The 288358-nt window shown below is 43.9% G+C and overlaps 1 protein-coding gene across 13 annotated transcripts; it reads left to right on the top strand.

Annotated features, from left to right (window-relative positions):
* Nucleotides 1-86445: 86445 nt before the first annotated feature.
* Nucleotides 86446-288023, top strand: TMCC1 (transmembrane and coiled-coil domain family 1). Of its 13 annotated transcripts, none has more exons than XM_073351260.1 (9): nt 86446-86549; nt 99938-100181; nt 101632-101673; nt 102248-102400; nt 131055-131112; nt 134237-134939; nt 270760-271685; nt 280263-280398; nt 283737-288023. In XM_073351260.1, exons 6-9 carry the CDS (start codon nt 134394-134396, stop codon nt 284049-284051), a joined length of 1923 nt encoding a protein of 640 aa, XP_073207361.1. In that variant the 5' UTR covers nt 86446-86549; nt 99938-100181; nt 101632-101673; nt 102248-102400; nt 131055-131112; nt 134237-134393; the 3' UTR covers nt 284052-288023. The 13 variants fall into 13 exon arrangements, with proteins under 13 accessions (XP_073207361.1, XP_073207358.1, XP_073207360.1 ...); XM_073351257.1 differs by having other exon boundaries at nt 102248-102404; XM_073351259.1 differs by lacking the exon at nt 102248-102400.
* The last annotated feature ends 335 nt before the right edge of the window (nt 288024-288358 follow it).

Below are 288358 nucleotides of genomic sequence, written 5' to 3'. Positions count from 1 at the left end.
GGGGAAATTATAAGGGTTAAAGCCTGTATCCCCCATTAGAGAAAATATTTGGTTTCTGGATAAGGACCAGCAGCAACCCCAAAAGGCTTCAAAGCCCTTCAAGCGGGGTGACAACTAGGTTTGGTTTTGGAGGCAAAGTTTGGTCTTCAGGGCGGGACTTACACCCAGGAGTCATCCATCTGCAGCTTACACCCACCAGCCAGCTTGGATGAAAAGACAGCCATCTGAGGAATATTCACTGAGACAATGGGCCAGGCAAGAAAAATGAAAGGGGGATGATTCAGCTGTTCAGTGGACAATGTATTGCTTTTATCCTTTCAGGGCTGGTCTACACTGGAAAATGTGATTGACCCAGCTACATCACTCAGGGGCGTGAAAAATCCACACCTCTGAGTGAGGTAGTTTAGATGACCTATGTCCCTGTGTAGTCAGTGGTAGGCAGATGGAAGAATTTGTCTATTGGCCTAGCTACCACCCCTGGGGGAGATGGATTTACTGTGGCACAGGGGGAACCCCTCACAGTGTGGAGGGAAAGCCTCAGACAAGGGTCCTTTACAACCATGTAATTTGATCGGTCTGGGTTTACGTTCTTGAGCTGTGAAACATTGCCAGAGTTGAAGGGCTATATGGAGCTCTCTCCCAAGAAGAGCCAGACCTGGACATTGTCCTTTGTTTATTTGGATTCCTTAATAATCAGTTTGGCAGATAGGGAAGCAAACTGCTGGTAAGGTGACACTGCACTCCCAAATCTTTCCCCAAAGGTTTTATCTCACTGTGTTTGCAGTTCCCTGAATGGAACTCTCTCTCTCTCAGTTCCCCCACAGAGAGTCAAAGAGTTGTGATCACCCAGACATTCAGTGCATCTTGCACTGAAATTTCCTTTTACACAGATTTCATGTCATGGGCCAGGTGCCATATCCTCTATACTTAGATACCATAGGAAAAGGTGACTTAAATAAACCTTAGATATAGATTAGATGCTGATTTCTGTTACACTGTAAATCAGAATATGCCATTTGTTCTCATCTTGATCTCAACAATCAGGTAGTTTTAAATGTGTATGCATATAACTGAATGCTTAAACTTCTCTCTTGAATCTAATATCAGCCAGTACGTGCATTAGCAATAAAATAAATCTGTTTGCCAGATCTGTGACAAGAGGCAAGTCACATAATAACCATTGTATCAGAAATGAAACACACAATCTCCTGATTGAATATCCCAAGATTCAATTGTGCCCTTTCCATTTAAGCTGCCAGAAAAGCAACCCCTCTAATTGTTCCCTGCACACACACCCCACCGCCACCATTCTAGCTTTGAATTCAGTGCCTGCCTGCAAAGGCTGTATTAGCCAGTCATGCAGCAGTGAGAAACTTAACTGGATGAATACAGTATTCCCATTCCACCTTCAACTTTCCAATAGAGATCATGAAACTTTTTTTCTTTGTTAGGGGAGGAAGGAAAGGAGCTCACCAAGAGATACTTTGCCTTGTGGAATCAGATGCAATATAATTAAATTTTTGATTAGCATCACAGTATAATAGAAATCTAGAGCTAGAGAATTTAGCAATGATGAAGAAGCACCTTAGAAAACTCCAGGGAATCTCTAAGCATCCTCTGTCTTACTTTCAGTGAATATGGGTATTGCAGTCAAACTATCAGTTTTCAGGTTAGATAAAGGAACCTATTTTCTTCTCACTGACACCAGTTTTATACGAATGTAACTTCACTGACTGACTTATGCTAGTTACCCCATGTATGAGAACACTGGTTCCGGAGTGCATGCCTCAGAATATCTGTTAAAAACACTGGTCCTTTAAAGTGGAGAGTTCTACACACAGAGCACATGACTACCAGCAAGCATGTGACTTACAGGAAACCACACATAAAGCTTCCCGTAGCTTAGGCACTGAAGAGTGGTGATCAGGGTGACCTAGGGTTGGGGAAGGACTTCGCATGTGGTGCTCAACATACACTTGGTGGAAGTCCACGTGTGGGTCTTCCAAGTAGCCAGGCAAAGGGCTGATGGATTATAGAGTCTAGAAGGGGCTGGGCTGCAGAAAGACCTGCAGAGATGAATGACTATGAACCAAGCAGAGGGCTCATTGATGACAGAGCCAGACACACACGGTCTCTATGAAGAACAACTGCTTATACTTTGGTGTGTGTCTAATAAAGCAGACCCCATATGGGGAAGAAAGGAATGTTCTGTGATGTTGGGATTTATACATTTATGGGGATCCAAGAAGGGGGAACTGAGGCAGTACACATGACCTAATGGGGTAAGCTGTTGCACAGAGTAAAAACAACCCCTAAGGCAGTTGAGGTGAGATGGTTACTAAGAGCTGCAACCTGCAGGTGTCGGTGGAAAAGTTTGGACAAGGCTCCACATACCAAACTTAAAACCCACCAGATTATTTTTTAGGAAAGAGGGGCCCACACTGCAAAACTTGGTTCTAGACCAGTGGTTCTCAACCAGGGATCCAGAGTCGCGAGCAGGTTTCAGGGGGTCCGTCAAGCAGGGCCAGCATTAGACTTGCTGGGGCCCAGGGCAGAACACCAAAGCCCCACGCATGGGGCTGAAGCTGGGGCCCTGAGCAACATAGCTTCACGGGGACACCTGTGGCATGGGGGCCCAGGCAACTGACATGTTTGATACCCGCTAACCCTGGCCCTGGCTTTTACATGCAGAAAAACAGTTGTGGCACAGGTAAGGTTGAGAGCTGGTGTAGACAGTGAACACCCTAAAATTCAGCAGTGCTCCCCACACATACAGAGAAGGGAAAAGGATTAGCAGGTTTGATATAAAGATAGCGTCTATGTTATTTACTACTCCTTTTAAATCCATGCATGCATCCTACTCATTGTCTGCCCAGCATCAAACAGAAGAGACATCTTGGCTGAGTTGTCAGGCACTGGCCGCCTGGCTGTGCAATACCTGCCTAGGTGTTGAACTGGGAAATCATTTACAATACATCCCAAGTGGTGGTACTTATCTTACCTAGGAGGCTACGGCTTGATTTAAAACATGGGCACTACAGGGCCATGTTCCTGGGGTCTTGTGCTAAAATCACTTTTTTTTTTAAAACTCACACACCTAAGTTTCTGGTCCTCAGCTTTACAGGAAAAAAGCTTGAAAACACGAACCAAGTGTGACCAGTGCAGTGATGCCTGCCTGAGCCAATAGCACAGAATGGAGTGAATTGCCCCATGCCCCTTTCTGGAGTGTAGCACACCAAGTCCCACCACTCTGCAGTCCCGTCCCAACCAACTGTCCCACCAACACCATCCTAATACAGGACTGTGCATAGCAGGTACAGGAGAGTCCAGCTGGCCCAGTCGATCCAGCCAAGCCAGATGCATTCTAGCTGCTGGGGTAAGGATTTGGGGGAACCTAGCTGTACCCTCTGTCTGGTAGAGGATAGTAGGTCCCCCTGTTGCTGCTCCTATGGGGCAAAGGGAGCCCCATGCCACTGCCATTGCTTTTCTGGAAGGTTGGCCCCCCCTTGCTACCTGAGAAGGGGGGGGTGTACTGCTCTTATGGTGGGGATAAGTGGGTGAAGCACATGACTCTCCAGTGTGGGAGGGTGTCCTCAGGCTGCTGTGTGGGGGTGGAGCCATTCGGGGTGTGTGCCTAGAGCCTGGATTGCCTTAATTTAGCTCTGCTGGGAGGGCCCAGGTATAGTATGTGCCAGGCAGGTTGCAACACTTCTCCTTTATAAGCAAATAGTCAGCCGGAATTACTATCCACAGTTATATGGAATCTTATAACAGTGCTGCCGTGGTGATTCTCCTCTCACTGTCATAAGTCAGGAGCAAATCTGGAGAAGTGAATGGTGTGACACCTATGTAAAACCAGTGCCAGAGAAGAATCAGACTCGCCTTGTTGATAGTAGACAACTAAGGCCCAATTCTGCAACCGTGTAATAGCACTGATGCAAGCAGTCCCATTAGTATGGCTCAACATGAGTTGCAGGAGCGGGTCCAGATCAAGATTATTTAAAACAGAACTAATTGCTTCTAGTTCTGATATTTATGTTTCCCCCTTTGCCTGTATGTCTGCTCCACACGTCAGAATAAGCAAAATTCCTATAAATCAAATGCCAACATTTCTTTGGGACTCAGCCATTAGGGCTTATTTCCTTGCTAGAGATGTTTTTCCAGGTGGTTTCTTATCCCGTAAATAAACATATTTATGTTTCCCCCTTTGCCTGTATGTCTGCTCCACATGTCAGAATAAGCAAAATTCCTATAAATCAAATGCCAACATTTCTTTGGGACTCAGCCGTTAGGGCTTATTTCCTTGCTAGAGACGTTTTTCCAGGTGGTTTCTTATCCGATTACCACAATGGAGCTAAAGAATATTCATCCCTCCTATCTTATAAGCACAGCATCTCATTTGCATAAACTGAATAATTACTGCATTATCAATCATTAATCCGGCTAAGGTGAACTCTGGCACAAGGTCCTTTGGTTTTTCACATCACTCAAATCAATTCAACTCTGATTTTGCTTCATAGTTTGGATTCCTCCGAATTTAAATAACAGCGAACTTGAGAGGATATTTGTCACAATATTACACAGCATGAAGCACAGCAGCATCTGGCAGATGTTATCACTTTTTCAGACCCTGATGTCACAGTATGACTTGCAGTTATTTAACATAAATTCTTTGGGGAGGTGGAGCACAGGAACAGATCACTGGGAGCTTCCCTTCTGCTGTCCACACCAGAAGGAAACCATGTTGTAGTATTTACATGCAGTGCTCTGATCAGTGTGGGCTGAATGCTGAGCCTGGCTGCACTCCAGGCGGGGTGGAAATGAGGCACAGGGAACACTCTTCGTATTACCCTCTGCAAGCCACCTGCATCACCAGACTCTTGCACTGTGGAAAAGTGGCTGCTACCGAGGAAAGGGAGCAGTCATCATCGGCTTCAGCTTCAGTTGCCTGGTGGCCATTACAAGTTGAATGAGTGTGCTCATTTACAAGGAGAGAAAAAGAACAATGGAAAGGTTACATTGACAAATTATTCGTCATCTAAAGAAGCTTGTAATTATCAGTCATAACAAAAACACACAAAACAGCGATGGGCAGGATCTCCTGACAAACCTATTAAGCAGGCATTATGAAATTAATTATTATGTTCATCCAAACAGGCAGAATTAAATTTGAGTTGATCTGTGAGCAACTATTAAGATGCCAAATAATATCGCTGGCAAACTCTGTCTACTGAATGCAAGTAACCAAGGCTGACACACTTCAGCATTTGAAACATGTTTCTCAGATTGTGGTTGTATGAGTGCAGAACAATGCTGCATTTTTAATCAGAGCATTTGAAATGTGAAATGGCTTTCATTACCTAGAGAAAGGCTTTAGCAATGCTGTCTGCTGCATTATAATGGAAGAAGATAGAAGCATATTAATGCCCAGTAGGTTCATTAGCATCAGTGGACTCACAGGATGCTGTCTGAATGCTTAATGGCTGTACAGTTACTATTTTACTTTGAGTGTTAGCAAAATAAATATGTTCAGCACAAGATATGGTAAAAGAGGAAGGCTGGTCTTAGTGTGGATGTAATAATATGATACTTGGGGCTCAAATAGGGCCTTTTCATCTCAAAACACTTGACAGATGTTGAGAAATAAAGCTTCCCTAGACCCTACGAAGGAGCTAAGAATTATTATCTGTTTTACAGATGAGAAGAGTAAGGCACAGGAGAGGTGAACTGTCTTGCGCGAGTCAGTGGCAGAGCCAGAATAAGAACTCAGCAATCCCGACTCCCAGTTCCATGCTCTAACCATTAGGCCGTGGGCCATTCCTCACATCAGCTCTCTTAGGTGTTGCAGGCTGACAACTGAGCAGGCTTACTTGAAGCAATGTAGCTTTTTTACTGCTGTTTCTAGCCTTCTCCTTTCTGTGACCTAAGTGAAATGCCCAGGTGTGGCCCAGTGACTGGAGCTCTTGATCTTTTATTCACTGGATGATATTGAGAAATATTACCAAAGTAGCATTTAACTTCTGAATTTCCTTGATAACACATGTTAAAATTTCAGTACTCCCAAATTCAGAAAAACACAATAAATACTATTTTCTTTCTTTCTTGGTATTGTGACATTTCTAATATGATGGTGCCTGAAAATCAGTCATATAATATGACATTAGCATAGACTTGATTTCTTGAGGCAGGCAGAGGAAGTATTTTGACAAATGAGAACTGACTATAACACTTAAAAGACCTGTGGCAATTCATATTGCAGGAGCTAGAAACGGATCATCTGTGCATCCTCCAAGATTTCACAGCAGGGGATCTTCAGGATTGTCCAACAAACTAGCCCTTCCATCTTAACTGCCCTTAGCCTGTTCTATGATGTACTTTACTCATTTGTCAGAAAGCACACATTTTGATGCACTTCCAATGATCTCAAGAGCAGAGCTCACTGTAACAGCCATAGCTAAAAGTGGAAATCTTATGGCAAACATAGCAGATGGGACAACCTTTACCTCCTCATAGCCTAAGAGGAATTCATCTCAGGCCGGACCTCCAAATTATAGGTAACACCATATGCAAACAGACTAGATGGCTATTTTTCCACCACTTTTTAAAAAGCGGTTTTCTGGTGTCCAAATACCTGTGGTGTTGTTTTCTCCTATTGTGCCTTCTTAGTTTTCCACAAATGCCAGTGTCAGTGCTGAGCCTCCGAAGAGGCTGGAGATGATAATATATCTCTGTCTGAATTATTTGAGTGCACAAGATAACTGACATCTCCATTACTTGAAATTGCAATGTGCCTTCCTGGCATCACACCTCATGTCAACTGAAATATCTTCAGTTTCATCGAATAGACTTGACACTCTACTCCCTTCTTTTCAGCAAGCTATTGACACCCCTGCTTTCAATGTCCCCCTGCATTTCCTAAATCTCAGTAGTGGTTTTGCTCAGCTGAGTTTGTTATTTCTGACTGATTCTCTGTAAAAGAGCTTCTTAAACATTCAGCCACTTTTTATTTAGACTGTTAACCAGCTTCCACGATGCTACGCTGGCCTCCCTGAGATTAGTGTGTTAGCTGTTTATATGAGAGACTGGTGTTTTAGAAAAGATTGGAGTGGTGTTTTTAAAAAAATTGTTTCCATTTACAAACATCAAATATGACTTTATTTGGGATTTGATGGAGGAAATAAGGTGACTTGTATTACGATTCGGGTTTGTGACTTTGCAGCAGCTCTTTAAGATGGGATGGAGGGGAGGTATTTCCTTCAAATCACAGCAAATTCACAAGGTGATTGATGGGTCAATGTAGAAGCAGTCATGGCTGAACCTCACAGCAGCCAATGGTGCACCCAGAATAATGATACTCTCTCAAGGGCGGTTCTGAGGCATCATTTCCTAAAGTCTCTGGGCCAGGTTCAGCTCTGGCTTCCATCAGGTCCCCAGGGTAGAAAGTCCATCAAGGAAGGTGTCTGTAGAATTGGAATGTGGATCCAACCTTCTCTCTGCCTGGGAACCTGCTGGAGGCCCACTTCACCCAAACCGTGGGTAGTACTTGCTGGGAAGGGTGCATGGCAACCCCCCCATAGCTTTCCCAAGAAGAAACCCAGAGCATGGGCAGCCATGGCACCTCTACTGGTCTTGTGTTTCTCCATACCCAGGTCAAAGATGGATCAGCTGGCAAAGGGAGATGGCATTTACACCACTCTGTGCCAGCTTTGTTGAGACTGGTCCATTGAGTTATCGATTGTGATCTGGATTTTTTTTAAGGGCTATCTTTATGGATCAGTATCAATAAAGGCTAAGATGGGAGTCATCAAATCTCATGCTTCCGGGTGTTAACTGATCCTCATCCCATGTACAGCATTGCATAGTTGCCAGCACTATCATAGAATCTTAGAAATGTAGAGCTGGAAGGGACCTAGAGACATCATCAAGTCCAGGCCCCTGCATTAAGGCAGGACCAAGTAAACCTAGACCAGGGGTCAGCAACCTTTCAGAAGTGGTGTGCCAAGTCTTCATTTATTCACTCTAATTTAAGGTTTCACATGCCTGTAATACACTTCAATGTTTTTAGAAGGTCTCTTTTTGTAAGTCCATAATATATAAATAAACTACTGTCGTATGTAAATAAGGTTTTGAAAATGTTTAAGAAACTTAATTTAAAACTAAATTAAAATGCAGAGCCCCCCGCACCAGTGGCCAGGACCTGGGCAGTGTGAGTACCACTGAAAATCAGCTTGCGTGCCACCTTTGGCAGAACCCTGTCAAAGAAGGAAAATAGGTTGGTTTGGCATGATTTGTTCTTGACAAATTTGCGCTGGCTATTTCTTATAACTCTATATAGTCATTATAGCCATAGTGTGGGTTTTAACTTCTCGTTCTTAAGTATCAGACAGGATACGGGATGTGATGACCAAATGGTCTGATCTGTCATGGCAAATCTTTAATTCTTCTGTTCCACCCTCCAGGAGTTGATATCACAATGCCAGCCAATCCAGGGCACAGATTCTCACAGGTCGGAGAAATTGCAGAGACTTTCAAGCGATTTCCCAGTGGATCTTTGGAAAGCTGTGAATTAGGGCTAGAAGAGATGAGCACAACGCAGTAGCTTGGGAATCTATCACTATTGTTTGATTTATTTTTATTAATATGATGCCCACAATGTCCTAGATGATTTACAGATACATTGAGAGATACGCCCCGGCCTGAAGAGCTTACAATCAAGGCAGTGTGGGATTCTCTCCAAAGCCAACAGTGTGAATACAAGGCCACTAAGAGACTGTAAAGGACGAGTCATGGAACAAGAGTCTGCAGGGCCTGGAGGAGGTACCAATAAATCCTCCTATTCAGGAGACAATGAGAGAGAGAAACTGATCTCCAAAATAACTGACCTTGTGGATCTGAGATTGAGATCTAAGTTGTGGGGGTGGATCTAGTACTGCATCCAAACACTTGGACTCTGGCTCCACAGATGAACTTTGTGGCTTAGCCCCTTCTCTACTGACTCAGACACACGGGCAAGGCTCTCGCTGTACAGGGAAGAGGAGCAGTGCAGCAAGCATCTCCCAGCAGCAGCAGGGGAGTGGAATCTGAATGCACCCCTGTGGGGAAGAGCCAGGGATTTAACTGGGGCAAACCATGTAAGCTCTCAATAGGGGGCAGGACAAAAACCCTTGATCCTTCACAAATCTCCATCTCTTCTGTAACCCCATCTTCATTTGTACATAGCCAGGAGAAAAAGGCAATAAGAGGAGACCTAATACCAAGGGGCCTCCTCTTCTACACAAGCAAAGCTGAAGAGAGAACCTGTTGATCTATTCTGCCCCAGGGTCTGGCTTTTTTTTTTTTCATTCCAGCCCACACTAGAGTCTATCACATACCTCAGTAATAAAACCAATTGTGGGCATCAGTTCTCCTGGGTGAAGCCGAAATGAGAAACAATGAAAATTTAGTTTCGTCCTGATTGAAAATAATAAGTTATCGAACCATTGCTGGTTTAAATGACAAACACTTTGGGTGACCTCAGCAATCAATTCCTGAGCTGTGTTAGAAAGAAAACTAGCACGCAAAGGAGCAAAATGCTTCAGAGTCATCTAGTTTCGTAGCAGATGTCATTACAGACAGGGGTGTCTGAGTCACACATGTAAGTCTCCTATATTAAGCACCAGCCTCCAGGCCTAGAGGACTATCTTTTCCAATTTATGCCCCTGAGCTACCATCAGTCCCTTAATCTCATTTCATTTGGTTTGATTTTTCTCTGTGTGCGTTGCTATGGATGGGCCTTAGGTGACTTATCCAGCTTGAAGCAGAGCCGGCAGGGAACTCGGAGGCAACTTTAATATGCTCAGGTAGACAAACAAAGAGACTGAAACTGTTTATGTTCCTTTAGCTGTGCTGAACATCTTTTCAAACAGGAGGTAATAACTAGCACTATTAAGTGAAAAACTCAGGATGTTGATGATGGAGTGGAGACATGGGTCCGCTAAAATTAATGAGACATAATTAAGAAAGCTAACAAAAATAGCATCCAGACCTTGCAAGCTGTAAAGTAACAGAAATATTCAGCAGACTTCTAATGTGGTTATAGCAGTAGTGCTTCATGACTCTAATCGGGAATCCAGGTCCCATGGTGCTACGCACTATACAAACAAATATCTCCAAGGTAGTCCCTGCCCCAGAGATCTCACAATCGGCGATAACCAACAAACAGGACAGGAGAACAAGATAACAACAGAGACAGAGTCTTCATATAAACTAGCTGTCCTGGGGGACTCTGTAGTGACAGGCGGTCCCCAGTCTAGCTAAAGCTAGAAAGACACTGGTCCAGATTCTGATCTCACTTACACTGTTTAAATCCATTGCAGTTAAGGGAATATTCCAGATTTACACCAATATAAATAAGAGCCATCTCTCTCATTATTGGTTTCACTTTTGAGATTCTGCTTTAAAATAGCATGTGATTTGCCTACTGTGGTCTTGTGTGTCACGGTGTTTCCATTTATCCTGCAAGGATGCTGATATCACAGGATACGTAACCACAAATATTCTACTTCCCAGCAGCTCTGGGAAACAATGGACCTGACTTTCCATTGCCTTGTGTACTCACAACTGTGTAGAATGTACTAAATCAGATAGGTAGGATTTAACACGCATATTGCATAGGTTTAAATGACTAATGGCCAGCTTGTGCCTTTGGTCCTGAGAAGGATCACTCATAAGATGCACCATCCCATGCATAAGTCAGGGTATGTCTACTCTGCAATGCAATATCTGCAGCTGGCCTGGGCTAACTTACTTGGACTTGGGCTGTGTGGCTATAAAGTTGCAGTGTAGACATTCGGGCTCAGGATGGAGCCCGGTGGAGAGTTCCAGAGCTGGGCTCCAGCCCAAGCCCAAATATCTACACTGTAATTGTATGTATAGCCCTGCAGCCCGACCCAGCTGACACAAGCCAGCCACGGGTGTTGTACTGCAGTGTAGACATACCCTCAGAGACAATTGGGACCGGCACGGGGCCTTGGCCTAGGGTTAGCATTGGGGCTGGCAGCAAGCCCCAGGTGAGGGTTAGGGTCAGAGCTGGCTGGGGGCCCTGAGCAAGGGTGATGGCCTGGGCGGCCAGCTGGTAGCCCTGAGCCAGGGTTGGGGTGGGGCTGGCTGGGGGCAAGGTTACCACCTGGCCAGTATTTGACCAGCCTGGCCGGTATTTTTATGGACTTGCCATTTGCCAGAAAAATAATTTAATCTGCCGGGAGTTTTCTACGTGGGTCTAAAGATTTGCATTATTATCACAGGACACTCAGATATCGAATGTTAACAGTTCCTGTGTCCAGCTAAAGATGCTGCAGCGTTCCCTCTTCAGCAGTTTAAGTAAGACAACGATGTTAGCAATCTTATCTATATGTGTTCTCTCTCTAGATATTGTAAGTGGCTGTTTGAAGGGGAGGGTTGCAGAACGGCCTTGTGGTTGACGGTTGGGGTTGAGGTAGGCTTGCCTTGTGGGGGAGGGTGGTGGGTTTCTTGCACTTCAAAGGTGGAGCCCATGGGCTAGGGTTAGAGTTGGGGCCAGCAGGAGACCCTGAGCTAGTGTTAGGGCTGGGGCCAGTGCAGGGACCCTGGAATAGGGTTAGGGTTTAGGGGTGGGTGGGGGCCCTGGGCTAGGATTAGGGTTGGGGCTCAGTGTGAGCTCTGGGCTTGGGTTAAGGGCTGGCTGCAGGCCCTGGGCTAGGGTTAGGGTTGGGGCTCAGTGTGAGCTCTGGGCTTGGGTTAAGGGCTGGCTGCAGGCCCTGGGCTAGGGTTAGGGTTGGGGCTCAGTGTGAGCTCTGGGCTTGGGTTAAGGGCTGGCTGCAGGCCCTGGGCTAGGGTTAGGGTTGGGGCTCAGTGTGAGCTCTGGGCTTGGGTTAAGGGCTGGCTGCAGGCCCTGGGCTAGGGTTAGGGTTGGAGCTAGCTGGGGACCCCAGGTTGGTCGGGGCTGGGTGGAGGCCACTGGCTACAGTTATGGTTGAAGTTGGGTGGAGGCTGTGGGCTAGAGTTAGAGTTGGGGTTGTGTGGGGGTCCTGAGTGAGGGTTAGGGTTGGGGCTGGCTGGGAGCCTCAGGCTAGGAGGGGTTGGGTAGAGGCTGTGGAGTAGGATTGGGGCTTCACTGGGGTCCTGGTCTGGGGTTAGGCTAGGGGCCAGATGATGTTGGCTCTGTGCTGGGGTTAGGGTTAGGATTCTACTGGTGTCCCCTCGTTAGGGCTGTGGCTGGCATTCTGTGTTCACCCCGTAGCTTGGGCAGTGCTTTTTGCTTTTAGATGGGGACCCTGTTTTAGGGTTCGGTGAAGGTTGCTACAATATGTAAAATAATTTTTTCCCACAAAATATTTTTTATAATAAATCATGATTTTCCCCCCAAATATTTAGTTTTTCATTAAAATCACATCATGAGAAATTCAATCTCTTTTTATATGTACTTTTTTTTTCCATTTTGTTTTCAGTTTTTCTTTTCACTGCTTTGGTGTTTTTCCACATTTGTTGTGTTTTCCTGTTTCCTCCTGTTGCCTTGGTAAAGTAGTAGAAGTTTTAAAAAAAACCAGTGTGGAAGGAGGAATTATATTCCAGATTCGCTATTATATTCCATGCTTCTAAAATATATGTGCTGGATGCTAAACCTGCTGAAGTGTGTAAGCTGCTACCCTTATGTTTCTACATTAATACACGTAATTTATACACATGAGAGAAGGCAAAGGAGTAAAACATGCAGAAGAGGGAGCAGAATTCTCACTGACATTCACATTGTGCCCAGTATTAGTCTATCTCTACGCAAATCTGGAGGTGTACCCAGTCATTCCGATGGGTTCGGGCAGATAACTACCATGTCACATCAGGTCAGCCTCTGTGAGTCACACTGTGAAGGGCCTGGGGGCCTTGTTAACCTTAATGAAGGATGGCAATACCACATACATTTGGACCTAGGTTCCTTTTTTCAATAGCCTTATGCAAATCTAATTTCATTGGCATTGTAGATGGTTTTCATTAAGAATTCTTTGGCTTTTTCCCTTTTCTAGATGACCTTGAGAATTACATAGAGGGGCCTTAATTTGAAATTTAAAACCACAGACAACTCATACTTTAACAAGAAATCATGCATATTTTATCACTTATTGCATCCTTTCCAACTGCATCTTTAATGGTTAAGACCAGGGACTAAATTCTGCTCTCAGCTATGCTGGTGTCAATCTGGAATAACTCCATTAAAGTCTATTTTTTCTTCATTTGCATGTCTGTGCCACAGAGTCAATGTTTGAGTGTGTCTAAGTTTTCCCGAAACAATTCCTGCTCATATGCGACATCCTTCACCTGGCTTCTTCTAGGGCTGATAAGATGACAGTTATACCCATTCAGCCATAGGCCTCATTGCTGATATTGGCAAGAAAGGGTATTATTGGGATGGTTAATTTTCGGGTGATGTAGATACCCACATACTAAGAAATGCACTGAGTCACTGGAACAGGATGGCCTTCTCCTTTAAGGGCCAGGAGGTGTGGAATCAGTCATCCCTATTCAGTTAGCCCTGCCCTGCTACACCTGTGCTGGGCATTGGACTTCAGAGTAAGAAAGACCAGCAGCGAAGGGCTGACTGGGACGAGTGCAGACAGGCTGCTCTTACATGGGGGCAGGAAGCCTGGTTGAGGCCAGGAGCTGACTGAGGACCATGGTTGTCCTGAGTCCTTTGTAGGAAGGTCGGCCTGGACTAAACCGATGGGAGGACAAGAGATCAGGTACCTGTTGGTGGGCTGTGAGACAGGCCATTTCAACTAGGGCCCTCCTATGAGGAAGGGGAACTGAAAATGGAGCCCAGCTGGACTGAGGAGTCCTTTGTTTAGGGCTTTTATTGGACTTTATCTAAAAGACTTTGTTACCCTGGAAGGGATTGAACTCTCTCAAGCAGCTCAGCCAGAGGGCCAAGTCATACCTATGGCTGGAGTAGGGCAAAGAGTATGGTGGGGAAGCTCAGGCAGAGCATCTCCAATACCATGCTATGCTGAGAGGGGATGCTCTGGGATGGTGAGTCTTGTAACAGTCATCCTCTCCCCACCAATTCATTTCAGCCAGGCCACAGAGCAGCGCTGAAGCTCTTTCATTCGCTACCAGCTCATTGGAACCTGCAACCTCGTAGTGGGAGAAGCTCTGTCCCACCATGCCTCAGTATTACTCATCTCAAACAGAGCCCAGGTGTCGATTTGCCCTGTGATTGCTCTGCATACTGCAGCTCAGTCTTCTCTAACACAATATTTAAATGAAGTGTGGCTCCATCCGAATTTTTGGTGTAGCTTTCTTTAAAAACCCCACCGGCCTAAGGTTCTGGGTTGAGCATTTACAGAAAATGTGTGCCCCTGTGAACTGATTCCAGTGATTTCCCAGAAGCAAAACTTGTTTCTGATCTAATTCTTTCTTCCCCAACTACTTCCCCATGTGGGATGCCTTAGAAAAGAGAGACTGTATATATCAAAAGTGGTATCTTTTCTTTCCACATTCATCCTGTTTCCCCTCTGTGCTTCTCAAACACTTGAGTGATGTTTTGCTTTACTGGGTTTATCATTTTGTATTTCTGATGTATCCCAACAATGTGTCAAAGAAACCCCCTAACTACTCTGGTGCTATAAACATCAGTATGATTGCCCTGTGCTATCATCAATTCCAATATGTTGGAGATGGCCATGTTTTGTTCTATCCTGGCTCATGATACAGGGATGTATTTTACAATTATTTGATTGGTGTTGGCCTTTTTAAACTCAGTTGTATAATCCATTTCTTTGAGAATCGGGAAAAGAGGTATCCTGGGAATAAACTGATGAATAAAATGACTGACATGGCCAAGCAGGCCTGTTTGACAGCAGTAACTCTGAAAGATGCCTGGCCTGATGTTGAAATGATGGATTTGTGGTTACAAGTTTTGCACAGTTTTCCTTGAACTGAGATCAGCTGTCAAAACCTTCAATAAAACATCAGGCTGCACCCTGAAATGAATAGCCAACCTTTAATGTCTTAAAGACACTCATATGAAACAGATATTTCCATCTTTATCACCATATTAAGTGTCTGTCTTCAGTGCAACTCACCCCCCAACTCCCCTGCTGTCTAGAGAATGTAGAATAAAGACGGTGATATAGTGAATACTGTGCCTAAAAGTATCGTTTCCTGGTCAGTGTAGGACAGGACAAACCATGCCCAGCATCATGTCACTTAGAACAATTGTTGACAACTGTGTGCCAACATGGTAAGAGTCTAATGTAGACTTGGCCCTCTTGGCTGGTAGATGCTACACCAGGAAATTGAGGCAGGTGGGCTATCACCAAATAGCCCATGAGAAAGCCACATAGTGCTGCTGACCGTGGTCCTGCCCATGGATCACAAGGTGCAGTCACACCACCTACCACTATATTGCTGAGCCCCCTTCTCATCCAGACTTCGTCAGGATCCTGGAAAAACGTAGGCAGGACTAATGGCAGGAGTTTGGAAGACAGGAATTGAAGGCAGGGGTCAGAGCCTGTATCAGGGTCAAGAATCAAGCTGAGGGTGAAATCAGAGTCAGAGTCAGGAATTAAGACAAGGGTCAGAGCTAGAGACAGAGTAAGGAATCAGACCGGAGGTTCAATACCAGGTATTGGGATTCCAGGGGTCAACTGAGAGTCAACTGAGAGTCAGATTCCAAGATCAGTAATGGGAGCTGAGAAGCAGGGCAGTCATGGCACCTAGTGACTCCCAAGCTGGGCCTCCCGGTCACCAGGTCACTAATTGCTGAGGTATCCATTCTCCAGGCTGGTCACCAGGTCACCAGTCACTGGGGTATCCATTCTCCAGGCTGTTCACTGGCCCTCTGTAATAACAAACTCCCTCTCCCACCACCTTGTTAAACCAGTAACACACAGGGAAACTGAGCCCCATGCCCTCTGAATGCAAACCATTGAAAACAACAGGAAAACCCCCTACTTCATCACACCAGAACTCATCATTTTTGTGGGGTAGGAGAGCGTAGATCTAGGATTTGCCTGGAGCAGTATTAAGGTGATGAAGCAAGCTAAACAGAACACTGATAATAATCACTCCATCCTCCTAGTGAGAGAGTCATTGTCGATAATCCTGATGAAATAGGTCCTATGCATAGTAGGCAGTTCTCATTCTTGGAGCTCTTGTTGTTACCATAGTGTGGTGTGCAAGGGTTTCAGAAGTGGTCGCACTGATTTTGGGTGCTCAGCTTGCGAAAACCTTGGCCAGGATTTTCAGAGATGCTAGTGCCCATTGCCCATCGCTTTCCGAAACTCAGCCCTGGTGTCTCAAGGTTGGCACCCAAAATCAGTGGCTACATCTGAATATGTTGACCAATGTCACATCACTGTTCTGCTGTAGTGTCAGTCCTGTCTTAGAAGATGCTGTGTCCCAGAATCAGGGAGGTTAGAGAAGGGAAGACCTACTAGAGGACTGTTCCCTACAGCATATATTCCCTGTTTACTATAGTACATTGCCCACTCGTCCTCCTCCTTCCCAGCCTCTACCTGCTTATTTCACTCTTCCTGCCCTCTCTTAGCGAAGAAACACAGGCTCTTTCCGATGTGGTTGATCATCAGACTCCCATGCTGAGAGACAGAGTAATAAAAGTCTCTCTGATGCGTGGAGGAAGATGCGTTGAAGCCACTTGGGCCATAGTCATTCCTCCCTCACCTCTCTGCTGCATTGTTTCTCTGCTGGAAGATAGAAACTACCAGAACCACTAATGTGGAACAGGTCAGAAGCCCTTGTAGTCTGGCATCCTGTCTCCGACAATGCCCACTGCTGGACACTTCAAAGGCATGTCCCACCCAGCTCTGAGTGGAACTCCGACTGAGCTCAATTCCAGCTCACTTGCTGTCACTGTTTTGCTGATTCTTTTGTTCCTAACTTGGGGAGATGGGGGCAAAAGTCTGTAACAATCTTTTTCCTTTGCAGAAGGGGTGTATTGGGAAAAAGTCCAAATGGGTCCATTCTATTGTCCCTCCAAAGAGACAGGACAAACTTTCTGCAGTCTGATCTCCCTGGGAAGGTGTTTATTAGATGATCAGGAAATAACTTGGTTTTGTTATTGGCAAGCAGTGGCTGCTATGGACTGTGTATGCCAAATGTTCCTCCAACTTGATTATCTCAACAAGACAAGGCAGGAGGGGACCAGGTAGCATCTCCTTCATTTGCGTCAGCCAGAAAAGCAATACGCTAGCGGCTAGTACAGGCTGTTAACCCTTTCAGGGGAAGTGGAATATTTCATACAAATACAATCCCTGGTCTCTTTCTTGCTCTGACTGAAGCAGCATTTGTTCCCGCTGTTTCTGCTTTATGAAGCTGCCAGTAGCCAATCTGTGATACGGGCTTCAACCAACTACCTAGCCAAGTACCATTATTGACCTTCCCCACAACAGCCGTGTCAAATGAAACTTGTTTTGGTCTGAACAGTCACCTACCGTGTCTCAAAGCAGACAGTAGTTTTATAAAAAGAACAGGAGTACCTGTGGCACCTTAGAGACTAACAAATTTATTGGAGTATAAGCTTTCATGGGCTACAGCCCACTTCATCAGATGCATAGAATGGAATCTATTTCCCTAAGTTAAGTATCCTCACACCTTCTTTGTCAACTATCTAAATGGGCCATCTTGATTATCACTACAAAAGTTTTTTTCTCCTGCTGATAATAGCTCATCTTAACTAATTAGCCTCTCACAGTTTGTATGGCAACTTCCAATTTATCTGTATGTATGTGTATCTTCTTATCTTCTTACTATATGTTCCATTTGATGCATCTGATGAAGTGAGCTGTAGCCCACAAAAGCTTATGCGCTAATAAATTTGTTAGTCTCTAAGGAGCCACAAGTACTCCTGTTCTTTTTGCGGATACAGACTAACACGGCTGCTACTCTGAAACAAGTAGCTTTATATGTTTGTAGGAAATCATCCAAGCCAGTTTGCAATGCTGTGTGTGAGACAAGTCAATAGGTGTCAGACTGTTAGAAAAAAGGGCCAGATCACGGCTGCCCACTATAGCTGCTGTGCCATGCTTCAGCATGATTCTGTCTTATCTGCCAGGGGGAAGCTTCCTTCAGCATGGGGGAAACTCCAAAGGGCATAGAGCTCCTATGCTACACCCTTTCCTGGCCCACAGCTTGGGAGACATGGCCAGAGATTCTCCCAATGCCCCAGAGACCCCCAGCTGCTTAAGTGAGTCCAGAGGCTGTGGGCAGCCAGCCACCCATAATTCATCATTGTGCTTGGACAGGCTAGGATCATAGGGGGGCATAAAGGTATCTTAAAGCCACATTTGCACACCCCCTTGCCAAACCGTGCAGAGGCCACCTCTGGAATGGCCAAGAAGATGGCCCAAAGCAACTAACTTTAGTTCACATACACCTCAAAGAATGTGCAAACATCTCCTACAGTTAGTCATGCCTAGGCTAGGTCAAGAATGAAAAATGGGGTGAAAATATAGCAGATGGGTAAACATTTCCATAACGGTCTGCTTAATGGCTGAGGCAATGAAGGTATTTGCTGTATTCAACTCGTTAAGTTATTTGAGGATGAGATATTCATGTGAATTACTTTCTGTGGCTGCTGCTTCTCAATTCAAAATATAGGAGAAATTAGCTGGTTTAAGCATGCTCAAAATATCGTTACCTCATTCTTCCTTCCCCCACAGACCATATTGATCAGATTCAGGCACCTATTGCAATTTGCCATTAATGGGGATTCTCTATATCCTAGTAAAGAGGAGAGGATAGAAGTTGATAAAATACAGGTAGGAACTGAAGAGAAACAGTCAAATGAAAGAGTCCCAGTCAATTACATCACAGGAGGTCAGACAACTAATAAGTGACAAATTTGATAAGGGCTTGTATACAAATGCTAGAAGTCTAACTAATAAGATAGGTGATTTTGAGTGCCTGGTACTAAATGAGGATATTGATATAATAGGCATCATAGAAACTTGGTGGAATGATGATAATGGTAATACTAGGGTAAAAAATATATAGGAATGACAGAGAATGCCATGCTGGTGGGCGAGTGGCATTACGTATGAACAAAAGCATAGAGTCAAATATAGTAAAAATCTTAAATGAATCAAACTGTACTGTAGAATCTCTATGGATAGAAATTCCATGCTAGAATAATAAGAGAATGGCAGTAGGGATATACTACCAACCACCTGACCAGGATGGTGATTGCGAAATGCTCCGGGAGATTAGAGAGAGAAAAATAGAAAGCTCAATAATAATGGGGGATTTCAACTACCCCCATATTGACTGGGTGCCTGTCACCTAAGTGTGGGATGCAGAAATAAAGTTTCTAGACACCTTTAATGGCTGCTTCTTGGAGCAGCTAGTCCTGAATCCCACAGGGAGAGAGGCAATTCTTGATTTAGTCCTAAGTGGAGCACAGGATCTGATCCAACGGGTGAATGTAGCTGAACTGTTAGGTAATAGCGACCATAATATAATTAAATGGAACATCCTTGGAGGAGGTGAGGAATACCAAAGAAGCCCACCAGAGTAGCATTTAACTTCAGAAAGGGGAACTACACAAAAACAAGGAAACTAGTTAACCGAAAATTAAAAGGAGCAGTCACAAGAGTAAAATGCCTTCAAGCTGCATGGAAACTTTTTAAAACAACATAATAGAGGCTCAAAGTAAATGTACAGCCCAAATTAAAAAGAGGACCAAAAAAATGCCTCCATGGCTGAATAACAGAGTAGAAGAAGCAGTTAAGAAGCAGTGCAAAAAGGACATCCTTTAAAAATTGGAAGTCAAATCCTACTGATGCAAATAGGAGCATAAACTTTGGCAAGTCAAGCGTAAAAGTATAACAAAATTCCACTCCTTTTCACTGGTTGACCTGTTGTCCAGTCGGACTTACACAAAAGTATAGTAAGGTAGGCCAAGAAAGAATATGAAGAGCAACTAAGGCTTTGTCTACACTGGCAAGTGAACAACAAAACTACACTGTGGGCTACACTGTGCGCCTTTTAGCGGCACAGCCGTGTCGCTAAAAGCTGCGTAGTGTAGACATAGCCTAACTAAAGACACAGGGGAAAAAATATAAGTAAATCAGAAGCAAGAAGCCTGCCAAACAATCAGTGGAGCCAATAGAGGTGCTAAAGGAACACTCAAGGAAGACAAGGCCATTGCAGAGAAGGTAAATGAATTCTTTGTATGTGTCTTGACTGCAGAGGTGATGAGGGAGAGTCCCACACCTGAGCCATTCTTTTTAGGTGACAAATCTGAGGAACTGTCCCAGACTGAAGTATCAGTAGAGGAGCTTTTGGAACAAATTGATAAAGTAAACAGGTTTCAGAGTAACAGCCGTGTTAGTCTGTATTCGCAAAAAGAAAAGGAGTACTTGTGGCACCTTAGAGACTAACCAATTTATTAGAGCATGAGCTTTCGTGAGCTACAGCTCACTTCCTCAGATGCATATCGTGGAAACTGCAGCAGGCTTTATATATACACAGAGAATATGAAACAATACCTCCTCCCACCCCACTGTCCTGCTGGTAATAGCTTATCTAAAGTGATCATCAGGTGGGCCATTTCCAGCACAAATCCAGGTTTTCTCACCCTCCACCCCCCCACACAAATTCACTCTCCTGCTGGTGATAGCCCATCCAAAGTGACAACTCTTTACACAATGTGCATGACAATCAAGTTGGGCTATTTCCTGCACAAATCCAGGTTTTCTCACTTCCCCCCCACCCCCATACACACACAAACTCACTCTCCTGCTGGTAATAGCTCATCCAAACTGACCACTCTTGTGCAGGAAATAGCCCAACTTGATTGTCATGCACATTGTGTAAAGAGTTGTCACTTTGGATGGGCTATCACCAGCAGGAGAGTGAATTTGTGTGGGGGGGTGGAGGGTGAGAAAACCTGGATTTGTGCTGGAAATGCCCACCTGATGATTACTTTAGATAAGCTATTACCAGCAGGACAGTGGGGTGGGAATAGGTATTGTTTCATATTCTCTGTGTATATATAAAGCCTGCTGCAGTTTCCACGATATGCATCTGAGGAAGTGAGCTGTAGCTCACGAAAGCTCATGCTCTAATAAATTGGTTAGTCTCTAAGGTGCCACAAGTACTCCTTTTCTTTTTATAAAGTAAACAGTAATAAGTCACCAGGGCCAGATGGTATTCACCCAAGCGTTCTGAAGGAGCTCATATATGAAATTGCAGAACAACTAACTGTAGTATATAACCTATCGCTTAAATCAGCCTCTGTACCAGATGACTGGAGGATAGTTAATATGACCAATTTTTAAAGAAAGCTCCAGAAGCAATCCCGGCAAATACAGGCCAGTAAGCCTAACTTCAGTACCAGGCAAATTGGTTGAAATTTGAGTAAAGAACAGAATTATCATACACATAAATGAACACGATTTGTTGGGGAAGAGTCACGTTGGTTTTTGTAAAGGGAAATCATGCCTCACCAATCTAGTAGAATTCTTTGAGGGGTCAACAAACATGGACAAGAGTGATCCAGTGGAAATATAGTGTACTTGGACTTTCAGAAAGCCTTTGGCAATGTCCCTCACCAAAGGCTCTTAAGCAAAGCAAGCTGTCATGGGATAAGACGGAAGGTCCTTTCATGGATCAGTAACTGGTTAAAAGACAAGAAATGAAGGGTAGGAATAAATGGTCAGTTTTCAGAATGGAGAAAGATAAATAGTAGTGCCCCCTAGGGATCCATACTGGGCTACTTACAGACCAAGGTATTTCTCAACGTGTGAAGGTAGCAAAATCTGGCCCATCATCAATGAGAGTTAGCAAAAGTGTAGGTGACTTAGGCCCAGATCCTCAAGGGTATTTAGGCACCTAAATCCCATTGAAATCAATGGGAGTCAGGCACCTAAATAACTTTGAGGATCTGGGGATCATAGTCCAGATCCTGGGAGTTCATGCAGGTTATTCCCTAGCATGTTACTGAGTACTACATCTAGCTGAGCTTTAAATGCCTCCAGGGAATCGAGCTTCCCCTAGTTCCACTGGGGCACATTCTAATAGACTTCACCATGAAGAAGTTTTTCTTATCCACTCTAAATGACCATATACAGAATGGAGAAAGTTTTTCTAAAGCAACAGGCTGATCAATGTGAGATACAGGTCTGGGAACAGCAACAGCTGTACTTTGCTGTGGGATTATCAAAGCCCTGATTTTTCTTTAAAAGCGGCAAAGAGTCCTGTGGCACCTTATAGACTAACAGACATACTGGAGCATAAGCTTGTTCCAATACGTCTGTTAGTCTATAAGGTGCCACGGGACTCTTTGCCGCTTTTACAGATCCAGACTAACACAGCTACCCTTCTGAAACTTGATTTTTCTTGCGAGTTCATGATATGTGCCCACACATCGAAAGGTGCTCAAGGCAGAAAGCTCAGTCAGAATGCATGATAAAGATAAAACATCTAGTCACTCATGTACAAGAGGCTTCCTTAGAAGCAAAATTACTACAGCCACCAAGGGAAATGTGCTCTATTTAGCTTGGAACTCTCAACCCTGGGAAAGATTTTCAACTTGGTAGCTCAGTGTTCAGTATTAAACTCAGAGCAGGAAAATGTGTGGGGCAAGCAGCCCTGTCAGGCACATCATATGGATGACAAAAGATACAGATTTCTTTCTCCGATGACAGGAAGGAATTAAAACAGTTCGGCACAAATGAGTTGCCTTTGGACTTGGGCAGACTTTGCCTGCCTGATCTGCACATACATATGGTGCCTTTCTGCAGTGCTCTCTGTCTGGTACCAGCTTCACTGCTAAAGGCAGGGGCACACTGTGGAACCACGATTAATGTGATCCATTCCGATTCACTGACACAGATATGAAAGCAAAGGAGCTGCATTTCCCAAGCTTTTAATTAAGCACGGGAATATTCATTGGGGAAATCTTCATACCATTACTCTCTCCTCACCTTTTCTCTTTCCTTCTTATGTCTACTTGTTCTGACAAGTTTTTACTGCTGTCTAACTTTGTCTCGGCAATGTTGCATCTCCTGTAACAATAATTTCCTGAACAGATTACGGGGGAGATCCTACTCTGTACTGCACAGGTGTGCTGTGATGGGGAGGGGAAACTCCTCCAAGCATGCAGTAGGACAGAGTCTCTTCCTATGTCTCCAGAGGGGATTAGCTTCTGTTCACAGTCTCAAAGGGGCATGGGTAGAAAGCTAGGAGGTGTACCCAATCCCACAGGCACTTCACAGCATTTAGCGGTGCCATCAGCGCCTGAACAGAGACACTGGATTTATGACCTATTACAACCCATTAACCCCACCCTCCAGCTTCTCTCTCTGAGACTGGAGAGCTGTTAATGGGCTATTTCTCCTTGAACGTGCCTTGAAATGTGTATTAATGACTTATGCTAAAAAATTGGTTCCACCTTGTATTTAGCTGTGACCCCCTGAGTACATTTCCCAGACCTGAAGAAGAGCTCTGTGTAAGCTGGAAAGCTTGTCTCTCTCACCATGAGAAGCTGATCCAATAAACAATACTACCTCAGAAACCTTGTCCCTCTAATATCCTGGGAGCAACACAGCTACAACACCACTGCATACATTATGTGATGGGGCAAGGCCAGATGGCTATAGAAAAGTAGTGGGAGATAGATATATTAGCTCCAGGCGAAAGGATAAGTGAAATGGAAGCTGCTCCAGGTCAGTTAAGACACCTGGGGCCAATTAAGAACTTTCCAGAAGGCAGGGAGAAGGCTAGGTTGATTGGGATACCTGAAGCCAATCAGGGGCTGGCTGAAACTAGTTAAAAGCCTCCCAGTTAGTCAGGTGGGTGTGCATGTCGGGAGCTGTGGGAGGAAGTTGTGCTGTTGGAGAGGCTGAGTAGTACACACCATATCAGGCACAAGGAAGGAGGCCCTGAGGTAAGGGTGAAGTGGAGCTTGAGGAATTGGGGGCTGCTGTGGGGGAAGTAGCCCAGGAAATTGTACATGTCATGTTTCTAAAAGGTCAGCTACCGTAGCTGATATTATTAGGGTCCCTGGGCTGGAACCCGGTGTAGAGGGTGGGCTCGGCCCCCCACCACCACCTTTGCCCCTGATTAATCACTGAGACTGGGAGACAACAGAGACTGTGCAAGGAAAGATAACTTCTCATCTCCCTTGCTGGCTTATGATGAAAATGGCTCAGTAGACTGTGACCCTTGTCTCTAGAGAGAGAAGGGTTATGTGCAGGGTCACGGTGAGCCTCTGAGGCTAGCGAAATCCGCCAGGAAACATGGGACCCATGGAGGCAAGTACAGAGCTTTTTCACAATTATAAGAACTAAATAGACAGATACTTAGACCAGTACAGATCAAATAGGATCCTGAGTATTTTTATTAAAGAGTTGATGTATCACATTGGGTAAAATCTCTTTTCCAGTGAGATCCCTCAATATAAGAAAGTGTCAGGGACAAGAAAAAGAGAAAAAGAATACAGTAAAGAGGTTAAGCTCAGCAAAACAATAATCTGACCAATTTCCTTGTCAATTTCTCTTATCTACAGTAACAATTATTCTCCACATATACTGACTGGAACACTGGGTTCACCAGACAGTTGAAGTTTGGTTCTTTTGTTTTAAAGAATGAAGTAATAAAGTTGCATTCCTCTTAAATCCTTAAAGGACTTAAAGAAACATTGCAAGGTATTTGGAAGATACCTGTAACCTGCGTAGCTTTCTTTCCCTCCTCACACCTGAGTGAAAGGACATGCTCATTCTTCCACAGTCCTTTTAGGCTCTTTGAGGCACAGCATAGATGTTATCTATGTTTTTAAAGCACCATATGAATACACAGGTTCTGATTCCCTTATTCACACTAAGCAGCACCTTACTCTGCAAATAGGCTCACTGAAAGCTTATGCTCAAATAAATGTGTTAGTCTCTAAGGTGCCACAAGTACTCCTTTCCTTTTTGCGGATACAGACTAACACGGCTGCTACTCTGAAACCTGAAATAAACTTGACCATTTGTGGAGTAAGGTACTACTCAATATGAATAAGGGTCCTAACTATTTTATAATAATAGCTGTATCTCTGCGATAGCGAGATTGATAATGAGGATCTTCACTGAGGTGGACATTTGCTCACTGGAGCAACTAACACACTTAACCAAGGCCACCAAAGAGCCATTAGATGGTGAATGTTGATCATTACCAACCCATGCTGGATTCAGATGAGCCATCACACAGTGAAAGGGTCTGTAACCCATTGCCATGCTCCTGAGCCCAATAAGAAGGAGCGTGATTTTTATACACCAATGAGAGTTGCTGATCACTATTCTTGTCTTGTATGAATGATGCTAATGTGAAAACAACTGGAATACTTGGACTGATTTTTGCAGTGCATTAGCATGCAGCTCTTTTCATACACCAATCATTTTGTAGTAAGTTCTGGTCTGTGTTCTCAATAATGTAGGCACGCTTCCAAAGGGAAGGAAGAGGAAATTAGATAAAGATGACAAGAAACATCAGAACTTGAAAGAAAAGGTTCCATTATCACCTGCCACCGTTTCACAGCTTTGAATTCTCAGGATTGTATTAGCCAAAAATAGAGCGCTCTTAAAGGTGTAACATTTCTCTAGGACCAAAGAAGTTTGTAGCAAAGATGAGGATGTTGCACTGTAAGAACGTCAGAATGTTGAATGGCAGAATAATACCCACCTCAACATCTGTCCCATTCGTTGGATGTGGAGCATCTGGCACTGTTGAGTCAAGTGGTGGGGTGTGGCTGCTCAGACCAAAGAGCAGCTTGTGGGGCTTTGGTCTGCAGAGAGCAGATCAGAAAGTGGCAGGTTGTAACTTACAGCAGGCTCCGGCTTCTGTGTTATGAAATTGTTATTTATTTGCATTGCGGTACTGACTAGGACCTCATGATGCTGGACACTGAACAGACACTGAACAAATGCTTGAATCAAAAGAATATGATTGTTAAATACAAACTATCATTTCAAAGAACAACGCAGACTGTACGCAGGCCAGTGCAGGTATGGGCAGCCCACCTGTTACAGGTCCATAGCCCTTTAAGGCTAGAGTTTGCCTTCAAGTGGGTCACATGACTGAGGGGTCAAGTGACGGGGGATCACATGGCTGCAAGTGTGGACTATATAAGGCAAAGCTCTTGGCTCAGGTATAGTCAGAAAGGCTAGAGTTATGGTGGGGAGGGGGCTGAACAATAGCTAGACAAGTGGTCTGGAAATGGAGTCACAAGAGCTTTAGCCTGGGCAGAGTGTAGGAAGGAGTTAAGAGAGGATGCTGAGGTCTAAGGAAAGGGCCTCCTGGGCAGGGTAGGAAGTAGTCCTGAGGAAACAGCGAAGTAGGGAGGCAAGGTCAGAGCAGGTGGCTCTTTCATTAGTTGACTCCTTGGCAGTGGTGCTGGAACACTTTTAATAGTGGGAGTGCTGAAAGCCAACCCCTTTGCCCCTGTCCACCCACCTCCTCCCCCAAAGCTGGGGCTGGGAGCAGGGCCGTGTCTCCGGGAGGGGGGGACCTGGACAGGGGTAAGAGGGCCGAGGGTGGGGCCACAGCTGGAGGCAGGCGCGGGACTGGCATAAAACCAGGGGGTGCTGCAGCATGCCCCGCACTCCTAGTTCCTGTGCCTATGCTCCTCGGGGCTGGTGTCTGGGGGAGGCACTGGGCTCCTTACGCATTTGTTGTGCCCGATACAAGGGTGGAGGACCACTAGCTGCAATCTTGAGTAAGAGGGCTATTGAAAGCTCATGGTCTGCTGGGCCTGGAGAAGGATGGGAGAGGCTATGGGTGGAATGCACAAAGGGACTTAGGTGTTGCAATGCTGACTTAGGTTTTCCTAACTTTTAGGCACCTAGAAAATCACAGGAACAAGAGAGCAACCCACAAAGCCTGAGTTTAGGCACCCAGCCTCCCTATACAACGAATGGATTGAGAGAGACACCTTAGACTGATCTACAAAGCCAACACGCTGAGGGGATGGGAAACTAGCCAATGGGAGACGCTGACCAGAAGGGTGTGCTCAGTCCTACCTCCCTCTTGGAGATAGGCACCTAAGTCAAGGCTGCATGGAGGCACCTCTCTCTGTTAGTGGTACCCAGACTGGGGGAAGGTGCTTGACCATCTAAATTGTGTGCAGGACCTGAAACAAACCAGCTGAGGGGAAGAGGAGGACCTCCCTTTTAACCCAGTGATGAGGGTACTCACCCAGGATGTGAGAGACCCCAGTTCAAATCCACCCCCTAAACCTAAGGACAGAAGGGGTTTGAACAGGGATCTACCACCTCTCAGGTGATTGCCCTAACCACTAGACTATGGAATATTCTGATGGGGGCCTCCCACAATCTCTCCATTTTAATTAAACAATGGAATACTTAAAAATTATTTGGGCCCAAAAGAGAGGTAGAATGACTTTATAGCCAAGTGGTTAGGGCACTCACCTGAGAAAGTGGTAGATCCCTGTTCCAATCCCTTTTCCCGCTCAGGAGGAAGGAGGGTTTGAACTAGGGGTGAGGACCCTATCCACTTAACTAAAGATGATAAGGGAGGGCCTGCTCCTCCTCTGGCTGTTTTGTGTGAGGGGCCCGATCCAATAGGTGGACTCAGAGGTCTAATCTTTCCTGGTTTGTGAATCGCTCTGTAGCTTAGGTGGGAAATAGTTGTCCAGACGCCTATCAAGAGTCAGCGGTGTGCACGCTCAGGCAGAAGATAGGTGCCCGGGCACTTAGAGTGAGGACGCAGTGTGCACACCCCGAGGAAAAAATCTTGAATGTGCCTAAACTCATTCGGCACTTTCCTGGTTAGACGGAAGGCGAGTGGAATTTTGTGGGTTGCAGTGGTGCCTAAAAACAGGACCTAGGCACATAAGTACATTCATGATCACACCCTATTTGCCTTAGATATTTTGTTTGTTGGTTTTGGTGGTGGTTGTTGCTGGTTGGTCTTTGTTATGCCTGGAAGAGGAAACCTCTACTGGAGAGTCAAAAACATCAGCGTGGCAAACAACCCTGTGGAGGACCATTGACTGAGGCATGGAGCATTGGATACTGGGCAGGATAAGCTGAGCTCTTACAATCATCTTTATCTATAGAGCTCAAGGTGCTTTACAAAGGCAGGTAAATGCCATTATCCTTAGTTTACAGATGAGGAACCTGAGGCACAGAAAGATTAAGTGAGTTACCTGAGATCACCCAGTAGAAGAGCCAGGAACAGAATGCAGGTAGCCTGATTCCTAGTCCAGTTGCCTGATTCACTAAACCACAGTAGCTTACTTGAAAGCTTTTCCTCTAAAAACAGCCATTTTACCTACTTACAATTTTAGATGGAAGAGGTCCCAAACCACAGCATTTGATCCAACGCCACCTCTGAAACACTTCCAAAATCCAGGGGTATCTGGCTCTGGGATGGTAGTTTTGCCCCATCATGCAGAGAAAGGGCACTTGGTCTCTGATCTGAAGTTCTCCAGAATTTAAGATTGTTGGGAAGTGAAGCACTGTCTCTAACAAGCAAGAATTACTTTCTAAAACTAGAGACATGTCTACAGAAATGCATAACGGGCTAGGAATTTGTAAGGGTAATGCTGCTAAATGTCCCTGGTGAGAGTAGCTCATCCCAGGTGCCTACAGTGTTCACTACCATTCAGTGCACTTCAATTTCAGGGAATTATAAACACAGTAGCAAAGATGTAGGAAGTACATTGTTAATACAGTTGTTCATTATGAATGGGGATACAACCTCACACTTCCTGCCCTGTTATGTTCTAGAAGAAAACACACTAAAAATCATCTGTAATTTCCTCTCATTTACAAAACTAATTACTTCCATATTATAATTTTGGAAGTGAATGTGTCTGAGCATTTTGGTGCAAACTTTCAGAGTCTCAGGAGACAATGGCAACCCATCTATCATTTTAGAGCTAAATTTCTAGAGAGCAGCTCTGCAGACCTCAAAATTAGATCCTGGTCTCCCCAAAAATCTTACCATGGTTATTTTTTGCCATCTACAAAGAGCAGCCAGATAGTTCTAGTCAGAAGGGCCTTCACAGTAGGCTGAGAACAATAAAATAAGAGATCAGAAGTGAAGTTTCCATATGAGAAAGCAGATACAGGGCATGATTCTCCTGCCTTGGAACTTGCAAAATGACTGCACCTGATCCTCCTCTCACATACACAGGTTTGACACCGGGATTCAATGGAGATACTCCTATCTTACATGAGTGTGACTGAGAGTTCAGGCCCAGCCTCTACAGGCTGGTGTGTTCCACCCCAGTACATCTGACACAAACACTGCATCTGATCTGGGAATAATGAGAGAACACACATAATGAACATTTCCTTTTTTCGAAAGCGACACACACAAACCTTAACATTGGAAAAAAATCAATGATCACTTAGCTTCTCCTGACAGTACAAGATGTCTCTAAATTAAGTCTCTCTTCTTCCCTTGCAAGATTTAAAAACAAGAGCTCTCTGCCTTTCTAATTTATTCCACTAATCAGGTGAAGTGGAAAGTGGTTTTGATCTGTCATCTGGCCAGACAGCAGACCTGTGACCATGGCCAGGGTATTCTGATTAGTCTGGAAAGCATAGCTTGGGAGATCTTTATCCTTTGGGCATCTCTTACAGCAAAAGAATCTCTTTCATCCTGGAATAGCAATAATAAAATTAAGATAACTGTGACACCTGGCCAGAAAGGGTTAAGCATCCTGCAGGATAAATACCCAAAATTCAACCTTTAGGAACATATTATTAGATAATGTTTGTGTCTTTGTGTTTACATATATACTGTTAGAGGTTAACAATGTAATCAAACAGTTCCTGTCTATGCTGTATTCTGTTAATTCAGATATCAAAAGAAGATCTTAACATTTAAATTAACTGTAAATATAGTTTTCAGAGTAGCAGCCATGTTAGTTCGTATCCACAAAAAGAAAAGGAGGACTTGTGGCACCTTAGAGACAAATTTATTTGAGCATAAGCTCACATCCGATGAAGTGAGCTGTAGCTCACGAAAGCTTATGCTCAAATAAATGTCTCTAAGGTTAGTTTCTAAGGTGCCAGAAGTACTCCTTTTCTTTTTGTAAATATAGTGATATCACGGTCTGCATCTCTCTTTGAAGTATCTAGCAAATCACATGCTGGGGAGCAGAGGAATAAGTGCTGAGTGGCCTGGGTGTGGGTCACAGAGATGTGTCCAGGTTGAGAGGACTAAGAACTGTCAACCTGTGAATAGCGCTACATTGGAGATACAATGGAGACCCACAACCAGCCCATTAACTTTTAAAGACTACCAGCCAAGGGCACTTTCTGAAATATGAATTGGCGATTACTTGTCTGACCACAACCCTTACCCTCTCTGAAGGGGGGCAGGGAAGGGGGCAGTATCTGTGAGAACAGTGTGATTGGCACTTGAAACAAAGCAGCCAGGACTTAAAAGGCTTGTATAAGAAATTTGTGGAAGAATCCCATTACCAACGTGGATTGCTGAGCAGGGCCTAGGAGGCTGGCTGCAGGCATAGCGGCTGGATGCAGGCATGTAGTCTATCTGCTCTTAAAGCAGAAATAGAAGTGGGGAAGGTGGTTTTACTCCTCTTCTGAATTCCCTCTGTTCTGGGGCCAGCCAGGAGCCACACTGACACATCTCTTTCTCCCCTCCTGCTTCCAGCAGCTACTCTAACTTATGACCAGCAGCCTGTGGCCCCAAGCAGTTGCTCTGGGAAATAGCCAGACTGCAGCAGTGTCCCAGCCATACACCCTTTCATCTGGCCATGCTCCTTGTACCGAGGTGAGGAAGAAAGGCACTACACAGGCTCTGCACCCCCCATGGATTCTTGTTACACTGGGGAATTCCCCAGTTACCAGCTCTGATATGTTTACAGCCCCTTTCCACTGGCAAAGTGGCACAAAGGAGCCGCAATGTGAAATACCCAGAACTATTGATTGGATAGGGTTACAACCCCTTTGCACACATGTAAAGGATGCCAGGAGCAGGACTGAAGCATCAGCCCAATGGATTTGTTCTGCATTTACCCAGGTGTCATTGAGACCAGACTCTGGCCCAATAATTCCAGGATTTCAATTAATTGCATTTTCCTTATTAATAAGTGCAAGAGCCATGGATTGTTATTTGCTGATTAAAAGACGTTTCCAACTGCTTATTTAATTAACTGTGGCTGGTGTGTCTTGCAGAACCATTGGGAGAAGGGGCAGCTTTGCCGTGTTCTTAACATGCTGGTTGCAGTTAGTCAGAACATAACTCAATTATATTTAACCATGGGGAGGTGATGAAGTGTGTAATAAATATTGTTTCATTAGCGATCCTGCATTTAATTTAGATAAGTTTAATTCCTCACAACTGGAAAAGCTTTGCTCTCTTTGCTGCTTTTTGCCATAGCTACATGACAAAGTTTGGTCAATGCAAGTTACGTTGGCTTCTAGCATCAATGTTTTTATATGGCTTGGGCACCTGCACATTTGGGTGCTTATACTCACTAGGAGTGGCTGCGTCAACGTACAATGTGGTGTACCACAGGTAGGTATCCCAATGTGCTCCATGCCACCATCTGGCTCAATGCAGTATGGGACATTTTTCTAGTTTTGTGGGATAACAGCAATTCACTGTAGGATTTCGGGAAGCCAGGGATTTCTCCCCTTGCTACTTTCTCTATCCCATAATATTTTTCACATCCCATAATTTTTTTAAACTCCTACAGTCCCAGGTGGTGCTTTTCAGTCTCCACCATCTCTCTGACACAAGAGTGGATCCTGCAGAACTCAGCACAATTCTCATGAATGTTGCTAATACAGGACACATGATTCTCCTGTATTTGCAGAGCTTGACTGAGTAGTACTACAATCAGGATTAGGAGGAGGAAGATGTGCAAGAACAATAACTGAATGTTGATGCACACAGCAGAAGAAAAATGCCAGATAGCTGCTGGCATTCATGGAGCAGCTCCATACAGTGGACTGTCACTTGTAGGCCTGAGAAACAGGCACTGATTGGTGGGATTCCATCATAATGTAGGCTTGGGGTGATGAGCAGTGGTTGCAGAACTTTTGGATGCAAAAGGCCACATTCCTAAATCTGTGTGCTGAGCTCACCCCAGATCTCCAGTACAGAGAACACCAAAATGAGAGCTGCATTGACAGTGAAGGAGAAAGTGGCAATCACACTCTTGAAGCTTGCAATGCTGGACTGCTGTTGGTCAGTGGGCAATCGGTTTGGAGTTGAAAAATCCATGGCTGGCGGGGAAAGGGGGGAATGTTATCCAAGTGTACACGGGCATTAAGTGTCTCCTGCTGCTCAGGGCTGTGACTCCCTGTAACGTACAAGAAATAATGAATGAATTTGCAGCAATGGGGTTCCCAAACTGCAGCGGCATGATAGACAGCATATATATCCTATTCTGGCACCAGCCCACCTTGCCACTCAGTACATCAACAGCAAGGGAGACTTTTCCATGGTTACACAAGCACTAGTGGATCACCAGGGATGATCCATGTTGGCTGCTCAGGAAATGGGTATGATGCTTAGGACTTCTCAAAAAGCTGTAAGCAGAGACATTCTTCCCTCACCAGCAGATTACCACTGGCGATGTGTAAATGCCAGTAGCAATTCTCAGGGACCCAGCCTATCCCTTGCACGCCATACACTGGCCTCCTCAACAGTACCAAGGAAAGATTCACCTACCAGCTCAACAGGGGCAGAATGAGGGTTGAATGTGCTTTTGGTAGAGTGAAGGGATGCTGGCACTGTTTGCTCACTAGATTAGAGCTCAGTGAGAAAAACATCCCCATGGCTGTAGCTGCATGAGGTGTACTGCATAATATCTGTGAGGCAAAGGGTGGAAAGCTGCCACGAGGGTGGAGGGGCAGAGTGGACTGTCTGCCTGCTGAATTTGAACAGACAGACACAAGGGCTATTGGAAGAGCCCGGTGCGGAGCTATGTTGCTGAGGAAAACCTTCAAAGACTATTTGAACGCAGCCCCCATAGCGTTGTCTGAAACTTTTATGGAAATATCTTGCATGTGTACTTACTGAGATTAAATATTTGTGGGTCTTTGCCTCCCGCTATGAACTCTGTAATGCTTGGTGGAAATTAATGAGGACACTCTGAATTTAAAAAAAAAAATAGAACTTTATTGCATGCAAAGAAACAGACAAACACACACACCAGGTTAAAAACCTTTTACCGACAGTGTAACAGGGTGAACCATACTTTAAAACCCCAAGTAAAAATGTAAGTCAACAGTGACCATTTATATCCATGAGCCTAAAACCTACTATAATGTTGTAGGCTGTTGCTACATATACAGCAACCTGTGGTTTTCACAGGCGGGTGTGTGTAGCTATTGTTCTCCATGTTGTCAGTCATGGAGTGGTAGGGCTAAGGCTGTACACCATGCTGCACCTGGTATGTTGGGGGATGTAGGGAGATGCAATCAAGAAGATCTCTAGGGATGGGCAAGGCTACTGAGTCCAAGGTCCTTGGGTGTGTAGTCAGTAATACTCTGCAACATCTGAGTTTGTTGCCTGAACAAACTCATGATGTCCTGGTGCATTTCCTGATATACGTCTTGGTCCTTTTGCCTCCCTTGAAGCAAGCGCTCTCTCCAGTCTCAGTCTCTGTGGTCACGTTCAGATGGCCCCTCCAAACCCAGCATTCACAGTCTGAGGCCATGGAGGATCTTACAGAATATGTCCTCGCTAGAGCTCTTCTCTCTCCTCCTGATCAGGGTCAGACGTGGAAAGCGCACCACTCAAGGCCACCACACCAGACGCTGCTCATTGAAACAGACAGCTACACCATTAGACTTCCAGTCACAGTGGAGGGGGAAAGATAAGTCTCCAAACTCCCTTAGTATCCCCCTAAATACCTTTAACAAGAAATGCCAGTTGTCATTCTCGCTTTGGAGCGCCTTGTTCCAGCACCGTTTGACAGCTCCAATCCCGATCAGAATGGCCTGGGGGGAGGTGGAAGGGGCGCTGTTGCATGGACGCAGTAGATGCTGGGAACGGGCATGGGAGAAGAGCAATGAATCCCGGCACTTGTTGCACAGGCAGGGGTGATTTTGGCTGATATTGTCACTCCTAAGGGTGACCAAGGCAAGATGACCAAGCTGCTACTGGCATCCTGAGACTCCCAAAGCTGCCCAGGCCCCTATGCTACTAGCCTGTTTACTGCAATGGAGGCATCCGAACTCATTGCAGAGGGGTGCGGGAAAGTCTCCTGTCGCAGTGGAAGAAACAAGCCCTAATGAAGAACATTAAAATTGCTTATAGGTGTTTTCCTTGGCTAGCTGATGCGCTCCCATGATCATGCGGATACACGTAATGTCACAAGGATATTTGCTTTTCATGTGAATTTATTGGCCCAGACCCGCAGCTAATTTAAGTCCATGGGGATCCTGTAGTGTTCAGTGATCACTCAGTGCTTCTAGTGTTTGCATAAGCCAAGAGATTCCTTTATTCTATGTTCATTTCCCACTTCGAACTGGCTGGACATGAGGACAAAAGCATCACAGTGCCCTTCCCAGACACTGTCTGGGAAGCTCAGCCCTTAAAGGCACAGTTCCCAGTACTACAGTTTCATTGAATTCACAGACACAAAACAGCCATTGGCTGGTAACAAATTTAACTGCTACTTGCCTGCTGTAGACTGAAACTCGTGTCCTAGATATGAGATGTTCTATGGCCTACCTTCAATGCTGTGTGCCACAGAATTCATGGCAGGAGCATCTATGGGCCAGCCAGGCTGGTGTCCTATTGTGCCTGGTGCTGGATAAGCATAGTAAATGGCAACATGTGTCCCCGAAGAGGTTGCAATCTAAACTGATTTTCATTCAGAAAATGCTATTTATAATGCCTATATGATAAGCTTCATCTCTCTCTGTTTCACTCAATGGTAACTGCATTTTTTGGTCACTGTCCAGCCAGTGCTGCATTTCCCTTAATTAGTGTGCATGTCCTATTGACAGCTCTTTGACCTGCCCTAGAAAATGCAAACTTCACTGGAACAAACATTCTGCCAGACTATAAAATTGGACTTTTTGTTGTTGTTGTTTTATCTGATGGGCCAAGAGTCTGTCTTTCAGCTTTAATTACAAAGTTCCCTTATTAATCAAATAAATAGAACAAGCTGTGCAAGCCTTGCTGGGAGGAGAATGGTGCATACAAATACACTTGCAGGGAGAGAGCTGCAAAACAATTTGTACAGAAGTGACTGGATATCCTGGCACCCCACAGCACACATTTTGCTCTACAAAACCAGCTTAGACCAATGGTCCATCAGATCCAGTATCCTGCCTACAGCAGTGTCCAATACCTGCTGCTTTCTGATTTTATTTACTTTAAAAACACATTAAAAGCACAACAGCATTAGTATTTTCTTCACTACCATGTAGGAATTTCCTACCAGACCTACACAAATCCTACAACAGCCTCAGCCTTCCTTGACAGGTTTCAGAGTAACAGCCGTGTTAATCTGTATTCGCAAAAAGAAAAGGAGGACTTGTGGCACCTTAGAGACTAACCAATTTATTTGAGCATAAGCTTTCATGAGCTACAGCTCACTTCATTGGATGCATCCTTTATCGAGAGGGAGAGCCAGCTTCGATGCCACTGTAGATTGCGACGGCAGCAGGAGAGAGAGAGAGCGCCTTGGGTTGGAGGGAGGGAGGGTGGCATGCAGTTTAGGGCTCGGTAGGTCAAAACTAACACCTTCTACTTTATTCTTAGAATAGCAGAGGCCGTACATAATGCACCTAGTGCACTGTGCAATGCTGTCCAGAGATCCTGGCTAGCTGTCCAGTGCCGACATCCACTCTGAGCAGGTTGATTTTCAGCAGGGCCTCAATCCAGCTTCTCTTTTCACAGGCACATCTCTGCCCCCAAAATGAACCACAGGTGCGAGTATTAGGAGTTAGAGGTCTACCTACCTCTTGTACCTGCTAGTCAGTTGGGCACCTAACTCCTATTGGTTAAGCCCACAATCCCCTGCAGGCATAAAATACTGGTAGCCACCAAATTGTGTAACAAGTCATAGGTGCTGGACCTACGGGTGCCACCGCACACCCTGGCTTTGGAGTGGGTTCCATGATGTAAAGAGTTTACAGTTTTGATCAATGGCTCTCAGCAACCCCTCTAAAAACTGTTCGAGCCTCCCTGCAACAGGTTGAGTCTTGTCCAAAAGCGAGGCCCCGAATAATCAAGGCTCAGTTGGTGTACCCAGTGGGAACTACAGCTTGTTTGCTTGCTTGCTTCTCCACGCCACGTTGGAAGTTACAGTAAAGCAGGACATCTCTAATGTACCTTCCCTCTGATTGACTGAATAATGCACTCAGGGGAACATGACCAAAAGCTGCTTTTAATGTTACCTTATGAGCCCAATTAACAAGCCTTCCTGTTTGTACACAATGCATTATTTCTGCACTCTGGAACCTAACCATTCCCTGAAAAGAATGAAGAGGCGTCTGCTTTCAGCCCTTAATGGACAAATCCAGTGACACTTCATAGGGAGCAGAAAAGCTCCTGATACTTCTTAATGTGAAGCCAAGAAAGACTTTAATGTTGTTCTCTCAACATTTGATTAAATCAATGAGCGAGGCAGCTTCTTTTATGGAGCCTGAGCATTTTAGCAGTTAACCTTCTGAAAGGCACAAAGTGTCATGGCTGTGTGTCTCGGGTTTTGCCGGTGGAGTCCTATTATATAATACCCCAGTTCTGTATGTACATATAGCTGCTGGTTCCACAAAGCATCTTAAACTAAACTAAGAAGGTCCTTGCACTGTTAAGTACTTTGGGAAAATGATGATAGTCTTAATCTTCTTGGACTCTGTGTGTGTGTGTGAATCTATAGATAATCACTGCATCATGCAAAAGGAGTCATTGTCAAGCAAAACTATAAGGAATTTTGCAGCTTATTTACCTTACTAGCTTTTTTGTGCTGGGAATAGGAAGAAGAAAACTGGCAAGGGGTAGCATCCCCTCATCCAACATTTTCCTAGCTGCCTCTACTGAGGACTGATAGCTACAACTATATGATGAATAGGGACAGAGTCTGATTTTGATCAAGTTCATACAGTCTCTGCATCAGGTATTCTGGCTACCCGGCCCTCTCAGGCATGAAGAATATCTTGTTACAAATCCAGAGCTAGCTAGGAGTTCATGGTTGTCTCTCTCCTGCACACTGTGCCCACTTGCAGGGATAGTGGGGCTGAAGCCAGGGTTCCACTACTCCAAATGCAGTCCCCTGGCCCTTGAACTAAAGGAGACACTCCTTGCTCTTTCAAGTGTCAGGCATGTGACAAACAGCTGAGCCATTCTGATTCTGTACAAAAGAGGGGAGAGTAGTGGGATATGTCTTTTCACAGCACCATGAGTAATTTCAATATTGGCCAGTACTTCTGGCCAGGTCATTACAGTACACTGCCTTTATCTTTTAGTAGCTCTTCTCAAAAATTTTGAGTACAGAAGGTGAAGGCCTGCAAGGATTTTAAATATTAATACTAGCAACTCCAGACTTGTATTAAACTCCCAGGGTTACAGCTTTTCTCTGACCTTGGTTTGGTAAATGCTGCCACTGCCCAAATGCTAAAAAACCCCTTTGGACCCAGGAAGGAGCACTTGGGAATTCCTCCCTGTGGGGTACCCTCAACCCTTTCAACCCCCCTCCAGGTAAGAGCTGAGAAAGAAAAAGGAAATTAGCTGTTGCTACCAGCTAAACAATGTGCACAAACCTCTTCGGACACCAAAAATCCAATCTGGTTCTTAAAAAAAAGATTAAAAACAAAAAAGGAAAAAAATACATCTGGAACTTAGGCTTTTGCTAGATTTTAAAAGAGCAATTCCAAAAAAGCTTTCTTGGGGATTAGCTTAAAGGTTACAAGCTAACAAACATCTGGGGTTAGCACAGAGGAAATCCACAAGCCAAATAAAGAAATAAACCTGATTGCACCTAGCTAAACATTCCTAATTTACATATTTGGGGGTTTCAAGTAAGTAATTCTAGGTATTATGTGATGAATTTTCATACCTGGTTCATGCCTTACTCAGCATTGCTGCTCTGTGTCTCCTTCTCTGGAGAGCAGACAAAGGGAAAGTTTCTTTCCCAAACTTTAAAAAGTTTACCTTCCCATTGGCTCTTTTGGTCAAATGCCCATTCCCTTTCTTTTACCTGTGGACTTGATAACCCTTTACAGGTAAAGCAAGCAGAGAACAGACACCAAGAGAGATTTTACAACTAACTGACTGGCTAGGTGTTCATAAAGGAGCTACCTCCCCCTTACTTTCAGTTATCACACGCCCCCCCAAAATCACAGATGGTGCTGGCCAGCCTGGTTTAGGTCAGATCCACACTGGCTGGGATTTCTTTCTGGAGGTTTAGGAAACAGTTAATAAGATACATGCACCTCTCATTTCACTAATAATTAGATGAAGAACTAAACAGTACTTTATACATTTCAAGGACTACAATGATTAGAATGCAGGGACATTTTTATGTGGCTGATTCTGGGAAACCTTCCCAGGAAAGTGCGTCAGCCATTTTGTTAGAGGCTCCTGAAAGGTGTTGTATTTTAAAATCAAAGTCTTGGAGAGCTAAACTCCACCAAAGAAGTTTTTTGTTAGTCTCTTTGACCGTGTGAAGCCACTTCAGTGCAGCATGGTCAGTCTGCAGATGGAACCACTACCCCCAAATATATGGGCGTAGCTTCTCCAGAGCTTACACAATGGCATAACATTCTTTTTCTGAGACTGACCAGTGGCTTTCCCCTCTCAGAAAGTTTTTTGCTGAGAAACACAACAGGATGGAATTGTTGATCTGGTCCTTCCTGCATTAAAACAGCTCCCACATGACGCTTGGATGCATCTGTGGTTACGATGAACGGTTAGTTGAAGGGCCCTCAGTACAGGATCAGAGATAAGGGCAGCCTTAGGCTGGTTAAAGGCTCCCTGACACTTCAGTCCACTGAACTGCATTTGGTTGTTTTTTCCTGGTCAGGTCTGTCAATGGGGTGGCAATTTGGCTGTAGTTTGGTACAAATCATCAGAAATACCCAGCCAAGCCCAAGAAGGATTAGACCTGCTTCTTTGACTTAGGGACAGGCCAATTTTGGCTAGCATTTACCTTCGCCTGTAGGGGGTTGATAGTACCTTGACCCACCTGGTGTCCAAGGTACATTACCTTGTTTACACCCATTTGACACTTTATGGCCTGAACGATTAATCCTGCCTCCCTTATGTGCTGGAAGACAGCTTGTGGGTGTTCCAGGTGTTCTGCTCATGAATCTGAGAACATAGCCACATTGAGGTAGGCAACTGCAAATTCCCCAAATCCAGCCAGAAAGTTACCTAACAATCTCCAGAAGGTGGCGAGTGCACTTTGCAGTCCGAAAGGGAGCACATTAAATTCATACAGCCCTACATGGATGAAGGCTGACCTTTCCTTGGCTGGGTCATCTAGCAGCATTTGCCAGTACCCCTTAGTTAAGTCTAAGGTGGAGATGAACTGGGCATGTCCCAGTTTCTCCAACAGCTCATCTGTGCATGGCTTTGGATAGTTTTCTGGGTGGGTTACAGCATTTAGCTTATGGTAGCTCACACAAAAGCAGGAATCCCCATCTGGTTTGGGAACCAGAATCACTGGAGAGGCCCATGCACTCAGAGGGGTGGATTACACCCATCTGTAACATGTCTTGATTTCCCTTTCTATTGTGGTTTTGGCTTTAGGAGCCATCCAGTAGGGTTGGGCTCCAATTGGGTGAGCATCACCTGTGTCAATGGAGTGGTGTGCCTGTTCTGTCCATCTTGGGGTGGATGAAAATATTGGTGTGAAGCTGGTGCCCAGCTCCTGGATTTGCTGTTGCTGCTTATGCCCAAGGGTCATGGAAAGGCTCACCTCCCCCATGCCACCGTTGCTTTTTCCGTCATAGTAGATTCCTTCAGGCCACTAAGTGTTGTCTCTCTCCTGGGCTATAAACTGGAGAACCTTGGTTTCTCAGGAATAAGAGGGCTTTAGAGAATTAACATGGTATACTTTAGGTTTTAGAGTAGGACCTGGGAATGCTATGATGTAATTAACATCTCCCAGGGGCTCTGTGACCATAAATGGCCCCTCCCATGTTGCTTCCATCTTATTGGCCTGAAGTGCTTTTAGGACCATGACTTGGTCACCTACTCCAAAGGAACGCTCTCTGGCATGTTTCTCATACCAGGCCTTTTGCTCTTGTTTCATGTGCTGTATATTTATACCTGCTTACTGTATTTTCCACTCCATGCATCTGATGAAGTGGGTTATAGCCCATGAAAGCTTATGCCCAAATAAGTGTCAGTCTAAGGTGCCACAAGGACTCCTTGTTTTTACTGATACAGACTAATATGGACACTCCTATATCTTCCAAGGGGCATGCCCACTGGAACAGTGAGTAGTGGCTCTACCTGATTATGCAGCATTTTGCTGCCACTCTGCTTGTTAAATCAACGTCAAGACCGCACAGGATGTTAAGCCAACAGCACTGTTCAGTCGTGCAGTCAGCTGAGATATTTCTCCAGGTCTGCACTGGTGTAGCTGAAACCAGCCTCTGGCCTACTGGGACCTTTACTGCTCAGCACCTTTTTGGAGTTAGCCCATACAAAAATTGCTTGTAGAGCCATGAATTTTAGTCATGATTGTGATGTACTCAGTGTTCCTAATTAGTTCCCCTAGGGCAGCTCAGAGCACGTGCTGGTACATGAGGCTTCTGCTCTATGGACTGGCACACAGATGCCACTCAAGCCTTGCCCAAGATTATATAGCATTCACTAGCTCAGAATGGACTAACATCCAATCAGATAGCAATCATCTCCAACCAAACTTATAGCCCCACTGTACTTACTCTTGCTGCTCTTGTTAAGGTCACAGCTTCCTGTATATTTTAGGACTTTATAGCTCCAAAATAAAAATCCCCTCCTGTCCCCACACCAGAGGCTGAATCTTGGCCTTCCAATTACAGCTAAGATGACGTGAAGGGAAAGAGAATAAAGATTAAAAACAACGACTTCTGGGTTTGACTTGCTCACTTATTCAGGCAAAAGTCTGGAATCAGTGGAATACCAGACCACTTGTTTAGGAGCCTAAACTTAAAAACCTAACTTAGGCACCTGTTTTTTTGGAGAATCTTAGCCATAGTATATAGCGTATCAGTCCATACAAATACATTACCAACACCACTTCCTGTAGCACATAAATGAGATGACATTTAAAAAAAACTCCTTACTGCTCATTATCTAGAAAACCCTGGTAGCACCCATAGCCCTGTTTTTGCCTTTGAACAATATGGGGGGAGGAGCGGGAGAAGGAGGGCGGCACCCTGCTGCGTTGCACTCAGTCTGAGCTCTCCCCAGTGAGCCTGTGGGAGTTTTAATTCTCAGTCCAGGAATTATTTGCATCTTCTTAGAGGAAAGACTATTAGGAATTCTCCCAGCAAAACCATGTGAAAACCATGAAGGCTGCATCCACCCTGGACACCTGAAGCACACCGCGCCTGCTCAAAGAAAGGCTAATCCAACCAGTGCTGTGCTCATCTGTGCGCTGTGGGGAGCATTTTAGTACATGGATGTGGGGGGTGAGACAGGACTGTTGGAGGGACAAAGTGGGGCCAAACTTCTCTAGTCATAGACAAGGCTAGACAGTGACCGAGGCTTAGTAAGTTGTTCTTAAGGCACAGAGAGCTTGTATTTGACAAGGAAATTTGTATTTAAACATTATATGACATGGCAATGGCAGCCTGCTGCAAGTGTTCGCGTGTCAGGCTGTTCCACCCCTTGCAATTCAGAGCCCCACCTCCTGAAACAGAGGAGGCCCTTTGTTCTCTGCAACTACCCCCCTCACTACTGTTGGGAAAACTGGGGCATGGCCACTAGGTAACTCGAGGGGATGGAAGACCACGAGTGTCGATGAAGCCCCCTTGCACTAGGCCCCGGTGTCCTTGCCCCCCCCCCCCGCCTGGAGGCACTTGCAGCAGCTCTGCGTGCTAGGCCCAAGTGTCCTTGGCCCCTCCACCTGGAGGCACACACAGCAGTTATGCGGAGAATCTGCAACAGTATGTTGCAGAGTCAGACTGCCTGAAACTAAGCAAGTCCAAACAGGGGAGATATGGAAGAACAATGCTGAATAAAGCAGCTTTATGTATAGTTTAACAAATGATACAGAGAATCAGGAAACTAGCTGGGAACTGGATTGTCTGGCTATATGGATACTTGGGGCAGCTTGCTATTGGATAAGTATGCTGGGAAAAAGGATGTATAAAAGCCTGTGTAACTTCCTGCTCTGTGTACAGGATTTGAGATTTTATTCTCCCTGTACCTTTTTGCAGCTGCAAATAAACTTTTCTGCTTCTCCACCCCATTGTGATTATTGGGTGCAGCACACCGGGTAATGAACCAACTCAAGCTGTTGTTCAGCCTCTCGGCACTGGGTGCTGGCAACACTACAGTGACAGCTATGCAGGAAAGTGCAGACGAGCACCCTCCAATGCAGTTATCACTCTGCTGTCTCTAAGCTACTTCTGTGCTCTGCTGCATATGGAACCTTAACCTGGAGATTCCCCTGCACTGTCACAGTGTCCTACCAAACCCTGGTGTTCTCTTAAGGTCACTCTTGCTGCATGTGTGGGTATCAGAATGGGTCACTTCAAAAGCTGACAGCAGAGAGGAGTCTTCTCATGAGTACTTCCAGATGTGTATAGCAGAGACCTAGTTTCAACACCCAGTGCTCCTCGGAGGTCCACAAGGAGCTATTCTCGTGCTTGTCACATGTAATATTTAGCATCAAGCCCTGGCTCAGTCAGAGGAAGAAAAAGTGTTCAGAAGTAACAAAGGAACAAAATGATGCATCTGGGCTAAAGCTAGACAAATACCTGGCTTTAAGTGAGCGGGTCAAAGGAAGTTTGGCCTCTTGGAACAGCATCAGTCCTAAAGAGGAGTGAATAACAGGCCGGGGGCGGGGGGAGGTAGGGGTTAAAGCTGAAAAATCCTCCAGAAATTTGGTTAGTTTTTGAATCAAAACTGAATATTTTCAGTTTTTCTTGAGAAAATGACACCCCCCCCCCCACCAGTCCAAATTTCATTTGAGTCACAACTAACTTTCCAAAGGTCGTTTCAAATCAACATCTCACTTTGGAAATCACTGGGGAGAAACAGGTCAGAATGAAATGTCAAAAAAAAAAAAAAGAGTCAGCTGTAACTATTCCCCCAATTCAGTCTGTACTCCCGAATAGTTTTCCTGACCCCCGCCCACCCAAATACTTTTTTTTGGCAGATTTACTATTTGCCAAAAAAAGAACTACCCAGCTCTAGTCAGTGTTAGAGTCCCTTGCCTCTTTCCCTTTTGCACAGAGTCACTGGTGTGCATAATGCTACCCTCACCCAGTGGGAAGATAAGGGACCCGCTACCCGGCCAGGTAGGCAATAGGACCATAGGTTTTATGCACTGAAGGATCAGTTGTAGTACCAGTGGTGTGTATGCAAAAACCTATCTAGGTAAATGTGCAGCAAACGGCTTGGTTACATTAGGGCCTGATCCTGAGAAGTACAGAATGGAAATCAGCTCACTATCTCTTGGGAACAGGCCTTGAATGCTGAGCTATCAGATAAACTTCAAGAGGATGGGGAGAGAGACGTTCTTAGGGTTGCCAGCTAGACAGTTGGTGTGCTGGGACTGCTGCTTAATAGGCTAATCACAATTGTTTCACTGTTGCCTCGTCCTTGTGTGTTCTAGTCGGCTGCAGTGCCTCATCATATGCAGAGGTTGTACAATTTGGGGGCAGCGGCTGTCTTTATTACATGGTGTACAATGCCTGGCACAATGGGGCCAGGCACCTTGTCTGGGGCACCCAGATGCTACCCCAACGCAAATAAAGAGGCGCAGTGATTGTTTTTTTATGGGTAACATAGGCTTGTATTTTGCATCTGTGTGTGAATTCTTCATGCACGTACAAATCTGGAATGAACAAAGTAGGGACACGGGGTCCTGAGCATCTCATAATAAAGACCACAAACTGGCTAGTCAAGGGCTTGCTTTTCCAAAGAGCCACTAATTTCTTAAAAAGGAGCTGAAGTTGCAAAATTTGGAGCATCTCTCCATCTAGCAATGGCCCCCAAACACTGCACTGTGCAGTTGGCTGCTACTATGGAATACTGTCACCTTTTGGTTGACTAAAGATGCTTACAGCAGGAAGTTGAACTGGTAATTGAGCTGTGTAAATTGCATTCCTGTATTCCTGGTGAAGCAAGAGTATGGTGAGCCGCTGAGAAACAACTGATCAAGCTGTTTTAAATCAATCTGCCCCCTATGAGCCATGCCAGAAGCTTTCTTCTCTACATGCAGCCTCCATAAAAGTGAATAGAAAGTCAGGCAAAAGATGCCTGTATTGAAAAATGGAAGCATCATTGTTGCCTCTCTAAAAACCTGAGAAAAGGGGAGTTTAGTCTTGATTACCAGCAAGGAGATGAATTCATTGGGCCACCAAGTCACTCCTGCCAAGCTGTCATTTTTGGTATTGATCCCCTCTTCTTGCAGAAGCAAACCCTGCCGGTTGCTCACAGTTCTGGTAACTGGATCAATATTCTTTCTCCTGCCCCCCGCTGTGTGTTCCAGTGATGCCTTGGCAGCTACCAGTCATCTGTTGTTCATCAAGAACTTGGGGGAATAATTTGCAGCAGAGGTGAGAATGCTGCCAGCCGCCTCACATTCATTTAGGTCTCAGCTGGGACCCAGTGTGCTCTGGACCCAATCTTCATCCCTAATGAGATTCATTATCAACTTCACATAGTCCCCCATGTTTGGGCTGCAAGATTTTCCTTCAGTGTCCTACTCCAGATGTAGTGCTGGGGAGAAGCAGAGATGGCTTCGTACGGGGGGGAGGGGAGTCCTTTAGCTTCACCTAGCTCCCATGATGAGGGTAGATTTAAAAGTCCTCCCTGGCTTTCCCATCTCAAGTAGCTTAGAACAAACTTTTCAGTTTGGTTCAAAGAAATAGTTTTGCAGCTGGACAATGTGTTGAATTTCCACGATCACTTATGTGATCTGAATGAAATAGGTGAATTTTGGGATGGAAGCTTTAGCCTGCAGCCTCATTATCTAAATACATATGGACAAGGCAAGGTGGGTGAGATATCTTTTATTGGCCCAACTTCTGTTAGACAGGGCAGGAATTTGCCCATGGCCCCTTCATCAGTATCTGTAGCCATGTTAACACCCTATCAGTCAACAAGCTCCCTTCATTAGTAACTGTTTACCTTCTGTGTGCACCTTTCCCACTGAATCTTTATGGGGTCACCTGAAGATGACTGGATCTATGGTTTAGATTCATGGTTATCCTGAAACTTCAGAAGGCAAACCCATATCTGGGCCCAAACTGCCACCTCTGCCTTAACCAAACCCCAACCCTTTCTCCTAACTCTGAGCTGTTCCAAAATCGGGTTCAGATTCTCATTTAGCAAATTGTCCCATCTCTGCTGTCATCAGTGCAGCTTCTTTCCACTCTAATTGCCTTCTGTTTCTCTGTTCTCATTCTCTATTGTTTCAGAGATTTTCCTGCCCTCTTTGATTGCTGCAGCTCCACTAATGACTTTTGTCACGTTAATTATCTTTCTTTAATTCTCTCTCCATGCAAGTTTCTCTTTAATGTTAGTTCTGACTTTGTTAGGTTTCCATTTTTTTTCTTCTCTTCTCCTTCCATAAAGCTTATGCAGCAGGGATGGGGAGAGGGCAGGATTGTAAAGCAAATATATACAGTAATTGAGTTTGGATCCAGCCCTTCATTCCTTATGCCCTCACTCATTGGCATCCGTGGGAGTTTTGGGGGCACAAACAGCAAGACTGGGCCCACGTCACTGATCCAGCTATCAAAAGGTTTGACTCTGTCACTTCACCTCTCACACCCTTTGTCTTGTCAGATTGTAAGCATCTCAGGGCTCTTCCTATTGCTATGTCTACACTAGAGAGTCTATGCCAGTATAGGCTCTAGTGTAGATGCAGCCTACAGAGAAGGAGGTTGTTCTGCTGGCACAAAATGACATTAGCTACACTGACAGAAGTACTCTTCTGTCAGCACAACTGGGTCTACACTGGCAGATTTGTCGGCATAACTACATCAGTGAGAGGTGTGTGGTTTTTTCATACTACTGACCAACAGTGCTGTGTCGATATACATTTTAAGGATAGACCAAGCCAACATGGTAGATGCTGAATGGTGGTGTGGGGGCACCATGATGCCAATAGGAGTACAGTGTATAAGGAGGTTTGGGATTATTTTGCCAGTAACAAAAATAACCTTCTCATAATTTCAGTGAATTGTATCAGACATTAGAAGCAGAAAACAAGTCACATCCACTGGGGATCAGTGTGGGATTGTTAGCTACAGCATACCTTTGAGTGCTCTGTCCAGGCTAATAGTAAATGATTTCTGAAACCGGGTTGTACCACTTCACGTCAGAAGTGATGCCACATTGTGAGCCACATCCATAATTGGTGTCCAAAACACAGTTTTCATACAAGTATAACTGCCATTTAGGGATCTGATTTTTTTAAACCAACATATTTATACTGCTACAACCTCTAGTGTGGCTGTAGTTACACAGATATAAAGATATACTGGTATAATTTATTCCTGCAGAGACATTTATAGTGGCAAACTGCGTCCATCCTACAGGTTGTATCACTTTAACTATACCAGTGTAGTTAAGCAATACCGCTCGTGTGTGTAGGCAAGGCTGTAGTCCATGGAGCCATGCCAGTTTGACACTAGCTCAGGATCTGTCCCTATATTTAAAACTACGTCAAACACTAAATTAGTATTTAACACACGTAAAAAATGTAGAAGATTTATTTGATCACCTTACTCAAATATTCTTACCACATTACTACACCCAAGAGATTGCAGAAATACCTGGGTCTGTCCTGAGAACATGAAAAATAAATATATTTCATGGCAGCAGAGAGAAAAACCCTATAGAAATTCTGAATTGAAATATCCTCCCTCCCCCCCCCCCATCACATGAAAGGGCAACTGCATCCCTAGATCACACAGAGGGGATCAGAGACTACTTTTGTAGAAGGATGCCTGGGAGACTTAATTTGGTCTGCCAGCATTGTCTGATCCTATGCATGGATCAATGGATGTAAACAAATCCAGCACCCTGGATTTCTTGTCTGTAGCTTGCAGTATATTGTATGCATGTGGGATGCTTGTTTTTACACAAAGCAACCTTATGTTATGTTGCGATCCATCCACCACACTGTCTCAAACAGACATGCCAAACTTCCTTTGTAACTCCCCCAGGAGGCAGCAAACTGCAAATGTCTAGCTTGTGGAAGAGCAGTGAAGGGAATGCTTTAGGTTTAGCAAACAAACCTCCCTCTTGCTGATTCTGCCTTTGCAGAGCGAGGGTTCAAATTGCATCAGTACTAGAGTACAAGACTGAGAGGAACTATGCAAAGTTGGGGCCTTGGAACACACTGCAAAGGAGATCCATTTTAACCATTGCTGTTACATGACCCATGAGTTAGCTCTTTAGAAATAACTGTACCATCAATTTAAAACAAAGGCCAGCATCTATTTTTAGGATTCTAAGGATGTCCACCCTGCAGTTAGATACCCATAGTCGAGCCTGCAGGGCTCGGGCTAAGGGGTTGTTTAATTGTGATGTAGAGGTGGGAGGGTCCCAGAGCTCAGGCTGCAACCCGAGTCTTAACAGCTACATCACAATTAAACAGCATCCTAGTAGGAGCCCAAGTCAACTGGCACAGGACAGCCATGGGTGTAACTGTAGCAGAGACATACCCTAAGAGGACAGCTTTTGGGTTTGCAACCCCCAAAGCAGCTGGGATGAACTGTCTATTCCACTGGAATAAGAGCCCACGTTGTCTTGTTAAAAGACACTGACTCCACTGGGCCAGATCCCCAGCTATCTAAATCAGGGGAGCTTCACTGCAATCAATGGAACTGCCTGGGTATGCTCCAGCTGAGGATTTGGGTCCTCATCTTTAGAAGCCTATGACCTGATCCTGAGATGTGCTGAGCATCAGCAACTCTCAGTAGCTGGTCTCATGTCTGTATTATGTGAACCAAAATAACCCTGTTCTTGCAGAGTCTTACTGCTTGCAGTTCGAGAATTTAGCAATAATGCTGTATTGGGGTGCACTGGAGTAGTGTTGTCTGACAGGTGCTCTTTGGGGGTCCTCTGAAGATGTTCACCTCAGGAGAGGATCCCAGGGAGCCAAACTGTAAAGTATAGGTCTATCCTGTCTCAATGATAGATTTAAAATGAGCCTGAACAGAGAATGTATGAAATGGGTCTGAACTCTTCCACAGTTCAGTGATGTTTGGATCCAGGGTTTTGGTTCAGCTAAGGGTGGCAATGGGGCCCAGCTGCAAAATGTGTGTAGAACCAAACTTTCCTAAAGTTCAAGACAATCCAGAAGAGGTAGGTCTAGTTCACATCCATCTAATTAGTAGCAGTTGGGTAGTTCCTGTTGATGAATAGCTACGAGTCATATCCAAACCCATGACTAGCAATATTTCCTTAGAAGCAGACAATAGTGTACCTACAGAACTGTCTTCGCATGCTTTGATGTTTGTGCTTCTAAACTTTACTTAGTAAAATCTCAGTTAAATGTCTATATATACACACACCTGTTCCTCCCACTCATAGTACAAGTTTACAATAAGAAAAAAAGCTTGTTCCAACACTTGGGTAGGATACCCAGCTGTTGTAAATCAACATAGCTCCACTGAGGTCAATAGAACTACACCAATTTACACCATCTGAGATTCTGGCCTACTTAGGGCTGATTTTTTTCCCCAAAAAATATACATGCAAACCCTGTACTTACATGTGCACCGCAGATAATGATCCATTTGCACTTGCATGTACAAATCCTAGAGATGCATGTGGAGCTCCCAGTATCCCAAATCCTCTCCCCTTCCCAGTGCATAAGGTCAAAATTCATTAGAACTTAAGGTCAAAATTCATTAGAACGAGTGCAGATCCCCCATGTATAGTGACACCACACTCCCTGTGCCTGATAGATCTCTGCTCCATGGGGCCTCTTTTTGCAGCTATGTGATGAAGGATAAAAATCCTGCACCAGTAAGGAAGGGGTTAAGCTGCTGCTCTGGGCCCAGCCAGCCCCACCCTACCACATCTGCAAAGCATGCATGGCTTGCAGGAGGAGCCTAAAAGCAGAACAAACCAGATCACGCTCAAGGCAGACTGCAGAGGTGAACTGACCTACTCTGAGCTCCTGCTGCAGTGACAAGAACAAACCCAAAGGGAAGAGACTTGGAATTCTCCAAAGGTCTGAGACTTTATCTTGATTTCCAGTTATTTAAGGACTTCACTTGACCCTTTAGTCAAGAGGGGTCTAGCAGGAAGTGATCCAAGGAGGCAGCAATATAGCACTTTAGTGGAGGGGATGGGCTAAGTCCTGCACCACCAGCTTCCAATCCAGGACCCAGGGCCTGGATTTCCTTATCCACTCCTAGGGGCTGCCAAAGGCAGCAACTGACCCAGATATAGGGAGTCTAGGGGAAAGAAGGATCTGAGACCTCAGCCCAAGGGGAGACCATTGCCTAACCCACAGGGCTACCCTGTTACTGGACTCGTTATATACCCCAAAAAGGGGTGGACATAGAACATGTCCCCTGGCTGGAGGGCTGAGTCACAGAACAGACCACTGTCAGACCAGTGTGGCTGTCAACAGGGGCCCCAGGAAAGAAGAGGATCTGCCCTGCCCCTGGGTGGAGCTGTAGGGAGTGATAAGAGGAAGGTGAATTAGTAGGGTGGTGGGATAGATGTAGGAGTGGGCATAGGACAATAGCCAGAGGGTCTCACACTACATATATGTACAGCCCTCTACTTCCCAGGTAGGAGGCATGCAGGCAGGGCTGGTTAAAAGATATAATGTAATTGTTGCAAAAAGGAGGCTGTGACAGATCCAGCACCCCTTTGTGGCAGGGGTGGATGGGGTGTCAGGGCCTCACCACTGTTACATCCCCACACCCATCCTTTAAGGGCATCCTGATGTGGCTCAATGACTGGTTTCCCCTGTGCTCACCCCCTGGTCAGGGTAGCAAGACCTAACAGCCAGAGTCCATGCATTGCACCCCACATTTCTGGGCAGTGTGGCCCAGCAGCCAGAGTCCATAGCTCCGCCTCTCAGGCAGGGAAGTGGATCCCAATGGTCAGAGTGGTAGGGGGACCCAGGCCCACCCTCTCCACTGGGTCCCAACCCAGGGCTCTCCTATTGGCAGGGTTCCCCTCACACTTAGCTCAGCAGGGATCCACCCACAACATACCAAGCATCAGTGCAGCTTTAATGCTGCTTGTCTCAAAAATCCCTCTGGGTGACTTCCTACCTTCACCATCATGTTCTCCACTCTGAGGAGGGCCTCCAGTCTATCCCCACCTGTCGGTGCATCCCAGCTTGGCTGGTCCCTGGAGCATTGGGTGTCCCTCCTCAGAAGCTGACAGCATACCTCCTTCTCCTCCAGTAGTCAACCCAGACTAAACACCTTTACAGGCTTTTATACCTATTCTCCAGTTGGAGCATGCCCAGCAGGGCTTCCAGGGTGGGGCTTCCTCTGCCAGGAAGGAAGCATTAACCCTTGCGGTACCAGTGCGGGGTCACTCTGCCCCATCTCAGAGGCAAAAACTAAAATGTTGCATTTGAATTTTTTCACAAACTTTCCTTTTTTAAAGATGAAAAACTTCAGAACAATTTTTTGTGTACTTCTGAATTGGGTGGGGGAATCATTTTGTTTTTTCATTATTAAGTTTTGTGGCTTCCCCCACTTTTCAACGCCTCCCTTCTTTTCCAGTGTGTGTCGTGTCATGGGGGATGTGGGATTAAAGTGAGGAAAAAAGGGAGGGAGAGGATGAACCCCAAACCTTTCATTAAAAAAAGGACAAACACACATTTTAATTTGAAACAAAGTAAAAATTCATTCATGTTGAATTCTTTAGTTTACTCCTGTTTCCCCTCCCCCCGCCCCCCCCAAAAAGTATTTTTGACCAAACAAAAAAATCTGCTTTTGGTTGAAAAGCTATTTTTCATCAACTGCTCTACAAGCTGGAGCCCCAGCATTCCATAAGCCCCTTGGGCTACACTAATATGAGTGGAATGGCTCTGTGCAAACCCACACTGGGCCCAGTTGATGAGTTTTAGGAAGCCAAATTATTTCCCCTCAGGCCTTCAAAGATCCCTGAATAACATCTGTTTGTTGCCCTCACCTCAGCAAAGCCTGACCATTGAACCCATAAGAAGCTGCGGGTTCCATCCATTCAAGGAGGAAGAGTGGGGACACGTGCAGTAGACAAAGATTCCTCCTTTTTACCAATGCTTCATTCTTACATCTATACCAGAATGCTCCAGGCCAGTGGTTCTCAACCAGGGGTATGTGTATCCTTGGGGGTATGCACAGGTCTACATCAACTCATTTAGATATGTGCCTAGTTTTACAACAGGCTTCAGAAAAAGCTCTAGCAGAATCAGTACAAACTTAAATTCCATACAATGACTTGTTCATAGTGCTCTATATACAATACACTGAAATGTAAGTACAATAGTTATATTCCAATTTATTTGTTTTATAATTATATGGTAAAAATGGGAAAGTAAGTACTTTTTCTGTAATAGTGTGCTGTGACATTTTTGTATATTTATGTCTGATTTTGTAAGTAAGTACTTTTTAAGTGAGCTGAAACTTGGGGGTATGCAAGACAAATCAGCCTCCTGAAAGAGGTACAGTAGTCTGGAAAGGTTGAGAGCCACTGCTCCAGGCTACCAGGTTGAGTTTCTTCATTGCTGTAATGAGGGTGTGACACTCAAGAAGGCAGGTAAAAGACCAGTTGTTTTCCCTGGCCTAAGTTACATGGCATGAGTCAAAGCTAAGAAGGTCACATGCCAGCAACATGGCCAGGATCAGTATCCACAGTTACATTTCTACCCACCACAAGCAGTTAAATCTGGATCCCAGCTTTCTTCCCTTCCCCAAAAGCACCTGGGAAGATCTCCTGTCTGCGGAAGATGAGTGGAGGTTCAAAGAGATGATACAGAATAATATTCGCTTTCAGATTTACATAATGCAAATATCTGAAGCGGGGAAATATGGAATTCGTAGGAGGTTCATTGAAACAATACGAGATAATGGTGTGTCGTGAGCAGTGACACTCTGAAAGATTAATTACAGAGCCTGGGAATCGCAAATTGATAAGTAAGGGCCACCTGTATAATTAAAAACAGTCTAATTACATAGGTTATATAATCTTACTTCTGCTACAGTCCTGAACAATCTCCTGATGCTTTGACTGCCTGGGTGGGATATATAGATCCTATCGCTATTAGAATAGAAAACATCTTTTTATAATATTAAAACTAGGAGTTTTGATTTTCCACTACATCAAACTTATGCAGTCCGTGAGCTATGTTCAAACAATGCAAAGAGAGAGGCTGCTATTCAGCTACCATGAAGAAATAATGATCAGAATGCCCCAAAGGACGCAGCCGCTTTACATTAACAGGGTTAGCTCAGTGGCACGAGAGTTTAAAGTAGCAAGCCTCAGAAAGTTTGAGGGCAATATTCAGAAGCAAATCTTAAGGGAATCTGAGCTAGCGTAACTTGAACCTTCTTGCAGGCCCCTCTAAGTGTATGCTGCAACAATTTGGTCATCTTCTAAACACCTATACTCATATTTACTGAGAATCACACTCATCGACCCATGTGTAACTTACACCACCATCCCTTGCACATCACATCTGAGTTTGATTCGGTGAGCCTGATTCTCCTGTCACTTACATTGGCTTTACACTTGAATTCTGCAAATCTACTCCAGGCAATAAGGTTTACACCGGTGTAATAAGAGGGGAATCAGTCTCTAACTCTTAATGGCACCTGCATGGAATATGCTGTTTTGCAGAGCGCACCGCTCCACGCCTGCCAGTGTCACATCACACAATGACATCCTCCGTGCGGTGTGCTCTATAAAATGCCATCCTCTAGGTGGCATGACCTTGCACACTGGTGTCCAGAAGTGGAAGCTAGACATTCTCAGACTAAAAGCTAAGGTGCAATTTTTTAACATTGAAGGTAATTAACCATTAGTACAACTTATCTAGGGAGGTGGTGGGAGTCTTTAAGTCAAGATTGGGTATTCTTATAAGAATATGACCTAGCTCAGCCAGAAGTTGTGGCTTGATGCAGAAATTACTTGGTACAACTATTTGGTCTGTATCATGAAGGAAGGCAGGCTTGATGATCCTAATGGTTCCTTCTGTCCCTAAAGTCTGTGAGCCTATGATGTTACACTAACTTAGGTACACTCATATTGGTAAATTGGTGGGAGTAGATTAAAGGGGGTTTACATTCGTGCTAGGGGATCTAAGTTACATCATCTTGCAGACCTCACCTCTGAGTTTCAACCTCAGTTTGGTTCTAAGTGCCCTAAAACTTGCCATTTCTCCAATCAACCTGGATCAAACTGGGTCTGTAAAATTGGCTTACAAATCTTATTAGCGTGAAAATTCTGGACATTTCTTGCTTCTGCTAAGCCTGGAAATAGCAGGGGCATAACCTTTCTCATGCTATTCTAGTAATACCTGACACATCTCTAGTACCTTTCATCTAAGGGTCTCAGTGTTTTACAAAGGTAAATATTATTATTGCCAGTTGACACATGGGAAATCTCAGCCACAGAAAGGTGAAGTGACCCATCAGTGTCTGTAGAACTCTAAATGTAATTACAGTCCTGGATCTGAACACGCTAAACTTAGAAGTTTTGATCCACATCTGAACTTTGCAGCCTAACTTGTATCAGCACCATTCTTTAGCTTGGTCTGTTCTCTGCCTCAGCAACATTCAGTTCTACATGCCAGAGGCTGTGCGTAAAACTGCCCCTTACACTACCAGCCCATCGCCTTCCCACACACAACACACACGCAGTTAAAATGGGCAGTACGCTGAGCAGGCAACATGGGCTTTCGGCCCATGTGTGTGCCGTGTGCTCTGGGACAGAAACTGAATACTCAGCTCATATAGATATAGCCAGAGTGAAGCCTACGCACTCAGAAGTCTCTCAGAAACAATTAGGAAATGCGCCGTACAAGTCTGTCCTTTGCAGTCTGTTCCGTGAACCAGTTCAAGCATCCTTAATTAAATCTAAGGCCTGCTGCTTCCATATCCAGCCCCAGATGTGCTGCATTTCAGTGGAAATAAAGGGATCCCGGGGGATAGTTTGCATTTAATTTTGTAAAGAACTTTTAGATGAAAATCACTGTAGAACTGTAAGGTATTAATAATGGTTGGCTTGTTTATTGATTATTGACTGACCTAAACCTCTATCCAGCCCCTGAATCTATTTTGGGCTGGGATTGGTTTAGATAAGGCCTCTCTTCACTATCCCAACCCCCACCTCTCATTCCTGAAATACCTGCCTGCACCTCAGCTCCACACACAGCCCCATACCCACCAAATGACCCCTCCCTGGCTTCCCTCTGTGGCTCCCCTCCCCCCGACTGCCCCAACCCGCTCCTCGGGCACATGCCAAAGTGTGATCCGGCACTGGTAGTTGTTAGAACAAGAGATGACAGTGAGGTATGCTCATGGCAGTGAAGTCTCTGAGCTGAAAACAGACAATGATCAGGCTGAGTGAGAATCACTTGCGCAAAGTCAAACTGATGGGTTCTGTGTTCACCTTTGATTAATAAGCATCAGCTGTAATGTAGCCCTGTATCACATTACAGCAACAGGATGAACTCCAGGGAAGGAGGCCTGTACAGTGTCTGTCTATTCCATTTCCCCCACCCCAGAGAGACTGTCTGGTTAACAAGAATGGGCCAGGTAGAGTTGCACTGATTTATTCCATCTGAGACTCTGGCCCCAGACAGCATAATCCAAGGGGAAATTATGTCCCTTTTAGCCCTCTTCCCCATTTACATGGGCTCAATGCAGAATTGCTTCCTTGCATCATGCAGCTGGGGTTCAGGAGGAGTGTATAGACCTAGGAATCTATAACAGGGCCAAGAATAAGGTGGTGAGTGAAAATCAAGCACCGCCTGCATCCTGACAGGCCCTTTTGTAGAGCAGTCACTGGCTTGGACTGATGAGTTGGATAGGGATGGAGATAGTTGAGGGACCTACCTAACCATGTAACACAGACTGTGCAGCAACTTCTGAGCTCCAAAGGGCAAACACGAAGAAACGGTTAGTGTGTAACCTCTGTTAATAGCTAGTTTAGTATACATCCTAACTAAGTTAGATGGTATGTTCTGGCTGTCTCGCATCACTCAGGAACTGAACAGCAACCATAAACCTGGTTTCATCAGCCAGTTTAGCACCAGTGCAAAGCAGCTGTAAACCCATCATAAGAGCCAGAGTGTACTGGTGAATGAGTTACCACTGGGAAGAGATGAAGTTTTACTGCGGAGCATAAAATGTTATCTGTGACACTGCTGCCTCCCTGTGCTTGCAAAGTGTCATTCCTCTCTCTGATATAAAGGATGCAGCTCACGAAAGCTTATGCTCAAGTAAATTTGTTAGTCTGTAAGGTGCCACAAGTCCGCCTTTTCTTTTGCAGCATGAAGCTCACACACACACACACACACACAATTGAAGTTGTGCAGAAGGGGAAGTGTCAGATCTAACCTTGCTGACACTCCTTGCAATCTCTTTGCTTCGTAGCGTCTGGGGTTTCTGTTTGTTTGTTTGTTGTTTCCCACAAGGATTTGGGGAAAGGGTGAGATGGGGGATATGTTGTTGGTGATATAATGGAGTGGAAATGGATTAGGATGGCATGGATGGTTGTCAGGGGGTGTTTGCGTTTCAGTGTAATTGTGGATTGCTGTGTTTTAGGTATTGGAGGGGGCACTTCTAGTGTGGGAGTTTCAAAAGAGCCCAGCATTAATCTAAGGCTACGTCTACACTACAAACCTTACAGCTGTACGGCTGCACTGCTGTAAGGTCCCCCAGCTAGCCACTCTATGCCAGCCAGAGAGAGCTTTCCGGTCGGCATGAGTAAACTTCTTCCAACGAGCGGTGGTAGCTATGTTGGCGAGAGGACGTCTCCTGCCAACGAGGCACTGTCAACACTGGGGGTTAGGTCGGTATAACTTTGCTGCTCAGGGGTGTGGATCTGTCACATCCCTGAGGGAAGTAGTTATACCAATGTAAGTTTGATGTGTAGATCTGGCCTAAATTTCCTGCCACTGAACTCAGTGGTAAAACTCCCATTGACTTCTATGGGAGCAGCATTAGGCCAACGCTAGGTGCTTTTGAAAATCCGATCACTAGTGTGGACATTCTGAAATCAGAAAGAAAGAAATTCAAGGTTTGAATTTCCTGGGTATGTCACTGTGGAAATGGATGCAAGCTGGGCAGCTCCATGGCTTGTGTGGTACCCTGTGGGAGCCCATGGAAAGCTACAAGGACATTGCCATGGCAACAATTGTATGCTTTATAAAATTCTTACCTATGTTATTGTTAGAACAGAAAGAATTTTTACAGACGAGTTGACTTCTCTCCTTTCTTGATCTTTGTTTATTTTTGGCAGCTTGCTCAGCATATGCAGTGAAATTAGACCAGAAATCACTTTGTGTTTCTCACCTGTTAACACAATGCCCAGTGTTTGGATTGCAAAGGGATAGAGGACGTTCACTTATTTTCCCCTTTTCTGATCTGCCAAACAAATCCTTTCCTCTCCTAAATCTGTTCTTATATCATACTCCTACAAAGCCTCTCAACAGTGACCTCTGCAAGATTTCTACAATACATAAGACTTGTCAAACGTACACTAATTTACATCAATATAGGCTAGTGAAGGGTGCTCTGCATCTCAGAGGATAAGGCCCTGATAGCCTTTTGTCCATCAGGAACTGCACACTTAAAATGAAGAGCTTCTGGATGACCACACAGTTCTTTGGGATTTACACCTTTGCATGTATTCTTCTATGAATATTGAAACATTTACTGAAGAATATAGACTGTAGGGATTCCATTACACTATGGAAAGGCAATATGATCCAATGGATGTGACACGGGACTAGAGAGGTTGGTGCTAGCCCATTAGGGGCCTAAGCAGGAATATTTGCCGCCCCCCAACACATACTAAAAAAGCAAATAGGGAGCCCCCTTGAGCTGATCAGGGCCCGAACCAATCTCTTGGTCTGTTTATGCCTAGCACTGGCTCTGCTGGACTGGAACTGAGACCTGGATCCAGTTCACAGCTCTGCCACTGATGTGCTTTATGACCTTGGGCAAGTCACTTCACCTCTCTGTTCCCTTGTCCCCTCCCACCCTTCGACTGTCTTGTCTAGTTAGACTCTTTGGGAAAGGTACTATCACACAATGGGGTCCCAATCTCAGCAGGGACTCCAAGCAGTACTGTAATAGAAATACAAATAACTCCACATTATAATTTAATACAGATATAAAGGGCAGTATTTTAACAGCAGATGGCACTCTTTCCAGTCATTTGAGAAGCAATTTTTTTTTTCAAACTGCTTATCCAGCCCTATAATCAACATCATCTTTTCAGTAGGTGTGGGGGAGGGAGTAATTCCAGTGGTTAATTCTGACTTCATGTACACCTGTGAAATCAGGATTAACTTTGTTGAAGTGAGTGGAGTTACTCAAGCCAGTCAGAGCCGTCCCCTTGGGTAGGGCAAATTGGGGCAGCCGCTCTAGGTCCCGCACTTTGGGGGCCCCTGCAGGCCGGTGCAATTGGCTGGTGCAGTCGGTCCCGGAAGACATAGGTATGGGAACTAGCGTGGGAGGGGTGCTGCAGCACCCCCCAGGGTCCCGGCTGCCGCCCTGCAGGCCTGGGGCTCTATCGCCCATGTTTTGGTGCAGTGAGTCCCCTGCCCTGGTCGGAGCCCTGAGCTGCCATGGCACTATGCCCAACAATAGCCCTGTGGTAGGTGCCAGCAACTGCCAGCAGCAGCAGGTAGCCCAGCACCAGGATGGATCCAGCCCAGCTACCGATGCAGAGCGGGGCCCCCAAGCCATTGGGCGCTGATTTGTCCCAGGCACCAAACCCTCCTAGGGATGGTCCTGAAGCCAGTGTATGGAAGATCAGAACTAGGCCCGAGAAATTTTCACTGAGATTTGAAGTGCTCAGCACTTTGCAGGATTGGGCCCTTTGCCGCTCTAAGCCTCAGTTTTCCTGTCTTTAAAATGGGGGGAAATGCTGTTTCCCCATCTCTGAGGGGTGTTGAGGCTAAATTAATTAATGCTTCAAAAGTGCATTAACATGGAAAGTGCGAAGTACTATACAGTAATTTTAGGAAATGCTACTCATATCCTAAACCGAGCCAGATTAATCACCTTTAAAAAAAATCAAACGGGTATGAACAGTACTGGGCAGTGTGAGATTCATAGCAATGTTTGTACTCAGAAGCAGAATGGGGCTGGTCATCATGAAGCCAGATGCAGAGAATGGCAGACTGGGACATCTGCAGAACTCTAGAATCCTGGGTAAAAATTACAGAAGGGCCTGATCCTGAGAGGAGCTGAGAGCTCTCAAGTTCAGTGGGACTGGAGAGCACTCAGCACCTTCAGAGCCAGGCCCAAAGAAACTGTGTCATATTGCAGGTTAACAATGCATTTCCCTTGTTTAACATAACAAGAGCCTCCTCTGGACACCCTGTTATCAGAAGGGACCATGCCCAGCCTTGGGTCAGGACTGCACTGAGCAAAAGGAATAAAATGTCCTTCCTTAGAAGTTGTTGCTATGCCAACACCACAGCTGGGCATGCAGAGGCTGAGTGCCTCCTGCAGGATGCTGAGCTGAATGGGAGTCATGTGCTCAGCATTTCACAGGATCGGGCCCTGTGTGAGCAGAAAGCTTCTTAGTAATGTCCCCGTTTTACTACCAAGAATGTGAGAAGCTTGGATGGATGTAAATAGTTTACAAAGCAGTAAAATGTCCCATTTCCAAGCCAAAACACCCAGTAAAGAGAGAGTCTGTCCTAGGGTTACTGCAGTCAGAGTAGGGCTGGGTGACCACCACAGAGCATGTCATAGCTTGGAATTAGCACATTAGCCTCATTGCTCTGGCACAGGAGCGTGGGCAGGACAATAGACCAATGGTGCTGATTTCATTTGCGCTGGTATCAATCTGAAGTCATTCCATGGTGTGATTCCGGATTTACATCGTTGCAACTAAGATATGAATCTGGCCCACGTCACTGAAAAGAAAGAGGGTGGGATGGAGAAATTTGGGTCATACCAAAAATTTCACCAGAGAAACATCCCCTGGTAATAAGAAAAGGAGTACTTGTGGCACCTTAGAGACTAACCAATTTATTAGAGCATAAGCTTTCGTGAGCTACAGCTCACTTCCTCAGATGCATATCGTGGAAACTAATGTTTTTGTAAAGTTTGAAGCCCAATGGACTTAGCATTTCCTTAACCCTTTTTCCCACCCCCCTGCAACCGTATCTCTCTGAGGCACTGATTTGCTTGTTTCCATTGTCTGTCACTCTTGTTTTCTGCATCTTACTGCTATTCAGCCTGCACCTTCAATCTTTCTCCTGACAAGGAAGGGAATATAATTTTTCCCCCTCTTCTCTCCCCACGCGCGTGTGTGTGTGCATGTCTTTCTCTCATTCTAATATCTGCCTAGGCATGACCTTAAAAATTGTACCAGGCAGTGAAGCTTCTAAAAGGGAGTGAGGTTATCAATAAGTGCCAGGAAGTAGGCTTTGCCCCCTCAAGGGAAATTTCTGGAGTTGCCCCAAAACAACTAGCACATTGGGGCCAGATCATGGTTTTAGTTACACAAAGGCTCCTAGACATGGACAAGTCACAATTTGCTTGGAAAGCTCTTTCCAGTATACACCATAAGACCATGTCAGCCCTGGGGTAAAGCATCATGTTAACTAACATGAGTTAAACACAACAGACCCTAGTGCTTTCCGCATGGTTGAATGAACTGGTTAATATGGACACGCCCCAAACACTCATTCCAGGTCTAGTCTACAATAGAAAAGCCCCATTTCCAAACCCAGCCTGTTTGGGAATAAACGGGAAATAAATAAACGGGAAAGAAGCTACAAACTTTTCCCTGAAAGGTTCTGGAGTTAAAAATGCAGGTGGGGGCTTGGCACCTCAGTAGGAAGCCATTCATTTGCCTCTGTTGCTGGAATTGAAAGTCTCTTGTAATTATCATGCAAATAAACAAACAAACTCTTGTCCACTTACGTTGTGTTTGTTTCTAAAGGCGAGTGTCAGTCTGTGGGTGTTTCCCTTCACTGCTGCTGAAGGGCAGTGAATTGATTGCTATGGAGACGGAGACTCCTCTGTTTAACCAAGAACACGTACAGCATGGACAGGAGCAGGTGAAGCTTTCACTTTACAACCCTTATGATAAGCCTCAGCCCTGACTGGAAGGACTCAGCTCTATGATGAGAGGGGAGAATAGTTTCCATGGCCCCTTCAGTTCTTTGCCTCTCTGCTAAGGCAGCCAGCAGTAAGGGGGACAGTTAGAGCCCACTGTAGTTATTTATTGCTGGTGTTGCCTTAGCACCGAGGAGCCCTAGTGATGGAGGAGAACTTCATTGCGCTAGGTGCTGTACAAACACAGGACGAAAAGACGACCTCTGCCCCAAAGAGATTACAATCCAATGAGTTTTTTCATGAAGATACTTCTAAGGAATCGGGCCAAAACTAGCAACTCACTTTACTTGGGCCGCTGACCAGCCACCAGATGATCTGGGTTTGAACCAGTAACCCAGACATGAAAAGAGCACTTTAATTGTATGCATATAGAGCAGGGGCTCAATTTTCCCTGCTGTACTGGTGCAACTCTACTGACATCAGTGGAGCTGCATCTCAGGGTGCAAGAGGTGAATTTGGCCCTATAACTGTAAGTGACTGTTCGTTACTTCACCTAATCTGGATACACTTTCAGACATCTAATTCTAGCTAGCCGAAGGGATAGCAAATATTGATAATAGTAATCCTGAGGAAATAGGACTATCTCTTGATGAATGCTAGCAATGGTTTGTGTCCAATTAGACACGCTCATTTTATACATTATCTTTGTCCAGTATTCCAAAGTTAGAAGTTTCTAAGTGCTTTCCTTAAATACCCCTATATCATGGGAAAATTATACAAATTAGCTATGCCCAGAAGAAGGGTCTCCATGATACTGGGCAGAAGGTTGAATGGTACAAAGTTGTCTTTTTCCTGACAGTGGTTTGTATGGGACTAAACACTGATCACATGATGTGTAGAAGGCGAATCCCCCATCAGCTGGGCTGAGCCCACCAGAATTTCTAATCAAGACCCCAGACACCTGAAGGGGACCAGTCTGTTTCTAAATTTTGCTGCTCCTTGGATCCCTTATGGCTTAATGCTGACAGCACAAAGAGTGCCATGTGGAAAGCTGTTATACAGGCTGTGAGGGTTAGAGGGGACACAAAAGAACCAGAGTCCAGGTGTGCAGTTTGAGGGCAGCCCCCCACTGAGACATCACAGTGATAGTCAGTGGGCCAAACTGACAGACCTGTGCATAGGGGAGAGGCTGGGGTGAGGCAGGGAGAAGCCACCAGGAACCTCCACCCTTGCGTGTCCTGCACAAGAACCTGTCAAAACTATACCCTGGGAATTGTGCCTCCCTGGGAATGGGGTGAGGTGGGGAAAAGAGAGACCCATGCCCTCACCCCCACTGCACCAGGTCACAGATTGCACTTGGCTGCAGGCTGCAGCCTTCTATAGAAGACCAGGGAAGGGATTGTGCCTCTCGCTGCTCCCTGGTGTAACTGAGAGCAGCATCAGAGCCCCTGGTTTCATAGATGGTCTTTGCATCCCACTGTCACGAATGCTTTACAGAGAGGTTTCATGGAGAGAAAGGAAAGGTTCACGTTGGAAAAGAGAGTGTGATTTAGTGGCTCAGAGGCAGTGGGGAGGTGAGCTTCACATGCAGAAGACAGAGCAAATATCTGCATGATTGCTTTTGGGACAGACTCTGCCAGTAGGGTCTCTCATAGATCTAGGTATTGAGGAAGGCTAATGAGATCCAGAGGAGAACAATGTGAGACCAAGGTTGCCATGGCTGTGTTACGTATTCTAGGTGTGAAGTGCATAGGAGGGCATTTTATTTTGCCAGGTGATTGCAGAGAATGGGGATTATATAGAGATGAGCCTGAATCACTATGTTTGGATCTGGAATCTGCTCCAAATCTACATCTCTTATGTCTCTCAGACTCAGAGGTATCCGGGGTTCCTCTTCAGCTCTTTAAACTGAAAGGCCAAAGAGTCAGATGTTCCAGTCTGGATCCAAACTGCTCAAAGACTGGGAGCAGGACTCACTATTCTGATTCAGCTCCATCTCTAATGTGAAGTGTCACTGCCTCACAGGATAATATCCAGGTGGAAAGGAACCTATCCCAGAGTGAAGTAGGCCTAGGCTTTCTTCTAGGCCACAGGCATACAGAAATCCTCATTTCATTGCACTGAGGCTGGGAAACTGCAATTTGTCAAAGTTAAAAGTGAGATTGCGAAAGGCATCATGCTCTTCTGATGGACGTGGTGGCCATGAGATAGATGGAGATGAAATAAAATGACTTGTTTTATATGGATAGATATTACTCCATCAATTGCTCAGATCTGGAGCAGTACGTCAACAATGATAAGGGCATCAGTCACTTTTCTCTGACAGACATGCTGTGCCATGATGAACAATTTGTCTCAAATTTCTCCCAGACATCTATTTTTTGAAAACTTCCATAAATTATATTTTTATACAATTACATATTATATATAATTGTATTCCCTTGCCACCATGACACGTTCCTACTCCAAGGCTAAAAGAAACTTTGTGACCAACACCAGGCTATAGACACATTTAATTTCTATGCAAAGTAGCTTTTCTTCTTACTATTCAACAATATCTTATATTTAAATAGAACCTTTCATCCCAAAGGAGTCCAAGCACTTCTGCCTATACACATTGTTGAATCACTTCACCTCGCACTGAAACGTGGCTACCTCTGGGGTGGAGAGCAGCATTCAGGTAGGCAAATGGCTCATGGTATTTTCAGAACAGTTTGGAAAAGGGACCTATTTTAGCCAAGACACAAGGGCTAACTCCTACTGCTACAAAAAATTCCTGGATGTCTTTAATGCCCAGGAGGAGCAGATAGGTCCTCAGGTTTCTCCGTGTGACCACTGCCCTACTCCACTGCATGGGACTTAATGAATCAACTGTATCTTAGACTGTCAGATCTCCCAGCATTTGAAATTATGGTACAGGGAATCTAGGTGTTTCAAACCTAATGCCATGGTCTCACATGCTTATAGAATGACCAGATGTCCAGATTTTATAGGGACAGTCCCAATATTCAGGGCTTTGTCTTATGTAAGCACCTATTACCCTCCCCACCCCCTGTTCTGATTTTTCACACTTGCTATCTGGTCACCCTACATGTTCACTGGGTAACTAACTAGGGAAATCCAGAGGGATTTAATAGCACTACTAAGCAGAGACCTTGGACGGGCATGGAGTAGCATGCACATTAATTATGTTAGCTGCATTTTTTAAACCAGTAACTGATAATTACAGCTAAAGTGGGGATCACTTACTGAGTGGGCTCCTTTACCATCCTCTCCTACTGCCATTTACTTACAGGTGCAGTGAATTCACTATGGAGCAGTCCTAGGAGACACAGGTTGTCTTTGTGGCTGTAGGCTCAGGCACAGGCTCCTTAATCGGCTCTTGTTTGCACACCAGACATTTCCCCAGAAGAATTGAAAGGGCATAAACAATCTTCAAGCCAGCAGACTGAGGTTAATGGCAAGAAGCCAACAAGATCATCAGTGCCCTTTCGCAGGTAGAGCACGATGACAGAAGTAGTCTAATAATAATGGCTATGTCATGCAAAAAAAGAGACAAGAGTAACCCAGATTATTTAAGTGCTTGCTCCTTTGGAAAAGCGAACGCAATGTAGAATGACAGAAATGTGAGTTTCCAAAGCATGTTTAGCTATAATTTGGAAGCAACCCCCCCAAAAAGAATGATAGAATGAAAAAGAACTGAAAGAAGATGTGTAATGTGACTGCACTTCACCTCCGGTTTCACTGAGGCGACTCTTCTCACCTTGCTGGATCAACTCTTGCCAGTGCAGCACTCTCTCGCTGTGCCCTATTTAGCAGCAGGTGCCTGGCAGCAATAAGGAGGGAGGGTTTTCTTTGAAAAATGTGAGGATGCTACAAAAAATGGGACACACTAGGCCAAATCCATCCTCAGTGTAACTCCACAGAAGGCCAGAGTTACATCCAGGTTGCATTTGTCCCATTGATTATGGAGAAGTTAACCTACTTAACGTGCCAAGAAGAAGGGAACAGGTACATGATAGATAGTTTCCCTCCTCTGAAGATGTACACAGTAAGGGTAATAATTCTTCAGACTTGGAGACTGACCTCTTTTTCTTTTCTTCTAATGACTTGGTTTAGCACAGAGGAGATATTTCTTTTTCCCTGAGAAAACAATAGCACCCGCTGTTTAGACAGCACCTGCTGTTTGTATAGCACGATGGGGCCCTGATCTAGATCGGTGCCTCCAAGGACTGCTGTAAATCAAATAATAAAAGTAGACCTAGTTCTTAGTGATACAATTGCTCCCTGGTGGAACTCTATTGCTGTAAATGGAGTTCCACCAGGCATGGGTTTGGACCCAGGCATACTACTGAAAAACATAGGGGCCCAATTTCGCCCATAAGTGCAACTCCCACAGTGTTATTGGCACCTTCCGTAGACTTTGCATAAAGCTCTTTGCTTCCCAGGCTAGCCCATGTCCCTTCTTGTTCTTTTTATTCCTCTCTCCCCCATGTAAATGTACATACAGAGAGAAACCAGAATTAAATGAATCAGGAAAAAGAGGGATGAAGGAATAGCTGGGATGCAAAGGGCTTTTATACAAAAGGGATGGGATTACTAGTAACTCTTACAATCAAATCCTGGAAATAGTCCCTCTTATCCTAAGAAGACAGGGGGCTCCTGTGATAAAATTCAAACTGGCCAGGCAAGAGCTAACAAACTGTTCTGGGTTTGAGCAGCCCTGCCCTACCACCTCTGCAAAGGTGCGTCATGGCAGACCTGGGAGGAGAGCGAGACTTCAACCCTCAGCTCCTGAAGAGAAGAATGCTTGCATGACCGCTGCCTATCCAAGTCCCCTGAGGGGAAGCTGGGCCTGATGTTGGAGGCATACTTTGGAACTGTTACCCAGTGACTTGCATATGATCACTGTGTAGGGCTATGGCCTGCCAGTGGCTCCCTGGAGGAAGAGAGGCCTACTGTGGGCTTGTGGCAGTTCATTTGTTTTCCCTTTGGATCTTTGACAGCCTGGGAAGGGCTGGACTCCCATTGCCCTCAGCTGAAGGGCAGAGTCTCCCACAACCAGACCTGCAATGTCAACTGCCTGGAGATTGAACACCCAAGGCTGGGTGAGTTCAGAGACCACTCACGACCCTGGGAGAGCCCTGGAGACCAACCCTTTGAGAGCTACATATTGGCACACTCTGTGCAGGTGCCCAAGAGAGGAAGGAGGGAACAAGGAACCTTCCCTTCTCTTGCAGCCCTACAGTGGGGTGAGATTTCCAGAGATGCTCAGGGCCAATTTGTCAATCTCAGCTCCCATAATGGAGGCAGAATAGCTCAGTTCCCAGTTGGGCACCTAAATAAGGGCCAGATTTTCAAAAATTGTGACACAGCTGATATGCCTGCTCAGGTGGAGAGAAATGGAATAAGTCACGTAGTTAGAGATGGCCGTGTAACTAAACCAGGCTTGAGGTGGGGGCTGGGCTAGAAAAACAGAGGCCTGTAGATGGGCAAGGGAAGGGGGCTGCAGTGGGAAGCTGCAGAAAGAGAGAGTCTCTGGCAGTGGTCCCTGAGGAAGGGAGTTGTGGCTGGGTAGAAGGCCCTGGCTGGACTTTCTGCTTTCTTTTCGGGGGGAAGACAAAGAAGGCAGGACAGGCCTTGTGTCTGAAAAGGCAGCACCTTAGAGAGAAAAGGTTGTGCCAGTTTACGGCCCAGGTAAACGACTCTTTTGTGGTTTTTTTGAACTTCATAGTAATAAACCAGATCCCCAAAAGGGCTGTTATTGGATTTGTGGATGCCTGTTGTGAGTATGTGAGAGGTTCAGCAACGGGAATAGAGACAGGGTGCTGCAGAGCCACCCCAGCCACGGAGGGGCTGTTAGGGAGGTGGCTGACCCCATTACATCTGGAGACCCCCTCCCATCCAGGAGGGATGAAGGAGGCAAGAAGCATAGAGGCCTTTTTCAGCAGGGAGTTGTTCACCCTCCCAAGTTGGTGTATGGAGGGATGGCAGCAAGCCCAAGACTGCCCACTGCAGTAGCCACCGGGGGCCACACAACAGAAGCAGCAAGAGGTGCAGCTAGGTGCGCTGCTGAAGAGCTACAATGGAACTGAGGCATGTTCTGATCAGGGTATTTGTTCAGACCCATCTCCTTCTTTCAGTGGTGCTGGAACAATTTTTATAGTAGGGGTGCTGAAGGCAGAAACCATGTATTTTGAGTTGTTATTACTACTTCAAGCCAGGGGGTGCGGCAGGACCCCTAGTACCAGCACCTGTGCCTTCCAGTGTTTGCTTCAGTCCAGTCTTAAACTTCCCCTGGGATGCGTCTTCCACCTCTTCTCTTAGAAAAATTACTGTGGTCGTTAAGGCGTATCCGCATCAGGTGTGAAGTACTGTGCGGCTATATTTCCTACAAGCTCCCCAGTTCCTTTGAAATATATAAAGGACATTACATTACAGACACCCTAAGCTTTTCTTGCGGGACAGATACTTGAAGGTCTGCAATGCATCACTGTAGGGTCAATTGCTCATTCTGATACATTGGATCCAGTCCTGGTCCTATTAAAATCAATGGGAGTTTTGCCTTTACTTTCATTTGGACCAGGACTTAGTCCATTATGTAGTGAATGCTATGAGAATGTAGAGATGAGGGAAGGCTGGCCCCAATGCTGGAATGCCATGATGAGCATTAACACTTTATCTAGCGATACAAGGAGTTTCATTGAGGCAAACTGGCTTTAATTTCTAAATAAGCAATGCTGCTTGGGACTTTGCCATTTGAGCAGCAGGAAGCCAGTAGCGCTAATGATTTACTTTGCAGTAGCCATTCAACTATTTCTGATGCCACCATCATGACAGCATGAGGCAGACCTTCATTGGGTTTAGTATGCAAAAAAAAAAAAAAAGATCTTTGCCACCTTTACTCTTTTCCACTGGCCGTGGAAAGAAACATGAGCATGGCAGATCCATAATGGCCTTCCCTATTCTCTAATGTGGTGAAAGTACGTGACTTGATCTCTGCTGGTGTGACTCTGCTGAAGTCAATGGATTTACAGCAGTAAAAAATCCAGCCCAGCTGCTCTTTGTTCTGGCAGATGACTTTTGTGCTAGTACAAGACTGACCAGGTGATACCAGGCAACTGTAAGAAGTATACTAGTTTTGTTGGGCACCTAGTTGACTCTTGATATGTTCTCTGCTCCTTTAAGGTAGCTGAGTCAAAATCTCAAGTATGAGGGACTGCATAATAGTAGCACCTTAATAAACTGTAGGAATAGGCCCCTATGTGTAATACACAGATAACTGCTGCAAGTCAATAACACAGTAGGCTGTTCACTCTGTGCCTCAGGGTCCCCATCTGTAAAATGGGGCTAATCACGTTTTCCTCCCTCACATGCTTGCTATGAGCTTTACTTGTTTGGAGAGCCTCAGATGGAAAGGGCTATATATTTCGTTAATTATATTAATTACTTTTGTTTTATTAATTTTAATGGCAGGGCTGGAGCGCTCACAAGAGACAGAGCACTTTTAAAATAAAAGTGCATTGTTTTTCAGCATACTATTGCATTATACCATTATCCAGGGAGTAAAGTGCACCCTTCAGGGTATTACAGGCTATAATTTCATTGAAGGCTTCCTAGGATTTCTGGACCACAAGAGCAAAGCTGCAGCAGTTTAGCCACAGGGGCCAAAAAATCAAATTACAGCTCATCTAGTACCCAACTGGGGATACTCTATTGCTCTGATATACCCCAGCTGGGATTAAGTGCTTTTAATACATTAAGGCAGGATGGATTGTACCTTTTTAAAGGCACTTCAGATCACAGTAGCTTCTCAGAGTCATGCCAGACACCGGGACGCTTTCCTGGTCCTCTGACATCAAGGTCAGAGCTCAGAGACTATCTGGTAATGGAAGCTGGTTGTTTGTTCCTGCTTCTCAGGTCCTGTTCAGCTATCCAAAGCATTAGGAATAACAAAGAGAAGAAGAGCTCAGAAGAAATGTTTTCTGGATGGAAGGCAGCTGCTGATTTCAAGAATAATGGAAGCAAAGGTTGGCAGTGTTTGGGGGAAGTCCGTTTGCATAAACCTTGTTGCAAAAGACTTCACCATGGTTTACATATAGGGTTTCACTTTCCTTGGAGTGCACTGAAGTACACCAGTCTTTTGCTGCACATCAGATGGGTCTAATCCTCACTGCAGTTTGAGGATAATACATTGGTAGAGTAGGCATGAGAGGTAACATTCAAACCAAAGTTCAGGAGCATTGTCATAGCCAGAGTTTTGACTATTATAGCAACAGAGGGTCAGCTACAAAGTCTGGCTCCAGATTTGTGTGTCTGAGCTTCCCGTAAGTTTGAGGACTTTCATTCCAGGCATTTACACCAGGCTCATCGAACACCCTGGTATCTAGGGATTATGTGAGCCGCTAAGGAGGCGTTCTCAGAGGTCCAAGGCAACCAGTACCCAGGAAAGGACATTTACAATTGGTGGACTTCTGGGTTATGAACCAAGAATCCTCCCACTTTATCAGTCTGCTACCTCCTACTACTTTGCTCTGGGTTAGGTCCGGCTTCCGGCATCTCAATAGTTTCTCACTTCAGAACACCAAAAACCTTGCAGTTATGTCTATTGTAAACCCACCACTGTCCACTTCCTACCACTGACTTTTGAAAAGTCAGCTTCAAGTTTACCCATGTTAAGTAGCATCCAGAGATTTCTTGACTAACTAGAGCATTCTATACTTCCTTTGGCTTCCATCTCTTTCTTTAAGATGCAACCACACAAGTTTTAATTTTTGCTGAAAGAAAACATGATCTCACCACATTACATGCTCTGGCTTGACTGACATCACCCAGACCCTTTGTAGTGGCACTAACTGGGACTTCACTTAGCAGGAGACTGTTGCATGTCTCTCTGGATGTTAAGCATTGGTGAGAAGATGAAGGAAATAGAATGATGCTTCTTTTAGCTATGTTTTCCAGTAGAGACACTCATAGATTACAGATTCACTCTAGAACTAATGGGACACATTGACAGAGCATTTCTGGAAAATGTGATGAATTTTCAGTTCCTACATTAAAAAAAAACTTCTTTAGTTTATATACTTCTAATCTGGGTGTCACAGCTCCAGGCAGGTTTGCACTGTTCAAAACTACCACTTTGTGACAAAGCAGGACCCCAGCCTTCTCAGGCCATGCCTGGTGCGTAGACTGTGTCGTCCAGAATCAGTAATTGCAATGGGTACTGGATTAGTTTGCCAGCTTCCATGATTAATAATCTGCAATTGGAACATAATACAGCAGCCAGGACCCTGAGTTACACTAGGGCAGATCCATCCCATTTTTGGCTCACTTGCATGTGTTACCAGCCAGGCTTTGCATCACTTATAATGTGCTTGTGTTGGCTCACTTGCATGTGTTACCAGCCAGGCTTTGCATCACTTATAATGTGCTCTCCACAAACAGGGGCCAAGTTACATCTCCAAGATCCAAATGTCAGTCCCTGAACAAAGCTGGAGTAAATAGGCTTTGTGCAGGCAACCTGCGCAGCGGGAGTGGAGGGATTTGTGAAGGGCTTGTAAAACACCTTGAATGGATGCTGTCATAAATATAAAGGGAAGGGTAAACACCTTTAAATCCCTCCTGGCCAGAGGAAAAATCCTTTCATCTGCAAAGGGTTAAGAAGCTAGGATAACCTCGCTGGCACCTGACCAAAATGACCAATGAGGAGACAAGATACTTTCAAAGCTGGAGGGGGGGAGAAACAAAGGTTCTCTTTGTCTGTGTGTTGCTTTTGCCGGGACCAGAGCAGGAATGCAGGTCAGAACTCCTGTAAAGGGTTAATAAGCAATCTAGTTAGATATGCGTTAGATTCTGTTTTGTTTAAATGGCTGATAAAATAAGTTGTGCTGAATGGAATGCATATTCCTGTTTTTGTGTCTTTTTGTAACTTAAGGTTTTGCCTAGAGGGATTCTCTCTGTTTTGAATCTGATTACCTTGTGAGGTATTTACCATCCTGATTTTACAGAGGTGATTCTTTTACTTTTTCTTCAATTAAAATTCTTCTTTTAAGAACCTGATTGCTTTTTCATTGTTCTTAAGATCCAAGGGTTTGGGTCTGTGTTCATAGGTGAACAAATTGGTGAGGATTTTTATCAAGCCTTCCCCAGGAAAGGGGGTGTAGGGTTTGGGAGGATTTTGTGGGGAAAGACGTTTCCAAGCGGGCTCTTTCCCTGTCATATATTTGTTAGACGCTTGGTGGTGGCAGCAATAAAGTCCAAGGGCAAAAGGTAAAATAGTTTGTACCTTGGGGAAGTTTTATCCTAAGCTGGTAAAAATAAGCTTAGGGGGTTTTTCATGCAGGTCCCCACATCTGTACCCTAGAGTTCAGAGTGGGGAAGGAACCTTGACAGATGCCTTGACAGGATAAGGCTCCAGAAAAACTAGAGTCAGGGCAAATTGGGAAGGGTACGAGTGGGTTCTCTTTGGCTCTGGAGAAAGATTTTGGACGAGGTGGAATTGAAACACGCATTTATGATTCCATCCTGCTTCATATGGTATGAGAGATATTTTGCTATGTTGCACCATTGTTTGTTCAGGTCCCAGTGAGAGCTTTTCCATGGGACTGTCAATTCTTCAGAGTGAAATCCAATCCCTGGGTTGGTGCTTTACAGTTAGGAAATCTCAATGAACAGTTTTATGTATTATTATCCACCAGAGGGAGCCTCTACAGCATCTCCTAACAGAATCATGTTGAAACTGACCGAGCGTTTCAGAATGGTGTTGTATAAGGTCCAATAGTATTCAGAGGAAATGCCTCCCCCAATCCCCTGTTCCTACTTTCTGGCATGCATGCAAAACTGCATGAAAATGAGATTTAATTTACCATATTTACAATGTGCTCTGGGAGTTCTGGAGCATGAACTGTACTAAATACAGCACAGCCAGAGCTTGGTGTTTGTCTTGTTCCGTGGGGTTTTCTGCTTCATCAAGAAGACGATTAAAAACGAACCGGAATGTTTCCTCTCTGGGCATGTGTTCTCCCCTTCTTCTATATAGTAACTCACATCACCATAGAAAGGAATTGCAGTGTAAGTACCAGTCCATCAGACAGCAGGATCATCACCTAACTGCAGACTGCCAGCAACTTGCAAACCTCAGCTCCATAAGAAACCTCTCCCCATGGTTAACAAAATGAACAATCCTGCTAACTGAGCTACTAGGGTGCTATAGAAAAACACCCGTTTCTGTGGGTCTGACATCTTTCTTCCTGTGGAAGACAGGGTGCACAGATGTGTATATATATACCAACCTTGTTAAACCATGACTGTCTAACATGTTTTAAAACCCAGTGTTCTTTCTCTACACTGGTACGAAGTGGTGTTTAATAATGCATTAATTAGCTCACTTTTCCCATTTAAGCAAAGCTCTGCTGAGAGAAGAATTAACCTCTTAGGCAAACCTGCCCTGTTGTCTGGATTGTGCTAGGTGTCCAGATTAGACAGTCTCAGTCGTGTTCTCAACCTTATTAAGCTAGGCCCAGGTTCGTCGAAGGGTAATGTGTGTCAATCACCCTCAGTGCATTTCTTCTGGGAGCCATTTTGTTAACCATTTCTAATTCTTTCCTCCCCCATAACATGGTCTTCCTCGAAGAACAGAAATACATATCTGGTGTCCTTCAGCAAAGCAAAGGGAATAATATCAGGCATATCTGAGAAGAACGTTGGAAGTTATTTGGGGAGGGTGGGGAAGGAAGGAGGGAGATGTGTCAGGATTGAGCACTTTCTGCTGAGCCTGTGGACTAGTCAGGCTAGCCTCCTGGCTGATTAACAAGGTCAGCTGGATTGTGGTAGGATCACCTGATTGGCCAAAGGGAGGCCAGCTTTTAAGCTCACAACAGCAGTCCTCCCCCCCCCCACCGGCTCAGCCCCATTCTAACCAGTGACCTGTACTGCCAGCATCTGCCCCTGCCAAAATGTGTAGACTGACTAAATATATCCAAGGCCAGGTTTTCACAGTTAGGATTGTGCATTTTATATAAGCAGAGAATCAGTCAGTGCCCATAATCAAGTATTTTTGCACAAGTGTTGGGCACAGGGTGCTTGCATGTGACAATAAGTAAGCCCTTCACAAATCTATGCATGCAACTGCACATGGCTGGCTTTGAAAATCTGTCTCTCAAAGCTTTGACTGGAAAATTTTAGAGCCTTTAAAGTACTGGCTGCAAAAGCTTCAAGGCCCCAATGAACCATCTTGTCTTCAGAGATCAGAGGGAATAGGTTGCTGGAGTTTGGTATTTGCAGGGCAGGATTGGAGGGAGCACTCACTGTTTGTATAATTCTGCCTATGGAAAGCCCTCCCTCCTAAGGCAGGGAGGTCTTGGAAGTGTAGGGTGACCATACGTCCCATTTTGGCCAGACCAGTCCCTTTCTAAGCCCTGTCCCAGCCGTCCGGAATTTTTTGATCAAGTTGGCAAGAAAGGAACAAATGCTCACTTTTGTCAAAAAAGTGGGGTGTGGAGGAAGGGTACGGGGGGGGGGGAGAGAAAGCGGCGATGCCAGCCCTGCCAGGGCGGAGGGGGGGAGCAGGGCTCAAGCAAACAGTGATGCCAGCAAACGGAGCATAGAAGTCTTTCCTTTACAAGCACTTTTGATAAGCCACAACAGCGGTTTTAGTATTCTCTTCTACCTGCGATTGCTTTCAAAAAACAAACATACCATTATTTTAAAATAGGATTTATTGTGCTCTAATGCTTAGAAAGTCCATGGCCAATAAATAAATGTTATAAATTTTTAAATTTTAAATAAATGTTATAAATCTAGCCTAAATTTTCAAAATTGTGTAGTGATTTTAGGTGCTCCAACTTGAGTCTCCAGAGGGGGGCCTGATTTTCAGAAAGGACTGAACACCCACCTTCTGAAAATCAGGCCCCTTTTAAGGTATCTCAGGTTGGGTACCCAAAATCGGAGATTCCCAAAATCACTAATTACTTTTGAACATGCAGGTCCTAACGTATAATCATGTTCACCTGATCTCTGGGTAACCAGACTCCCAGATAAACTGACGTGGATCATGATTCATGATATCAATGCACACCATGCATTTCCTCTCTGCAGCATTTCTCTGAAATACCGTTTCTCCAGGGCCTGCATTATATGGATGTGTATTATGAGAAGGAAAGCTAATAATGGAGGAAGACTGAGGTGTTTATGCCTATTGTGCTTCAGTCTTCACTAAAAAAGTTAATTGTGACCAGCTGCTTAACACAACAAGGGGAAAGGATTGCAAGGACTGAAAGCCAGAACGGACTGCAAGGGAAGAACAGGTTAAAGAATATTTGGATATGTGAGTTGTATTCAAGTCAGCAGGGCACAACAAAATTCACCCTAGGATACTTAAGGAACTATCAGAAGCAATCTCTGAACCATTAACAATTACGTTTGAGAACTCACAGAGGGCAGGTGAGGTCCTAGAGGACTGGAGAAAGGCAAACATAGTACCTATCTTTAAGGGGGAAGAGGAGAACACGGGGAATTATAGACCAGTCAACTTAACTTTGACACCTTGAAAGAGCAAATATAGTGCCCATCTTTAAAAAAGGGAAGAAGGAGAACCCGGGGAACTACAGACCGGTCAGCCTCAACTCAGTCCCTGGAAAAATCGTGGAGCAGGTCCTCAAGGAAACCATTTTGAAGCACTTGGAGGAGAGGAAGGCTTGGCTGTAGACAATGGATCGTGTGGTATGGTCTGGATGAAAGCTGGAGGCATGTAGGTAGGAATAGTGGTCAGTAGGTTTCCAGTATAGGGTGGTGTTTATGTGACCATCGCTTATTAGCACCGTAGTGTCCAGGAAGTGGATCTCTTGTGTGGACTGGTCCAGGCTGAGGTTGTTGGTGGGATGGAAATTGTTGAAATCATGGTGGAATTCCTCAAGGGCTTCTTTTCCATGGGTCCAGATAATGAAGATGTCATCAATGTAGCGCAAGCAGAGTAGGGGCATTAGGGGACAAGAGCTGAGGAAGCGTTGTTCTAAGTCAGCCATAAAAATGTTGGCATACTGTGGGGCCATGCGGGTACCCATAGCAGTGCCGCTGATTTGAAGGTATGCATGACACTAAGCTGGGGGGAGAGGTAGATACTCTGAAGGGTAGGGATAGGGTCCAGATTGACCTAGACAAATTGGAGGATTGGGCCAAAGGAAATCTGATGTGGTTCAACAAGGACAAGTGCAGAGTCCTGCATTCAGGAAGGAAGAATCCCATGCACCGCTACAGACTAGGGACCAACTTGCTAAGCGGCAGTTCTGCAGAAAAAGACCTGGGGATTACCATGGATGAGAAGCTGGATATGAGTCAGCAGTGTGTCCTTGTTGCCAAGAAGGCTAACAGCGTATTGGGCTGCATTAGTAGGTGCATTGCCAGCAGATCGAGGGAAGTGATTATTCCCCTCTGTTCGGCACTGGTGAGGCCACATCTGGAGTATTGCGTCCAGTTTTGGGCCCCCCACTACAGAAAGGATGTGAACAAATTGGAGAGAGTCCAACGGAGGGCAACAAAAATGATCAGGGAGCTGGGGCACATGACTTACGAGGAGAGGCTGAGGAAACTGGGCTTGTTTAGTCTGCAGAAGAGAAGAGTGAGGGGGGATTTGATGGCAGTCTTGAACTACCTGAAGGGGGTTCCAAAGAGGATGGAGCTAGGCTGTTCTCAGTGGTGGCAGATGACAGAACAAGGAGCAATGGTCTCAAGTTTCAGTGTGGGAGGTCTAGGTTGGATATTAGGAAACACTATTTCACCAGGAGGGATCATGAAGCACTGGAATGGGTTACCTAGGGAGGTGGTGGAATCTCCATCCTTAGAGGTTTTTAAGGCCCGGCTTGACAAAGCCCTGGGTAAGATGATTTAGTTGGGGTTGGTCCTGGTTTGAGCAGGGGGTTGGACTTGTTGACCTCCTGAGATCTCTTTCAATCCTAATCTTCTATGATTCTATAGTGAAATAAATTATTAAGCAATGAGTTTGAAAGCACTTGGAGGATAATAAGGTGATAAGTAAAAATCAACATGGATTTGTCAAGAACAAATCGTGCCAAACCAACCGAATTTCTTTCTTTGATAAGGTTACTGGCCTAGTGGACAGGAGGCCAGTGACATACCTTGATTTTAGTAAGGCTTTTGACGCAGTCCCACCTGGCATTCTCATAAGCAAACTAGGAAATTGTGGTCTAGATTAATTTACTGTAAGGTGGGTGCATAACTGGTTGAAAAAATGTACTCAAAGAGTAGTTATCAATGGTTTGCTGTCAAAGTGGAAGGGCGTATTTTGCGGGGTCCTGCAGGGGTCAGTCCTGTGTCAGGTGTTAGTCAACATTTTCATTAATGACTTGGATAAAGGAGTCGAGAGCATGCTTATAAAATTTGTGGATGACACCAAGCTGGGAGGGGTTGCACTTTGGAGGACAGTATTAGAATTCAGAAAAACCTTGATAAACTGGAGAATTGGTCTGAATTCAACAAGATGAAATTCAGTAAATACAAGTGCAAAATACTACACTTAGGAAGGAAAAAAAATCAAAGGTATAACTACAACACAAGGAATACCTGGGTAGGTGGTAGAACTGTTGAAAATGTGCTGAGGGTTATAGTGGATCACAAATTGAGTATGTCAACAATGTGATGCAGTTGCAGAAAAAAGCTAATATCATTCTGGGGTGTATTAACAGGATTGTCATGTGTAAGGTATGGGAGGTAATTTTCCACTCTACTCAGCACTGGTGAGGCCTCAACTGGAAAGATGTGGACAAACTGGAGAGAATCCAGAGGATAGCAACAAAAATGATAAAAGGTTTAGAAAACATGACCTATAAGGAAAGATTTTAAAATACTTGCACATTTAGTCTTCAGAAATGAAGACCTGGGGGGGACCTGTTAACAGTTTTTAAATATGTTAAGGGCTGTTACTAAGATGATGGTGATCAATTGTTCTCCATGTCTGAAGGTAAGACAAGAAGTAATAGGCTTAATCTTCCACAATGAAGATTTACGTTAGATATTAGGAAAAAACTTTCTAACTATAAGGATAATTAGGTACTCAAATAGGTTACCAAGGGACATTGTGAAATCCTTATAATTGGAGGTTTTTAAGAACAGATTAGACAAACACCTGTCAGGGATGGTTTAGATTTACGTGGTCCTGCCTCAGCATAGGGGCTGGACTAGATGACCTCCCTAGGTCCCTTCCAGCCCTGCATTTCTGTGATTCTATAATTATAGAGAGAAAGGCCAGCTGTAAAGTTCAGGTCCAGATCAATATGGTTCTGAGTATCCCCAAAGTTTGGGTGCATTTGGATTCTGGAATTTTGGGCTAATCCATTGAAGAGGTTCAAAGTTCACATCTGGATCTGAGTCCTACTTGCTTAGATCACTCTTTAGTTCAGGGGTGCACAAACTTTTTAGCCCGAGGGCCACATCTGGGTGTGGAAATTGTATGCAGAGCCATGAATGTAGGGCTGGGGCAGAGGATTGGGGTGCGGGAGGAAGTACGGGGTGTGGGAGGGGGTGTGGTGTGCAGGAAGGGGCTCAGGGCAAGGGTTGAGGTGCAGGAGGGGTGTGGGATGCGGCGGAGGCTATGGGCAGGGGGTTGGGGGCTCATGGCAGGGGGTTGGGGGTGCAGGAGGGGGTGTGGAGTACAGGAGGGGGCTCAGGGCAGAGGGTTGGGGTGTAGGAGGGGTGCAGCAGGGAGCCCAAGGCAGGGGGTTAGGGGGCTCAGGGCAGGGGGTTGGGGTGCAGGGATGCAGGCTCCAGCCCGGCGCTGCTTACCTCGAGTGGCTCCGGGGTGGCAGCAGCATGCAGCATGGCTAAGGCAGGCTCCCTGCCTGCCCTGGCCCCACGCCTCAGGGACATGGTGCTGGCCACTCCCGGGAGCCTGCCTTAGCCCCCCTGTGCCACAATGCTGGCAATCCTGCTGGCAATCCTGCTGAAAGCCCTGACAGGCCGGATCCAGCCCGCAGGCTGTAGTTTGCCCTCTCCTGCTCTAGTTCAAATGTCTGTGATTATTGGGTCTATATCTTGGACCCTTTTGAAGTTCGCTCCTCACTAGCTTATAGCAAAAAAGTCTCAAAAAACCTTGGCTCTCATATTATCTAGTCTCTCCAGATTTACCCAATTACCAGGTGTGGTTTTGCCATTAAAGTAAGATTATTGCATGCATATTTCTGAAAATCCTCTTAGTGAACTTCTGACCCCCCTCCTGCTTTCTATACTTTCCCAGTTGCTGGCCCATTTTCAGTTAAACCCTGCAGGACACATTTCTTTTTTTGTAATGGTAAGCTTTGCTGCACAGCAGCTTTTGTTCCTGACATAATAACAAAAGCAGCATTATTATGACTGCTGACATTTTTGCTGGAATGAGAGTGACGGAAGTAAAAAAAAAAAAAAAGCTCAAGAGATCGGCATTGTGTTTGCTAACAAGGCTGACTGTGCTGCTTTATTTTTAATTTTAAAAGAACAGATACTGTCCCCGCCTACACTTGAGCAAATGCTGCTAAGGATGGAATCTGTCAAGGGAGGGTGATAATGAAACACATTTTGCCGGACAAGATTTACATGTGCAATCGTTCATCTAACATTTTTAAAAAATCAGAATGCAACTGCATGCCTAACTTTGTGCATGTATTTAACATATTTGTATAAACAAATTACCAGAACTGTCTATTTATGTATGTCCAAATATTGTGTGGGACTTTGGGAATTGCATGTGTAACCCATATGCTTGCATTGCAGAATTTAGTGGTGTAAATAAGGGAAGAAACAGTGGGAGGATACACACACATATATGAACCTCTAAAATGCAACCACCTCCGGGGTGGAAAATAGCAGCTGTTTAGTAGCATACAGCAAAACTACACAACAATCATAGACAAAAAGCGGAATCCAGCTGAAATCAGAGGGGGATGTATAGATACCAAATGTACTAACTCAGTTGGATTTAAACCAAGGAACAAAAACTAATAGTCCTGTTCCCAGGGAATCTATATTATTTGCCAGTATCAAGACCTCTGTCTTTTGTATGAGAAATAAAACAGCACCTCAAACAACACAGCACCCCCAAGCACAAGGAGTGGGCATTGATTCTGTCTTGATTCTGAAGGAAGAGTGCCATCTGCTAAGGCATCCGTATTACTTCCTGCAGCCTCTGTTTTCCTTAGACGTCTCCCAGTTCAGTGGTGATGTTCTTCATTGAGTTTGGGAGATCTGATGAGCTCGCAGCCCACGGTGGCATGGCTGTAGGGATGAGACTGACGTGGGTGCTGGCAGGATTTTGGTATATTCATACCAAATATCTGTGTGGTTTTTATCCAGGATTTTTCAACATGCTACTGCCTGGTAAAGGAGTTGGGGGGGGGGGGAGGGAGTGGAAAGACTCTGAGGTGCCCAAATACGACTGAGGTAGCAAAGCAAGATCCAGTTTCAATAAGCTTTGCTCCATCAAAGCATGCAGTGAGGTCATTCCCCATCTGTACTGTTCTCTTGATATCCCTTCAAGGGAAGGGAAGGAAGAGGGGTAAGAAGCCAAAGCAAAGATTTGAGAAGAATACACTTACATAGACTGTTTAAGCACTATTATCTGTTCCAGGTACATCTAAGTGCAATCCAGAAGAGACTCCATTCACAAGCTCTGATAAATCCTGCTAGGTGACTTTGTATTTCCTTGGGTTGTACTATGCTGTGTGCATAGTTCTTATCAGGTCTCCTCCATGCAAAGTAAACACTGAAACTGAGCAGCTAAATGAAATGACTAATTGCCATTCATTGGTTGCCTGCTAAGGCAAAATTCAGGAACTATAAAAACTATAAAAAAAAGGGTATCTCCTGTACCCCTGTACCCTTTATCACACACACTCAAAAGCAGACCCAAGAGAACAGACCAGACTTCACCAGGACAAAGGAATTTTCCAATCCCCTAAGCATTAGCTCTGTTTTGATGCAGTTCTTGCGGCAGGTCTACACTTAAAACCCTACAGCGGCACTTCAATGAAGACACTGCTATGCTGATAGGAAAGCTTCTCCCATTGGCATAGTTAATCCACCTCCCCAAGAAATGGTAGCTATGTCAGCAGGAGAAGCCCTCTTGTCAACACAGTGCTGTCTACACTGGGGGTTAGGCTGCCATAACTGCATCGCTCAGGGGTGTATGGATTTTTCACACCCCCGAGCGATGTAGGTATGCCAGTGTAAGTTTGTAGTGTAGACCTGACCTTGGTAGTTCTGTCAATGAGTCATAATATAGAGGAGTTAAAGAGGGACCCAAGCTGTGAAGTCAGGGTCACCATCTTGATTTCAAACCCTTCTACTTTCAAAGTTTGGTAGAGTTCAGATCACGCGGTTTATGCAATGGATTTCATCTCAGTCACCATTTCTGGCAATACAGCTAATGCATGTTGGACCCTTCAAAACCATAGCCCAGAAGCCATCCAGTGCTAGTTTTTATAGTGACTAAAGAAATAGGGTTTGATTTGAATGCAATTTATCAACACATTACATTTAACAGTAGCTCCTGGTTAGGTAGGGCGACCAGAAAGCAAATGTGAAAAATCAGAACAGGTGGTGGAGGATAATAGGAGCCTATATAAGAAAAAGACCCAAAAATCGGGACACTCAATCTAAAATCGGGACATCCGGACACCCTCTGGTTAAGTTACTGATGAGAGATTTCAAGTCCCAGTCTACCATCTACTACTCAGGCTCTTCTCAGCAACTTCAGATGTAAGGAAGCACATATAAAAGTATAGTTAAAAAAACGTAGCAAACAGCAGCAAAGCCTCCAGAGGAAAGAAGGAGTGAGGATGGATCCCAACAAGTACAGGGACACTCATCTTACTGAAGGGCATGTTTAACAGTTACCCCTGTTACCGACCTGCCTTTATCAAGGTGGCCTGATAAAGGTTAAGCAGAATTGTGCTTAGTACATTTGTGGATTGCAAGTTAGTGGAATGATTCAGCAGCAAAAAGAATAGTCAGTCAGTGATGTGTTTTCCTCTAGCAAGCCAAGTAAGTAGCAGAAAAGGAAACATCCCAGCTTTGGGCTCAAGCCAGACCCATCACTGGTTGTGTAGACCAGAATTCCAAAGGCATTCTCCCACCTCTGTTTCCCAAGCAGATCCCCTTACAGGGCTCAATTCAACATTGCCTGACATCTTGGACAGTTATTTACACCAGAGCAAGGTGCCACCAAATCAGAATAATCTCTTACATTAATTTTGCCCCGGTATAAATGACTGCTCAAGGTGCAGGGCAATGGTGAATCAATCCTCCAGCTTGCTCTCCTATGCACCTATGTGAGGAGAGAGGGAATCTGGTTTTAGGTTAACCACTTGATTACCGGAGACCAGATCGTGCCCTTGAATTCTTTCACATGGATACTTTAGGGTGGTTTCCTAAAACAGAGGATTGTCTAAGGATGTGGCTCCTTGTACACATTTATACACATGCAGGTCTAAAAATCTGACCTGTGTGTGCATGTGTGTACACATGAACTGGCTTGATTTTTCAAAGGTGTTTCCATTTACTTCAGTAGCTCTGAAAATCAGGCCAATAAATTCATATATATATATTGGGTGTAGTATAAGAAGTTCCATAAAATAGAACAGAAATATATATATGAAATGCCATCCATATATTACTCAAAAATTATTACTAAGTACTGAAGCTAAACATTTAAAATCAATTTTACTTATTTATAAATGTACTACTTCTTCATAGATGCTGGTTTTGACCTCTTTTAAAACATAAGTAACTATGCAAAAACATGCAATATGTGATCGCTTTATATAGGGTCTAGTCATGTTATATTTACTTGCTTCGATGCCTGGTCTGTCATTTTTGCATAACGATTAAAACCACAGATGATCTGGGGGCTTTTGAATTTTTAACAGGATTGTTAGTGATGTTATTCTTAGTCTGGTGTATATAAAAAGCCAAACTGTTGCCTACCTGGGGTCTGACCTCAATAAGTTATTGAATGGTGCATTTCTTATGAAATGATAAATACAAACAAAAAAAAATCTTATCTGCTTCTCACCATTTATATTGTTTGTTTACTTTGTGTATTCCTCTAGTTTTAGGCAATGAAACTGGACGCATCAGTTTCACTCTCTGGTTCTTATGCACAGACACAGTATCCTAGTGTTTGGGATTTCATTGCCAAAGAGGGATGTTTACAGCCCCAAAAATAGTTTACACTGATGTTTTAAAACATGATAAAAACATTCTTGTTAATTTCTAAACTTGTAAAAACAATAAAGGAAAACAACACAATAAAACAAAAACACCCCTACCTTTTGTCCCTACGTTACTTGACATTAGCTCTAGATCAGTGGCTCTCAACCTTTCCAGACTACTGTACCCCTTTAAGGAGTCTAATTTGTCTGCCGTACCCCCAAGTTTCACCTCACTTAAAAAGAACTTGCTTACAAAATAAGACATAAAAATACAAAATTGTCATAGCACACTATTGCTTACTTTCTCCTTTTTACCATATAATTATAAATACTGTACTTACATTTCAGTATAGTATACAGAACAGTATAAACAAGTCATTGTGTGAAATTTTAGTTTGTGCTGACTTCACTAGTGCTTTTTATGTAGCTTGTTGTAAAACTAGGCAAATATCTAGATGAGTTGATGTATCCCCGGAAGACCTTTGTGTACCCCCAGGGGTACATATACCCCTGGTTGAGAACCACTTCTCTAGATTCTACAAATCCTCATGCAGTGCACAGCAGGGAACCTTAGAGGACTAATCATTTATGAAGAAGCATAAGATGTCTTTTGACTACTGAAACTGGCCACTCCATTCACTGGAGCATGAATGGGGTGTTATTAAATGGTGAAACACCCACTATAGAATTCTGCTTCCACAGCTCAGCAGTGCCATTGTCAATGGTGGGTATTAGCTTTAGCGTGCAAGGATCCTCAGATTTTTTCTTTCCTGCCTTTAGGTTCTTTTGGCATGTCAAGATCCATGTACTTGCTGGTCCTCCTGTGACTATAAATTCAGCTGGCAGTGCTTAAATTCAAAATGCAGCTCATGCCACTCTCCACACCCTAACAGCATAGTCAGAGTTCTCTTTTTGCCTCCAGCTATACTGGCCTGCTGTGATTTGGTGGGGGTAGGGAGGGGGGACAGAGGAAGAAGAGTAGAGGGAGGAATATTGGCCAGCATAGATTAATACATGTGATTTAAGAGGAAATATGAATGTTAACATCAAAAGAAATGGGTATTATTTTTAATGAGTCATATAAATTTCAGACTTTTCCACCATTACTACATTAATTGCATCAGACAAACCCAGATCAAGGCCACTTTTTCATCAAATCAGCTTCCACACAAAGGACTACAACTTCTAAAAATACACAGTCACAGTCACATTGGATAATGTCACAGATCAGCTGAATGTAATAATCTCTGTTGGGTTCTGATCTGTGGCATTGTTGTGAAACAAATCCACCATGTTGCTTTCGTCTTTTCTAAAAGGCACATTGTTTGATCCGTGTATCCCTCTAATCAGTACACCCTCCTGGTGGGGTCTACTGTACAGCATTAATAATGCTGCTCCCGCTGCAGAAGGATCTCACATCACAAGAAGGAGAGTAGAAGCAAAGTGCCGGAGCTAAAACACTTTGGGCAAGCTACTGTGGGCCAAATTCATTCACTAGGCCTGATTCTCTATTCCAGCTGAGATGGACTGAACACAAAAAAAGGAAGTGGCCATAAGGCAAAGCTAGCCCGAAGGTATAGTCTTCTGAGCCAGGCTGTGTGGGGCCTGCTTGGCCCTGATGGAAATCAGACCATATAATTTATTTGACCAGGCTCCCCATTTTCTCCTAGGGACCTTAGTGTTGCTGGCTGCTCTGGTGGTGGCTGTCCCATCCCCAGCTCCCAGCATCGCCACCACTAACCATCCTACCCTACTACACACCCTTAGAATACCCATCAGCTTCAGGCCTGTGATTGATAGCAGCCATTGACACCTTCCAGCATAACAATATGATCCAGGAAGCAGAAATGCAAGTGATTGGGCTACAAACAAGGATTTTGTGGGTCCTCTGCTTTCCCTCTGGATTAGAGCTTACATTGAGCAGTTACGGCCTTACAGAAACCCACAAAATAGATGGGTTATGCACTACACCTTTGAGCACACTGTCCATTTACTGGAGAGCGCAGTACTTGAAGTTACTTTTGCCTGTATCTGCTGCCCTCTTATTCTTCTTTCTCTTCCAAATATAATACCCATCTCATCTAAAAGGAGACTATCCAGCAAGCAGATGCTTCACTGTATTTCAGGGACTGCCCTCAGCTGCCTAAATCAAGATCTTCAGCATAGCTGGACCCGGGCAGCAGAGACGAGAGACAGCTATTGAACTGTTTCAATGTGTGTAGCACACAGCACTGTACATCCATTCTTGTAGTGAGGGATGGCTAGAGGTCTTCCAGGACTCAATGTAAACTGCCATATATACCCCCCACCCACAGCAAAAGCATAAAAACCGTGTTGGTAGGTACTTTGGGTTAACATTGAAGATCTCATCCCCACCCCACCCAAAAATAGTGCAGACTAACCCTATCACTTCTGGGTTATCTTGAATAAAGATTGAAATCACATGTGCCTGTATGTGTTCCCTGCTCCTGTCTGCGTCACCCCTCCAGAAAAGCTTCAACTGATTTAAATCTTACTTCTGCTAAGGTGCCCAGGAGTATTGGGGTCATTTGCAGCTGCAGGAGTTGATGATGCTCTGGGTAGGATTGCCAAGTGTCCGGTTTTCGACCAGAATTCCTGGTTGAAAAGGGATCCTGGCGGCTCCTGTCAGCACCACTGACAGGGCCATTAGAAGTCCGGTTGGCATGGGGCTGGCAGGCTCCCTACCTGGCTCTGCACGGCTCCCTGGAAGCAGACGGCAAGTTCTTGTGGTCTCTTAGGTGGAGGGATGGCAAAGGGGGTTCCACATGCTGCCCCTGCCCAGAACACTGGCTCTGCAGCTCCCATTGGCTGGGAACCGCGGCCAATGGGAGATTCGGGGACAGCGCCTGTGTGTGGAGGCAGCATGCAGAGCTGCCTGGCCACCCCTGTGCCTAGGAGCTGATGGACATGTTGCCATTTCCAGGGAGTTGACTGAGGTAAGAGCCGCCCAGAGCCTGCACCCCTCACTCTCTCCCACACCAGGCCTGAGCCCCGTCCTGCACCCAATCTCCTTCCTGCATCCCCTCCCGCACCCCAACCCCTGCCCCAGCCCAGAGCCCCCTCCCACACCCGAACTCCTTCCTGGATCCAGCACCCTGAACCCTTCCTGCGCTCCAACCGCTTGCCCCACCTCAGAACCCCCTCCCACACTCCAGACCCCTCGGCCCCAGCTTGGAGCTCCATCCTGTACCCCAAACCCCTCATAGAATCATAGCAGATTAGGGTTGGAAGAAACCTCAGGAGGTCATCTCGTCCCCCTGCTCAAACCAGGACCAACCCCAACTAAATCATCTCAGCCAGGGTTTTGTCAAGCTGGGCCTTAAAAACCTCTAAGGATGGAGATTCCACGACCTCCCTAGGTAAGCCATTCCAGTGCTTCACCACCCTCCTGGTGAAATAGTGTTTCCTAATATCCAACCTAGACCTCCCACACTGAAACTTGAGACCATTGCTCCTTGTTCTGTCATCTGCCACCACTGAGAACAGCCGAGCTCCATCCTCTTTGGAACCCCCCCTTCAGGTAATTGAAGGCTGCTATCAAATCCCCCCTCACTCTTCTCTTCTGCAGACTAAATAAGCCCAGTTCCCTCAGTGTCTCCCCCAGCCCCCCTAATCATTTTTGTTGTCCTCTGCTGGACTCTTTCCAATTTGTCCACATCCTTTCTGTAGTGGGGGGCTCAAAACTGGATGCAATACTCCAGATGTGGCCTCACCAGTACCGAATAGAGCAGAATAATCACTTCCTTCGATCTGCTGGCAGTGCTCCTACTAATGCAGCCCAATATGCCATTAGCCTTCTTGGCAACAAGGGCACACTGTTGACTCATATCCAGCTTCTCGTCCACTGTAATCCCCAGGTCCTTTTCTGCAGAACTGTCGCTTAGCCAGTCGGTCCCCAGCCTGTAGCGGTGCATGGGATTCTTCCATCCTAAGTGCAGGACTCTGCACTTCTCCTTGTTGAACCTCATCCGATTTCTTTTGGCCCAATCCTCCAATTTGTCTAGGTCACTCTGGACCCTATCCCTGCTCTCCAGCTTATCTACCTCTCCCCACAGCTTAGTGTCACCCACGAACTTGCTGAGGGTGCAATCCATCCCAGCATCCAGCTCATTAATGAAGATGTTGAACAAAATTGGCCCCAGGACTAATCCCTGGGGCACTCCGCTTGATACTGGCTGCCAACTAGACATGGAGCCATTGATTACTACCGGAGGAGCCCGATAATCTAGCCCCCTTTCTATCCACCTTATAGTCCAGACATCCAGGCCATACTTTTTTAACTTGCTGGCAAGAATACTGTGGGCTCACAGTATCATCCCTGGCCCCACCCCAAAACCCGCACCTCCAGCCAGAGCCCTCACCCCCTCCCACACCCTGTGAAAATGAGGGAGTGAGGGTGAGGGAGAGCAAGGGACAGAGGGCGGGGGCTGCAGTGAGCCGGGGCAGGGCCTCGTGGGAGGCGTGGGGCAAGCGCGGGGCAAGGGTGTTCGGTTCTGTGCCATTAGAAAGTTGGCAACCCTCGCGGTCGGCTCGTCCAGGTTGTAGTTTTTAGTCCTTGGCTTCTGGGTTGAGTGGCGAATGATGCCGAATGACGGTTGACACTTGATAAAAGTTGACTGTATGACAGGAGCACCCCTCCCCCTTCAGTCAGGTGGGGCCAAATTCACACCTGGGAACCCCCCTCAACCCAAATCTCCCACAAGGGGGAGAGGGTCTCAAAACGCGGCTCCCGCGAGGGGCGGGGCTTGCGCTGATTTGGGGAGAGGGCTCCGCCCACTGCTGGGGGGCGTGTCCTGAGCTGGCCTAGCCCGCTGACGCCACACTGCGTGACCGACCTCGGTGTCTGCGTGGTGACGTAACGCGTTGCAGTGGGGCGGGACGGTTGGTGGTGGCGGCGCCGGGAGCCGGGAATGGGGCAGCCGCCGCCAGAGCAGCCGGGGACCGGGTGCCGCTTCCCGCCCCTAAGCCGGTAAATGGCCCCTTCCCGCCTCCGGCTGCAGGGGCTTCGGCTTCGCTCGCGCCCCCGGGGCCCTTCCACACCCCGCCCCCGGGCCCCAGCTCCCCTCCGCTCCCCTTCCACTCCCCCCGCTCCCCCCCGCTCCCCTTCCACCCCCCCCCCGGGCCCCAGCTCCCCTCCGTCCTCCCCCCGCTCCCCTTCCACCCCCCCCCCCGGGCCCCAGCTCCCCCCGCTCCCCTTCCCCCCCCCCCCCGGGCCCCAGCTCCCTTCCGCTCCCCTTCCACTCCCCCCGGGCCCCAGCTCCCCTCCGTCCTCCCCCCGCTCCCCTTCCACCCCCCCCCCCGGGCCCCAGCTCCCCCCGCTCCCCTTCCACACCCCCCCCGGGCCCCAGCTCCCCTCCGCTCCCCTTCCACTCCCCCCGCTCCCCCCCGCTCCCCTTCCACCCCCCCCGGGCCCCAGCTCCCCTCCGTCCTCCCCCCGCTCCCCTTCCACCCCCCCCCGGGCCCCAGCTCCCCTCCGCTCCCCTTCCACCCCCCCCCGGGCCCCAGCTCCCCCCGCTCCCCTTCCACCCCCCCCCCGGGCCCCAGCTCCCCCCCGCTCCCCTTCCACTCCCCCCCCGGGCCCCAGCTCCCCTCCGTCCTCCCCCCGCTCCCCTTCCACACCCCCCCCGGGCCCCAGCTCCCCTCCGCTCCCCTTCCACTCCCCCCGCTCCCCCCCGCTCCCCTTCCACCCCCCCCGGGCCCCAGCTCCCCTCCGTCCTCCCCCCGCTCCCCTTCCACCCCCCCCCGGGCCCCAGCTCCCCTCCGCTCCCCTTCCACCCCCCCCGGGCCCCAGCTCCCCCCGCTCCCCTTCCACCCCCCCCCCGGGCCCCAGCTCCCCCCCGCTCCCCTTCCACTCCCCCCCCGGGCCCCAGCTCCCCTCCGTCCTCCCCCCGCTCCCCTTCCACCCCCCCCCCCGGGCCCCAGCTCCCCTCCGCTCCCCTTCCACCCCCCCCCGGGCCCCAGCTCCCCCCGCTCCCCTTCCACCCCCCCCCGGGCCCCAGCTCCCCCCCCGCTCCCCTTCCACCCCCCCGGGCCCCAGCTCCCCTCCGTCCTCCCCCCGCTCCCCTTCCACCCCCCCCCCGGGCCCCAGCTCCCCCCGCTCCCCTTCCACCCCCCACCCGGGCCCCAGCTCCCCCTGCTCCCCTTCCACCCCCCACCCGGGCCCCAGCTCCCCCCCGCTCCCCTTCCACCCCCCACCCGGGCCCCAGCTCCCCCCCGCTCCCCTTCCACCCCCCACCCGGGCCCCAGCTCCCCCCCGCTCCCTTCCACCCCCCACCCGGGCCCCAGCTCCCCCCCGCTCCCCTTCCACCCCCCACCCGGGCCCCAGCTCCCCCCCGCTCCCCTTCCACCCCCCACCCGGGCCCCAGCTCCCCCCCGCTCCCCTTCCACCCCCCACCCGGGCCCCAGCTCCCCCCCGCTCCCCTTCCACCCCCCACCCGGGCCCCAGCTCCCCCCCGCTCCCCTTCCACCCCCCACCCGGGCCCCAGCTCCCCCCCGCTCCCCTTCCACCCCCCACCCGGGCCCCAGCTCCCCCCCGCTCCCCTTCCACCCCCCCCCCGGGCCCCAGCTCCCCCCCGCTCCCCTTCCACCCCCCCCCCGGGCCCCAGCTCCCCTCCGTCCTCCCCCCGCTCCCCTTCCACCCCCCCCCGGGCCCCAGCTCCCCTCCGTCCTCCCCCCGCTCCCCTTCCACCCCCCCCCGGGCCCCAGCTCCCCCCGCTCCCCTTCCACCCCCCACCCGGGCCCCAGCTCCCCTCCGTCCTCCCCCCGCTCCCCTTCCACCCCCCCCCCGGGCCCCATCTCCCCCCGCTCCCCTTCCACCCCCCCCGGGCCCCATCTCCCCCGCTCCCCTTCCACCCCCCCCCGGGCCCCATCTCCCCCCGCTCCCCTTCCACCCCCCCCCGGGCCCCAGCTCCCCCCGCTCCCCTTCCACCCCCCCCCGGGCCCCAGCTCCCCCCGGGCCCCAGCTCCCCCCCGCTCCCCTTCCACCCCCCCGGGCCCCAGCTCCCCTCCGTCCTCCCCCCCGCTCCCCCCCAGCTCCCCTTCCTCCGTCCTCCCCCACCCGGGCCCCAGCTCCCCTCCGCTCCCCTTCCACTCCCCCCGCTCCCCCCCGCTCCCCTTCCACCCCCCCCGGGCCCCAGCTCCCCTCCGTCTTCCCCCCGCTCCCCTTCCACCCCCCCCCCGGGCCCCAGCTCCCCCCGCTCCCCTTTCACCCCCCCCCCCGGGCCCCAGCTCCCCCCGCTCCCCTTTCACCCCCCCCCCGGGCCCCAGCTCCCCCCGCTCCCCTTTCACCCCCCCCCCCGGGCCCCAGCTCCCCCCGCTCCCCTTTCACCACCCCCCCCCGGGCCCCAGCTCCCCCCGCTCCCTTCCACCCCCCCCCCGGGCCCCAGCTCCCCCCGCTCCCCTTCCACCCCCCCCCGGGCCCCAGCTCCCCTCCGCTCCCCTTCCACTCCCCCCGCTCCCCCCTCCGCTCCCCTTCCACCCCCCCCGGGCCCCAGCTCCCCCCGCTCCCCTTCCACCCCCCCCCCCGGGCCCCAGCTCCCCCCGCTCCCCTTCCACCCCCCCCCCCGGGCCCCAGCTCCCCCCGCTCCCCTTCCACCCCCCCCCGGGCCCCAGCTCCCCTCCGCTCCCCTTCCACTCCCCCCGCTCCCCCCCGCTCCCCTTCCACCCCCCCCGGGCCCCAGCTCCCCTCCGTCTTCCCCCCGCTCCCCTTTCACCCCCCCCCGGGCCCCAGCTCCCCCGCTCCCCTTTCACCACCCCCCCCGGGCCCCAGCTCCCCCCGCTCCCCTTCCACCCCCCCCCGGGCCCCAGCTCCCCTCCGCTCCCCTTCCACTCCCCCAGCTCCCCCCGCTCCCCTTCCACCCCCCCCCCGGGCCCCAGCTCCCCCGCTCCCCTTCCACCCCCCCCCCGGGCCCCAGCTCCCCCCCGCTCCCCTTCCACTCCCCCCGCTCCCCCCCGCTCCCCTTCCACCCCCCCCCGGGCCCCAGCTCCCCTCCGTCCTCCCCCCGCTCCCCTTCCACCCCCCCCCCGGGCCCCAGCTCCCCTCCGCTCCCCTTCCACCCCCCCCCCGGGCCCCAGCTCCCCTCCGCTCCCCTTCCACCCCCCCCCCGGGCCCCAGCTCCCCTCCATCCTCCCCCCGCTCCCCTTCCATCCCCCCCCCCCGGGCCCCAGCTCCCCCCGCTCCCCTTCCACCCCCCCCCCCGGGCCCCAGCTCCCCTCCGCTCCTCTTCCACTCCCCCCGCTCCCCCCCGCTCCCCTTCCACCCCCCCGGGCCCCAGCTCCCCTCCGTCCTCCCCCCGCTCCCCTTCCACCCCCCCCCCCCGGGCCCCAGCTCCCCTCCGCTCCCCTTCCACCCCCCCCCCCGGGCCCCAGCTCCCCTCCGCTCCCCTTCCACCCCCCCCCGGGCCCCAGCTCCCCTCCGCTCCCCTTCCACTCCCCCCGGGCCCCAGCTCCCCCCCGCTCCCCTTCCACTCCCCCCGGCCCCAGCTCCCCCCGCTCCCCTTCCACTCCCCCCTCCCTTCCACTCCCCCGCTCCCCTTCCACTCCCCCCGCTCCCCTTCCACTCCCCCCGCTCCCCCCCGCTCCCCTTCCACCCCCCCCGGGCCCCAGCTCCCCTCCGTCCTCCCCTCCGCTCCCCTTCCACCCCCCCCCCCCGGGCCCCAGCTCCCCTCCGCTCCCCTTCCACCCCCCCCCCGGGCCCCAGCTCCCCTCCGCTCCCCTTCGACCCCCCCCCCCGGGCCCCAGCTCCCCTCCGTCCTCCCCCCGCTCCCCTTCCACTCCCCCCGCTCCCTCCGCTCCCCTTCCACTCCCCCCGCTCCCCCCCGCTCCCCTTCCACTCCCCCCGCTCCCCCCCGCTCCCCTTCCACCCCCCCCGGGCCCCAGCTCCCCTCCGTCCTCCCCCCGCTCCCCTTCCACCCCCCCCCGGGCCCCAGCTCCCCTCTGCTCCCCTTCCACCCCCCCCCCGGGCCCCAGCTCCCCTCTGCTCCCCTTCCACCCCCCCCCGGGCCCCAGCTCCCCTCCGCTCCCCTTCCACCCCCCCCCGGGCCCCAGCTCCCTTCCGCTCCCCTTCCACTCCCCCCGGGCCCCAGCTCCCCCCGCTCCCCTTCCACTCCCCCCGGGCCCCAGCTCCCCTCCGCTCCCCTTCCACTCCCCCGCTCCCCTTCCACTCCCCCCGCTCCCCTCCGCTCCCCTTCCACTCCCCCGCTCCCCCCCGCTCCCCTTCCACCCCCCCCCGGGCCCCAGCTCCCCTCCGTCCTCCCCCCGCTCCCCTTCCACCCCCCCCCGGGCCCCAGCTCCCCTCCGCTCCCCTTCCACCCCCCCCCCGGGCCCCAGCTCCCCCCCGCTCCCCTTCCACCCCCCCGGGCCCCAGCTCCCCTCCGTCCTCCCCCCGCTCCCCTTCCACCCCCCCCCGGGCCCCAGCTCCCCTCCGTCCTCCCCCCGCTCCCCTTCCACCCCCCCCCGGGCCCCAGCTCCCCTCCGTCCTCCCCCCGCTCCCCTTCCACCCCCCCCCCGGGCCCCAGCTCCCCCCGCTCCCCTTCCACCCCCCACCCCGGGCCCCAGCTCCCCCCGCTCCCTTCCACCCCCCCGGGCCCCAGCTCCCCTCCGTCCTCCCCCCGCTCCCCTTCCACCCCCCCCCCGGGCCCCATCTCCCCCCGCTCCCCTTCCACCCCCCCCCCCGGGCCCCAGCTCCCCCCGCTCCCCTTCCACCCCCCCGGGCCCCAGCTCCCCTCCGTCCTCCCCCCGCTCCCCTTCCACCCCCCCCCCGGGCCCCAGCTCCCCCCGCTCCCCTTCCCCCCCCCCCGGGCCCCAGCTCCCCCCGCTCCCCTTCCACCCCCCCGGGCCCCAGCTCCCCTCCGTCCTCCCCCCGCTCCCCTTCCACCCCCCCCGGGCCCCAGCTCCCCTCCGCTCCCCTTCCACCCCCCCCCCGGGCCCCAGCTCCCCTCCGTCCTCCCCCCGCTCCCCTTCCACCCCCGCCCCCCGGGCCCCCGCTCCCCTTCCACCCCCGCCCCCCGGGCCCCCGCTCCCCTTCCACCCCCGCCCCCCGGGCCCCCGCCCCCCTTCCGCCCCCGCGCCCCTTCCGCCCCCGCGCCCCTTCCGCCCCCGCGCCCCTTCCACCCCCGCGCCCCTTCACCCCCGCGCCCCTTCCACCCCCGCGCCCCTTCCACCCCCGCGCCCCTTCCACCCCCGCGCCCCTTCCACCCCCGCGCCCCTTCCACCCCCGCGCCCCTTCCACCCCCGCGCCCCTTCCACCCCCGCGCCCCTTCCACCCCCGCGCCCCTTCCACCCCCCCCCCCCGGGCCCCAGCTCCCCTCCGCTCCCCTTCCACCCCCCCCCCCGGGCCCAGCTCCCTCCCCGGGCCCCAGCTCCCCTCCCCTTCCTCCTCCCCCGGTTCCCGAGCTCCCCTCCGCGCCCCCCCCGCTCCCCCCCCGCTTCCCTTCTCCCCCCCCCGCTTCCCGAACTCCTCTCCGCCCCCTCTGCTCCCCTTCCACCTCCCCCTGGGCCTGAGCTCCCCTTCCACCCGACCCCCGGTTCCTGAGCGCCCCTGCGTCGTCCCCCCCGCTCACCCGGTTCCTGAGCTCCCCTTCCCCCCTCCCGGGCCTGAGCTCCCCTCTGTCCCCCTGCTCCCCTTCCCCTCCTGGGCCTGAGCTCCCCTCTGCCCCCCTGCTCCTCTTTCACCTCCCCCGGGCCTGAGCTCCCCTCTGCCCCCCCCTGCTCCTCTTTCACCTCCCCGGGCCTGAGCTCCCCTCTGCCCCCCCCGCTCCTCTTTCACCTCCCCCTGGGCCCGAGCTCCCCTCCTGCCTCCCCGTGCTCCCCTTTCACCCCCCCGGGCCCGAGCTCCCCTCTGCCCCCCTTCGCCTCCCCCCCCCGGGGCCCGGGCTCCCCCTTCGCCTTCTCCCCCCTCCCCCCCCGGGGCCCGGGCTCCCCCTTCGCCTTCCCCCTCCCCCTTCGCTTCCCTTCGGATCCTCCCTGCTCCTCTTCCTTATATCTGGGGCCCGAGCTCCCCTTCTGTTCTCCCTGCTCCTCTTCTGTCCTGCCTGTGGCTTGAGCTCCCCCTGTCCCCCCCACCACCCTGGGGCCCTTACATCCCCTCTGAGGTCCCCTTCGGTCCCCCCTGGGGCCTGAGCTTCTCCCCAACCCCCCTGGGACCCTTACATCTTCTCCAGGACCTGAGCTCCCTCGGTTCCCTCCTGCTCCACTTGTTCCCTGGGGCCCTTCCATCCCCCCTTCCCGGAGCCCGAACTGCCCTTCCGTCCCCACAAACTATCCTTCTGTCTCCCCCAGGGCCTGAGCTCCCCTCCATCCCTGTCCCCCTCCACTTATTCCACAGGGCCTGGAGCCCATGCTCCGCTCTGTGTCCTCTGTCACAGAATCCCTCTGCCCTTCCTCCTCCCCAGGGCTGAGCGCTCGCATTTCTCTTCCTTTTGGGGGTTGAATCTACTTCTTTTCTCTTCCCAGATGGGTGAATTCTTTCCTGGAGGTCACTAATCCCCCTTCCAGCTGTTGTTACCAGCCTCCACCCTTGCTTGGCCCTAAGGGTCTCTGGTCTCATTGCCCCAAAATAAACTGTCTGCTCTGGAGTGGGGAGGAACAGGCCTTCCATCCAGTTGGAGGAGGGGGAGGATGTCTGGGGGGGAAAGTAGTAAGTCAAAGGGAGGGAGCAACTTCTCAGTGTTGGGGTGGGGGGATGTGCCCCCTCAGCATTAGTAATCATATCCTGGAATAGTTTAATGTCACTGCCTCTTCTCCCTTAAATCTGTTGTTCAAACTGGCTCTTCTAATCCTACCCCACTGTGTTTCCTGCCATTGGAAACAACTTGTCTCTGCTCTTGCTTTCCAGGGTGGAATACCCATAGCAAGAATCAAATGCTTTAAATGGGCAGAGGAAAAAATGGGACTGTGTAAGGTTGTTTTGTTGTTAAACGTCAACTGAGACTGTTTGTATCATCAAGTTTCAGCATAAACGTGCTGGGCAGCGACTTTCTTGTTTGTCGTCTCCTTTTTTGGGAGGGGTTGTTTAAAAAAAAAAATCTGTGCTTGACACCTTTATGTTTTGGAGCTGTCTTGAATTTCGCAATGAAGGGAGTGAATAAGGCTGGGGGGAGTAGGAGGAGGAGAACTGTGAGTCAGATGCTAGTGTAGGTGAATCTAAGGAAAAGCAAGGGCTCCTTATACTCAGCAGTGGATTATGGATGTGGTTCAGAGAGTGGAAGTAACTGGTGGGGGCAGAGTTTCTGAGCTCCACCTTCTCTAGCTAATAGTTGAAAAGTAGTGGCCTTTGTGTGTCGAACTGGGCTTTGCTATGCCTTTGTGAAAGATGCTGCTTAAATCTACAGAAAATTTGAATATTTTGTGGGCCTTCCGTGCCAGTGGTGGTGCTGTGGTATCTTCAGATACTGTAGCAGCAACAGTTCTGCAAATGCCTAGATAACATGTTTTGGTTATTTGGCTTTTTTCCAGCTTCGTGACAATTTCTGATTTCCCTGGTTTTAGTACGGGCTAGTCTACACTTGGCAGCGCTTTAAAGTGGCTCTGAAAAGCCCACCTCCACGACTGTGCTCCCAGCGCTGGTGCACCATCTACACTGGCACTTTACAGTGCGGAAACTTGCTGCACTCCAGAAGCGGGGGTGGGAGTGTTCTTCACACCCCGCAGCGCGAAAGTTGCAGTGCTGGTGTAGACAACCCCTAATTAAATGCTACATGCGGGTATGTCCATTCCCCTCCCCCCCGTTAACTATATTTCTTGTGTAAGAAGTCGAGTACTGAATGGAGTCTCACTCAATATATTGGTAGTCATCAAGGAATTAAAAAATAGGCTGTAATTGTTTTAAAAATCACTTTCAGGGAAGGGATCAAGCATGAAAGACAGTTGTTTCAGCACACTGAGTGTATAAAGATATCAGGAAAAACAACGAGGAGTCCTTGTGGCACCTCCTCGTTGTTTTTGCTGATACAGACTAACACGGTTACCACTCTGAAATATATTCAGGTTAGAGTAGGCTGTTGGCAGTTTTAACTATTGTGTATAGCTGCAATGACGCATGTAACACCTGAAACACATGATGAATCAAGTGTTTTCTGACAGATATGAAAACAAGGTTCCTGCTTCAGAGAGTTTACGGTTCCACAGTCAAAAACAAAACATGGGAGCAACACATCATATGTAGTAGGTTGAGGAATCATTGGCACTGACAGGCAGCAAAGGGAGGATTTGAGTTTGTGGAGATTTGGAGTAGGAGGAGGCTGCATGGTCGACAGGAAGTTGAAGGCTGTTGCATATACTGTATAGGGTGACTGCATGAGTGAAGGTGTGAACACCAGAGTGGAAACGGGAGAAGCGGAGAGAAGGTTAGGAGAAATGCAGAAGAGGAAAGTAACACTCTACCAGGAATTAAAATATCTGCTTGCTTTGGTAAGTGGGATGCACATACAGAAGGCTAAACCAGCCATTTCAACAGAATGTAAGTTTTAAAAACATTTGTAGCTCTTTCCGTTTCTATAACACTCTGAAAGGGAATGACTGTAATAAGGTCTTCCTGAGTCTGTGAACAGATGATAGTGACCTAATGCTGCCATTGCTGCTTATAGCTCTTTCAGGGCATATCTACACTTACCTCCAGAACGATTGATCCACTGTGGGTCGATTTATCGCGTCTAGCGAAGACGCGATAAATCGAGCGCTCTCCCGTCAACTCTGGTACTCCACTGGAGTGAGAAGTATAGGCGGAGTTGACGGGGGAGCGGCAGCAGTTGACCTACCGCAGTGAAGACACCGTGGTAAGTAGCTCTAAGTACGTTGACTTCAGCTATGCTATTTTCATAGCTGAAGTTACGTAACTTAGACCAACTTGGCTCACCCTCCCACCCCCAGTTTAGACCAGGCCTCAAGCTGCTTCAGAGTGCATTAACAAGGTTCACGATAGCGTCACAGTTGAGGAGACAGGGAAATTGAGCTCATCTCTATCTCACTTTGAGGCAGCTTTGAACAGCAGTAAAGCTACTCATGTAGGAGTGGGACATAAAAGGAGGTTAACATAGGTTAGGTAGTAGAGACCATCCCATACACACAAAGCTGGCAGCAGGGGCATAAAAGCATCCACTTCTCCTTTGGAAAGGTTACAAGGGTGATGAAGGAGCAAATCAGCAGACACCATCTACCTTTGCTGTAGCTACCCAACTGATGCTGAATGGTTCTCTTTTTTATTAGTCTGAGGATGGAGTGGGGGCTTCCAGTTTATATTGGACACCTATTGACCAGTGGTTGATATGACCTGGTCGGAATCCCAATGCCTTTTTTTTGCTGTGGCATAGCCAAATGTTAATGTTTGTTCGCTTGCTGGGGTGTTTCTGTTGCTCCTCCTGCGTAGTAGCGTTAGTCCCCTGATAGACATCTTTTTAACTATCATACAGTTTTGTTTCTGAGCACCTCCTAATTTAATTACTGTAGTTCGCTGAGCCAGTATAATCTGGAAGTGACAAATACATGGAAACAGGTGGAAGATGATCCTTTTTGTCACTGATGCTCCCTGACTGACTAGGCTTGGTGATGAGTCAAACAGGACTCCAAGGCTTCACACTACTTCAATAATAATTAAAAGGGTGTAAAGTTTCCTATTGCAGTGATGGCTGTACATTTTTCAGGCTATACATTGTATGTTAATTGTAACTTTTTTCAGCTGGAAAAATAGACACAGTATATACTAAAAATACCCAAACTAACTAGTTTTTGGCAAGTATGCTAAAGTCATACATATTTCAAATGCTTCATGTTTCAGACCTACAATAGGTGTGAGTGAATCTCAATGAAGTGTAGTATTTACGTAGGCTGTGGTAGTACAGAAAATGTGCTGGAAGTTTTCCAAACACAGTGGAAGACAAATTCCGAGAGAATTGTTGCACACTATGCAATGCTTACAGATGGGTTAACTGTACTGCTTTGGCTGGCTGTCTCTGAAATTTACACAGTGACTGAGCTTCCTGTTGAAGTGTTCACACTTTAAGTAGTTGAACTTGGTGTTTGTATCTTGCTGTGATCACTTACAGAATAGTGGTTGTTAGGTAAGTCACTGCTGAAAATTGAGTTGAAAAGTAAAACTGATCAGCATCCAAAGTTAAAACTCACTACTTAGATTTCTACACTACATAAGGGTTTCTTCTGATTTCCGAAGGATCTTTTCCTTTTTCCCACTGTTTTCTCTGTCTTGCATATACCCCCTCATTTATGGTCCCATATGTACTCCTGAGGGAATTCTGCGCCATTGTGCACGTGCGGAATTCATGTCCCCTGCAGATTTCTTTGCTTCCACGTAGAAAAATGACTTTCTGACAGGGAAGCCGCAAGAGCAGTCCTGCACCCCTCCCCAGCAGTGCGGGTGCATCATTTCAGGTGCCCAGGGCAGCCAGCGGAGAGGTAAATCACAGCTGGGTGGGGAGCCCCCGGCCTGTTGCTCTTACCCTGCACCAGGCTCAGCTGCGAATCCCAGCTGGGCTGGTGGTGGGGGAGGTTGGGATTTCCATTTCCCCTGCAAGGAGCAGCTGGACTGGGGCCAGGTTAGCTCCACCCCCAGAAACCTCCCCCAGCTGCAAAAAGCTCTGCGCGCGCACCCTGCCCCTACCACTCCTCAGCTGCGGGAGAAGAGGGGTCACTGTACAGGAATCTGCGTCCCTGTCCACCCAACTCCTGTGCATCTGGACCCCCCTCCCTCCCCCACACCCAGACCACACCACTGAGCCTCACCCCTTACATCCAGAGCCCCCCCGGATGAGGACCTTCCTGCCAAGCCTCACTCTCCCTACATCCAGACCCCTGCTGAGCCCCCTCGCCCCCTGCATCCAGAACCTCCATGCACCCAGATCCCCCTGCAGAGCCCCACCCCGTGCATCTGGACCTCCACCCCTGCACCCAGATCACTCCCTGCTGAGCCCCCCCGACTTGAACCCTCAACCCACTGAGCCACACCCTCTGCATCCAGATCCCCACCCCTGCACCCAGACTGCCCCCTGCACTGGACTACCCCGATGAGCCCCTTGACTCCCACACCACTGAGCCCCAGCCAGCTACACCTGGAGCCCCATCCCACCAAGCCCCACTCTCCCAGTATCCAGGCCCCCTGCTTCATGAAACTAATTTTATCCCCATCCCCTAACTTCAACCTTTCTCTTATTAGAAATGTCTTATTTCACATACCTTTGCAGATTCACACACATCAGTTAAATGAGTATTTGTTGTAAACCCAAGATTTAGTGGCTGGTAAATCAGCTATTAGGAAAAAAGTTTAGAGTTGAAAGTTACTGTAAAAGTTGGCAGCCTGGGAACAGTGATACATGATCCAAAATAAGCTTCTGCGTCAAGTCTATGGTCTAAATGGTTTGTTTAAGATTAAGAAAAATCTAACCGTTTTAAAAAAACTGGATATTGTCTCTGTACTACAAATCTGTTCAACAAAAAAAATAAGAATTTTTAATCCTCAGACTTAATCATCTGGTCAGGAAGGTTAAAATGATAGGTCAGTAATTTATACAAAGAGCATACAGCCAAAGTCTTTCCTGCTTTAGAAAGAAATTTATATCACCAAGCAGTACATAGTAACACTCTTGTATATTCTTTTTGAATTATTTTCCTTTAACATGCTGCTAGGAGAAAATAAAACAAAACCCAAGGAGGTTCCTAGATACAGAAATTTGTAAATAATCTATAGTTCAAAGCAAATAAATTCAGTAACAAGACTGAAATTCTTGAGTACTTGTGTGATATGGCATCATATGCTGAGTCTCAGGTCATACCCATGCTGGGACTGACTTCCATTGTTTACTATTTCACTCAGCAGTATGGACAGTGATCATTTTATAATGTAGTAGGCTATTCCTTAGTATATAATGAGGCTTTTTATAGTATGATTCTGAGGGATTGTATGGAATGGCTGCCCAAGAGCCTGGATCCCTGTTTATGTGGGCTCAATCCTTTAGACATGAAGGAGGAAATGCTTTTAAAACAGTGTGCAGAAAGCTTATCTGTATGTCTGCTTAATGGAAATTATACAGCTGAATCTCTCCCTTTCAGGATAGATTGTAAATGAGTTTTCTAAAGGGGAACAATTTTTCCAAAGTAGAATATTTCATCCTATATCTGCTAAATCCTGTGGAATATGAACTGAAGCAGTGCTATTTGAGTTGGCACACAGTTCAGTGCCTCAGTGGCTTGTTCATAGCTTTCTCAGGCCTCAGTGGTCTGAAACTGACAAATCTCTGGTCATTTTCATGGCTGCTGTCCAGAACCCTAAGGGCAGTCCTGAAAAATAAGTCTCCAGTTTGCTGGTGTTTGGCAGAGCTGATCAGAAACAGATACTCAGGCTATTCATAGGGGGAGAGACTCCAAAAATGGAGATGGCAGAAGAGGAAGGATAGGGGAAACACCCCAACAATTAGACGCCACTGGTATGGTGAGAGGGTGGGGTAAAAGATAGAATAGTCTCCCAACAGTGGTGTGGAGGGAGACTTGAAATGTATCAGACTGGAAAAGGTTAAACTTTGAGCAGAGTTCAGGGCAGTATGTTAGTAGGAGTCCAGGCAGCTTAGGTTGAGGACTAAGGGTTGGGCTTTTCACCAGGGTCTCATAAGCATGGATGAAAGACAAGACGCTTTCTTTCTCCTTATTGGGTTCTGACAGGTTTCTGGTAAAACTTTCAAATCTGTAAAAGGGGGGAGGGAGAGGACAAACAAGTTGTTCTTACAGGGCAGTCTGATCTGATCTTTCACTTTTAAGTTACTGTTTAGGATTAGATTTTTTAAAAAAAAATAGGTGCACATAATTTACACAAGCACTTACCACAATTACATTTGCAAACAGTATAGTTCTGTATATTTATGCACATGCAATTATGAACATTTTGGGCCTTGGATTCCTTGAAGCAGAGACACTTTTTACGTGTCCATGAAACAAGGTAGTCTGTGCTATGATGGTAACACAGTCCATAATAGTTACAAATTCTTGAGGTTTAAAGAACTTTTACTCTTCACCCCCTACTTCACCATCTCTACATTGATAGCTCAAAGTGACTGGCTTGGGTGTTAATTTTAATGGATTCTTTTTCTGTCTTTGATTTCAAATGTGGTGGTGTTTAACAAGGCATTAAGTATCAGGGGGTAGCCATGTTAGTCTGTATCCACAAAAACAACGAGTCCGGTGTTGTTTTTAACAAGGCATTGGCACTTACGTCAAAAGCTCAGTGTTCCAAGTAATAGTTAATTCTCTTTCCTCTGCATCAGACTTTTTGACTTAGCAGAGCATGAGTATATGTCTGTGAAACAGCAGCCATCAGCTATTAATAATTTTTCTGTTTCTTGCTATGCTTGTTAATTCCAGCAGGTCTTATTCCTGTACAAAGAAGCATTTTTGTGGAGGTTTGCTCTGAAACTGACCTAAAGTATTAACTACAGCTGTCTACAAATCTAGAAGGCAAATTACACCCACACCTCAGACTGTGTCCTATTTCCGATGGAATTTATCTCCAACTTTTTAAAATGAAACTTTTTTTGAAGATTTTTGGATTATAACTGCGAGCACTTCTATGCAAGAAAAGAAGAGTTAATGTGGTTATTTGTTGGAGGTATGTATGCTTCTTAGCATCATTTTATATATATAAAAAAAAGATAGTGTAAGTCCTAAATAATGCATTTTTTTTTAAAGTGGGAAATAAAACAATGGCACTTGGTTACTAGAGCCAGAAACTGGTGGTGTCACCTTGCAGTGTAGGCAATGAAACACAATTTCAGTTGCACAGGAATTGGAAAGTAAAGAAGCCCTGTAGTAAATTGTTATATAGCTGAACAGAAAGCAAACTCTTGAAACCTGGGCTCCCCCTTGCTGTAGTTAAACAATATTTTTATTTGTGTAGTGGAGGAAAATCAAACTAGAAAGAAAATTTGTTCTGACAGGTTTTTTTTCCTTTCCTTGGGAAAAAGAACCCTTGACATGCAGTTCTTAAATACATATTGCTAAAATATAAAGAACTTTGGAGAATAAATTGGATGAATGTGCACTGATGCATCACTAGCACCAGAATATCAGAATTGCATTATATGTAAGATGACCTCATTTGAACCTACTGCAGGAATCTTCTAAAGGTTTCTTTCAAAAAAGCGAGTTATTTTGTAGCTGATGTCCTTTATCCACACATTTTCACTCCTTTAAGTAACAGTGATTTAGAACTTTCATAGAGCTTTTAATTTTCAGTGTTTTATTAACATAGCTAATCTCTCAGTGCTTCTCTGAGGCAGATGGTATTTTCACCATTTTATAGATGAAGACACAGGCATAGAGATGAAAAGTCTCGTCCAAAATCAAAGGTGTCTGTATTAATGGTGACTAGAACTGGGGCATACCTGATTCATATTCCTTGTGCTAATGCCTTGTCTGTCAACCATTTAGTCTGAAACAAAATTAAAATACTTTCTTTTTCCCAAGATCTCAAAGTGCTTTATGAACATTAGTAATCTTCAGAGCACCCCTTTGTGAGATAGGTAAATATTATCCTTCTCTTACAGAATTCAACAGGCTCAGAGAAGTAGTAACTTTCCCAAGGTCACAAGTCCATCAGAGCCAGGATTCCCTATCATGTGTGAGCTACAAGACCATCCTCCACATATAACATAATGGGAACAGGAAAAGAGACTTGATTGTCCCATGAAAATGCCTCCCTGCTTGGGGGCTAGAGAGCAGTCAGCAGTTTACCTGACTATTTGCCTTCCAGTTCCATTTAGCTGAGTCTCTTTCTTACATTAAGAAAAAAAGAACCTGAAATATATAATTTCCATCCATTAGGTTTGTATCTTCAAGCCTTGAGGAAACACTGCGTGTGCAATGATACTACCTACTGTCTTTTCTCCTTATGAATCTTTATAAATACTGCCATCTTTTCTCTCCATCTTGGACTTTCATGTTGACATCCACTAACAGTGGCAGGCAGAAAATCTACTTCCACCTCACTATGGTGTAATTTAGCCAAGGCAGGTCTTTGTTCTAGAAGAGTATGATGGTTCAACCTCTTTTATTTGCAGGGGGAGGGGGACGAGAGGAAGAGAAGGAAAGGCCTGTTAAAGGTTGGTGTGTAACTGAAATATACAACATGCTACATGACCTAGGTCATTTTTACACTAATTTAATACAAAATACGGAGCATACGTAAGATCCTGAAATTCAAATGGGGGCAGAGGCAGAAAATTTAAAATGCTGTGGGAATTAATTTCTCTAGCATAGCAGCATTGCTTAGTGCAGGGGTGGCCAGCCTGTGGCTCCGGAGCCTCATGCAGCTCTTCAGAAGTTAATATGTGGCTCCTTGCATAGGAGCTGTCTCCGGGGCTGGAGCTACAGGTACCAACTTTCCACTGCTCAACCCCAGCCCTTTACCCCAAGGCCCCCGCCCCTTCCTGCTCCCTCTCCTGTGCCTGCTGCACCCTTGCTCCTCCCCCCTCCATCCCAGAGCCTCCTGTACAGGGCGAAACAGCTGATCGCAGCGGGCAAGGAGGCATAGGAAGAGGGGGAGGTGCTGATCAGCAAGGCTGCCGGCAGGTAGGAGGTGCTGGGAAAGGCAGAGTGGGGGAAAAGGGGGCTGATGAGGGCTGCTGATTTATTTCTTTGGCAATGTACATTGGTAAATTCTGATCCCCTTCTCAGGCTCAGGTTGGCCACCCCTGGTTTAGTGAATGAGTTGCCACCTCAAGCATTTCTCGTTTTGATGACCTTTCATCCCCTCCCACATCCCAGAGGCAACTGCTCTGCTTCAGCTGCGGACTGTCTTCATGTGGGGACGCAAACAGTGCATTGACTGTGGGTGAGCTTTGGCCAGTTTGGCTTACTGAAATTTTACAGGTGCTTGGAGAATATTGGTTGTGGCCAGTGGACTAGATCTGTACACCCTAGGCTTGTAGGATTTTAGAGGAAATAACCAATCCCCTCTAAGGGAAGCGCAAGGTGCCAGTGTCTGTCAAATGAGTGATTGTTAGGCCCTTGATCAAGAAACATCCTAGATCGTGATCTTGCTTACTATGTCCCTCCCCGAAGCTCCGCTTAGGCCTTGTGTACACTGCCACTTTACAGTGCTGAAACTTGCAGCGCTCGGCGGAAGGGGGGGTTCACCCCCCTGAGCTAGAAAGTTGCAGCGCTGTAAAGTGGCATTTTAGACAGTTCACCAGCACTGGGAGCCACAACCCTTGTTTTTTTTTTTTAAAACAATGCTGGGAGAGCTCTCTCCCAGTGCTGGGGCTGTGACTACACAGCTGTGGCAGCAGTTTAACGTTGCTAGTGAAGACATACCCTTAGGATGAGGTTATTGGGAGGGTCAGGGATAGACTTGCATGCAGTGGCTTTTAACCTTTCCTTCCAAGACCCTGTGTTACAGCAGAAATATTTTCAAACCCCCTCCTATCTAGCTGTAAAGAAGGGGAGAATGGTCAAATCAGGACCCCCAAAATCTGCTCAGTCCCATTGGAGATGGTGGATTACCTGTGCTCTGGCAATATTTGAAGTCCTCAGATTTCCCTCCCCCTGTGCTTTTCCATATACAGTTTCAGGCCAAATCTCTATTGGTTTTGTTCATTGGTTTTCTGCTAGTGATGGACAAAGGATAGTTGTACAGACTGACTCTTAAATCAATTGACAGCCTTCGTTGTTGCTGTTTACTTTTTCAGGCAGTGGAAGTGTAGACTGGATCACTCAAGTGATTGTTCTTTGCTTTTTTTTTTAGAGATACCATAGGCACAGATGTGTAACTCCTAATCCTAAGGGCTATCTTAGCGTTCCATAGCACTGTATTGTCATACCTCCTGTTATGTATTTTGTACGGTTGGCATAGGTAGTAAATTCTACAAATCCTTTTAATTTGATCCAGTGTAATGGCTCTACATTCCCATTGTCTGTCCGGGATAGGCATTTGGATTAATATGACCTGGTTGGAGCTTGACATTGGCTTTCAGTGGAGTAGCTTAACAGTAAGGCAGGGATGGTGCATGGGGCGGTATAATAATGAAGGGCTTTGCTGCTGCTTTAAGAAGGCTCATGATTTAGGGCTTCTCTTGCATTCCCCTTTTCTCCTGGTGTTCCAGCTTGCTTCAGCGGCCAAAGTATTTTTCTGTCTGTACTTGGTATGAGCACTGTGATCATTCCCTCAAGTATGGCCCTTTGCCTAGTTATCCCTGCTTTAATGACCTCCAGATTGGATTACAGTGGTGCTAAATGGGGCTACACAAGCAAACTGTGGCTATGTAATAGCTCACAGCTTAGCAAGGCTAGCGGGAGGGACTCCATTCAAAACATTGCACTAAATAGTGTGCTGTTGACATTTGATGTTTAATAGCTTACCAAGGCTACATAAGCTGCGCTGGCTGCATGTTCACTTCTGGATGCAATTTAAGGTGTTGATCTATAAAGCCCTAGGAGGTGAAAGCTAATTGAGACCTGCCTTTCTCTGTGCCCCTCTTTGGCAGTTAAGGTCAACAGATTCTTGCTAATAGACCTGTGAGAGAAATAGCATATATGGGAATACAGACCTGATACAAACTCTATTTTTATTGTAAATAGGTTTTATCTTAAAGCTTTGCAGTACCTTTTTTCTATCAAGATGGAAACTTCTAAAGATAAGCTGTTTGATCTAACATCCAGTTCCTAAAAAAAAAAAACTACATTACTTTTAAGACAATGATATCTGGTCACATGTTCAAATATGTTAATTTTGATTGATGAATATTGAGTGGCTGTTAGTTGCCAGGGTCCTTTAAATTATTTTTGTAGGACTTTGTGCATAACTTTCAATACACTGGTGACGGTCACCCTTTCACTCGGAGGGTTGATAAAAATTTATTTTTAAAATTTACATTAATACAGATTGATTTTTAAAAAACTGTTTAAAGTATGAAGTTGACAGCCTATGCTAAGGCCTACATTTATAATCTAATATTTTTTGTATTTAATTTAAAGGACTTTAAGCAGTAAATTGCTGCTGAGTTTTAAAGGAACTTGATGTATAAGATTATAAGAGTTGAAGAGTTTTGAACCACCTGTTATCTTAGGCTATGTCTGCACTACAAAATTATGTTTACCTAACTTGTGTCGGCGTAGAGCTACCGCAGTTATTAAATTGCTTGTGTGTGCACGCTTGACTCCTTGTGTCTGCAGTGCGTGTCTTCACCAGGCGTGCATGTATTAATTGTATTATCATTGTGGGACTGCTCCTGAAAGCCAGTAACAGTTGACATAAGCAACGCAGGCGATGTCTACACTACCACGGTAAGTTGACCTGTGCTACGCAACTCCAGCTAGATGGATAACGTAGCTGGAGTTGACGTACAGTAGGTCGAGTTACTATGGGGTCTACACCCTGGGCAGTCTATGGGAGAGTTTCTCCCATTGACTTACCTTACTCTTCTTGTCGGGGGTAGAATACAGGGGTTGACTGGAGAGTGATCTGCTGTCGATTTAGCGGGTCTTTACTGGATCTTTACAGCAGGCTGTAGTGTAGATGTAGCCTGAGTTTCAACACTGACCTGTTGACCTAATTACATAGACTATGACTCTACTGCAGTGGTTTTCAACCTGTGGTCCGTGGACCCCTGGCCGTCCACAGACTGATTTCCAAAGCCCTCCATTTGAAGATTTTTAGGGGTCCACAAATGAAAAAAGGTTGAAAACCACTGCACTATACCACTCGTGGAGGTAGCATTACTAAATCAGCATAGAGAGGCACTTAGGTCAGCGGGAGCCAAATTTAAATGAAGACACTTGCGCAGCTAGGTTAACTCAAGGTACTTTGTCACCCTTACTGTGTCGTGTAGACCTGGCCTTATTTTTCTGTTTTTGTCCTTGTTAGCTGAGAGGTGTCCCAGCCTTTTTATTCTTTAATTTTAGGGTGTGATGGTGTGCATAGCGTGCATGAGCACTTGTAAAGTCCGCGCAGGGAAGGCACTAGAAAATTACCCTAACTTAAATAGCCCTCAATACAGTCTCATAAAGATAATTAGACTATGTGCTATCTTCTGAGAGTCCCAAGAAACTTAAAACTGTCAGCTGTAAACTGCCAAACAGGTTGTCCCAGGAGGAAGTTTTGTAACTGGTTCTGAGGTTATGGTTCCGATATTAGATACTTTTTTTTTCAGTGTTAAAATATTTAACCAGCTCCAAGTTCTGATTTGATTCACTTTGATAAAATTCTTTAGTTTATAATAAATAGACAGTCACCTCCTTAGCTGCTTTCTTTAAGATTTATAAGGGTTATTTGTTGTATTATGCTGATAATTCATCAAATGTGATTTAATATGAATCCAATATTGATGCTAACTCTGATTTCATCTTGATTGGACAATTGTATTGTTTTTTAGTTTAGCATTACAAACAGTAGCCTAGTTTTAGTGATATCTATGCTTTTATTTCGTTTAATAAATTGTTTAAGAAGACATTGAGTCACATTTCTTTCAATAAGCAATGTGGGTCCAGAATCCTTGAGTGTATATTAGCTGATCAGCCTACAAGCCTAACCAGTTACCCCAATTAGGCCTGAGCTACACTGCCGGCGGGAGGGGGGTTTCGAACTAAGATATGCAACTTCTGCTACGCTATTCGCATAGCTTAAGTCGAAGTATCTTAGTTCGAGTTACCTGGCCGTCCTCACGGCGGCAAGTCGACCGCGGTGGCTCCCCCATCGACTCCGCTTACTCCTCCTGCCGAGGTGGAGTACAGGCGTTGATTTGGGGATCGATTTATCGTGTCTAGACAAGACACGATAAATTGATCCCCAATAGATCGATCACTAGCTGCTGAGCCGGTGGGTAGTGAAGATGTACCCTTAGTCTTTGATTCTGAAAGGTCTTAGATGTGGGCAGAGTGTTTTCTATGGGCTGCCCTTAACTTTGGAGCTTGCTTCCCACATTGGTCAGTAGTCTGATTATCAGGGCATAGTGAAAGCCGATTTGTTTACTCAAGCCTTCAAATGAGTTTGGCAGGTGGGGAAAGTTGTGTTTTTTAGAGATGGTTCTAGTTATTGGTTTGAGACATTGCCTCTACATTAATCATTCCTGTTGTAGCTGTAAGCTTGGAGCGTCCTTATAGCTAGTTATTGGCATCATAACACTTACAACTATTTATTATTTGTATTACCATAGTGCAAACTGACTTGTTGTAAATGCACCTAGGGGTTTATGCGATGGACAAATGACAGGCTCAAAGGAGTATGTTAGTTCTTTTGTATAATCCTCTGTCAGTCTTTAATTACTCTTGTACAGAGGCCTTAAAAATTGATCTTAGTCCTTCTTATTCAGGCACATCATCTACATGCCTGTCTTTAATATGCTAAAACCCAAAAGATTACTCATTTAAAAATGTGCCCAAAGTGAGTGGGTAAGTAGATTTTTGTAAGGGCAAGTAGTAGCTGTGGGCTTTTTTTTTTTTAAGGTCATCAGTCAGGTGTCTTTGGGAAGATATAGTGAATTTGAACTCGTACACTGCTTCTGGCTACATGAGCCATTGTAACTTCATAGCAGAATGCCCTAATCCAGTTGTATAGACCTCCTTTCTCCTCTTGGCCCATGGGCCATAGACTTAACTGTTTCTAAAGGATGAAGTTCAGTTTTAGCAATCACTGAATACTTTTTTCTGAATGTAATTGATCTGCATTTTGTAGTTCACACCTTGCCACTGAGATTGTCCAACATCCTTTTTTAATATCACTATAGACAATAGAAACAAAAGAAATAGAACAGAATTTTATGTATAGTGGCAGGGAGAGTCTGAGATCCAGGCTTTTTTCTCTATCTAGTAATATTTAATTTACTATGAGTATATCACTTTGTCTTCAAAATGCTATAAAAATTAATTCAGTATCAATAAAATGATGTAAGAATGCCTCCTCAGTTTCTATAATACTGGTTTGTTTATAGTAACTTATATGGTAATTTTCCTTCTAGATTTAAGTGTTTCCAATCTCAAAGTGTAGTATTTGGAGATATAGTCATGTCATATAACACTCTTTCCATTCCACTAGTATCTCTGGAGGATGTTAAACAGCAGCTACTAAAGTTAGACATTTTAAAATCAAAAGGTTTAGATAATTTAGATCCAAAAGTTTTTATAAAGGCAGTTGTGGAGTGGGCTGGACTGTTAATGTTGGGTTTTCAATAAGCGTTGAAACGCAAAGTTCCATAAGAAAGTTAATGTTGTGCCAATATTTAAAAAGGGGAAACTGGATGACTTGGTAAATGATAGGCCTGTTGGTCTGATATAGATTTTGGGCAAGATAATGGAGCGGCTGATACACAAGTCGATTAATAAAGAATTAAAGGAGGGTAATATAATTAATGCTAGTCAACATGGATTTAGGAAAAATAGATTCCTGTCAAACTAACTTGGTATACTTTTTATGAGATTATAAATAAGGTAATAGTATTGATGTAATATATTTAGATTTCTGTGAGGAGCGGGACTTTGGTATCACATGACATCTTGATTGAAAAACTAAGAGGATATAAAATTAACATGACCCATGAAATGGATTAAAAGCTGGCTGATAGGTCTCACAATGTAACTAAATGGGGAGTAATTGAACTGGTGTATTTCTAGTGCGGGTCCTGCCGGAATTAGTTCTTAGCCCTCTTCGATTTAACGTTTTTATCAGTGACCTGGAAGAAAACAGTCATAGCTGATAAAGCTGCAGAGATACAAAAATTGGGGGAGTGGTAAATAATGAAGAAGAAAGGTCACTGATTCAGAGAACTCAGGATCATTTACTAAACTGTGCACACACAATGTATTTTAATACAAGTAAATATATGAATATAGGAACAAATGATGGAGGCCATACTTTTGGATGGGGCGCTCTATCCTGGGAAGCAGTAACTCTGAAAAAGATTTAGGGGTCGTGGTGGGTAATCAGCTGAACAAGAGCTTTCAGTGTGACGTGGTCGAAAGAGTTAATGCAATCATGGGAAGCATAAACAGGAATCTCAAGTAGGAGCAGAGGTTATTTTACCTCTGTATTTGGCACTGGTGCAGTCACTGGTGTTACACTGTGTCCAGTTCTGGTGCCCACAATTCAAGAAGAATGTTGATAAATGGGAGAGAGTTCAAAGAAGAGCCACAAATGATTAAAGTTTATAAGACATTCTTTATAGTGATAGACTTAGCGATCAATCTGCTTAACCTAACAAAGAGAAGGTTAAAGGGGAGCCTTGATCGCAGTCTAGAAGTATCTACTTGGGGAACAAATATCTTCTAATAGGCTCTTCAGTCTAGCACAGGGGTCAGCAACCTTTCAGAAGTGGTGTGCCACGTCTTCATTTATTCATCTAATTTAAGGTTTCGCATGCCAGTAATACATTTTAACAGGTTTGGAAGGTCTCTTTCTATAAGTCTATAATATATAACTAAACTATTGCTGTATGTAAAGTAAATAAGGTTTTTAAAATGTTTAAGAAGCTTAATTTAAAATTAAATTAAAATGCTGAGGGCCCCGTCTCCACCCCTGGACCGGTGGCCAGGACCTGGGCAGTGTGAGTGCCACTGAAAATCAGCTTGTGTGCCGTACCGCCTTTGGCGTGCATGCCATAGGTTGCCTACCCCTGGTCTAGCAGAAGAAAGGCTGAAAGTTGAAGCTATACAAATTCAGATGGGAAATAAGGCATAAAATGTTAACAGTTAAATTATTCCAGTGGTTAATAACTCTATCAAAGGTTGTGGTGGATTCTCAAGCACACCATTTTTAGAAAAATAGCCAATCTTGACTTAAAGATCTGTTCTAGGAATTATTTTGGGGAAGTTCTGTGACCGGTGTTACACAGGAGGCAATCAGACTAGTAGGCGATTGTAATCATCCCTTCTGGCCTTGAAATCTGACTCTAAATATAAACCTACTGATGTTTTCATACTGGATTAAAAGAATAGAATGCTCCTAAATTGATTGTGCAATGTATTTTAATCACTTATGTTAGTTTTCATATGTCCAAACAGCTGACTGGATTGTCTCTTCAGAATGCTTTTTTCCTTCATAGAATCATAAATATCAGGGTTGGAAGGGACCTCAGGAGGTCATCTAGTCCAACCCCCTGCTCAAAAGCAGGACCCATACCCAATTAAATCATCCCAGCCAGGGCTTTGTCAAGCCTGACCTTAAAAACTTCTAAGGGAGGAGATTCCACCACCTCCCTAGGCAACGCATTCCAGTGTTTCACCACCCTCCTAGTGAAAAAGTTTTTCCTAATATCCAACCTAAACCTCCCCCACTGCAACTTGAGACCATTACTCCTTGTCCTGTCCTCTTCCACCACTGAGAATAGTCTAGAACCATCCTCTCTGGAACTACCTCTCAGGTAGTTGAAAGCAGCTATCAAATCCCCCCTCATTTTTCTCTTCTGCAGACTAAACAATCCCAGTTCCCTAAGCCTCTCCTCATAACTCATGTGTTCCAGACCCCTAATCATTTTTGTTGCCCTTCGCTGGACTCTCTCCAATTTATCCACATCCTTCTTGTAGTGTGGGGCCCAAAACTGGACACAGTACTCCAGATGAGGCCTCACCAATGTCGAATAGAGGAGGACGATCACGTCCCTCGATCTGCTGGCAATGCCCCTACTTATACATCCCAAAATGCTGTTGGCCTTCTTGGCAACAAGGGCACACTGCTGGCTCATATCCAGCTTCTCGTCCGCTGTCACCCCTAGGTCCTTTTCCACAGAACTGCTGCCTAGCCATTCGGTCCCTAGTCTGTAGCTGTGCATTGGGTTCTTCTGTCCTAAGTGCAGGACCCTGCACTTATCCTTATTGAACCTCATCAGATTTCTTTTGGCCCAATCCTCCAATTTGTCTAGGTCCCTCTGTATCCTATCCCTGCCCTCCAGCGTATCTACCACTCCTCCCAGTTTAGTATCATCCGCAAATTTGCTGAGAGTGCAATCCACACCATCCTCCAGATCGTTTATGAAGATATTGAACAAAACCGGCCCCAGGACCGACCCCTGGGGCACTCCACTTGACACCGTCTGCCAACTAGACATGGAGCCATGTCAGACTACCCGTTGAGCCTGACAATCTAGCCAGCTTTCTACCCACCTTATAGTGCATTCATCCAGCCCATACTTCCTTAACTTGCTGACAAGAATACTGTGGGAGACAGTGTCAAAAGCTTTGCTAAAGTCAAGATACAATACATCCACTGCTTTCCCTTCATCCACAGAACCAGTAATCTCATCATAGAAGGCGATTAGATTAGTCAGGCATGACCTTCCCTTGGTGAATCCATGCTGACTGTTCCTGATCACTTTCCTCTCATGTAAGTGCTTCAGGATTGATTCTTTGAGGACCTGCTCCATGATTTTTCCGGGGACTGAAGTGAGGCTTACTGGCCTGTAGTTCCCAGGATCCTCCTTCTTCCCTTTTTTAAAGATTGGCACTACATTAGCCTTTTTCCAGTCATCCGGGACTTCTCCCGTTCGCCACGAGTTTTCAAAGATAATGGCCAATGGCTCTGCAATCACAGCCGCCAGTTCCTTTAGTACTCTCGGATGCAACTCATCTGGCCCCATGGACTTGTGCACGTCCAGTTTTTCTAAATAGTCCCTAACCACCTCTTTCTCCACAGAGGGCTGACCATCTCTTCCCCATTTTGTGATGCCCAGCACAGCAGTCTGGGAGCTGACCTTGTTAGTGAAGACAGAGGCAAAAAAAGCATTGAGTACATTAGCTTTTTCCACATCCTCCGTCACTAGGTTGCCTCCCTCATTCATTAAGGGGCCCACACTTTCCTTGGCTTTCTTCTTGTTGCCAACATACCTGAAGAAACCCTTCTTGTTACTCTTGACATCTCTCGCTAGCTGCAGCTCCACGTGCGATTTGGCCCTCCTAATTTCATTCCTACATGCCCGAGCAATATTTTTATACTCTTCCCTGGTCATATGTCCAACCTTCCACTTCTTGTAAGCTTCTTTTTTATGCTTAAGATCTGCTAGGATTTCACCGTTAAGCCAAGCTGGTCGCCTGCCATACTTACTATTCTTTCGACACATCGGGATGGTTTGTCCCTGTAACCTCAACAGGGATTCCTTGAAATACAGCCAGCTCTCCTGGACTCCTTTCCCCTTCATGTTAGTCCCCCAGGGGATCCTACCCATCCGTTCCCTGAGGGAGTCGAAGTCTGCTTTCCTGAAGTCCAGGGTCCGTATCCTGCTGCTTATCTTTCCTCCCCGTGTCAGGAACCTGAACTCAACCAACTCATGGTCACTGCCTCCCAGATTCCCATCCACTTTTGCTTCCCCTACTAATTCTTTCCGGTTTGTGAGCAGCAGGTCAAGAAAAGCTCCCTCCCTAGTTGGCTCCTCTAGCACTTGCACCAGGAAATTGTCCCCTACGCTTTCCAAAAACTTCCTGGATTGTCTATGCACTGCTGTACTGCTCTCCCAGCAGATATCAGGAAAATTAAAGTCACCCATGAGAACCAGGGCATGCGATCTAGTAGCTTCCGCGAGCTGCCGGAAGAAAGCCTCATCCACCTCATCCCCCTGGTCCGGTGGTCTATAGCAGACTCCCACCATTACATCACTCCTGTTGCTCACACTTCTAAACTTAGTCCAGAGACACTTTGGTTTTTCTGCAGTATCGTACCGGAGCTCTGAGCAGTCATACTGCTCCCTTACATAGTGCTACTCCCCCACCTTTTCTGCCCTGCCTGTCCTTCCTGAACAGTTTATAACCATCCATGACAGTACTCCAGTCATGTGAGTTATCCCACCAAGTCTCTGTTATTCCAATCACATCATAATTCCTTGACGTCACCAGGACCTCCAGTTCTCCCTGCTTGTTTCCAAGGCTTTGTGCATTCGTATATAAGCACTTGAGATAACCTGCTGATCGCCCCTCATTCTCAGTATGAGGCAGGAGCCCTCCCCTCACAGACATTCCTGCCTGTGCTTCCTCCCGGTATCCCGCTTTCCCACTTACCTCAGGGCTTTGGTCTCCTTCCCCCGGTGAACCTAGTTTAAAGCCCTCCTCGCTAGGTTAGCCAGCCTGCTCGCAAAGATGCTCTTCCCTCTCTTCGTAAGGTGGAGCCCGTCTCTGCCCAGCACTCCTCCTTCATGGAACACCATCCCATGGTCAAAGAATCCAAAGCCTTCTCTCCGACACCACCTGCGTAGCCATTCGTTGACTTCCACTATTCGACGGTCCCTACCCAGGCCTTTTCCTTCCACGGGGAGGGTGGACGAGAACACCACCTGTGCCTCAAACTCCTTTATTCTTCTTCCCAGAGCCATGTAGTCCGCAGTGATCCGCTCAAGGTCATTCTTGGCAGTATCATTGGTGCCCACGTGGAGAAGCAGGAAGGGGTAGCGATCCGAGGGCTTGATGAGTCTCGGCAGTCTCGCCGTCACATCGCGAATCTTAGCCCCCGGCAAGCAGCAGACTTCTCGGTTTTCCCGGTCAGGGCGGCAGATAGATGACTCAGTCCCTCGGAGTAGAGAGTCCCCGACCACCACCACCCGCCTCCTTCTCTTGGGAGTGGTGGTTGTGGAACCCCCCATCTCAGGACAGTGCATCTCATGCCTTCCAACCAGCGGAGTCTCCTTCTGCTTTCTCCCCCCAGACATATCATCTGGTCCACTCTCCGCAACGGTACCTGTGGAGAGAACATGAAAGCGGTTAGTTACCGGTGTCCGTGTTGCTGGAACCCGGACATTCCCCCTTCTTCTTCTGGAGGTCACATGTTGCCAGGCTTCTTCACTGGCCTCTTGGCTCCGCTGTGCAACCTGCTCTAAATCTTTAGAGCTTTGTGCCCGTTTGTGCCCGTAGAAGCATATCCTGACTTTTGTCCAGAAAATTCTCCGTTTCTCATATGCAACGCAGGGTCGTTATCTGTTGCTCCAGACCTTCAATCTTCTCTTCCAGTATGGAGACCAGCTTGCTCTTTGTACACACACAGTCGCTTCTGTCCTGTGGAAGAAAGACAAACATGGCACATCCAGTGCAGGTCACAATAGCTGAACCCCTCGCTTCCATATCACCTTCTTACTATGAGCTTCCTCAGAGAAGTTGGCAAGATGTAAGCCTCACTGGGCTCACTCCAGGCGAACTCCCAGGCAAACTCCTGCTGTGTGCTGCTCTGCTGTCCCCCACTGCTCAGCTGGTTCGCGAAGCTCTGGCTATTTTTAAACAGCCAGGCTCCCCTGAAACAAACAGACCGCCCCACTGCCCGCCCCTGCTCATTGAAGGAATAAACCCAAGTGGGAGAGGGCAGACTCACTTATTCGGTATTCATGAACAAGTGACTTGAGGTATCTTGCAGCTCTGGTGTGCTCAAACACTTCACAGAGGAAGGAACATACACTGATACCACTATATATGGTGCAAGACCTCTGAAAAAAGGAAATTGCTTGCAAGTCGTCTTGTGCTCTGCTGACAGGCTCGAAGTCTTCTACACAGAGTTTAGAGCAGAATGTCACTGATTCACATTAAAGATCCTGTGGGAAATACTGAATTTTGCAAACCACTGAATAATAGAAACCAGATCTTTGAACTGAAGTGCAGGTTCAAGCATACTGTAGGGTAGTGTTATCTCTCATGCTGAAATATTATAATGAAAATGAATGTGCCATGGTAAATTACCAGGTCCACAAGGTTAGTCTCTAAGGTGCCACAAGTACTCCTTTTCTTTTTGCGAAAGACCATAGAGAAAAAAAATGAGAATCTACTGTCAATTATTCCAAGCAGGGGTTTAGTTAGTAATTTTCAGGTGTATTTGCTGGCCATTTTCCTCCACCTTACCCATACATGCCTACTGCTTACAACATATTTGGCATTTCCCACAGTAGATGTATTGTCCAATATATAACCACAACCCTATTATTGTAGTTAGCTGGTGAGTTGTTGCTGTTCTTTACTAAAATATGTGAGGAATCAAATTGTGAGTTGTTAACCATGGCAGATAGCCCCAGATACTTCAATGTGGGTAATTGCTGATAAACATCAACTTTTTAATGGTGACCACTGTGTATATACATAGGATACACATGGTTTGTGTAGTTAATATGTGCATTCTTCAAACATACATCAAGACTAGTCACAGGGAAAATTCAGGAGGCATAAACCCCACTGTTAAACAAAAAAATCAAATGAACTAAACTATAATAGTATGAAGGCAGATTAAAACACTGAAACTACTCAGTTCAGAGTCAGTAATATTCTGAATAGGCAGCTGCCCAAATCCTAGCTTTAGATTTGCAAATAAAGTATTTAACTGATATAGAAATAAAAAGGCTGATCAGTGATACATACTGTAATATCAGGGCTACAGGCGTATGACTCTCCCTTAAGGAATCCGCTTTGATTTTAGCCCGCTTTGGGCTGTAAACCTGAGCCTCTATTCAGTTTTGGGTGAACTTGGGCTTCATTTCAAACAAATCCATTATCCCTCCAATTGCTTCTCTTGGGAAGGTATTTATGGTTTAAACTGTGACCTGAAAATGCGGAAAATATGGTGGCTTTGCATGGAAATATTGGGTGCATGAACACCTGAATCAAAACATTTGCAAACATGTTGTCAAGCTCACCTTCTGCAAATCAAAATGGACAAGTTAAGCACAGTTCCAGTGTGGCTACTCTTAACAAGTAGTCATTCAAAAAGAGCTAGTGTGTGGATGCATGTGAGTTATTCTCAGTAGCCCTGGTTTGTCCATGAAAATCAGTGGCATCAGCGGGGGGGCTGTAATTAGACTTGCAGGAAGAGACGATGGGCCACAGGCCAAAAACAACTCTATCACTTATCAGTATGTACTAAACATTCATTTTTGTAGCCTCTGAGCCTCATAAACCCAAGATGTGTAGTCATTCATTATTGTTATGAAACAACCTGTTTGGACCAATCTACTAGATTGAGTCACTGACCTTCAGTTAGTTATTTAAAGCTTTCCAAGTGGAGATGCTGAAAAGCTGTGAAGAAAGGTGACCTGATAAAGTATGTGAACCCTGATCCAGGTTTAGTACATCAGTAACATGCACTTCTGTGTCACCTTCCACCTGAAGACCTCTGATCAGTTTGGAAACAATTGAATAAATCAGCATCATTGTGATACACGTGAGTATCCCCTTGGTTCAGAAGGTGAAGCTCAGAGGTCAGCTGACTTCCCTGATGTTACAGAAATTCTGTACTATAGTTGGGATAGAACCCATATTGCAAGACTCCTAATTTGTGCTGTAATCATTATTGGCTCTCCACATTCCTTGGAAAAACTTTGTGCAAGAGTAATTCTCTCCACTCCATGAAGCACTGTATAGATTTCTGAAAGGTGTCTGTGTTGTGCTGCTCTTTCCTGACTTAAACTACTTTTTGTATGCAGCACTAGTGGGAGGGATTCCTTCTTAGTAAAATCAATGTAAAAAGTCTAACCCAAAATTAAGATCTCGTGAAATTAATTTTAAAAACTTTTTTTAGACTAGACCTATTTTAAATGATGCATTCCATCCCCATAATGAGCGGACAAGCTTCCCTGCTTGGTTTATTTGGGAAAATTTCAGTCGGGAAGGAAATTTTTCATAGGGCTTGTCTACACTGGCACTTTACAGCATTGCAGCATTCTTGTTCAGGTGTGAACCCCTCGCCCACCCGCCCTCCAAGCGCAGCAAGTTTCAGTGCTGTAAAGTATGTATGTAAAGTGTATGCAGTGCACCAGCGCTGGGAGCCACGCCTCTCGTGCAGGTGGGTTTTTTTGCTCTGCTGCGCCTACACAAGCCACGCACTTTAACATTGCCAGTGTAGACTAACCCTTAGAGGGAGTGGTTGGGGAATTTAAAGTGGGGCATGAATAGCAGTGTTTCAGACTGAAAAGTCAGTAAAGCAGCATAGGCCAGACTTCTATATTTGTTTTGCATATTTTGCATCATGTCAGAAGAAATGAAAATACTTTTGAGGTGGTTTTGCTGCTTGCCAATTGCTTTTCAAATGACAACCATCTGTGTCTTTCACAGAAGAACTTTAAGGTCCACGTCAACAGTTGCAGGGGAACTAACCCTCATTTGGTAGATTCAAAATAATTCCTTTGTATATCTAGCAGGAGAGCCCTTTAGGTACATATTTCAAAGATAATTCATAAAAGCAGAACCAGCTTAGGAACTGGAGAGGTAAAATAAATTAATAATTTGGGTCTGCAGTGGATATCTTTCCATTCTACGGCTGATTAAGAGTTTCTGGTTCACGTTCAGTCCTCTAAGCTGTTTCATGTTGAAGTGGAATGGTTCAATTTATTTTACTAAAGCTGTGCATCAGAGTTTTTGTACATTTTATATTGACTATGGTGAAGTCAGCAAAAAAGTTTTGTGATTCTGCTGAGCTGTGTGGAAAAACTACTCTTGGTCTGAAGTGTCTTCTGTTATTGTCCCCATAGGTAAGTCAACTATTGAGCACTGAAAGATCTAGTAGTGATCTAGGGGGAGGATTTTATTACTCCAGGCCTGGATAGTTTGTGTTTTTTTTTAAAATCACTTTGTAAATGTGCTTTCCAAAGTGAAGGAATTACAGCACTAGTTTAAACCATTCATAATGTGTGTTTGGTGGTATGTGACTCTACACAATTTCTTCCCTGACACTGATTGCTGTCATTTGAAAAGCAGTTGGCAGGCAGCAAAACTACCACCAAAGTGTTTGCATTTCTTCTGACCTGATGCAAAATATGCAAGACACATTTTTGTTGATGAAAAGTAAGACAGACCTGTTACTTATGGCTTTTACTTACTGTCTTACATTGTCTTGCTGACTTTTGAATCTAAAAAATCTCTATTCGTGACCCCACTTTAAATCCCTTCAGTCATTCCCTCTAAGAAAGCAATTTTCTATAAGTTACGCCAGTATACTATACAAGTCTGCCAATGCAACTCACTTTGAGTTTCTCTGATTCTCTTATTCCAGTCCTGGGTATGTTTAGAACTGAAGCAGCTAGTTCATTCCAAATCATATACTGCCATTGTCACATAGCAGATTCATCAAGGGATTAAAATTAGATTCCATCTCCACACTATCATGAGCAATGCATTTGAGTATTTAACCAATCCCAAATTCTACTTCTATTTTAGCCTGTAGCCTTTTGTCTTTCCTTGGGAAGTGCAATGAAATGCCCTTATTTCCACTGTTTGTAGTTTGTTCTTGACATTTGAGTCAGCTTTGAGACATTGAAAGTGTCAGTGTTGCTTTTAGAAAAGGAGGACTTGTGGCACCTTAGAGACTAACCAATTTATTAGAGCATAAGCTTTCGTGAGCTACAGCTCACTTCTTCAGATGCATATCGTGGAAACTGCAGCAGGCTTTATATATACACAGAGAATATGAAACAATACCTATTCCCACCCCACTGTCCTGCTGGTAATAGCTTATCTAAAGTGATTTCCAGCACAAATCCAGGTTTTCTCACCCTCCACCCCCCCACACAAATTCACTCTCCTGCTGGTGATAGCCCATCCAAAGTGATAACTCTTTACACAATGTGCATGACAATTAAGCTGGGCTATTTCCTGCATAAATCCAGGTTCTCACATCCCCCCCACCCCCATACACACACAAACTCACTCTCCTGCTGGTAATAGCTCATCCAAACTGACCACTCTTCAAGTTAAAATCCAAGTTAAACCAGAACATCTGGGGGGGGGGGTAGGAAAAAACAAGAGGAAACAGGCTACCTTGCATAATGACTTAGCCACTCCAAGTCTCTATATCACCCACTGTGATTTTTAGCTCTGTGGGGAAGTTTTTCGCACTTTTGGAATACTTCTCACCTATAGATCTCACAATGCTTTTACAGAGGTAGGTAAGTATTACGGTTTTCCAGAAGGGGAAACTGAGTTGCAGAAGTCAAGTGAGTTGCCTGAATTAGTCCTTGCCAGAGCTGGGATTAGAATTTAGCTCTCCTGCCTTTCTGACTGGGAACTACTACTAGACCATACCAACTCTTGTCTGCAGAGATGTTCCTGACAGATGCCCTATGCAATAAAGAGTTAAACTTAGACCACACCTTGTATAGTGGACTTTTTTCTAAACAGAATGGTCTGTAATATCTTCCTGTGAGCTGGGTTTTTTCATTTGATTTATATTTTCAAAAGAGTTGGCACCAAAAGTTCTGATGAAAAGCTTAGCTACACAAATAGCCTCAGGGAAGCAAAGAACAGAGCCACTTTTGAAAGGAAGTGCTGTAACTGGCTTGGCTGTCACCATTGTTTTGATTTTGAGGGAGGAAAGAGGAGAGGAAGTTATGTGGTATATTTTGAAAGCTAGTCACAAAATAGTGTGAATGTTACAAATGTCCAGTGCCAGGTGTGTAGCTGAATCTGTACAGTTCCATAAGGAGGAAGTGAATCTACTGCAGCCTTGCAAAACTCCTTTTGGGTAAATATTTCTGATGGACAAATATAAAATCAGTAATTTTCTAATCAATTATGATGCAAATAGAGTTCATGCCACGCCAGTGAACTTTTTCCTTGTCTAGTTGTAAGGCTAATGCACATGCGCTGAATGCATCAAAAGTGTTTGCAGTATTAACAAGGGCTTGTTCACATCTTATGTCTTGTAAAATGTGGAAGATTAAATTTATTTGTACTTAGGGATCTTCATAAAAATCCCAGTGGTGCTAAAAAGTGAAGGTAACTTTAGTTCCAGTACTGCTCTTGATGCTAATAAGGGGATCCATGTTGACTCTTCAGGGGTTAAGGGAAACCCTTTATGGCTGGACCAGTCCTTTAAAAAAAGCTGCTCAACTGATGGAACCAGTAACTTGCTCAAGATACAATATCATGGGTGGGCAAACTTTTTGGGCCGAGGGCCACACTGGGTGGGGAAATTGTATGCAGAGCAGGGGTTTGGGGTGCAGGAGGGAGTGCAGGGTGTGGGGGGTGTGGTGTGCAGGAACGGGCTCAGGACAAGGGATTGGGGCAGAGGAGGGGTGCGGGCTGTATGAAGGGGCTCAGGGAAGGAGGTTGGGGCGCAGGAGGGGTGCGGACTGTGGGAGGGAGCTCAGGGTAGGGGGTTGGGTGCAGGAGCAGTGTGGGGTGTGAAGGGGCTCAGGGAAAGGGGTTGGGGTACAGGGTGCAGCAGGGGGCTTCGGGCAGGGAGTTGGGGTGCAGGAGGGGTGTGAGGTGCGGCAGGGGGTTGAGGTGTGGGGTGGAGGAGGGGTTCGGGCTCCTGCCAAACGCCACTTACCTAAAGCAGCTCCAGGGTGGCAGCGGCGCGCACCAGGGCTAGGGCGGGCTGCCTGCCTGTCCTGGCCCCACGCCATGCCCCTCCGAGAAGCGGCTGGCACCATGTCCCTATGCAGCCCCTGGGGGAGGAGGGAGCACAGGGCTCTGCATGTTGCCCTTGCCACGCCTCCAGGTACCTCCCCTGAAGCTCCCATTGGTCGCGGTTCCCCATTCCCAGCCAATGGGAGCTGCGGGGGGGGGGGCAGTGCCTGGAGGCAAGGGCAATGCATGGAGCCCTCTGTCCCCCCCCCCCCCCCAGGCCGCAGGGACGTGGTGCCAGCCACTTCTGAGAGTGGCGCGGGGCCTGCGGCACCACAGGGGGCAATCCCTGGGCCGTAGTTTGCCCACCCCTGCAATATGTAGTCTCTTCGTGTAGAAGCAAAGGCTGTATACTCTTGGAATGCCTGAAATCTTTTACTAGTACTGACTAGTCAACAAGTATATACCTTGAAATAATATATTTTTTACTTTAATCTTGCTTCCCGCCCCACTTTGATTTTGACAAGTTTTTCATCATCAATATTTTAATTGCTAGTGATTAATAGTTGGTATCACTGCATAGCTACTAGAATGGCTGAAGTCGTGGTTTCTCTTTCTAGCTATGCTCTAGATAGTGACCTCTAAAATCATGTAGGCATTAAGTGGATAAATAAAACAATATGTTCAGGCCTTTAAAATGTGTGTCTCTACTGAAACAGGGTACAAAAACTGCACATATGGGTATGTCTATGCTTTGAGCTGGAATGTGATTCCAAGCTCAAGGAGACATAATCATGCTAGCTGTGATTGAGTGTAGTTGCTACAGCTCAAGTGGCAGGATAGGCTAGTCACCCCAAATACGTGCCTTGTGTCTTAGATGGGCATATACTCAGAGCAACTAACCCATCCTGCAGCTTGCACTGCTGTGAGTACATTCTATTTTTTGTGCACTAGTCCAATGAGAGCTTAGTGCAAGTACATTGTCTTGAGCTGGGAATCACAACTCAAACTTGAAATGTAATCATACCCTTAGTGCACTTTAGGGATCAGTCAGATCTTCAATGCACTGACATTGGATCAGTGATCAGAAAAACAACTTTGATCACTGGTATTTATTGCCATACTTGATCAGACCAATGGTCCATCTAGCCCATGCTGCCTTCGGACAATGACCAGTGCCAATGCTTCAGAGGGAATGAACAAAACATGGCAATTATCAAGGGATCCGTCCCATCTCGTCCTGTCCTAGCTTCTGGCAGTCAGAGATTTAAGGACACCCAGAGCCTGGCCACTGATGGACCTATCCTCCATGAATTTACCGAATTCTCCTTTGAACCCAGTTATATGTTTAACCTTATCGACATCCCCTGGCAACAGCTTCCGCAGATGGACTGTGTGTTGCATGAAGACGTACTTCCTTATGTTTGTTTTAAATCTGCTGTCTATTAATTTCATTTGTTTACACCTGGTTCTTGTGTTATGTGATGGGGTAAATAACACTTTCTTCACTCATGATTTTATAGACCTATTTATGGTGACCAAATGTCCTGTTTTTAAAGGGACAGTCCTATACTTAAGCCCTCCTGCAGGTGTCCTGACTTTTTCTTAAAAACAGGCAAATTGTCCCATATTTTTGTTGTTCTCCCCCCCCCCGATAACTATTGGCAGGGGGTGGGGTGCAAACCTGGTGGCGGGGCAAAGATGCAATGTACTGGGCCAGCCATTCCCCCCTGCAGGTCTGCCGGTGCAGCCCCTGCTGCGTGCTGGCTCTCAGGCAGTGGGGCCCCGCCCTGTTTCTGGTGGTGGTGGTTACATGTTGCCTCTGCTGCCACACATTGGCATTGGCCCTTTACATTCTCCCCCTCTCCTTGCTTTGCCCCTTTGCCCCCCCAGCCCCACTGTTCCTCCATATCCATCCCCCCCACGGAGCATGTCCCACTCCCAGTGCTGGGCGGAGAACCAGCCCCTGGTAAGAGCTCTCAGCTCATCAACACCCGGGCTGGCAGGCTCCTTCCTTCCCCCACTGCCTCTGGCTGGGCTGGCGCCCCAGAAAAGCCCAAGACCCTCCAGCCCAGGGTGCTGGCCAGGAGGAGCCAAGCCCTGCATGTGCCAAAGCCCCACACAGCACTGGCATGGGGAAGACTCTCCATCCCTCAGCTAAGCTCTTGAGTGGCAGGGAGAAAGCGATTTCCAGCCTCTTCATGCCCTGAACCTGCAGGCTCCACAGAAGCCTTTGTTGCTCTTCTCTGTATTTTTTTCAATTCTAACATATATATATTTTCACATGGGGGGACTGGAATTGTATGCAGTATTCAAGGTGTGGACGTACCATGGATTTATATAGTGCCATTATCATATTTTCTGTCTTATTATCTGTCCCGTTCCTAGTGGTTTCTAACATTCTGTAAGCTTTTTTGACAGGTGCTGCACAATTGAACAGATGTTATCTGAGAACTAGCTATGATGATGATACTTGTGTTTAAGGTGTACTGTACGCATCTAACCTAATGATAGAATTGCTGTCCTCTATACTAGCAGCATAATCAAAGATACCTTTGTGTGGGAAACCATGGTTTTGAGGCTTTGATGCTATGTATGGACAAAGAGCCTTTTATTCTAGAACGTCAGCATGAAATAGTTTCTGAAACATTTCTGAAATAGTACAAGCAGTAAGGTGTCTTTCACTCCTAAACTATTATGGCAAAAGAGATTGCACAGTAGCTAGTACTCTTTTACTCGAGTAGTTTGTTACTCCAAGCCCAAGCTTTGATCTTATTAGGCCTTATGGCTATTTGGGCGGTATGTATTGGTCAGCACTATTATTAAACTAAAGTTATAGCCAGAAAATACTTATGCAGGTGTTAGGATTGGGTAAGGGTGGTGATGAAAAATTAGCTACACTGAGGCACTTTTTGATGAGTCTCTGAACATGCTGCCCCATATAAAGTAGAAGCATGTGAAGAATTAATGGTTACAAGAATAGAGCTGATGAATACATTTCCTGTTTACCAAAGCATAAAATGTTCTGCAGGTGAGCCTTTCTAAATACCATCTGTTAATGGGGGTGGTGGTGGAAGGTTAAGGAGAGGTGGCTTCTCTCCTTCCCCCTCCCCACCCCACGAAAGCATGAAGATGGTTAATACCCTTCCAAATGACTTAAAGAATTGCCCTACCAAAACTATAAGCATTCAGCAGATTTGTCCAAAGAAAATTAGGGACAGGTCTCAGTAGATTTTGAAATCTAGTCACATGAGTATAACATAGGATTGTGAGCATTCCAGAACATGGATTGTCTGCATTATATTTTTACAGGGCTAAACACATCATTGAAACTTAATGTAACTTTATTTTTGGCTTAAGTAAAACCTAGTTATTATGTACTCTGCTAATTTATATACACAAATGGCAATCTCTCCCAGTTAGTTCAATAGCACGGTTCTGTAGTAAGATTTTCTATTCCTGTGACGTCAATACTTTCACACAATAAACTAGACTACTTTTATACTATAAATAGTCTTCTATTGTAGTTTAAAATATATATTGAATTAACAAAGTATATTTTGTGATTACCTTGGTTTTTATAATTGTTTACGTGCTAATTTATAAAATTGAGTACTGTCTCATCATAAGTATGAATAATTAACATAGTGATAAGACTTTGTGTATATTTATATTGGTTTAAATGGAAATGCTAAATATTTGCTTGGTTACAGAATATTTTATTCAAGTATCTCTACAACTTTAACCTTAACACTCCTCCCCTTGTTTGGAGACGGTTGTTTTCTCATTTTACAGATGGGAAACCCTGAGGTACAGAGGTTGACTTACCCCAGGTCTCTTTGGAAGAGTCTGGCATCATTGGTTCAGCCAGTCTTCTGTCCCTTACTCTAATAACTAGGCAGTGTTCCTGCCAAATCTGCGGCTATGTCTATACTACTGCTGGATTGACACTCTGGCAGTCAATGTACCGGGGATTGATTTAGCGGGTCTATTGAAGACCCACTAAATCGACGGCAGAGCGCTCTCCATTTGATCTCGGTACTCCACCCGGAATGAGAAGAGTAAAGTAAGTCAACGGGAGAATGTCGCAATAAGTTGGGCTGGAGTTGGGATTGCGTAACTTTGGTCGACTTACCTCTGTAGTACAGTATAGACATAGCCGGTAACACAGTTCTTTTGTGGTGAGTGAGAGAGAAGGGGCTCTACGAATTCATATGCAGCACTTTCCTGGTTTTCTTACTATTTTGGATAATTTCAAGAATAAGTTAAGAGAATTTAACAATTTATGATGAAAATTATGGGAAAATAGTCTGGCATGCTAAATACTAATTTCTTCATGTATTCCAATATTTTTTACATTCACAGTGTGGAGGTGGTCTGAAAAATATTTTTATTTGGCTTTAGATTCCTTTGCTCCGCTTTCTCTTCTCTGTTCCCATTTAAGCTGTGGTTTCTGCTTGCAATAAGATGCAAGATAGTGAATTGAATCAGCTATACAACGAGGGAGGGAGGGGCCCAGTCCTCCCAACCCCTGACTGGAGCTGGAAATTTAGCCCAGTTGCTCCTCCATCCTGACAGAGGGACAGCCAGGCCAAATTTGAGTGGTGCTGAGACTTCATGTGCCAGGTCGCTACGCCCCTTAGTCATATTTGGACTGGCTGCCCCTCTCTCAAAATGGAGGGGCAGCTGGACCAAATTTTGAGTAGTGTTGCAACCCCATGCACCTGCTTGGTCCCCGCCTTTGCAGTACTTTTGGCACCCATGGGCACCAGGCAACACCAGCTCCCAGGGAAGAAGTGGAGGGCGGGGGGATCAGGAACCTCGAGTCCCCAGGAGGATCGCAGAATTGAATCTGGGCATTTGGTTTTTCTGGGGAAGCAGGACGAGGGTGGGGTTTGGTACTTCCAGAACTACCTGACCTCTAGAAGGGATGGCGCTCTTCAGGCTCATGGACTGCCTCTCTGGGTAAGAGCTTGGGCTGGGTTTGGGGTGCAGAGATCATGGCGCTGGGTGCAGAGGGGAGAATTCAGAGCTTCGGTGTGGGGGGGAAAATGTGGAGCTGGTTGTGGGGCAACAGGAAGGGAGTGTCTGGATATGGGTGCAGGGGGGAAAGAGTGTAGGTCCGGGTGCAGAGGCAAGGGGTGGGGGTCAAGGAAGTGTGTGGGGCTGGGTGTAGGGGGAGAAGGATGAGAGGGACTGCTTTGGGGCCCCTACTTAAGGGGTGGCACCTGAGCGTTAAATGGTATGAGCTCTCTAACCAAGCCACTGTGGATTAGTTCTCTTGATTCCTTGGTGCATACTGGCCTCCCCTTTCTATTTCATCAGATGTAGCCACTCCTGAGATTTTTACCCACTTCTGAATTTTCAATATGGTACCTAAAAGAAGGTGGGGCACACATTGCTTATGCTGCAGCCAGTTTGTTACCTCACACATCTGCAGTGGTTCGAGTTTACTAAGGCTTTCTGCCTCTGTTCCTTTCATTTAATCCTTTATCCATTTTGGCAGCACTCCCTTTGTTTCTCTCATTCTGAGTAAACTAATCTCAGGTGTTGTGACAAAAGTTTGTGCAACCCAGATTGCTTTTGGGTCCCTGCTTCTCCTGTGTGTCTCACTTTGGTAATTTAAACACTAGACTTCCAGCAAGTCTTATCTTTCATTAATCTACATGAAGGGTGGTACATGTCCTAGAACCTGTGTGTCCTCTGCTCAATATATTTCTTACTGACTTTTCCCCTTTTACCTCTCTCCCATTAACTGTCCCACGTTCTTCATACATAGGTAGTAATATTTTTATAATCCTCCCCCGACCCTTTTCCCATTTAATGTAACTCTCCAATCTGGCTGCCTTCAAATTCTTCTGTTGTAGCACTGTGACCAAATACACCTGTTTTGCCAGATACGTAGTCATTTCACTATTTATTTGTTCACACAGGTCAGTTCACTCAGTTATGCCCATTGCCAACTTCCTCTGAGAGTTCTCCAAACCACAGCTCTTTAGAACATTACACCTGTTCTGGTTTCTCCCAAATCCTCTTTCTGAAAGGATTACCAGTTTTGTACACACCCACAGTTATGCCTCCTATATTAGTTTGCTGCTTGATTCTGCTAAACAGTGAACCCTTTTGTCTTAATCCCTCTTATCAACTGAAGCTGTTTACCAGTGTTCCTATAATACTGTACTTTACCGTACGTGTCTATGCCTTCATACTGCCTTTCCAGCCTCACTTATTAAGCTTTATGCTTTGGTACAGAATCCCTTTTGGGCTAGCTTTTTGGAAATAGACTGGGCTTTTTCTTATCCTTCCTTTCATTTCCTAATATTTTCCCTCCCTGGGAGTAACTGAAGTAAAGTGCACTATCTCCAGCCAGGAGACTGGATAAGTAACTGCATAAAATTGCTGCCCAAATCTAGCCGTTTGCAGTAGGATCTGCTGATTTAGAGTGAATATTTTATAACCTTTTAGAAGCAAAAATAACAATAGTGTCTTGGCTAATTGAGCTTGGCTATTACACTATTGAGGGCCCTAATAATACCTAGCATTTGCAACATGTGTGACACTACAAAATATTCTGCAAAATTAAGGCAGAATTTTTTATTTTTTCATGTTGAAAATAAAGGAAATTATCTCTCCTCTTTATCCTGTAGTTCTATAGTGGTCTTGCTCTTAAGCTGTTGAGTTATTTGGAATCACCTTAAGCTGTTTTTCAGCTTTTACTTGCAAGTGTTTATATTTGTGAGAAAGGAGAGATATATTGGGAGTAAAACTTAACCCTCAATGCAGCAATCTAACAACTAAATCAAAATTTGTTGGACCAAGAAATTTGATCTCTGCAAAATATTTTGCTAATTTAGATCTCAGAAATCTGTCTGACTTTTGATGTTGTGATGTCACTGAACACTCTCTTAAAAGCAAAGTGAGCAAAGAATGGAGGGAATGGAATGTAACTCTTCCTCTCTGCAGCAACACGTTGTGTTTTGGAACAATCATCACCAGTAATATTTGATCTGTTACAGAAAGAAAAAATTGCCTCTGATATGCATCTGATCAGATTGAACTGGGACAGGGCATCTCCATTTGTTCCCCCCCCCCCCCCCATAGGCTGAGATTTTGACTACTTCTCATGAAAGAAACCATCTACAAGCTGAAGCTTTTTATTAAACCAGTCCCTGTGGAGGTTTTTGTTCATGGAAAATGCATGCAGGAGAAAATTTATGGTTTCTAATGGGAACTAGGAAATATGACTTATCCTTACCAGAGTCAAGAAGGGGAAAAGGCGAGCAACTGTCACAATATAAATCTCCAAATCAGTCTTTAGTACCTGTGGAAAGTGGATTATATGATGTGAAGGCTGTGCAGAATCCTAAGATTCTGTCTACCCACTGAGTTCTATAATGCCTTAACATAGCTGTCCAAAGTTTTAATTGGCAAAAACTGGACAGTTCTTATAAGTTATGGTTTGACTTTTTTAAAAAACTTAATGGAAGTTGAACTTCAGTCCAAAAAAATAATTTGAAGTTAAAAGGCATACACGAAAAATATTTAAGAAAGACCATATATTTGAATAGCAGGTCATGATTAATTTTTATTGGTCAGAACGGTGTGGGAAGCATAGACATTACTCTACTTTCATGCACATCAGATTTACAAAATTACATTAGTTTTATTTTTTCAGTCAGGAAACTACATTTAAAAAGAAAAATAGTTATTTGCAGTTCAAGTTCTTCAGCTAAGATTCAGGGAAGGCTGGGTAGCCATGTTAAGTGAATATACTGACCTTTTTTATCTAAAGAATCAGTGAATCTTTCTCTGAAGAAATGTACTCACTCTGCTGCAGGCAAAACATTAAAGCAAGTTAAAGGAGTATGGGCTGGATGAATGGACTATATAAGGTGGATAGAAAGCTGGCTAGATCATTGGGCTCAACAGGTTGTGATCAATAGCTCCATGTCTAGTTGACAGCCGGTATCAAGCGGAATGCCCCAAGGGTCGGTCCTCGGGCCGGTTTTGTTCAATATTGTCATTAATGATCTGGAGGATGGCGTGGATTGCACCCTTAGCAAGTTTGCAGATGACACTAAACTGGGAGAAGTCGTAGATATGCTGGAGGGTAGGGATTGGATACAGAAGGCCCTAGACAAATTAGAGGATTGGGCCAAAAGAAATCTGATGAGGTTCAACAAGGACAAGTGTAGAATCATGCACTTAGGATGGAAGAATCCCGTGCATTGCTACAGACTAGGGACCGAGTGGCTTGGCATGAGTTCTGCAGAAAAGGACCTAGGGGTTACAGTGGACGAGAAGCTGGATATGAGTCAACAGTGTGTCCTTGTTGCCAAGAAGGCTCACGGCATTTTGGGCTGTATAAGTAGGGGCATTGCCTACTTATGACATGATCATTCCCCTCTATTCAGCATTGGTGAGGCCTCATCTGGAGTCCTGTGTCCAGTTTTGGGCCGTGGAGGGCTACAAAAATGATTAGGGGGCTGGAGCACATGACTTATGAGGAGAGGCTGAGGGAACTGGGATTGTTTAGTCTGCAGAAAAGAATGAGGGGGGATTTGATAGCTGCTTTCAACTACCTGAAAGGGGGTTCCAAGGAGGATGGATCTAGACTGTTCTCAGTGGTAGCAGATGACAGAACAAGGAGTAATGGTCTCAAGTTGCAGTGGGGAAGGTGTAGATTAGCTATTAGGAAAACCTTTTTCAGTAGGAGGGTGGTGAAGCACTGGAATGGATTACCTAGTGAGGTGGTGGAATCTCCTTCCTTAGAGGTTTTTAAGGTCAGGCTTGACAAAGCCCTAGCTGGGTGATTTAGTTGGAGATTGGTTCTGCTTTGAGCAGGGGGTTGGACTGGATGACCTGAAGTCCCTTCCAACCCTGATATTCTATGTTTATGATTAAGTGTAAGACAACTAGTAACTGAAAAATCCAATGGCAAGAATGTATATTAGAACCACTTCAAACTGGGGGCCTAATTCTTTACTGTGTAACACTGGTTTTATGCCAGTGTAAATCCTTTTAAGTCAAGATGTTTTCCCTGAACCATTTTACTTTTGAATTGTTCATATTTGTTCTCATAATGTGTTTTTTGGTTTTTTCCCCCCATTTTCTGTCATCCTACTTCAGTGATCCTGGTGATTCTTTTCTTAATTGCCTCGTTAGCAATGTGAATCTGAGGTGTGATAAATCAGTGGAGTACCCCCAATTTTACTACAAGTGCTGTCTGTCTTTGCAGCCTTCCACTTAGTGCTAATGTATTCGTAGAGCTTGCATATTTTTCCCCTCTAATTATAACGCTTATGGAAAAGTGCATAGTGGAGGGCACTGAGTATTGAAGTCTTTAGCTGCAGAATAGGTATAGCATAGGTAGCAGAGGTGCTAGTTCCCCCACACTGTCATGGCACATCTGTAGCCCTTCCAGGACAGGTGAGACAATAATTCACTCTGAAGGTCATTTAATCCTTAACCTCTTTGCCAAGACTGCCAAAAAGAGGCTTTTTGTTGGGATCCTTCGTATGAATCTCCTTCCCATTAGCAGTCTGACTGAGGGCACCACATTCAATTCACATACATCTCCAAAGAGTTTTAGGATTAGTAACAGCCTTTGGTAGTTACTGATCACGGTTTGATTTGAACTAGTGACCTAGGAATGAAGGGACAGATTTTCAAAAGACCTCCGGTTTGATTTAGACCCCAAAGTAAAGTGGCCAGATTTTCAAAGTACATCCAGCCACTCTTGTTCATCTCTAGGTCACTAGTTAAAATGTAGCCCAGATGGGTAGTTACTACATATTTTTAATAATCCTAAAGCTCTTTGGTGACCTACATGAATTGTCGAGTGATGGTTAGTTAGATTAGTTTATTTTTTTATTTTTATTTTTTTTTGTCAGGTTCCTAATGGTCAAGTAACCATATACAAAAAATTTCCCCAATGATAAACCTCTTTGGTAGTCTTGGAAAAGAGGCCAAGGATTGAATGGGCCATAGAGACTGAATTATGCATTCTCCACCTCACAGGGATACTAGCACCCTTGTTCTCAAAGGACTTGCTGTATGCTGATCACTTTTGAAAACCTGGATGCTTCATGTAGGGGTCTAGATAGAATCTGAGCTCTCTTGAAAATCTGCTCAAGAAAAGCACTACCAGTTCTCTGAGCCACCCAGTCCTCTTTTTTCAATGCTGTTTTGGTAGCAAACATACATCCTCACATTAGGCTTGTCATTCTCTTTCACCTGAAAATGGTAAACAGATTATCAGTGTACTTTTTGAATTGTTCAGATGTTAGAAAATATACTATCCTTTCTTTCTGAAAGGAAAACAAGGCGGTATTGGCTGCTTGAGATGCAGCAAGTTCCACTAAGTCTGGACCCAAAATCTTTTAAAATCTCTTGCACCCATTCCATTTTAGAGCTGCCATTCAAGGCTCCATTAGCAAGTCTTTGTAAAGAGGGCTCAAGCTTCATAGTTTAGGCTTTGTCTACACTGCCACTTTACAGTGCTGCAACTTTCTCACTCAGGGTGTGGAAAAACACCCCCCCTCCCTCCCCGCAGTGCTACAAGTTTCAGCGCTGTAAAGTGGCAGTGTAGACCATGCACCAGCGCTGGGAGCTATTCCGCTCCCCAAGGTAAAGCGCTGCTGCTTTTGTCTTTTGTCAGTTTATGTGCTTCCATCACTGGAAAAGGTGTGGGGGGAGGGCAACACAGTTGCTGTAGTGGACTTGAAGATATCTGTTGTGATTCATGGCAAAGCATTGTCATTGGACTTAACAAAATATCAGTTCAGACAAAGTGACAGGCACAGAAGCTTAATAGATAAATGAGCTGAAAAGTGGTCTTATTTCAAATGGCAGGGGAGCCCAAAATAAACACTGAGCAAAGCTGGTTAACTTGTATCCAGAACATTTTAAAAATAAATAGAAGGGAAAGAAAAATGGCTGCACACCAGTCTGTTCTTGCAGACTCTAGCTTGAAATCCAGTTATGCTGTGTACACATACCAAAGACCATAAATTCTGAGAAATAGAGAACAGTCCTTCACATGAACTTCACAATTAATCTTGTAAGACTTAGTTTAAACTTCAGTTCTAATTATCTCTCTTGGGCTACTGTGAAACAGTTTTAGAAAGCTCAGCCTATTCCTGGTGCACTTAATCTGTCTTTTAAATTTAGTTTTAGAACTTGCTCATTTTATATCATTCTTTCCAAATATATACATTTATCTCTTCTAAGAGCTAGACGTCATGTCCAATTTCTTTTGCAGCTTCTGTTCAATGGAGGGGCTCCTACCAGTCAGCCATGCATAAGGACAAGTGATGGAGGCAAGTATCAAATGTTTTTTACACTTCTGAGCTATTTTTGCCAACTGCTCAATTTGAGCAGCTTTACTTCGCAAAGCTATTATGAAATAACTGTCCGATTGAAGGAATATTTGAATGCATTTTGAGATGTAATAAGGAAGGTGTTGTAAAGTGCTCAGTCAAGTCTTTGACAGCATATATGGATTTATTACAAAATTAATTTGATGTGTTGCCATCTTTCTTCTCTAATTAACCAGATTTGCAGACTTTTGAGAGAGATACTGAAAGGGTTTGTATTTAATTTCCTCCCAAAAGGACAATGTGAAGGTTGTTAGGTGAAAAATTTGAGGTACTTAAGACAAGATCTACAAAATAGATGTTATCTAAAGTGTTATGGCTATAAATGGGGTGATCACACCAAACAACACTTGTGAATGTTCAGTCAAATAAAATGCAGTGATTAACTGTGCTGGTATTCACAGTCTTTCATTTGTGTGTGTTTGGGAGAGCAAGTTTTTATTTGTTCCGGGAAAGTGAAGGCTAGCCACAAGTAAATAGTTGTAAGAACAAATGCATGTCTTAACTATTTTGAAAAGGACTTTTTGCCCAACAGTAGGTTCATTAAACAAAAATACAAAGTTAGGCAGGTAACTTTCAAACAGAAAAAGGGACTTCCTTATGTTTGCCACTAAGGAACCAGGAACAAGTCAAGGCATTTTAGTAATCCAGTCATAAATGCACATAGAGAATACTTAGTGACCAGTTTGCAAACAGACTGTGTGCAAACAAGTTTTATTCATCAAACTATGTCAAACTATTTTCAAATATAAAAAGATTAAAATCATCTATTTGTGGTTAGTTTGTAAACAGAAAAAGGGCTACGTTGGTCAGGTAAGTGATTTTCACCAAATAATTCATGTACCTCTAGTTACGGGTGTTTTAACTGATCAACAAAGCTACCAGCAGTAAGCTATTAAATGTGCCATGGCAGAAGATGATACAGATATTATTTAGCGAATAAGTTGGCCATCTTTGTTCAACAAGGACTGCCTGAATAATGAATATTTTGGGAATTCTTAAAGTAAATATGGAGGTATGGATCATATGTCAAGTTATACGTTTAGTGTGCCACACAGTTTTGGGGGCTCTCTTGTTAACCACTGGGATTTGTTAACTGAACCATTTTGCATGTTGAATGAAATGGAAAATGTTTTCTAGTTTTGCCTTTTCTTCCAAAATTCAGCCTGAATAGAGACGTAGATTTGGACTGGGCCAGCTGCAGGAGGGTCCCCTTGCGGTGGCTGGGCTCCTGCAGGGGTCGCCCGCTGCTGGCATCAGCAGAGGTTACTGAGCATGCTGAGTTCGTGTGAGCATGCTCAGTACACCCTATGTAGCAAATTCAGTCAGCAGTTTTTCATACTACACGGCGGCTGGTCAGCCGTGGGGGGGCCCCCAATGTCACGGAGGTCACTGGAAGTCATGGATTCTGTGACTTCTGCGAACCTCTGTGACATAATCGTAGCCTTAGTCATAAAGACACAGGTCTCTTGAGAAGGGTTTTCTTAAGCAGTTCAAACAAAGGCATTGGGAGTTGGAGCTTCTAGATTTTACTAGCTCTGCCACTGAATTACTGTATGAATGTGGTCAAGTCATTAACCTTTCTGTGCCTTAGTCTGCCATTCAGTCTAAAATGCGGTTATACACTTACCCCCAAAGTTTTTGAGGCTTAATGCTTTCAATATGCTTTGAAATCTTCAGGTGAAAAGTACAACACAAGAAAGTATGTTTCCTGTTAAATATTGTACTTTATTTTGCCTCCATCTGCTAAGGCATCCAAGAGGAGGAGTTTGATGCAGCTCATTTGGTTGGTCTTGCTGTGCTGCCTGCTATAATTTTCCTTGGAATGTCAGTTTAACCCATTGTGTTATGTCTAAGGTGCACAAAACTGAGGGAGATCTTGGATCATAATCCCTTCTCAATCCAGCTATGTTAAGATTAAAATGAATGTTCTAATAAATCCTAAACATATGTTGCATTTTAATAAGATCATGGTTTTTTCATGCTGTCTCCTGCCAAGATTGAGAGCGGACTTCTGTGATTTGGTGTATATATTTATAGAAGCACAATCAAAATCTTCTCCCACAAGAAAACAACCTCCAATTTCTGTGCATGTGATCTCATTAACTATGGCAGTAATGTGAACCTTCCCACACTCACTCCAGCCCCCATTAAATATTCTGCTTTTAATATTAAAAGATCCTCTGTACTCCCTTCCTCATCCCCTTGCTGCATTCCTCCTGCAGTGTGTTACCATCTTAGCACTCAACTGCAGTCAGTGTTGTGTGGGCAACTCCCATCTGAAGCAAGGGGGGAGGTGGGGTTGAGACTTGCTGGGAGAAGCTGAACACTTTCTCTTCTCAAATGGCTGAGCTAGAAATGTCTGTGCTGCTGCCTCTGTCTGTCTAGTTACTTAGTAATCTGCTTTTAGAAAGGCATTTTTTGTTTGCTCAGATACTTTTATAGACCAAATTATACCAGTTACGCCTAAGTAGCTTCCCTGTCCCCACTTGAAGGCAAGCTTTAGCATCCAGTTACCTGTAGCCTTGATGGATACTAGTAGTAATGAGCCATTCCATGGTGTATTTGATTGGAAATAAACAGCTGTAGTTGATAATGAGCTGTGGACTCATTACTCTGTTTTCCAGTATATCTAAAATATGATAGGTGTTAGAACAGCTATTACATTTGAAGATCAGATCATTGATAAGACAATCTTGCAGTGGCGATTAATCTATTATGACATAACATGTAACTATGAATATTGAATCCCAGTGACTCAAGTTCTATCAGGTACTGTTCTGGGCTCTATTGCATGCATTCCCTGTTTTTCATGAGAAGCATTTTTAACTTTTTTCTCACTTTCCCCAGCTTCACCTCCTGTCCTGGACATTTTCTCATTGATAAAGAATGAGCAGTCCTTTCATAGCCTCTCTGTTCTGCACACAGCATACATGATTCTAATATAATGGCTGAAGGATGCTTGAACAAAAGAGAGAGACTTTAACAGCATGTTTTCTGTATTGATTTTTTTAACCTGCTAGTTTCTGCATGGATGTGTAATATTGGCTCTTTTGTTTAACATTAGATAAGCATGAGACCTCCGTGGCACAGCTGCATGTGTAGTCGCTCTTGAAGCAATTGCACACCTAATTGGCTGACAATCTTGGCATTTAAAAAAATACATAAAGACAGGGGACATCTGTGTTTATGAATTGTCAAATAAACGTGTTGGGTGTCATCTAATGGAGCCTTCTGGCAGTGAACAGATCTATGACGACCCTGATCCTGGAGGCAAATCCCAAGATCAAGATACCAAAAAACAACACGAATCTGAGCAAAAGTTGTCCAAAATTACTCATAATGCTTTGGAGAACATTAATGTGATTGGCCAAGGCTTGAAACAACTTTTCCAGCACCAGCGCAGGAGGTCTTCAGTGTCTCCACATGATGTGCAACAAACTCAGGCCGATATGGAGCCCGAAATGGATTTGGAAAGCCAAAGCACCTGTACTGAAATTGATGGTGTCTCCACCCACCCCACAGCTCTGAATCGAGTGCTTCAGCAGATCAGAGTGCCACCTAAGATGAAGAGAGGGACAAGCCTCCATAGCAGGCGAGGCAAGTCGGATGCCCCAAAGGGAAGCCCACAGATCAACAGGAAATCTTCCCAAGATATGCATTCAGGCCGGCCCAGGTCTTCCTCCACCACTGATACTCCTATTAACCTGTCTGTGCTGGAGATGACTTCTGTTTGTGTAGCTGGTGAGGAGGCCACAGCAGTGGAGCGGGTAAGTTACCCAGACCGATCTTTATTTATTATCAGTCTACTTCTAGGTTTTGTTAAACCGTTTGAATTCTCTTTTAAAGCAAGTTTTTCTCTTGCCATAGACTAGAGCTACTATGTAAAATAGCATCTTCACCAGTGGAGCAAGGAGCTTGAAAAGATTCCAACATTACGTCTTTTTTTCTCAAATGATGTGTGACTTATTTTATGTGCATTTGTTCTCCAGAACTGGAGAGCTACACTTAGTGCATTATATTGGTCATGTTGTGTTCCATAATCAAAGAAGTAATGGTGGTGACAGCAACAGCTGTTCTAGTTCTACCTCTTATTAGCGTCTGTCATTCTAGACTGCTACAGCAAATCTTTATTTAGTAAGTTGGGTAACTCTTTGGCCTTCTTTATATTACAGAAAAATTGACAGTTTAGTTTGTGTGAATGGAACTATGGATCCATCCAAGTAGACTCTGGATGTTGAGAAACTATCCCAAAACCTGGGTTTTTAGTGAACTCAGTGTGGGACTATATTTAAGATGTTTTCACGCTGCCATGTAAACTGATTGATCCTGTTTAGAGCAGCCAGGAAGCTGAATTATATTAATAGTGTCTTAGTTTACCTAATCTATGTGAGAAAGTGTTTACAAGTGATGTAGTCTCTGTCTAGTGGTATCTGTTCCAACATGTGGTTGCAAAGCTATTTCAGTTAGTGGATTGATGGGGGTAAGGTTGAGAAAAGTCTGTCTTGCACTTTTTTTTCTTCTATTCTACATCGATTTACTTGGTACATTTAAAAGTGCTGACTGAGGAAAACAAAGATTCATCTCTGCCTGTTAAACTTCCTCCATTTGAAAAATTAGCCTTCTGATTTAACCAAGGCTAATGCCCGGAATATATGTGGTACTATTTATAAAAAGCCTTCATATGTCCAGATAAGTGTTGTAAGAGGGCATACTTTTTATTCACAGGAGAATAAATGTGATAATGAAAGAACATGCTGTTCTGGTAAATATATTCTGGTTTTTATGTTCTTTATTAAAATAACTTATAAGAATCTAGCTCAGAACAAATCAGATGCAGAGCTGATGCACTATTGGATTTCATGTTTGTACAATGTTGATAAAAATTTTATAATTTTTATAAAGTATAGCTTTTGAGGGATTAGGACCCTAATAAATCCATGCGTTAGGGACAAGATCTTGGAATTAGAGTTTATTGTTAAAGATATAAGGAATACCTGCCACTTCATTACTACATTTTTCATCATGCTTTGTCAAAGATGAAACAAATACTCTAATTAGGACAGTATTTTCAAGTACACAAAACTGATTTCCAAGTCTAATTTGATTTAGTATAAACGACTATAATTAACCAGATGGAGAATTGGATTTCTTTAACTCTTGAAGCCATTTTAGTAAATACAAAACCTCTCAAAAATTAATAGTAGTGGAGACTGAGGTTCTTAAATTACAGAATGGATACAGCAGTATTGGTTGAAAGTTTCCTCACACTGCTCCATTGATGAGACTAAACCTTGTTTTGGAGGGGCCACCTGAGAAGTGGGAAGGTAGTCCACGGGTTCTCCCTTGAGACTTCCAAGAATGGTAGTAATTGGTACCAGTTGTGTGTGTGTGACATTTTGGGCAGTGGTCACTGCTTACATCTGACTGTTCTATGGTGGCAGTTGTCAATTGCTACCAGACATCACAGGTTTTGAATTGTTGACTTATTAGTTTACTTTTAAATGTTCCAAATGACAAAAGTGCAGCTACTTTCCTTGGACTATTCCATAGTCTGATGTCTCGCTGTCTACGCTTTCCCTGGTATTTAGCCAAAAATTAGTGCATGATGAGAATTCTGTTCATATATAGGCAGTAATTAAAGTATTAGCATTAATTACAATTTTATTCTAATGCAGACATATCAATAGAATAAAGATTCCACCTAAGATAGGCAGACTGCTTCAGTTCCTGGAGCGGTATCTGTTTGTGGCTTTAATTTCATGACAGAGTTTAGTCGAATAGCAATAAATAGTAATGTGGAATGCACATCCTTAAAGAGTACTGACTTCATACTTGAACTCTACCAAAGATAGCACCTTTCACTGGTTTTAAATTAGTTTGTGGTGGCTCCTTTTTTGTTGAGAGAAGGCTCATGGCTCATATTTTGTGAGACTTTAGTGGGAGGTAATAGACATGAGAGCTCATAAGGACCTAATTACCCAAAGCCAAAAACTATAGTAACACTGTTTGTAGTTTAACGATTAAGATGACTGACAGCCTATCACTGGAGCTGAACTTAAATTACCATGGTTTTAAACTTATTTATCTGCAGGAGACATTACTTGTGCCTTAGAGCATACTTGCTGGGAAATGAATGTGATTGATGTTTTCACTGGAAATGATAAAACTTGTCATTTTGTTTTTGTGGTATTGTATACTATATTGTATTGTAAAAGCATTGAAATGCTTGTAGCTTGACAAGGTACAGTATGTGTACCTGGGCCGCCTTGGTACATATTACCTTTGACAATTGAAAGGCAACATTGGTGGCTGCTCTTCCTACTTAAAGGCACCACATATTGAATAGTGCCTGCCACATAAGATGGCTCTTTCACCAGAAGAGGTGGCCCTTCTCTTGCCCCCTCTGTCTTCCACCCCTCCTACCTCCCTCCAATTAGTGTTCCTCCTGACTTAAGGAGAATGGGGTTCCTCTTCCCATTCCATTTGGCTGATCTTCCTAACCACTATTTTGGGGGGAAGGGCAGGAAGGAGGGGCAATTTTTGGATTTGAGTTGTGCCTACAAGAATCATGTGGTTTTTTTTTTTTTTTTTTAAAATAAGCAGACTTAGCTCACCAGCAAATAAGATCCTTTTGGGAAAATACCACCTCTCAAAACATTTGCCACAGACAGTTGGAACATTTTAATTTGTTCCAGAAGCATGGCATATTTGGCATATTTTTTCATAATGCCAGATTGTCGGAGTTTAACTTTCAGCCTAAAGGTAAAATTGTTTCAAAATGTATGGTAAGATTTAGACCAACCATGTTATAAGAACATGAAAGTGCTGTTTTTCACTGTTTAAGACAATGGTTAAGACGACTTATGTGCTTCTATTATAGGTAGGGCATTTGGGCTGAAACTTTCCTTGCTCGGTGTTTGTACCTAATACATAATAGGATACAGACCAGGGTCACTGGATATTGATTCTATATATGATTTGTTTGATCCCTAACTGTGCTGTAAGCTGCTAACTTTTTTTGCTACTACTGCTAGAATCAGTACCTAGTGTTCATGGTCTGTATCCTACCTATTTGTATTCTGGTATCACCCAAAGGTTCCAATCAGTATCAGTACCGCATTGTTCTGGGTGCTGTATAGATGTATAGTAAGAGACTGTCCTTGCCCTGAAAAGCTAATCATCCAAAATACTTTTTGACTAGTAAGATATTGCGTATTTTAGCATATTTTAAATGTTAGTTATGTCATGGTTTTCTCCCTAGTCTGGGAGCTCCTTTCCAAAACCACCTGGTTTACTGAGGGTTCTTTTTTCCCAGTCTGAAATAGTGATTTGCTTGACTTCCACTAACACTGTCAGCTAATTGAGCCTGCTGACTGAAACTCTCATTTTGATGAGATTTTTGCTGCTGGGTTGTCATCTACCTAACATTCACTCTCCTTTTTGAAGTCACTATGATTATGCTGGAATGTTAATCTCTGTCTCTGCAGATTGCTCCGTTAGAAGATTAACATTATCATGAAATACAGGCATTCCATGCACTAGTTTAGAGTGAGGAATCAATATAAGAATCAAGTCAGGTGTTGTGCTGGGTATTTTGGTAGGCATGGGCTGCTTGTAGCAGAGAGGCAGAACAGACAATGACATTGTTACTGTGCAGTATGAACCATGAGGAGTGTAGATTTTGCAGTTCCCCAGGGGTAGCAAAAATTTGTCACTGCTACTGTACATTATGAAAAAAACATGGAACTGCTTGGTGACAAGTGAACTATTGCAGCAAACCCCACTGAAAAAAACTACTATTGGGCAATACCGATTGTACTCAAGAGGTTTAGCAAGTTAAGACTACTGCAATGTTCTTCTGGACTCATGTTACAGGTCTGTGTTTTGCCACCCTTACTTTATTGGGAATATTTGTGGAGCAGGATGCTACCCTGTGAATAAGGGTGGCAGAATGTGGCTCACAGACTCCATTCTCTGTTAGAGGCATAGCAGGTTGAAAGTCACATGTTGTACCCAGTAAAATTATAAGTAATGTGTAAGAGGACTACAGCTGAGAAATTAGTAGGGAAAAAATTCTTATTTTTTTCAGTTCACTTTGTGCATTTGCCAGCCTTTTAGTCAGTTTCACTGTTTTGCTTGTATAGTCAGCTTCTCATCTGCTGGAAAGGCAGTTCAAATGATCTGGGGAGCAGAAAAAACGCACTTTTTTTTTAAAAAAGATCTTTAAAAAAACAATTTCATAAAAGGTGATGTATCAGAATCTGCATTTGTTTCTACATCAGTTAGTTTAAAAAAATATTCAAGTTGGTGTGCCTTGAGTTTCTCATTTTAGGACAGGGTATTTGTGACGGGTTGGACTGCCCCCTTCTGGGGTGCCACCTGATGTACTGGAATTTCACTGAGCCTCTCTTGCTCAACCAGCCAGGGTTCCCTCTCCCTGCTTTGCTGAATTAGACTCTCCAGCCTCTTGCAGCACACACACACACAGGGACACACCCCACTGCAGTCACAGACTGAAGTCAGCTCTGTGTGAGAGGCCTCTCCCAGCACTTATGTGCATACCACTTTTGGGAGATAAACCGAAAATAATACGGTCTTGCACTGTATAGAAAAATCTGCACAGCTCAAGCTAATAAAAATCCACCCTCTTCTCAACGTGAAGAGAGATGTGCATGATGTCTTGCCCCCCAGTTAGAAATTACATAAACTGGGTTTTATTATTAACAAGAAATATGTTTAACAACTACAAAAGGTGAATGTTAAGTGGTTAAAGGGATAACAAACAGAACAAAGCAGTTTACCTTAGTAAATAAACAAAAACTGCAGACTGAGTTTAACACACTACATAGGTAGTATACAAATTAACAGATTCTCACCCTGAGTGATAAACAGGCTGGCAGATTCTTAAGGCACAAGTTGCCTTGGCTTTCTCAGGTTTTCTTACATAGGCTAAAGATCTTAGCCTGGGACCATCACTTCTCACAGTTCAGTCTTTGTTCCTCAGGTATGGTGTCGTAGAGAGAGTGAGGACGCCTCATGTTGTCACTGTCCCTCTTTTATATCTTCCCCCCACTTGTTGGAAAGCTTTTTTGCTGTGACCTGGGTCAAACAGATCCCACTGTATAGAGCTATCTCTGAGAGGTTTCTATTGCACACAGTTCCTGCAGTGGACGTAAGTAGTCTAGGTGAAACGCAGGAAAGATTAACGGTTATATGAAGGGAAATATGCATGTAGATGTTTATTTTTTTTACCCTTGATCTGCATGCTTTGTACTATTGGGTGAGTAAATAAATAATACTTTGTTTGAATAAGCTGTGTTGGAGTTCCATTAACCACCTTGCTGGTCATAGCTACCTATAATGACGAGAGGTGCCAAAACAGAGCTGGCCCAGTTGCGTTAACATGGTTGGGAAATGGGGGGCTGCAGCCCAGAGGTTGTCTGAGAGTCATTGCATAGCATGGTTGCACCCAGAGTGAGGTGCAGGAAGCCGGTTCTGTCACCTCCGAGGTGTGCTTGAGAGAGTAAAAGGGGTCTAAGGTGCAGGTTTGCCCTGTAACCATGACAACAGGATATGTGGTAATTTTCATTTTATATAAATGTCCATCAGAGTCCTCATGCAAAATATAAACAGTTTTTGAACTGAAGTCTTATCCCACTACAAAAGCATGTTCCTTCGCTTTCCCTGCCAAAAATTACTTCTACACTAACAAAACTCTGCAGAAGGCAGCAAACCCTGTGGTTTCAAAGGCTGCTTCAAATCTACAGTGATGTCTTTTAGTGAAAGACAGGTCATTAATAAGAACTTCAGTTCTAGTTACTCTCATCAATTTACCATAACCTTAACTAAGAGGTAATTCTAAAATGGCAATAACTGGCAATGTCATTAGTTTTTGATTTTTTTTAATACTGTGTGTGTTTAGTGACCATTCTCTTTCGGAAAGCAGACACCCTGCCCTACAGAGTGTTTGATTTTCAGTGACAGTCCCCAGTGCCTATCATGAGGGCCTGGCATGTCACATGTTGAAGTTCTTCCAGTAGCTGCAGAACATCAGTGAGACATGCATATGCTTCTGTCTACTCTTACTATGCAGGAGAGAAGACCCGGGCAGAAGAGTAAAAGGAATGAAATGCTCTAATCAGTCCTCCTCTGTACAGGGGAGAGAGGCAGAAAGTAAAGTCACCTTTGTGTAGAGTACCTACAGTATTTTAAATACTTAAATACCACTGTGGTGGGGACACAGTGTAAAAACCAAGAGAGGGAAGTCATTAGTATTTAGATGATGGGCAACTCCCTTTGTCCCTCCCCTGTCGTTTAATCTTTCTCTGAAGTTGTTTTTAAATACTATTAGGGTCACAAGTGAGAATGAATTTACTGATCCCATTTGATTTATTGGTGGATGATTATCCACATCATAAAACAAATCCACCATTTGACCTAATTTTCTATGACTAAGAATGGGACCTTGAATTAAAGTTGCTGTGGGTCAGGACTGTGATTCATTGGCAGAAGATGCCGTGGTACCTGCCTGTGCAGTTTCTGGCACTGCACGCGGCTCTTTTAATGAACTGTAAACTAGTCCACAGGAATAAAATAGGTAGGGAAAGAGCTCTAGGAGGAGCAGCTCGTTCTCTTCTCTAGACAAATTTTACATGTTACAGGTGAGAAGCCCCACTTGCTTCCCTAGAGCAGAGACCAATGCTGTGTAACAGACTGTTAGGCAGTGGAGGTTGGAAGAGGTATGCAGGTGCTTCATGCTGCCTTAATCCTGAGTTTAAAATGCCTCACAAAGGCAGGGTTGAAGGTGATCTCTGTATCCCACAGGGCTCTACAATGTCTATTCCAGTAATGCTATGAAATCTGAATAATTTTACTCAGAGGTCTTACTAGACATATGACCTGCCCTTAAAACTAATCTGCATGATGGGGGGGGAGGTAAATAGCTTCTGTTCCATTGGAAGTAAAGCAGAAATGTTGCCCTATTGGTTGGAATTTCTAAATGAAAAGCAAAAAAGTTTGCTACAGAACTAACAAGTGAGCAACTTGCCTGGGATTTGCATAAAGGGCTGTGTTTGCAGAAATGATGTAGGCGTATCGGTTCTGCCTGAAACAAGAATTTTATTGTAATCTGTTCCATAGATTAAGCATGCAGTCTGAAATGTTAAAAATTACTTAAAGCTGCAATATTTAGCTAATGTTACAGTATAAATGTGTAGTACATTTAAAAAAAACCCCACATGTACATTTCAAGTCATTGATACATGTGTACTAGCAGAGTTCATTGCTTTATGATTCAGTACAACCACAATACCATCATTCAGCCCATTAGTCAAATCAGCATTTCAAAATGTGGTGTTTTGCTCTTTTGAAAAATTAATTCAGCATTGTCTGCTCCTTTGTGGCCATTTAGAGGGATTTTTCTGCAAGAGTCATGCGTGATTTGTATTGCCAAAATTTGGCGCGCTCACTTCTTGCTACAATTTATATGCAGAATTAGTACAATGTAATTTCAAATGATAGCACAGGGAAGGGGTGAAAAGTGTATTTAATGGAGAAAAAGTAAGATAGAATTGAAATAAAGCTAAAAATAGTGAACCCAATAAATTTGTAAAGCCTGTCTTTAAATTCTGCATGTCTGATTTTTATGTGCAATTCATATTTTTAACCTTTAGTTTTTGTAACCCTCTGTCTAGTCTCACTTGAGACTGTAAAAGCATTGCATCTGGAATCATGGTTTACTTTGTGTGAAGTGCATAGGAAACTTAAGGAGACATAAGTGGTTCTTTTATAACAAGTGGAGGGCAGTGGTTAATCAGATCGGGGGCTCAGAGTTGAGACTCCTGGGTCCTATTCCAGCCTATGTCAATCGAGTGTACTTTGAATCTTTTAAAATAATTGCAATCCAAATAAAAGCTAGTAGGAGTTCTGGAACACAAAAGGTGAAGCTATTGGGCTATCTTTATTTAAAAGCTTTATTTTAAAAAGAAATCAGTAGCAAATTTCAGATTGAGAGTTTCAGGTAAAAAGTACTCAGCAAGCTTCTGTGGTTTTGTTTAACTGACCATGTTAGTCCTTTATGGCCTAAGCTCTTAAATAATTTTAAAAAGTATTATTAATCCTAGAAATAACACTAACAGTGTTTCATTTTCCTGATACGGATGGCAGTTGAATGGCAGTGTCTGAGGAAAGATTGTAACTTACATTGTCACTGCTATGTACTACTTTCTTCAAGAGATAATTGCATGCAAATAGCAAGTGAAGCTGCCATATGGGGCCTGTGATTTAATACTGATGCAATTACATAATAAACGGGAATTTCAGTCAAAACATTTTTTTTCCTGGTTTTCGATCTTTTCTCCTCAGTTGGGCTCTCACCCACTTACAGTGGTCACGGGACAACACTTATTTATTTGTTGCTTACAATAGAATTTCTGACGTGTAGCTCTTCTGTTTCCATCAGATATGTGGAAGACTTGTTTGTATCAGAGTTGTACAATACTGCTTAGGGTTTTTTGCAGGTGGAAGTGTTCAGTTTGGGTTTTTTCTTGCCCAGATCCTTCGTGTGCTTGGTTTGAAAAAAATCACTTACTCTGCCAACGGACATACCCTCTCTGGATTCCCCATCTTAGATATTTTCTTCCAGTTTTCAGATCATTACCTTTTTCATTTTGGAAGAGGAGTGGTGCTTCCTGTTTTTTTCCGGAGATTCTGTAATAACACTTTAACATGTTGAAATAAGTGGCAATTCAGCCCTTTATGTTCAGTTAAATATTGCCACAAAGTCCTAATTCTGAGCTGTGAGTTGTAAACATTTTGCTATACTTAAGCCATGTCTACACTGCAAACACAAGTTACATGGGCATACAGCTGCCTAAATTTGTATATCACTTGGGCGTGTGCATACTTGGCTGCTTGCATCAGCGATGCACATACTTGCCAGGAGTTTGTGTGTGTGTGTGTATCCGTAGAGTGATATGCAACATGGGAAGGTATCCCTGTGTGCTATGCGCTGCCATCTGTCACATTGCCTTTTGGTATACTTTTGCAATGTTTTGTGGGATAGTAATGATTAGTCCAGGGATTTCTGGGAGGTAAGGGTCAAGTTCCCAGCATGCAATGTTCTCCAGACCAGAATGCCTTCCACGTCCCCTATTTTTTGTGCCTTTTTAAAACATCCAACAAACTCTCACAGTGCTTTTCATTCTTTGACAGAAGCGTGGAGTCCACTGAGCTCAGCATTGTTCTTATGAGCATTGTAAATACAGGAGGTAGATCTCCAAGAAGTACTGCAACAACTGGGATCACAATGAGGAAGATGAGGATGTCTTTGAGGAGAGTTTGTTGGACGGGAGGTGTGGGGGGGAGGGTGGATCCAGGTTGCTGGTGATATTCACAGAGCAGCTGCAGACAGTGGAGCACCACTTCAGGGCCTGAGACAAGCACTGATTAGTGGGTCACATAGTAATCCAGGTTTGGGATGAAGAGTGGTGTCTATAGCACTTCTGGATGCAAAAACCTCATTGCAGTGCATGAACAGCATAATGAACAGCATAATGGGAGCTGTTTGGGCAGTGGAGAAGTGAGTGTTGATCATGATGTGGAAGCTTGCAATGTCAGATTGTTACCAGTCAGTGGGAAATAATTTTGAGGTTGGAAAATCCACACTGGGACTCTGGTCAGACAATTGTGTAGGGCCATTAATCATCTCTCATTCCTGGCAGTGTGCAAGAAATAGTGGATGGATTTGCAACTATGGGATTTCTGAACTACAGTGGGGCAGTAAATGGATGCATATCCCTATTTTGGCACCAGCCTTCCTTGCTGCTGAGTACATCAACAGAGAGGGATACTTTTCCATGGTTATGCCAGTGTTAGTGGATCAGTGGGGACACTTCATTGATATCAGTGTGGATTGGACAGGGAAAGGTGGGTGATGCTTGCATCTTTATGAACACAGAAGTTTTCAGAAAACTGCATGCAGGGACACTTCTTTCCCATGTGGCAGACTGCCACTGGTGATGTGGAGATGCCCATAGTGATTCTGGGGGTCCCAGCCTACCCCTAGCTCCCTGGCTCATGAGCCATACACTGGCCATCTGGACAATGCCAAAGAAAGATTGAGCTACTGACTCAGTAGGTGCAGAGTGACTATGGAATGTTCTTTTAGTGGATTGATGGGTCATTGGCATATCCTCACTATGTTAGATCTCAGTGAGGAAAAAATAATTCCAATAGTTATAGCTGCTTGTTGTGTACTGCATAATATATTTGAGGCAAAGTGGGGAAAGCTGCCACCAGGATGGAGGGGCAAGGTGGACTGGCTCTCTGCTGAATTTGAACAGCCAGACCTCCAGGCTATTCAAAAAGTCCAACATGGAAGTATGCATTTGAAGGAGACTTTAAAGGGTCATTTTCACAGTCAGGTACAATAGTGCTCTCTTGCATGGGCAGCAGGAATGATAGGTTGTGGGGTTTGGCAAGGGAAGTTTTTGCTTTATTATGCCCCATGCAGGTTCCAGGGTGGCTGAGGCGGCAGTATGTGCTATTCAGATTCTCAGGTTCATCATCCTGGACTCCAGAGAGATTACTGCTGAACCCAGGAAGCTGAAAAGCGCACAGTGCCTCCTCAGCCACCCCGCAATGTGCATGGGGCATATCAAAAGCTTGTTTGGGACAAGAGGCTTTCCCCTGGGTCGGCTTGGGGTCTAGTTAGGGGAGGCGCAGCTGCAACTGTCCCGGGGCTTCTCTGGGCAGGTGGGGCGGGGGATCAGGGCTTCGGGTGGCCTGGGGCTCCTCCAGCCAAGGGCGGGGGGGCGCTTGGAGTTCTGGCCATGGGGGATCAGGAGTCTCTGGGCTCCAGCCGTGGGGTGGGGTGGAGGCGGAAGGGGCCAAGCCAGGGGCTAGCCTCCCCAAAGGGAGCTCCACCTGCTACCCATGCTCTCTCGCTATATTGAGAGAGTGCCTGTCCTTTGTCATTTAAATTATGTATTTTTTTGTTTTTGCCTGCTGGTATCTAGTCTGTTGGGCCTCCTCGCCATCCCTCACAGTTAGGTGAGAGTTTTAAGCACATCAAACTTCTCTGTCAATATCCTCTCCCCAGTGTTTACTTTGTGTCTTCTTCAGTGTTGTCCCTTTATGCCTGGACCTAATTTCCTTTCTTTATGTGCAAGGCTCAGTTCTCTCCTCTTTCAGCCCCCTGTATAAAACACAATTCCAGGAAGCTAATCAGGGCTAATCACTGCAAAGTATTGCTTCATATATTAGGGAACACTTACGGGTGTTGTAAATCAATCTTCTGGTCTCTGGATGCTTTGTCTATTGTTATGTGAGCTTTTGGGGGCAAGTACCCGTATTTCCTCCACAATCTATAGAATGCCTAACACAGTGTCAGTACTTATTAAATCAAATCTATATAAAAGATAGAGTATTATTGAAGGCAACAAAATTATCTTGATATTTTTGGTACAATGCAGAAGGTTCTTCTTACTGTACCAACTAAGGCATACCAAGGATGCTTCTCTGTATCTGCACAGCACTGTAATTTTTTAATTGGGCCGGGGAGCTGTTCAGATTATATTACAAGGACAGGTAGTCAGACATGCTGAGAAATAAGTCCTAAGTTCCCTTCAAGATTTTCTTTAGAGAATTGTCTGTCATATGCTTCACATGTGTTTTTAAGAATGGATGGGTGTTACAATGGCTAGTTAATGTCGGCTCAACACTTTGAAGATGCAAAGCACTAGGTGGGTCCAATTCTGTGTGGTATGGAGAACCCTCAACTCCCATTGGGAATTGAGGACATTGAGTACTTTGCAGTATAAGGCCTTGTACGTTCTTAATAATCTTCACTATCTGAACTATTTTTTTTATGGTCTCTGCTGTATTGTTCCATTTTTCTGCTCTCTGTTTGCAATTGAAATAGAAGGGTAATATGTCATCACAAAACCACAAATTGGATTTGTTCTAACATCTCCTTTACATAATTTTGCATGTTTAATATTCCTGCTGCATGTTGTCAGGCTCCATGAAAAAATTGACAAATGTGAGTGTCGTAGCATGAAAGATAATGTAATAAAGTCTTATGTTAGACACTTCAGTCGCTTTTATATTTTAAGCAGTGTGAATTTAAATATTTTTGCATAAAACTGTCCTCATCATCATCCTACTGAGCTGAGAAATCAGAATGGTGGTGTCTTAAAAATGATTGGCATGACATACATGGGATTCTTATATCGGTGTATATGCACAGCTCCTGTTAGGGATAACGAGTTAGCTATTGAGTGATGGATGCACTGAAGTTGCCCCATCGCAAAACTATGGTATCCAAGTTCACAATTTGTAGAAAGTTTCTGTGGGCTCCATGACCAGAAGTATCCACTCTGAATTCTCTTACAGCCATGAGGGCTGTGATAATGCCTGAACCATTGCGCATCCTTCACCCTGTATGGTGCTTGTTAACTTAAGGCAAAATTCTCTTCTCATACACAGTGGATCTTGACTGATATTCTGCTCTCTCCATACAAGCACAGGTTTCCCCTTAGGAGAGTAATGTACTGGAAATTAAAATCCACAGTAGAGCTCCAAAAGGAAAGTTTTACCCTTGGGACCGGATCCTACAAGGAGCTGAGGAGTTCCTGAGATGATCCCCATCCTCAGCTTCCATTAAATGAAATGGGAGTGCAAGGTGCCAGCTCCAGGCACTTTTATGTGGCAAATATACTCTCCCTGCCCCCCTCCACTCCCCATCAAGGAGACTTGCCCTAGGTGCTGTTAACATTTGCCAAATAGGCCTTTCCTGGTGGATATTGGAGTGGGATGCTTAATGTCTGTTTTTCCTCCTCCCAATGTGAGGCTTGTTATCTCTGCCTAGCTGGTAGAGAGTGGGGGAAAAAGTAGTATTAACACAGTGTAGCTGAATACAAAATATTCTTGAGACTGGCCAGGCTCCTGAGATTTAGTGATCAATGGACAAGCACTTGGCTCACAAAGGAACCAGAGGTGAGGTGAGCAGAGTAAGGATTACTGACTTTGGTCAAAGTTTACTTTTTTTTTAAATGTTGTTTTCAAACTATTTTTTGGTTAATTCAAAGGAGGGACCAGAAAAACAGAGGTAACTACTGTCTCTGGAATGATGAGACTTCTTACAGCAAATACTAACATTGGATGGCTCCATCAGAAAATAGAGGAGAGGATGCTTATGAACTTCTGGTAGTAGATTCTTCCTCTTTGGTTTTCATTTATTGAGCTGAAACATTAAACAGATGGACACTAGGCCTACGGAAGAAACATTCTGTCTTCACAAAAGAAAAGATGATTGCAAAAGTGCAACAGCTGTTTCTTTCTAAATAAGATTCTTCCACCAAATTGTCATCTTTTCATCTTCTGTCACCAAGCCTCAGTCTCATGAAAAGGTGTTACTGGTGTGAATTCATTCATTCAGGAAGTAAACACTGCTGTGGACACCATTGTCCGCCTCAGTCTTGGCAGACCACTTGATGGAAGCCCTTGGCTGACATTTTCTGATACTGCCAAGAAGTTAGATTGATGTGAATTCACCCTAACACATTCCTCTGCATGACCTACAGCTACTCAATTCTTTGGAGTTTTTGAATACACTCTAACTCTGTTACAGCTATTTCAAAACTGTCACTTGGTTGCCTTTCTGGTTAAGGAAGAGTGAGGTTAAAACTAATTCTTAACTTTACAATGTTGGCAAAAGCTTTGCTCGTTCTTCTCAAATTGAAATGTTAATGAGATGAGATTCTGGGTTAAGATTAGTGAACATTTTGAAGATTTTTGCTTTTGCCAGAAGAGTTGCCATGGATAACTGATACAAAATTCTGGAGACAGTAGGACTTCAAAGCCTGTCACTGCAACTGTAGTTCAATGTACTCTCCTGTAGAGAGACCCTGATATGGCAGCTTTCCAAGGTACCATTCATTGCTCTTGCTTCCTGTTGGAATGTTCTGTATTTGGGGACTGTCTTAAAAGTTTTAATGGTCATTTATGTGAATGCTTGAAATAGGTTTGGATTTTTGGTTACTAACTTCAGACTGAATTTCATTTATGTATCAAGAAAAGGAGTATTTGTGGCACCTTAGAGACTAACCAATTTATTTGAGCATAAGCTTTCGTGAGCTACAGCTCACTTCATCGGATGCATACTGTGGAAAGTACAGAAGATCTTTTTATACACACAAACCATGAAAAAATGGGGGTGGGGGGGGGAGAGAAACTGGATTTGTGCTGGAAATGGCCCAACTTGATTATCATACACATTGTAAGGAGAGCAATCACTTTAGATAAGCTATTACCAGCAGGAAAGTGGGGGGGGGGGGAGAAAACCTTTTGTAGTGGTAAACACCCATTTTTTCATGGTTTGTGTGTATAGAAAGGATCTTCTGTACTTTGCACAGTATGCATCCGATAAAGTGAGCTGTAGCTCACGAAAGCTTATGCTCAAATAAATTGGTTAGTCTCTAAGGTGCCACAAGTACTCCTTTTCTTTTTGCGAATACAGACTAACACAGCTGCTACTCTGAAACCTGTCATTTATGTATCAAGTTTATTTAGAGTCTGTGTTTATGTAGTCTTTCCAGAAATGCTCTCATGTATGCTTCTAGAATAATGGCTTTTAAAAAAAAAATCTGATTGTGCAGTCTTTCAGTGTAATTTTGAGATGGAGGTGAATAGCGTAATCTGTTTGCCTACAACTTTAAACAAGCTGATTTCTAAAATGATTAGTATGTAACTTTATAGACCATTTAGCTCTCCCTTTGATCTAACCCCCCTTTGACTTCCTGGGAACACTGCCTCCTAAAGGTTGTGAGTAGAAATTTGTCTTTAGTATTGCTAAACTGATATTTGGAAAAGTTAGTGTGGCACTATTAAATGTCTTAATACCAAACTACTGTTTTTCAGGCTTAACCTGAATCTTGAGATAATGAGTGTGCTCAAGGTCCTTGCATCAAACTTTTGCTGTAGAGTATAAATACAATACCTTAATGGAAAGAAGGCTTGTGTTCATTTGAAGACTTAGGCAATGTATTGGGAGGGGAAAAAACAAGTAGTTTTGTTTATATCCTGACAAACAGTGCAGTATAGAAGCCTTTGATGGATAGATAGGGAGAATTTCAGGACAATAGCAGGTAACTTTCCCTCAAGCTAGAGGTGTAAGTGCCTGGATTTATGGAGATATGCATCCAGAAAACCTAAATAAACAATTGTGCATGTCCTAGCAAAAATCTGACTACCATACCAGACCATGAGTGTTGTTTTTTTCTGAACAATGAAAGTGCGTGGTGGTGGTTCTGAACAATTAAAAAGCCACGACTGGATGTTGATGGTTGTGAGAGTCTGACCTCAAGGGAAGATAAACGGTCAAATTGCAGCAAATGGCTTCATTGCGGATTTGATAGGGTCAAGAGCAGGCGGAAGGTTGTTTTACAAGCTCAGAAATTAATCTCTTAGTTCCTGCATCGCAGTGAAAGACCGTGGCCGCACCAGGCTAGGCTGCTCCCTGCCTCAACACAGTGCCCTTTTTCAGACGCAAGAATGGGAGCTATAAAACTCTGCAATGTTGTTTAACTGCCAATTATCTGAAATACTGTTTGTATGAGAAGAGAGAGTAATGCCTATTAGAATATTTGTGTTTGCAAGACCCTGCTTTTATTTTCACAGTCTCTAGCAATAAGTCGATTTCATCCAATCCCAGACAGTTGATGACTCTCAGTATTGCTAAATAATTACTTTGGTACATGGTATCTTTTCATTGCATTAGACCCCAAAGATACAAAAATCCACAGATTTGTTATCCATCTGTAGAAATAAGATCTGTCCATCCTTCAAGAATGTGGCAGTTATTGTCATAACTGCTTTTTTAATTGAACTTTTCTCCAGTTGGGGGATCGAGTTCTGCAATATAGAAATGTAAATCCTATGGGAGACTTAAAGATCCTTTTTAAACCTTCCCCTACTTGTTGGCAGTGGTCTTTCCTTTCGAAACACTGAAGACTCTGATCTTCTCCCTTCCTTCCGTTCCCCTCATATATACCAATCACTGAAGTTTCCAAGCTGGAACTACCATCTTTCCAGCTGAGAAGTAGTGGATGGTGACGCTTTGTGGTTTGTCTACACTGTATTTAGATTCCTCTGGCTGGCCCATACCAGCTGACTCTGGCTCAAGGGTCTTGGGCTAAGGGGCTGTTTAACTGTGGTGTAGACGTTCAGGCTTGGGCTGTGGCCTGAGCTCTGGGACCCTCCCACTTCATAGGGCCCTAGAGCCCTGGCTTCCGCCCAAGCCTGATCCTTTACACCATAATTCAACAGACCCAAGAGCCTGAGTCAGCTGGCCTGGTTCGACCACAGGTTTTTAATTGCAGCATAGATATACCCATAGACGCCTGGAGAAATCTTTGACCAATGTGAGGTGCATTCTTGAATGAGACTGTCTAATGTATCTAAGGGCTTGTCTGCACTTGACAGTTGTTTTGTGTTAAGGTAGGTTGTGAATTTAAAGTACAATAGCTATTCCTGAATAATTATGCTGAAATAAGTGTCCACATATAATTATTAAGTAGTAGTTGTATCTGAATAACTCCCATGTGTATACAACTCTTTAAGGGTTTGTCTATGTGGGGAAATTTACCAGCTCAAGTTTACTGGTGTAACTCCTGGTGTGGACACTTCTTATTCTGGGGAGTTATACAGTATAACTAGCAGTATAACTGTTACAATTATTGTGGTAAATTTCCCTGAGTAGACAAACCCCAAGGATTTCAGTCTAGTTCTTATGTATCTGTAATATCAACTACAAGCAATTACATTTCATACCATGACTCTAACATAAATCTACAGAAGAACTGGATTTAGGCTGAAAATCTGGGCTGGTATTTTGGCCTTAACTGTTCTCTTGGGTGGAGGGGGTAGAGGGAGGAAGAGGCAGTTTGATTTACAAGCATCTGAAAGTATGTCATTAGAAACAAAAAAACATCAACTCCTTTAACTTTTTTTCTCCCTGCCACATTTTGAGCTTACAGTAAATTCTTAGTCGTTATAAATCACCCAACAGTAGGATTCCATAATAGAAACGTTGGCAGGTAATTATAGCAAATATTACTGTACTGCAAAATACCTCCTCAGATTCTCCTTGCCCCTACCACTGCATCAGACTGTTCCTTTCTGCACAGTGACAGTTGTACTGCACAATTTGACTTTACAGCACAGTGAACTAGGAATCACTAAATACTTAAATTAAATAGCTTATATGATGCATTTTCTGACTTAGCCGCTGATCTTAGCAGGCTTCTTTTTAATAGGATCCAACCCTGGCAGCATTAAATGAAGACATCCAGTGACAGAGCCCTCTTTAGTTGTTATGGAGTAGGAGATGAGATAAGGAAGGTCTCTTACTGCCCTTTATAGGGAAACAGACAAACATCTAGACATGCCTCATCAAACCCTGGAAACCAGTTAGAAACAATGCTGCTTTTGAATAAACATGAGGGGCATCCACATGAATTAATAAAGATTCTGTTGTAATTTCTTTATATGAGGTTTTCAAAATATATTTTACAAATGTTAACTAAGCCACACACTGATGTGAAGTAGTAGGTAGGGCATATATGGAACACTTCAGCCACCTCTGTAGTGGAATGCAGCAGCTGTTTAACATCATATATGCTACACAGCAGTTTAGAAGAGGAATTTGAATACCTTGAAATTCCATGGGACATGTCAGTAGACTGATTATTTGAGTTACAATTTGGACAGCACACTGGGATTTCTCATAGAGAAATCAGAATTCTTCAAAGACCACAAGTTCAGTCTCAGTTTTACCTTTTTTTAAAAGATGAAAGCCCCTTAATCTAAACTGGATGTTTCATATCTAAAGCCTACTGACCCAGCCTCATCCTACATTATCCTCAGTTTTCACAAAAACAAAACTTTCAGTAAGTCTTATGGCTTCAAGTGGGTAATATTTGACTGCATGCATGTCTGCCTTAATAAATAGAGAGAAGTAATACAGAAAATGAGAGAAGTAGAATGGTTTTCTGAGTATATCCATGAAACATGAGCAACTCTTTAAAACTGTGTGCAAAGATTAACCTCACAGAGATGTAGATAAGTGGTTCTAAAAATAAAATTGAAGTAATTGGGTAATGTGAAGAGTATTTAATGCTCTCTATAGCCTCTAACACCAAGAAACTGTGATCAGGCAGAAATTTGCAGAAACTAACTTATCCCATTACCCCAGGCTTGCTGAGTAAGCAATAGGACCTTGTCTAAGTTGAAGCTAGAATGCAATTGGTTGTAGAAATCTGTTTACAACAGCAGGACTGATAATACAAGCAATTCTATAACCCATTGTACATGTGTATTAATGTATTACTTCCATAAGAATTGGACCCCAAGGGGCAGTGAAATCACACTTCTGTTTTTCAGCATGAGTTTAGTTGGCAACAGCTACATGTAAATTATACAGAGAGGTTTGTGGGTTTACGATAAGGAAGAAAAATGCTTCATTAAAATTTGAATTTGTTAGTGCTTAATTCCATTCCAAAGTACTGGAGAGTCAGTTTTGAGCTCCGTGATAGGAGAAGCAAATCTTATTTTATTGAACAATAAAAGGGCCAGGCAGAGTAAATGAAACCTGTCAATTAGATTAAACTCCATTAAATCCTCAGCACAATGTATCACATCTAGAATTACTTTACTGAGCTACAGTAATGACATCTTGGAGGTTTAAAAACACCTGGTGATCAAAGCCATACAACGTAAGGAGAGAGGGATTGATTCCCTGTACCCCTAAGCCTCCCTTATTTCTACATTTAAAGAGTAATTCACACTTCTCAGAAAATGTTAAATGTACTGTTCAGAAAAAATTTGTATCACTGTCATCTGTCTTCCCTTAGTCTTTATCATTAAGAAACAAAAGCCCTGTTGTCAAAATATCATGACTGGGACATATATGCAGCGTATTTGTAGCCTCGTCGGTCCCAGGGTATTAGAGAGACAAGGCAGGTGAGGTAATATCTTCTGTTGGACCAACTTCTGTTGGTAAAAGAGACGCGCTTTCGAGCCACACAGAACTCTTCAGGTCTCTAGCTCGAAAGCTTGTCTTTCTCACCAACAGAAGTTGGTCAAATAAGATATTACCTCACTCACCTTATGTCTCTAATTACTGGGGCATGTCAGAATAGGCCTAAAGCTTAGCTTTCATATGATTGAGGTTTTTATGAAATCTAAGATTGACAGAGGTCTGTAGATATTTGAAATTCCTTTTGTTTTTGGGGGGTTTTATGTGGAGTTTTGTGTTTAGGGGTTTTTTTGGTTCAGAGCTAATACGCATAGCTTGTAACTGAAACATCCCAGCATTATGTTGGTGCTTGAGAACCAGTGAGTGAAGCAGATTAGCTTTCCATAAGAAGTTGGCTGATTTAACAAACCATTAACTGGCTCTTTTCTTGGACCAATTTTTGTGCTTTGATGGTCATCTGACAACCATGTCCTTACTGAATAACTAACCTTATCTCAATATTCCAAGTGCTTTTCTGATTACAGCTAATTGTTGCTTTGTGAGAGAGGCTAAAGATAAGTTCAGTAAAGAAGTTACTGCTTTTAAGATGGCATTAGTTTTATGGGAAGATAAATAGATTCAGGTCTATAATGCTGTAGGTTGAAACCATAGCAGTGGAATTTAGGGGCTTTCAATGGGGCAAATTAATGTGTGGTGCATCTTTTCCTCGTGTTTGGTATGTTGGCTTTTACATAAATTCCCTCAGCCCTTCCCTTCTCTACCTCCAAAAATAGAATTACCCAATGCTTTATTCTAGTTACCCAGTGCTTTATAGGGATTTGTACTACACTGTTTGTATAATTATCTGCAAGTATTTAATACAATAAATAATAGTGCCACAAACTGAAAAGAAAAGGTCAGGATGATCAAGGGAGCATCACTAGAAATAACAGGATAAAATTCAGACAAAGAAAATCCAGACTGAATAGCCAGAGTGGGGGTGTTTACTGACAGCGAGAACTGAAATGGACAAGGCACTAAAAATGTACTGTAGGTAACGATTCTTTGTTGGTGAGGAAGTGGATTGGATGACCTAATAGGCTGTTTCTAACTCAGACTTCTCTGTAATATAGTGCTATGATTTTTAGCTCAGAGCATATGCTATTTGTGGTTATCACTTCCTCCACAAATGTCGCATCGTTGCTCAATTATGAAGTTGAAAACTCAATTTTCTGTAGGCAGTATTAAAACCCAGCCGTACATCCTTAGCTGAGGTATTTCAGAGGCACAAGAAAGTGAATTGCAGACACACGTAATCGCTGGTAACAAGACAACTTTCTTGGATGTGTGGCGTTACGGGCAGTGTTACTTCCACTTCAAAGAACAAAAGACCATCCAAAACCATTCAAGTCCAGAAATTTGACCAAGAACTAGATTGTACTTAACTACTCAAACTACCTGAAATCTTAATTTCATTTAAGTGAGATTATTTTCTCCATATTGGTATGAACTGTGGTGGCAAGAGATACTGTACTTCCGTTTCCCATTGTTTCCAGTGGCAGTACTGGTATATTGTAGCTAACTCACTAACACACACATTTCTGATTTACCATGAAATTTGATCTTCCATGTAGTTCTTGGTAAAGTGTGCCCACCCGTCTGATTGTGCACTATTGTGTTTCTTATACATATAGTTACTTCTGTAGCACTCATCACAGTCATATTTCAGTACTTCTGAGGCACAAAAGTTTTGTAATTGTTGCAACCATTATATAAAGAACCCGGCCTGAATTTTGAAAAGCAGATGTACGTTACACTGTAGTTAAAACACCAGTAGTCACTGGCACCTTGTCAGCGCTAATTTACCCATCATTACTTCCCTTGATAAAGATGCAGCTGTGTGGGGTAGGGTGAGGAAATCCTACAGTATGTTTACCCTAGAAACCTAAGTCAGTTGATTATTAGGTTGACATACAGCCACCACAGTAATTACTGCAGTGATGTATGTCCACACTACCCTCTTTGAATCTATAGTGCGTGTCCTCTTCAGGAGCACTTCCATCAACCTAAGAGGGGCAGTGTGGGGAGCTGAGAGCCTGGTCTCTGAGCTCTGCTGGCAGCTCCCTGCTGGGAGTCTGGCTGCCCCACAGGCTCCCAGAATCCCAGCTAGCTGCGGCTCTCCCCCTGGTTCCCTGTTCCCCGCTGGGAGTGGGGGAAGCTACCTCAGGGGGAAAACTGCCTTGGTTTCTTGCCCTTGGGAAGTGGGTTCCAGTTGCCCCAGCTTCTTGATTCCTGGGAGCCAGGCAGCCTTATCAATTTCCCAGCTGAGCCGTTAAATTGACAAGACTGCCAACAAGCCAGTGTGTGTATGCACTGACTGCACAGACACTGCGTTGCCCTAACTACACCAACATAAGCCCTACATCTCTTGTGGAAGGGGAGTTACTTTGTTGGTGTAGTAGGGCACTTTAATCTATGGGAGCAAAGCTGAAGTGTAGAGACTGACTTAATTAGGTCGAAGGTTGACCTAAGGCAATTTACTAACTGTGTAGCGTAGGCTAGTGGTGCTCAACCTTTCCACGCTATTGTATGCCTTTCAAGAGTCTGATTTGTCTTGTGTCCCCCCAAATTTCATCTCACTTAAAAACGTACAAAATCAGACCTAAAAATGTCACAGCACACTATTACTGAAAAATTGCTGACTTTCTCATTTTTACTATATAATTATAAAATAAATTAATTGAAATATAAATATTATACTTACAGTTCAGTGTATATTATACAGAGCAGTATAAACAAATCATTTTATGTACCAACTTCATTAGTGCTTTTTATGTAGCCTGTTGTAAAACTAGGTAAATATCTAGATGAGTTGATGTACCTCCTGGAAGACCTCAAAGTACCCCAGGGTAAACATACCCCACTGGTTGAGCACCTCTGGTGTAGACCAGACCCTAGTGTAAACATAACATTACTTCCCAGAGAGCTCAAGGCACATAGGCTTGCAACACAACCGTGTGTTTCTTGCATGTTGCTTGCAGCCAGGAGCCTTAAATGAAAAAAAAAATAAACCAAATAATTTGGATCTAAAGTGCAATAAAGAGAAAATTAATTTACTGGGACTCATGGTAATAGTGTCTCTTTCAGTGTCTATGCTTATAAAGGTGGGGCGGTGGGGATACTATGTTTAGAGATGAGTAAACTGAGAAGGTATAGTGATTTGTCTAAGGTCAGTGGCTGGAATAGACCTGGTCTCCTGACTTAAGACATGTCTGCGCTGCCCTATAGTTCAGACTATGGGGGTATAAATAGCACTGTGCACCAGAGGGCTGTGCTGTAACTCCCCCATGTGGATGCTGTGGGCACAAACTTTTAAGGACTGGGATTGCAATAATGTAGTCCTGTTTGAAGAGGAGCTTGTTTGCAATTGCAGCGTTCACATGGGGGAGTTATAGTGCGGCACTGTAATTCATACCCATTCCCTCCCACCCCACCCCCACCCCGTAGTTCAAAATACAGGGCAATGTAGACATGCCCCAAGTCTATTAACTTAAATCCTCCCTCCCACCATTGGTAGTGACTTCTTAATTATTTTTTTAACAGTTTAGCAGCAATATGAAAATTCAATGTTTATGTCCTGTGAACTGCATTTTTATACAGTTTTGTGTGTATAGGGCAGACAAGTTAACAAAACAAAACCACCCCACCCACCCACAGCCAAAACCAAACCACCTGCGACAGAACAAAATACAGTGGGTAGAGAAATCTGAGCATCCTAGAGGTGTTCGTATTTTGTTTTGTTTGCATTAGGTTTCCAGTAAAGGAAATAAATGCTAATTTGAGGGAGCTGTGCCTGTTGGTTAAAATTTGAGATGGGGAGGCAAGAGATCTTGTTTTTTATTCTGTTAAACTTTATGTAAGTTTTGGGAAAGTCACTTCTGAACCTTTTTCAGACTAGCAGCCGTGTTAGTCTGTATCCTCAAAAAGAAAAGGAGTACTTATGGCATCTTAGAGACTAACAAATTTATTTGAGCATAAGCTCATGAAAGCTTATGCTCAAAGTTGTTAGTCTCTAAGGTGCCACAAGTACTCCTTTTCTTTCTGTACCTTTGTTTGTGACTGACCTGGAAATAACACTACAACACAAGGTGTAAGTAGGGTGACTAGAAGAGAAATATTTTATAAATGTTAGTTTTTCTTGGTAAGTAAATTGAATCTCTACAGCAACAACACTGTCAGTAGCTGGAATTCTTACTTTACTCAAAGTAAAAGTGTCCTGCAAAGCGGCTTTTTAAAACAAAATGGGTTTAAAAAAACCCCCATTTTAATTGACGCTTCCAAAATCTATTCTAAAATCAATTCTGTAGCAGCACTTATTTTGCCAAAAGAGGGAGCTGTGGACCTTTTCTGAAAATTCATGACACTACAAATGGTTCACTTCACCATCATTCTAAAAATAAGTTGTTTTGAGCTAATTTGGTATTCAGAGATAGACTATGCTAAATTATTATAGTATAGGTAATATTTTAAAAGTAAAGTTATCTCCCTACAGCAGGTATGGAAATCGATGTACATTTCCCAGCAAATGACTAGTAATTATAAAAAGGATTTAATTTTAAAATGTTAAAAAGAAATTTGTGCAATTATGTTTTGAACAGAACACTGTTTTCCTAAACAAAATGTAACCATATGTGATATTAATAAATTTAAAATATACAAATTTTTATTATAACTTTTTTGTAATGTGTATGGATCTTACATTTCATTGAACTACAGGAAAAGTAAGTTATGTGAGTATATATCTGATAACATTAAGAAATCTCTTATCTTTTTACAGTCTTTCTGCTTCTTACTCAAAGAGAAAGTTACTGTATCTCAAGATTAGCCTGGCCTGTCATCCCACCGCAACATTTTCTAACACTTTTTTCCAATAAGATATGGAGCTGTTCATCTGTGTGTTTAGAGATAGTGGTGACTTCGCTTTCTTACCTAAACTACTTGCCACCCTTTTCTAAAGCTAAGAATTACTGCAATTACTGCTCAAAGTATCTGAAATGTGAGGCCAATGCTAATGCAAGTTCCCAGCAGGAGGCAGATTAAGACAGAAAATTCAAGTCTCATTAGAAACAGTTGGAAATGTAGTCTAAGGTAAGTTGTTTTTAAATGACTATATATAATATAATCTGTGTGTGTGTGTGTGTGTATAAAAAGACCGCTGGCAGTTGAACCAAACTATTAATAGAAATATCAAATTTACTTTAAATAACTTTGAAAGTCTCTTCCAGTGGTTTCTAGCTAGGTCTGAATTTTCTCCATCCTGACCTACCTCAGGAGACGAATATAAGGACAAACAAAGCGGAAACTGCTTTTTTGACAATCCATTTTAAAAAAAATGGAGTGATTTTAACTTTTTTGATTTATATAGAAATTAGAATCTTAAACATTAAATTCCCATTTTCATTTAATGAAATAGTTGAGTGAATTTCTGGCATTGGTGGAGTATTCCTCTAAATTACCACAAGTGGAGTAGTAATGTCCACCCTGAAGAGTAGAAACTATGTATGTGGCAGAAAATATATGCTGCTGTTACAAGTCACTGATACATATCAGAAGTGACTGTTAGAAACCAGGGTCAGCATAGCTGAGGGTACAGCCATAATGGACATTATATGCCTGAATCCTGTAAACATAAACATATATATGCTTTAATATGTAAAGTTAAGTATGTAAGTGTTGACAGGATTGGAGACTCATTCTTACATGGAAAACATTCAGACACTCCATGATGGGGGAGCAACATTTCCTTGGTAAGCAGCAAACTGAGGAGAAGGAGAGCGGAGGTTACATTGTTAAAGAGCTGGGTGGTTGTTCCATAGTTGGGCGAGTGCACTCTTTCACTCAAATTGAACGTTATACATGACTTATATAAAGTGTGTGTGTGTATATATATATATTTTTGTGGAATCCCGAAGAAGGTATATTAGTGGGGGAAAGTCTATGACAAAGCTGAAAGGAGAGACTCGCTTCTTAAAGGTGTCAGAGTAGCAGCCGTGTTAGTCTGTATCCGTAAAAAGAAAAGGAGTACAAATTTGTTAAGAGAAAAGGAGGACTTGTGGCACCTTAGAGACTAACAAATTTATTTGAGCATAAGCTTTCGTGAGCTACAGCTCACTTCATCAGATGCATCCTTTTTGTAGATACAGACTAACACGGCTACTACTCTGAAATTTAAGGTGCCACAAGTACTCCTTTTCTTAAAGGTGGCAGAACATCTAGCCAAAATATTGCAGTTTGGGGTTACCAGTTATTCTCCAGCTTGGTGAGGCAGCTTGGTGACTGATAATGATAGGTATTAGAGTTGTCTGAAAATGGTTCTTCAGTCATTATGGGCTAGATGAATGGACTATAAGGTGGATAGAAAGTTGGCTAGATTGTCGGGCTCAACGGATAGTGATCAGTGGCTCCATGTCTAGTTGGCAGCCGGTATCTAGTGGAGTGCCCCAAGGGTCGGTCCTCCGGCCAGTTTTGTTCAATATCTTCATAAATGATCTGGAGGATGGTGTGGATTGCACCCTCAGCAAGTTTGCAGATGACACTAAACTGGGAGGAGAGGTAGATACACTGGAGGGTAGGGATAGGATACAGAGGGCCCGAGACAAATTGGAGGATTGGGCCAAAAGAAATCTGGTGAGCTTCAACAAGGACAAGTGCAGAGTCCTGCACTTTGGAAGGAAGAATCCTGTGCACCGCTACAGACTAGGGACCGAATGGCTCGGCAGCAGTTCTTCAGAAAAGGACCTACTGTGATACGAGAAGCTGGATATGAGTCAGCAGTGTGCCCTTGTTGCCTAGGAGGCCAATGGCATTTTGGGCTGTATAAGTAGGGGCATTGCCAGCAGATCGAGGGACGTGATCGTTCCCCTCTATTCGACATTGGTGAGGCCTCATCTGGAGTACTGTGTCCAGTTTTGGGCCCCACACTACAAGGAGGATGTGGAAAAATTGGAAAGAGTCCAGCGGAGAGCAACAAAAATGATTAGGGGTCTGGAACACATGACTTATGAGGAGAGGCTGAGGGAACTGGGATTGTTTAGTCTGCGGAAGAGAAGAATGAAGGGGGATTTGATAGCTGCTTTCAACTACCTGAAAGGGGGTTCCAAAGAGGATGGCGCTAGACTGTTCTCAGTGGTAGCTGATGACAGAACAAGGAGTAATGGTCTCAAGTTGCAGTGGGGGAGGTTTAGGTTGGATATTAGGAAAAACTTTTTCACTATGAGGGTGGTGAAACACTGGAATGCGTTACCTAGGGAGGTGGTGGAATCTCTTTCCTTAGATATTTTTAAGGTCAGGCTTGACAAAGCCCTGGCTGGGATGATTTAGTTGGGGATTGGTCCTGCTTTGAGCAGGGGGTTGGACTAGATGACCTCCTAGGTCACTTCCAACCCTGATATTCTATGATTCAAGGGGGTCATGATGCAATGAAGTTTGAGAACTGTTGTCACAAGATAAAGCTTATTTGCATGCAGAGGCCTTTTCAGAGGCCTCTTTGGGTATGTCTACACAGCAAAGAAAATCCTGTGGCTGGCCTGTGCCAGCTGCCTGGAACAATCACAGGGCTCGGGCGGCAGGGCCATTTCATTGCTGTGTAGACTTGCAGGCTCAGGCTGGAGCCCAGGCTATCGAACCCTCCTATCTCACAGGGTCCTCGAGCCAATGCCTACAAAGCAATGAAACAGCTTTGCAGCCTGAGCCATGTGAGCCTGAGTCAGGTGGCACGGGCCAGCCGCAGGGTTTTCTTTGCTGTATAGTCCTTCTCTAAAGGGATCTAGAGGTGCGAGTTCTATGCACGGGGGCCAACTTTCTAATGTGTGAAAACTGGGCGCTGAGTGCTGGAACCTCCCCTGCTTCACCTCTTTTTCCATCCCCGCTGTTGCTCGCTGCTCTCTCCACCTCCCTCCCACTGCCAGCTAAGCAGGGCTCTAGAGGTGACTGGGGCAAGGCCGGGGAGGGAGAGCCATGCTCTGGGGGAGGGAGGGGTGACTGGGGCAGGGCGGGGGAGCCACTGGTATCTCTCACTCTGCACCAGAGTCGTTGCTGAGTGCTCCTCCAGGCTCCAACAGTAGCTGCTGCTCTTCCCACCACCAGCCTGCTCGGTGGCAGAGGCCGGTTATTGGAGGTAACCAGACTTTCTGGTCAATAACCAGATACCTGGCAACCGTAACAATGGGAGTATTTTCTCACATTAACTACATGTTTTAGATTCCTTTTCTTAATCTGAATGGAATCTCTTCTCTTGTTTTACAACTTTATACTTCAGCACAAATGTTCTTAGTAAGATTATCCTGACCACTCCTTGTCACTAAAGAACACGTGGTGCGTTTTGCAGGAGTTGTAGCATATTAGTCCTGGTGACCTGGTCAAAACTCTTTTGCTTTTGCTATTTACGTTCTGCTTCCCTAAATTCCTCCTGTGGTTTCAACTGACTGGGGCAACCTTCCCTTATTGACCTAAACAGTTGTGTGGTGGTATTGTGCTAGGTTAAACAACTGCTTCATTTAAACAGTGTGAATTAATTCAGACACTATATTAATGGAAAGTATTTAATTAGCTCACACCAATTTCTTCTGTAGTCCTATAATTTTTAGAATTTGATCGTTGATTTAAGCCATGAAAAAAATCTTGCTGTGTGGCTTGTGAGACCTGTAGTCTGCTAAAAGATTTATGATGTGATAATCCTAAACAAGTAATACCAAATGGTGTCTCCTATTAACTGAAGGCTGTGCTGCCATCAGGATTTCTGTCTTTGTTTCTGCCAGGCTTGATTACATAGCACAGTCTTGCTGTTTCTTTCCATTTGGCTGGCTTTGTTGGAAGAGCTCTTAATAAGGCCCTAAATTCTGCTGCAAGGGTTTTAGACCTGTATAAACTAGAGGGAGGGGAAGAGAGAGAGAGCATACCCTCTTGTGTAAACCTTAATTGCCTAGCTTTTGCTAAATATAGCATTGCTTTGAAAGCTTTTTCCACCTATCTAAGATCTATGTCTGGTGCTGGAGCACTGATAGAATGTAAAGTGGGTTTTTTTGGCCTATTCCCTCCTGGTGAGTCTATTTTCTTTTCCTGCCCCTCTTCTAATTCATCTACTACTGTTACCAAATCTGGGTGCCATGTGCATGGTGAAATAACATTAGTTCTCTTTGACAGAGACGTTAACTCCATCAAAGGGTTTCAGCTCCTTGGTTAGCTGGTTTTTCCCGTTTCCTTCTGTCACCTTATGATTTGCCTCCATGGAGTCTGGGGGAGTCCCATATGTTTATGGCATGTCCAACTTCCTGGGTGCAGAAAAGTTGGGGTTCTGTTATTTAACCTGTCATGGTTAGCTAGTAAACTTTGTTTTACGGTGACAAGAGCAAGTAATGAGAAGTACATTATTATTATTATTATTATTATTACTAGTGATGGGTTTTGTGTTCTACCATCAAGAATTCCGAACACTGGAGTAATGAATCTTGATCTGTATGAAACGATATAGAAAAAGTAACTTCTAGCCAGCGCAGGTCTCTCTACTGCTTTTAGCTGTAACAAGGGGATGACTTGCCATTTACAAGTGTAACCAATGACAAATCACAAGTAACCCAGAAAATTTGGGGCTCTGGAGTAAAGTGCTGCAATTGAAAGTCTTGGTTTCATGCTAAAATGTACAATTGAGTTTAACAAAATCTAGGAGTTTGGAAAAAGGAAGATGAAGCTTCATTTCTCCCAGAAGAGAGCTCTTGATGTGTTGAGCCACAAAGAAAATGTATTTTTAAACCTGTTGGTAAGTTTGTTGAAGTACATCTATGTTCTTACATGTGAATTTTTTCATACTTTGAGAAATTGAAGACACTTTTAGTTAAGCAAAATACATAGCTGGCAGAGACACAAGTAAAATAACTAAAACTTCTTCCCATATAATGCTGATAAATCAACAGGTATATTGCCCACTTCCATTTCAATGAGAATGAAGCCAGTGTTTGAGCACTGATTATTCTAAGTTTCCTTTCTTCGTTCTGTAGAAGGTATGATGTAGGCGTTTGTATGTACAAAATGTGAAAGTTATGATTTGACATGCATTAGAATGTTTTTGCACTCACCAACATAAATATTTTTAAAATTTTGATTCCATTTGTAAAATATGTTGGGGGGAGGGGGGGGGAAGAGGGAATGTTTCTTCACAGATGTGTTCTAGACTCTTGTAACAAAAGACCATGTCCTACTAGAAAAGGATTTACTTTGTGTTATGAAACATAGCTACATATCTAGAGCAGAGGTACTAGGGGAATGCATCCGATGAAGTGAGCTGTAGCTCTCAAAAGCTTATGCTCAAATAAATTTTAGTCTCTGTGGTGCCTCCTTTTCTTTTTGGGGTGTTAACAGGTTGTTTAGGACTGTATTGTTGCCCCTTGACTTGAGCAGTTAGCCAATATTCAGGGCCTTGCCAGGTTGTTTGCATTAGGAGGAGGAATTGATTGTCGGGTATTTCTTTGATGCAGTCCAATTTATTTACAAAGAATGTATGCAAAGTTCTGTTTCTCTGAACCAGTATCAGGTTTACAGTGGCACCATGTGCTGTGTCCTGAGGCCCCACCAGCCCGCTGGCTCCTCTCTGCCTCCTGGTCCCTCCCCCGCGCACTTATTGCTCCAGTTGGCTTGCAGGCCGGCAAAGGGCTCCTCTCCACCCCTGGGTCAGACCCCAGTGCAGCTCTGGCTCCAGGTGGTTACTGCTGCCCACCATCTGTGGGGCCCCCACCTGCCTCTGACCCTGGAGCCGAGCTGCCTGGGACAGATGGAGAAGCCGGGACAGTGCTGGGGCAGGGGTGATGGATACAGAGGGGGGCTTGGCAGTTGACTGGGCCCCTCCACATAGGGTGACCTAACTTCTCAGCAAGGGACTCACAAAAGCTGCCCCCCGCGGGGCTCGCCAGAGACACCACCACCTGGGGCTAAAAGCCGGAGCCCTGTGTTGCCCAGCTGGGGTTGCTGCTCCTTTTCCTCCCCGCCCCCAGCTCCACACCGCTGGGGGCTGGGGCTGACACCCTCCCCCACCCCACCAAGCCCACATGCCACTCACCGGGGCTGGGGCTTGCTGCCCTGCCCAGCTGCACACGCTGCTGCTTGGGGCTGGAGCTGACCCCCAACCCTGAGCACTGTGCCACCTGGGACTGGGGCTGACCCTGAGCCTCGCTGTCCGGCACCTCAGATCGACAGAACAAGGATCAATGGTCTCAAGTTGCAGTGGGGAGGTTTAGGTTGGGTATTCAGAAACACTATTTCACTAGGAGGGTGGTGAAGCACTGGAATGAGTTACCTAGGGAGGTGGTGGAATCTCCATCCTTTGAGGTTTTTAAGGCCTGGCTTGGCAAAGCCCTGGCTGGGATGATTTAGTTGGTGTTGGTCCTGCTTTGAGCAGGGGATTGGACTAGATCTCCTGAGGTCTATTCCAACCTTGATATTCTGTGATTCTATGACTGATCAGTTGGCAAGAGCAAACAGGACAAATGTCCATTTTTGTCAAAAAAAAGTCAGGACGGCCCAAGGCCAGGACAGAGCTTGAAAAGGAGTCCTGAGGGAGCCTAGCTCCTGAGAGGCCAGAGTGATTCCGCAACAGGGCCAGGGGTAGGGCAGGGGGAGTGGGTCTCTGGAGGGGTCTGTACTGTGAGGGGGTGCTGAGCAGTGGGGGAGGTCTGTGGGGTGCTGTGTAGTTGTGGTAGTGGAGCTGTGGAGGTGGGAGATCTGTGTGAGTTGGGGTGCTAGGGAGAGGGGCAGTTGTGGGGGGGTCCTGGGCAGGAGGGGACTCTGCAGGGGTGTGGTGGTGTGCAGGGAGCTATGCAGTAGTGGTGGCAGGCCTGCAGGGTGTTGGGCAGAGGGGCTGTGTGGGGTGGTGTGGGCCTTCCCCCAAGGGGAAGGGCCATGCTGGCAGCACAGGGCTGGGCAGGCCAATGTGCATCTGGCGACTGCCAGTTTGTAAATGGTGCCCTCACACTGGGTGGAGCGGGGCCACCATCTGAGGTGCCCCAGCCAGGCCCTCGGTCTGGGGACTGACCTCCCTGCACCATGCTCTATTGCATGGGGGCCCAGAAATATGTTTGGTGCCGGGCCCACAAAAGGTTAATCTGGCCCTGGTCTGAACACAGCAGGAACAGACAGGCAGTTTCCTTGCTCAGAGAAATCTAAGCCTGCTTTCCAGCCAGTCTTGTGCTCAAAAGAAACTCTTAGTTTCCTCCCAGAGTCATGTTCACCAGTGATTCTCTGGCTTTCTGCTTTTTTCTTGGCTTTCTGCTGGCTTTCTCCTTGTTCTGACCCACAAACACACACAGAACCAATCAGTGCCCAGCCCCTGCATTTGCAATCAGACCCCAGGAAAACCACTCTTTATCTCTGAGTTAGTTTTTGCTCAGGCCTTCCTCATGCATTCCAGAGCCTAGGACTATGGCTTCTGTTGTTTCAACATTTATTCATAATGGAGATTATTCTTCCCTTTAGTTTGAATTAAAGGTGGCAAGCATGCAGTGCTGGTGTAGCCATGTGGGTCCAGGATATTTGAGAGAGAAGGTGGGTGAGGTATTATCTTTTACTGGACCAACTTCTGCGAGTGAGAGAGACCATCAGCTTTAAGGAGCTATAGTGATAGACTCAAGAATCTCAATCCATTTAGCTTAACAGAGAAGGCTAAGGGGTCACTTGATCAGTCACTTGTAGGTCTATAAGTAGGTACACTGGGAACAAATATTTGATAATGGGGTCTTCAGTCTAGCAGTTAAAGGCATAACAAGATCCGGTGGTTGGAAGTTGAAGCTAGGCATGTTCAGACTGGAAATAAAGCATAAATTTTTAACAGGAAGGGTGGTTAATTATTGGAACAACTTACCAAGGGTTATATTGGGTTCTTCATCACTGGCGATTTTTAAATCAAGATTAGATGGGTTTCTAAAATGTGCTCTAGTTAAACAGGAATTGTTTCTGGGAAGTTCTATGGCTGTGATATATGGGAGGCAATCACAGTGGTCCCTTCTTGCCTGGGAATCTATCCATCTATGAGGTTGTGATTGCCTATAAATCAGAGATGCCTGCTGGCAGCCACCAACACCTTCTAGTACAACAGTGTCGTAAGGGAGGGAGCTGCTGTCAGAAGAAACACCCAGCCAGCTCTTGTCCCACTGAAAGTTTCATTAGATTCCATCCATAGTTATGGTGATACTTACTTGATGCTTCAAAACTTGAGGACACTATGCACATATTAACTTACTTCCCAGCACCTCTCTGAGGCCAGGAAATAATTTCATTTTATAGTGACGAAAACTGAGGTACAGAGTAGTTAAAGTGAGTTGCTCAAGGTCACACAGCAAGTCTGTGGTAGAGCAAAGAATTTGGGTTCTGGATTTCCAGCCCATTAGTACATGCTGCCTACACTTGATGGCCTCTAACCTTTGGAACTGAGTAGACCAGATGCTTCTAAAGATCCTATTACTGTAGTTTTAACACTTCTTGTATTATGCATTGACCAAGAAATCTGGACCTCGACAAAAAAGGTCCACTTAAGGAAAACTGTCTCAATCTCCTGGCCAAAAAGGATTGGGGGAAAAAAGTAGAGCAGTTACCCAATTCTGTTCCTTCTTCTGTTGAGATAGGGCTGAACACAGGAAAATATAGATACAAGAGTTAAAAGGGCGCAGTGACCCTAATGGATGTGCTGCTACTACACTGTTAAATTGGCTAATGTGAGTATATCTAACCACACTTCCTTCTCAAGCTTTGTTATTGGTAATCTGTTTCCACGTTTCACTTGGGAGCTACCAGATATATTTCCAGCACAAATCAGAGCTCAATATACTATGGAGAAAGTTCATCAGAGAAGTTACTTTCAACCATAGGCACCATCTTTCCCCAGCTCCAGTGGGTGCTCGCGCCCCGGCCCCGCTCCCTCCCTGCCCCTCTTAGACCCCTTCCCCAAATCCCCGCCCCGGTCCCGCCTCTTCCTCAAGCGTGCTGCGTTCCCCTTCCTCCCGCTCTCTCCCAGTGCGTGCGCCGTGAAACAGCTGTTTCGCAGCGCAAGCGCTGGGGGCTAGGGGGAGAAGCAGAGCCCGGAGCACTCAAGGGAGGAGGTGGAGCGGAGGTGAGCTGGGGTGGGGAGCTGCCGGTGCGTGCAGAGCACCCACCAGTTTTCCCCTGTGGGTGCTCCAGCCCTGGAGCACCAACGGAGTCGGCACCTATGCTTTCAACCCAAGAGATGATACTGCATCAGGAATGCTGAAAAGCCTTCTGGTCTTAACAGCAATAACTTTGTGGCAATTTTCCAAGTAGAGAGTAGCTAAAATATAGCTATTTCCTGCAATAAGAATTTAATGGAACATACGAGGGCTTTGGAATGCAATCAAACTGCAGATCAAAAAGATCTGAACCCACTGCAAAAGGCAAAATGGTGCACCTATTATATATGGAATCCAGTGAATGTCTGGTATGTGCCCCAAGAATCTGAGGATTTTCTAGGATTTCAGTTCTGTCATTTACAGGTATTCCATCACTATGTACCCTTTGCATGACAATTACTAAATGTGGTAAAAAGAAAAGGAGTACTTGTGGCACCTTAGAGATTAACCAATTTATTTGAGCATGAGCTTTCGTGAGCTACAGCTCACTTCATCGGATGCATACTAAATGTGGTAGTAATTGGGTTGCATGCTACTTTCTTTTGCTGTAGAAGAGAGAGCATTTTGAAGAGTGATTTGGAAGGAATACCTTCTGTATGTGCTATATGGGGAGGGCGGGGAAATGGAGATTGTTTCCTGCCTTCTGAAATATCATGGACTTGCCACTGCTAGAGGCAGGATGCCATTGAACAGTGGTTTGAACTGGGATGTTGCAGCTGAAATTTAGATGCTGAAATATGCATAGCATGAATTTTTAAATGTTAATCCTGGATTATAGTTACATAAACACCTGTATTTAATCACTTTCCTCAGTTTTCCCTGTGAGCACTCTAGAGAGAGGAATGTAATGACCTTTCCATCACTCTTTCCTAGCGCATCCAAGTGCCTTTTAGACTTGATCCACACTGTTGTTTGAGGCTTTAAGAGACTGGCACTCTAGCCGTAAACCCATCTAAATTCTTGCATGTGACTTTATGTACGCATGTATAGGAATATAGCATACCTCTCAAGTGTCCCTCATTTTGAGAGATGAGGTCATTTATTTTAGTTCCAAAGTTATCTGTTCCACACATTTGGCATCCAATCAATTTTATTGTTAACAGTTGTTTACATCAGAAATAAATAATCTTGAAACGGTAGTGTTAGGAGTTACTTAGGCCTTGTTTACATGGCATAGTTATATCTCTACAGTTCCATACGTGGCCACTCTTATTCTTATTGAAATGGGTTTTTTTCTCTCAATTTAATGTAAACCCCTTCCAAAGTGACATAAGCTAATTTGAAGATTTGAAGTAAGGCACTCTTACACTGCAATAAGAGTATCTACGTGGAGTGTGTGTGGTGGTGGGAGGGGGCAGGGAGGCTATAATGCTCTAGCTTTATTGGCTTAAAGTCCCACCTTAAGTTATACTGAGAACTTTCCTGTGTAGACAAGGCCTTATGCTAAAGGAAGAATTCTTGTAGTATTTAAAATGTCCTGTATGAATGTGCCCCTCATTTTGGGTCTTTTTGTTACAGATGGTGTCCCTCATTTCAGTTTTGGCAAGTTGAGAGATATGGACTGTAATGCCATCATCCATAGACAGTGCTTTGAAGAAAGTGGTGTATTCATATAAAGTTAAGGAGTACTTGTGGCACCTTAGAGACTAACCATCGTATAAAGTTGTATCTGATCCTGAAGTTCCCAGCAGGGACCCTGAGCTTATAGGCAATTTTCTCTATCCTTGTGCTAGCCTAAACCGCAGGTGATGGACGCAGCAGTAGGTGGAGACACTGGGCATTTGGTGATATCATAACCTCTATACAAAGCATCTGGATTCTACTGAACGTGCTCCTGACTCCAGCAGTTGGGAGGAGCTTCAGCTGGCTATTCCGAAGCATCCAGTATATCTTCACCACATAGCTTGGATTTCTAGTTTAATTGTTCCAAATTTCTTGCTGAAATTGTGAAGCAGTAAGTGACTCATTGATTTTCTCTCCATTTTCAGGGTAAAAGATAATCCAAAATCTTTCATGCTAAGGTAATTTCCATATGGGTGGAAGTTAGACACCATCTGTGTATCATTGGACTTCAGATATGTGAAATACCAATATATTCAGAAAGGAAAGACATATTGTACTTTGTAACTACTTGCTAACCGCAGGTAAACTCAAACAGCATTCAGATGGCCCCCATGATGGTGGTGCAGAAGGTGTGTTTTGTGGGTAAGGATGTTGAAAGGCAATCATGAGTGCTTGTTTTAATCTGCTCAGTAGCACATCCACCTCAAGCAAACTTCATAATCTTGGGTGAACTTAGTTGTACAACATATGTACAGTGAAGAGACATCAATCTGGGAGTTCAAAAATGCAGTATGAGAAAATGGAAGTAGCCCAGAGGTCTGACAAAATAAATAGGTTAAGTCTGAGCTCTGATACCTGAGAACTTATTTTTTCAGGTGTGTTCTATAGTGAAAATATTGGAATATATAGTTTGGACAAAATGTTACTGAAGCTTGTTTCCAACATCAAAAAAGAATCTTTGAGTAGGTTTTTCATATTCATCCAGATAGGATTTCTTTTCTTTTTCATCTTGGTAATCACATTTGAAAATTTTGAATTGAAATATCCAACCACCACATCAAAATGTCAAAATAGCACTAACGTAGGTGTATAATATTGGCCAATGACTTTGTAAATATTGGGGGGAAAGTAAGGGGCATGCTGTTTCGCATCCCCGGCAGAAGTATACATGTGGCTCATCTCACCACAGGTAGTGTTTTGAATGCAAGCAGTGCATTTTTTAGGCTAGCTTTTCATCATTAAGAACTGTCAAGCAACACCGAAATAAGACTGTAAGAAAGCATGCATTATCTCTTTCATCTCTGCAAAAAAGACATTGAACTGAATTGCAGTGGAAAGCAAGTAAGACTGAAAATAAAGCAGAGACGTTTTGCCTTTTAACAGAAGGCGGCTGTATCACCTGCTGAGATTTTAATGTCCAGTGTCCCTTCACATGACAAGGCAGCATGAGTGAGAGAACTATCCATTAGAAATGAGAGCTCAATGCTTAGAAATGTTACTTTATCTCCCAGTGTCGTGAATTTTGCCCATTTTCTGTGTTTTGGATTTCTGGTGGTGGTCAAATTTTAACACGTTGTTTTGTTCCATCCTGGTTAGAAATCTGCTCACTGCATTTTTAGCTAGCATGGGTTACCTCAGTCCTGAAGCAAAGGCCAGATCTACACCACATGGTTAGGTTAACGTAAGCTGTAGAAGTGTCTGCATTTAAATTTAGCGTCTGCCAACATAAGTGCCTCTCTATACCAATTTAGTAACACCACCTCCCCAAGTGACATAGTCGGTCAACGTAATTAGGTTGATGCAGTGTTGGTGTAGAAACTGCATTGCTTACATAGACTGTTAGTGGCTTTCACAAGACATTCCACTGTGCCCCACACTGACAATACAATCCATACAAGTGCTCCTGGTGAGGGTGCACAGCACTGACACAAGGAGGCAAGTGTGCACAGACGAGCAATTTAATAACTGTAGTGGCTGTATGCCCATGTAAGTTAGGTTGACAAAATTTTGTAGTGTAGACATGGCCTAAAATGTGACAATGCCTATTTGGGACTTGGTTACAGTCTGGCATATATGTATCTTTAGGTTCTGTCCTGCTAACGCTTACTACTTTGTGTGTGACCGTGGGTAGGTTGCCTTGTCTCTGTGACCCAGTTCCCCCTTTTGCAAAGTCGGAATAATGTCACATTACACAACAGAATATGCATTGATGCAGACATTGTAATGAAATGAAGACAAGACATGCATGGAATTAAGCAGCAGGCTGAAACTTTTATTAAATTTTAACACAGGGGAGGGGAGCTAGCTGCCCATCACCCATACTCTCCAATATCAGGAATTTAATTGGTTCCAGTGCAGGGTTTACAGGGCTCCTTAGTATATTATTTGTAATTCAGGGTAGGCTCTCCTTAGTCCACCCTCCATGAACTCAGCTCTCGGAATCCTAGCACACCATCCCTCATCCCCACAAGAGAGACAGAAGGTGCAGAAGGGTGAGGACCTCAGGCCGTGAAGGCCACAAGGTCTCATGCTATCCCATAAGTCCAACGCCCGCTGCCAAAATCCTGCATTTTACCTCTGTGGACTGTTCATATTATCCTTTTAACCACACTGGAAACTGGCCATGAACTGTAACAAACAACTCAACCCACCTACCTCAGTTAGGTACTAAGCACATTCCTACTTAAACCACTGTAGCTAGATGGTGCTGAGAGGAAGGCAAAAAATTCACTGGTCTTCTGCCAATTGGTCCATGGGAGAAAAAAAAATCCTTCCTGATTTTCCCCCCCACCCCCCCGCAAAACAGGCAGTCAGCTAGATCTGCAGCATCTGATGAAGTGAGCTGTAGCATGGAATTAAGCAGCAGGCTGAAACTTTTATTAAATTTTAACACGGGGAGGGGAGCTACCTGCCCATCACCCATACTCTCCAATATCAGGAATTTAATTGGTTCCAGTGCAGGGGTTACAGGGCTCCTTAGTATATTATTTGTAATTCAGAGTAGGCTCTCCTTAGTCCACCCTCCAAAAACTCAGCTCTCAGAATCCTAGCACACCATCCCCACAAGAGAGACAGAGGGTGCAGAAGGGTGAGGCCCTCGGGCCGTGAAGGCCACAAGATCTGACCTCAGTTCTTGAAGGCCACAAGGTCTCATGCTATCCCATGAGCCATTTTAATGTGACAGTGCCTATTTGGTGTATGTTTTCACACCCCCTGAATGACTAAAGTTTTAGCACTGAAAGTGGCAGTGTAGACACAGCCTGAGTGTCTACATTAACTCTGAATTGCTTTATTTCTATTGCAGTTGTGCCTAGAGGCCTCAACTAGATCAGGGTCCTATTGTGCTTGGTGCTGTATGAACGTGTAATAAATTACAGTTCCTGCCCCTTAAAGCTTTGTAGGCAGTTATAACTGTAGCATAACAGTAGGTAATTCTTGGGCTAGACCAGGTGTGGGATAAGAGGGTGCTTTTAGGAAATCTCTGTGCCTGTCATAGGAAAGCTTTTTACCCAGTGAATGAAAATGTTGAGATGGCTTGGCTACCTTACTGGTCATCCATCACACCAAGCCCTAGACTGATCAGCCCACATTGGGTTGTGGCCATGTTTCTAGCTGCCACACATGTGTGCTGTGATCAGTAGCATGTGCTGCTTATTTCCAAAAGTTCAGTGCCTTGTGGCTGCCTTCCCTCAAACAACCTTTGTGCCAGAAATTTAGGCATGCAGTTTGGCACTGCTCCACTCATGCCCCTGCATGGCTCACTCAGCTAATGGTTTAAGCGGTATGGGGTGTGTGTGCACAGCTAGTAGGTTGAATTGAAATGAATTTTTAGCCTCCACCTTCATATGGAGGTGGTTTATGTATCATCTGGAGTAACTCAAGATGGGATTAAATCAAGAAAGAGTTGAGGGGGGAGGAGGGAGTTAAACTGATTAATTGCAGTAACACAGTTCATAACTTCAAGCCCTTTGTTGCCTTCAGGATGGTGGTGGTTTGGCTTTCCTGTCACTGTGCTTACGCTGACATGTTTTGTATTAATCTTTCTCCTGGTTGCCAAACCTCCAGAACAAAGCAAACACCTCTGGAGTCAGTCTTAGGTTTCGCAAAAAGAAAAGGAGGACTTGTGGCACCTTAGAGACTAACCAATTTATTTGAGCATGAGCTTTCGTGAGCTCATGCTCAAATAAATTGGTTAGTCTCTAAGGTGCCACAAGTCCTCCTTTTCTTTTTGCGAATACAGACTAACACGGCTGTTCCTCTGAAACCAGTCTTAGGTTTGTTTAAGGAGTCAGAGTTGAAGTCACTGCTGTGATATGCATCCCTGCACCTGATATTCATTCCTGAAGGGCTGCCCCTCCCTATGAATAAGAGGAAATCTCTAGCCAGTTGTGTTAGACAAAGCCTTGCAGCTGCTGAGCCCAAGGGTGGGAGTGAGTCGCTTCCTCTAGCCACAGTAACCCTTTCTTCTCCCTGAGAGGGGTGAGCTGATTAATTTGTGTGTGGGGCGGGGGTTTGAGGAGGAAGCTGTTGCTTTTTGAAGCTGACAGCTCCTGGGGGGTGGGGGGGGGATTTAATCACTGGAAGGATTTTTTGGCTGCTGGTTAACCTCCTTATCTGCACTTCAGGCAGATGCTTTGCAAACCCCACCCTGCAATAACCAGAGCAGCCAGTCAGTCCCTAAAAGGCTCAGGTGGCTCCACAGCAATGCTCGCTAGTGAATCTGAGGAGGGGGTGGTCCGTCTGTCTGTCTGGACCCCTCACAGCTGACTCACAGGAAGTGCTAAAAAAGCTTGGCACAGGGTGAGCAGCTCCAGGCTTCTGCCCCTCCCACTTTCCCTGCTTGTAGATTTCACAGGATCGTTTTAAAGAACAATGAAGTGGCTTTAAGTTTTAGGACTATCAAAACATTCACCTAGTCGTGTCCCTCTGACAGCCTGGAGGATGTGTTGCTTCAGACAATTATAGGTAGCTGTCAATCTTGCCCTTCTCCCCCCGCCCCCCCTTCCCCTCTTGTGGACTGCTTTGTCTGAAGACAGAGGGTGACCATGGTTCAGCGCTTTAGCCTCAGGAGGCAGCTATCAAAGGTGGGTTGTATCTGTAATTGTGATATGCATGACACTTATAGCTTCCTTTTCTGATTACAGATCAGTAAAATCTCTGCTTATACAGAGGTGGGTGAGTCTGTGTGGGAGACGCAGCCCTGCCTTTTGTTCTCTTCTCTTAGACAGACAAAGGTTTTTTAAGGCGGACTGCCCATTGGTAGGCACAGGTTTTGTTCCCTTTAGGCTGGAACTGGAGCTCTAGATTTGTGGGAGGCTGCAGCTTCCTCTCTCAACTTGAATTGCTGATGTGTTTGGGGTAGAGGGGGCTGTGGGAAAGAGGGAATTGAATTAACAGTTATGCCAGCATGTGGACATACATCAAATCAAAACATGATGGTTACTTAAACATGTGCTTTATGTCCGTTAGAGTTTCAGTAGTAGGGGTAGCCAGTAGGAGAGACCACAAAGTGTCCCAGGCATCCACCTGAAAACTTGTACTCCTCACTTTGAAGTATTAGGCAGGGCTTTCTGACTATCTTAATTAAGAACAAAGGAGATGTTAAGAGATTTTGCTGCTTAATAACTATATATGTGTGCCTCTTTGTTTTAAGAAGTGATTCTGGAGAAGTGAGTATTTAATCCATGTTTTGTAGATTTATCATAGAATAAATCCAATGGGTTTAATCTGAAAAACACTTAAGCCTGCTTCAGGAAAATTAACCCATGAATAAAATGAGGGTGTGCAGTGACCTTCAGGTGAGTATGCTGGTGCTACAAGCCAGACATAGCAACCCCATTCTTTTCTTTCTAATCATATAGGTTATACAGACTTCTCTCTGAAAAGAGATATTATCATAGTTAACCTTGTATTTAACATTTTTTTGACATTTGAAGCTCTCTTCTAAAGTCTGTATAAAGGGTTTTTAACTTAAAAAATGCTGTGATCAGCAGTTAAAATAGGTCAAAACTTGTTCTCTGCGGACAGTATGTTGGGAAAGGCTATGATGTTGCAATAAACTGTTGTTCTTTGTCCCTTGGAGTTCATCAGCATCTGTAAAATACCGAACTATGGGCATTCCAAGTGGCCGTGAAAAGGAGAAACCTACATCTTTTCCCTTTAATTGTTCACATTGTTTCGTACTACCAACTGTGCCTTCAAACAAAGCAAATCTTCAGTGACAATACACAAATTTAATTTCGCCCTAAAAACTGACTGTGTGGTTAATAATGAGCCTCGCATTTTAGTTGTGCTTAGACTGTTTTTGCCAGTTTGATCTCTGTTTTAAAAGCCATTCTGGCTAACTGAGCCAAACAGGGTGAATGGGATCATATTATTTAAACAGAGTTCAGCTTCTGGCCTAGGAAAACTGTTCATAGGGGTGTTAAACACATCTGGCCCTTTTCATGCTGGGTGGCTTAATAGTGTGTTAAACTGAATTAGTCTGAATTGTATCACACCTGTTTACAAAATGGTTCATGCAGTGTTCCTTTGCCCCAAGTGGGACCTGCCTACTCACATCATAGGTTTGCTTGAAATTATAGTTAGATAAAGGAGCAATCAAAATGGATCTCACTCTTTCGTGAACTGGACTGGGACTCTGGAGAGCTGGGTTCTGTTCCTGGTTCTGCTAATGGCCTGCTGGGTGGCCTTGGAGAAGTCGCTTACCTTTTTTCTGTGCCTCAGTTTCCCCCATCTGCAAGGATGGGGAAGATACCCTTTGTAATTCACTTTGAGATCTGCTAAGTGCTATATAAAAGCTAGGTGTTATTTACTATGAGCAGATTTCGCAGCAGAATGACTGAAGCTGGAATGTATAGATCAAATAAAAATAGTTTTACAATCCATTCACACTAAGATCTCAAAGCTTTACATGGCAGTTTAACCTTAATGTATGTAAAGTAGGCAAAGTGATATAGGTATTGGCTCACCCATCATTGACAGGCAGTCACCTCTTGGATTAAATGTGACATGTTAAATGGGTGTATAGTGATGTCATGTACTCTTAAAGTCATGAAGTAAAGATAATCTCCAGATGAATCTGAAGGAGAGGAATTTAAATTGGGAGAATGGAATGACACAGAATTATGATTTACAAATGCTGAGAAATTGTCACCACTGAATATAAAACTAGAAAGGGGAATCTAGAGCCACAGAAAGGGAGAAAAGGTGGCCTTTTGACACAGCACCAAGAGTCAAAGAGCTGGTTTCAATTTCCAACTTTACCACACATGTCCTGCATGACCTTTGGGCAAGTCACTTAATCTCTCTGGGCCTCCATTCCTAATCTGTAAAATGGGGATAAAACTCCTTCCCTTTCTCAATTAGGTTAACTAATGGTTACGAGGTGCTCGGATACTATACTTATCAGAGCCATACAGTAAATAATGTTGTATTGAGCTATGAAATGTCCACTCCACAAGAAAAAGGTTTTACCAGAAGAAATCAATTTTGTTACTAATTCCTTTGAGTTGCATTTGTCATGCACTTTAAAAGACCAAATATTGGTGTCTTTTTAGGAGGTGCATATTGATACTTGTGTGTAACTGCCTGTTCTTTGCATCTTTCTGCCAATGTGAGTGTCCGTATATGGAATTTTGGACATTCTAGGAAGTCTCCTGTGGTAGAAACTGTGGCCTTAATATATTGACCTTTCACTGTAAAACCTTAAAAAGGCAAAGCACTTAGTGGCGTGTGAATTTGTTTCAATAAATAGGTGAGCATGCCAAATTCCAGTTATGCACTTGGTTTTGGATAAACCGTATCTTAATTTTTGTCTTATAGTGTGGAATGCTCCAAAAACAATATTTTCTTTAAGCCTTTTCAAGTATGTTAATTTCCATCGCTGCCCTCCATTTCTTTATTATTTGAAAACCCCTAAACGGCTAAGAATTACTGTCAGCCCAATAGTAAAATCTCAAGAAGTGCTCCTGCTGCCTTGTTTGTAGTGTGGGAATTCCTTCACTCTTGGAATGATGGAGCACAACTGTATCCCCCTTTATGTGGCTTGACTTTGTCCATATGTTTAAGCCCAGGTTGTGAAAGCAATATAATGGAAATAAATGGAACCGTGTTCAAGGAAACGTCTTCCAAATAAAAAAAATGCCATTTCATTTTATGTATACGTTTTAGGTCTGCTTGTGAAGAAAAAGATTGAGGGCTTGTCTGCACTACAAAATTAGGTCGACTTAACTTAGGGCACGTCTAAGCTGGCAAAGTTACAGCGCCGAAGGAAAACTGCTGTTGTGTGTTCATACTGACAGCTGCCTGTGCAATAGCATGTTCACACTTGCCGTGCTGTTCGGAGCAGTGCACTCTGGGCAGCTATCCCACAGAGCATCTCTTTCTCTTTTGTCACTAAGACTTGCGGGAAGGCGGAAGGGGTTGCGGGGCATCCTGGGTCTTGTCCCAATACCCTGTGATGCATTGCTCGCATCCCAGCAATCCCTGTGCTTCCATCCGCATTTGGCGCCATCTTTCAACTGTTTGTGTACTGTGCACCCTGCCCTGCCTCTTTCGGGCTGCAGGAATGGATCCCAAGCTGTCGACAAGAATGCTGCTCACACTGACCAATATGTCACGAGTGGCAGTGGAGTTATTCCTTAAACTACAAGGTCAAGAGGAATGTGACATTGATCTTGCCACATGTAGTAGCTATGACAAGAGTTTGCTTGTGGCATTCATGGAGGTGCTGACTACACTGGGATGCGGCTTTTGGGCATGGGAAACAAGCACTGAATGGTGGGATCACTTTGTGATGCATGTCTAGGATGATGAGCAGTGGCTGCAGAACTTTCTCTGTGAAAGCAATATAATATTTTTCTCATGAGTAAAGCCACATTCATGGGACACTGTGATGAGCTTGCCCCAGCCCTGCACCGCAAGGACACGAGAATGAGAGCTGCCCTGCCATTGGAGAAGCACGTGGCGATTGCGCCGTGGAAGCTGGCTACTCCAGACTGCTACCAATCGGTTGCTAACCAGTTCGAAGTGGGAAAGTCTACCTTTGGACTCGTGTTGATGGAAGTGTGCAGGACCATTAATCACATCCTGCTCCAAAAGACAATGTGACATTGTGGATGGCTTTGCACAAATGGGCTTCCCAAACTGCGGAGGGGCTATCAATGGCACGCATATTCCAATTCTGGCACCAGACCATCTAGTCACTGAGTACATTATTAATCACAAGGGGTTTTTCTCAATGGTTCTCCAGGTGCTTGTGGATCACCAGGGGTGTTCCACAGACATTAACGCAGGCTGGTCTGGAAAGGTGCATGATGCATGCATCTTTCGGAACACTGGCCTGTTCAAGAACCTGCAAGCAGGCACTTTCTTCCCGGACCAGAAAATCACTGTAGGGGAAGTTGAAATGCCCACTGTGATCCTGGGAGACCCCTCCTACCTCTTAAGGCCCTGGCTCATGAAGCCATACATGGGGAAACTTGACAGCAGCAAGGAGCGGTTCAACAACAGGCTAACCAAGTACATTGTGTGAACTGTGGAGTGTTCATTTGGCCATTTAAAAGCCCGCTGGCGATGCCTATATGGGAAGCTGGACATAGCCGATGACCATAATCCTGTGCTTATAGCCGAGTGCTGTAGGCTACATAATATTTGTGAAGGGAAAGGTGAAAGCTTCACTCAGGGCTGGACCGCAGAGGCTCAGCGCCTGGAGGCTGAGTTTTTGAACAGCCAGAGACCAGAGCTATTAGAGGGCCACAGCGTGGGGTCATAAGGATCAGGGATGCTTTGAGGCAGCAATTTGAAGCTGAAAGCCACTAATATTTGTTGCTATGCTTGGGATTGTGGTGCTTGTAATGCTAGGATTGGTGCATATGATGCATTCCACAGTGAAGAAACCTAATTGTATGTTGCTTTGCAGTGCTCTTTGCTTTCACTTAATAGAATAAAGATCGCTTTCAAACAAACACAATTATTTTATAGAATGACAACAACCAGAGGAGAGAGTCAAATGAAAAAAATCATCAGCGGGGCAGGTGATGGGGGAAGGGAAGGTCTTGAGGAGGAGGGGTCCTGAGACTGCTACAGATTTGTGTATGTCCAGGGATCATACCCAACTTTCTCCTATGATGAGTATGATGCAGTGGGTGCTGTACTTCAGCAGGGCCAAACTGCAGATGAATGGGTGTTGAGTGCAGTGGGTTGTGGGAGTCCACACTGCTGGACTGTGAGGAGGCAGGAGTGGAATGCTGCGGGTAGAGAGTGGACCCAGGAGGCTGATAAGAGTGTGTTGGCTGTGTGTGGGAGGGTGCATGGGAAAGAATTTTGCGGCTGTGAGGGCGGCGCGGAACTGCTCGGTTTGAAGGGCTAGTATTGCCTGAGCATGTCTGCTTGGCGCTCCATACCTGTTAAGAGCCACTCCGTGGCTTCTTCCTGGTGTGCTGCGTTCTCCTTTCGGTCCCTCTTCTCTCTGTCCTGCCACTCCTTCCATTCTTTTTTCTCGGCTGTGGAGTTCATCATAACCTCATGCATAAAGTCCTCCTCAGTTCTTCTTGGACGCTTTCTAATTCTGCGCAGCCGTTCTGCCACCAATAACAGAGGGACGCTGTGCTCCCAACGTCATCTCTGTAAAGTTTAAATGCAACATTTTACAGAAGCAGTATTGTTTGCAACACATACAACACTGTTTCATTGCTTTAAAACAGTCAGTACTCGCACACCTATCACTAACTGGCTGACCCCAGGCAAGTACACATGACGCTCAAGACCCCCGCAATGGTGAGTAGCCGCAGGGGCAGGGTAAATCACTGTTCCAGGACCCTGCTGTACACTGGGCACATGGCTCGAGCCAGTACTGTTGGGTGGGCCTGATAATCATTCCTGTCCCCGCCACTTTCCACAGGAGGTGATCGTTATGGAAGATATCTCGCTGCTGAGGGTGAGCAAGGAATCAAGGGAGAGTCTTCTCCAAGCCTGCAGCTTCCGCCCTGGCACCTATTTGGCTAGCCTGTGTGCAGCAATGGTTTCCCTTCTTGTCGTCCGCCGCCTCCCTCCCCCGTGACGGCACAGTGGCGCAGGAAAGTTACCGTTAATGGGGCAGGAAACAAAACAGTTCTGCCGAGGAACCTGTGGAAGCAGATGGCCCAGTATCTCCACGAGAGTGTCCTGGAGATCTCTGAGGGAGATTCCCGTGAAGTGAGGGAGTGTACCAACAGCCTGTTGCGCTGCTTAGACTGGGCATGAGGTGAGGACAAGCCTGCTTTCTGCAGCCCTCCTGCCCCCAACAACTCGCTTCAGCAATTCCCAAAATCAGATCCACTTATCAGGGGCCTCCTCTGCTGTTTGCGCTTCGCCAAGCTCCGACTGCTGTGACTGGCTAGACTCCTCTGGGGTAGAGCTCCTGACTGCATGCATCTCTGGCCTCAGTCATCCTCTGCCTCTGGGTCCCCCTCCCCCTCTTCATCCAAGATTGCCTCCTCCTGGCTCAGTCCACTCTTAACTGTCACGCAAGCCAACAAAGTATCCACAGGGTCCTTTGCAGTTGAGGTGGGGTCGCCACCGAGTATCGTGTCCAGCTCTTTGTAGAACCGGCAGCTCATGGACACAGCACTGGAGTGGCAGTTTGCCTCCCGTGCCTTGTGGTAGGCCTTCCGCAACTCCTTCACTTTGACCCTACACTGCAGTGTGTCCCGGTCATGGCCCCTTTCTGTCATGCACCGTGAAATCTGTCCATAGGTATAATTCTGACAGCTGGAGCACAGCTGGGACTGGACAGCCGCCTCCTCCTCAAATACTGATAAGGTCCAATAGCTTGGCATTGCTCCAAGCAGGGGATCACCTGGTGCATGGAGCAGGCATGGCCACCTGGAAAGATGCACTGAGACCACTGCACGCATCACCAAGCAAACAGGAAGGGGATTTTCAAATTTGCAAAGGAGTGTACAGGGTGGAGCTCACGGTTGGTCACCTGGGGGCAGGGCAGTAGCATTTAAACTGATGTCCAGAGAGGCGAGAACAGGCATTGTGGGACACCTCCCGGAGGCCAATCACAGTGCAGTAATCACCACAGTGTCTACACTGGCACTGTAGCCCCAGCGCAGAACACTCTACTCCTCTTGTCAGGGTGTGTTGTTTTTTTAAAAGAGCGCTGCATCTGCACATTTTCTGCACACTCAGTGGCTTGGCAGCGTGTCCACCTCGGGAGTTACAGCGCTCAAAGCTGCTTTACTGCGCACAAACTTGCCAGTGTAGATAGGGCCTAAGGTTGACCTACAGCCACCACAGTAATTCAGTCAGCTGTTGGTGTCCACACTACCCGCCGTCTGCTGGTGAACTGTGTCCTCACCAGGAGTGCTTGCACTGACTGAAGTGGGGCATTGTGGGGCTCTGACAGCTGAGTGTGGGGTGACAGCACCAGCTGTGAGCCCCAGAGGGGCTCAGTTTTGCAGCACAGAATCGATCAGCAGTGAAATTGACATTCTTTTCAATTTCACACTGCTATTGTCTCCACTCAGAGCGCACACACTCTGATAGCTCTAGGAGCGCTCTGGGGAGCTGGGAGCCCAGGCTCTCAGGATCTGACAGCTGGGCTTGGAGTGGGGAGCCCAGGCAGCAGCTCGGCTGGGCAGCAGGGCTCACAGTGTGGAGACAGGAGCCTGGGCAGCAACCTGCTAAAAGCACAGGGGGGCAACTGGTCTCTAGCTGGAGCCCCCACATCTAATCCGGGGTGTGACAGCCCGAGCTGTGAGACAGGTGCAGGGTTCCTACCAGGGAACCTACCAGCCTTTCTTGTCATTTCAGGGCTCCAGTAGGGAGCTGTGAAGTTGACAAGCTAAAATTTGTCAGCCCATGTAAGTAAGGCAGCATCTACATGGACACTGCGTTGCCCTAACTATTTCGACATAAGCCCCACAACTCTTATGGAGGTGGAGTTATGTCTGCGTAGGACATCAGCGGGAGCAAGGCTGTAGTGTAGACACTAACATAGGTTTCAGAGTAGCAGCCACGTTAGTCGTATTCGCAAAAAGAAAAGGAGTACTTGTGGCACCTTAGAGACTAACAAATTTATTTGAGCATAAGCTTTCGTGAGCTGTATACAGCTCACTTCATCGGATGCATTCAGTGGTGCATCCGATGAAGTGAGCTGTAGCTCACGAAAGCTTATGCTCAAATAAATTTGTTAGTCTCTAAGGTGCCACAAGTACTCAACATAGGTTGACGTCAACGTGACCAAGCCTTAGATATGCCAAACGCAGCTTTTCTATGTAACTGCACTTTGAGTAAGTGAAGGACATTACTAATTTTATGTCTGATTTAGACCCTTCGTTGAAGTGGAATGGTATTGAGTGAGTTTAACCAGAATGTTGCAAAGTCTTGGAATGGCCCTTCATTTTTGAGGCACTTCTTGTGGACAAACAGGCCACTTTTTAAGAGGTCTATCACTACTTTGCCCTGAAGCAGTGAGTGGGTTATCAACATCTGAGTTTTTTCCTTCTTGCTCATGTGGACCAAGTTTTACTTGGGGGACTGGAACCTAAACTGATCATGGCAAAATAGAGGTTGGGATCATACTATGATAAAACTGTAAGATGTCATGCTTAGTCACTGAAGGAAGTAATATTATAGCTGTAGCATTGAAGTGCATGAATTTGCTATTTTGCTCCTAATGTGGAGTTTTACATTCCTACTTTCCCATTTCCATAAGCAAGTTTTTTTCCCCTGCCGTGCTTATTCAGAGCTGCTTTCTCCACCTTATACTCTTTTTGCTACCTCATTGAGTTTGACTCTGGACAGGTAAGGCAGGTCCAGTGACCGTCAGTTTTATGCCAGTTGTCCACTGATCATTTCCTTCATTCTGGTTGCTACTGATCTTTTATTAAACTAGAGCATTTGAGGGGACTCTTTCAATACACTCATCTCAGCCCTAATGGAATATTGTGCAGAGGAATGTAGTCTAAACCTGGGGATTCCTGTAATTTTAATTTCCTCGATACAAACAGATATTCACTAGCATACAATATTGATTATTTAAGGAAACCCAGTGATTTTACACCATGAAGGTGGGAGGCATCGTCAATGCAGAGGAGGAATGGAATATTTTATAGGAAGATCTGGATGACCTGGAAGTCTGAAGTGACAGATATGGGATGAAATTCAGTAGTATGAAATGCAAGGTCCTGTACTTAAGGTCCAGTAATAATTTCTGCTATTAGCTGGGATCTTCAGTTGGAAGTGACAGAGAAGGAGAGAGACCTGGGTGTGTGGGTCGATCACAGGATGACTGAGCCACTCAGATGTGATTCTAAGGGGTATCAGGTGAGGCATTTCCAATAGAGTTAGAGAAGTATTAATGCTATTGTACAAGGTACTGTAAGACCTCCTTTGGAACACAGTGTACAATTCTGGTCACCCAAGTTCGAAAATGATTAATCCAAACTGAAACAGGTGAAGAAGAGAAGAGCTACTAGGATGATGAGAGGAATGGGGGACCTATCTTATGAGAGAAGACTGGAAGAGCTTGGTTTGTTTAGTCTAGCAAAAAGAAGGCTGAGCGGGGATGTGATTGCTCTTCATAAATACATTAGGGGGATAATTATCATAGAGGGTGAAAAACTACTTAAACTAATGGACAATATGGGCACAAGAACAACTGGATTTAAACTGGCCATGAACAAATTCAGGCTGGAAATTAGAAGGTTTCTAACCATGAGAGGGATGAGGTTCTGAAATAACTTCCCATTAGGAGTTGTGGAGGGAAAAAAACGAATTGGTTTTTAGAGAGAGCTGGACACATTTGAGTGTGATTGTATAATGGGGTTGCTTGTAATGGTAGGAGGCAGGGCTCAGCAGCTCTGGGCTCACTTTTGGCTTATGTTTTATGTTCCTAAAAGTTCATGCTTCGAGGTTTCAGCTGGACACCATCAGGGGGTCAGGAATGGATTCCCCTCCCTCCACCACTGTATTCTGTGTTTATCTCCTTGTCCTTCTTCCGAAGCATCAGGGATGGCCATGGCTAGAGATAGGACATTGGATGAGGAGGGTTAGGCCTTTGAGTGACACTGAGCAGTTTGTCTCAGTTGCTTGGCTGACTAACTCTTGCTTACATGCTCAGGAATTAACTGATCACCATATGTGGTGCTGGGAAGGAATTTTCCCCCAGTCAGATTGGCAGTGACTTTTGGATTTTTCTCCCTGCCTCTGCAGCATATGAGTGAAGGTCACTTGCCAGGATTATCTGGGTGTATCTCACTTTGTTGTCATTGCAGGGGCGTTGGGCACTGGTATACTTCCTTCCATCCTGTTCTCTGCCTGTGGCACATAATAGTCTAGTCTGCTGTGGGCTGTAGTACTTTGGTCTAATTTTGGTTGTTGGGTTTAGTGTGTCGTGCTGGGTGGTGTTGGTGGCCTGTGATATATAGGAGGTCAGACCAGATGATCTAGTGGTCCCTTCTGGCCTTAAACTCTGACAACTACAAGCCTGAAATTAGAATCCCTAACCAAAATATGTTCTAAGGTAGACATCATGATTCTTAAAGAGCCAGGAATCCTTTTGCATAGGGGAAAAGGGAAATCAGTCCTTTTTCAAATTGCCAGAGTCAAGGACTTGAACTCTTCACGTCTGTCTGCTTGTGGCTTGAAGAGTTTGTATGTGAAAATAAATCCAGCTCACTCATTTTTCATCAATGGAATAGTCTCCCAGTAAGTTAATGGTAGAGTGGCTGCATTCCCCAGGGTTCAGGAGCCAGGGCTCATGTGGCTATGTTCCATCTGTCAGTGCTACATCATGACAGCAAGCTTGGATGTGATCTCTGATTTAAGAAAGCACTTACTTATACAGAATCCATTTTTTAAAAAAATTGGTACTGCTTGGCTTTTAAGATGAATCTGTTCCTGGATGAAGGAGGCTCATTTTTCCAGTGGCGTGATTCATTGACAAGCCACCCTGCCCTCCCTCCCTGTCCCCTGCCCACGCATGCATGCGTGTGTGCACACACGAGCACATTGTAAAAAGCTGGTACTGCCAGCTGGCCCGGCAAGGCAGATACTCTGGTAGTATTTAATACCCAAACCATAAATTACATTCAGGTGAGGTATGATCACACTCAACGTTTTCATGTGTCAAATGGCTGGAAGAGAGATACTTCTGTTTATTTTGACATGCTGGATTTTGTGTTATAGCATCAAACTTGAAAATAAATAAATATCATTCCAACTGAAGCAGCATCTTTGCTAGGGGAAAGCGTGGCAAAAAAATTCCCGTTATTTGTCCACTCACGTTAACGATGGTGGAAGCCCTAGTGGAGACAGATCCATCAGCTACTACCACCTTTTTCAGCATCATGTCAGATAACACTATTAACTGCATTAACACTATCTAATATCTAAGACATCAGTTGATGACTGGACAAAACACTGATCTAAACAGTTTTGGCAGGTGATAGGATACAAATGCTGATGCTCACAATGGTGGAGCTAAACTAGTGTAGTCGTGGCTATTGAGACTGGGAATAATTTCCATTGCATACTCTTGCTCCCAGGAATGTCTAGTGTTAGTAACAAATTCAGCTCCTGAAAGGAAACTAGTATCCTCTCCATCCAATTAAAGGAGCAAGATTGACAAGTTTTGAAACATTGAGACAGGAAAGAACTCCCAATACCGATGGCAGAGTCTTGGATGGAATGATGGTGCAGAAATAAAATAGGCCCTGATGAACTCAGAGGAGCGCTGCCTCCCCTGCTCCATGATGCAGGTATTTAGTGGTTAGAGGCAGGAATATATCAGTCTCTGCATGTCTCTAAGAAAAACTTTAGATAATCCAAAGAAACCCCATTTCACATTTACATACCAGCTGGAGGTCTGGTAAATTGTATATGATGATTCATTGCCAAATAGACTTATAACCTTAATGGATATAAACACATTCCTCTTGTAGTCTGTTTTAAACTAATGCATTTTTGTAGTGATATTTTGCTGCTCATGGTTGTTTACTTTGTAGAATATAATCATACATTGTAACAGATGCCTGTGGGGAGGGTGGATAGTAATAACAATTTGAATTTCCCCTCAGCAGTGATCAAAGGAAGTATTAAAAAGGGGTGCTGGAACAGGTTTTTGTAGCGGGGGTACTGAGAGGCATTGAACCAATCTGTAACCCTGTATATTACGGAAACCACTTCAAGCCATTGGGTGCAGCACCTATGAACAAAGACCACCTTATGATATAACTGGTTTGCCTTTTTCCCCAGCTTGTTTCCAAACTCTGCAGATGGGAAAGATTTTGATCTTAGTTGGCTGTTTGTTACCTTTTCTTTTTGCGGGATGGCTGTTCAGGATAACATACACACACACACTGTCCTGTTTCAGAAAGGATGGGAAAAATCTTTGAGGGAAAGGATAACAAAGCCCAATTCTTGATCTTTAAAAAAACAAAAAAAGGAACAACTCATGGGGTACAGGGGAGAAAGGACTTGATTAAAATTTGTCTATCGGACTTATCTGACATCCAGTTTTAGTTAGCATTGACCAGTAGTTTAGATAAGGGGCATGATTAGAATTGTGAGAATCTTCTAAATAATTCTGGTCACAGGTGTGTTTGTGCTTTTGTAAAAGGTGCTTGCTGGTTAGCAGACAAAGCACTTTCCAAAGCTTCAGCTGTGAGAAACTGCGTGGTTCAGGGAAATGGTGATAGGATCCAGAACCTCTGACCCTCTACATCAGCAGTTCAGATATGGCCCAGTTTTTTTTAAAGTAATCGTCTGAAGACTGGTGTTCGTCCTTGAAATGCGTTCATAGTCTCAGTCTCATTCCTCATAGATAAATGGTCATATCTTTAAAAACAAACGGGGGAAAAAAATCCTACCATAATTGATGCCCCTCTAGCAGAGTGGTCAGTATCTGAATCAACCATAAAACCTTAGGTAATCCTTTCACACACACCCCAGAGCTTCTCCCTGCAGGTTATATTTATATTGGCAGGGCACTGGGGCCACTCCTGGACAGTGCCTTTTCTGTCCATTGAATAGGATTTGTCTCTAGGGCTATCAATGGAAGATACTTTGTCAGCACTAAATTCACTTATTTTAAGACCAAGAAATATCCAGTATAGGCACTTTTACTGTGGAAATACTTCCATGCCTTGGCCTCAGGTGTCTTATGCCTTTAGGGTCCTAGGAAAAATGTGCAGTCTGTGATCCTCTCTTTCATCCTCTTCATACATACATCTGTTCTTAGACACCCAAAGGAAATCTCCAGTTTTTCAGTAAGCAAGTTCACTGATGTGAACCATCATAAGTAGGTTAGCATCCAATAAACTGCTTCTGGGAAAATAATGAATTAAAAAGTTTCCCTTGCATAACCAAACATAGAGTAAATAATAAGGCAGCACATAAAACTGCCATGCACGTTGACAGACCAAAGGAAACCTTTAAAATGTTAGAAGATCCTCTGCAAGCCTTTCTGCCAGATGACTTGAAGATACCATCTATACTGGGGCATCTGATGAAGTGAGCTGTAGCTCACGAAAGCTTATGCTCAAATAAATTGGTTAGTCTCTAAGGTGCCACTGGTACTCCTTTCCTTTTTACTGGGGAAGGTGATGTTCCTCTGCTGCAAGTAACTACTGGACTGTAGATTGTAAGGTATGTGACTGTTTGAGAACACAGTAGTATAGCCCCTGAATTACAGAGCTCACGTCAAATCTGCATGGTAGCATCTTTCTTTGAATCAGTGTTTGGCTAAAAAGTGAAATTCTTATCCACAGCTATCTCTTTTCTGTCTCTTCCCTAAATAAAACGTGGGGAAAAGCAAATAAATCAGACAACGGGCAGACTGTGCACTAAGAGCTGAACTGAAAACCTAATCTGAGTAAGACAACTATATGCAATTGCACACATTCTTCCTGGGTCCTTGCTGGGCCAGAATGTTTCTTGGCAAGTGTTTGCACTCTTCTGATTCTTATATATTTTTTTAATTTGATTTGTTGGAATAGCAGCTATTTTCCTGACCACCGAGGCAGATGTAGCTGTCAATCTTGTCCCATCAACTCTTCGAAGTTTATAGAACATAGAACATCTTTTCTATGTGCTGTAATTGTTGATCTGCTATTTGTTTTAAACTATACAGCAGTGGTGAGGTTTGTGGTGGGAGGGAGGATACAAATGTGTCCCATGACAAAGACCTGAATTTGGTGGAGCTCTATTGGTTAAGTTACCTGAAAGACATTACTTTATTCTAGTTTTCATCTTCTCTGCAGTTCCATAGCTTTTTTTTTTTGTGGTTATAAAAATGGTTTCATCTGAACAGCTGGTTTAGCTTTACAATAAGTAAAATGTTCAGAAAGCACTGATACTTAATTACTACAAATCTTCCCCTCTTTCCAATTTTAAGAGCGGGAAGCAGTCAGAGTTTCTAGGCTCCAAATTAAAGTCCCTGTAAATAAAGTTCATGATAGGATACAGATTTGAAAGTAATCATTTCAGAATCATTTTGTTACCAAGAGATAATTAAAACAATGGGAGCTCTTGTTACTCTGAAGTAAATAAACTTGAATGCACAGTTTGAGGCAGACATTTCAATCATTTGAGAACTTGTTCTCTAAACATAGACATTCATTTTACTTCCAGGCACAAGCTGAGAAGCTAAACCATTCGTTGTGCTAACATGAAAACTACGGTAATAAAGTTCCATACAGTCATTTAAGGACTAATCTAAAGCCCATTGAAAGCAATGGGAGCGTTTCTCATAATTTCAATGGCCATTGGATCAGGAATTGAGATTACAAACATTTTGGATGTTTTTGCCATTTATTTGAATTGTGAGGCTTTGGGGACCTATAAAGTTAATGGAGAAATTTGATAAAGAAATGGAGCAAGATTTTAATCGCTTGAGGTATTGTTACAAACAGTAGCATGTTTTAAAAAGAGGGGAAAATACATGCTCTAAATTCAGTCTGCAATCTCAGGTAACCTATTACAGCACCACAGGGTAGTTGCTAACGTTTGAGATTCATAGTAAGGGTCATTCAGAGAGCATGTCCTTGACAAGTTAAGGCCAGGATCATAAGAATACAGAAGTGGGACGTTATAAGGCTCAAGATCTAAAACTTCCCATTAATGAAAAACATTCAATAATAGCAGAAAGTATTCTGCTTCTCCATATCATCTGCATATATGTTGTTTAAATCACAAAAGGCAACCGGGGTTGTAGGAGTGGAAAATTCACAACTTTTAACACCTCTGAGGTGGTAAAAACTGTTGAAAACAAAATTTGAAGAACTAACCTGTTTGAAGGTTAAACATGGCAAACCAGTTCTACAGTCAATATTGATTCTCGTGCATTGAAAGACTTGAATATTGGTAGAAGAGTGAGGCCCTAAATGGGTTCCTAAAGAAGGGGCTGAAATATTTTTGAGCCCAGGTTCAATGTCTTCTATAAAATAACAAAACTACAGAATGCCTGTGTGTGAATATGGGCCGTAGACAGACATGCTGGAACCTCCTTCTCTTTTTACGTGGTTATAACTTGAAAAATGCTATTTCACTGCACATTGCTGGCATGTTCCTAAAGATTACCTACTGGTTATGCTTCGGTCCAAAAGCACTCGTGATATCAGCTCTCTCATTTGAAGCTCAATATTAAGGTAGTAATTATGATGCCACATCACATCATTACCCTCCTATGATACCTCTGGTACTTGCTATGTAAGGATTGGGCCATATGCACTTTGTGTACTTGTGTAACTTCTGCCCCCATCACTACAGTGATGGAAATCTATTGGGCCACCCAGTGTCTCACTGCCAGTGTTGGATGGTTCTCTACAGCATATCTGTGCTTTGACCAGTCCAGCAGAAGTGATAAAGCACCCTGGAAAACAACATTCCATATTTTCATCACCATTGGGTAACTGCTGCTTAGTCCTGGGTGATACGATCTCCTTACACACAACTTGTAAAGCACTTTGGAATCCTTCAAGAATGAAAGATGAACATTTTTTAATGTATTGGCTTGTTGTTTTGCCAGCTAAAAAAAATCAAGGTAACATGAATTTTGCATATGGTAAAAAGAAAAGGAGTACTTGTGGCACCTTAGAGACTAACAAATTTATTTGAGCATAAGCTTTCGTGAGCTGTATACAGCTCACTTCATCGGATGCATTCAGTGGATCCACTCCAATGAAGTGAGCTGTAGCTCAAGAAAGCTTATGCTCAAATAAATTTGTTAGTCTCTAAGGTGCCACAAGTACTCCTTTTCTTTTTGCGAATACAGACTAACATGGCTGCTACTCTGAAACTTTGCGTATGGTATGGGGAAATAAAAGTGGAAGATTAATCCTGATTTTGAAAGAGTCCATTGTGAACTTGTCATCTGCCTTAAGTGTCCATTGTCAGCACATGGTTTAACCCACTTAAGCATGTTGACTGTATGGATGGCTAATCACTACAGCTAAAAAAAATATTTTTGAAAGAGGAGAAAAAAGATTTGTAGTGGATGTTCATGAAGTTGGATACCAGTGTACAATAGTTATAGAAGGGAACTTCAAAGCAGCTTGATAGCTAAAGTGGCTTATTGTACCATTGTTTAAATACTGCTGATATGGCAACAACCATGGGGGGAAGGAAAGACCCTATAGATAATATGTTGCGCTCTGTAGCTGTTACTGCTTTTAATGAAAATTTTCCCAAAGCACCCGCAAAACACTAAAATGTCTCCTCAAATTGTCCACACTTCTCAAAGGCTAAAAAACAAATGTTTCTTTCTAGTTGCAAAGACGCTGTGCTCAAAGCCTGAATGTGCTTGGTCTGTCTTGGTTTTTGTAAAACTTCAGATGGGAAAGTGGTGCTAAATTTTTTTGCTTGCTTAAGTGTGCATGCCTGCGAAGTGCACTGAAGCCCACTGCCTATGTCACCGATGCAAAAGAAGCAGGGCCCTGTTGGTGGAGAACAAAGGAGTCATGGGGAAAACCTCCTTCTTTCAGCAGGAATAAATTGTTTTAGCCTGATCACGTGGGCTGTGGAACAATAGAAGCAGAGGAAATGAAAAGCTTCAAGTTGGTAAGGAGTTGGTAGTTCATTTGAGGTTGGATTGCAAAACGTGAAATATTAGTCCAGAACTGTTACCCATTTGTCTTCAGTGTTTGGGCTCAGTGTTCTGGAAAGGGACTGAAACTTGCAAGCAATTTCTCTTGTTTTAAAATGAGCTTTTCATAGGAATGCCCTTGTTCCAACAGGATTTAGATTCTTTTTTTTTTTTTTACATTAAGTTAAAATCAAGACAGGTTCTACTCCTGTTTTGGATAGCAGGTACAGCATTAACTATAGTCGGAGTTGTGGGAGCTTGGCATCTCTCATGATCAGGCACGTTAATATAAGAAACAATACCTAGCCTATAATGAGGCTGAGGTGTCCTGGGCCCTGGAAAAGTACTTCCTACTGTAGGAAGTACATACTCCTAATCTACAGTTGTAGAATACTGAACTCTTCAAGGAAGGAGAAGCTATTGTAAATTGAAGTATTTGTGAAATTAACAGCTCTTCTACAAGCGTTCAGGTTCAGACTTCTCAGTGTAAAGAGTCTGAACAGAAAAACAATTTACTGCTAGCACATATTTTTAAAATACTTCACTAATGATTTTGTCCGTACTCTCCCTGCCGGTTTAAAAATTTGAGTCACGTTTGGTATCACTAATCTAGAAGTTGCAACTCACTTCTTGTTGTGTAATATCTACAGCAATTCAGATTGTGCTATAGCCTACTGTATGCATTCATTCTGTCATACAGTGTGTAAAAATGATTCTTCCATAGCAATGTATCACAACTGAGCAGAGAAGCATGACTAGATGATGTAGTAAAAACTGGGTAATCTCAAAGTAGCAGGTGGAAAAGTTTATCTAAGCTATGTAGATAAATGGGCACCTCTGTTTTGAGAAGATGGAGGCTCATCCATTGAACAAAGGAATGTCTTAAAAGCCTATTTTTTTCATATGCTGCTATTTTTAGACATGAGAATTCCCTAGCTCATATGGTCAGTGCCATTCTAGAGAAAATCTAAATCACTCTGACCCTCCTTTGCTAAGTGACAGCAGCCCTAGTTAAAGAAGTTCCTAATTCTGAAAGAGAGGAGACTGTGTTCCAAATAATCCTTCCATTTCGTATTGTCATGTCTCCCTCTAATTGTGTGTGCCTCAGATTCTATCTGTAGCCAACAAAGATGTATGTCACAGGTTTGAGCAACTGCTGCATTGCTCAACTGAACACTATATCAGCCTTTCACATAGCTTTTATCTTACCATACAGACCTGAATGACCAGAACTGATACCAGGTTACAGATGACAAATTAATCTTTTAGTGCTCCGTAATTTAAGAACTCGTGGTTTTTTTACATTTTAAAATAGTTCAAAAATCATCCTAGCTTTTTAATACATTTAAACATTTACTATTTTCAGGATTTTAACAGTAGGTGTAGTGTTGAAGGACCATTGAACCATAATTTGCTGATCATGGGCCAACTTTTGCCTTCAGTCACATTGCCATTGACTTCATAGCAATTGCATGGGTAGAATTAGACTTGCCCATTAATCAATCCAGAGGAAGGTTGGACAAAAGTCAGAATTAAGATTACAGGGTGGGTCTCAAACATCTCAAAATCAGGAAATAGTTACGTGTAGGTATACCTGACATTCTGGAAGGGTACAAAGTTTGTCATCAACTTTAACTCTGCCTTAATAAAGGTTTTGAACAATGACTATGTGAATCTTGTATGTAGGAACCTTTGGCTATGATGCAATACAAATCCTCTGGAGAAAGGGGCCCAAAGTCTCCCAATTTTTTGCCTTTATGGTGTCTTGCAAGTTTGAGAGGAGGTTGATATCCCCCCTCCCCCGAGAAAAATAGGACCATCACAAAATTTCGCAACCACGATGCAGCCTCCAGGCTGTCTTGTTAAGAGATGTTAAAGCTCTAGCTTTCATTAGCATAGAAATCCAAAGCATTCCTTAGTAAAATCTTAAGATTAGTACAGGATTTGAAAAACATGCAGTATATTGCGTGTAATAGACTGATACAATAATGCCATGCATTTTTCTTCTAAATCTAGAAGAAATCATAGGTATTGTAGTTATGCAGAATGGAGAAGGGAGACGCTGTGCTAATTTCAAGATCAGAGAATAGAATCATTGCACAACTTATCACTTACCATTCCAACTTTGATGTGGAAAACCAATCATGAACAGTGGTGGTGGGGCAAAGTTGCAAGGCATTGTTTCCCCAGAATCGGCAACAGGTGGCAGTGCAAACAAACAGCACTGGTGGGAAGTGGAACATAGAGGGGGGAAAAAGCCATCCCTTGCATGGAAAGTGGAAATGTAGGATTTACAATGATGCATGAGGGCCACAAAGATCACTTTCAGTTCACCCAACACCAGAAATGGGTTAGTTATCTGAACATCAGGTGTGAAACACCAGAACACCCTGCAACAGGTTCCATTCAGAACTTCAGTCTTCCAAGGTAGATAAACTGAGTTCCATACAGGACTACTGAAGGACTTCATAAACACAGGTCCTGTATGCTATGGATGAACACTAGAGATCGCATGACATTCCCTACTTCTTCTGCTGTCACACTTGTGCAGTGTACTGTGGAGTGGTGTTGGACTGGCTGCTTCCCATGATCTCAGGAGTGTCTACGCTTCAATGATGTGGTGGTGTTTGTTTGTATATAGTTCCTCAAATGCTTTGGGATTTTTGGGGGATGTAAGATTCTGTGTAAATGTAAAATTTTGATTGTTAAAAACATTGTAATACCCATTGCCAGAGTTGTAAAATCACTGAATGTCTTTTAGATTTCCTTTTGACTATTATTTTTACTAGAATTAACAGTAGTGTTGCTTTAATTAACAAAATAATCACATTCATATCACCTTCCTGGAAAACTTCTGTAAGACAACCAAAGAAATCATTATAGTCTCACTGATTCTGTGTGTCTTTTAAAAGCAAAAACAAAAGTTCAGGTGTCCACAGAGTAAAGGAGCCCTGTGTAGAATAAATTATGCTAAAATGAGGAGATGGTAGTGTAGAAGAATGGCACTGTCAATGGCGCTTCAGTGCTCTCTGGGGCCTTCGTTCTGGCGTGTGTCTGGTTGTTGCTCAGGACCTCTGGGATAATTGTGAGCTGCAGCATGCTATGTTCTGGCTTTGAGGGAGGGGAAATGAGTATATAACTTAAAATTTCCACATCTGTTTTTAGTTGTACCAGTTGGATTTCATGGCTATAGTAGCAACCTTCAGAGAGATCAGGAGCGTAAAACTGTCCATTTGGATGAGTATTTAAAAAATATCAGTTACATTGATTGTTTTAAGTGCTTGTTTCTAAGGTGAATACACCAAAAATACAGAAGCACTTTGTTTGTAGAACTTAAAGATCAAATAATGAATGGCAGCAACTTGAGGTCAGATTTTCCATCTATGGAGTGGTCACTAGCAATTCTTGGTTGTTGAGCACAACCTCTTAGGGACCCTTGCACAAGTCCGTGGGTACTTTGGATTGAATGTTCTGTATGTTTCATCTCTTTGGTCCTTGAGATTAGTGCTGGTTAATTAAATACTGTTTCCAGTTTGGACTACTGCACATTATTTTGTGGGCCCTCTCTACTTCCACCTCTTTACACCCCAACAAGCCAAGTTGCTTTCATTGCGTTTTTCCATTAGCACATTCTGATGATTTAGTGAGTTGATAATTAACTGAAGGTTCATGCTTCAACAGACCGGCCCATTCCTCATCTTCTGACTTTGTGAACTAGATTCAAGCAGAATATGTAAACTTGGGGCCCCTGTTCTTGCATCTATTTTGGGTGCACATAGAATGTCCACTAAGAGGACAACCCTGGCTATTCTGTTAAAGGTGGTATTCTGTTAACAACCAAACTGCTGTGTAAATCTTGAAATGATGATGTTGTCTTAGAGGGTTAGTGAGAAGGCTATGTTCGATGCACAATTTGAGAAGAATCTCTCTATTGTCTAGTTTGACAGTAGGAAATGAAATAGAGTGTCTCATGTTTGTTCCTCTAAGGAAAACCACAGTCAAAGGATTTTCAACCCATAATAGAAGACAGACTTAAACTGTATAACAAATTGCAGTAATCCCTCCTTTCCATAAGAGGGAGTAAGATGTGGTTATACTATGCCATTTGGCATCTGCTACAGTCTATAAAGAAGAGATTATATATAGCGCATTATGCAGTTCTATTTTCATCATGAACAAAAAAAATTTTTTTTTGAAGACTTGGTTCTAGAGTCTTGTTCTTCGAGTGAAACTAAAGAACTGCTGGTTTCAGTTTCTAGACTCACAAACAACAGAAGGGAAGGAAAGTTAAGACCTAATCATTCAAGACTATTTTAAAAACACTGTTGATTAAATCACTTCTTTAGTGCTCAGTTTACATCTTGACAAGATTTATAGACATATACAGCCCTTGCATCTGAAAATCTGAGAACTGTAACGTTTTTAGAAGTTTTGTATGGTTTTATGATTTAAATTTCAACTCTATTCCAGGAAACTTTTTACTACTTGAGCCCAATGCTGAAGAATTTACTTCAGTGTGATCCTCTACATACTTGAATCTGTCAGTTTGGAACCCAATTCTTGAAAAAAAATGTAGTCCTTGTTTCTCACTGGATTAGCAGTCTCTCATTTGATGGCAAAATGGACCAGCTTCTCTATTTAGGAGGTGATGGGGAAACAGAGGTCTCTTGCTCTGTTAAATTTAGAGTTCATTCTGTGCAGGTCTTCATTTTTGAAGCCCTCTGGAATCCTTGGGAATGAAGGTTACTGTAAGGATTGGTGACTTTTTTTTAAATCTGAGGATTGTGTGACATCCATGGCAACAGATTTTCATTCCAGTATTCTTTCAACAATATCATGTCTGTTGAGAGAGAATATAAGACGCTTTTCCCAGGTTTTCTTCAGAGGTTAAGCACCCCCTTTCTCTCCCATTGAAACAAATGAGCTAAAATGTGTAGGAACAAAGGGCTCCATTTCCAAACGTGCTTGCTATTCACTGACTTAAGAAATGAGTAACTGAACATTTTTAGGGGGTCCTATTAACAAGCTTGTCTTAGAGGCAACTTATGCGTATTGCACAAGCGTGTTTTAATTAGGCCTGTCAAGCGATTAAAATTAATCAGGATTAATCGTGCGATTAAACAATATACTACTATTTATATAAATATTTTGTATGTTTTCCATATTTTCAAATATATTGATTTCAATTACAACACAGAATACAAAGTGTACAGTGCTCACTTTATATTTTTATCAATAGTTGCACTGTAAAAATAAAAGAAATAGTATTTTTCAATTCACTTAATACAAGTACTGTAATGCAATCTCTTTAACATGAAAGTTGAACTTACAAATGTAGAATTATGTACAAAAAAACCCTACATTAAAAATAAGTGTAAAACTTTAGCGCCTGCAAGTCCACTCAGTCCTACTTCTTGTTCAGCCAATCGCTAAGAGAAACAAGTTTGTTTACGTTTACAGGAGATAATGCTGCCCACTTCTTGTTTGCAATCTCACCTGAAAGTGAGAACAGGCTTTTGCATGGCACTGTTGTAGCTGGCGTTGCAAGATATTTACATGCCAGATGCGCTAAAGATTCATATGTCCCTTCGTGCTTCAACCTAGAGGACATGCTTCCATGCTGATGATGGGTTCTGCCTGCTAACAGTCCAAAGCAGTGCAGACCAACGCATGTCTATTTACATTATCTGAGTCAGATTCCTCCAGCAGAAGGTTGATTTTCTGTTTTGGTGGTTCGGGTTCTGTAGTTTCCGCATCAGAGTTTCTTTCTTTTAAGACTTCTGAAAGCATGCGCCACACCCCATCTCGATCAGATTTTGGAAGGCACTTCAGATTCTTAAGTCTTGGGCCGAGTGCAATAGCGTAGCCAGGGAGGGAGTGGTTGCTCCCCCTCTGAGCACAAGTGGCGCCTTTTTAATTTATAGGTGCTTTTTAAAATTTTTATTCACCCTGCGGCGCTCCAGCTCCTCGGCGGCATTTCGGCGGCGGGGGCCTTTGGTGCCGCTGAGGACCCGAAGCGCCTCCCGGTGAGTACAAGCAGGTGGCATCTCTTTTTATGTCCACTGCCCCTGTTCGCTCCACCTAGCTACGCCACTGGTCAAGTGCTGTGGCTATCTTTAGAAATCTTACATTGGTACCTTCTTTGCCTTTCGTCAAATCTGCAGTGAAAGTGTTCTTAAAATGAACAACATGCTGGGTCATCATCCGAGACTGCTATAACATGAAATATATGGCAGAATGCAGGTAGAACAGAGCAGGAGACATACAATTCTCCCCCCAAGGAGTTCAGTCACATCTAATTAATGCATTTTTTTAACGAGCTCTTGTCAGCATGGAAGCATGTCCGCTGGAATGGTGGCCAAAGCCTGAAGGAGCAAATGAATGTTTAGCATATGTGGCACGTAAATACCTTGCAATGCCGGCTACAAAAGTGCTATGCAAATGTCTGTCCTCACTTTCAGGTGACGTAAATAAGAAGCAGCATTATCTCTCATAAATGTAAACAAACTTGTTTCTCTTAGCAATTGGCTGAACAAGAAACAGGACTGAGTGGACTTGAAGCTCTAAAGTTTTACATTATTTTGTTTTTGAGTGCAGTTATGTAACAAAAAAAATCTACATTTGTGAGTTGCGCTCTCACAATAAAGAGATTGCACTACGGTACTTGTATGAGGTGAATTGAAAAATATTATTTCTTTATCATTTTTAAAGTACAAATATTTGTAATAATATTAAGTGAGTACAGCACACTTTGTATTCTGTGTTTTAATTGAAATCAATATATTTGAAAATGTAGAAAAACATCCAAAACATTAAGTCATTTCAATTGGTATTCTATTGTTTAACTGTGCGATTAAAACTGCGATTAATCGACAGTCCTAGTTTTAATTAAGTCTCTCTTCTTTCCCCACCTTTCCCCTTTGAAATGATCATATGTGCACTCTATGCAAGGGGCTTTTCAAAGGGGTGTGTCCTTTTGGAATCTAGTGTAAGCATCAATAATACATGTCAAAACTGGAGTTGTGCAGTTTTTATTCAAACTGGGCACATCACAGGTATCTTAACTGAGGTTTGACTGTGTGCAGCACCAACACCTGCCTTGGAACTTGACTAGAGCAGACTATGAATTATTAAAAACTATGATTCAGTCAAACAGGAGGAAAATGGAATGCTGCTTTCTTTGGTGTCAGAATTTTTAACCTAGTTTTTTTCATTGTTGAGATACCAATTATATCTTGTTTTCTTCCTTTATGAAACTAGTTCAGACGAGGCTGATATTTTAGTCCTGTTCAGATCTATTTAGATTTTTTAAGGGGGGGGGGGCAACCCTTTTGTAAGTTTTTTTCTTTAAAAACTAAAGAGAAAATATTCCTTACATGTTCACTGTTCTAATTGTATTCAGATTCTTATACTGTGCTGATGCATTAAGCAACATGACTAGCATCTATCCCCTCTGTTCTTTACAGGAATATGCATCTAGAGGAAAAGACAGACTGCATGGCTCAATAAATTGTTAATAGGATAATATCTTTTACCTCGTTCAAATCCTGCCCAGGTCAGTAGTGACCGAAAGACCACTACTATCTGATATTTGCTTAGTGGCTTAAGTGAAAGGAATGTGGAAAAGTGTCCACAGAGCAACATATCTGCCCAACACATTAAACAGAACTATGTTTACAGATTTCAGAGTAACAGCCATGTTAGTCTGTATTCGCAAAAAGAAAAGGAGTACTTGTGGCACCTTAGAAACTAACTAATTTATTTGAGCATAAGCTTTTGTGAGCTACAGCTCACTTCATCGTATGAAATAGAAAATAAAGTGTGTTTGTGTGACATGCTTAAAGTTCTGTACATATGGTATTTTTGTACAGGTATCTGAAAGTCTTTTTTCATTAATCTTACTTTCAGAAATCTTAATTTCATTAAGGACCTCTGCTGGATATTCTTAATAATCAGAAGCATTTTACTACAGTGGTGAAGAAACCACAGCTAACGAGGCCAGGGGCGTCAGATATTAGAATATATCAGATATTAGTGTTACATCCAGCACTGAAATTGGCTACAGTTACAAAGCACTCATTTTAGAGCTCAGGAAAATGTAAATGATCCTCTTGGTCTCTTCTCTCACATAACTGCTGTGTGAACTGTGTGGTTAAGGGAAGGTTCTGCTTACAGTTGTGATTTTAAGTAGAGTTGCTGCCAAACTGCTGAGGTGATAAGGCTGACTTCTGTGTAACTGAATACACTCTTAAAAACAAAACATTCCACACACGATTATGCACAATCTTTTATTTGTAAATGGAGGCCAAGGGACTTAAGGATTGTAAATCTGATCTTCTCAAAATCAAATACTAACTTCACTTCATTCTCAGACTATGGTTGGGAGCAGATCGTTTCGAGAGTTGTAAAGAAGTTCTATATTAAGGTATGAGCAAGGCTTGGCTATAACAAATCCTTGTAGGCGTTGTGCATGCTGCTGCTGAAATCATACACTAAGCCAGTGGTCCCCAAACTGTGGGATGCATCCCACTAGGGGTGTGTGGAGAAATGTCTGTTGGGGGGGGGGCACAGCAGTCCACACAGTAGGGCAGGGAGGGAGCAACACTCAGTCCCATTCTGCGTCCAGCTCTGCTTTGGCCCAGCCCAGCTCGGGCCCTGGCCACAGCCTTGCTCCCGGCCCCAGCTGTGGTTCCCAGGAGTGACGTCGACAGGTTCCATTCCATAAGGAGGTACACAACGGAAAAAGTTTGGGGACCACTGCACTGAGCAAACAACAACACAGTTTATTAGCACAACTTCCCTGACCAACATTGACAGGGATTTCTTGCGGGGGTCAGTATTTACTACTACTGTTCATTTTGATTTATGTATTGTCCAAAACATACTCTGAGCTTTCCAAGCAAAGGGAAGACAAGTCCCTGCCTGGAAATGAACACAGTCTAAATCATGGCTTCCAAATTTAGAAAACCTTGCTCAGTGACGTGCACTAAAAAAGAGAACCTCATTTTGGGGAACTCTGCTATAATACAACAGTCTTGGGAATGGTTCAAACTCTGGTAGCATAAGTTGGATCAAACCATGCATTAACTTTGGTCCCCAACCATCCTTTAGCCCTCTAAATATCCACAACTCTAGCACAAGTCAGGAACCCATAAAAACATGATTCATTCCATCCCATGCTGCAGGATTTGTATTCTTTTAGCCATGTCTAAGGCTACTATGTTCTAGCAGATTTCCCTAGTATAAATTTTCTTTTCTTTTCATTGTAGATTGAAGTTGAAGCATGGTGGTATCTGTTTAAAAAACTGCCAGCTGGTCAAGGAAACTTGTACTAGCCACAGATGTGTCTGAAATATTTGAGAGGAAGCCTGGTTTAATGGTTAAAGCATAAGACTGAGTTCAGAGACTTGGGTTGCATTCCCAGCTCTGACATAGTATCTCTGTGACCTTGTGCTTCATTTTTCCCCTCTGCAAATAACACTTACCTTATATGGGTATTAAAAGGTTTAATTTAACAACATAAATTGTAAAAATGCTTTGAGATCTTTGGACTGAAGATGCTATCAAATTGCAAAGTATTATTAACCATGATATAGACAGTCTTGGCTTTGTATTCATGGCATTTCAGATAACTGGTATTTCGAAGGAAAAATAATAATAATTCAAGGGTTTTGTCAAATTATTTGTCCAGGTACACTTTGGCTGTTAAATTCTCCGGTGTGGTGTTTTTTGTCTGTTCCTTTACTCCATCCTTTGCAGTGTAACTTAAAAGCAGATCAGCCCTCTTGAAGGGAGTATTTGTTAAAGGTCTCTCTTGAATAAGTATCTCCTATAATCCACAGATAAACAGGCAGATCCACTTCAGAATTGCTTCTTGAATAAATGCAGTCAATTTAAGCAGCACACTGCTGGCATGAAAAAGAGGCTGCTCAGAGATGCCCTTTGAGTGCCCAGAGGGAGTTCGGTAAAGTTCCTATGTAGAACTTCTTTTTCTTCCTCTGATTTTTTTTTTTTCCTGAAGGGAAAATAAAGGATGACTTTACACAGTAAAGGATGAGGCCAGTGCACCCAAACAATGATTGCTACACCCAGTATTATTGTTTCAAGGAAAGGTCTGGTAACATTCATATGCCTGATTTTATAACCAGCTGGAGTGGTTTTCCTCTGATCTGTGTATGAGTCTTGCTTAACCTGAAGACTCACTGTGATCTGACCTGAAATATCCCATAAAAAACATTTTGGCCGGGGGGGGGGGGGTGATTGAGAGGTGGGGGATTCAGAGGAATAATGGGGTCAAAATCAAATAGCTCTTAAATCAAACCAAGTGCATTATTTTTTGTCATTCTTGTTTTATTGCTTCTGGGGCATAGGTAACAGATCTTTTCCAGGGAGAATTAGAATTTCCTATCTTTTCTATACATCAGTCTTCTGGTTCTTCAATATGACTCCCAAACCTTTTACTTTTTGTCAGTGAACTATTGATAAAATATTAATGAATGTATGTTATGCTGCCTCTCCTTCCCTTCGAAGATCTCCATGTCTCTGTCCCTGCTCACACCCCTGCTTTCATATTTCACCCAACTTTCCTTACCACTCCTCTCATCTGTCAACTCTGGATCTTGTTCCATGTTATCCCACGTGCTTGGAACAGCATTCAACCCAACACAAAGCAAGCTTCCTTCCATCTCCTCACTTCAAAATTTCCTAAAAACCCACCTACAAATATTCTCTGAAACATTCAAGTTCTAATGGCCATACTCCATTTTGTGTGTATTGAGTCTTGCTCTGCATAGCTTTGATTAAAACCTTGAGATGGCAAATCCTTTTGGGGTAGGGACTTTTTATGTGTTATGGTGTACCATGTACGCTTAGGTGATAGGAATCATCAATGCCATTTCAAAACCTTTAAAAATACCTTAATCACAATCTAATGCAGTGGTCACAATTGAAAATAATGTGACTCTGTGAAAATTACCCCATTTGTTCTGTGCTCTGGGATACTAAAATGCATGTTGGCTCAAACCATGGAGAAGATTAAGCATGAAATACCCTGCATGTAATGTGCAAAACTACTGTACAGTTGGTTAAGTTTGAAGAAACGGCTGTCACTGTTACAAATACAATAGGTGTTAAAAATCTTACCACCTTACAACGGCTATCTACTGAGAGTAGGTCTGCTCAGCACCCTGCATAAAGTCCTTAGTTTGCATAGAACCAGTCGTCGTCTGCTTGCGGACATTAGTGAATAACTTTTCTTTAAAAATGAAGCTTATTTGTGTTTGATTTAAAAATGTTGTTGGTTGATAATATTGAATAACCTGAAAGAGCTGAAATGAAGAGTATGAGAGCTTAACCTCTCACGCTGGTAGACATTGGAGCAATATTAAGAGTTCCCAACCTAATTAGTGTTGTCTAAAGATGGTGCAAAATAGTGTAAAAGTGCAAAAGCAATTGCATATTGTTTTTAATAGCTGTAGTTTGTAATCAGACACACACTGTGACCCAAATCTTACACACTGCTGAAGAAGCTATTAGCAGGTGGAGATATTGTTAGTCAGTTTTCCCAACACAGAATATTTTTATGGAGCAGTGATAAAGGGTCAAAACCAGGATGTTTAACTTCTTCCCTAATCAGAAAAACGACAACTGTTACTGTTTATATATTGAGAGAGAGACCATGTTTACAGTGACCTCTTATCTACCTATGAATAAACTGCAGATAAAATTACATTGTGAACTGTGTTTGAACTCCAGCTGTCAATGCAAGTCCCTTATTTGATTTTTCTAAATAAAAATCTGCTATAGTTTGCAGTAGAGGGTCTGACTATGGCTTAATAGGCTAAAATAGAAGGGTTATCGTTTTTCAGGACGTTTGTCGTTTAAATTGCTTTTTGGTTATGCTTTTCTTTAAGCGAGTTTAGAATACACTCAGTGGAAGAATATCCGCTTCCTAGCTCAGGAATAATGTTGATGAATATGTCTTGAGGTTTCTTGGGGAGATCCTGATTCCCCCTGTATAAGTTCTTGAGATTTGTTGCTCTATCTTCGGTAAATAGCTATGTCTCATGTACAATCCCAAGTATTGTAGTGGTATGTAAAGTTATTCATTCAACTTGTTGAAGGAGGACGGTAAGAGAAATTTCTGTGATATTTAGGAAATAATTAGGCTTTTCAAATTTTAGATCACCATTAATTGAAAGTCAATAGATAAAGAGAAGAATTGGGACCGAGGACAGTTGTGGAGATCCCACAAAGTGCCTTTCTAAATAGGCCTGGACGCAAGCATTTTGCCAGCTAATTAAAATTCTAGACTACACCATATTTCTTGTATATTATTTACAGGGCCATGGTGGGCATGATATTTCACAGGTGTACAGGAAGACAAGGCTCCTGAAGATCTTAAAATATTAGACACATCCATTAACACAATTGGTGCCTGAAGTAGGGAGAAGAGACAACAGTAACTAATGAGAAAAGAATACAGCAGATCATACACAGGATGTTTCCTTTCATTTCTGTACATCTGAAACCTTGTTACTAAGGGCTTGTCTACACTGGCACTTTACAGCGCTGCAACGTTCTCGCTCAGGGGTGTGAAAAAACACACCCGTGAGCGCAGCACGTTTCAGCACTGTAAAGCGCCAGTGTAGACAGTGCACCAGCGCTAGGAGCCGCGCCCCTCGTGGAGGTGGGTTTTTTAGAGTGCTTGGAGAGCTCTCTCCCATTGCTCTGCCGTGACTACACAAGCCACGTTAAAGCACTGCCGTGGCAGAGCTTTAACATTGCCAGTGTAGACTAGCCCTTAGATTAAAGGAGAAGATCTGCTTATGTACGTGAAAGAGTACTTCGTAGTGCCAGAGTGGTACTGGATAGAGAAGGCTCAGTAATAGGAAAATGGGGCTTTTTCTATGAATTTGTCATCTGTAGGCTTTCACACCATTTACTCGTTTCTTAAATTTTTGCGAGAATATTTTTGCCCCAGTACTTTCTAAATAAAAATGCCTTAAATAGTTCAGGTCCTAAACTTAGGAATTGTTACACTGGATCACACCAGTGGTGTCTTTTAGGTCTACAGGAGGCAAACACTTGATGTTTATACAGTTTAAATGCCTGTTTAATGCCTTTGTGGCCTCACAGAATGGAACAGACTTCAAGTGAGGGGTTGGAGCTACTGCCTTAAAAACAGATCTGTGGTTTCTGTGAGAAAACTAGAGAGCAGCTATTGTAAGGAATCAGTTTGGCATTGCACTCCTATAATAATCCTGCTATTACAAGTTGATCGTTTTTACAAATTTTCCTTGTGGTGTTCAGTCCTTTGTGCCTGTTTCAAGATTCCTTTAGCCTGCATGAATTTGCACCTATAAAATAGACTTTTTGACTCCCTAAATTAGCTGTTTGAAACAGCTTTTTGGAACAGGTCCTATTACTAATGCTCCCTGTTTGTCATAGAGGTCATGAAGTCACTGATTCTGTGACTTCCGTGACATCCATGATTTCTGTAGCAGTTGGCATGCCTGGCCCTGAGCAGCTCAGGCAGCCCCTGGGCCAGGCACACTAGCCGCTGCTGGGGCAGTCTCAGGGCCCCCCACCAGCCAGCAGCAGGAGTTTGGGTTGGGGGGGCTCAGGGATAGGGTGGGGGGGGTGGTGCTTACCTGGGGGAGCTCCCTGAAAGGGTGACTGCAACTCCCCTCCCTCAGCTCCTAGCTCCACGTACTATCTCTGCCTGCAGGCACCGCCACTGCAGCGTGAGCAGAATCCTCAAAGCTATTCACACATTAGAAAAAATGTCCTTCAGCTCTGCATCATGAATGAATTGGAGAACTTGTTGTGGAGAGTGCTTTCCATGTTGTAAAGTGTGACTGATGTTGTCCAATTCGACATCATCATTGAAGTCCGAATATCCCCGTGTGTCAGCGTCAAGTGAAGGTTCGTACAATTGTTCAAGAGTGTTTTTCTGTCTGCCTTATCTCACTGACTGACTGGCGACATCCCGCCCCGTAAATATGCACAAGGGCATGCCTGACAACGTTCTAGGAGGTTCAAGGAAAATGTAGTTCTCAAAGTCTGGAAGGTTCCACATCATTCTACAAAAGTCCAGAACATTCTGGAAGGGGTTAGTGAAAAATGAACCCACATACAGAATACCTGAAACATGTTACTTCAAACATTCCATTGTCCCTTTTGTCACTAACAACAAAATTAGCACCCCAAACCCGGTGCCCCCCAAGCCCAGCACTGCAGTGGGTCGCCTGCCCCTAAATCCGGTCCTGGCTTGGGTGTGAAAAATCCACACCCCATAGCAATGTAGTTATACCAACTGAGCCCCCTGTGTAGGTAGCGCTATGTTGGTTGGAGAGCTTCTCCTGCTGATATAGCTACTGGCTCTTGGACAGGTGGATTAACTACGCTGATGGGAGAGCTCTCTCCTGTCGGCTTAGAGCATCTCCATTAAAGCACTACAGCCGCACAGCTTTATTGGTGCAGCTGTGCTTATGCAGCTTTTTAAGTGTAGACTTGTCTTTCGTCCTCTATCCTCATCTCCCAAAAAATGTGATTGGTTATTCTTCTGAAAGTTACCTTTACTTGCTTGCTTACAATAATGTTTTGGCTTTAATTAATCTTTTTCATTAGGACATTTGCATTCTGGTGTTTTAAGTAGATTAGAGCTGGTTGTTTTTTTTTATAAAATGGACTGAAACAAAGCTTGCACTGATGTTTCCAGATAGGTTCTTTAGAGTTTTAATACACTTTTAATCAAGATATCTTATTTTTTAAATAAATACATCTCTTGCGGGGAAGAAGAATGCTATTTTAGTTGCTCATTTGGTGTACTTTAGTTTCTTTGCACGAACAACGTGTTGAAGTCCATATATGCCTCCTCATATTGCAGCTGTGCAGTTTGATGTATTGGTGAAAGTACAGTTATGGAGGTGGAGTGGATAATGTTCAACATTACTTCATGGTTTTTTAAGTGGAGGAAAAGCTTATGGTGGACCGACTAAGTTTGTAAACCTTCCCCTCCACCCTCCGGCAAGATTGATTGTTTGATACTGTGTGCTGAATTATCTCTAGTTCAAAAAGCTGTCTCCATTCTTACGGAGCTCGGATCAATTTCTTGCTGACAGCTGTATAGTGCTGGATTACCCAAGATACGATACACCCCTGGAGGGGTGGGAGAGCTTGTCTTTCATTACCGAGTACTATGCAGGTATTCTAAATGGCCTGATGTGGTAACTCACAAACAGGATGTTTGGTTTCAGAATAAAGGAAGCCAAGTTCTTCCTACTGGCACAACTTGGAAAAATTTTGATTGTTTGTTTGTTTTTTGTTGTTGGGGAAACTGGGAGAATCCCTGATTGAAAAGTATATAAAGAAAATAATCTCCTGTCACACACAGATAATACCTTGGTGTAGAAATCAAAGGGAGAACTTGATCCTTAAGCTTTCCTAAAGATGACTTAGCCATGAATACAACGTACAGCTGATTATGTACTGATTCCTGTGTCATATCATGTTATAAAAGTGAACTCACGTTGCAAAAGCTCTTTGAACTATCTCAAGTATGAAACAAGTATTTAGTAAGTTAAATGTATAATTACTTCTTGAAATCAGGCAGCTTATACTACTGGCATTTTTGGTGCGCTGTCCTTTTGCTGAGTGTGGTGCCTTAAACTGCTTGTTCCAAGCTATTGTGCAATTTCTAGATACAGTCTTTGAATTTTCTGTGTCTTGTCACATTTCACCCTGTGGGTATTTTTTCATTCTGTTGTAATAACAGGGGTGGCTCCTGAGAAATAGTACCTCACTTATGCCTAAATTCTTCAGTATCAGATTGTATCAGTTGTGTTTGTCAGGATAATGGTACTAGCCAACCTAAAATGTGACCTTTGCTCCTCTTTACATTTTGTTGTTTAATTTACATTTTGTTAAAGAGAAATTGTAACTAGTTAGTTTTGCTCTTCAACACTTTAAAGTTACATGCACCCCTTAAAAGAATCTTTATTTTCAGTATGTGCTTAGTATTCTGTGTCACTAAAGGTACTCTATATTATCAAATAACTTAAGGGGCACTGTGTGGCATTTGAAATCTCTCATTGCTCCTCTTTTCTAATCTGATGTTAAGTGGTGTGAAATTTTCAGATCCATAAAATCAGTTTCTTCACAATTAATGATGCTATGTAGCCATTAATTCAGTTCAATCAGTATCATTATTGATAAATGCCCATCTGATGCTTGAGTGAGTGTGGCATTAGAGCCTACATTACATATAGTAGAGTAATTAAAATTCATCCCCAAAGCCAGTAATTTTGAAGCAGTCCCATTAACTTCTCTGACTTTTGCTGGATTATAATGGATTCCCAGCTTCTATTATTCAGTCTTTTTTTTTTCTGTTTTTTTCTTCTCCAGCTCAGTAGTTGAATTTTACAAGATGGCTAAAGCTACATCCTTGTGTTGTGATCTCATGGGCAGGATGGGCCTGGGTCAGTACTTCGATAAGAGACCTTCAAGAAATAGTCTCATTTTTATTCAGTAGGTGGTGCTTCATTCTGTAAGTGTTGAAAATGCCACAGTATGCGGTCTTCTGCCTTCAGGCACACTCCTACATTGTTGTAAAATGAAAATTTAGGATTGGTTAGTATAACACAATTTTTAATATGCATTCTTCAGCCAGCAACAAACCTGGGACCTTTCTGTGATATTTCTAATCAAACTTTATGCTGTAAACTAGCTCTTGGGTGTTTTCAAAAGTAACACAATTGCTTTTGACAGTGGGCCTCTAAGAACACCCCAGAACAGTTGTTTCTGCATGCCTTTTCCAAAGTTGGGCTATGTATATGCCCTTTGTTGGCTCCTTATTAAATCCTCCTGATTAATTTGTCAACAGAATTCCAACAGTGTCCTACTGAGCAATTTATTTCCTTCTCCTTCACTTCAATGTATTTGGCATCTTCATACAAACTGTTCTGAGTATACCATTCCTCTGCTGTTTTCTTTTGCAGACCTGTGAAACAGCGTGTACATTTTCAGTGTTGTCTGTCTTCGTTGTGCTGGAGTTACCTCTGGGAGAGGCAGCCCTTTGCTGCTAAAACCTCCCTGGGATACCTATTCACCTTACTTTGTCTGTTGCCTTGAGTTTGTAAAATACTACGTGCTTAGTCACCTCCTCACCATTCAAGTCATCTGTCTTTGTTCAGTGAAACGCTGCATAATAATTTGTACTATTTGTTGTTATGGTAACTCTCAAAGGCTGCATCTGTTCAAGCCTATCCCATCATCTTTACTTTCAGAAGATTTTTATGCAGGAGTGAGCTGTAGTTACTGAAAGTGATGAAATTTCAATGGGAGTTGGACACCTAACTCCCTTAAATTCCTCGATAATGCTACTTGAATAAAGTAGTTGCAGTAAACAGACAGACTGTGCATCCCTTATGGTTTTTATTGTTGGTGAACCAGAAAATCCTTTACAGATAGCTCTGGTGACCTTACTCAGCCCAGAATTTGGATGTAGCAATGCTGAGAATTTAGCATGATCTAAGGTTCAGTTAGCATTAGTGAGCACTATTTTAAAAAAAAAATAAGCACCATGGTATTTTCCCCACCAATGTATTTTGAACACTAATCAAGGAAGAGAAGGCCTGTCAAATTCTAAAATCCAATGATTTTCTTTCATACAACTGCATCAACATACTGCATCAGGAAAGTAAAATGGTGAGAGATCAGAAAGACCGCAACCTCCCTCCTCCTCTTCTTTCCTCCCCGCCCCACCCCCCTTCCCTTGGGAACCAGGATGTCTGGCAACCCTGCACCTAGAGGCTGATCACTATAGCTTTCTTTGCAGAGCAATTTGTACTGCTGAAAAGGATTCCACTGAAAAGCTGAGCTGCGATGTGCACTAAATCTTCATTGGTATAGGCTGGTCTTCACTATGAAGTCCCCTGCATTAGCACCACAGCATGACACCCACCATAAAGCTGTTCGCACAGAGGTGAGGAGGAGAAGTTCGGGACCAAAGGAAGCTAGAGGGAGAAAATTGAGGGAGGCTGCAATGAAATGCTATTCAATCCAAAACTGCCAAGAGAGAGACATGGTAAGTTGGAGCAGGTTCCCCGAACACTTGAAATATCGCATTGAAATAATGCTGACTTGTCTCATTGTATTTATCATTGATTGGTCTACAGTTTCCTCAGACCAGCTTGTATTTCCTGTTCTGCAGTGGGTCTTTTGGACTGGATTTCCAACACTACCTTACATCTAAAGTGGGTTTGACATCTTACCATTGCTAGATTGTGCTTCATTCCTCTGCTGCTAGAATAGGTTAGGTCTCACTCTTGTCAGTGTGGTTTGAAACACTAACCCTAATAAAAATATTTAATTTTTTTAATATAGTACTTGGGAACTAGAAAAAAAACTATTTAAGGGCAGGATGTAGTACCCCGATAGAGGAAGAATCTGATACTGATATAAAATAGTTATCTTTTAAGAGAATAAAATGGTTCCACTTCTATTTTAGGATTCACCCCTCCATACATCTATCATAGAATGAGAGTGTTTGAGAGGCCTGATGTCAGATTGGCCAGTTGGTAATCAGCAAGAGATCAGTTAAGACTCTAGTCTGGCTCCTCTCACTCCCTCTTTCCTCCCCGGCTCCTACACTGAGTGACTATAAAAGCTCTTTGCAGCAGGTACTTTGGTACATAGGGGAATAAACATCTCAGGTTATCTGAACTTCTGATTAAAGAACCTGTTTGGCATTGGACTGCAAACTCATGCTGTCAATTCATTGCACAATTTACAGATGAAAGTCCTATCTATGCCTAGTGGTGGAAAAATGCCTTGTATCGGAGATCTGATCTTGTAGAAGCTAGTTTGTGTGGCGCCTCAAATAATTTTTGTTCAGTATGTGATCATTCTATGAATATAACTTTTGCCAGGTTTTGGGCCTGGGTTTGAAAAATATTCCTTAGAGCAAGAAAAAGTTGAATTTCCACTGCAATTATTTTCTCTCATTTACCTGCCAAGTCAGGATTCTGTTTCTCCAGTCATACCATCAGTAGTAACTCCGAAAGCAGAGCAGGGAGTTCAGGTGTTTTAGGCGTCAGTGATGTCAGATGTTTGTTACAAGATTATAAATATGGAACCTTGAACTCAGTTTTTTGGCAAGTTAAACATCTTTTCCATCCACTTTTAGGCCATTGTGACTTCACTTTGGCATATGGGTAAAGTTAGCTAATCCATATAAACCTCTCAACTTGTCCCTCAGAGTCCTGTTCTGAATTGTTAGGTTGATTATCCAGATAAAAGCAAAGTTTCTTCTTGTTCAATAGCAATGTAGCAGAAGAAAAAGTCAGACCTTTAATGGTTGCTGTGTACTGCCTGCTACATCTTGTGCTTCAGCTTCTAATTTTACTGCAACTCTTCCTAGTCTTTGTTCTATGATAGTTTTTCAGTTATTTAAACATACCTTTAATAAAATAAAAGTAATCACATTATTGGTGGCAATCAGCAACAGAAATGAGAGGGGGTTAAGGCAACTTTGTGAAAGTGGAAAAACTAATAACTGAAGTCAAAGGGGCTCTTAGTTTGGTCTGGCAACTATTCTATGCTAACTTTTAAAGGAGCCACCTCAGAACGCAATGAGTCTGGCATAGCTACAAGTACACAAAATCAGGAAAAATGTGTTCCATCTGGATGAAGGCTCCCCACCAAACTGAAAAAGTAGATACATGAGGTCTAGATTTCTCTAGAGCAGAGATTTCTATGAATGTACTTTACAGACTGAAGTAGTAGCAAGAGGCATCCTCTCTGGAAGAGTTTGTGTTTGTCATCTTGCCTCTAATATGAATGAGAAGGGAAGTATAATTCCATTATCCACACTGGTGGGGAGAGTTCACAGAAAGAAAATCTACTGGTCCAAATTACCATGCATATAATTGCGTTTAGGCCCTGAGCTTAGGGTATTGTATGCTTTGGAAAGGTGGATCGATAACTTTTTTTAAGTGTGGTTATACTTCTGAAAATCTTTCTTAAAATGATATCATGGAGTTCCATTTTTTTTCCCCTTAGTGACTTCGAGATCAAATTTGGCAGTTTATAAGTGAAAATGTTTTTCTAAGCATTGGCCTGAAACCTGGGATCTAAAAGTCAAGCTGGATTTTTGATGACTCACACATTGCCAGCTAAGTTCCCTCTAAGCTGTGCTGCCATGCGGCAGGCTATCAAGGGCCACACAGGCGGGGAGAGGCACCTCTTGCTCCAGGCTGCTGTGGCAAGAGAGAGCTGGGGGAAGTCATCTCTGCCTGCTGCAGCCCCCGGAAAGGCCTGCACCCCAAACCCCTCATCCCCAGCCCCATCCCAGAGCCAGCACCCCCAGCCAGAGCCCTCACCCCCCACTCCAACCTTCTGCCTGAGCCCCCTCCTGCACCCCAGAGCCCTCACCCAACCCTGAGCCCCCTCCCACACTCCGAACCCTTCAGCCCCACCCCCGCCACACATCACCTCCATATCGGTGCACATGACAAAATTCATTCCACACATGGATGTAAAAAATTAGAGGGAACATTGATTACCAGTAATTCTGAAGTTGGAATTTACATGATTATATGTGAACTAGAATAGAATCCAGCTCCCTCATAGCTGCTCTGACTTTGCAGCGCTATCAGGAGTGAAAACCTGTATGAGTCATAAAGCTATGCCTCAAAATACCCACAGGAAGCAGATCTATTGATCTTTACTACATGGGTACTTTACTGATCATACTGGCACTTTAAATATTAATTCCTTACATACATTTTCCATCACTTCACACTGAACAGTTTCAATACAGGAGAAGCTTAAAGATGTTTAGTAATTCTCACATTCTGGTTAGCAGCATAAGCTAATAATGAATGGAACTCAAATGAGCTGGTGACCTTTTTTTAACTAGCCTGTGTGTATCTTTCTCACAGTAGTATTGAGGTCATTGTAGCTCCATGAATTTCCTTTTGATTATTTTAAGTAATTTGTTATAGTAACACAGGAGGTTACAGGGAGGCCCACTATAGTGAAGGGCGAGGTTGAGTGCGAAATCTGTTTGTGTTTTTTTAATTCCTCATCCTCTCTATCCTTCACAAGTGAAGTGTAAAAGTGAAGTTATGAACACTGGAAGGGAGGGGAATGGGAACAAAGAAAAATACATTGTTCTTGGATATAGGTCAAATGGAGCTGCATATAATAATACATAGCTGTTTATCTTAGATGCTGAAATAAAAAAAGTAAGGTGGACGTTGCTATAATATTCCTCATGGAGATAGCCTCTGTTTACATACTGGCCTTTTGAAGCTTGCCCAAAGAGATGAATAGCCGAGAGAGACTGAAAAGGAAAACTTCACACAGTTCTCAAAAATTCCACCAGTGATACAGAAGAGGGGGCAGGTCTGAGTTATCATAAAAGCATTATATTTTATGTATTTAACTCATAAGAGGGAAAAAATCCCACGTTGTGTCAAGTACTACTACATTGTCATGCTTTCTAGCCACATATTTCAAGTTACTAAGGATTAACAGTCAAGAATTCTTCTGCTTCCTTTCTGAGCAAACCTGATTTCTAGATTAAACCACAGCTCTGTTCCAAGGGCTAATTAATTGAAGGATTAAATAGCCTGTTGGTAAAGAATGGTGTAGATATCTTGGCAACCTTGATGATATTTCAGCAAAGGCTTCTTATGCAGTACTTAAAGTGGTATAAACCTTTTCTTCCCATTAATGTCATTACTGAATAATTAGCAACCAATGTTTATATTACATTTATAAAAAGACAAATTAAGCTTTTTTATGCATTATGCAGAGATTTTATGCATTATGCTGGAGAAAAGTGCCTTTCAATTATGTAAGTGGGATCAGTGGATATTTTGATTGAAACTCCATATGCCAATGTAGAAATTAGTTCTATTTTTGACAGCATAAGACAACCCCGGTGGAATTAGGCACCAGACTAACTTTTCAGAGTGCATTTTCATGCACCACTTTTGACTCTCCTGGGTAAGGCTTAAGTGTGTAATTTTTCTTGTATACTCTTAGTTGTTAAAGTTTGATTAAGCTTTTCAACTAATCAAAGGAGCCATTCCCATTAATAGCTATGATGAAAACTCTCAAGTTAAGGAGCAAGTACGTATTTGTAGACATAATATATTCTCTGCTTTGAAAAATCCGGTTTTGAGCCAAAAAGTGTTGTTAAGGAGTTAGAACAGGGACTGGAAGTCAGGACTCCTGGATGCCATCCTTTAATATGCCACTGACTAGCACTATGACCTTGTGTAAGACTCGCACGGAATTTACCCCTTTGGAAAATAGAATACTTTGGATGGAAATCACCATGTCACTCCACTTACTTTTTTTTTTTTTTTTTTTAAGAGTATGTCTACATAGCATCTGGGAGATGTAATTCCCAGCACAGGAATTCCTCAGTTTGAGCAAATGCCTAAAAATAGTGGTGTGGCCAGGCTGTGGTGGCTTAGGCTGGTCATCCATGTACAATCCTGTCTGACCACCTGGGTAAATACTTGAGCTGCTAGACTGAGCTGCCACCTGTGCCACTGCTATATTTAAGCACTAACTCAAGCAGAACTAGTGTATGTATGTCTGTGTGTGCTGGGAATTACACTTCCCATAGCCTAAGAAGATTTGGTGTCTTTTCAGGCATCCACTGTCTAGACTGTGCTACTGAAGATGGCTATTATCTTCCTGGCAAACACTGATGGATAAATTAGTTGTTCAGAGCTACTCTCCATAGCCAGCAGATTCATTTTCGCTCTAGGACTAGGTCTTTTCTCCATTATGAGGTTGCCTTCTCAGACCCATACTTGTGAGGCTGGTCATGCAATCATGGAGCCTTCCTGAGTAGTGCATCCCATGTGAGGTTGTGTGCATGTCCTTCAAGCCTAATATTCCATTTTCCAAAAGTGTAAATATCCTGGCTTCCATAATAGGGTTCAAGAAATCCTCTTGTCTTGCAAAAATGAGTCACTACAGGCCTATAACTTTGCAGCACCTTTGCAAAGGACTTTCTTTCAAAGGTTTTGTAACAGGGTTAGGGGAATGTTGAAGCAATATTATGCGTAACTTTATTACACTCCTTGTCTCCTGCACCTCAGCTTAATTCTTGGCTGAAGCATAGACAAGGATTGTCTTTTTTTTTAGGACTTTCCTGAAACTGTTACACAAAGTTAAACTTCAGGGCTGTTTTACTTATCATGGCTTTATGTATGTGTTGTTAATTCTCTGTAGACTTGAAAGGGACTGCCACATAGTTTCTTAATTTGTGTGTATTTAAGATTTATTTATTATAAGTCGTATAAAGCATTTTAAATAGTATTTGGAAAACTATGGCTAACTTTTAAACAAAAACTGCTAGGCAGTAAGTCTGCTCATGTTCCTTGCATAGATTTCTCCACTTTGTGCATGCATATGCACATACATACACATTCCCCTCTGATCTTACAGAATTATTTCAGTCTTTATAGAGTGACCATAATATATAGTGTCACCTCATCTCTTCACAGCTTGAGAAGAATGGGAGCATCACAATCCTTTTAAACTCTTCAAAACCCTGTTGGCAAATAAACAGTCGGGATCTTCACAGCTTGCATCATTCCAGCCCTTGAGTTAATAGTTGACTGGTCCTACATTAGTGGTGAAACGGAAATCGGCAGCCTGTATCCAAAGTAATGACCCACCCAGCCCTCACATCAGATATCTCTTGGTCTCGCATCAATCAGCCTCTGAGTTCATAGGGCTGTCTATATTTAGAATCTTCCAGCCATCCCTCAAGATGCTCTGAGAGAGTAACTGGGTGTGTGACCTGTGTGGTGGCTGGCTGACTTCGAAAACTTCCTGTACAGCTTCAGAAACAGCTACTGAGTAGCCTGGCTAGTGCTGCCAAACACTAATTTGCTGTGGTGGTATAACCATGTTGGTCCGCAGGATTTTAGAGAGATAAGGTGGGTGAGGCAATATCTTTTATTGGACCAGCTTCTGATGGTGAAAGAGAGAAGCTTTTGAGCTACATGGAGCACTTCTTCAGATATAGTTCTGCATGTGTCTGGGCCCTTCTGAGTTGCCCCATCCTGCTCTCTGTATGTGAGCAGAGACACAGTATTTGAACTAATCCTTGTCTCTGCCCCACTGTTTCTCTCCCTTTCTTTGTGCCAAACAAATCAAGTATTGTAGTACAAAGTCTTGCATGGTTTTCTGTTATGGTGAGCCAAGAAGAAGAGCTAAAGACTTGGGTGTTCCTTATTCAGGAGATTCTGTTGGCTGAGGGATCCTGATACTCTCTGTGCCCTTGCAGGCCAGCTCCATCACCTAAGGCCTCTTCTGGTTCCAAATAAGGATCTTTAAAATACGCACAGCAGCAGACTTCATCCCATCTACTGATCCAGGAGTCATAAACTTGCAGATCATATATTTCTATCAAAGAATATAAGGCTTCAGGTCAGTTTGTTTTCCTGAAGATACAAGAGGGCTATAGATCTGTCAGCAAAGATGACTAAATATAGTCTCATACAGAAATACTCCAGGCTACTAGATCCAGCAGTCGGATCAAATCCTGTCTGGGGGTGTGGTTTGTAGAGAATGGAATTGAGGGATGGTTGCAATGGGTGGATATTTATACCCACGGAATATAGGAATGTTTAGTTTAAGGGATATTCACTTGTCTTCTTGTTGTTCACTGTCCCAAAAGCTTCTGTAGCCACCTGCTCAGACTCTAATCTTCTACAGCATACAGCACTAACTTCTGAGAAACAGCTGCATCTTGGGTAAGTCACCTTCTTACCAAGCCGGTCATTAAAACTGAACTGCTCGTGATCTGCAAAGTGGGATGAGAGGAATAGTTACGTTAATTGGGGTGGATAGTTTATTTTGTTAGACCATGGAAACATACCAGTGTAAGCTATACTAACAGCATTTTTAATTTGCTGTAATAGCTGTTTATAACATGTTTTAAATACCCTTTGTTCATACAGAGATATTTAGAGCTTCCTGATCTAAAACCACCAGTGTTTACATTTATAATTGGCTAGAAATATTAAAATCTAGCCAACTGGGGACAGAGGTGAAAGGCATTTCAGCACATTGTAAAATGAAGAGCCTGCCCTGAAGGATTGGCCAAACAGCATCTGGGCAGTGAGACAGGATGAGGTTCCCTTCAAAGTTCAGCAACTTCATCCTTGATCATCCTGCAGAGATTGCTATGGAATAATAGAAGGTGGTTACCACTATGACAGAGGTGTCATTTCTCACTTCTTTTAAGACCTGTAAAACCCAGAAAAGGTAGAAGGTGAGGCAAAAAGATCAGGTTTGTGTTTTGACATGGGGAAAACCCATGTGCTTGATATTCCAAGCCCATAGTTTTTTGAGTCATCAGTTATGTGTGAAGGTTTTCTGATGGTGTTCCTGGACTTGTCTTCACTGCAATGTTAGCACAACTTAGTACACGTCTGTTACTGCACTCAAGATAGCCTAGCTTCAGTGAGAGAGGCCACACTTCAAAACAACACGAGTTAAAATGAGTGTGTAACTGCAGTTCGACAACTGTGGCTGGTCCATGCCAGCTGGCTCAGGCTAAGGGGCTGTTTCAGTGTGGTGTAGACTTCGAGGCTCGGGCTGGAGCCTGGGCTCTAAGACACTGCGAGGTGGGAGGGTCCCCAAGCCCAAACATCTACACCACAATGAAACAGCCCCTTAGCCTAAGCCCTGCAAGCCCAAGTCAGCTGGTATGGGCCAACTGCAGGTGTCTGAGTGTAGACTACCCTGAATGATTGTATCAGCTGCTGATGAGTTTGTAACTTGAGCTGTTGCATCACAACTGCATTACTAACTTGAGCATCAGCACCCTTGAGCATCAGCACCCAACCCCACCACCCTTAACTGGCCAGTTAACTCAAGCTTAAAGCTCCACTTAACTTGAGCTAGAGATTTTTGTGTGTGAACGGAGTCAAGTCAGGGTTAACACTCAAGTTATAGCTCAAGCTATCCATTCTGTGAAGATATTACCTGTCTTCCAATATTTGTTTCCCTAAATTGGGGCAATTGCTCATGTTACTATTTGGCAGAGATGCTTACCAAATGTGGAAATTTGATTGGTGGGAATAATTAGCTTAGCATCAGAATATATCGTGGTGTGGAGCTCTCCAAGGAGCTGAATGTGTGCACTTCAAAAGTTTGTTGGAACCACTGTGAAGTTGATAATGGTTACAAGCCCTGAGATGAACTGTATATGGCCTATCCACAGAGCTGGTGACGTGCTCTTGAATGAGAAAAGTGTATAATGCACTATGTTCTCTTGGCACTGGTACCCACCTCCATCCTTTGATTGCATACATTATTGACAGCCAAGCTGATTAGCAATTAACTGAACACAGATGCTGTGTTCTGGTACTGTCTGGACAAATAAATTAACGTGTCTGAAAATAAGTTCCTCCCTTGGGGTGGGTCTGCCCTTTGGAGGGGTTATTTGAAGGTCACTTACCATTGAGCAGCTGACCATCAGCCCCCCAAAATGATTAGAAGTCACTGCCTCACTTTCAACTAATAATCCCCTAAAACACACAAGGCATCCATTAGTCTCCTAGTTAAGAGGATACAGTTCTTGTCTAAATCCCTTTCCTCTTGGAAGAGGTCTGTATCCCTGTTAGAGCCCTGAGAATCTATTCTGTTCCATCTTCCTCAGAATTAAAACCTTATGGGAACAATTAACATCCTGGCAAAGGAGGACTGGAAGTTGGTTCCAAGAGCTTGTTGGTGTAGTTTCTAGATTGCCCAGAAGAGGCCATTGCAGATGTACTTGCAGCCTCTGTCCAATTGGGTAGTGAAAAAGACTGAGATTAGCGCTGGTTTTACCGCACTCAATGGCCCCATTTTCAGCCATTCAAAGCTTTCCATAAATGCTTTGATTATAAATAGCTTAATATTTTCAGTTCTGGCAGAAGGGGTGACGGTGGTTTTGTTTGCCAAACTTGTCCATGTAATTCACAACTTTCCACGCTGTAGGTCCTTTAAATCTACTTGATTTCTCATTTCTGCATCTGTTAAAGGTCCCGGGAAGTAAAGAATCTCTTTCTCTCCCCTGGCGCCCCCTTTATAGATGGAGAAACTAAGGCAGAGGATACAGTTTGCCCACATTTCCTAGACGAAATTGATGTAAAATGTGGGGTGAGGATTTAGGAGCTCTGGCTTTCAGACCTGTGCTCTGATCATTTGACACTACCTATGTTTTAACAAAACGTTATTTCTTCCCCCGTTATAAAACTTTTTTATAACTGCCCTGATCACTTTCAGGTTGACAAGAAGCACCTTCCCTCTTGCTTTATTCATTTTCAGAGACCAGGAGCCTAACTTCAGATCTCCTCCTGTCTCTGTTAGTGACTGGAAGTATTTTTAGTGGGCTCAAAACATTTGTGATGTGTTCATGTGACAAGGGCAGTTCACTTGTTTGGAGTTGCTGTTGATTTCTAGAATATCCATTCAGGGCTTTTGCCAACATACACAGGGTACTCCTGTTTCATATTACAGTGACACTGCTTTGTCAGGGTAGAATTCAGCCCAGCATGGTTGGAGCCTGTCTCTGCTAACCTCATTCCATAGTACAGCATGTTCAAGCTAAGGAGAGGCATTTGCGTAGACTGCAAATTCCTTCATTTACTTCAGAACCAGTATGGAAACCTCAATGACTTCTTCTGAAACAGTATGTTTTTTTTCTTTTCCCCTCAAATGTGATGATATTGAGTTGTAAATATGGCTAGTTTGCTAGATAGACGTGAATAGGCAATGAATATCTAGGCTCAGCATTTCTGTCAATCACCGCTTACAATTTTGGTATTTGCACTCTAAAATTCTGTATAATAGCTGCTATTTACTACTATGAATGAAACAAAATTAAATAAATATCATGTACTTTCCCTTGTGTGACTAAATAACCACATTTCTTAATTTCTTTGGATTTGTGAGGAGAGAGACTTGGAACTTGTATATTGCCGTATCTGTTGTTGCCCCAACTCTGAGTATTAAAAACTAGAAAACCAATTGTGCTATTGATGGACTACTTGTTTTTAAAAGGTTTGTTTAGTTTCACTGTGTGGGTAGCTCTCGTGATGAGAAGTGGCTCGTGTGCAAAATAAAGCTGTTTTGGTTCCATAACTTATTGGAAATCATTTTTAATTCAAAAGGTCCTTGTCTTTTGGCTCCTTGTTAGGGCTGTTTCGGCTATGATAAGTGACTTTTTTTTCCCTTGATAGCTGAAGTCAGACTTTTCTGCAGCAGTACGCAGCAGAGATGCTGAACTTGCGTCTCAAGCAGCATAGAATGTTCAGAATTTGACAAAAAATGCCAAGCACAGATTTGCCTGCCAGTAAGTCCAGAAGAAGCAAATATACTTGCATTAATATTTAGGATTGGTTTTTTTTTAAATAGCATAAAATCTATTCTTATGTAGGCAGTTTATTCACATAACTCCTTCCTCTTCAAGCCAAGAATCTACCTCTTCTGGCGTCCCTCCACCTGTGTCCTGGTTTTACAAGCAGTCTTTATGGATGACTTTGAAACCAGGTGCTTGAACAATAGAACAGTGATGCTTCTCCGACTCCTGGCAAGTAGTATTGTCTTCTTAAAACTAGATGAAGATTAAGTTATTTTTGCAGTAACTAAAATTGTCTGTTAATGCTACTGGCAGTGAAAAGACTCAATGTTTACTAGTTTGTGGGATCCAAATAAAGATTTTTCCACACAGTGAGTTTAAACTTAATTTATTTTCTGTCTTAACAGTTAATGTTTTCAATGTAAGCTTTGTTAGAAACAGTTGGGTTTTTTATGCTCCTTCTTTTGAGTCAGCATTACTGACGCATCTCCCCTTGTTCAGAGGTTATAAAAGGTCAGCCTGCTGCGGCTGCATCTAGCTTAACATCCAACTACAACTTGTATCAAGAAATGTCAGAGAGGGAGGGGTGGAGGAGTGGCTGCAAATAAATGGAGATCCATAGGAATGAAAATGACATACTGTATTGGCCTCTGTGTTCTTGCTTGCAGAGCACAGAGCTGCTTTGTTGGGACAGAATGTGAAAATAGCCAAAGCATTTAAACTATTTGCTTTTATTTGAGTATGCTTTCTTTTATATTGCTCTGATAAATCACCAGACTAGAAAGCTGAGCTGTTACAACCCCAAAGGTGACTTGCAAAGAAAGAAATTGGGCTTGTGCATATTGGTTTTTATGATTTATAAAGAAGGCCTGAAAATTTAAAAAATAATTGTTTTGGTGTTTTGAATTAGGAATTCAGATGATGTCTAGGCTGGCAGGCTCTGGCTGGAGAACTAGTGTGAGAGACTAATGAAAGCTGAGTTGTTTAGAGCGGGAAGGACCTTTCAATCCATCTGCTAAAATGTTTTTGGTGATACCTATGTAATTTAGTGAGTAATCTTTTGACTAAGGAAGCTTATGTTAAAGGTTCAGCACCTTCATTCCATTCAACTGAGATCTCTCAGTAAACAGCCTACTGCTACTAATAGTTCTCTCAACATCAAGAAAGATCATCCTTTGCAGTCCTCATATTTCTAAAGTTTAGAAGAAAAAGGGACGGGGGAGCACTTTGCAGGTCACCTTTAAAGGAAGGAAAATCATTTTATTGCTGAAAATAATTCCAGAGTTGGGATCTGTGTGTTAAGAAAATGTTTATCTTTGGTGTTGCAGTTCTGAAATTCTTATACTAGGTCACTAAGAAGTCTCAGCACAGGACAAGGCCATGTTGTTCATTGCTATCTGCCATTACAAAACAGGAATTTACAGCTCCCTTATATTGGTGACACATGCTATTCACTCTGGGGATTAGTCTCAATTTGAAGCCATAGTATTAGTTCTAATCCTGTGGATCTAGTTGATAATCTGCCAAATAGTCAATGTGAACTGTAGTCTGGTTTTGCAGAGAGAGTGTAATATCCAGTGTGACTCACTGTTTGCTAGCTCACATTACCCTATGCTTTTGTACATGGTACCATGAAACACTATGGAGAGATGATCATAAACTAAAATCAGAAGGAAATATTTAAACACCATATTTAAAACGAGAAGTGACTTCATTGTTTGTAGGGTGGCAGGAGGGGAAGTTGTTCCAGGGATGTGGAAGAAGCTGTAGTAAGAGCACCCTTCTTTCCTGTTTTGGAAAATTGTGGGAAGGGAACTTAAAGGAGACCAAAATAGGAGAACCGGTTTGAGGATGCAGGGAGTGTGTTGATCTGGTAGCCAGACATAAAATGCAGCACACCCTCATGAAGAGTGTAAGATCATTTAGAATTGGATTTAGAGCTAGACAGGAAACAATAACAAGTATTTGTACTCTATGGGTATGTCTACACAGCAAAGAAAAACCTGCAGCTGGCCTGTGCCAGCCAAATTGGGCTAGGGCTGAGGGGTTGTTTTGTTGCTGTGTAGACTTCCAGGCTTTGGCTGAGGCCGAGGCTCTGGGATTCTTCTACCCGGCGGGCTCCTAGAGCCCAGGCACTAGCCGAAGCCCGGAGGGCTATGCAGCAATGAAACAGCCCTGCAGCCCGAGCCCCACAATCCCGAGTTGGCTGGCACAGGCCAGCCGTGGATTTTTCTTGTCTGTGTAGACGTACCCTAAAGGTGAGCTGTTGCTGCTGCTTCCCGGAGTGAAAGGAGTATGGCCACAGCACTGAGGATGCTTTCTTGGGGCAGAACTGGGATTTAGGGCTTGCCTTCACATACAACAGTGCAGCCACTCCACTTGTATTTGCACCACCATAGCACTTTATTGAAGACTCTACTGTGCTAACAGGAGAGCTTCTCCCATCGCCCTGGTTAACCCATCTCCCTAAGAAGTGGTAGCTATATAAGACTGTACAATACAAGTCTGTAGTGTAGACCTGGCCTTAGAAAATCATGATGAATGGATGGTAAAGATTTCAGAAGGGGGGTAAGAAGAAGTTCTGGCAATTTTCCAGAGATAAGATATCTGCAAGAAAGCTGTAGGAGAAAAAGGCATTTCATGGTCAAAGATGACTCCAAAGATTTCTGACCTTGAGCATGGAGATGAGAATGACAGTCAGACCAAAGGACTTTTTACCTAAAGGAAGACTTTGTCTCATGAAGCATGCAGTAAGTTGTGGTTATGATACACTCCAAAGCTCACAAGCAGATCATAGAATAGAATAGAATATCAGGGTTGGAAGGGACCCCAGAAGGTCATCTAGTCCAACCCCCGGCTCAAAGCAGGACCAATTCCAAGTTAAATCATCCCAGCCAGGGCTTTGTCAAGCCTGACCTTTAAAAACCTCAAGGAAGGAGATTCTACCACCTCCCTAGGTAACGCATTCCAGTGTTTCACCACCCTCTTAGTGAAAAAGTTTTTCCTAATATCCAATCTAAACCTCCCCCACTGCAACTTGAGACCATTACTCCTCGTTCTGTCATCTGCTACCATTGAGAACAGTCTAGAGCCATCCTCTTTGGACCCCCCTTTCAGGTAGTTGAAAGCAGCTATCAAATCCCCCCTCATTCTTCTCTTCTGCAGGCTAAACAATCCCAGCTCCCTCAGCCTCTCCTCATAACTCATGTGTTCCAGTCCCCTAATCATTTTTGTTGCCCTTCGCTGGACTCTCTCCAATTTATCCACATCCTTCTTGAAGTGTGGGGCCCAAAACTGGACACAGTACTCCAGATGAGGCCTCACCAATGTCGAATAGAGGGGAATGATCACGTCCCTCGATCTGCTCGCTATGCCCCTACTTATACATCCCAAAATGCCATTGGCCTTCTTGGCAACAAGGGCACACTGTTGACTCATATCCAGCTTCTCGTCCACTGTCACCCTTAGGTCCTTTTCCGCAGAGCTGCTGCCTAGCCATTCGGTCCCTAGTCTGTAGCTGTGCATTGGGTTCTTCCGTCCTAAGTGCAGGACCCTGCACTTATCCTTATTGAACCTCATCAGATTTCTTTTGGCCCAATCCTCCAATTTGTCTAGGTCCTTCTGTATCCTATCCCTCCCCTCCAGCGTATCTACCACTCCTCCCAGTTTAGTATCATCCGCAAATTTGCTGAGAGTGCAATCCACACCATCCTCCAGATCATTTATGAAGATATTGAACAAAACCGGCCCCAGGACCGACCCTTGGGGCACTCCACTTGATACCGGCTGCCAACTAGACATGGAGCCATTGATCACTACCCGTTGAGCCCGACAATCTAGCCAGCTTTCTACCCACCTTATAGTGCATGGGGGAACAGAACAGGTAACCAAGGCTGAAACTAGTTTGGAGATATCCCAGAGGAAGATGGTTAAGAGTACAGAGCCAAGAACAGAACTTTCATGCTATTCCATAAGAGAGGGGAAGATTTAAAGCCTAACCCATAAATGAGAGGGAAGCATTTGAAGAGGTGGGATTCAAACCAGTTGGAGACAATGTTCTTGTTCGCTAATCCATAGTATTGAAAACTGTCCTGACATGGAGAGTGAGGAGAGAGAAGTAAAACTTGATGTCTCCTCCTTTATCAGCGTCTTAATTCCACATACATCATTTTAGAAATCTCTTCTTTGTCACGACTGTGTCTTGCTTGCATTTAACTTCATCTACACTTTGCCCTGTGGACCAACAGTTATGTGGGATGAAGAGGGTGCATATTTTAGGGAAAGACTGGTGGAGGAGGAAAGGGTTAAAGAAAAACAGAAAAGAAACATACATTTTAGATAATCTGAGGGCCAGCCAACTTTACAGCCAGTGAGAATGGCATGGAACCTCCTCTGTCAGTGAATTGAGTTTTAACAGATTGCTGGTAATAGCTGATCTTATTGTCAACTTCTATCAGAGGCTTTTGTCGATGTCACTAGCTAGGCAGGTGAAACTTCATAAGCTTCTGGGATAAGATCCTCCGTTCAGAGTGCCGTGTCTATGCTTAAACTGCTACAGCGGCACAGCCAGCTGTTCTCCTGTTGGCATAGGTAATGCATCTCCCGGAAAAGGTAGCTTTGTCAACAGAAGAATTCTTCCACCAGCCTAGTGCTATCTACACCAGGGGTTAGGTTGGCATAGTTACATCTCTGGTGGTGGGGGGGTTGATTTTTTTCCCCATGCCTGAGAGATGTATCTATGCCAATGTAAATTCCCAGTGTAGACCAGCCCTGAGTTTAGCAATTATGCCACGTTGGGGATTAATTCAGCAATGAAGTCTTGCAAATTATTCCTAATCTTTTTCTTAAGAAAAATTTGAAGAGAAATTACTGTATGCCGGTCACTGACTTTGAAAGCCTATTCCATAATCCAAACACTGGCCATGTAAAGAAATTCTGATCAATACTTAGCACTGAACACTATCTCTGAAGTTTTACAACAGCAACAAAATTTTCTGATATTCTCTGTGTAATCAGTGTCCTAGTTTATAGTTTAAATTCACATGCTTAGTTTTTGTAATCTGAAGTAATGGAGTCTTTCTAGATGATTCATTCATGGCTAATTTACAGCTCATCGTAGATCCTTTTTAGACTGGCATGAAGTTATTAGCAACTAATGCATGGTCTTAATCAAATGTTAGTTTAATTACAGTGAGCAACTCTGGCAAATGGACTTTGGTTAATGTGAAAATTACTTGCTGACGTAAAGGTTTCATTAGTCTTCCTGCCAGTAATATTTTTGTAGAGATTTGCTCTGCGGGTACCAATGTTATGCTGTATATCTAACAAAGTGATCTGTTGCTTCAGATTTTCACTTACGCAGTGTTTTTAGCCCAGTCCATTGTTGGTAAAACAGCAGTCATGTGAACATTAACTAGTGCAACAGAAAAAAAAATAAACCCTGTACTGATGCTTTGCATGGGAATTCTGGCTCCATAATCTGTGGCAGGGGCATGGAACTCCTTTAGAATCATGAAAGACTTTCTGGGAGCATCTTTTATTTTTTACTTTATTAGAAAATTCTCTAGTTACTTACTTTTAAGCAAATCTGAGCAGTATTCATGAATGTAAACTACACTGCACACAGCCCAGGAGCTTTAATTGATTGTAGGGCGATTTTTGCTTCCTTGTCTTAGAGCAGAGGTTCTCAAACTCTGGTCCACAGACCACCAGTGGTCTGCGAGCTCCATTCAGGTGGTCCGCGGATAGTTCCCTCTAAGGTGCATGCTTGGGTGGCCGCACATGAGAGAATGAAGGGCCACCCACCTTACTAGTGGAGCTGCACAGGCGTGGCTCCACTAATTAGGTGCCTGGACCCTGGAGAAGAGACAGATATAAGGTGAGGTGGTGGCCTTGGGGGATATAGAGGGTAGGTGGGAGGGGGCAGTGGGCTGAGAAGAGGGGGTGGGGGGAATTTGGGACATGCGGGGCTGTGGCAGCCAGAGAAAGAGGTGACTTTCCCCAGCTCCAGGGCAGCAGTTGCCAGGGAGAGAGAGCCCGCCTTCCCAGCCTCAGCTCTGTGTGGCGGAGGAGAGAGGGCACATCCATCGCATTAGAAAGGTAAGACTACTGATATTAAAATGAGTTGTGTTTTTATTTGTAGAACAAAAAAACTTTTAAGTTTTTTAATATAGCGCTTTACTATAGTTAGCTAACAGTACAAACAACATTTGGAAAGATAATTAAGTGGTCCACCGAGAACCTCACCAATTTTCAAGTGGTCTGCGGAAAAAAAAAAGTTTGAGAACTGTCTTAGAGCATTCACTCTGCTCTGTGCCTCCTGTAGACGATCAGTGAATTCAGAAACTGAAACAGTCTTCGTTTCCCTCTAGTAACTCTAGTAAAATATAATATTATGGCAAGTCTCTATTAGAGGAGCAGAGCACAATCCATATCAATTAGAATTATGTTTAGACTCCACAATGAAGGATATTTCAAAAATATCTAGGGTAGAAATGAAAGATTAAACCTATCTGGAAATACTTCATCCCATCACTGTAGTGTGTTAAGTTGCAACTTTATTGGTAACTGTAAGTCCCTGGCACTATTAGAATAATATGTAGTCATTTATACGGATGGACTGGGCATCTAGTCTTGACTGTGGCTTCTGTGATATCCATGGTGACATTACAAAGTATGCTTTAAACCCCTGTTTTATGTTGTACAGTGTAAAGAATTACTTGCTTGTGAGGAAGGATGGAAAGAATGTATACAGGATGGCTCTGGTAGGTTAGCAGTCTTTCAGTCCCAATGAAAAGGTCAACTGTAACTTAACTGTTTTAGTTTTTGAAGTTTAAAGACTATGGACTCATTTTCCACTTGCTTATCTAAATAGGAACCCTTAAAAATATACCTGAAATGGAAATTGGGTAACATAGCAATTTGATTGCTCAATTTTGGAATTGGGTGCTAACTATGATAAGTATTGAAGCTAAAATAGAGTACCCATAACGATGAGCATAAAAAAGGTACTATAAATCAGGTTCTCCTGTTTGCCCCATTGCATAATACTAGAGTATCCAGTGAAGTTGAAAGGTGACGGAGGAAAGTCTGTGGAAAAGGAATTTCATTTTTATTGTGTTAAATATCTGGTGGCAATGAATTTCACCGGTTTATATGAAAGGCTTTTTAGTGGGATTAAAAAATTATATCCTTCTGTAGTAAAAATGAGAACATCCACAGTTGCATTTAAATAGGTTCCAAAAGAAATGTAGGCGTTGTCTTCATGGGGAAACTATTGCAAAATAAGCTATGTTGAGAATTTAAAGCACAATAGCTATTCTGTGTTAGCTTTCCTGCAGGTACTCCTTTTCTGTGCTAAAGCTCTGACTCTGCAGCCCGGTAGTTCAGATTCTGGAGGGAGGGGAGTGAATTGCAGCACGCATTAGTGTGACCCCACCGTAATTCCCCCATGTGGACACCACAGGTGCGAAATAAGATACCTGTTTCTGTTAAGGTAAGTTCCTTTTTAGTTCATGCCTTCGGTGATCATATGGGTGTTACAGTGCAGCATGCTAATAATGCACACTGCAGTTCACACCCCCATAATCCAAACTACAGGGCTGTGTAGACAAACCCTTTGTGTGCACTTTTTTGGCACTTTAGCCTTAATCTTCTTACAAAATGGATTAAACTAAACTGCAGAAAGGTACATTTAGCCCTGGTCTACACTACGAGTTTAGGTCGAATTTAGCAGCGTTAAATTGATTTAACCCTGCACCCGTCCACACAACGAAGCCATTTTTGTCGACTTAATGGGCTCTTAAAATCGATTTCTGTAATCCTCCCCGACGAGGGGATTAGCGCTGAAATTGACATCGCTGGGTCGAATTTGGGTTAGTGTGGATGCAATTCAACAGTATTGGCCTCTGGGAGCAATCCCATGGTGCTCCATTGTGACCCCTCTGGACAGCACTCTCAACTCGGATGCACTGGCCAGGTACACAGGAAAAGCCCCGCAAACTTTTGAATTTCATTTCCTGTTTGGCCACCATGGTGTGACCACACAGAGCTCATCAGCAGAGATGACCATAGAGTCCCAGAATCGCAAAAGAGCTCCAGCATGGACTGAACGGGAGGTACTGGATCTGATCACTGTATGGGGAGATGAATCCATGCTATCAGAACTCGTTCCAAAAGACGAAATGCCAAAATATTTGAAAAAATCTCCCAGGACATGAAGGACAGAGGGTAGCACAGGGACCCGCAGCAGTGCCTTGTGAAACTTAAGGAGCTCAGGCAAGCCTACCAAAAAACCCAAGAGGCAAACGCCCGCTCGGGGTCAGAGCCCCAGACATGCCGCTTCTATGATGAGCTGCATGCAATTCTAGGGGGTGCCCCTACAACTACCCCACACCTGTATGTGGACTCGTGCAAGGGAGTCTCATGCAACAGGGATGAGGATTTAGGGGATGAGGAAGATGATAACATACACCAGGCAAGCGGAGAAACCGTTCTCCCCGACAGCCAGGAACTGTTTGTCACCCTGGACCCAATACCTTCCCAACCCAGGCTCCCGGACCTTGAAGGCAGAGAAGGCACCTCTGGTGAGTTTACCTTTTGTGAATATAATACACAGTTTAAAAGCAAGCGTGTTTAATGATTAATTTGCCCTGGAGACTTGGGATGCATTCGCAGCCAGTACAGCTACTGGAAGAGCCTGTTAACGTGTCTGGGGATGGAGTGGAAATCCTCCAGGGACATCTCAATGAAGCTGTCCTGGAGCTACTCCCAAAGCCTTTGCAAAAGGTTTATGGGGAGGGCAGCCTTGTTGCATCCTCCATGGTAGGACACTTTACCATGCCAGGCCAGTAGCACGTAATCTGGAATCATTGCATAAGAAAGCATGGCAGCATGTGATCCCAGTGTTTGCTGGCATTCAAGCAACATCTGTTCTTTATCTCTGTTATCCTCAGGAGAGTGGTGATATTCATGGTCACCTCGTTGAAATAGGGGAATTTTATTAAGGGGACATTCAGAGGTGGCTGTTCCTGCTGGGCTGTTTGCCTGTGGCTGTAAAGAAATCCTCCCCCCACTGCATGGCTAACAGGGGGGATGGGTGAAGCGATCATCCCAGAGAGAATTGGGTGTCTGGGGGTGGGGAGGGGGGGTTAGTTGGGTTTGTGCTGCACATGAACCTGAAAACATCAGCCCCTCCTTTTAAATGGCCAATGTGTCTTTTTCAATTTTACTCTCCCTTTTTTTCCTCCTGCAGCTGCAAATGTTTTAATGCTGCCACCAGCATCTCCATCTTAGAGGCTAGTGCAGATAAGAAGGTGAAAAAAACACACTCGCGATTAAATGTTCTGAGCTCATGCAGTCCTCCCGCACTGAAAAAGCCCAGCAGAATGCATGGAGGCAGACAATGGCAGAGTCCAGGAAAGCACAAAATGAACATGAGGACAGATGGCTGGAGCAACAGGAAAGGTGATGGCAGCATGATGAGAGAAGGCAGGATGCAATGCTGAGGCTACTGGAGGATCAAACTGATATGCTCCGGCATATGGTTGAGGTGCAGGAAAAGCACAGACCGCCACTGCAGCCCCTGTGTAATCAACCACCCTCCTCCCCAAGTTCCATAGCCTCCTCACCCAGACGCCCAAGAGCGTGGGGGGGAGGGGACGTGCTCTGGGCACCCAACCACTCCACCCCAGAGAACTGCCAAAGCAACAGAAGGCTGGCATTCAATAAGTTTTGAAGTGCAGTGTGGCCTTGTCCTTCCCTCACCTATGCGGTCCCACCAGTCTGTCTTGTTTTCTGGGCCCAGAATTGGTATTCCACAGCATGAGCCTGCCCCATTGCCACCAGGATGGCGCACTCGTCACCGCATTGCCATTGCTTCCTCACCTGCTTTTGCAGGTTCTGGTTCTGCATATACTTCATGATAATGCGTGAGGTGTTTACAATGCTCAAAACTGCCGCGGTGATTTGAGCGGGCTCCATGCTTGCCATGGTATGGCGTCTGCAGGAGAGCAGAGTTGCAAGGGAAGCGGTGGTTGGATGACCAGTTTTGCAGACCTACTGCACCGTCTGCTGCCAGGACACAACAGCTGAGGGGGCTGCACGCTTGCTGTGGTATGGCGAGACAAGAGCAGCCGAGCAGAGTTGCAGCGGAAGCAGCCCTGTGAGACCACCGGGAGAGCAGAGTGGCAGCAGAAGTGGTTGTTAAATGACGATGGTTTGCAGACCTTCTGCACCGTCTGCTGCCAGGACACAACAGCTGAGGGGGCTGCACGCTTGCTGTGGTATGGCGAGACAAGAGCAGCCGAGCAGAGTTGCAGCGGAAGCGGCCCTGTGAGACCACCAGAAAAGCAGAGTGGCAGCGGAAGCAGTGATTCGATGACGACTGTGAGCAGTCCTACTGCACCATCTGCTGAAATCAGTATGGCGCCCACACAGAAAAAAGGTGCAAAACAATTGTCTGCTGTTGCTTTCACAGAGGGAGGGGCGACTGACAACATGTACGCAAAACCAGCTGTGACAATGTTTTTGCCCCATCAGGCGTTGGGAGCTTAACACAGAATTCTGTTGTGCAGCGGAGATTGCGGGAACTGTGGGATAGCTACCCACAGTGCAATGCTCTGAAAGTCTACGCTAGCCTCGGTACTGTGGACACACTTGGCCGGCTTAATGCGCTTAGTAGGGGGAGAAACAACTGACTGTATAAAATCGCTTTCTAAAAAATTGACTTCTATACATTCGACCTAATTTCATAGTGTAGACGTACCCTTAGTGTAGAATAAGTTTTCACACAAGGAGCTATGTTAGGACATAGATATTCAGGCCTGTCTGTAAAGGCCTATACGCTAAGAATTTAGGTGTATTCTTATTACTTAGCTAGTTATAGAGGTATAAAAGAATCAAAATCACTGTCTGCCGGTGTAAGGGCCTTCTCTTACTGTGACAGTCTGATGCCCTGTTCTTAGGCTAAGGCCTTTGGCTAAGCAGCAGAGGCGGACATAAGCTGGGAAGCGAACGGTCACATCCTCACATTCCAAACTAGTCACATTGAAATAAGGTGCTATTGCGCTGTTAGGCATTATCAGGACAGGATTGTATTCCTATTACCTTCAGAGAAAGAGAAGAAAATGTAAAAGGAAACTTAGTTTGATAGCATTCTGTTTGGCAAGAACTCACTTATCAATAGCTGGGATGTGAAATCCTCATTTCTCTGTTGTTCTATCACTGTAGTCCACACTTTTCTGTTTGTATAATCTGTCTGGTTCTGTGATTGTTTTTGTTTGCTGTATAGTTAATTTTGTTGGGTGTAAATTAATTAAGGTGGTGGGATATAATTGGTTAAATAATGATGTTACAATATGTTAGGATTGGTTAGTTAAATTTCAGTAAAATGATTGGTTAAGGTAGCTAAGCAGAACTTAAGTTTTACTATATAGTCTGCAGTCACTCAGGAAGTAAGGGGGGAATGGGGGTGGGGAAATTGGAATCATGTTTTGCTAAGGGGGGAATGGGAACAGGGACACAGGTAAGGCTCTGTGGTGTCAGAGCGGGGAAGGGGGACACTAAGGAAGGAAACTGGAATCATGCTTGCTGGAAGTTCACCCCAATAAACATTGAATTGTTTGCACCTTTGGACTTCAGGTATTGTTGCTCTCTGTTCATGCGAGAAGGACCAGGGAAGTAAGTGGGTGAAGGAATAAGCCCCTAACAAGGTAGTGCAGAATAGCTATTCTGAGCCTATTTCTTGTGTAAATAAGCCCTTAGAAGGGATCTAAAGCCTGTTCCGTGGCATTAGCTAGTTTCTAATTGAGGGCGCGGGGGTGGAGGGGGGGAGAGGAGGGAGTTCCCCTATGGGCAAGTTAATATGTAATTGTCCACTGTAGGTTTTCTTGCACCTTCTTATGAAGCCTCTGGTACTAGCTACTGTCTGATCCAGGATGGCAATTCCTTTGTTCCTGTTTAGAATTAGAAGGTTGCATACTTCATTGCTTCTGCAGGCCACTCTCATTGTGCACACCAGGGGTTTTCTGTCTCCCTCCCTGCCCCCATTCTCCTCCATTTCCCCTTCATCTCTTCCTCCCTACCCCACCCCCCATTATTTCTTTTTTCTGACTGGAAGACAGGCCGTTTAGGGTGTCAACATTTTAAACGCTCTTGGGATGACAGGCAAAGCTGAGCTGGGGGGCGGGGGTGTTATGATGGAGTTATAAGGTGTTAATGGTTTCATTACTGGGTCTTTGATCTGTGTGCAGTCATAGAGGTGGTTGAAGCTGCTGAGTCTGCTAACCAAAGGCTGGGGCTCAGCATGTCTCTCCCTTTTAGTTTTCCTATTTTCAGCAAAATCAATATGATTCTGCCCACTGGTGTCTAGACCATGTCCCTAAAATTGTGGAATTGATTGGATGCACCATTCAAACATCATATTACATACAAAGAAATATCCTCATACAAAGAAATGTCATCAAGTTGAGTGTAGGGCCTCAATTCGCTTGGCCAATTAGCCCACTTAGGTAGTGTATGAAGAGACACATTGGAGGAATCCTGTGTGAGTATAGAGATTACAGTTCATTGATTAGGAATTCCTGGAGTGAACAGTCTCATCTTTTCCAAGCAATGTCTAATCTGAAATGATTAATGGGTCACTGTCTTTGTGAACTGAAGGGATTAATTAACTATTAAGAAAGTAATAGTATAATGTGTGCTGGGGGGCAAAATTTAGATAATTGATGATTGGCCATTAATCCTTATTAACAATAAAATTCAGTTATATATCACTACACACCCACAGATTTCCAAGCACTTTACAAAGGAGGATTTTATTTCCATTTTACAGGTGAGTAAACTAAAAAACAGAGGAGGAAGGTGAAATGATTTCCCAAATTCATAAAGCTAGTTAACTTCAGAGTGGGGAATAAAATCCAAATAATAGCCAAAAGGGATAGAGATTTTTATGTTGCCAAATGACAGTTGTAACAGGTGACATACAAATTTTTCACATTGAGCTGGGATCTAGAAGTGTGATAGTGATTCTATTATGAGCTGCAGAAACCAGTTTGGCTATGGGAAGGGAGCAAATTTGAACATTGACTTTTCACTCCGGTCAGTAAAGGATCATTAGTCTTTCTTAGGACATATCAGTTCACTCCACAGGAGGTGCTTAGCTAGAAGGAAAGGGAAAGAACCCAGAAAGTTCCATGGCAGTTGGAAAGTTGATTGTGGTGGCGGTGGACACCATCACCAGCAATGCACAGCCCAAGACACACCCTGAGTACTGAGAGCGGGTATGAGGCCTCAAGTCTGGAGAAATATACGGTAATTTTGAGATGCCTCCTTCCAGCTAATGGAATTTAGACCATAAAATTATAGAAAGTGGGTGTATTGTAGGTTCCAGCAGTAACAGACAAACCTGTCTGAAGAGAGAACCACTATCTGCTTAGTATCAACATTAAGATCATAGTAAAATAAAGAACAGCTATGTGGCTTGAAGGCATATAGCACTAGGCTGTGTGTCTAGGAAATCTCAGAATGCTTTTCAGTTGTACCCCTTCAGGTAGCTGGGAATTCAGACCCTTTCCTGAAGCGCTGCCTTCTCTCCACCTGGCAATTGCTGAACTCTGCAGTTTTTACCTTTTGATAGCAGGCTTGGGAGACAACCAGCAGAGCAGCTCTAAAGTGGTCATTTTGCGGCCTCTTGCTGAAGTTGCAAATCTCTTTCTGAGGAAGGCATGATTTTAGCTCTGTTCATGTTCTCTTTTGACTTTCTTTCATTGCTGTGGAGGTAGCAAGTTCAGCACTGCCTCTGAAGCAAGGTGAGCTCGTGGATCCCATTACTGCTGAATGGAGATTTGATTATGGTGAAGGAGATTGGGTTTACCTTGCCAAGCCTCTCCAGGAAAAGAATGATGAGAATGGGACCACCCCTAAAAACATTGGCGGTAGTAGGGATTGCAGGTTACTGAATCCTCCTCCCTCTACCACTAAGACAACAAAAGATCAGGGTATTTAGGCCTGTTGGGAATGTTTTGAGCAGGGAAGTTATCAAACAGGCCCATTTCCAGCCCCAAACAGAGCAAGTTCCCACACCTCAGCTGCCTTTTGGATTGGTATTGAACTCTGAAACTAGAACTGAAAGGTCCCTGTGAAAGACTCCTTTGTACTGTAGCCAAATGCTATTCTGCATTATGCCCATATACATTATTTGTAGGAAAATACTGTAATTGTGTGTCTGAAACAGAACTTCAGCAGCACTAGTGACGTATCTTCCACATACTGTGTAGTAATCAGGACCTTCACAACCCTGGCCCTATCTATACTAGAGGAGTTTTTCAGAAATGTCTTGCCTTTGCTAATACTCGTTCAGCTCCACTGGCAGTCTGCAACATCAGAAATCCCTTATTTAAACTGGATGCCAGCATTTTCAAGCACCATGGTATAAACCAGGGTTGGGCAAACTACTGGCCATATCCGGCCCATCAGATGTTTTAATTGAGCTCCCGCTGGGGAGAGGGTTCTGGAGCTTGCCCTGCTCCAGCACTCCAGCCGGGGAATGGGGTCAGGGGCTTGCCCCGCTATGCGCGGCTCCCAGAAGCAGTGGCATGTCCCCCATCTGGCTCCTATGTGTAGGAGCAGCCAGGGCATCCACAATCCACACACTACCCCCGCCCCAAGCGCCATCCCCACAGCTCCCATTGCCCGGGGACTGCGGCCAATGGGAGCTGCAGGGGTGGCGCCAGCAGACAAGGCAGCATGCAGATCCGCCTGGCCAGTGCTGCACCTCCACGTAGGAGCCGGAGTGGGGACATGTTGCTTCTGGGAGCTGCTGGAGGTAAGCAGCGCAGAGAGCCTGCATCCCTGACCACCTCCCATGCCCCAACCCTGATCCCCCTCCCGCACCCCAACTGCCTCATCCCCAGCCCCACACCAGAGCCCTCATTCCCAGTCCCACCCCAGAACCTGCACCCCCAGCTGGAGTCCTCATCCTCTCTCACTCACTCACACTCACTCACACACACACACCCACGCCCAGAGCCCCCTCCCGCACCCTGAACTCATTTCTGGCACCAACCTCAGAGCCTGTATCCCCAGTCAGAACTCTTACCCCCTCCTGCACCCCAGCCCCCAATTTTGTGAGCATTTGTGGGCTGCCATATAATTTCCATACCCAGATGTGGCCCTCGGGCCAAAACGTTTGCTCACCCTTGGCATAAACCCTGCTCAGAATATATCTAAAGCATGATCAGCAGCCAGCTATGGTGGTATTCCCAATTTTGCTAACACTGGTAAAGTTGAACTGTTAGCAATGATCAGGAATATTTGAAAAATTCCCTTGTATAGACAGGGCCTAAAATGATCTTCCTCTTTCCACAAACTTTAGTCTCTTAACTTAGTACAGGGAGCCCTCTAGTGGCTAATTATAACCATAACCACATTTTGTAGCTTGAAAGTGGGAAGTTGGGTGTCCCTTATTTAGACACCTGGGATTGGAATTTGTTAATAAAGTATCCTCCCTCACTCCCTTGATATTCAGGGTGCTGCACAGTGACTCAAGCTAAAATGATTATTAAAAACACTTTAAAATGCAAGAGGGACACCTTGCTAAGATAAGAGAACTGTTTATGGGAGTCTATACAGGAAGAAGGGACAGGTTCCATACATGAGACTAACCATAATTATATTTTTTTAAAAACTTTGAAGATAAGTGGAGAAAGGGTTTCATATGGGGGTTAATAATGGGGTGAAGAGACTGGGACAGATGACTAGGAGAAGAAAGCGCCTGAAATCCTTAAGACAGATGGAGTTGACTATGAATATCCATCTAGATAAAGTTCAAGGAAAAAGTCCCTGATATAGTGAGAACCCTAAATGTCTGATCTTAGATTAGAAGGTAAATATTAAATAACATGCATGTTTAATATAAAGTTCTCCAGACTAAAACTCACCTTACCTGATCACTCTCCTTACAGTTATTTAGATGCATCCGATGAAGTGAGCTGTAGCTCACGAAAGCTTGTGCTCAAATAAATTGGTTAGTCTCTAAGGTGCCACAAGTACTCCTTTTCTCCTTACAGTGTGTATGGTAACACCCATTGTTTCGTGTTGTGTGTAGAAATCTCCTCACTCTATTTTCCACTGAATACATCCGATGAAGTGAGCTGTAGCTCACGAAAGCTTATGCTCAAATTTGTTAGTCTCTAAGGTACCACAAGTACTCCTTTTCTTTTTCCTAGTTACTGAAGGCATTCTTGTAGCTATTGAACTCTCAGTAATCTGTGTTCATTGTAAAGTATGATAGTAACTGTTCATGAGATGTCCTGTCACTTGCACTAGTGCAGTACTGTGGTTCAGTTTGTGTCCTCTGTATTTAAAAAGCATTCATTTCAAAGGACTCCGTTGTGGCATTTTTAATAATTTTAATATACTTTCCCCTTCAGTTGTTTGTAAATAACATCTTAGAAGCTTGAACCTAAAATCTGTTTTTCACCAAAATTGTGTTTCTCATCTTATACATGGGTCTGATGTTGAGTTGCAGTGGCTTTTAAATATTTATTTTGGAAGACCAACAAATAAATTGACTTTGCAAATATGTCTAAAAAGCCAAAAAGATCAGATCCTGGTTCTTCCAGTCTTTTTATAGAATCCCTTTAAAGATCATGTGGTTTGTGAGGTTTTTTAAAATGTGCCAATACTTAAAAAAATAAAATAAATAAAAAGCCCTGGAGGGTTTTCTCCAGAAAAAGTTCTTTACTTTTTAAACTAGAAATATCTCTTGGTTTTTTTTGGATTCTGTGACTAACTGAAGAATCAGTGGGGTTATGACATCAGAGATACTATGCAAATAAAAGCTAGTAATTTTTATTCAGATAGTTCAAAACTTTTAAATTGGACTCTGTTTAGCTCAAGTTCCACACAGGAGAAAAGATTCAGCATCTCCATCTCTTCATTAGTTGTGGGCTGGGTAGGCTCATAATACACATTCACAGCCTTTGAATCCTCCAGCAGAACCACAGGAGATCAGACATGATATTCTTCTTGATACTTCTAATGTTAAAACTGAGCAGGTGAAAAAACCTTTTATGCCTTCTTTATAGATCATAAAGAAATAAAAAGGGGACAAACCTGTTTATTCCTTGGCAACTCCTTTGTCATTCACAGTATCATGTACAATCTGGCAGCTACATCAGGGCTTGTTAAAGTTTAAATCAAAAGACCTTTCGAGAGGAAAGCTTTGTTTGTTCTTATCTGTTCCCTGCAAAGTTAGATGGCAGATGGCGAGTGACTAATCTGTGATTGGTTTTAATAGGCACAGCAACCATTAGGTGCCTTTTTGGTTAATTTGTGTGCAACTTTTCTTTTTATAGTTTAAGGTCTTCAGAATGGATATGTTTGTACATAGCAGAGTGGGGCCTCAGGCCTGATTTAGGCCTTTAATCATTATTGTAATACAAGCAATTATAATATATGTTGAGTTGATCGTTGCCGCTGCTTATAACACTTTCCGCTCCATGTAGCATACAGGCCACTTCTGCCTCTTAGAAAAGAAAGGAAAGCAATTGTCCTGTTTGTCCTGTGAATAACCCCAATTTTGAAAAATCAAGCCCATATAGTTTTGATTGTTTTATATAAACCAATGCAAAATTCTGTGTGGATGCTCCTTATATAGGTTTAGCTTGCATCAGTAAATTACCATGTGCAAGCTAAACTGCTGTAAGTGTGTCCATACATGGTTTGTAGAAGTTTAGCTAAATCTGTTTTCAAACCAATATTTAATATTACATATTGCAGAAATAGATTTACAGATTGCGAATACTGTATGTTTTAAAACAAAACTCCATTTTCTCCTTCATTTACGGGCCAAGACCTAATCTCATGGTTCTTTGTCTGCCCTGAGACAATGTAAGATATCAATATTGCTGAGGGAGATCAGAAATAAAGCTCACTGGACTGCTTAAAGTGCTAGTAAAGTTGTCAGCAGTTGAGGTAGGGGACACAGAACCCTGACTTCCTATCCTGTCCTCTTCCTGGCTTTTCAGTTCATTCTGAGGGGCTTTAGTAATTCCTATACGTTTTACATGCAAATATAGAAGTATTTCCAAGTGCATTAGACATAATGTTATAAGGATCATGTCACATAATCTACTTCAGTGAGAAATAATAGCAGCATGTCCCTTTAAAAAACAAACAAAAATAACTTTGCATCATTTTATGCTACAGTTATCCCTTTTATTGGTCCAGTGAATAAGTTCCAAAGCATAAAGCTATGGAATGCGTATCCTTCCCTGCCTCCCCCCATCCTTTTCTAGACAGTGACAATTTATTTTAAACAAATAATGAGAGAAACTCCTGAAGCATGAAGAGAGGACATTTTTGGACCCCAAACTTCTGTGCATTAAAATATTAGCTCCAACAAATGAGATCCAATTATCTACCTGGTCACTCTTCTTCCTAGTATCAGAGCAGATATTTATATCTCCTGCATGCAAATGGTACCAAAGTCTTTGTCTCAGTCTGTGAATTAACTAACCTGTTAACATCTACAGCACTCTTATTGTGTGTGTGTGTGTATCTGTTTATTGCTGTAGAAATGTGTTAATAGATCAAAAAAAATCAGCAGATGTTTCAGTATGTTACTCATGCAAAATGTTTTGTGGAAGTAGCTAATTTCAGTTTTCCACTGCAGTGCACAAGCAGTGTCCACTTAGAAGATTTAAATCCAGTATTTTATAGGTCATGTATTTATAACAGGCTGGCTAACTGCCCCCTTTGCTCTTACACACAGGCTGCATGTACTCTGGGGAAAACTCAGGAGTGTTGGTGGAGCCAATGGTGCAGCACCGCTAGTAGTAGCAATTGTGACAGCGGTAATGTAGAAAGAAAGACACAAGTGTTTTCACCACCACGTCACCTACCAATGCCTAAAAGGAATCTGTGTTAAAAATGACTGAGCCGTGTCTATCCTGCAGCTTCCATCATTGCTAACAGAAATGGAAAGTTAAAGGGCCCAACTGTCCATTAGACAAGGCCATAGATTTGAACTGCTGTTCCCAGTCTCCAACAGGAATGTGGGGGGTGGGATGCAAGTGCATGAGTTTTCTATATTGGGTTCCAGGACTGTGGCTCTCACTCATTGCTAACATAGTGCAGATTTTGAGGGATACTGCACTATTATAGATGCCATCCTTTGAATAAGAAAAACTAAGTGTCCCTTCTCTTCATCATGGGTGGTTGTCATGCTAAAACCTGATTTTTGAAGCTCAGATTATCTTTGAGTGCACTCTAATGTATAACTTGTATAAAATATAGTAAAGTCTTGTCTTTACTGGGATTAAGTGCCTGGGAGTGGGGGAATCCTTGTTTTAATTTGAAGGCAGTTGAGCCTTTTGAATTTTGAACTTATCAGTACAGTGATGCATTCTTGAGGACTAAAAAACAGTTTTCCTTTTGCACCCCTGAAAGTAAGTTGATTTGTGTCAAGAGTCTGACAAACCCAGCTGAAGTCTGACAGGGTTCACTGAACTGGAACTGAGGTTTCTTTTAAGGCTTTGCACTCCGTATGCAGTAGCAGAGCTGGCCATCCTTTGTTGTATTCAGAGAAAAAGCAAATTCGATAGAACTGAAAATAATTTGATAGGAAAATTCATTTGAAAAACAAGAAACAAAGCTTGCAGTGATTGTGCTATCTTTACACTGCAAATGGATCAGACGAATGCTTATATTGCACAGTTCATGTATACACAAGTAGCTACTGAGTAGTCATTGTTTAATTTGGGTATAATTTATTAAGTATGGACATTGGCAATATGCTCAATACTAAAAAGATATACATTTAGACAGTCCCTGCTTGTGAGCATCACAAAAGATCCAGGACCAAGATTTTCAAAAATACAAGCCTAACACATAAGTCCATATTTAGGCTCCTACAGAAGTGACCTGTTTTTAAAAAAAGTTGAGTGTCTAGCAGGTTCCATTGACTTTTCAACCTGAGATTTTAGGGGACGATCTTTATCTATAAAGAACAAGGGTTACATTTTTTTTTTATGTCACTGGGAAACAAGTGTAATGAATTTACACTTCCAGGGCATACTGTCGTATTTAATATTATACATCTAAAACTTTTTCTGTTACAAAGACCACTTTAAATTGTAAAAACAAGATAAATTTAAAAAATCTAATTTACTTTTCACTTTATGGGTGGTTTTTTTGCACTCTTTCAGTTTGGACAAACTAGTTTCTGGTGAATTTCACATTCAGGTTCTCATGCAGTAGCAGAAACCACAATGTTTGATTTACAGTGAGAGAGACATGTTTGTCTGAAAAAAAACTTTCAACTGGAATTAAGATATTTTTGGTTTGTTTGTTCCTTAGAAGCCTCTTTGGGTTTAATTCTTTTAAAACCTTATTTTACATTGCCTACATTTTGGTTCAAATTAGACCTCCAATGTCACTTCCAACTATAGGGAATATCTCTTTTAAAAATTAGAGGGAAGACAGTAGTATTAATGCAGCCAAATTATTTCCTTTCACCTTCCAGAATATTAACTCCTCGTATTACTTCTCTGTGTGAAGGGTGGAATGAGATTTTCTTCAGTCTCAAATGACATCCTCTCAACTTTTGTTCAGCATGACCCACCTTGAGTCTGAACAGATCTAATGTTCAGAATCACTCTGACCTCTTGCTTCATTAATTCATTAACATACGCTATGACAAAGTGGGAATTTTCTGTAATATTTTTATGAATCCTCTGTGCCTCAGTTTCCCTCTGTACTTTGCATTGCTACTCAGTGGTGCAAAAGGGTTAAACCTGCTCTTGGAGCAGAGCAGAAGACAGGAGGTGTGTCTCTCATCCAGCCAACTGGAGTGGAATGGATGAGTTATTTAAAGAACTGGTCAAAACTGACAAATATCAACAGGGGCTCCAGAGAAACGATGAAAAGCCCAAGGATCAAACAATCAACACCTAACAGGTGGAACCTGTGAATTCAGCTGGAGAACAAAGGGGAAAGGTGGCAGATGGCTGACACAAGGGCAACCCTCTGAAGAGACATAGGACCATCACCTTGAACTGACAAGGAGTTGGAGGGAGAGGACCCAGAAGTAGTGTGTGTATTAGCATGTATGGGGTCGGAATGGACTCTCCCTAAAGGTTATGCTAAACTAAGGACTTTGCAAGACTATCCTTACAGTTGGCTAATAAATCCTACTGTTTTAAAAAGGCTGCAGGCAAATATTTGCTATGGGGTATTGGTCCCTGAAGGGGATAAAAGTCTGACCAGGAGTCTATCTTAGTTTGCCAGAGCTCCCTGCGTGAAACCAGAGTGGTGGAGCCTAGAATCTCAGACTCGGAGGTATTAAGGCCATGGGGCCTACCCTTAAGGAAGATTGGGATCCGTTGGGGGTCTCCCACACAGAAGGAGTTCCTCCAAGGGACATAGTACAGATCCTGTGGATCCATGACTCATAACCCTTCTCTCTGTCTCGATCTTAACTCACTGATGTCACTTCGACCCTCAGCAGCTGTGAATGTTCATTCCCTGGAACTTTCTGTGCATAAGAGGCAGTCGCGCATGTTTCCCTAAAGACCATGCTTCCTTTGGAGAGTGACTTTGCTTCATCCATCTGTATCTGTTCTTTCATCTTGTGCAGTTACATAACACATTTTTGAGGGGTTGCATGTTCTGAAAGCTGTAGCATCCATATTTTGTGTGTATACAAAAATCTTAGGACGTAAATACTAATGTGTACGGTAAGTCCCTCTATTTGAAGTAATACTGTTTGGGACTTTTGGAAACAGCTGCATAAGAACAGTTTGATTCCACAGTTAGACATCTGAATCGGCAAGCACTGTTCATGTTACACTGCCGCTTTTCAGAACAATCACAGCTAGAGACTTTTCCTTTGCACACTTAACTTGATTCCCAGCTACCTCTTTATTAAAATTCCTTTTACAAGTACGCTTAGAGGTTCTTATGCAAATTTCCTTTGATATGATAGACACAAACTATAATACAGGAATCCTCTTCCTCTATACTTGAAAATTTTTGGCTGTCTCTTATGGCTTACAGCAGTGGTTCCCAAACTTTTTACCAATTGCGTTTTGTCCCTTTTTTTTTTGGTGATCCACCATTACATATGTACACCTCTACCGCAGTACTAAGGTCCTAATCCTGACCCAGTGTGGAGGCAGCTGGACCCACCCTGCATGGTGCTGCAACTCTGGACCAGGTCACGGTGCCTGGATCAGAGAGCCAGGCCCAGCTTCGCAGGACTAGACATGCCACTGTGGGATGAGCATGGGGCAGCCTCACTCTCCAAAACAGACATGCACACTTGTGCTCTCTCTTTCCCCTCACCCTCTCCAGCCAGGGGCCAGCCTAAACCAGGGCCCAGGGATGGGTTAATCTGGCTCAGGATATGGCCACCCATCTAGAACCGTTGACCCACTGTTCAGGAAACACTGGTTTATAGCCGTGCTTACAGATTGGTCTTCTGTGACACCTCAGCCTCCACTTGTGCACATACAGTTTTGCATGTGTTCACTTTCTCTGCATTGGCGTCTCATATGCAGTAACAATTTCCTAACTGTGTGTCTTTTATACACTTTTATGTGTTGAACAAAAAATTGGGTTTGATATGGCTTTATCCAGGCATATTCTGTTGCCTGAACATGAAAGCCTTAGTCCATAGAAGCACAAATAAAATTGCATGTGTGTGAGAGAAGACCTACGCTGAAATCAGTTCCTGAATGTGTTAGGACTTTGTGGTGTATATCAAAGTAAATTCTAATATTCATAATTTGATTCACCCAAGCATACACACTTTTTTCCCCGCCTATGGCTTAGTCCATACCACCCTCTTGGCTTTACCAGTCTATCCTCCTTCCACAAGAGAACTGGATGAAAGTGTCTTGATTCCTCAGGGATTGCAGCTCTTCTGGCACCAGGCAATGGCAGAATGGGACTGGATACCTCAATACAGGTTCATTCACTGAACAGCTTGGCACAAACACTAGGTCAGCCTTCTAGTAATCCATTCTGAATTATTGAGAAATGGAAAGGGTCTGAATATAAAACTTTAGTCTAAGGTAGCTAGTAAAATAACTAGCTTAACCAACTGATGACTAGCTTTCAATACTGGAGAAGAGGAACTCTATTTATTATGATATAGATCAGTAATTTGCAGTTTACTATGGTTGGAATTCACCCAGCCTGTAGTGCTCCCTTAACCAGATTCCCTTTCTCTTGTACCACTAGATAGGTTTGAACTAAGTGGAGCAAACCAATTTCTCTTGCACATACTGGAGGAGCTGTGGTGGTTTCTAAAAAGAATGCTGCTTTGGCATTGGGCCATGAGTTGGGTTTTTTCTTTTTTTTGATGCATTCTTTTTTCCGTTTGTACGTAGAGTCCCTATGTCTTTTCATGCAGTTGTTTCAAATTCAAGTAGTGGAAGGCCTAATTAGGAAATCTTGATCAAACAAGCATTAAAAACAGCAGTATAATAAGTTGAAATTTAATTAGGACAAAGACTGTTTAATAAATTAGTAAATTCTGAATATAACTTTCTCTACAGAAATTTGCCTTAACTATATCAGGATTCAACTTCTGGAGTGCTGTCTAGCAGACCAGTACATGAGAGAAAAATGCACCTGGAATACTGACAAGTCACACGCTACATCTATACAGGTTTCAGAGGAACAGCCGTGTTAGTCTGTATTCGCAAAAAGAAAAGGAGTACTTGTGGCACCTTAGAGACTAACCAATTTATTTGAGCATGAGCTTTCGTGAGCTGTAGCTCACGAAAGCTCATGCTCAAATAAATTGGTTAGTCTCTAAGGTGCCACAAGTACTCCTTTTCTTTTTACATCTATACAGAGGTTGCATTTGTGTTTAGCAATGAACCAGTTAATTCTTCACTCTGAATAATTTATCATATGACTGCAGCCACACCATCTCTGTTATAATCCCATAAAATCTCACAGGCCAAGCAGGGTCAGTTCAGTACTTGAATAAGAGAACTGTAGCATGCACTTTAGTACAGAAGTTGGTGGTGTTGAGTATAATTCATTGTAGATTCACTTAATTGTAGCATGGGTAACAGTAGTAGTGAAGACAAAGCAACCCGGGCTTCAGTGTGGGCTAGTTGCCCCCAGCACAAGCCCACCGGAGATTCTGGGTAAATACTCAGGTTGCTGGCCTGTGCTGGAGTCCATGCCACCACATCTTCACTATTCTTATGTGCACTCGCTAGATTAAAGCTAGCATCCATATGTCTACCCATGCTACCGTTACACCATAATTTGAAGTGTAGGCATACCCTAAAAGTTGGACTTCCATTACTCCTGAATCACTGCCTCTGGGTGGTTTTAGCTGGTATGATGCCACTGGCTGGAGGTGCTGGTTTTCAAATGAGATGTAAACCTGAGCTTCTTACCACTTGTTTACTGAAGACTTAGTGGCACTTGTAGCAAGAATTAGATATGTTTTATAAGTGTGTGTGTTAGCTTGGTTCCATCACTGATAATTATTCTCCCTCCCTAAATTCTTCTGCTGCTTCAGTGTTTTTTTCCTTAATGGTTGTCTTAAATAAAGTTGGAATAGTAACAGAAACTGATGCATTGTGTGCTGTTAAACTGTTACTGCACTTTTGATGGCTGGTGATCCTGTTTCTAGTTTTTATGTCACTAAGGCCATGTCTACACTTCTACTTTGTTGGTACAACTTCTGTCACACGGGGTGTGAAAAAACACACCCCTGACTGACTTAGGTTACACCAACAAAAGCGTAAGTGTGTTGACAGGAGAGCTTTTCCCGCCGACATAGCTACCGCCTCTTGTGGCGGTGGTTTTATTATGTCAATGGGAAAGCTCTCTCCTGTCAGCATAAAGCAGCTACATGAGCAATCTTACAGCAGCACAGCTGCATCGGTACAATTGTCACTGTAAGGCAGGGGTGGCCAACCTGAGCCTGAGAAGCAGCCAGAATTTACCAATGTACATTGTCAAAGAGCCATAGTAATACGTCAGCAGCCCCACATCAGTTCCCCCCGGCTCCCAGCGCCTCCCATCCATGGGCAGCTCTGCGGTTCAGCGCTTCCCCCTCCCTTCCTCCCTCCCCGCACCTCCAAATCATCCAAATGATTCAAACATCCAAATGTTTCGTGGCATGCAGCAGGCTCTGGGGAGGACATGGCAGGCTCAGGGGAGGAGTAGGGGCAGGGCCTGTGGCAGAGCCAGAGTTTGAGCAGTGAGCACCCCCCAGCACATTGGAAAGTTGGCGTCTGTAGCTCCATCCCTGGAGTCGGTGCCTATACAAGAGCTGCATATTAACTTCTGAGGAGCTGCAGGTTGGCCACCCCTGCTATAAGGTCTCTAATGTAGACATGGATGTATCAGAGCATCACCTGTGGTGCTATATACAAATACTTTTAATGTGCAAAATGCTCTGGATACTTGAAAAATCACTCTCTAAATAGATCTTATTTCACATGTTAAGCATCACTTTGGGGAAATTTACAATAAAGCTTTTGAGTTTAACTCAGCTCTGAAGTGTTCCCTCTGCTTCTCCGCCTCTTGCTGTTACTTGATTTTTTTTACATTATTTAATTTTTGGCAACAGCCAACTTCCAGCACATGCAGTACTTTAGCCTCTATCCCCCTTTTCTAAACTAATTGGGTTCAAGCAGCCTTGGAAAGAGGCCTCCTCTTGTTACTGTAGTCATATGAGCATCTAATCTCAAAAGTTTTTAAGCCGCATCAAAATTCATGTGCTTTGTTTTCTCAGCCCTCCTCCCTCCACTTTCAGTTCCACTAAGTGACTTCAGCTCAGAGGAAATGCTGCAGGCAGACAAAGACAGCGACTCTTCTTTGGGCCTCCTGAGTCCCTAATTAAATTAGGGCCTCACTAGCTGGAACAGGACTCTGAGGGGGAGGGGAAAGAAGAGGCCTTTTGGAGTATACAAGAACTACGCTCAAGCTGGGGCTTTTTAAGCTAAGTGCTTTCATCACATAAGACCTTCTGAATGATCTCCTCCATAAGATTGCAGAGGCTGTATATTGATTGATTAGCCTTTTTCTGTATTTGGCTTGGACGCATGAAACGTTCATGTCCCTGACGTTAGTTAAAGGCTTGATCAAGTCATCTGGCTTCTGCTGAAGTAGTTAAACTGCTGCAAGCAGTGTCTTCCACTGTACATGGCTTCATACTGAGAACAAAGGCAAGAAAGAAGGGGCGGGGGGAAACATGACAATCGGCAGTGAAGCACTAGACTAGAGAATTCATTGCAGATGTGAGGCTTTACGTACAGACTTGCCAGGTTACATCTTGTCAGTGAGTGGAAAGAACCTTTTCAATTTTGTTTATAACGAAGACTTGTTTCTTAGCATTCTTATAAAGATGTTTCAGTACATTTGTGACAGTAGAAATCCATTCTTAATGCCATTGCATAACTAACAAACTTAAAGAAGAAACATGCCCTCACCTTGAATGGGGAATGTGACTGATTTTCTTAATGGAGGTGATACTGAGCCTGGTAGGTTGATTAATTTGTTTAATTTTGCAATAGTCTCTTATTGTTCTGTAAGATTTAGGAAGACTCTCAGATACTATGATCGGGATTGAAGAGAGAGTTTTTGGGGGGTTGTTTGCACGTTTTGTTCCTTCATTATGGTGAGTCTAATCCATAGGGATTCCAATGCTCTCCAAACTAGGTTTTTTACCCAGGAAGATTGATCTTTTTCTTGTTGTCCTGTAAGGAAAAACTAAAGTGAGGTGCTACGAAGACACTTAACAGTGACAGGGCAAATCTTCTCACGATTGTCATTTCCTCACATCTGTCTTTCTAGACATGTGTTTTACTAACGAGGTTCCATTTGAGAAATGTCTTTGCTGAAAGAATTTTATAACTTTCTCTAACCCAGGCACAGTTTAACTTTTGAAGTGAAAACTCTGTGCAACTTCCACTGACCTTGCTGTGTGTGTGTGATACTGAGCGCACAACAGCGGCGATAGCATCTGCCCTTGTACCAGCTTGAAACCTGAGACTGGATGTATTTGAATTGATTCATATTCTTAGTTGTCCTGTAACACAGTTGAAGGGGTAGGAATCCCACATTTAGTCAAACTACTGGGAGAATACTGTGGATTGCAGCTTTGTAAAATTGTTCTCACTTATGCCTCAGATAAGCTTTTTTTGCAGATGAGAAGAATATCATAATCTGGTAAAGAGCAAGGAGTAGATTTTGTGTTGGCTAGAATACTAGCTTTTTACCCACAGCTTTCCTAGGGTCCCTTCTCTAGGGGCTTGTTTACATGGTGCAGAGGGCTGATTCTTAAATTCCTCTGCTGATGCCATGTGGACCCTGCTGGTGCTCACTAAAGGTACCTTTCAGAGTAACAGCCGTGTTAGTCTGTATTTGCAAAAAGAAAAGGAGTACTTGTGGCACCTTAGAGACTAACCAATTTATTCGAGAAGTGAGCTGTAGCTCACGAAAGCTTATGCTCAAATAAATTGGTTAGTCTCTAAGGTGCCACAAGTACTCCTTTTCTTTTTAAAGGTACCTTGTTTGCATTAATGTAGTCCTGTTTGAAACCTGTGCCAGCAGGATCTACAAAAGGCAATTAGAGGACAGCATGTTCGTGTGCTTTACAAATCGCACCCTCGAGTGCATTTGCTGGCGCTGTATAGGAAAGCCCTAGTTTAAATGCTGTACTTCACTTCTTAGAGCAGTGCTTTCTAGTGATCAGAGTGTCTCAGCTTTTCATATCTCTGATCATCTTTTATCATTTACAGTATTTTGAACCTGACTAAAGATATTGGAGTTTTTCCAAACTAAGCAAGGAAACAGTAATAAGAACATCAATTTCATGAAATTCTTGCATCTTCTATTCTTGAAACCATTTTGATGGCAACACACCTTTCTTATTAACGTTTTATCATGGTTGTGCCTAGACTCAACAAGGTTGGTTCCTTATTCTGCTAGGTGCTGTATAAATGTGTGGTAAATTACACTCCTTTCAATTGTTTGACTACCGAAGCACTGTTGCTGGAAGGAGGGGCTTTGTGGCAATGTAGTGGAGAATGAGGTGAGAGAGAATGAGGTGAAGTAGTGCAGCCGCAATAATTGTTTCTACCTGTTCAGACTAAGCAAAACCGTTGTAGACTGTGCTGCACAACCAGACCTACAGTAGGGTTGCCAATCCTCCAGGATTGTCCTGGAGTCTCCAAGAGTTTAAGATTAACCTTTAATTGAAGATTATGTCATGATGGAATATCCAGGAATACATCCAACCAAAATTGGCAACCCTAACCTACGGTAAAGATCTGCTTCCTAGTGTTGCAATCAACACTTGTAAAACACCCGAGATGGCAGCTGTACGTAGACACACTGTGCTCTACAAGTGTTATACGTTTAGTGTTCCAACCAGTGGGTTTTTGCATGGTATAGACTCCTCCCAGGACTCCATGGCATTGTGTACAAAAGGGGTAGCTATTCCTGTAGGAAGGGGGAATAATAGTGATACCGGTATAAGGCAACTTTATACTGATATGAATGCATCCACAATTGGGCGTTATATCAGTTTAACTATTTCAATAGAAAAATAAGCCGCCTCCAACTGAAATAGTTAATCTAGAGTAAACACTACAGGTAGACAAGGCCTAAGTCGCTTTTCTTTACTAATCCTATTTATTCTCACTGGAGATAATGTTTTTTTAGCTACATTTAAGTTGACTTGATGGCAAGGCAGAAGTAGAAATTGGTTGAAGTTTTACATCTAAACTTTCTGAAAAAGTGTTTTGAGTAACAGAGCTCACCTGTTGTCCAAGTACCTGCTATCATGTATATCATTCTATCTAAGGAAATTCTTGCATTAAGTTGAATATACAGTTGCACAGCAGACACCATTGTTTGAACGCTTGATAGGAATTCTTTCTATGAGGTCATCTTCTTGTGACAATCCCAATTAAAGGTTTGAACTTCCACCAAACAGAAATGAAATAACGAGGAGGCTTTTCATCCAGAAGTTTGCAAGAACCACGTGTCCAGCGGGCCTCCAGTCTTGCGTGCCTGCATTTGTGCACAAAGAGGTTGGGTGCTCGACTACGCTGTGTTGAACCACCCATTCTGAGTCTGGGCTTGAAATAGGTGGCCCATAACGTACCATTGCTTTGGGTGCCAACTAATTTTTTCTGACTCAAAATGAGGAATACATGCTAGATAAGCGTTCAACCTGAGAACTAATTTTACAGCAGCTTCTGTGAAGCTGAAGAACCTTTTAACTTCTTTGTAACAATGCTGTCTGTTTTTTTTCCTCTGAATCTCAACAGACTTCCCGCTGCTGCCACCCCAACCTCTCTTTCGGTCTCTGTCCCCTTGCAGGCACTTGATGCTCCTTCCCTGTAGTGCTTGTCTAGTAGTACCATCTCCAATACTAACATAAACATGCATTAAGAGGACATGGCCAAACCTTTTTTTAAAATTTCTCTTTCCTTCAGTTGAAAGCTGAAAGTGAATTTTTCCCCATGTAATGTTTTCCTTCTTGTTGCTGATATGCTGGTCTATTATAGAATTTGCCCCTTAGCTGGGTTGTTGGGTCTCATTTTTATAAACTAATTGTAGATTTTCTTCACAGCACAAAGAATTGCATGGATTTTACAAAACAGCATAAGGGGAAAAGCACAAAGTTGTGTTTTAGCTTGGCTAATATACTCCACGCTTGTATAACTCTGTATCTGCGGGTCAGCAGAGTAGTCCAGAGGATAAGGAGCAGAAAAGAGAAGCAAAAGAGTTGGGAAAAGCTGTATGTCCTTGAGTCCACTGTGACTGCAAATATGCTGCTGTGGCTAACGCAGTGGCAATCTCTTGAAACCTGCTTTTCCTTCCTGTTGGTCCCTAATACAGCTGGAGTCAGGAGCCATTAGCACATACAGGACTGTGGGCTCTTCAGCAGTTCACTGCCTATGCTCAATTAGTCTATCACTGTACATAGCTCAGGCTCAACAGCATGAGTTTCAACCTCATAGAGCCACTAATATGAGCCTCCCACTCCCAGCACTAAGTAGCAGGCTGAGTGACAGACTGGGCCGGGAAGCAGCCATGGAATGGAGATGCAAAGACCAAGAAAGGGGGAATTTTTTTTTATAAAGATGAGGCTGGTGTGAGGTTTGGAGGAAGAAAATTGCGGGGGGAGAGAGGGGAGAAATACGATAACAGGGAATGGTGTGAGGGGATATGATAGGAGTGCCTCTTCACCAAACTCTACCGCAGATTGTTTTACATTTTCTGAGCACAATACAAAGAATGATTGATTAACCTTCACCACACCTCTGTAAGGTAGCATCCCCTTTAGCAGATGGAGAAACTGAGGTGTACAGGATGAAGTGACTTGACAAAGTTTTCTCTGCATCAATGACAGGGCCAGGATTCGAACTCAGTTCTTTCCTCCTGATCTGTGCTTGGCCCACTAGACCAGCAGTTCTCAAACTGTGGGTTGGGACCCCATTTTAATGGGGGTCGCATTAGACTTGCCAAAGCCCGAGCCCCACTGCCCAGGGACGAAGCCCAGGGACCAGGACCAAGCCCAAGCCCCACCACCCAGGGACAAAGCCAAAGCCTGAGGGCTTCAGACCTGGGTGGTGGGGCTCAGTTTACAGGCCCCCCACCTGGGGCTGGGGCTTTGGCCCCCATGCCCAGGGCAGGCTCAGGCTTCATTTCCCGCCCATTCCTGGGGTTCTATAGTAATTTTTGTTAGAAAGGGGTCACAGTGCAATGAAGTTTGAGAACCCCTGCACTAGACCATGTTACCTTCATACCGGAGTTTCTTCCTGGTGTGCTGTCATAAGAACATAAGAATGGCCATACTGGATCAGACCAAAGGTCTGTTCAGCCCAGTATCCTGTCTACCGACAGTGGCCAATACCAGGTGCCCCAGAGGGAGTGAACCTAACAGGTAATGATCAAGTGATCTCTCTCTCCTGCCATCCTTCTCCACCCTCTGACAAACAGAGGCTAGGGACACAATTCCTTACCCATCCTGGCTAATAGCTATTAATGGACTTAACCTCCATGAATTTATCCAGTTCTCTTTTAAACCCTGTTGTAGTCCTAGCCTTCACAACCTCCTCAGGCAAGGAGTTCCACAGGTTGACCGTGTGCTGAGTGAAGAACTACTTCCTTTTATTTGTTTTAAACCTGCTGCCCATTAATTTCATTTGGTGGCCCCTAGTTCTTATATTATGGGAACAAGTAAATAACTTTTCCTTTTTCACTTTCTCCACACCACTCATGATTGTATATACCTCTATCTATCATATCCTCCCCCCCCCCACCCTTAGTCTCCTCTTTTCAAACTAATCTGCTGAAAATTGTTTCAACTGATATTTAATGGTGTGTGTAATTTATACCCTGCTGTGTGGGTGGATATTGGGGGGGTATTTTTTAATCCCAGCTCAGAATTTTCTTGTAAACCCAATATTTTGCACTCCCTCAGGGACACCAGTTATCTTGTTTATACAGCTGATATTTTTACTTTACTACATTGTCAGTTTGTTACCTTTCTCAGTGTTTTTGAGAGTGCTGCATAAATAAAATGTAGTGTAATTAATATAGAATTGAATGCCCTGTAGCTTTAAATCTAACAGTCCCAATGCTTTTGTATGTAAACAAAATGCTCCCAGTGGGCTGGAGGAGAGAAGCATATACTGTGCATGAGTGCTGAGTGTAACTGTTTGCATCAGCAGCACTGGAGGTCTGCACACAGTGATGCTTGTTTTGGCAAAGGCTTTCTGTTTATAAGGCAAGTGTCCAGAGCCCTCTCTCTCAGATGTAGGGAGCAGTGTAGTCAGTGTGGGAGACTGTCCAAGCAGTACCTAGCACTGAGGAGGACTTTGCAGATTGGCCATGCAGTGATGTTTATGTGGTGCTGCTGTACCTGTATGTGCTGCGACAAGCACTTCTCCGAGCCGGTGAAGGTGAGAAGATCATGGAACATCCGTGCATCCTATTTGGCTGTTTTATTTAGATCTCCAGTACAGTAGCACTTGACCTCATTTATAGCATTATTCTTGGAAACCCTGTTTTCCTCCAGGCTTGACTGTTACATTCTGTGGTCTGATTTTTATTCGTCTTGGAAGCTGGAAAGTATGGAAAAGGCTTCTGTCTGAGTGAGTGTTTCAATTTATAATCAAGATCAAGTATGTCCTTGCATAGTACAATGAAGTATGAAAGCTAGGGCTAGTAAAAGCAGCCCAGTGTCACAGGGGGTATTTTGATCAGGCATATCTTTAAATATGAATGCATGCTTTGCTTTTTCAGCTGTGTAAAAGGCATTTCCAGGAGGACATAAACATATTGCAGAATCATATCTGACACTAGGCAAAGAAATTGTCATCTGGCTTCTCAGAGTGCCTGGTGACCTTCACAAACAAATGTGCAATTCTTTGGCCTTTATAAGCAGTGTAATCAGGAATCGCCCCCTCCACAAAAGTGTGTTACAGCAAGACCTATTCCCCACTTACATTTATGAGAAATCTAGAGTGGGGGTTGGGAGTCTGATCTTCTATGAAAAATGTATACAAGTTCTTGCCTGGTGGTTCTCTGATCTGCTGTGACTCCAGTGTACAGAAGGAAGGAAGGAGAAACCCAGGAGCCTGACATTTTGGTTTTACCATGTGGGGGAGGAGGGAATATTTTCCTTGGATTTATTACCAGTCCCTAAATACATGATGCACATATTAAGCAGTGGCTAGTGCTGTGTTTGAGGCATATATATATATCTAACCCCACTTATTGCCTAGACCATCATTTTCTTTAAGAGCGACCAGTTCTTGGGAGAGGTACATTTTTCTTTTTCTTACTTGTGTTTGTCCGTCTCTTTAATAAAAGTAACGTAGAGGTGGCTACTGCTGGTACCTGTTAACACAAAAATTGAGAGCTGAAATTGTGCAGGAAGTAGCTTAGGGGGGTGGATTGAGGGCAGGGAAGGGTTTTGTTTACCATTGACACTAGCATTTTATTTGTATTCAGCTTTCAGGGGAAATACCTGCTGGACTACAGTTGGATACATCAGTGTCTGTTCTTAGAGAATGCAACGCCTGGATCTTCTATAAGACTGAAGATTCACACCATATTGCCTTAAGTACAGTTTTAGAATCTGTTGCCATTACTGCCTCTGGTGCACAGTTCCTGCTTGTTCATAGATCCTCTTCTAATATTAGCAACAGTACTTGTTCTTAGGGGGGCCTCCTGAGATGGAGTTCCAAATCTGCCTTTATGTTTGTTGCAGATAGTTTGCAGTAAATATATTGATTTCAGCTTTCCGTTAATATAGTATTTACTGTAGACTTTTAAACAAGTTTCTCCACTGCCTTTCTGTGCTGGAGACTGCCACCTCTTGAATGAAACTTCCTCATTAAATATAGCTTGTCCCTTTCAGGTCTCCAAAGGCATATGTATGTGTATGGCAGCCCAGCAGGAGGTGGCAGGCTTTTCCTTTGTTCTGTAATGGCATATATTAGCTCTCCATTGTCTCTGACTAGCTGAGCGGGTCTTCTCTTTGCGACTTCGTTATCTCATGACTCTAGCATGATGTTAGGGCTTGGCTACACTTACATTTTATAGGTTTCAGAGTAGCAGCCATGTTAGTCTGTATTTGCAAAAAGAAAAGGAGTACTTGTGGCACCTTTAAAATTTTAAATTTGTTAGTCTCTAAGGTGCCACAAGTACTCCTTTTCTTTTTGCATTTTATAGCGCTCTAACTTGCTGGCTCGGGTGTAAAGAATCACCCCTCTGAGTGCAGCAAGTCAGAGCGCTTTAAAGCACTAGTGTAAACAGGCTCCGAGCGCTGGGAGCTAATCCCCTCGTGGAGGTGGATTACCAGGAGCACTGGGAAAGCTCTCTCCCAGGGCTGGCGCGCGACCACACTCGCACTTCAAAGCGCAGCCACGGGAGCGTTCCCTCGACATCGCTTTGAAGTTTCCAGTGTAGCCATGCCCTTAGTGTGGCTCCCATACAGCATTTAGAGCTTGAACAACAAACTGCAGATTTTGATAGTAAAGCAACCTCTGCAGTATCCAAACTATTGTGTAGCTTCCTGGCAAATAAGAAATTTGTTGCTGTGCACTCTGTGTGTATTATAAAGGCTTAAAGGAAGGGTTAATGTATTGAGAAACTCTAGATACAACTTCCAAATAATGCAGTGACAGGACACGTGAATCTTCTTGCAGTTTCAAGACATATTTATCTTTTAGTACAAGTGGTTGATTACATGAATCCAGAAATAAGTTTACAGAAAGGCTTTTGGTTACAGTGGAGCTCAGTTAAATGACAGTTATACCTGCAAAAGAAACCACTTCTAAAAATACGTTCTCAGTGTATCAAACAAAAACATGTATGGAAATGTAGTTGCACCCTTCAAAATGACTACTTTATGTCAGAGATGAATTGCAATAGAAAAGATCTGTTAAATGATAACATAACAAGACAAATTAGATTTCAACAGAGAAGACTCCTCTTAAAAGGGGGGAAAACGCTTGTTTTAAGTGTGGTTGTACTGTGTAGAATGATCCTGTAAAAATGACCTTGTGAAGTTGGATATTTATTCTCACTGATTCTATATCCAATTTGCTCACTCATTTTACAAGTCAAATGTAACTTGCAGCCTGCAATCTGAAAACCAAGCTCTGTTCTTTACTGTGCCTTACACATTCACCACTAATATTCTGCATTAGTTTATTCGATAACAGGTTGATGTGTGAGACAAAATAGACTGTACTGGTGTTATACCAATAAAATAAAAACCAGCAGGATCTTATTAAAGGGAAAAAGGCAAAATACCACATTTATTGTGAATACAGAAAGAATCATAGTAAGCAGTTAGTTATAGCTATAACATTCCATTCAATCTCATATTTATTCACACATTCATTCATACAAACACACACACACAGGTTCTGCAAGGTTGTTAGCATAGTTACCAGCCTTAGAATTGCTCATGCCAAGCCACTGGCCAGGTGGCCTGGACATGAGGAGGGAGCAGGGCCTTGTCAGATGCTCATCTGATGCTCCTGGAAGTTGGTTTGCAGAATCAGACCCCAAAGTTCTCACTTTCTAGAGTCCATTTTTATAGGAATTTCTTCCTATACCAGGCTATGGGAATTGCTTCATCATGCTGTTGCTGAATCAATCAGCAGATAGCACATTCCTGACGGCTCCATGCTGCTAGATGTTATCTTGTTCTTTGGTTCTCCCATTCTTGAGGCTGTTGGGTGGATTCCAGTCTGCCCTCCGGGGGGTCCTCTGGTTATTTCCACTTGATGCCTTCTTCAGCCGATGGACACTGGATTCTTAGGCTGGCACCTCCCTGATCATTCAGTTATTATCCACACCAAGCATCCATCCGCATCCATCCACATACATCCTCTAGCTCTATTTTAATCACAATTGTTAATACAACAAAAGGGTGGGGAGTCTCTGGGTGCTGTTTCTGTTGTTACAGAGTATTGCTTTGAGTCTCTCTCTCTGTGAACTGCTTTGAGAACAGACTCTGTCTTAGAATGTACTAACGCAATTAGCAGCTTGCAAGTTTCACACATAGAGGGAGAGAAACAGTACCAAAAACCAAGAGATCTCTTAATTAGTAATACCCTGGAATTTAAACTCTGGGGAATCAAACTCATTTGTGATTTTAATACAGAACTTCTTTAATATGATCCAACACTGGCTCTAACAATAGTAAAAGCTTTGTTTTGTCAGTAAATTAAGCAAATATGACTCTCATACACAGGGGAAACTGGAATGAGAGAAAAGAGTGCCATTTTATGTAGTCATTCTGATGATTATACCCTGTATTTCAAATAAATAGACTTGTTTTCAAGATATCTATCCCTATAATTAAAATTCATCCACCTCCTCTCCTGTTTTTATTAGTGTAACCGCCTGCTCCCTGGACTTCCTGACATCCACATGGTTTCCCTTCAGTCAATTTTATATATATAGCCTTTAGGAACTCCTGTTTCATAGCACATCTATCGGTAGTTTGCCTTAAGACCTGGTTGTGTATGTACCTTTGCACTGTGTGGAAAACCTTGTTAAAAGAATGTCTCCATGAATAATTGACTTTATCAATTTCTGGACCTTCAACCTGTTCTTGCATTGATCCATATATATATATGGCAATGTCTATTACTTTCTCTTCCTCTTTCCTCTCAAAGATCAAGCTCTTTCAGGGCCCTGCACATAATTCTGTCCTCATTTATCTACCTCTATATTCTTGTAATATGTTGCCTATGATGTCAGTCTTAATGTCCCACTTGTCCACCTATCACAAGTGATTTTCTTCCACACGCCTCTTTACATCTGGGAAGTCATTCCTGAATTGATCCACTAAATCATTACTCTATGCATTCAAGACCTTCCTGAAGACCCACTTCTACCGTGACACCTACAAGAAGTCAAACTGGCTGATTGTGTCTTGATGGCGGGGTATTTGGAGGTAGTTTTAATCATTTTTAAAAATGTAAAATGTGTGAATAATCACTTGTTGAACACTTGTATGTTGTGCCCTTTCCTCTCTCCTCAGAGTGAGGACCATGTCTCATCCTATGTCTGTATTGCACCTACATAATAAATATTCACCTTTATCTCATCCCTTTCCACACACCCCACCTGCTTCTGGTTCTTGGGCAGTGGTTGAACCATATGTATTCCTCAGGGAGAATGTGTTTCTTGTCAATCAGCTTTTACCTTTTAGCAGTTAGTAGTGACTGATTCCTAAAAGAGTCCCTTCCAGTCTTAGACCAGAAGAATGGTGACCAAGATACAGGACTTCAGCCAACTGGGTATAAAAGTGAGAAGAATATAGGATCTTGCAAGCGGTACCAGATTTGTAGACCTCAACAATCCAGGGAATAACCAGGGTTACTGGGGGGTGGGCTGGTTGGTTTGTGTGTGTGCGGGGGGGGGGGGGGGGTGTTTGTGTGTTAGTGCACTAAGTAAAGGTGCAAGAATGTGAAATGTGTTGTGTTGGTTGTGTTGTAACTGACACCACAGTTAATTCTTTCTGATAAGACAGGTCACGGCAGTAGCAACATTAAACATATTTTTTTTCTTTCATTTCACTTACTAATGCTCAAATATTGGTCCTTTTCTGGAACTCTTGTGCGTTGCAGATATATGGAAAATAAAGCTGGTTGCTCTGTCACTTTAACCAGCAAGTTAGATCACGTCTACATTACAAAATTGAACCACTTATTGACTGGGTCAGGACAGCTATATTGTAACTGAAAACTGTTGGGTGAAAATTTTCAAGGTTACCTAAGTCCTATTTTCAAAGTGATTTAGGAGCCTACATCTCACAGTTCATTTAAGTCCTATTAAAAACTTTGCCTATAATGTAGATGGGCAAGTAGTCCTTATGCCCCTGGTTAGTTATATACCTTCGGTCATTCCCCCTTCTGTAAGCTGGTGGTATAAATGTTTACCATGCAGAGATATTGAGGCGTGATTATTGTCTATATAAAGTTTTGACGATGTAACACACCATATACAGTAGAACTGCTTTAGTGGTCATTTTAGTTTCTATGGATAAATTACAAAGCTATTTCCTCTTGGTGCTAAGTTGTTTGTCCCTCATACTTTGTAGTTGGGGCAAGCAAAAGAATCAAATTGGAAGCAATTTTTCTGATTTTTCTTTTTCAAAGATAGGAAAGAACTTCATACCTCCTTGAGGGGCAGTTGGCTGCAGGCAAAAAATGTTACTGATTCTGGGAGGTCCTGTTAATGTCAATTAGACCTGACTGACTAGCTTGAGTATTAAAAATACTAGCAAGACTCTCAAGTCTATGCTTCTGTTCACGTGTCTGATTTAGCAAGCTCTGTCTTTTAGATCTGAATATATTGAGAATTTGAATGTAAAGATCATAATAGGAGTTTCTCAAAACAATTCTTAGATGCTGACTTACCGAAGGCTCCTATGTGTATGTGGAATAGAATGTTATAGTGTAGAGCTGTAAAGAATGTGTGGGGGACTGAACACTCAGCCTTTAGGAACTCCTGTTTCATAGCACATCTGTCGTCAGTTTGCCTTAAGATATAGTTGTGTATGTTCCTTTGCATTGTGTGGAAAACCTTGTTAAAAGAATGTCTCCATGAATAATTCACTTTATCAATTTCTGGACCTTCAACCTGTTCTTGCATTGATCCAGACTTGCATGTTAACAGAAATTTCCTCTATTTACATCTATACTATAGGGCCCCTCCTTGACGTTTATGGAGAATCTAAGAATGATTAAGTCTGTGTGTTACATAAACAATGAACCAGAAGGCTGGTGATTGAGAATGTGTGTAGTTCTGCACTGGACAAACAAAGGCTTGTGGTAGGGGGTCCTCTTACCGTTAGAGAAATTTTGTGCAGATTTAATAAGCAGCCTCCAAAAAGCAGATGTAGCATTAAAAAAGTGAAATAAAACGTGGGACTAGAATAGCTCCTTACACTAACAAAGCTGTTCTTCTGTTGTTCACGTGAATATTGTTTACATTAAAATCTAGAAAAGTCACACCTAGTGTGTTGTGCTTTCAGACCAGGGCTGTGTTCAGTTCTGATATTTCATTGTTGCACACATTAATGCACCTTAATTGTACTATTCCATCTGAAGCCAGCCACCTCCATGACATTTTCTGATTATCCTTTTTTGATATCACAGAGCAGCAACACAATGCCTAGCCTGTAGATTGTTGCAACCCTATCTGTCATGGATACCAACTGGGTATCTTCCATGCTCTATCAAAAGGCTAACTGTTGAATAAACGCTGAAGTAGCTAAAGAATTTCTCAGACCACTTCAGGTGAGCCGTAATGTCCCCTCACAGACTATTTGCATTTCTGACATATAAAATCTGAGTAGATGGAGCACCAAAGCACAATCTGAAATTTTTTTTCATTCTGATTAATAATAATGCCAAGAAGGCTTCTCACAAAGTGAAATCTTGCAGAAAAACTGCTGCTGCTTCAAGTGATGGTCCCTATTGTAGTCCACTGAGAGGGTTATGCCTGCACACCAAGCGTCCGGAGTCGGAGAATTTGAAAGTAATGTCCACTGGTCCCTGCATGCACCTGGCTCGCCCTACTTTCAAATTCTCCAACTTCGGACACAGTGGAATACAGATAGGGACCACACATTGAAGAACCTCCAATTATAGGTAAATAACCTCCTCTTCCTTCTCTGTGGAATGCAATTGGGACTGAAGAGAAGAGTTTTATTACACAAGTAACCTGACTTCAGTTAGGGTGGAAAATGTAGTAGCCTCAGTGCATATGTCAAAGGCTTCCTGGTGGCTTATAAAGTTTGTTTTACTTTTACTTTTGCATTTGAATGTGGTTATTTGTGCCAGCCTTGCAGAGCTGAGATTAACTGTTTCCATAGATCAGAGGTTTTCAGATTTTTTCGTATTAAGGACAACACAAATAATGTGAACCACACGCTCTTCCTTTCACAATATTATGGAGTATCTTTACTACCATTCACAGTTGCATAACATCCCTGTGGCATATACAGCGATTGCCTGTATGGAAAAGTAATATTAGGAAAGCATTTAATATATTTGAGCGGCTTTTTAATTCAATTTAGCAGTGGCAAATGAGGAAGCACTATGTGATCAGCCAGCTCTCTTCAAACCACCTGTGGTCTGTAGACCACAATTTGAAAACTTCTGCCATGGAGGTTGACCGTTTTTCTTTCTTTCTCACATGTTGTTAATCTTAAAAATGTGATGTCTTTAGGGCTGGTACAATCTTAATCCAAACATTGCTCAACTAAGGGAAGAACCACTTGCTGTAAGGTTTGTGGTAGGTGACTGTCTTCCTTCTGACAGATTTCAGAGTAACAGCCGTGTTAGTCTGTATTTGCAAAAAGAAAAGGAGTACTTGTGGCACCTTAGAGACTGACCAATTTATTTGAGCATGAGCTTTCGTGAGCTACAGCTCACTTCATCGGATGCATACTGTGGAAACTGTCTTCCTTCTGTTGATCACAAATTATATTTAAATGTGTGTGTTGAAGCTGATTTATAGTAATCCCTGATATTTGCATATCTCCTTTCATTCAGAAGGATTACTATGTGCTTTTTCATGTAGTATGTAGTGGGATGATCAAATAGAGATGCACAGTCATATATGGGATAGATGCTATCATTTCTGTCCTATGCTAGGAATGCTGCAAAAACTAATTGGATTTAGTACAGGGCATTGGGGTTAACTCTTCTGTTTTTGCAACAAGTGTTACGGGATTTTCAGCAACCACAAGTTGTCAGGATTTTAGTCTCACATCTAAGGTGAGACTGCACCTCACAAGCACAGCACAGCACTCCCTAGAGCCATACTGGGGTATTGGTTCATTACTGATTCAAAGGGAACAGTGACATCTTCAGAGACCAACACCACTTCATGCGGCACTTGCGGTTTGTTGAATGGATATCTAATACTACCTGTTTTTCGTTAACTGTATGATGTAATTAGTAAGATGTGAAAATTTTGCTTTTTAAGGAACATTGCTTGTCAAAGTAAGAAATGCTAATCTTAAAATGGAACAATGGAAGAGAGCAACTAAAGCTAGATCAGAGAACCATGCCTGGTATATGTTTCATTTTAAACAAACATGAGACCCTTTTATAAAGTGTTGGATCCATGTCATTTCTCAAGCTCGGGGGGGATTTCTCAAGCTCAGAAATGCCTGGAGTGTTGAGATACAGCTGTACCTGTTCTTCCTCTTTAACCTACCTCAGTACAAATAGCCATGTTCTCTGTGTTCTTAGAGGTTAAGATAATATATGGAACATCCAGGAGGTCAGTGTGGCCTCATGGTTAGAGTACTTCTCTGGGATTCAAGAGACTCTTCTATTCCCAGCTCTACCAGTGGACTGCTGGGTGTCCTTGTGCAAGTCACTTTGCCCCTCTGTGCCTCAGTTTCCCCTTCTATAAAATGGGATAACTCTGACCTCATAAAATATCTTGAAAGCTCCAGATAAGAGGTAGGCATTAACATCCTTGGGTCTGAATCCATTTGGAACCTTACAGTTGACCCATGTTCCAACCAGCAGTTAGTACACAGAGAAAAGCAGTAGGTAAACAGAATTTCCTTTTGCCTTGTTTCTACCTTCTGTAGCAGCTGCTTGGGACTGTGAGGAGGTTTAGTCCCATATAGTGACTCATCCATAATACTGCAGACACATGCCACACAGTAACCAGATCAGAATGCAAAAGGAAGTGTCTTAGTCAGGTGATGGCAATGGTAATGACCCTGGCCACAATTGACTACTGATCCTCTACAGCCCTAATAAAAAAAACAGTACATACACATTGATCTTGTGTCTTGCACTGGCCATCTGAAAACACTCTGCCAAAAAATCAGAAAGCTGCTACTGTTTACAATGTCTGTCTAATGCAATCATTTCAGCTTTGCTGGAATTCAGTCATAGCCACTTTTTTCTTGTCCAGGGTACTTTAAATCTTTAAGATGATGAAACCACTCAGTCTATTGGACATCAGTGGTCTTTTGACTAATGTCAGATAACTGATTATTTTAGTACCATATCTTGGCATTTTTGTCCATCTATCCCCACACACCCTGTATGTCTGTCTATGCGAGATTCCCAGGAATGGGACTGCAGCATATCTTTTCCCCTTGTCACTGTAAAAAGCTAATTAAAACCAACTTAAAAACTGAGTTTATATACACAAACCTTACTGTTTCCTGGGGACACCTGCATTTCTAATTGCATGTAGAAAAATGGGCTGTGATTTATACAGGAGGGAAAGATAAATCTGTCTCTTGTAATGAATAAAATATTTTCAAAGAAACAAGTTTTATCAGATTTTATGGTAAAATACTTTGTTCTCTATAAAAGCAAGTAATCTCTTAAGAATAGAATAGTGATTGGTTTTGTTGTCTCCTACTCTCTCATGCTTTGTCTTCATGATTTAAAAAAGGTTTGTTTTTGTTGTTTGGGCTTCGTTGTCATTTTTAAACCCCAGGGTAACAGGTATTAGCTATCCCACTATGTTTAAAAGATACACTACCTTTTTGGCAGTGAAGACTTAGCCGAAAAGTGCTACTCTGAAACCTGTCATTTAAAAGAATGTGTCAACTCAGAGAGGCAGAATGTAATTACTCACACTGAGCATTTGGTTGACAGTTTTAACTACTGCAGAACTTTACCATGGGAGATCTAAAAACAAGTGGTCAGGACCACACTTTTACATCTCCTCTGAAAGACCACAACTCCAGGTGTCCCTACCATGACTCTGAGGCCCTGGTTAAGTAGTGCTAGCTATTGATCTGACCCTAACCACTTTTGCTTTTGGGAATTGATGAGATTACAGCTTGAAGAGGGTGTGGCTACAGACATGAATCTTTAAAGAGCAGTAGGCCGGCGATTCAGTCAAACATGGAAAAGGCTGGTCTTCATAGAATCATAGAATATCAGGGTTGGAAGGGACCTCAGGAGGTCATCTAGTCCAACCCCCTGCTCAAAGCAGGACCAATCCCCAATCATGTACTGCACTGCAGCGGCTCAGCTGCACCACTTTAGTGAGGATGCTCCTGCGCTGATGGGAGCTTCAGCCATCGGCGTAGTTAATCCACCTCCCCTAAAGGCTGTAGCTGTGTCAACAGGAGACATAGTGCTGTCTACACGGGGTTGGAGGTGGGGGTTAGGTCAGTATAACTACATCACTATGGGCTGAGGATTTTTCACAGCCCTGAGCAATGTAGTTATACTGATATAGGTCTGTAGTGTAGACCGGCCAGAGATTTCTTCTCTCCTCTTAATTTTTGTTCCCCTAAAGATGATTACAGATCTCACTTTATTAATGGTTTGACTGCCTCTTAACCATCAGTGGGATCCCAAGAGTCTATACTCTCTCATGTGCTTTGAGGAAAGAAGAGTCTGTCTATTCCTTGTGAATTAGTTAGCTCTTGGCTACTAGGAATTTCAATACCAATCCTCCGATTCTCTCTCCACCTACTGTATATCCATTGTATTAAATGTACTTTAATGAATCTGTTCATTTAGAGAGGGGAAATTTCAACAGGAAATCAGACTCATGACTTCTGTTTTGATCCTATGGTGGTGTGGGGGGGGTTTTGGGGCGGGGAGGGGATACAGTGCAAACACTTCTTGAGTGTTTAGTTGTTGTGAATGTTTATCACGTATGGAGAGATCTTGATCATCAGGAGTCATGACTTGTCCAATCTGCTCAGAAACCAGTTATGCACCTTCCCAGAGCTACTCCCAGCAGAGTCATCCTTCCCTTGCAACAGCCAGATCCTCTCACCTTCCCATAGTTTTTTTATTCTAAGACGACACTTCTTGGTCACGTTTTCAAAGCTTCAGGCAGAGAGGAGGGAATAGAAGCTGCAATAAACGGCTCCTAAAACCATGTGTGCCCGGAGCGCTGCTGTTACTGGCTTAAAGCCAGCTGCCCTACTTGGAAACAAAGTAAGTCTGGATTTTCAATGAGTCGGCAGGTACCTTTGTGTGTGTGTGAAATGTTCCCACCAAGGTTTATTAAGACGACCCACCACACTGTAAATAAGACTCTGTGTATATATAATCTATAGAAAGACTGCGGGGGAGGAGGGAAAAAAGATTCTTCATAGGCTCTGCGCTGTGGAGTAGATATGTAGAAAAACTCTTGTAGGGGACTAATCCTGGCAATTTAAACAGTGAGGAATTAACAATGAATTAAACCCTTTAGCTAAGGCATCCAGAAGACAATCTCCACCTGCCAGGAGGTAGGAAAAAAAACTGGGGTCATCATGTGGCCCAGTCTCCTTTAATAGTGGGGACAAAACAGCTTTCAGGACATTTCTTGTTTTCATATGCTGCTAAAAGATCATACGAGCCTGTCTGGACTGACTTATTAGGTAGGACATTGGGGAAACACATTTCTGCGATATGAGCAATTGAATGTTAACTCACTTTCAGGTGTTCACATTGAACATATATTCCTTCCACAGCATCCCTATAGCATCTAACTAAGGTAGATTTTTCAGTAATCCTACATCATTAGTTTTAGACACCAGAACTCCCCAGTGTTCTGAAGGATATAGGTTTTGCCAAGTGTTTGGGGTTTCTTGACCAAACTAGCTGTAGTACAATAAAAAATCAATTTCATTCCAGAATAGTGTCCACACAGGCAGCTATTCTGGAATATTTTATTCTGCTGTGGCTGTTAGTCAGTTTCCCCATGTAAACAAGGCCTTAAAACCCTAAGGAATCTTGATCAGGCTGGTGAAAAGAAAGCGACCCAACGTTTCACTGGGAAGTTCCACCACTGACCTTCTCTCCATGAAAGAAAACCAACTTGGAGTGTTAGAGAAAGAGGTTGGGGCATTAGAATGATTTAGAGCATCTCCCAGTGGAACCAGCTTACAGTGCACCAAAATCTAGTGAAATTATTTTTATAGTAAAATAGTGTTTAACATCCCATATTGTTTCATAGCATTGAAATGTGCAAATTGCTGTTATGGTTATAGTAAAAGCTCAGCTTGGGGAGAAGCTGATTTGTGAAAAATAACATAATTGTGTTGCTCTCTACAGGTTTGTCTCTTATGTCCTGGATAGATTCCACAACCGCTCACTTTTAGCACCTTATGCTCTTGAGAGACCGTATTAATTTATCGAAGAAATTGATCTCTTTCAGAACCATTATTTTCTGAGAATTTTGCATTAGTTTTCAGTTTTTTATTTTCACATGCACTTGGTATTAGTTTCCCTAATCCAGCAATAAGGGGTAAATCTTTGTGAACAGTTTAATAAAGACTCCTCTCACTGGAGCTGCAAAGCTACTGTATAAGGCAATTGAGAGGAGTGATAAGATCATATCAACACACTGAGTAAGCAGGGCTGTGTTGGTGCTTCTGTAAGAATGTCAAGTGAGAGAAATTGTAAACTGAACCACAACTGCATGTAAAGTATCTGTTGACTCTATCAGGGATCCCGTACAAGGTTCTTGTTCGATATACGGCTTGATGAGGTAATCAGATATCAGAGCTACAGTCCTAAGAAAAGATTGATGAAAATCACGAATTCCAAGTAGAGAAACTTAATTACATACTCTTCCAAAATACATGTAAGCCTGTATCTCAGAGATTTAATATTCTCTGTGTAGTATTGCTAACCTGTGTGCTTTTAGCAGAACAGATTAATACTAACTATTGGTACTGCCTAGAAACCTTTCTTTTTTTTTAAACCAGTATCCCCTCTTGATTACCAAGCAATTTCTATGACTAAGGCTGCTTCAGTCAGTAGCTGATATTTCCACAGTCACCCCAGACGGAAGAATAATATTCCTAGGTTTCCAGCACCCAGAATCCTTTAGAACATAAAATGAAACGTCAAACAATATAACTTCCAAATGTCAGACAAGATTTTGTGTAATAATAAACAGTGAACTTCAGTGCTAGGTTACTAGCAAGTGGCCCTGTTGACCCTGCCCAGCACTAATTTGTGTTATGACAGTGCAGTAGATTGCTGCCTATCTAATGGAGGGTATTTATTACAACTTACTGTATGTATACTGTATTGTGTCAAGGGTATATTAAACTTCATGGAGGGAGGAAATCTATCTCTGAAGCTTCATTCTAATAGATTTTTTTTTTGTGCTTGACAAAGTGCATGTTCTTACAATGAATGCAGGAATGTTTCCTGTGGGGTTTACAGATTGAGATATAAATTGGATTAAAATAATTATCTAAATAGACGAGTGAGGGGCGCTGCCAAGTGTTTAAGACAGTCAGCAGGCTAGTCAGGGAGAAGAGAATGAGCACCATTATGATGTTTGTGATCCATGCTTCGCAAATCTCACAACCTATTTATGTAGAGCTTTAAAGGTCACATGAAGCCCAAAATGCAAGTTTGTTTTTACACCGCTTTAGTCCAGTAGAAATGTTTCACTGATTCTATTTATTCCAGTGGAAGCAGTTTATAAAACATTGTACCAAACACAGCCGTATTGTACTAGTGCATAAGAACCTGATAGTGAAAAAGTCTAGAAACAAAATGTGAAATGGGCTTTTCGTTGTTTGCTTTTCCTGCAGCTTGTATAACAAAGTTTCAAGAATGAGAAAGGAATTAGATTGTTTTAAATGGATGAGTTACCACTGTGTGCCTCCTTTTATACAAATGCTGGACATGAAGGGAGGAGTAAAAGGATGGTTTTTTTCCCTGCCCTGAACCCCAATTCCTGAGTCACATAACCTCGGCCTCAGTGTCCCCATCTCAAAGACGGGGGAAAAAACAAATTGCCTAGTCCAAGGGAAGTGCTCTTTACTTATGTAGCACTTTTAATCTCCAGTATGTGTTACAAATAGACATTATTAGTTGTTAATGACTGATAGGCCAGTTCAGGAATGCTGTGTTAACAATGGCAACTCAGAGCAATTCACTCTTGCAAAAAATTCGTCTGTCCTTTGTTTGAGCTTTCATATTATTCGTGGTTATTTGTTTCTTTACATCCCACCATTTCCTTGTGTTCAAATGACAGACTTCAATAGAAATATGTGGCTTGTAAATTGATACATTCTAGGCACAGAGCATTGGACGGATTACAGTGAGAGCAATGAGAAAGAAAAAGCCTTCTGGCATAAAGAAAGCAGTCAAGTCTAGGGGACAGAGCAGGAGTTACATTTTACCTAGTAACCAGGTTCCTGAAATACACAGCCCCAGGGACTTCTAAGGAAAAACGTTGACTTCCAAGGAAAGAGAGTTGTTAAAAGCTGCATTGTTTGAGTGTCCACTGTTTCTTCACTGTGACCGAGGAAATGTATTGAATGCTATGCAGGAAAAGAACTGCATCTGGAAAGCTGAGGCTTCTAATTGCACTGCTCATTGATAAATATTTCCTAGAGCAGTGCTGTATTAATACTGCTCTTACCAGAGTTTGGTAATTTGTTCTGTATGGCCATGACTCTGTCATGCCCTTTGTCTTATGTGGCTCTTGTTTTACAGCATAAACTGTGGGGAAGGAGCATGAATGGTAGAAAGAGAGCAAACTTTTGCTTTGTCTACATCTCTAGCACTTTTTGCTCCATGCAACCTAACTCATAGCTGCTACTTTGTATCTGAAAATGGGATTGCTCTTCTATAATTACACAACTGAGTCCAGTGGGCAACATGGAAATTCATGCTTTTGGATATTGCCATCTATGTGCAGGTTTGCATTAATGCTTTACTTTGAATGTTATAAAAATGAGCTGTCCCTTTAATATTTTTTTCCATGGCTGGGATGATGTCATGTTTTTATTTCACCCCCAAGCCTTGTGCAGGGATAATGCCTTTCCTCTTGAAGGGGAGGAGTTACTAAGTAATTACATGATTCATGGTTTCAGGTAGTGATTAGTGAGCTACCTTCAGACAACTGATTAGTTTTGCTGTACTCAGATCAGAACAAGAGCTTGGCTTTTAGTAGAGCTGTTGTAGGCATGTTAACTCTTCTTTGTGGAAACCATGCACTGGGAAAGGTTATTGCGTCTCAGAAAAGCCAAGGTAGGCTAGATGAGAGACAGCACATTCTTGTACTTGCAGGGTGGAGGGCAGGGAGTGCAAAATCTAAAGGGTTTTTCAACTCTAAGGGTTCAGTATTTTCCACTTTATTAGGAAGCTATGTAACAAACACTCTTCTTACTTCTCCCTTTGCACTTTGTTGCCAATGTAGATCAGTATATGTCTGTTTTATGAATTAATTTATATTGCTTCCTCCTGAGGATAATTTCAGTGTCTGCTTCTATCTATTGTCATCTCTGCAAATCCATGGGGTGTGAACATTTATGGTTTAAATCAATATACTTGTTCAAAGATGTTAAAGGAAACCTGCCTGTAGGGGTCAAAAGTCATGTAGTCTCTGCTTGAAAAATCATGTTTATGTGTACAGATATACTGTATACACTTGGTAGGCAATTTTAAGGATACCAGGTAGAATTTTCAAAAGTTACTAAGAGATTTAAGATGCTAGTCTCATTTTCAAAAGTGATTTAGGCACTTCGGAGCAAAACCACATCCTAAATGCATGTCACTTTTGAAAATGGGTCTAGACTCGTAAATCTCTGACACTTCCAAAAATGTTAGCCTACACTGAAACCAGCTTCCACCTCCTTGAGGAGTTGTAACAGTGCATCAATTAGTGGTTGCAAAAAGAAAAGGAGTACTTGTGGCACCTTAGAGACTAACCAATTTATTTGAGCATGAGCTTTCGTGAGCTACAGCTCGCTCACTCAAAAGCTCATGCTCAAATAAATTGGTTAGTCTCTAAGGTGCCACAAGTACTCCTTTTCTTTTTGCGAATACAGACTAACACGGCTGTTACTCTGAAACCTGTAATTAGTGGTTGGTTTCTTTTGATTGACAACTCTTTGTAGTTAAATTCCTTTTCTTCCAAAGTGAAAAGTCTTGGACAGACTAGTGGTTGGTGCTCTACACTTAAGAGATATGCTGTGATGTCTCCTTACAAAGTGCATACAAACAGTAAGAATGTTGAAAGGCACCAGATAATGGAAACCAAGACTGAGGCAGAAAAAACACTGAACATGGGTTGTTAATGTTGGAGATTCTGTAGTGAAAATAAATGTTATGCTTTTATTTTTCTTAAACATTAAGACATTTTTTCAAAGGGAAATAAGTTGGAATCTCTGTTTCTGGTTACTAAGCAAATTGCCGTTAATGTGTATATATAAGTGCTGTTGGTACTGAGAAAAAATACTTTAGAAATTACCCATTCACTTTTATTGCTATTGGTATGTTGGATAGTTACCAATAGTGCTTTCTGCAGATCTCCGTCTGCCCCTGCTCATTTTTCAACTCGCTTCATTTTGTGTGCTCAACATTGATCCAAACCAGCCTTAGTCTTGGCAGAATAAAAAATACAGTCTGAATTCAGAAAGAAAAGTGTGATGCTTCAACTCAAGGGCACTGGTCTGTACCTGTTCTGAATGGAAACAAGGCTTGGCACTTTTTCTGCCCCGTAACTGTTTAAAATAATTTATTTACTGCAGGCATTAAGAGTTTTAAAGATTCCAAGTAAACTATATTTTTGAAATGCTGGCATTTCAGGCCATGGTCTGTCCCCCCTGCAGGAAAAGAGGCTGTGGGCTCACTTTAGGACTCGATTTGACCCCTTTATTGTTACAATAATAGCACATTTCGCAGGGATGAGAACATGAAGTATATATGTGCATATTTTCAATAGCCTACCTTAGTTCTTATTTCTTGCTCTTTGAAGGACCTAAGGGTTACAGTGGATGAGAAGCTGGATATGAGTCAACAGTGTGCCCTTGTTGCCAAGAAGGCCAATGGCATTTTGGGCTGTATAAGTAGGGGCGTTGCCAGCAGATCGAGGGACGTGATCGTTCCCCTCTATTCGACATTGGTGAGGCCTCATCTGGAGTACTGTGTCCAGTTTTGGGCCCCACACTACAAGAAGGATGTGGAAAAATTGGAAAGAATCCAGCGGAGGGCAACAAAAATTATTAGGGGACTGGAACACATGACTTATGAGGAGAGGCTGAGGGAACTGGGGATGTTTAGTCTACGGAAGAGAAGAATGAAGGGGGATTTGATAGCTGCTTTCAACTACCTGAAAGGGGATTCCAAAGAGGATGGCTCTAGACTGTTTTCAGTGGTAGCAGATGACAGAACAAGGAGTAACGGTCTCAAGTTGCAGTGGGGGAGATTTAGGTTGGATATTAGGAAAAACTTTTTCACTATGAGGGTGGTGAAACACTGGAATGAGTTACCTAGGGAGGTGATGGAATCTCCTTCCCTAGAAGTTTTTAAGGTCAGGCTTGACAAAGCCTTTGCTGGGATGATTTAGTCGGGGATCGGTCCTGCTTTGAGCAGGGGGTTGGACTAGATGACCTCCTGAGGTCCCTTCCAACCCTGATATTCTATGATTCTATGAATTGCAATGTTGTCACTTGCATTTATTGCAGCAATAAAAGTTGTTGTCAGGAATTGCCTCAGTTCAGTATAATGTATTTGAAATAAGTGGCTTTTGGCCTTTCGTTTTGAGCATCATCCCTTTAGATGCCCATGAACTACATAGAGCTCACAAATGCTCTTCTCCCCCCATCGTAAGATGGGAATTTAAAGAGAAATGGAAAAATGAGATGTGGGTGACAAGGTGGAAATGACTGATTTTAAAAATCAACATTAGAGTAATTTTTCTGTGCAGTTTCAATTACTCTAAGCAAAGTTTTTGTTTTGAAGATCTTGGAATGTAGTTTATGATCATTGATGGTTACTGCCCAGCAAAGTGGATGGTTTTTGAATTAGGATAGCCAGTGTTTTTTAACCTTCACATTCTTTCCCCCTTTGTCTAGATTGAGCGGTCGGAAGTAAGCAGCCTAGCACAAACCCCTAGTGCCGTGGCCTCAAGCACTGATGGCAGCATCAACGCAGATTCTGTTGATGGGACCCCGGATCCACAGCGGACAAAAGTAGCCATCACTCACCTGCAGCAGAAGATACTGAAGTTGACAGAGCAGATCAAAATTGAGCAAACAGCCCGGGATGACAATGTGGCAGAATACCTGAAACTAGCCAACAATGCTGACAAGCAGCAGAGCGCCCGCATCAAGCAAGTGTTTGAGAAGAAGAACCAGAAATCGGCCCAAACCATTTTGCAGCTGCAGAAGAAGCTAGAGCACTACCATCGGAAGCTTCGTGAGGTTGAACAAAATGGAATCCCTCGGCAGCCAAAGGATGTCTTCAGGGATATGCACCAGGGCTTGAAGGATGTGGGAGCAAAGGTCACTGGCTTTAGTGAAGGAGTTGTAGACAGTGTTAAAGGTGGGCTTTCCAGCTTCTCCCAAGCCACGCATTCGGCAGCAGGGGCTGTGGTCTCCAAACCCCGGGAGATTGCCTCCCTGATAAGGAACAAATTTGGGAGTGCGGACAATATTGCTAATCTAAAGGACTCTTTGGAAGAAGGCCAAGAAGATGGGAAGACTCTTGGTGTTATTCATAACTTTCAGTCAAGCCCAAAATATGGCAGTGAGGAGGACTGTTCAAGTGCCACATCTGGGTCAGTGGGAGCTAATAGCACCACAGGGGGTCCAGTGGGAGCTTCTAGCTCCAAAACAAACACTCTGGATATGCAGAGCTCAGGGTTTGATGCAATACTACATGAGATTCAAGAGATCCGAGAGACACAGGCAAGACTGGAAGAATCCTTTGAGAACCTTAAGGCTCACTATCAGAGGGATTATTCGTTAATAATGCAGGCTCTGCAAGAGGAGCGGTACAGGTAGGCATTTTATTAATTAGCCCCCATATTAAATACTGAGGAGTTACAGAGCAGTAAAAATCTAAAGCACTCAGCGGACTATAAACAGCTTAGGGCAGGCAATGTATTGTGTCTTTCCCAGGACAGTGCTAACTGAGTATACTTGTGTAGTGGAAATTCCATCATTATGGTCCCAGTATAGAAATCAGGGTTAAAAATTGAGACAGTGGGAATGCTTTTGTGTGGTGCAGGTCTGCATTTATCTTTTTAAAATATTTTGGGCGGAAATATCTATCTCCAGGAAGCCACCCTGCAATACTTGTTAGCTTCACCAAGGGAAACGTTCTCTGTGATCTGTACCCATCCAAATGTTCCGATTATAATTCTTCCCAGCCAACACATGGAGACAGAATAAGAAGTCTTTTATGATATATCCTCTTGTAACAGGGCCCTGACTCTGCCCTCGTCCTCTTCCCTCCAGAAACCGCATTGATTGCACTGGGTGTGCTCTCAGTGAAACTTTATTGCAAATCCCCTTCACCAAGATCACCACAATCCCCCATGCTACCGCCTATTTACAATATTGGTTGATCTTTAGCCCTCTCAGCAGGACCTGAGGGGAACAGAGGTCTCCCCATTCTGAGGACTCTGTATGACTAGACTCAGCTAGCTCTGTTCCTCCCTCTCTCCTTCTGAGCTTCCTTCTTGTATATCTTTTATCAGCCCTGCTCTGAGGGGGCCAGCTGAGTTCTTACCCCACCCAGCCCACCAGCCTGATCAGTTAGTTTCCCCCAGTCAGCTTCTCCTGGGGCTCTACTTAGCATCTAAATGACCAGAGAGCAGACTCACTCCCTGCAGTGTCACCTCTATATGTGGGTCTGGCCATCTCTGGAGCTTCACTTAGTTGGAAGACTTATATCCATCAGGCAGACTGCTAAAAGTCAGAAACCAACCCCAGAGGTGTAGGACCCCTTCACCATACATCTGTATATAAAGCTGCTACTATAGCTTGTGAGAGGAATCAGTGGCCTATGGGACCTCAGTCCTACATGGTCCAAGCTTCCTCTCTGATATCATGGCTGAACTGAACAAGGGAGCCAGGGCCTTCTCCTGCATATGCTGCCAGGCCCAAACCTAGCCAAGCATTGCAGTATCCTTCCAGAGGCGCTGGACCTAGGAATGCTGGGGGTGCTGCAGCACCTCCTGGCTTGAAGTGGTTTCCGTCATATACAGGGTTTATAGTTTGATTCAATGGCTTTCAGCACCCCCACTTTAAAAATTGTTCCAACTCCACTGTATCCTTCCGTACAAACTGAGGATTTTGAGTTTTGAATCTGTCTCCTTTGTTCTTATGTTATGAGACAGGGAGAACAGAAACTCTCCATTTACAATATTTATACTATTTGTTATTTTATATACTTGTTCCCTTGTCATCTCCCTTCTCAGATAAACAATCTCTCATCAGAGGGGCTTTCCATGCCTCTAATTGTTCTGTGCCATACTCTGAATCGGTCTAACTCTGCAATATACTTTCTGAAATAGGGTGACCAGATCCACGCATGAAATTATAGGCAAGACCTCACCGTTGATTTACATAACATTTTCTATGTTCTCCATCCCACTCTTATGCATCCTGGTGTCTTGTTTGCCTTTTGATTGCAGCTGCCCATTGAACAGAGATCTCCACTGAGCTGTGTACACTGATGCTTAGGTCCTTTTCTTGAGTTGATGCAGTTAGTTTAGTAGTAGTATGAGTAGTTCAGAATTTTCCTTCTAGTGTACCTTACTTTGCCATTTATCAACATTGAACTTCATCTGCCATCATGTTGCCCATTCACCTCTGAAGTTCCTCATGGTCTTCTCGGACTTGACTGTCATAAATAACTCCTATAAATTCTGCCATCTCACTGCTCTGCTCCTCTTTCCTGATCAAGAAGTGAATAGCAGGGAAGAGTCTCCCCTTACAGAGCCCCTCCAAGGTAAGTAGTTAACTAAAGAGGGTTTGGGGGCAAATGTACTTCAGGACTAGCGCTTCCTACCTCAGTTGTAGTTATTGAACCCCTGCTCTCCCCTGAAAAAACTGTGCCTGCTCCCAGGTAAGGTAGAAGAAACCCTGCCTCCTCCAACCATTGAGACAAGAACCTGCATCTGACTAGGAAAATGGGAGCGTTGAAGCCTAACCCCAGCCCTTCCTCCCATATGTCCAGCAGCTGTCTCAGAAGGCATGCTTATTGTCAATCTATCCAAAGACCAGGGTTCTGTGCTCCCCTGCTCCACAGTGGCAAAGGAAGGTTAAATAGAATGTATTGTCAACCATTCCACACAACAGTTGCATTCCCACTGCAGAGACAGTGTGAGTGTGGAAGCAGCGGGTATCCCTGTAGTTTACATATTCTGTGTCCCTCACTTTGCAGGGGGCAGAAGGGTGGTGGAGCCATTCCAACAGCAGTGTCTCCTACCCTCCAGTGCCTTAAGCTCTACAGGTTTCAGAGTGGTAGCCATGTTAGTCTGTATCAGCAAAAAAACCAAGGCGCACTTGTGGCACCTTAGAGACTAACATTTATTTGGGCATAAGCTTTTGTGGGCTAAAACCCACTTCATCGGATGCATGCAGTGGAAAATACAGTAGGAAGATATATATACACAAAGAACATGGAACAATGGGTGTTGCCACACCAACTGTAACGAGACTAATCAATTAAGGTGGGCTATTATCAGCAGGAGAAGAAAAACTGCATGCATCCGATGAAGTGGGTTTTAGCCCACAAAAGGTTATGCCCAAATAAATTTGTAAGCCTCTAAGGTGCCACCAGTACTCCTCGTTTTTTTTAAGCTCTACAGCAGTGGTCTGCAATCTTTCTGTGGAAATAGCACATTCCTATTCCCAGAAGACTGTGGCGGGCACCGGACACCCCGCCGCCGAAATGCCGCCGAGAAGTGGCAGCGGAAAGAAGCGTCGCCGCCGAAATGCCGCCAAGAAATGGCAGTGCTTCTCGGCGGCATTTCAGTGGGCAGTTCTCCAGCAGTTTGGCGGCGCAGTGTCCAGCAGGCACACACAACTGCCCCAGCAGGCGCCATTGCGCCCATGGGCACCGCGTTGGGGATGCCTGCTCTACAGAGTATCAGCCTAGAAGGAAAAGGTGGAGAAAGCCACAGAGGGGAAGTAGTGGGTACCATGGCTGCACTCCAAAGGCCTCAGTGGAGCAACCCGGAGGAGTGGCAGCTATTGCAGCAGCACCTCTCTCAGCTAGTGCCACGGATACAAAGAAGAGGGTGCTGAAAGGAGCCCACTCTTATCCATCAGTTACAGGCTCCACCTACCAAAGCCAAGCAGTCTCCCCATCAGAACACTTTGGATCTTACCCCTCAGGTTCTGGGACTCCTCCCCAGCAGCATCTTGCTATGGCTTTGTAGGCAGGTCCTCTGCCAGCCTCTCCAGGCTCCACAGCCCAGATTTCATGATTTCATGTCATGATTTCAGCTATTGAAATCAGAAATTTCATGGTGTTGTAACTTTAGGGGTCTTGATCCATAAAGGAGATGGGGGAGGGGGTGTTTTTTGCGAAACTGCTTCCTTTACTTCTGTGTGGCTGCTGATGGCAGCACTGACTTCACACCTGAGCAGCTGGAGAGTGGCAGCTGCCGGCAGGGAGCCCAGCTCTGAAGTCAGCGCCACCGCTAACAGCTGCACAGAAGTAAGGCTGGCATGGTATGGTATTGCTACCCTTATTTTTGCGCTGTACCGGGAGAGCTTGGCCCTCAGTCAGCAGCTGCCACTCTCCAACCGCCTAGCTCTGAAGGTAGCAGCGCAGAAGTCAGGGTGGCGTGGCATGGTATGGTATTGCCACCCTTACGTCTGCGCTCCTGCTGGCAAGGCACTGCCTTCAGAGCTGAGCGCCCAGCCAATAGCCGCTGCTCTCCAGCTGCCCAGCTCTGAAGACAGTGCAGAAATGTGGATGGTAATACTGTGACCCCTCCTAAAATAACTCTCTTTTAGGTCAGGACCCTCAATTTGAGAAACACTGGTCTCCCCTGTGAAATCTGTATAGTATAGGGTAAAAGCACACACCAGACAAGATTTCATGGTCTGTGGTGCATTTTGCATGTCTATGAATTTGGTAGGGCCCTATTTATTATCCTACAGTCCCTTAGCAAAGTGATGTGGAATCTAATCTGCCAATCCATAATAAAGAGAGGTTCTGCTTGTTTGTTTCAATTTAATATTTTGTTGGACAACATGTAGCACTAGCCATCCATATTTAGTAGGTAACAATGCTGCATACAAACTACAGCACAAGCAAAATGGCAGCCTGAACTAATACAATAGGAGGCGGTCGAGCTTTAATATATTGTCAGCTGAGCTAGTTAGTCCTGCCCTGGAGGCATTTAGCAAAGTTTACTTGTAATTTGGGGTAGGGGGAACTCTTGCCCACTAATGTTCGGTAAGAACAAGATATCATACAAAGCCCCATACATCTTAGGAAACCAGCTAAATACTCATTCAGCTGAATGCAGGGGACAATAGGGTAGTGGGGAGACTTAGAGATGAAAAGTTAATTGCACAGAGAAGTGTCTGATCTGGAAAGATCTGAAAGACTAAATCACAGCAAACTAAATTAGTTCATTGTAGTAACTGTGACTACTGAATTTATTATTAAAACCTACCACTTAATAGATCTTTTAAAGCATCCGGAAGACAGAAGCTAACACTTCTGTGAGAGGAAAAAACTGAAGAGGGAACTAAATGCTTTCCCCAAGGCCATAGAGGAAGCCACTGTCCTAGCTCAGATTAGAACTCTGGAATGCCTGACTCTAGTCCTGTTTGGACTGTAGTCCACTCTTTTTCCTCAAGAGAAATCCTCCAGGGAAGATGGAGACACAGATTGTGGTTTAATTTGTCAGGCTGGGGATTTGTATTGATCATACCTGGCCTTAAAAGCTATAAATAGCTAACAGGTGTGTGCTATTTCTGGGGAACCTTTCAGAAACTAGCATAAAGTGCAGATTTTCTAACTTACTGTTTTTTAAGAGAACCACTTGCTGAGTGTTTTCATCTGTCCTGGCAATTGGAAGATACAAGCGCCATAATCTTTTTCCATCAAACTTCTGTGTCCAGCTCAGTCTTCTTAAATGTCCTCCTTACCCCCACCCTTTTTTTGCAGGTGGATGGCCTTTGTTTTGTGTTGCCTTAGTTTCTATTTACCAGCCAGTACTTACCCTACAGGTTTTCTGTGACCTGCCTGATTCCCTGCCCTTTTCAGCTCTTGACTATCAGTATAGCTCTTATGCTAACTAGCCCTGGGGTGGGGTGGTATTAGTGCAGTCTCTCCAGTTCTTCCTGTGTCTGTCTTTTTATTTCCCCTGCACTGCAGGTTGCTCCAGCTGTCCCAGTGTATGTATTGCCAAGGCTATGTGAACGGCTGTGCTACCTGCCCATTGGCCAGCTGATATGGCCCCAGACAGTTTAACCACCCACTCTTAGAACTGAGTCATCGAACAAGGAAGATCCTGGTCTTGTCCTCGGCAGTCTTTTTCAGCTGGAACAAACTCCAAAATAGCCTGTTGCTTATCTCATCCTTTGAAAGGTGGCAGTTGTTTACTGAGAGAAGCAGGGACTTTCCGTTCTGTAGAGAACCCAAAATAAAGTGCCTGCTGAGGTTTTTTTTCATGGTTCCTGTCCCATTAGGGGAACCTGTTTGCAAACAGCAAAATCATGAGCTCATATAGTTGGGATGTGTCCAGCTCCCTCACACCAGTGAGTGTTTAAGCCAGCATCACTGGAAAGTACAGTTAGCTCTCGCAGGATCCTGCTATGAGAAACCCATCAGCCAAAATGCTACAATATAATGCTTTAATTGATTCTTTTATAGTTAGAACTGGTTGGACCTCATACTAATTACATTTGTTTGTTTAAAAGACTGCTTGCTGGGGTAACCTTTGACTTCTAGAACTACTGGGCCAGATTTTCAGTTTTATGGTTGGCGAGTAAAAAGAAATGGCAGCTCTTAGAATCTGCTCAGGGGCTAGGAATGTTAAATAGCCCATTGAGGATTAGTACAGAAGAGGCAGCCAGATGTCTGATAAATGAAAATTATCACATGGATGTTACCACCCTCACATACATGGTGTGGGTGGGTGTATATGTGTGTGTGTGTGTGTGTGTATATATATATATATATATATTAGCCCCTCTTTACAGATGACTTTACAAGGGACAAAATAAGACATTTACTTTGTAATTCCACCAAATCTAAACTTCTTTATCTTTTTCTCAAATAAATTTTGGCTCCCAGTCCTGCATTTTTGTCATAAGACCAACTCTTCATCTTTTCCAATGTGATAGACTAAAACCCCCCAACTCTTAAACTCATAGCTGTTACAAACAAAATAAGAAATGAAAATCAAATAAATAGAGTAAGGTTAGTCCCAATAAGTATATCTAAAATCTGTGTATTGGACAATTGTTGAGTTGGAGTATGGGAACAAATCAATCTGCAAAAGCTGTGGATGGCTCCTTGCTGTAAGTGGGGAAAGCATTGTTAAGTTAGCAAGCAGGAGTCACATGAAGTTCGTTTTGTTTCGGAATAAACCAGTAGCTCTTCATTTCAGGGTCCAGGAAGCACAATGCCAGCTTCTTTGCTAATTGTGTTAGCCCAAATCCTGAGGTTTACAGATTTGCAGGGTTTCTTTGTTTCCTTTAGATTGATATATATTCTGAAGTTATCCAAATCCAGTTGTTTGTAATAAAACAGGATTTAAGATTCTTGGCAACAACTGTTGTATGGTGTGTCTGTCTCTTATAAAGACATAATCACTGTATTTTTCGTAAAAGTTCAAATCCCTTTTTGTTTAACAAACCTTTTGGAAAAGCTTGAAATTTAAAGTATCAACATGCAGAATACTTTTCCTCCTAATTTATGCTGCACTTAGGGGTTTGTGTTGATTTGTGTTAGTCGGGGGGAGGGTGTTAATTTTGATCCTGAGTGCTTGGCTGGTGGCAGACTATTTTTTAATTAAGTATTTTTGGGAAAGGGAAGTGGGGTGGGAGCAAGCAGCTATATTATAAATAACTGGCCAAACTTTTCACCAGTCCATCTCTACATTGCTTCTCATGTTCTTTGATTCCCCAGTCCTGACAAGGTGCTCTTGTTGTTTTTCCCAATGGTGTATCTTGACAATGAAGATGCCCTGGGAACTTTTTTCAGAATGAGCAGCATCAGTCAGTGATGTGCTCTTGCATCCCAACTGTTTGACCATGTATGATTGTCATTGTTTGAGACTCTCACGTGCCGAAGCTGTCTGTGTTTCAACTACAAACTATTTTTAAAAGTCAGGTCTTTAAGTAAAGCCCCACTATTTGAGATAACAAGCATCAAACATCTTCAGAGTTTTGTTCTTTTCATTGCAACAATGTAATGCTAAAGGTAGCTCAGGTCCACGGAGTCAGAAGCCTGTTAGTCAGTCAGCCACTATTTGTTAGTGAACCATCAAATATTAACTTTAAAAGGAGAGTAGAAGATTTATGTTGCATTGTGAGTGTTCCCACAATAGCTACCACTCAAGCAGTTGAACCAGTGGCAGTAATGGCGGGAAACTTTAGAGGGGGAAAAAGGCCAGCCTGGACAGTGCCTATAACTTAGGATTTTTGCGTCCTTGTTCTCTGTTTTTCAGTTTACTGTTCAGAAAGTATGTGAATATTTTAACCCAATTCACAGGGGTATTGAAACCTAATTGCTTGTAAAGCACTTTGAAATCTTCAAGTGAAAGGGCTATATATAAATGCAAAATACTTCACATTTGAAAGGTTACAATTGCTTTGTGGGGTTAGTGCTGAACAATTACTGCATGTTTTGCTAACAGGAGAGACTTTTTTCACCTTTGGAATAACTCACATTTCAAACCTTTGTCCCCCAAATGGGAATCACTTGCAGTCCACTTGCCACTGGAAATCTAAAGAATGAGCCTACAGGCTAGTGATTTACATGCTCTTCTCATAAATAATAGAACATGGTAATTTTGCCAGTCGAAGGAATCACTCTCAGAAGCTAATGGGAAAAAAAATCCATCCATGTGACCTTACATGTAGTGATGTAATGCCAAACAAGCCCGTCACATTCTCTGACTTCGACATTATTACTCAGTCTTATTAATTACTGAGTTGTTACCCTCCACATTGCTTCACTGAGTATTGGGGTGGGGGGAACTGTGTGTTAATGTTGTATGGAGGATGATTGGTGATTAAAACACAAGACTGAGAATAAGGAATTCTGAATTCTGTTTCCACATCTGTCCTTAACTTCCTTTGTAACCTTGGGAAAGTCATTTAATCTCTCTGTGCCTGTTTCTTTCTCTTTAAAATGGGGCTGTTTGCCTACTTCATGGGCAAGATCTACCTATCTCACAGTGAGGAGGCATAGTTTGTTGTCCGAAATCACTCTGAGATCCACAGAGTGAAGAGGCAAGGAAAACATAAATAATTTAATATCAGCCATGCCGGTTTTCAAGGAAAATCTCCACTACTCATCTCTTGATTCTTGTTGGTGTAATTTTACCTTTGTGTTCTCACTAAAATAACTCCCCTATGTTTCTCACTTCTAGATGTGAACGACTAGAAGAGCAGCTAAATGACCTGACAGAGCTCCACCAGAATGAGATCCTTAATCTAAAGCAGGAGTTGGCCAGCATGGAAGAGAAAATAGCTTATCAGTCCTATGAGCGAGCTCGAGACATCCAGGTTGGTGAGAGGCTGGGCTTAGCAAGTTCCTGCTTTCACTTCAGAATACTCAAGCACACAGTAGCAATGGCTATTTCCCTAGTTTTGCAAAATGTTCTTGGTTCCTTATGTGTGTGTTTTAATAGCAGTATAACAAAGGCGAATGGGAGAGTTGTGTACCTTGAGCTTTCAAGAGCACCTTAATCTACCTTTAGCTCTCACAATTCTCTCTCTAACAGCCCTGATGCAGGGGAAGCCATTGTGTATTTGCCAACTATATATGCATGACTGTTCGTGTATCCATGTTCAGAGGAACCTGCCACAGTAATTTTCTTTGGGCTACATTTGTTGACCCAACTGCAGGATTGGTTGAATCAGTTTTGCCTATTGCTTTCAAATTATGTAACCTCTGGGAAGCCCTCGATAAGTTTGACCTCCACAGCATTATCAGAGTTTTACGCAATAGCAGAGAAATGTAACAAGTAACAATGACCTTTCTAGAATAAAGCTAAAATAAATAAACGTCTGGGGACAGTGGTACCATGGCCTTTACCCTATCAAATATCAGGATTTCACTTTTAGATGTGCTAGACAGATCCGGCTGTACACCTCTCTCAGATTTACCCAGGCAGGAGAAAAAAGTAGGACAGGAAGCATAAAATGAGGTGGGATTCATCAGTAGCCTTTTTCTTAACCTCCGTTTCATGATTCATCATTTCTGATGTAAATTTTCCATGTTGATAAGGCACTTTGCAAACATGACTTAATCCTCAACGCTGCTGTGAGTGGGGTGAATATTAGTTCTATTTTTCAGATGAGGAAACTGTGTTAAGTAACTTGCCTGAAATGACAGAACAGAAACTATAATTCAGGAAATCCTGGCGCTCAGTCCACTAGACGGTGCTGCATTCTTCAGCACATAAGACTTAGGTAGGATGGTGACATGACACGGTTGGGAGAGAGAGTTCATTTGGCGAAATGGGAAATAAACGTACAACTTCTTGTAATAGGGTATTGAAACCTCATTTTAAAAATAATAAAGTGGTAGGTAGAACTTGTTTCTCCCTGGACTCTGGCCTAATGGTTGCTCTGTAGTCTGCAGCACCATGTAGGATACCTGAGTTCAGATTTATCGTAGTGAAAATAAGATTTCTCAAAAGTGAGCCCCAAGCCAATTAAGGATCATCTCTGAGTGCTGCTCAGCTCAAATGAGGGGTTCCTCAGGATTGTGAGAATGATGGCCAACTGGGGAAAAGGAGGAAGAATCCAAGAAGATATTTTAGAAAGTGTTTGTAAAAGGAGCTTGTAGTGGGGCGAGACTCACCCCTGCAGCACCACCTGCTGGTTGTCCAGGGAATTAGCATTTCCAGCCTCCGGAGCACCCTCTGGAGGCCGGTGTCCCACTTGCCGCTGGGCCCCGAGTCCCTCCTGGACCCCGGTGCCCCTTTCATGTCAGGGTGCTGCCCCCTAGCAGTACCCCCACAGATCTGGGTCTCTTTCCCTCCCTCCCTCCCACCCCCGTGAAACCCCCACCCTCTATCTCCACCTCGCCTCAGTCTTTGGCTACTGCCAGTCACCATCCCTGGGGCGGACTGCAGTATAATTGCCACTCATCATCGGCAAGGAGGGTCTGGACCTGCTGCTCCTGCCTACCCTTGGGCTGCCCTCTGCAACCCCAGTACCCTTTTCCTAGGCCTTCATCAAGGCCTGCAGCCTGGGGGTTTCTCAGACCAGAGCTCCCCAGCTCCTCTGGCCTTTCCCCAGCCCTCCTCTACTTCAGGTACCCTGCTCAGCTCCCAGCAGTCAGGCCCCTCCCTCTCAATATCTAGAAAGAAAGACTGTGTCCTCCTGGCCCACTGCCCTCTTATAAAGGGCATTGGGCGTGGCCGCAGCGGTGGCTGTTTCCCCAATCAGCTGAGGCTTGCTGCTTTCCCTAGCAGCAGCCGTCTCCTAGGGCTGATTTCAGGCCCTTCAGAGAAGGAGCGGGTGACCACCCCGCTACAGAGCTAGATTAACAGCCCTGGACGTTGAAGTCCTCTCACTCCAAAACCAGCACAGTAAAGGCAGACGTAATGCAAGAGTCCCTTACGTGAAGGCATTACCTCTAGGAACAAGGCAGGATAATTCAGTTTCCACAGCCCATTCAGTCCTACACGTCTCTGAGGTTGCCAACAAGGATAACACGAGTGCCACAAGCTCATTTTACATAGGATGCTGTCAGATGGTAACTACTGACCCAAACGGCATTAGAACAGAGGAATAAAAGGTTGAAAAGCTCCCATCTCTCATCCCTCTAAGCAGAATCTGGTTTTGACTCTAAAATGTCTGATAGCACTGAAGAGGTGGAAAATACTTTTGCCTCTGTTACAGCCCTGGCTGAATTTTCCCTGGTGAGCAGTCACCAGGCTGGGGTATTAGACTCAGCCCACACAGGCACTCTGGGAACTAGGTGACGGTTACAGGAAAAACCAGACGGGCTTTGCAAAGTAGCTTCTTAAACACCCACACGCTAAACTATTAGGAGGTACACGCAATTTACAGATCTGTGGAAGAGTAACAAACACCAGAACCCAAGACCCTCCATCCAGTGTCCTTGCCATTCCTGAATATCATTTCGATTTTGGTCAGTGTCCTGCAGGGGTCGAGATCCCTCCTGGCCAACCTTACTTGTTCTGGCAGAGTGGGTCTCTTTTTAAAACCAGTTTCTAACACCTCGTGGTCCTTCTGGTGAGTTTTTTCCAGTCTCCCACCCTCTGTGGGATTGCTTACACAGCTTCATTAATGGTCAACAGAGGAGAACCTCCATCATCGTAATATGGGAAGATTATTCAATGGTTGACGGTCCTCTCATTCAGGGTTAGACAGCTACATGCCAGGCTCCTCCGACACAAGAGGGATGATGCAGTCTAACAAAACTGGTACAATATACAGTGAAACACAAGTTAACACTCAAAAGGGAGGCTGAAATAAAACATGGTGGGTTTTTTCCACAAAATCAATTTGGGGAAACAGATGTGACCCCCAACCTGTCACACACATGAAAACCACAGTAAATCAAGCATTAACTCCACTGCAGTCAATGGAGGAACACTCGTAAATGAGATCAGACTCAGGTATTTTGCTGCAACCTCCAGCTCCTACTTAATGAGGGAGTCATATAAATCATGAGAAATGGCATGAGGTTCCTCTTCTCCTGCTGCAGGATATGAAATCAGTTTGAGTGACTCATATCCTGCAGCGGGTAAGCAGGACCCAAAGAATGTAACTACATTCCAGTAGGCACCAATTAAAGTCTTTAAGTACCCCTGTGATTCATCATGCAAACACTGAAAACATAACCGTCCCATTCTTCCCAACAGGAGGCGCTAGAAGCCTGTCAGACCAGGATCTCCAAGATGGAACTTCAGCAGCAGCAGCAGCAAGTGGTGCAGCTGGAGGGGCTGGAAAATGCCACTGCCAGAAACCTCCTGGGTAAATTCATCAACATCCTTCTGGCCGTCATGGCTGTTCTCCTAGTCTTTGTCTCTACCGTGGCCAACTGCGTTGTCCCCCTCATGAAAACTCGCAACAGGACGTTCAGCACTTTATTTGTGGTGGTTTTCATCGCCTTTATGTGGAAGCACTGGGACGCCATCGCTGGCTACTTGGAACGATTCTTGTCGCCCCCCAGATGATGGCACAAGGAATCAGCTGCTTCACCCCACTGACCCACCCACCCTGGCGCTCACGGGCAAGTGAGCGCAGCAAAGATTAGTCAGCAACTCTTCCGCTGAAATTTTAAAGTGTCCGAGTGAATTTGTTTACATTTAGAATAACATTTTTCTCTGCGAGATGCATTGCAATAGTATTTTTTAGATTTTATTCAAGAACTCTTTTTGGCAAGAATCCTGAATAATTTTTATGTAGCATGGTTCTCTTTGGATGCAAATCTTAAGATTCTTTAAGTATACAAAAGAATAAAATAAAAATTTGGAGCATACCAATGGGCAATTTAAATTATGGCTTGAACTACAGTACTAAACCTGTTAGGAAGAGGAGAACGTGGTTAGCTTAAAAATAGCAAAGATTAAGCTAGTGTGCACAGCCTTGTACAATGGTACCACAGCGAATCTGTAACGCTAATGTTTACTGTGAAGCCTGCTCACATTCCATGTCCGAATGTTTGGATTCAGGGTGGCTTGTTTTTTTCCTTAATGAGAGAAAAAACAACGCATGGATCTCCCCCCAACTCAGCTTCTGTGTCAGCCATTTGTGCTGACCTGACATACAATAATTTTCTAGAAGGCCTGTTAAGTCTTGCTAAGCATACCAAGTGGAAGCGTCATGCTGTACACAGTAACTGCACAGTCGTACTACAGTATTTTGAAGTAGCCCTTTAAATATTTATCTTTAAGCAAAAGCCCTTGGTCGCACTTTTAAGGTTTTTTTATATATGTATATTCACAGATTTAAAAAAATCCGAACAGCATACTTGAAGAGTGTAATACTCAAACTCTCAGTGCTTCCTTATTGTTTCTATAATAGGATTTTTTATTATTATTATTATTATTATTATTATGGGTTTTTGGAAGGGGTTGGGAGGGTCATTATTTTCCTCTTTAATAAAGAAGTGATGTTTTTTAAATGAAGAATTGCGTGAATAATTAAGTGTGAGCAGTTTTGTCCTGAAACAGTTTTGAGGAGGGTGGAAAGTAGTTTCTATTGACACTGGTCTGAGGAAGGCATAGCTGTTCCCATGCCGTTTAACTATCCTCCTGGGCTTGCAGATGCAGCATCATGAATAACTTCCTCCTTCTCCACACATTTTTGTCATGCCATTTTTTTTCCTGTCCTTTTTGTGGGTGTGAGGGAGGCATGGGGTGTTAGATTTCTCATTCCCAAATCTGTCCACCTGGCCTCAGAATGTTTTCCTTAGAACAAGGAATTTCTCCTCATCCCTTTTTGGGGAAAGACAGATTCTTAAAGAGAGAAAAACTATTAAAGGGATAGTTCATTCAAACGACTGATCCCCTCATAAATATCCCTGATAATTTATTTTTAAATGCACCTCTGATAACTGAAACCAAAGTTGTCATCCCATCAGACTGTGGTAAGATCATTGTCTTTATGTTTGTATGCTGTGTATCCAGGTAGCATGCCACATAGAGCCCCTTTCCTGCAGCCGTGATGGCAAGGACTTAATACAGTTCCGTTGTCAAAGCACTAGAGAACATGTCAGTTACAAATATGACTCAAGTCACAGCAACATCTTTTCCCAGTGATCTGTTGTTACTGGCAAGTTTTCATATTGAAGGATTTTTTTAAAAAAAATTTGGCTCAGTATCTGTTTCCACTGGAACAAAGTAAAGTTTTTAGTTCCAGTGAAAGTCTTTGTAGCACAAATAAGACTCATGGATTCTCTTTCACTTGATTTGCAGTATTTAATCAGACTTTGTTCTCCTTCTCCCTTGGCCTAAGTTCTATGTAGGAACCATATTATGGCCAAGTGACTTAAAATGATATGTAATAGCAAGTATAGGAATTCATGCTATTGTGCCTACCCCAAACCCCAGGAAATTCTCCAGATCTAAGTTAGCATCTCCCTCTCTGCTGGGACGAAGGTCTTAATATTCTGATCACTGCCAGCCAGGAGAAGAAAGTTCTCTGCTGTTCAACCATCCTTGTTCCTCCTTCAGAGATTCAGCATGTCACCTTCATAGCCACACTTCTGTCTTTAAACTCAGGTACCCTGTGACAATTCCAGCACACCTCACTTTGTCACTGTGCACTAATCCACTACTGTCCTTGTTAAAAACAAGTTGCCAGTTGCAACTGACTCAAGCCAAAAATAATCATTTCTGTTTCCACAAAAGTTGCAGATAGAGAGCGTGTATGTATAAACAATTCCCTTAACAGATGACAGTTGCCAGCCACAGCAAAACTCGATGGGGTTTAATGCCCTTGTCTGACTAAATTAGATCTATAATTTTCATCCACCCATATAAAAATACTCTGTTCCTGTTAGGTTTCCACAGAAACAAAGGTAGGGAGATCAGAGTAATAAACTCTTGACACACGATCTGAGAGCTTTGTTGCCTCAATATTTCTGAAGTCCAGTCTTTGCACCTCTTTATAGTTTAGGTCACACTATAAAAGTATACAGTTGGTTTAGTACATAAACAAACTTGGGAATGAATTAAAAGCCAACTGATTTTTACACTCATACACCCACATCCTGTTAATGTCTGAAGGAAGTATTTGCCTGTTTTCTGCTAGATACCCTACCTTCAGTTACAGTCTCTCGATGATGATGTGTTTAATCTTCTTTAGCAAAGAAGCAATTTGCCAGAAGTAATGGACTTAATAGAAACATTCACCACAAAACTGTTTTGTGAAGGCCATAAACTGTTTTGTGAAGGCCATTTACTTGGTCCTGGACAATGTTGTCTGTCTGTGTCTCTCTCTCCAACAGTTTTCCATTCCAAAAAGTTGTCTGCAGTTAATGCCATATATGATGCTGCATCCATTTTTATTTTTTAATATTCTAACAGGACTAGCATGAGGGTTTTTGCCTTTCATTAGCAGAACACTTGGTTTATTTCCTCCCCCTTCAATCTGAAATTCTGTGATGACTTCTAATAGTTTAACAATTATTATATTGTTGGAAATGTGACTCTAGCTTTAAAGCTCCTTTTCCTTGTATGTGGGTTGTGTTCATTCTCTTTAAGGTGAAGCATTCCTGGATGACTTGTAGAAGACAGTATCTGCCATGGGTGTGTGTGATTGTGAGCTTTTTATTATCCTTTCCTCTGTATGTAAACTTGTGTGACCATCTCTTTGAGTTGCAGAACATTTCATGTTTGGAGTTGAAACAATTCTGGAATTGCTTAGATATGTTTAGCACATATCACAGGTGCATATAAGGAAGGAAAGAATATAATGTACTGCATTAGTTCAAAAAGAAGTGACTGTTAAATGATATTCCATGGTTCAAATGAAGTTCACCTGCTCCCCCATTTCCTGTCTCCTGTTTTTTAAAAAAAAGTTCCTATTTTTAGACAGGTTTACAAAATTCTCCTTCCCTTGAGCTTCATTAATTTAATTATGCTGAGCATGTTCACAGCAATTACTTTATTGGTTTATTCCAATCTAGTGAATACTTAAGATCTGATCTGATTAAATGGTGAGTTCTGTACATTGTTGCACTGGGCCAGGAGAGAGACTGTCTTTCAGCTTTGAAAAATATGCATTTTTAAAATATTAAACAAAAAGCAGCATTATAACAGAAGAAGCCAAGCTATGAAGGGATCTGTGTTGAGATTGGATGGCTTTGCCAGTTTTAAGTGAATTCTGAATGTGGCTAAAGAGTTAAAAGCCCTACGTGTGTCTGTGTTGTGTATGCCAGGTGGTATCGTAGTAGGCAATTGACTTAGCTGTAAGTGTGTTTAAGTGTAAAAAAAAATAAAAACAGAAAATCTCACTTGCACGGGATGAAAAGTACAGAAATGACACTTGTGAACGTAACACTGTAGTTTATAGATCTTAAGCTGCTAATTGTTGAGAGAGATTTACATATGTCTTGTCTGATCGTCACAGATTCATCTGTGACACTTTTACTGTATATAAAAAACTTTAAATAAAGACCTCAGCTATTAACGGTGTGTGCTTTGGTTGTTTTCAAAGGTAGTCTGGGTGACTGAAGACAGGGAAATGGTGAGAGGGCCTATTGTAATGCACTGAGACATTTCATAACCACATAGAATTCAAGTCAAGTGCTCCAGAAGTCCCCTAACTGGACACCACCCTGTAATCAGAGACATACTGGACTGTCACACAGGAAGAACAAGAAGCAGTGTGTATGAAGTCTTGGCCATTTCCCTCTGTCGAGCCATCTAAGGTATTTATGTGAACCCCATTACGGTGGTAGGATGCCCCACTATCTTTAGTGTATTTATCCTCACAACACTGTGGTGAAGTAGGGAAGTACCATTATTATCCCCAT

Source organism: Lepidochelys kempii, chromosome 7 (assembly GCF_965140265.1).
Source record: "Lepidochelys kempii isolate rLepKem1 chromosome 7, rLepKem1.hap2, whole genome shotgun sequence".
NCBI classification, from domain to species: Eukaryota; Metazoa; Chordata; order Testudines; family Cheloniidae; genus Lepidochelys; species Lepidochelys kempii.
Note: the sequence above shows the minus strand (reverse complement) of the source record. Positions and strands in the feature narration are given on the sequence as shown.

What these genes read in the sequence shown, in the direction of transcription:
- TMCC1 (XM_073351263.1), top strand. Translation starts at nt 134,394, where the DNA reads ATGGAGCCTTCTGGCAGTGAACAGATCTATGACGACCCTGATCCTGGA. An exon ending in AGGCCACAGCAGTGGAGCGG is followed by an intron (nt 134,940 to 270,759) that starts GTAAGTTACCCA and finishes CCCTTTGTCTAG; the next exon opens with ATTGAGCGGTCGGAAGTAAG. An exon ending in AGCGAGCTCGAGACATCCAG is followed by an intron (nt 280,399 to 283,736) that starts GTTGGTGAGAGG and finishes TCTTCCCAACAG; the next exon opens with GAGGCGCTAGAAGCCTGTCA.